This window comes from Podarcis liolepis, assembly GCF_965112155.1.
Source record: "Podarcis liolepis genome assembly, chromosome: 11".
Lineage (NCBI taxonomy): Eukaryota > Metazoa > Chordata > Lepidosauria > Squamata > Lacertidae > Podarcis > Podarcis liolepis.
This window is the reverse complement of record NC_139565.1, coordinates 64,332,826-64,618,173: the sequence shown is the minus strand read 5'-3', so window position 1 is coordinate 64,618,173 and position 285,348 is coordinate 64,332,826. Positions and strand designations below refer to the sequence as shown.

General features: G+C 48.5%; 6 protein-coding genes and 2 long non-coding RNA genes across 19 annotated transcripts; 5 read left to right on the top strand and 3 right to left on the bottom strand.

Annotated features, from left to right (window-relative positions):
• Positions 1 to 14,111: 14,111 nt before the first annotated feature.
• LOC310689115 lies at positions 14,112 to 17,847 on the bottom strand. The gene is made up of 3 exons (XR_014517335.1): positions 17,762 to 17,847; positions 16,299 to 16,380; positions 14,112 to 14,205 (listed from the first exon to the last, which is right to left on the bottom strand). It is a non-coding gene; the product is annotated as an uncharacterized lncRNA (long non-coding RNA).
• A 120-nt stretch (positions 17,848 to 17,967) lies between these two features.
• Positions 17,968 to 33,786, top strand: LOC310688206 (uncharacterized protein; the record flags this gene model as incomplete). The annotated part of the gene is made up of 3 exons (XM_083464331.1): positions 17,968 to 18,132; positions 20,748 to 20,799; positions 24,058 to 33,786. 3 exons carry the CDS (start codon positions 17,968 to 17,970, stop codon positions 33,693 to 33,695), a joined length of 9,855 nt encoding a protein of 3,284 aa, XP_083320457.1. The 3' UTR covers positions 33,696 to 33,786.
• Positions 33,787 to 38,632: 4,846 nt separating this feature from the next.
• Positions 38,633 to 56,565, bottom strand: LOC310689046 (uncharacterized protein). 2 transcript variants are annotated; one of them, XM_083466296.1, is made up of 9 exons: positions 56,408 to 56,556; positions 51,237 to 51,276; positions 45,001 to 45,067; positions 44,107 to 44,284; positions 43,895 to 43,975; positions 42,235 to 42,324; positions 40,423 to 40,542; positions 39,309 to 39,399; positions 38,633 to 38,798 (listed from the first exon to the last, which is right to left on the bottom strand). In XM_083466296.1, exons 2-9 carry the CDS (start codon positions 51,271 to 51,273, stop codon positions 38,764 to 38,766), a joined length of 699 nt encoding a protein of 232 aa, XP_083322422.1. In that variant the 5' UTR covers positions 51,274 to 51,276; positions 56,408 to 56,556; the 3' UTR covers positions 38,633 to 38,763. The 2 variants fall into 2 exon arrangements, with proteins under 2 accessions (XP_083322422.1, XP_083322423.1); XM_083466297.1 differs by lacking the exon at positions 42,235 to 42,324 and having other exon boundaries at positions 56,408 to 56,565.
• Positions 56,566 to 73,683: 17,118 nt separating this feature from the next.
• LOC310689070 (C-C motif chemokine 21c-like) lies at positions 73,684 to 78,926 on the top strand. Its single transcript, XM_083466343.1, has 4 exons — positions 73,684 to 73,862; positions 75,421 to 75,550; positions 76,665 to 76,797; positions 77,934 to 78,926. Exons 1-3 carry the CDS (start codon positions 73,790 to 73,792, stop codon positions 76,783 to 76,785), a joined length of 324 nt encoding a protein of 107 aa, XP_083322469.1. The 5' UTR covers positions 73,684 to 73,789; the 3' UTR covers positions 76,786 to 76,797; positions 77,934 to 78,926.
• A 9,333-nt stretch (positions 78,927 to 88,259) lies between these two features.
• On the top strand, positions 88,260 to 96,153 carry LOC310688579 (C-C motif chemokine 19-like). Its single transcript, XM_083465096.1, has 4 exons — positions 88,260 to 88,493; positions 89,746 to 89,869; positions 92,398 to 92,494; positions 94,165 to 96,153. The coding sequence occupies exons 1-4, from the start codon at positions 88,415 to 88,417 to the stop codon at positions 94,186 to 94,188; spliced, it is 324 nt and encodes a 107-aa protein (XP_083321222.1). The 5' UTR covers positions 88,260 to 88,414; the 3' UTR covers positions 94,189 to 96,153.
• A 22,666-nt stretch (positions 96,154 to 118,819) lies between these two features.
• On the top strand, positions 118,820 to 121,752 carry LOC310689064 (uncharacterized protein). Of its 5 annotated transcripts, none has more exons than XM_083466332.1 (4): positions 118,820 to 119,204; positions 120,207 to 120,373; positions 121,309 to 121,389; positions 121,501 to 121,752. In XM_083466332.1, exons 2-4 carry the CDS (start codon positions 120,224 to 120,226, stop codon positions 121,735 to 121,737), a joined length of 468 nt encoding a protein of 155 aa, XP_083322458.1. In that variant the 5' UTR covers positions 118,820 to 119,204; positions 120,207 to 120,223; the 3' UTR covers positions 121,738 to 121,752. The 5 variants fall into 5 exon arrangements, 3 of the variants coding, with proteins under 3 accessions (XP_083322458.1, XP_083322459.1, XP_083322460.1); XM_083466333.1 differs by having other exon boundaries at positions 118,825 to 119,204; positions 121,496 to 121,712; XM_083466334.1 differs by having other exon boundaries at positions 118,825 to 119,204; positions 121,315 to 121,389; positions 121,496 to 121,710.
• A 1,950-nt stretch (positions 121,753 to 123,702) lies between these two features.
• On the top strand, positions 123,703 to 127,450 carry LOC310689165. Its single transcript, XR_014517373.1, has 3 exons — positions 123,703 to 123,792; positions 124,514 to 124,590; positions 127,210 to 127,450. It is a non-coding gene; the product is annotated as an uncharacterized lncRNA (long non-coding RNA).
• Positions 127,451 to 129,213: 1,763 nt separating this feature from the next.
• On the bottom strand, positions 129,214 to 279,890 carry IL11RA (interleukin 11 receptor subunit alpha). Of its 7 annotated transcripts, none has more exons than XR_014517257.1 (15): positions 279,735 to 279,890; positions 212,755 to 212,830; positions 163,878 to 163,977; positions 159,831 to 159,891; positions 159,468 to 159,634; positions 157,709 to 157,823; positions 148,847 to 148,882; positions 144,686 to 144,849; positions 143,578 to 143,741; positions 142,412 to 142,553; positions 141,569 to 141,652; positions 139,823 to 139,922; positions 137,827 to 137,909; positions 133,955 to 135,511; positions 129,214 to 133,175 (listed from the first exon to the last, which is right to left on the bottom strand). XR_014517257.1 is itself a non-coding variant. In XM_083466157.1 (14 exons), the coding sequence occupies exons 3-14, from the start codon at positions 163,975 to 163,977 to the stop codon at positions 135,495 to 135,497; spliced, it is 1,233 nt and encodes a 410-aa protein (XP_083322283.1). In that variant the 5' UTR covers positions 212,755 to 212,830; positions 279,735 to 279,885; the 3' UTR covers positions 129,214 to 135,494. The 7 variants fall into 7 exon arrangements, 5 of the variants coding, with proteins under 5 accessions (XP_083322283.1, XP_083322284.1, XP_083322287.1 ...); XR_014517258.1 differs by lacking the exon at positions 279,735 to 279,890 and adding an exon at positions 213,033 to 213,185; XM_083466157.1 differs by having other exon boundaries at positions 129,214 to 135,511; positions 279,735 to 279,885.
• Between the last annotated feature and the right edge of the window lie 5,458 nt (positions 279,891 to 285,348).

Sequence of the window (285,348 nt, the reverse complement as noted above, 5' to 3'; positions counted from 1 at the left end):
CTTTGACTACCTGCATCGAAGAAGCAACATCTGCTTAGCCAAAGATGCTCTCTTGGCTCCAGCCCAGAGAGGACAAAGGGACTGTCTCCTTATGAGATAGTTTCCAGGTGTATGTTACTTTTCTAAGCTAAGTCTGCCTTCTGGGGGATCCTATTGTGAACAGAATGTGAGTAAACTCTTTTTATACTTTTATAGAAGACTGTGTCGTGTCTTATCTTTTATGAGGTAATAAGGGGGAAATACCAGAACAGTTATTATAGAGGCTTTAGCGAGCCTGAGCAAATGCATCCGCTGTGAGTTTTAAAAGGGGAATGTTGCTCTGCTAAATTGTGAAACTTGTTAACACAAGTTGGAAATGCTATAATCAAAAAAATATATCCTCTCCTGCATCCCTGAACATTCCCACACAACTGTCCCCTTTCCCCTTCCCCTTCCCCTTCCCCTCATGGGTGCCCATGATTTGCATGTGAGGATTGACCATGCCCCTCCCCACAGAAGAGGCAGCTCCCCCAGCAGGGGAGGTTCCCCTGGGGCCACAGTGAAAACCCGTCATCTTTCGCCTGCTGGGTGCAGCACAGGCTCACAGCAGAGGCACACCGAACGCACAGGTTAGGAACATCTGTTCTCTTGTCATCTCTCATACCTGCTTTGCCATTCCCGGCAGCACCCTGCCCTGGAAAAGCCATTTAGCATATTAAAATTTCATAAGCCCATCTGAAGTGGAAGCCAAAGAGTCTCCATTGTTTTAATCACAAGGCTGTTGCGTCTCAAGCAGGCTCAGGGGAGCAGGAGCGATGGATGCTGCGAGATGATGGTGCAGAGAAGGGCATGCTGGGAGCCGTAGTTCCCCAGAGCCGCAGGCACTTCTCTGCAGTAGCGTGGAACCCCCTCTGTCCCTCAGGACCCAGAGCGACCCTTCTGTGCCTCCCCACAAACTGGTATGAAGTTCACAGGATCTGCACCAGCACTTAGTCTCATGCACAGAATATCTGGAGAGGAACTCTTGTCTTGCTACGCTGTTGTGGGCATTTAGGTCCAGAAATTATTCAGGAACGGCAGGGCATTTCCCCACTTGAGACTGAAACTGCCTTTTGCAATTCCACACTCCATAACTGATGTGCTTGTACAGCCTGCATAGACTTAAAAATAGCTCTCTCCTCACTTTGCAAGTGTTTCCACACATGCATGCATGCCCAGGCATCGCACGAGAAGGTCAAAGGCCCCTCATATGAGGCTGCCTTAAGACCAGGTGAGATGGAAACTGAGCACCGAGTATTATTTTCTGTGCATTTGGCTTGTCTGCCCACCCCCTTCCAATTCTCATCCAGATTTTCCTTAAAGAGAATCTGGTTCATTATCCCTTAAATAGGCTTCCAAGATCTTTGGGCTATCAATGATGGCTCTGCCCTGCCTCTGCAGGTGGAAGCAGCAAAGTTTCCGATTACCAGTTGTGAGTCGAGGACCCACCACCCGCATAGGAGTATAATAAGACAAAAAGACACATTATTTTAGGTTAATGGACAAAATTAGGCCACAACTTTTATTGGTTGTGAGTAGTATTGGCTAAGGCATTGGATGAAACAGCAATACCAGACTCCACAGGAGTCATATCAGGGTCAATAATAATAATAATAATAATAATAATAATAATAATAATAATTTATTATTTATACCCCGCCCATCTGGCTGGGCTTCCCCAGCCACTCTGGGCGGCTTCCAAAAGAATATTAAAATACTATAATACATCAAACATTAAAAGCTTCCCGAAACAGGGCTGCCTTCAGATGTCTTCTAAAAGCCTGGTAGTTGTTGTTCTCTTTGACATCTGGTGGGAGGAGCTTTGGTCAACAACCAATGGGAGGAGCTTGTTGATGCAAATACAACAGGAAGCTTCCCTATGACGTCACCAGGGGTCGTGCCATGGCCCTAGCCACCAGCAGGGCATCGGACAGGATCCATGACCTCCGGATTCCTTCAACGGAATACCCAAAACAGGAGGGGTAGATGATGGCGCATAACCAATCCTCCAACACAGCACACCTATTCCAATACCTAACCGCCAGTACCAGAAAGTTGTGATGAGTTGCTACGAGGTAGGCGGAAAAACCAAGAGGCTGGTGCCAATTTGCCAAATGGATAAAAAAGTCCTACCAGGCCCCTTGGGCAACCAAGGCGACCAACCGAAGTCCATATCAAGGTCAATACGCAAAGATGTAAGAAGGAACCGACTGGGAATAGAGTGCTGCCATGGCTGTGGGAATGTTCAGGGATGCAGGAGAGGATACCGGTATATTGTTTGGCTAGATCATTTCCCAACTTGTGTTAACAAGTTCCACAATTTAGCAGAGTAACATTCCCCTTTTTAAACTCACAGCGGATGCGTTTGCTCAGGCTCGCTAAAGCCTCTCTAATAACTGTTCTGGTATTTCCCCCTTATTCCCTCATAAAAGATAAGACACGGCACAGTCTTCTACAAAAGTATAAAAAGGTTTACTCACATATCATTCTGCTCACAATCAGATCCCAGAAGGCAGACTTAGCTTAGAAAAGTAACATACACCTGGAAACTATCTCATAAGGAGACAGTCCCTTTGGCTTCCAGCCAAGAGAGCATCTTTGGCTAAGCAGATGTTGCTTCTTCGATGCATGTAGTGAAAGAGAGAGAGATGGCTGCCCTGCCCTGTGCTTATGTCATTACCTGCACAGGTGAGGCCACACTACCTCTAGTCACATGCAGAGGAAGTCTGTCCCAACCCAGGAGGAAACAGGAAATTTACCTGCTGGCTGGACAAACATTCCTCCCCATGTGTAAACATGTTCACTCTAGGAATGTTTTACTTGACTGCTCTTGTGTTTCACATCCCGCAGTGGCTGCTTAAATGCAGCTAACCTCGCCCACCAGCCGGTCCTATTGGTTGGCTGAAATCAAGAGCAGCGAGCCGAGCACGCCTCCCTGCCTCTTGCGGGAAGTTGCTCCCACTCACAATCCCTCCCCTCTGGGAGGAGGAGGCCTTTCTGGAAGACATGGGAGGGGAGAGGGCTCTTGCACTCAAATCCTGCTTGTGGGTTTCCCATGAATGTATCTGGTTGGCCACCATGAGAAGAGAATGCTGGAGTAGACTGGCCACTGGTCTGATCCAGCAGAATCTTCTTAAGTTCTTTCCTGAGCTTGCCTGCCTGCCTGAGCTCTTATGGTGTACCCAAGGTGAGGTAGCCCATGGGGTCTTCTGGTAGGTTGTGGTGGATTGGAAGATGACATCCAGCTTTGATGGTTCTTTCCACTTATTCCATGTCACACTTAAAAGTTTAATGTACATACAGTGCTGTGTTCGAGTGCATTGCATTTGGAAGCTTGCCTTAAGCAAGAGGTTCCACTCTGGGTGAAAGCGGAAGGCTGGTGTTTCTCAGTGAGTTAAACTGCCTGATGATTCATTGCCAGAAGCCTGAATAGGGAACCACTGGCTTCCTATCTCTATGCCTTGGCCCCCACCAGGTGAAAGGGGAATCTTAATTCAGTGAATTTTGAAATGCTGAAAGTGAGGAGATTTGTTCTGTGTGACGCCCAAGGAAACACGCAGTGATGAGTCAGTGCTCTGCAGAGTGGGCTTAACAAAAAGTTAGCTTATAGGTATGCTGACATGAACATAAGAAGAGCCGGCTGGATGAGGCCAATGGCCCGTCTAGTTCAGCATGCTGTTCTCACAACGCCCAACTAGATGTGTTATTGGAAACCCACAAGCAGGATTTGAGCACAAGAGCAAATCGCCTCTCTTGTGGTTTCCAGCAACTGGCATTCAGAAGCATCACTGCCTCCAACTGTGGAGGCAGAGCAGGGAAATAATAATAATAATAATAATAATAATAATAATAATAATAATAATAATTTTATTTATTCCCCGCCCAACTGGCTGGGCTTTCCCAGCCACTCTGGGTGGCTTCCAACAAAATATTAAAATACAGCAATGCATCAAACATTAAAAGCCTCCCTAAACAGGGCTGCCTTCAGATGTCAGATGTCATCAGGGCTAGTAGCCATCAATAACCCTCTCCTCCTCCATGAATTTGTCTAATCCTCTTTTAAAACCAGCCAACTCTCTTGTGGGAGAGGGTTCCATAGTTCAGCTATGCGCTGCATGAAGGATTTATCTCTCTTGAATCTTCCAACATTTGGCCTCATTGGATATCCAAGAGTTCTAGTGTTATGACAGAGGGAGAAATAATTTCCTCTTTCCATTTTCTGTGTGCCATTCATAATTTTAGAAACTTCTATCATGTTGCTTCTTCCTTGCCTTTTCTGTAAACTAAAAGGTCCCAAATGTTGTTCTCCTCCTCTGAACCCACCTTCCTTCCTTCCTTCCTTCCTTCCTTCCTTCCTTCCTTCCTTCCTTCCTTCCTTCCTTCCTTCCTTCCCTCCCCTCCTCCCCTGTTGGCCCAACATGAGCAGGAGGGACCAGCCCAGTCGACTACTCCTTCTGATGCTGCCAGTGCCCTGCCCTGGCCTTGCTTAGCGTGGCTCCTGCTTTCTTTCCACAGTGTGCGAGAGGAGAGGAAGATTTATGGGAGCTGCTCTGGAGATTTTCTCCGTAATGACTAACGAAGGAGAACAGCACGACTTAAACAACAGGATCCTAAACAGCCAGTGAATTATTCAGCTCCAATTAATATTAATGGCTGGCCGGGGTGACGGATGGCAGGCGGGCAGGCGGGCAAGGAGGCTTGTGAGATGGACCCCCCTCCCTCTCCTCTGGTTAGGCAGAATGAAGCTGCAGGAAAGGCCTGACTAGATACCTTGGGAACACTGGGGCAGAAGCAGGGCAGGGAAGAATGATTCCTACAGCAGGTAAGCTAGATAGAAGGGCTTATGGGGTGGGGTGGGGGTCTCTCTTAAGTCCACTCTCCAGGATTTTGCAAGTTCCTCTTGGTGGCAGCGGCGGAGAAAGCCAATTGGGCGCCTGGGGTGGCATGTGTGCCCTGTGCCCAGGGGAGGGGCAGCCGCCCATGGGGCAGGGCCAGCCGGGCAGGACACTCTGTGGGACCTCCGAGGAGTCTGCTTGCCTCCTCCCACTCAGATGCCCTACAGCTGTGGGGAAGGTGGTGGGCAGACCATTTGGGGCAGCACGGAGCCTGCAGGCGCCCCAGCCACCGCGTCACTCACAGGAGAGAGTGCAGGCCCCACGGTGAGTGCCGTCTGGCATTTTGTCACCCCCCCCTCAGTGGTGACACCCGGGGCGGCCCGCCCCCCACTGCCCCCCTTCGTCCTCCCCTGATTGGTGGGCACTGAACAATTTATTACCACATCAGAAATGTTCTCTTCCTGTTTCTGCCATCTTGATTGCTTGTTCAGTCTTGATTTCAAGGTGATGCACAGAACTTACTGCAGCAGCCAGCACAGACCATGATCCCGGTGAAAGTAAGAAGAGGCTGCTGGATCAGGCCCAGGGGTCCCATCTGCTCCAGCATCCTGCTTTCACAGTGGCCACCAGGTGCCCCAAAGTGAGCAGGATTCAAGCGCAAGAGAAAACTATTGCATCCTGTGGTTTCCAGCAACTGGCATTCACAAGCATTGCTGTCTCTGACCATGGAGGCATAAGCACAGCCACTGTGGCCAGCAGCCATCAATAGCCTTCTTTTCCATGAATTTGTCTTTTCCCACTCATCAAGCCATCCAAGCGGGTGGCCATTGCTGCCTCCTGTGGGAGGGAGTTCCAGAGCTTAACTTTGCCACATAAAGAGGGACTTCCTTTCCCCGGTCCTGATGCTTCCAACTTTCAGCTTCATCAGAGGACCATGAGTTTTACTCGTAGATGAGAGAGGGAGGAAAACTTTTCTCTGTCCACTTTCACCTTGCATTGCATAATTTTAGAAACTTCTATCCTGTTGCCTTCTTAGGACTTAACCACACTTCCTCTTGTGCATTCCCCTGCGGGAAACCACTCTTTTGCCCTCAACCCGAGCAAATGGCAATTTGGGTTTTCTCTGGATTGACTGTTGCTCCTATTCAGTACTAAAGAGTGGGTTTTCCCTGGGGTAGGATGTGGGATGTAATCCACTGGGAGCAGTCAAGTACAACATTCCTTGTCTTGCTAGAGTGGACATGCAAGGGGATGTTTGGTCCAGCCAGTCAAAAAATTCCTGTTCCTCCTGGCTGGAGCATCCTTCCTTGCATGTGGCTAGTAGGTGGGAGTGACCTTTCCAGACCTGGTCAAAGGACAAGTCATGCTGCTGCCTTCCTCTTTTCGACCTTCCTGTTCATCCTGCCTGCTTCCTGCATCACCTGGACTGTAAAGGTAAAAGGTAAAGGACCCCTGGACAGTTAAGTCCAGCCAAAGGGGTGTGGTGCTCATCTCTCTTTCAGGCCAAGGGAGCCGGCGTTTGTCCACAGACAGCTTTCTGGGTCATGTGGCCAGCAGGACTAAACCGCTTCTGGTGCAATGGGACACCGTAACGGAAACCAGAGTGCATGGAAATGCCATTTCCCTTCCTGCCGTAGCAGTACTGTTGGCTGCCACAGCAGTTCCCCAGGTTATCTCCCACATGGGGAAAACCTGTTTGTACATGTTTGCAACTTTAAGCCTTAAGCCTGCCTTCAGGGATCACACTCTGCTCTGCCTGATCGTAAGCAAAACTACTTTTTGTTACTTATGGATAAGACTGCAGTGTCTTTATTCTTTCAGGAGGGATTCAAAGGGGATCTTACCAGGAACACAATCTAGCTCAGATTGGATTGTATGATAGTAAAAGGCTCAAGCGAGTCAGCAACTTGTTTTCTGCTGCGTCAGAAGGCGAATGCACTCTGCTAAGTGAAGAAACTTGCTATCGTACGTTAGGAGGGATATTAATAAACAATATATCCTCTCCTGCCACCCTCAACATTCCCACATAGGAGGGGGGCAAGGGAATAATAATAATAATAATAATAATAATAATAATAATAATAATAATAATAATAATATATTATTTATACCCCACCCATCTGGCAGGGTTTCCCCAGCCACTCTGGGCAGCTTCCTACAGAATATTAAAATACAATAGTCTATTAAACATTAAAACTTCCCTAAATAGGGCTGCCTTCAGATGTCTTCTAAAAGTCTGGTAGTTGTTTTTCTCTTTGACATCTGGTGGGAGGGCATTCCACAGGGAGGGCGCCACCACCGAGAAGGCCCTCTGCCTGGTTCCCTGTAACTTGGCTTCCCGCAGGGAGGGAACCGCCAGAAGACCCTCGGCGCTGGACCTCAGTGTCCGGGCACAACGATGGGGGTGGAGACGCTCCTTCAGGTATACTGGACTGAGGCTGTTTAGGGCTTTCAAGGTCAGCACCAACACTGAGCTGTGCTTCCAAGGTGCTGGACAAAGCAGGAGCGTGGACGAGCCCTTACTCGCCTTTCTGGGGTGGACTGTCCTGAACTTGGCCAGCCTTCAAGCCTCCCACTCTTCCCTCCACCACTGATGGAGATGATGGGGCACTTTTTATTGGGTGAGAATAATGCATTTCCCAAATATTCCACCCACCCCTCCTACCCCTGCCACTTCATTCATCCTTCAGGAAAACAACCCACCTTCTTCAAAAGCCGAGTTTTACACTTGGGATTCAGCTGCAGAGCAACAACCCTTGGCGCTTCACGTAGGGTTACTTCTAGCCTGAAGCTGATTAGAGATGGACTGTCTTGTCAGCCTCATATACACTCTGTTATCTCTCCCCCCCCACCCCCCACTGCTCCCCACCACCCAGAGGCATCTTCTGGCCCAAGATGGCAGTTCCACTTCTTCCAGGCTGGAGGGAATCTCTCCTCTCCCCCCAGCCATCCACTTTCCATCTGCAGCTGCACTTAGCTCTGCTTGGTTGCTCCATTTCTGCAGAAGCCACGGAAAGTGCTCTGTGCGCATTGAGCAGAGTGACCTCAGAGCACCTGCCCTCCAACCGAGGCAGCAGAGGCCGTTTTAGAGTAGCACGGCCGCTCTGAGTGCAAGGGGCACTGTGTTGCAGAGAGTGCCACTGCAATGCTGTAGGACCGAGTGCGAGAGGTGCAGGGGCGCCCAGTTTTAGCATTGCACAGGGTGCCGCTGAAATTTGAGACCCCAAAGTCTGTCTTGGGCCAGTGGCAGAGCATATGCACGGTTCTCTTTGACAAATACACATGGATCAGCTTTCCCTTGCTGAAAACCTAGAGAAAACAATACTTCAGTGAGTTTTGTGTGCCAACACCGTGCACTTTGTTTGAGACCATAAAGGGATTTCTTCAGAGCACAAACAAATCCCTGTTTTACCTGTACGCCATCAGGTGGAAGCATATAAAGTGATTCATCTAGAGATCCGTACAGAAAAGCTGTATTAATATCATGGTGACTAATGTGTAGATTTTCCTCTGCAGCTAGCTTGAGCATAAGCCTAATGCTTTCATACCTCACTGTGGGTGAGTAGGTCTCGTGATAGTCTTCACCTGGTACCTGTGCAAAACCTCTGGCTACCAATCTGGCTTTGTGTCTGACTATCTTGCCATTTTGATCTGTCTTTGCTTTGAAGACCCATTTGCTTCCAAGCAGTTTCATTCCTGGAACTACTGGAACTAGTTCCCATGTGTTGTTCCTTTCTAAGGAATCAAGCTCAGCCTTCATGGCATTTAACCATGGCTCAGCTTCCTTTGAATCCAAACCTTGGATTTCTTGGAAACTTGAAGGTTCAAATACCTTCTTGGAGCTTTTAACAGCTGTTACTGCTATCGTAGCAAACTCATCAGCAAATCTCTTTGGAGGTTTGCCTTTTGTGGCTCTCTGTGACCTACGAATTAGCCTTAAGTCTTCAACACTCTCCTCTTCCTTCTTAGGAGAAAAACGACCTATTGTGAACAATGGTTCCTCCAATTCTTGATCAGAGCTTTCAGAGGGTCGCATAGAGGCTTTCGCACTCTTGAAATCCTCTGAATCACCCGATTCAGTTTCAGATTCAGACTCAGAACCTTCATCAGTGGGTGTGGGTTGTTGTGGTTGCTTTTGACTATCCTCAGTCTCATCACCGTCATCAGGATAACATTGGAAAATTCCCACATTCTTCCCCCACTTTGCATTGTACTCAACACTTCTCGTGAGCTTAATTGTCTTAGAGTCAGTCATCATTATTCTGTAAGACCCTTTCTGATAACCTAGAAAGATACCATGCAATCCACGCTTGTCTAACTTGGAGTTTTGTGGTGAGTGAACCCACATGTCAGAACCAAAAATCTTCATGTGTTTGATGTATGGCTTCTTGCCAAACATCTTCTCATAGGGGGTACAACCAATCGCTGAAGATAACCTGCGATTGTAACTGTAAACAAAACACGAGAGAGATTCGGCCCAATAACTCTCTGTAAGATTGGCATCATGCAGCAAGGTTTTTAACCCTTGAAGCAATGTCTGATTTGCCCGTTCCGCAAGTCCATTCTGCCATGGTGAGCGAGGACTAGACAAATCGTGTTGAATTCCTTTCTCAGTCAGAAAAGCTTCAAACTGCTGAGAAGTGAATTCTCCCCCGCGATCACTGAAAAGAGTCTTTATCTTCTTGCCATGCACATTTTCCAACCAAGCACAGAATTCATTGAACCTAGGAAAAGCCTCTGATTTCTGCTTGAGATTGTACACAAAAATATATCTAGAAAATGCATCAATGAGAACCATGAAGTACCTATTGCCACCCAAAGAGGGCGCTAGTGGTCCAACCAAATCAGCATGAACAACCTGGTATGGTTCTGTAGCTTGCCTACTAGACACCTTACCTTTCGCAGCCATTTTCACCTTGTTTGCTGCGCATGCTTTGCACTTCATGTGGTACCTGCAGGGTTTAATAGTCATACCTTCAACCAAGGCAGGCATTTTAGATACTGCCTCAAAATGCAAATGACCAAATTTTCGGTGAAAATCATGAATACATTCTGCATGCAAACTTTTGTTAGAACCTGCAATGCAACAAGTGTCATCCTTTTCAACATCATCATAATACAAAACAAACAAACGATCAACATATTCAGCATGCAATACATAATCATTTTTCTTTGTGATGATGAACTTCTTGTTCTTGAAGGACACGTCAATGTTCCGCTCATTCAGCTGTCCAACGCTGAGCAGATTATGTTTGGCGTCTGGCACGTAAAGCACATTCTGTATCGATAAGTCCAAACTGTGAAGAACAACAGTTCCGTAGCCTTTACTCGGAATAGTGTGGTCATCCGCCTGGTGAATCGCACCTTCCTGCGGTGTAAAAGACACAAACAGTCTCTTATCATTGCACATGTGGTGGGTTGCCGCTGAATCAACAACGAAGAAAGATCTAGACGTCTTCTGGACCTTTGCAACCTTTGGAGTGAAGCGTGAAACCATAGCCTTGTGCTGCGTTGTCCTAGACACCGGACCTTTGCCTTTGCCTCGGCCTTTTCCACGCGATGAGCTTTCGCTGCGCTGCTCTGTCTTGGCCCTGGGATATCTGCATTCCCTCTTCATATGGCCTAGACGTCCACACGAGTAGCATTTCACTGCCTTCAAAGCTTTGGCGCCATCTGGTGGTTCCACTGCACTATGGGACGACGTCTGTGAAGACTCCCCCTTGCCCATGCAGCTAGCACCCCGGCGATCTGCTTCATTTAATATCACGGCAGTAACAAAGTCCACTGTCAGCTGAGCAGTTGGCTGCACAGCAATCTGGGTTGCAACAGACTCCCAACCTGAACCCAAAGATTGTAGTATCATGAAAGAATACACAGCCTCTGGAAAGTTGAGTCCTCTCTGTTGCAGCTCATGTCTCAGATTTTGCATCTCCATCAGATGTAAACGCACATCTCCACCTTCAGCAAGAGCCATATTATGCAGCTTGTTAAAGTAAAACATAGTGGATCCAGCTTCTGTCCTTAAGTGAGCCTCTCTCAAAGCGTCCCAAATTTCTCTGGCTGAGGTCTTATCACGCAATAGACAGAGCTGTTCTGGGGATACTATCAATGTAAGAGTTCCCCTTGCTTTGGAATCTTTAGCTTCCCATGCATCTGTAACTGGAACTGGGGGGGGGGGTTCTGTAATCACCTCAAACAAACCCTCTTTCCGCAGAATTGCCTCTGCATACAGAACCCAGTCGGCATAGTTTTTCTTGTTGAGCTTAGGAATCCCACAAGCATCCTGAAGGGCCATCATGACTCTGGCATTAGCCTTCAGCGTCATATATGCTGCTTTAAATCCTGCTGCGTCACTGCTGCAGCTGCTTTATTCCAAAAGCGCACTTAAAAGTTACTTTCGATTTCCCCAGCATAGTGACTTGTACTTGGGAGCCTTTTGCCTGTTCCCGGCAAAACGGCTTTAAAAGTTCAAAGACCAGCCATAAAGCCATAAAGCCATTAACTAGAAGCTGGCAGGCTGCCCGGAGCAGTAGCACATACCTCATCAATCACCTTTACGCGCAGAGCAGATTCCGATCCGATCTGTCCCTCTGCATTCCGATCCTTTGCCGGCACTCCGATTCGACTTCTGGGCCCATAACCACGTGTTGATTTAAAGCAGAGTCTCGTGCCCAGCGGAAGGATGAGGAGTACGTGCTGCATACTCTATATTGCTTTATTTACAGTTCAAAGCTGGTATATTACAGAAAGACATCTTGCCTCTGCCGGAGCAGAAAATGCATCCACTCTCCTCGACAGCTCGGAGAGAATCACACAGTGAAAAACAGGAAACCAGTGTACGTCACATCCAGCCTCCCTTTCCCGTGAGAAACTCCAACAGTACAGACTGTGGAATGTAAACACCTGTCTCGTGACAAGCCCTTTCGCTGCACAGTGAAGGAAAGCAGAAACCAACATGAGCTACACACCATGCTTTATTACTAAGCTACGCAGAGAGCAAAGAAATATACATCTTCTCTCTATGAGAGCAGACAGCAACCAAACAAAGGAACAAAGGAACAGGAAAAACACTAACATCACATCCCTTCTCCCTTTCCCGTGAGACTCCAATAGCCTGGAATCCCTGGAATGTAAACACAGTCCTGTGACTGCAAGCGGCTGCACGGTGAGAACAGAAACTAACATCCTCCCCCTTTCTGTGAACACCACTGGGCAGCGTGTTAGTACAATATCAGTACAAACCCAATTTCTGTACATAGGTACAGTGTTGATCCCTTGGAACAACCTTGGACAATAAATCAGCAGGAATTTCATTACCTGGCATGTAGGACACCGTTACGATTCCCTTCTGAGCACATTCTCTAGCATGTTGCAACTTCCAATGCAAGTGCTTCGCGCTTTGCTTACAACCTTCAGAAGTGAGCAAAGCCAAACATGCTTTGTTGTCCTGACAAACCTGGATTGGACAGTTGACAGGAATTTTCATGTCTTTACACAATTGTAACAACCATTCACAATTCACAAGTGAATAAGACAGTGCATTCAGTTCAGCCTCACAAGTACTCAAGCTAACTGTTATTTGCTTCTTGCACGACCAACCCTGATTGTACATGTAGCAAACGCCAGACGTACTTTTCCTGTCTGTAGTGTCACTTCCAAAACTCGCATCTGCAAATATCTCAAGACCACCAGACTTCTGACTGTTAACACCTGCTGCCCCCCACCTTGCGAGTCCCACTGGGCACCAGCAGCCACCCCTGGCATGCGAGATTCGTGGCGCATGGCGTCACCTCTCCCTTTCCCCTTCTGATGGTGGCCTGGCGCTTTCCTCGAGGCGTTCTGGGCCTTCTGCATTTTCTCAGGGAAAGGCAGGCATCTGCTCAGGGGACTGGCGAATTCCCCATCATTCTTGATTTGCAAATTAAGGCAGCTGTTCCTCTAGCAGAGAGGCTGTTGCCAATTATTTAACTGGGATAATGAGGTGATAAATATGTTTGGGAGGACCAGGAGGGCAGGGATTTCCCTGGCTTAGCCTGAAGAATGGGATTTCCTCTTGGTAAATTTGGTCCTCTTTTGGTGTTCTTTCCAGCCCCCCCATGGGTTGCAAGGGAGCCTATTTTGGCTGGATCCAAAAACTGAGAAGGATCCAGCAACTGGGTCTGTATATGCAGCATTGATGGTGACAAGCACCTCCCAGACACCATCAATTTTCTCCCCTTGCCTAATAGCTGCAGAGATTAGCCAGATGTGCTGAAATGGCTCTCTGATGATGGTGAACACCAACAGTGGGAAGATTGAGGCTGAGGGGGAGGAGGGAGGACCAACCAGCAACATTTCTCTTCCTTTGCAGCAATCCAGTAGGGACAGGCGGAAGGTTCTGCAATTAGGGCTTATCCCCATCTCCGCTTACTCCATTGTTTTCCACCAGGGAAACCCGATCTTTAGCCCTGGATCAGAATAAGTGACGAAAGTTTTCTATGGATTGCTGCTTGTTCCGATTTAGAGCTAAAATGTCCTGTCCCCCCCGACTCACTTTAACTTAGGAAACACTCCCTCCCACCAGGAAGAAGAAGAAGAGGAAGAAGAGTTTGGATTTGATATCCTGCCTTTCACTCCCTTTAAGGAGTCTCAAAGCAGCTAACATTCTCCTTTCCCTTCCTTCCCCACAACAAACACTCTGTGAGGTGAGCGGGGCTGAGAGACTTCAGAGAAGTGTGACTGGCCCAAGGTCACCCAGCAGCTGCATGCGGAGGAGCGGAGACGCGAACCCGGTTCCCCAGATTACGAGACTACCGCTCTTAACCACTACACCACACTGGCTCCCAGTGAAGGCATTGCCTTCACGCTTCTAAAGTTTCTCTTCTCAGTCCTATAGGACTTCTCTCTCTCTCTCTCTCTCTCTCTCTCTCTCTCTCTCATCACATGTCCAACATATAACATAAAAACAAGATTCCAAGGAATCTCCTGGACTTCCCTCCTTTCCTTTTTGGGTCCTTTTATTAGTCATTTCCTCCTGCATCTTTTATGATAATCCAAATCTTTTACATCTCCATTATGTCCAAAATTCACAGTTAAACTACAAGTGTTATTCCAACCCTACTAACGATTTTAACAGTTTACATTAACGGTCTTTAACATAAGTTTAAAAATTTTCCCATTCCTAATTAAAATTTTGGTCTCCCTGATTTCTGATTCTTCCGGTCATTTTAGCCATTTCGGCATAGTCCATCAATTTGATCTGCCATCCTTCACTGGTCTTTTTTCTGTCTCTGGGCCAATAACATCCACACAGCTGTGGTCGCATACATAAATAGTCTTTTCTGCTCTTTTGTGATTTCGGCACCTAGAATTCCTAAAAGGAAAATTTCAGGTTTTAAAGAAAAGGTTATTTTAAACATTTTTTCAACTCATTATATATCATTTCCCCAAATTCTTTTACTACCTTACATTTCCACCACCTATGATAAAAGGTGCCTTCTTTTCTCCCCTAGTCCCCCCTTCGTACTTTTCAATCCTTCCTCCTATGGCTTGGTTTCCAGACTCTTGAACATCTTGGTCACCTTCCTCTACACACATTCCAGCTTGTCAATATCCTTCTTTAACTGTGCCCAGAATTGGACACAGGACCCCAGGCTCTAAAATGTCCTAGCTGCCCCTTTGCCCCTTTGCTTGCTGGTGGCCCCAGGAGCAGCACTTTTGCTAGTCTTGGGCATTGAGAATTGCAATTCTCCCTCTCCTCCCAGCTACTGGAATTTCCTCCCAGACACACTTTGGCTTGGGGGACCCCCTCTCTCACCAGGAGGCATTGCTTCCAAGCTTTTAAAGTTTCTCTTCTCAGTCCCATCGAACCTAGAAACTTGCTGGCTTGCTTCTTTTGGTACATAGTGCATCCAAATTTAAGGGGTTTAATCTGTCTTGCGTGGGTGTGTTGTCGTGTTTCGGGAAGGACTGGTCTGTGAGTTGTGTCTGGCTCCATGGAGTTGGCTGAATTTGACAACTGACAGGTAACAAAACTTCTGTTCTTCTTCATGGAGCTGGTCCTTTGATTTTCAGCTGGCTGGTGGATGCTGCTGACCTTCGTTCGAAACCCATGCCGCACGTTGCCAATTACGAGGCAGCTTTACGGGCAGAGGCAGCCTAACGAAAGGTATCATTGAGGCATCAGCCTGGATTGTTTATGCTGCCAGAGGCTCGGCAGTGAAGCTTCTGCTAAGAAGGACTTCTGTGGCCACATCCAAAGCAAGACCTTCGGAAGGATGCGTCAGCCCAGATAATGAGGTGGAGATGCCCTGGCAGCTTTTCCAGCCGGCTGAAATAAATGTTTCAACCGAATGCACCATCTGAGGCAGCCCAGATATATATATGAAACATGGGAAATGTTGGAAAGAGATGGAAAGAGATGGAAGTATGGGTGCAAGGAGCTTGCGAACATGTGGAAGACTTCTGTGGTTTGGGCATGGGGTCAAGCCCCAGGCCAGGCTCCTCCTCTGGGCACCTGAGGAGGTTTATTCGAGCTCAGCTCAGCTCCAGGGCCCATTTATTTATTTGTTTCATAAAATTTATAGACTGCTTGACTGTAAGCAACAACAACAACAACAACAACAACTGTTGAGATATTCCGTTCCACCTTAAGGAACAGGCATGATTGTTGTGTGTCACATGTCTCTCTCTCTCTCTCTCTCTCTCTCTCATAATGAGAATAATGAGAAGGGTAAAGGGTATAGAATCCTACGATGTCATTTGCCTGGGTCAGTTTTTTTCCAGCTAGTTCAGTTATCAGCCGTTGAGAACAAACACGTAAGTCTCTCATTGAAATGACTAGCATATTATTAATTTTTTAAAAATTGTACGTTAAAAGATGCAAATCTTCCTCAAAGCGAGATGCGGCTGTCCCAGAGTCAATCTGTAAACATTAATCAGTCTCAGATACAAATTCATGTAAATATGTTTCAGTAACACCATGAATATCACCTGCCTGCCTGTCTTGTACCTTCAGTGTGACAAAAGCAAGTACACCAGGGGAAAGTCATATGTTATTTTTAAAACTTAAATAAAATTGCCTTGGTTGGTTTGTCAAGGAGAAAAGAGAACTATCAAAAAGGGTCAAACGACCCCGGGCAAATTCCATGCAACTCTGTAAAGTATATTTTCCATACAAGGAAGGATTAAAACAACCCCTTCCCCCAATTAACATAGCATAATGTGGAAGCAGTATTAAATTATTAAAATCTGAGCTTTAAAAAGCATGTCAAGTAGCAAAATTCAACCCCAAAATTCTAATGCATAATTTAGGGCTTTTTGCCAGATCAGTGTTGCTTTCTTGCAGATCAGAAACTTTCTCTCAAGGTTGTATTCATGCTGTATAAATGCAGCATTTTCTCAGTATCCAAAAATCAGATTTTTTATTTTTTATTTTTGTATGTAGCAGGAAATACAATGCCTTACCTTGCCCTGACGTGGCACTTTGCAGGCCAGAGAGTTGCTTCTAAGTTGGCATGATCACAGGGGTTGCAAATGGGATCTGTCACTTTAAGGAAGACACAGAGGAGTCACCAGGGAAATAAGGATGATATGTTTATGGATAATATGTTTTGTTTTAATTTTGAATAAATTTTTTTTTTTTAAAAAAGGAAAAATAGGACATTCTGGGATCAAATCAGAAACCGGGACAGCTTCTGCAAATACAGGACTGTCCCTGTAAAATAGGGAGCCTTGGAGGGTCTGTCCATATTGCAAAGCACTGCCCAAGCCCTCTTTGTGCTCCTGAATGGCACGTTTTGCTCCCAGCTCCCCATGGAGGCTCCAGCAGGTCCTTGGCCTTAGGAGATTCCTCCTTGCATCCTTGTGGCATCAATTGCTGCCATCTAGAGGCTGAAGAGGCAGGATGGCAGGAGACGCAATGCCAGAAAAGGGTTTTACTGTATTTGGAAGCAAATCCCAGTGGAATATTTGAGCTGGCGATTCCGAGCTATTCATTGCCTCCATGAGTCATGACTGCTGGACACCTCGATTTCCTATGTGCCCGATTCCTCCTAACCAGCTTGGAAGAGGCCCTCAAGGAACAGAACACACTGCAGGTATTCTCGGATAGGCGCTTGCACAGAGAGCACAAACTGGCTAACTGTGGCTTCTTCAGGACTGCAGAACACCTGCTTGCAACAGCCTCAAATAAAACTATACTGAAGAAATACCCCACATTCTGCTCCAAGAAAATAACCATAAATCGGATGCAAACACAAAGGAGGCTTCCAGATGACCTGCTTGCTGAGCATTCATTCTGGTTTGTTTGCAGGATGATAGATACTTCCTTCTCACAAAAAGGTCAGTTATTTGGGAGATGCAGGTTTTTGTGCAAAACTTTGCTGGAAACCAGAGGAAGGCAGAGTTTGCTGGTGCCCAAGTCCTGCTTGTGGGTGGGGGCGTCAACCATAGGGGGTGGAAGGGGCTGTTCACAATCGGATCCCAGAAGGCAGACTTAGCTTAGAAAAGTAACATACACCTGGAAACTATCTCATAAGGAGACAGTCCCTTTGTCTTCGCTTGGCTAGAGCCAAGAGAGCATCTTTGGCTAAGCAGATGTTGCTTCTTCGATGCAGGTAGTCAAAGAGAGAGAGATGGCTGCCCTGCCCTGTGCTTTTGTCATTACCTGCACAGGTGAGGCCACGCCCACCTCTAGTCACATGCAGAGGAAGTCTGTCCCAGTCCAGAAGGAAACAGGAAGTTGACCTGCTGGCTGGACAAACATTCCTCCCCATGTGTAAACATGCTCACTCTAGGAAAGTTGTACTTGACTGCTCTTGTGTTTCACATCCCACATCAATCTGGTGGGTCACTAACTTCACATCTGGCACAGCAGGGCAGACCCATGGAGTCCCGAGGTGTGCATTTCTGCAAAATTTGTCACTGACCCGGGGACCAGTTTTTCTGCTCTTCTGATGCGATGCTCCTGGGTGCCAGATGGAGAGAACCCAGGGAGTGTTCCAAAGGTTGTTTTTTGATTGTTGGTTCTAGAAATGAGCCGAGAACCACTCCTTTGTGATGTTCTTTAGAATGCAGCTGTAGCCAATGGGAGCGTCACTGTCTGGGAGAACCATGCTTCCGTTGTCTGTGGGGCATGTCCACATGGAGAATCCTCTACTTGGCCCTCATCTTCCTCACCAAAAGGATCCAGTGTGGCTCCTTCTTGAGGCGCATCAGACTTGGCAGCATGTGGAGGAGAATCTTCTCTTTCTCCGTGGGATGGGAAACTGCTGTGACTCCTGCGCCCGTAGCACAACAAGTGAGCAAGTTATTGTTATGATTTGCTGAATTTGTTCTATCATGTCCGGGGCAACCCAAAGCAACTTACAGCCAAGGAAACAAGCAGACAGCCCTGCCAATGGTTACATTAAAAGGAGAAAAAAATGCATTAAAAACATCCCGTCCACTTCTAAACAGCCACAGATACAGTAGTTAAAGGCCAAAGGCCTGGTTATGGAGGAAGGCTTTCGTCTGTCCCCTAAATATATGTAATGAAGGCACCAGGTAAGGTTCCCCAGGAGAGCATTCCACAAATGGGAATCCGCAACAGAAATGGCCTGTTTTCACGCTTTGCCAGCCTCTGGACCTCCCATGCAGGAGGCACGTAAAAAAGAGCCTCAGGTGACTATCTCACTGCCCAGTAGGTACATATGGAGAGTGGCAGTTCTTGGGGTACTGTGGTCCTGAGCCATTTAAGGCTTTATAGGTCAAAATTTGATTTGGGCACAGAAACTAATTGGCAGCCAGTGTGGTTGGGCCAGGATTGGCATTATACGCTCAAAGCGTCTTGACTGTGAGCAACCTGGCTGCTGAATTCTGCACCAGCTGAAGTCTCTGAATCATCTTCAGAGGCGGCCCCAGGTATAACGCCTTGCAGTTTTTCCTCTCTCTCGGGCTGGCCCACCGAGGGTGAGGACCAAGGGCCCCTGTTTGTGAGATAGTCTGGCCATCTGAAGGCGACTCACACCACACGGCCCTTTCCACTTCAAAGGTCATCAGCCACTAGTGTGGAAGTCCCAAGGTGATGACATCGTGACGGCACTGTGGTGACATCATTTTGGTGTAAGCAGTTTGTTAACGGGTCATCTCATCATCTCACTGTACCAAGCATATTGTGATACATCCTTTTGCTCTGGATGAACTTACAGAAATATGGGCCTTTCCCTCTTGCCTTCATCAAGCATCCCTTGCCAGTGTTCTCCTCTCTGATGCTCTGTGGTTTCAGCTTGATCCATGTATGTTGACCCAAACCATTCCCCCCTCATGGCTCTGATCCTGGGAGTCTCCTCCATAAGTTCCTACATTGGTTGTCTGTCCACTTCTGGATCCAGCATATAGTCCTGGTCCTTGAAAGCTCCCCTACCCCCCCCCCCATATTCTGAGAAATTCTTTCCCATGGCCTTTGCTTTTTCAGCTCTACCACCCTCACCTCACCACCAGTGGTCTTCCTGCTCTCTCAGAAGAAGCACCTATCTCTCCCTTTCCCCTTCTTATGCTTCAAACGGCCTGCTGGTCCCAAGACACCTGTCTGATGAGGCTCAGAACAGGAATCAGCTCAGACCCCAGATGGGGGCCATTGATGAAGAACCTTCCCAGTGGATGATTTCATAATTCAAGATGGCAGGCCCCTATCTTGGGAACAGGCTCCAGGGCTCGGTGGAGGGCTGGACTGAGACTAGCACAGGCAGAGTACAAAAGATCAAAATGTTCTATAGCCTGTAAACAGAAAAGAGTCTTCACAGAACAGTAGTATTGGAAGGGTCTCCCAAAGGTCATCTAGTCCAACCCTGCAACGCAGCAATCTCAGCTAAAGCAGCCGTGACAAATGGCCATCCAACCTCTGCTTTAAAACCTCCAAGGAAGGAAAATCCACAGCTTCCCAAGGGAGTCCTTTCCACTGTTGAACAGCTCTTGCTGTCAGATGGCAATGGTGGTTGCTCGTGAGTAACCAGGCAGGACTCCGACCTGTCTTTTACAGGTTTTATTTTGGTGCAAAACTATTTACAGTGCAGAACCACAAGTTCATGTCTGCCTCAATCACTAGCGGAATCTGGGAGAGGTCGTTTCCGGGTCCTCCCCCAACCTAAGAGCTTAGTCACTCCCAGCCTTTTCCTTCCTCCTTTGCGTTTTACACCACTGCATAAAGTGGGTGACAGAAGAGGCTTGGCCAGGAGCGGTGCTGAGGCTCCCAGCAGCATCCTCTGGTCCCTTCCCCTCCTTTACCCCAGAGGTGTGGCTTTCCCCACCCTCCGACTGACAAGGCGCGGTGCTGGGGCTCCCAGCAGCATCCCCTTGGCCCTTCCCCTCTTCCCCACTGGAGGTGTGACTTTCCCCACCGCAGGAAGAGGAACTGCTTTGCAAGATTTTCGGAGGTTCCCTGTATCCCAACTGACCCTCTGCTTCCCTTCCCTGTTCCGATGGCAGTCCCCTTGACACTTACCATCAGAACGTTCTTCCTCAGATTGAGTCAGAATCTTATTTCTTGCCGTTTGAGTGCACTGGGTTCAGGTCCTCCAGAGCAGGAGAAAACAAGTTTGCTCCATCCTCCCTATGACAATCCTACAGATACTTGAAGTTGGCTATCGTACCACCTCCCAGTCTCCTCTTCTCCAGGCTAAACATACCCAGCTCCCTCAACCACTCCTCATAAGGCTTGGTTTCCAGACCCTTGACCATCTTGGTGCCCCCCCAACACCTTTATTGCTGGGCTGATTCTGCATAGCGGCTCTGTCGAGCTTCATCATGGTTTTAATTTGTAAATGACTTTCAAGTGCATGGGTTGGGGAGTCCTGAGCCTGTGACTCCAGAAAGCAGGAAGATCAGGGACACCCCCTTCCTCCTGAGTAACTTTGCTGCCTCCTCTCCTCCTGGCAGGATCCTCTGGAAAGCAGAGACCAGCCCCAAGCAAATGTTGACAAAAGAGAAGGTAAGGCATTCAGGCAGGAGCCAGCGCATTCCAGGGATCTGTACACCCAGAGGGACCAGCCAGAACGTCTAACTCTGCTCCACTGTTAGATGCAGCAGCGTGTCTCTGAATGATGCCCATTGCTGGGAATGGCAGGCGGGGGCCGAATGCTGCTGCCCTCAGGCCCTGTTCTGGGATTCCCTTGGGTGGCCACTAGGACAACAAAATGAGATGCCCCCTCTATGGGCTGATCCAGCTGCAAGGCTCTTCTTGTGACTTGCAGGAAGCCCCCAAGCAAGTCAAGTGGGCTTTTGATTGTACTGTTGGATGACCACTTTAGATAACTTCCATTTTGTGTGCTGTTTTCCCCTTTGGCTTTTAATCGATTTTAAGATGCTTGCATCTCATCTTGTTGCTAAGTCCCTTGGCATGCCAATCATAATCACGACTACTGCATTCTCCTTTGGGTGTTGCCCCACAATTGGTACTGAAAGGACTACTGTCACTGATCCATAGGCTTGTAGAGTTGAAAGGGACCCTGAGTGTCATCTAGTCCAGCCCCCTGCAATGCAGCAATATGCAGCTGTTCCATATGGCAGCCTTTCTCAACCTGTGGGTCCCCAGATGTTGTTGAACTACAACTCCCATCACCCCTAGCTAGCAAGTCCAGAGTTCAGGGATGATGGGAGTTGTAGTCCAACAACATCTGGGGACCCACAGCTTGAGAACCGCTGCCATACAGGGATCGAACCTGCAACCTTAGCATTATCAGCATCACAGTCTAGCCATCTGAGCGACCAAGGCCATCCTGGAGACAGAATGCAGCCAGTGTGATTAGCAGCCATTTATCTCCTTATCGCCCAATAATTTGCTTAGTCCCCTTCTAAAGCTGTCTGGCCACTGTCAAAATAGGACCTTTGGGATAGCTCAGTTGGTAGAGCATGAGGCTCTTCATCTCAGGGTTGTGGGTTCGAGCCACACGTTGGGTGAAAGATTTGTGCATTGCAGAGGGTTGGACCAGATGGCCCTTGTGGTCCCTTCCAACCGTATGGGTCTATGATTCTATGATGCTGGACTGTGAGGGTCCCTGTTGCAGGTGTTCTGCCTGTGCTTTTTATGCTTAGCATGAGCCACCCGGGAGCTGCAGAAGCTGCTGACCTCCGTGTTTTGACGGGAGCATTTTTCAGAAGCTGCATGGAGAATCCTCATTTGGGAGGCATGAAGCAGCGTTGGTGTATCGCATGAGGTGATGTCTGTGTGGGATGTGATCCATGAGAGGCAGTCAAGTACAACATTCCTTGCAATGCTAGAGAAGACATGCGAGGGAATGTTTGGTCCAGCCAGTCGCAATTCCTCTTCCTCCTGGCTGGAGCATCCTTCCTTTTGCATGTGATAGAAGGTGGGCGTGACCTCACCTGTCCAGGTAACAAAAGGACGAGTCACGCAGCACACCTCTCTCTTTTTGACTTCCTTCTTCATTTGACCAACTTCTAGCTAGGACTGCTCTGCTAGCTCTCAGCTAGCAGAAGCACTGTGATCATTCCCCCATATGGGGTAGATCCACATGTACATATTTGTAACTAAGTCTGCCTTCAGGAATCCTACTATGAACTGATGTAACTAAACTTCTTTTATTGACTTTGAATAAGATTGTGGTGTCTTTATTCTTTTAAGAGGGATTCAAGGGAACTTACCAGAAACGTACAATTCTATCTGAGACAGACTGAATTGTATAATAGTGAGAGGCTCACATGGGCCTGCAACCAGCTATCTGTTGTGCATATAAAAAGGGGGAAAGTAACTGCTATATAAAGGAACTTGCTACTGCAAGTTAGGAATGATATTAATAAACAACATATCCTCTCCTGCCACCCACAACATTCCCACCATCTGCCGCAGCAGCGTTTCCTGGCCCTGAAAAAATAGCCCAGGTGTGGCAGGTCTGTAGAATTGTAGCATTGGAAGGGACCTCCAGAGGTCATCTAAGCCAACCCCCTGCAATGCAGGAATTGTCCGTACACCCTTTAGAGCCCTCGTCTTCAGCACCTGCATGGGCTGGGTGTCGGGAGCACCTTCACTGACTCTCCGATCACAGGAACGCAGAAACAGCAGAGCACAGCTGTCAGGGGTTCAGGAGCAGAGGCACAGGAAAGGGAGGAAACAGAGAGCAAGGGGGAGGAATCCGAAGGAAATATGAGCGATGACAGTGGCCCGAGATCTCTGAGTCTTTCCAGTGAATCGGAAGATTCACAGAAAGGGGCGCCAGTGGTCAGAGCAAGGGGGGCGCCTAGGGGGACACCCCAGGAAGAAGGGACCAGAGGGGACTCAGAGAGCAGCAGTTGGAAATCGGGACCAGCTTCCCCGCCAGAGCGCAGTAAGGGGGAGGGGTCCCAGGTATCGGGATCAGGCGGCTCGCCGCAAGCGGGAGGGCATGAGTCAGGATTGGCCACACCTCCATCGGGGAGCGAGGAAACGGTCAAAAGGAAGGTTGAAGGTTGGGCGCGCGCACCAAGTTCAAATGCACAGGAAGGCGGCACAGTAAGCAGCCCGGATAGGGAGCCAGGTCCTAAAGCCCGCCGCAAGGAGGGAGAAGAGTCCGGGGGGTCAGCGTCAGAAGAGTCCAGAAAGGAAGAGACCACGGGGGGCAGAGGGACCCAGAGGAGGAAGGAAAGACGGAAGAGGTGGAGTAAGGCTAGAGTATTAAGTTGGTGTACAGGAGGCGGAGACTCAGACGGAGCTTCGCCGGTCTAGCTTCTAAGACGTAGAGCTGCGCGCTGCGGCTTGGAAATGGAAACTGTAACTCAAAAAAGACTTTTGTACATTATTGCCGGCTAGCGTGGTCCTCTGTGAGCTGGGACCTGGAAGCAGCTCTGGAACAGGTTGTGGTGCAGTGGAATCACATTTGCTGTTGTGAGCACCTCATGAGTAGCAGAGTAATGGAAGCGAAACAGTGGAGGTTTTGTTGCATACCTAATTTTATTACTACTGATTAAACAAAACAAAACAACATAATGGACATGCACGCGAGAGTCAGCTCTCTCATACTGCCACCTAGCTCTAGACAGATCAAAGAAAAACCAGCAGAGTGCTAGGGAGGGAAGTCTGGAAGAGTGGTTTCTGCCCCCTCCTTTCTCTGATACAGAAAGTAAAACAGACATGATCTGGTGATCTTTGCAATGGGAGGGATGAAAATACTGACAGGAATCGCAGGTGTATATGGCAGGAAAGGGGCTCTGGGTCTGGAGGAAAGCTGACCGGTGCCTTCCTCTCTCTTTGCAGGCCCCAGAGTCCGGCAGAGGGAAACGGTGACTTGGCAGCTGCTAGACAGCACCAGCCGCAGCATCTCCATCCGCAGGTTGCTGTGTGACAACGCAGCCTGTCCCTTGTGTGCCTGCACCGCTACGGAGGCCGAGCGGCTGGCCCAACGAAGCCACCCGGCGGGGTTGCCCACCTCCTCTTACATAGAGCGCTCCAGCCTGCCAGCCATTCCTGTCCTGGGGGGAAGTGCTACCTTTCCGCGGAGCAGAAGCAACCCTGCCCCTAACCCTGGGGACCTCAGCCCGGGCCTGGAAGCAGCCCCCTTGCCCTGGAAGGGGCAGCACCCTCACAGCCGCAAGGAGCAGCAGGAGGAGCCGCCCTGTTTGCATCCCCGCCACCCTGCAAGCAGCCTTCATTTCCAGGGCCCCAGCTCGGCAGCCCCATGGCCAGGCCCTCCACACTCCCAGCCCCACAGCCCGGCTGCCCCTTGGTGCAAAACAGGCCCTGGCAGTTCTGATGACAACAAAGAGTTGGGGGACCAAGAAGACCACCCCAGGACCTCTTCTAGACCACCTGAGCCGTCTTCCACCAGCTCCTCTTCCAGCCTGTCCTCCTCACCCGTCCGTAGCCAAGACAGGGGCAGGCTTTGGGGGCTGCATGAAGCCCCCCTTCCTAAGCAGGAAAAATATGAAACCTCCTCTCCGAGTGAGAGCAATGCCTCTTCCGAGAGCGAGGAAGAGGATGGTCAGGGTGGGCATTTTCTTCCTCAACGAAGAAGGTACAGTCATTCTTGGCCCCTGAAGGCCTCACCTGGGTCTCACAAGCATCAGAGGCGCAAATTTGCTTCTGTGGACACTCCTTTCATGTCCAAGGTGGCACGCATGACCTTGGAGTTGCACTTGGTTGTGAAGAGGCTTCAGCACGACCTGGGGCTGCCCTTGAGCCTCCTCAAGACCTCTTTGCCTCCTGCCCCAGACCCCACATTTCTGGGGTCCACAAAGAGGGAGGCGGGTGCAGTGACAAGGCCTCAGGATCTCCCCTTCGTGGCTGTGGCCAGCAGGAAGAGGCTGGAGCAGCCCGTGAAGAGAGTGACTTTCCGCAGGCATCAGGGGCTACCAAGGAGAGCCCAGAGGACCTTCTGGCACAGGAAGACTGTCTCTCATCACATGATAGGCAAGATCTCCTCTACATCCACGGAAGAGGAAGGCCTAGGAGGAGTCAAGCACCCGAGGGCAGAAGAACCACACCAGCACGCTCCCCACCTCATCTCCACAGCTGGGGGTGGCACCCTCCAATCTGCCCTATATTCCCTAACTGACCCCCAAGCTGATGCCATGAAGAAGTTGTTCGAGAATGGGCTGGAGGCATTTTCTGAACACATGGGGGATTCCTCGGAAACGGCCTCCCCAGGTGTGAGGAAACTACCCCTCCCCAAGCTGATCCCACGGCAAAGGAGCCACCCTCAGCCACGCTGTGGGCCAAGCCTGGGTCTCTGGAGGAAGGCATATTGCGTGGACGTGAACATCAGGAGCAAATACCTCCAGTCCTATACCCAGAAGGTGCCCAGCGCTTTGGAGCTGGCAACCACACCACCTCAGAGGCATCCCACCACTGAATCTGGGCATGTGGAAGAGCCCTTTCTGCCCCACTGTGCACAGCAGCAGCTGGAATCCCACCTTGCCAGGAAGAAGGCTGAGCCCCAGGAGGACCAGCCCAGCCTGGTGCAGTGGTCCTTGCAGCAGTTTGTCCCACCTCCACCACAAGAGCCCTGCTTGTTCCCCACGCTGTCCTTGCGAGTGGAAGGGGAGGTCCTCCCTGACAGCTCCCTGCCCACCTTCATCACCCTGGAGACCACGAGGCAGATGGACGGCCACATCAGGAGCAAGATCCCAGAGAGGCAGCGGGGCCTTCCCAGGCGGGTGATGGCGTCTCAGCAGCACAGAGTCAGACCGTGCTCCCCTCTGCCTGCAGAGACACCCAGGGGTTCTGAGAAGGCCTCAGAGTCCATCCGAGGGGAAAGGGGATTGAGACGGCCACCGCTTACAGAGGCACCAAGTCCAGAGCACCCTCCAAACTCAGCACTCCAGAGATACGTGGCCAAAAAGGTTCTGGAAATTCAACTGAAGCTGTTTGGCCCTGAACAGCATTTGTCTCAGGCCCCTGATGGCCATCTCAGGAGGCCTGAACTGCCTGGTTTGAGACTCGCCCAGCGGCCACAATCCCAAGAGCTTCCCTTTGTGGAGCAGGCCGTCCTGGACCGCCTGGAGCTCAACATCACCCATAAAGACTTGTCCCGCCAGTGGGGACTGCCTACACTCTGTGGAAAGTCCCTCTCTCTCCAGCTCCAGAAGGCCTCAGCTCAGGCCCCCTCTCCTCCCTCATCCAGCAAGGGCACCATGCTTGACTTTGCCTCAGTGGACACTCCGTTCCTCAGCCAAGGAACCCGGGAGGATCTCGAGTGGCACGTGAGGGAGAAGAAGCTGCAGCATTTTTGGGAGCTGCCAGGCCTTGTCAAGAGATCCCTCCACTCCCTTTCCCCAGATGCCCCCCATTTGCGGGCACGTGGGCATGTGGAGGTGACCGTCCTCTTGGCTGACAAGGTCCCCTTCCTCAGCAATGCCACCCTGCAAGAGCTGGAGAGGAACGTGCGGAAGAGAGTCTTGCTCCAGCGATGGTGCTTGCCCAGGAGGGTCCTTGAATCTCTCAGGACGTTTTACCCAGAGGTTGGGGTTGGGGGAGGCACAGACCAGAGGTCCAGGAAAATGAGGAAGGTGGTGGCTTCCTCCCCATGGGGTCATCTTAGGCCCCCTCTGCTGCCTGCTAGAGACACACGGAAGGTGACGTTCCACCTAGGCAAGAAGTGTGCGGCGGCACAGCTGGGGCTCCTGCCTGCCTTGACCAGGCCTTCTGGACAAAGCACGCCCCCCTCCATGAGGCAGCCCCTCCCCAAGCTCATCCTGCCCAGCCAGAAGCCCCCCCAGGCCCGCAGCCACTTCCTGCCCTTCCAGAGGCCAGAAGACATAGGCCAAATTGAACTGGCCATACGGCGCAACCACTTAATGTCCCTCTGGGGACTGGGCACCCACTATGTAGAAGCTCTGGGTGGTGTGGGGTCCAGGCTGTCCTTGCAGCCTCCCGGGCCCAAAAGAGCACCCGTGTTTGTGGAATCCGAGACACTGTTTCTTTCAGTCCTGGACCGAGAGGCCTTGGAGCTGCACATCAACAAGAAGGTGATCCAGCATGAATGGGGCCTCCCTGGCCTTGTCCAGAGGTCTCTGGCAGGCTTTTCAGGTGGGGCTCATTCACCGCAGATCCCACACGTGGCAATGGTGGACCTCCAGATAAGGCAACAGGGGCTGTCATTCTTTCCAGCTGGGGTTTGTGACTGTCTGGAGAAGCATATCCAAAAAAGGAAGCTCCACCAGCAATGGGGCTTGCCCAGGAGGGTCCTTCAGTCCCTGAGATCATTGGGTCTATGGCCTGAGACAGCAGTCCTGGGAGAGGAAGCCCCGAGGCCTCGTCTTCCACCACTAGGCAGAAGCCGGAGGAAAGAGTCTTGGGTCGGGGAAGAGTTGGATGTTCAGGGGGCTGGAAGGACAAGGGCTGGCTCTCTTCCACCAATGACTCAGCTCCTCAGCACATCTGGACCAAAGGTCTGGGAGAAGATGCAGCTCCCCTTTCCTAAGAAGTGTGTGGAGTTTTCCCCAGATGTTGTAAGAGAGTCTTGCCAAGGTGCGCCGGTGTCTTGGAGGCCACCCCTCCTCAAGCCAGCCTCCCGAGGCCACTGGACCCCACAACCACGCAGCAAGTTCCTGCCATTTATACGGCCAGCGGAGGTGGACCAGGTGGAGTTGGCCATCCTACGCAATCACTTGGCATCCCTTTGGGGGCTGGACAGAAGCTATGTAGTGACTGTGGGTGCCCTGAAGCCCAAGCTGCCCTCCAGGCCCCCGAGAGACATGGATGTGGAGTTCTTAGAGGAGCCGACGCCATTCCTTGAAGCCCAGGTCAGAGAGAGCTTAGAGCTGCACATTCGAACAAAGAGGATCCAGCATCAGTGGGGTCTCCCAGGCCTCATCCAGAAATCTCTGGTGGGCTTCATGCAAAGGGCTCCCCCACCGCCCAGCCCCCAAAAGTCTGAAGTCCACATCCATGTTCTTCGGCAGGAGCCATCCTTGCTCCTTCCGCGAAACGCCTTCAGGGGCTTAGAATTCCACATTCAGAGGCTGGAGATCCAGCGACGGTGGAGGCTGCCCAGGAGGGTTCTGGAGTCTATCAAGCAACTTGGCCCTGAGTTTGGGAGCAGTACCTTTGGCCTGGGAAGGGCTGGGTACAGGAAAGACCACCCCCACTGTCCTGACTGTGGGATGGTTGCTGAACCGTCAGAAGTCAGGACTGGAATGGGCTGGAACACACTATGGCAAGGTCAAGTCACGGACGAGTTGCAGCTCCACTTGGCGAAGAAGAACCTGGAGGTGAAGCTGAGGGACTCCCAAGATTTCACCAGCCTCCCTTGGGCATGGGCACACCTCTCCCCCAGGCAACCCCTCCCCAAGGTGATCCCTCCTGGCTTTATGCTGCACCAGCCTCGTTGCTCCTCTTGGCCCCACTTCCCCATGGGTGACGTCAAGCAAGTGGACCTGGCTGTTCAGGGCAGGCATCTGGCATCCCTGTGGGGAGATATGGGGACGGATGACATGGAGTATCTGAGCAGGATGGTGCCCGGGCCATTCACTGAGCCCCTGGGATCTAGGAAAAGGCCCGTCATTGAGTTCAAGGAGGCACAAACACTGTTCCTTCGGGACTGGAAAAGAGAAGCCTTAGAAGTTCATGTCATGAAGAAGAAGCTCCACCATGCATGGGGCTTCCCAGGACTTGTCCAGAAATCACTGAGGGCCTTTGTAGGAGACTTTCCCCTCCGGCCCACCCCCCAAAGAACCAAGGTGGTTCAGATTCACATCATTCAACAAGAGCCAATTTTCCTACCTCAAGAAATCTGCAGCCGCTTAGAGTTTCACATGCGTAAGAGGAATCTCCAACACCAATGGGGGTTGCCCAGGAGGGTGGCCCAGTCCCTTCAGTTGCTGTCATCGGCTGATGCGCCAGTAGGAAAAGGTCTGAAGTCTTGTCTGGATGAGATCTGGCCCACCTCTGGGAGTGCTCCAGTAGGGTGGGCTGTGGGCACAGAGCAGAACACCTGCAGAAGAAGAGGAGTGGCCAGCCCCACACAAAATGCAGCTCATCCACTCCCCATACTGGAGTCCAAGAGCTTGAGGGCAATGTGGTTTCACCTAGCTAAGAAACATATGGAGCTCCAGTTTGGGGTTTCCCCAGCTGCTGCTGCTGGGGTCTCTGAGCTACCTGCACACCACCTTTTAGGACAACCTCTTCCCAAGCTGATCCTTGCTGGCCAAGGGACCCTGTGGCCTCGTGGCATCACCATGACTATTATGCCCACAGAAGATATCGCCCGGCTTGAGTTGGCTGTCCAGCACTGTCATTTTGGGGGTCTTGTTGGTGACAGAAGCATGGCTACAGAGAGGAACGAGGGAATGAACATCTCTGATGGGAACCTGCATTCTCCTAGTGAGGCAGACATCACGGATGACCAACAGCAGGGCAGGGAGGAAGTGAATGGTGGGATATCACGGGCTGAAGAGAATGAGGGCACAGCTGCAGAGAGCCCACAGGAGGCCACAAGGGAAGAAAAGACTGATGCTCAGAGCCCACAGCTGGAAGAATCAGATGGTGAGAACCCAAATGCTACAGAAGCAATAAGCACCCCTCATGTGATCACAAAGGGTAGTGGAGAAAACACAGCAGCTACCCAAACCAAACAAGTGACAGAGGAAAGAAGCAGTAGTAGCCCACAAGCCACAGAGAACGTTGCTTCTGAGAGCCCACAGCCCACAGAGGAAGCAGAGATCACTGAAGAGATCCCACAAGCCACTTCTGAAGAAATGACCACGGTTACTAGTGAGAGCCCACCAGCCACAGAAACAGAAAGCCTTCTTGGACCAGAGCCTCGAGATAATGTTGCTAGTGGGATGCCAGAGGCCACAAAGGGTGTTGGTGGTGAAAGCCCACAGGAGGCAGGGAATGGGAGTGCGGTTTATGAGATCCCTCTGGCTGTAGAAGGAGTTGTGGCAGAGTGGGCTCCAAGGGCAAAGGAAGGGGAAATGAGCACACCTGAGACACAGAGTCCACAGTCTGCAGATGCCCCTTGCAAAAGCCCTCCAGCAGCAGAAGATGAAATGAGTGTGGCTGGAGAGAGTCAGGGGGTCACAGCCATGGGCAACGCCCAGGATGAGGAGGAGGAGGAGGAGGAGGAGGAAATGACGGGTCGTGTTGGTGAGACTGGACATGCTGGAGAAGAGGGAGACAACAGAGTTCCTCCTGGGAGCCAAGAGGGGGCAGAGGAAGTAGCCGCTGCAGGTGGAAGCCCAGAGGCGATCGAGGGAAAAAGCAGCAGCACCGATATGAGTTCAGAGGCTGCCGAGGAAGGGAACGTCCCCACGGAGTGTCCGTCTTCCGAAGAAGAAAGACATGCAGATTGGGAAAGGCCTTTAGCAGAAAAGGCACCAGGAGCCACTGAGGAGCAGCCACAAGCTCTGGCGCCAAAGGGAGGAGAGGGAGCAAGAGGAGTCCATGAGAGGCTGCAGCTCAGAGAGAGAACAAGCGTCAAGGCGGAAAGTCCCCCGCAGGCTCCAGGAGGAGGCCAGGTCTGTGGCCAGAGCACATGGCAGGGTGCTAAGCTGCATGTGGCCACCCACCCTGGAAGACTGGCTGTGGCCTGCAGATGGCGTGTTTCTGAGCAGATCCAGGACTCACTGAAGCTGTTCCTTCGCCATTCCCAGCCCAGGCTTCACCGCTACTATAAACCACCCAGGGTCTTTGGAGACCGATCTGTGGAGGAAGGGAAAGTGGGATCCTGCTCAGGCTTGCAGAAGAAGCCACAGGGCCACCGGACTGAACTTCAGCTTCAAGTGGGACATGGTGGGAGAATTACTTCTTGCGTAGCCTCTTCCTCTGTTTCCCCAAAACACCATCCCTCCGCAGCGACCTCACTGGGAGGCAGCGGCCAGGAGAGGAAACACGGAGGGAGTTTGTCAAGGAGCCCATGTTCCAAAGGAAGGGCATTGCAGGGCTCCCCTGGGGTGAGATTCATTCTGGGCATGTCTTTGAAGGACCCAGGAACCTTTCGGGAGCCACAGAAGGAGTGTGGGATCCTGCCGCCTCCGCCTCCGTTGGCTTGGCCTAAAGACTACAAGCAGGATGCCAGGCCTAGCGGCAACCAACTTATCAACTCTTTGGAACACAGCTCTCTGGATAGCAGTGTTGAGTCAGCCCTGGAAAATTGCATCGAAACATTGCTTTGGGATAAAGAGAAGATTTCAGAGTGGCTGGACCGCAGCCTCCGGAGAATGACGCAGAACCGCCAGCATCCAGTAGGACCAACGCCATCATCTCCATCCCCAGAAATTGCTACCCGCTCTACCTGCATGGGCCACACCACCGTTTATCAGAAAAGCAGGACGTTCCCCTATGGGACGGATGCACATCAAAGTTGGCAGCAGCAGGAAGAGGCCCCTGCCATGGCCAAGGGTGCAGGAAGCAGCTCCTCCCCCTCTCCAGAAAGAAACAAAACCCAGGAAGAACCCAGTTTGTCCTTTGCGGAAAGCAGGCTGGATGTTAACCTCCCAGAACAGGAGGGCCTCCTCAAGTCTTCTGAAGGAGCAGCCAGTGGCCTGCTTGGGGCCCACATCCCCCAGAGAACTCTGGGGTCCTTTGTGCACCCGTCCCATGCCATCTCCCCACAGTCCACCTATGAGGCCATGGTGCCCAGGCTGGACAAAGAATGCCAGGAGAAACTGAGGGGCCAGATCCATGGGGAAAAGGCCAGCCTTGGGCTGTCTGCAGCAGGTAGGGTGGGGCCCCCCTTCCAGACCCAGGAGGACCACAGAGCCCTATTTGCACCCGCAGAACCAAGGGGCTGGGTTGATGGGCAGAGAGGGGAAGTCGGCACAGGCCTGAAACCTCCTTCTCCACCCCTCGGCGTAAGCGGGAGATCTCTGGAGCAGCAGCAGCAGCACAATACTTTTCTCCAAGCTGCTGAAGGAAGCAGGAAGGCTTCGTGTGAGGGCTCTGAAGCCTCAGGAGACTCCAACCAGCATCTCTCATCCAGATGTTTTCTGGGTACTGGTGAAGAATTTCCAGCCCCTCCGTCCGACTGGTTTCACTCAGATGCAGAAGAGACGGGTGTAGAGAGGATGCCTGGAACCAGCAGCATCTCAGCCTCTGAAGGTATTTTTCTGAAGACACCACCTGACCACCCGCCAACGCTGTGCCCCCTGCCAGCAGAGGACCGGTCAACCTTCAGCACAGAACGGAAGAGGGAGAGGGCCAGGCACCGGGGCAGCAAAGCCATCCACAGCAGAGAGAGCCTGGCGAGAGAGGAGCCCTGTGCTGCTGCTGATCAGAATGTGGAAGAGAGGCCTAGGGCAGGATCCTGCCCCAAAGCGGCTGAGTCTGTCAGGAGACCTCAGAGAGAAATGGCCTCTCCTGCCGAGGATGCGGAAAAGCGCTTGTTCATCATCTCTGCCATCCTGGAGGGGAAACTGAACCTGAAGCATGGGCTGCACATCTGGTTGCGAAGCCAGGAAAGGCGGAGAGTAACCTGGAGTGGGGGCATCCAGCCAGGAGCCCCCACTGCCAGCTGCCTGGAGGAAGAATTGGAGGTGGGCAAGACTGATGGGTTCAGGACTGAGCCTCACGGGGGTGCTGATCCTGCTGTGAAAGGAGTCTCAAAGAGGCAAACGGGAGCTCCTTCTGTGGTTCAGAGGGACAAGGAGGCCCACAGAACCGGTGTTTCAGAAGCACACCGGTCTCCGGCAAAGAACACGAGATCCCAGAACAGACCTGGCCTTTCTGCAAGCTCAGCCTCCAACCCACATTTTCTGGGGAGGCCCTCCAGAATGAGCCACAGCAGAGAGAGGACCACGGGGCCAGAGAGCACATCGGCCTCGACTAGGAGCAGGAGCAAGGCTTCGGGTGTGAGGTCTTGTGGGGGCAGAGAGGGGAGAAGGCAGAAAACTCCCAGCCCAGGAAGGCTGTCCAGGAGGGGAGCTGGGGGCAAGGATGGGGCTCCCAGCAGCAGCAAAATGAGGCTCAGCACCAGGAGGACGGAGAGGCCATTGAGCAGTGCCTCAAGCAGCGAGGCGGGGAGAGAGCGACCTCTGGGCCTGCAAGTGGGGACACCCCCAGGGAAAGGGGGGAGGCTGCACCAGAGAGAGGTGGCAGGATCCGTTATCCGAGTGAGATTTGCACAGCAATGTTTTGTGGGTGTGCCCAGTGGGCAAATGGGAGCTGCTTTAAGGGGGCAGCCGAAGAGCAGGGCCTTTTTCCAAAGTGGCGTTTTGGAACCGCAGCATGAGGACTGCCACGCCACAGCGGCAAGTGGGCACGTAGCTCCAGAAGTGTCTCATGCTGGTGTTCCTGGGAGGAGCCACCACCCCCGGGGCTCTGCTTACACAAGACACGTGGGCAGGCGGAGCGGGGCACCCTCCCAAGATCCCTTCCGCAACCTAAAGGAGAAGATTCTTTCGAGGCGCAGGGCGTTCTGGAGCTCAACAGACAGCGAGGAGGAGAATCGTGTATAGGTTTTAGGTTTTTATTATTTTATTGATTTGTAAATAATAGTATGTGTTTTGTTTTATTTGTAAGAAAATAAAAAAAAACCTCTGCTTTTGTTAAGATTCTCTTCCTTGGCTGGAATTTTCAGAGGGATCTTTCTGTTACATTAACCAGATATGCAAAGAATCATAGAGTTGTAGAGTTGGAAGGGACCCCAAGCGTCATCCAGTCGAACCCCTACAAGGTCCCGTTCTTGGTCAATGGTAAAGGCCTCTGTCCTCTGTTGCTCCTCTGCCTCCCTCTTCCCTGAGCATTGACCCTTCTGCCCAACATCCCTTCTTCTCACTCAGGCTGCTGCTGCTGCTGCTTTCCATCATGTCTCTCCTCCCATTTCTTCCTCTGACTCCTGGGTCCTCCTCTAAGCCTCTTTTGCAAGTCTTGCTGCCGACAGAACCCAGAATGTTTGTGAACATTCTGTGATGTCAGAGCATCTCAGGCAGTTAGCAGGTGACAGGCATGTTTTCAGTACTGGCCAACTACCCAACTCTCTCTCAAACCTAGAGGACAATAAATATAAGCATGGGCTTTCTAGGTATGTTCAGGTTTGTTTTTTAAAAGATATCTGATCTGACATGCGGTGGAACCCCACCTTAATACAAAACCATTAGAAAACTGGGCATTCCAGGAACAGATAGGAACATTCTACCATATGTGGTGGTCCTGTCTAGAGATACAAAGATTTTGGAATATGATTTATGAAGAGATAAAGAGATTGATAAAAACTACATTTAGCAAGAAACCGGAAGAATTTTTACTGGGAATGGTTTCAGATAATATTCCCAAAAATAAAACCAGGTTATTTATGTATGTAACTTCAGCAGCAAGGGTTATAGTGGCAAAACACTGGAAAGATAAAATTCCACCCACTAAAGATGAATGGGTAGTCAAATTGTGCGAGTACTTGGAGCTTGTGAAGCTAACAGATGCAATAAACCTAAAAAGATGGTGAAAGAAGGATGGGAATGTTTAAATAATTATCTAGGGGATAAGGGTTCATTAAGATCTAGGGGATAAGGGTTCATTAAGTTAAAGGTATGGTTTTCCCAGTAGTGATGTATGGAAGTGAGAGCTGGACCATAAAGAAGGCTGATCGCCAAAGAATGGATGCTTTTGAATTCTGGTGCTGGAGGAGACTCTTGAGAGTCCCATGGACTGCAAGAAGATCAAACGTATCCATTCTGAAGGAAATCAGCCCTGAGTGCTCACTGGAAGGACAGATCCTGAAGCTGAGGCTCCAAGACTTTGGCCACCTCATGAGAAGAGAAGACTCCCTGGAAAAGACGCTGATGTTGGGAAAGATGGAGGGCCCAAGGAGAAGGGGACGACAGAGGACGAGATGGTGGGACAGTGTTCTCGAAGCTACCAGCATGAGTTTGACCAAACTGCGGGAGGCAGTGGAAGACAGGAGTGCCTGGCCTGCTCTGGTCCAGGGGGTCATGAAGAGTCGGACACCACTAAACGACTAAACAACAAAAAGAGACCTGGTTATGTTTAGAATGATACATGCACAGGGAAATGTTCCCTGATACTAAGATGAAGGATTCCATGGAATGCATGGAATTGATAAGAATAATGATCTGTTGTGACCTTGACGGAAGCATACAATAGATGAGCCTTCTTGTGTTTTGGCTCATCTTCCTCTTTCCTTTTTCTTTATTCTTTTTTCTTTCCCATAATGGCTTATGTTCCGTGCCATGTACTTTGATATTTTTTGTAGATTTTTAGCTTTTTCATTATTATTACTATCAAGGATTTTTCTTTTGTAATTTTGGTTGTTTATATTTATCTGTATTTGTTTAAAGCAAAATAAAAGTATTTTTAAAAAATTAAAAAAGAAAACAGAAAACTGGGCGTTCCAGACTGTCTTGTCCCTGAATGTCATAAAAAGAGCCTGCAGGATCCATCAGGCCAATGGCTCACGTAGCCCAACATCCTGTTCTCACAGTGGCCAACCAGATGCCCGTCAGAAACTCGAAAGCAGGATCCGAGCACCAGAGCCCTCTCCCCTCCTGTGGTTTCCAGCAACTGGCATCGAGAAGCATTGCTGCCTCCAACTGGGAAGGGAGAGAGTTGCCATCGACAGCCCTTCTTCTCCATGCATTCGTCTAATCTCTTTTTTAAACCATCCCTGTCTCCTGTGGGAGGGAGTTCCATAGTTTTAACTATGCGCTATGTGAAGAATGATTGTCTTGAACCAGGTTGGACGGCCATCTGTCATGGATGCTTGAGCTGAGATTCCTGCATTGCAGGGGGTTGGGCTAGATGACCCCAGGGGTCCCTTCCAACTCTACAGTTCTGTGACTCCAGGAATATTCCAATGAGGCTGAATGTTGAATGGTGTCCCTAAGGAGGTGGCCAAGTTGGCTGGCTGTGGAGGACATTCCAAGGCTGATTCCATCCGCCTCGTGGGGGCCTCACAGAGTTTCATGAGTTAGGAAAAGTGTAATCTGTTTGGAGAAATTCAGCAATAGTGTCTGCAATGCCAAATATCTTTCGAAATGTGAAAGTTGGGTGTGAATTTTTTTCTCTCTTCCCCACCCCACCTCTTTCTCAAATACACACATATTGTACCTGGAGTCTGAGTCCAGTTGTTTTCTCTCCCATCCACCAATACATTGCATGTACAGTCATACCTCTTGTTACATTTGCTTCAGGTTAAATCTTTTCAGGTTGCGACCTGGAAGTACCAGAAAGTTTTACTTCCGGGTTTTGCCTCTCGCGCATATGCAGACGCTTAAAATGACGTCACGTGCATGCGCAGAAGCGGCGAATTGCAACCCGTTCGCAACCAGAAGTACCACTGTACAGAAACAGCAATTGCATCTCTCCATTTTAGGTCTTAGTGCTTTTCAAATGGGAGGTGAGTTTTCAACGTAAGCAGAGCCTGCTGGATCTGGCCAGTGACTCATCTAGTCCAGCCTCCTGTTCTCACAGGGGCCAACCAGATGCCTCTTCTGGGGAACCAGCAAGCAGGATTCGAACACAAGAGCAGAACTCTCCCCGCTTGCGCTTTCCTGCATACAGCTGTGGACCGAGCAATGGGAGCTCACCCCGTCGCGGGGATTCGAACCACCGACCTTCTGATCGGCAAGTCCTAGGCTCTGTGGTTTAACCCACAGCGCCACCCGTGTCCCTTCCAGCTGTGGATTAAGGAGGGGCAAATCTGTCCATTTCAGTGCCTCGCCTTTCTCTGCATTTCAGCATCCTAGAATTGCAGAGCTGGAAGGGACTCATCAAGCCCAACTCTATGACCTGCAGGAATTACAACTAAATCATCAGTTTGTGTCTTTTTATTTATTTTAAAGGCTCATGAAAATTGTATTTTTCTCATGAAAATTCATCGGCATTTTGGTGTGAATTTCTCATTATGCATGTTTTTATGTAATGTTGCCTAATACATACATTTTTACAAAGCAATTTCTCCCAATAACACATTTTTCTGTGCTGTTTTCACTTGTATGGATTCACAGGCGCTCCCCCCTCCCCCCATATATGCATTTCTGAGCACCTTGCTTAGATGGAGAAACCATGCAAATTTTAAAGGGTGGTTCTATGTTCCGGTTTTCATATTATTTTGGAAAGAGAGAGAGGTTTGCCTTTAAATGAGAACCAAACAGAATTTCTGTTCTGTTCCTAGTTGGGGTCCCATCAGAGGTCAGGGCTGCTGTTTCCCAGTATCCTTTGCCCCACAAAAATCCAGAAGTGAAATGATCGTAGAATCATAGAATCATAGAGTTGGAATAGACCCCAAGGGCCATCGAGTCCAACCCCCTGCCAGGCAGGAAACACCATCAGAGCACTCCTGACATATGGTTGTCAAGCCTCTGCTTAAAGACCTCCAAAGTAGGAGACTCCACCACACTCCTTGGCAGCAAATTCCACTGTCGAACAGCTCTTACTGTCAGGAAGTTCTTCCTAATGTTTAGGTGGAATCTTCTTTCTTGTAGTTTGGATCCATTGCTCTGTGTCCGCTTCTCTGGAGCAGCAGAAAACAACCTTTCTCCCTCCTCTATGTGACATCCTTTTATATATTTGAACATGGCTATCATATCACCCCTGAACCTCCTCTTCTCCAGGCTAAACATGCCCAGCTCCCTTAGCCGTTCCTCATAAGGCATCGTTTCCAGGCCACTGACCATCCTTTGGCTCATTCTTCTTGTTTGCTTTACTTATTCCCCTCCTCTAATTTACTTTTAGATGCTCTGAATTTTTATTTTTCTTTAAAGAGCAGGATAAACATTAAAACAATGAAGCATTAACTGGCATAAATGAAGCACTTAAATATCATCTTAAAGAGAGTGGCATCATAAATCACAGCATCATGACAGGATAATTAGAATGCCAAAATAGATGGAAGATTACTCATGTCTAATGCTGATGATCTAACTAAACCCGCGTATCTTTTAACTAATCAAGAGTTGAAAATCACACCAAATTTCCAATTTTTCCAAGGCACAAGGTGAGAAAGAAGTGAAGGCATTCATATGAATTTACATAGAATTATAATGTTGGAAGAGATCCCAGGGGTCATCCAGTCCAATATCATTTACCCCCCCCTCAAAGCTATAATTCCCAGCACCTTTAACAAACGACAGTTTCCAGTATTCTTGGTGTGTGTGTGTGTGTGTGTGTGTGTGTGTGCTTTGAATGTGCTTTACATCTATGGCCCTAACCCAGGCGTAGGCAAACTTGGCCCTCCAGATGTTTGGGGACTACAACTCCCATCATCCCTGACCACTGGTCCTGTTAGCTAGGGATGATGGGAGTTGTAGTCCCCAAAGATCTGGAGGGGGCGTGTCTGCCTATGCCTGCCCTAACCAGTGCAAGTTAGCATCTTACAAGAAACCAACCATTTGCAAAAGAGAGTGGTTGTCCTGGAAAGAAGAGGCAACTATCCTGGAACTCACGGAAGAAATGAGGTTTAATTGGTGCAGCTGGGTGACAAGGGACACAGCTCAGCCATGTTGAGCCTCACTTTGGCCCATGGGGTCCCAAAGGAAAAGCAACAAGAGACCTGTCTGCCACCTTCCGCGATCACATCTGGCCTCTATCAAGGGATGGACGAGAAGCTGCAAGAGAAGGGCAACCCAGTTAGACTCCACAATGAAGTACAGTGGTACCGTGGTTCTCAAACGCTGAAAACCTGGAACTAAGTGTTCCTGTTTCCGAACATTTTTCACTAGCTGAACGTCTGATGCGGCTGATGGCTATTGTTTCCGGGGCACCTGCACCAATCAGAAGCTATGCCTTGGGTTTCCAAGCATTTGGGACCAAAAAAGCCCCAGGTGCCAGAAATCGTGTCTGCGCAGACACAGATGCTGGAAATCACTGCTGGGTGCATAGGATCCAGCCCACAGAGGGATCTCCACTAGAGTGAACTGGCCCAGGCGACCCCTGAAATAAATTGTTCTGTGCCATAAAGCAGTGGGTGAGTCTCTGTGAAGCGGGAGTGGCCTTGTAAGAAGCTGGATCATGACTTGTTCATTGCAAAGGGTTTACTCCCATCAAATGCCAAGAAACATGTGGGGGGGGGGAGGTCTGTGTGCACATCCCAGGGCACCCTGACCCCTTGTACTTACGCATGCCATCCAGCCTGCAGGCACTTTTCTGCAGCACTCCCTGTGGGGTCATGCACACCCGGTTGCTTCCATCGGCGATGTCCTGGAGAGGCTGAAAGGAGAAGGGGGGGGGGGCGGGGTGAGCTGGTTGACCTTACTCACTTACTTAGGGACATGGGTGGCGCTGTGGGTTAAACCACAGAGCTTAGGACTTGCTGATCAGAAGGTTGGCGGTTTGAATCCCCACAACAGGGTGAGCTCCTGTTGCTTAGTCCCTGCTCCTGCCAACCTAGCAGTTCAAAAGCACGTCAAAGTGCAAGTGGATAAATAGGTACCGCTCCGGCGGGAAGGTAAACGACATTTCCGTGTGCTGCTCTGGTTCGCCAGAAGCAGCTTAGTCATGCTGGCCACACGACCCGGAAGCTCTACACCGGCTCCCTCGGCCAATAAAGCGAGATGAGCGCCGCAACCCCAGAGTCGGCCATGACTGGACCTAATGGTCAGGGGGTCCCTTTCCCTTTACTTACTTACTGCTTGATTGTAAACAAAAACAAAAAAACAAACCACCTCAAAGCAATTTACAAAAAAGATACAAATAAAATTTAACAACAACAATTTAAAACTTCCACAAAACATAAAATAACAATAGACTTCAACAACAGATGAAAACTTGCACTTTCTAAGAGTTTGGGTGGGCTTGTTTAAAGAAGAGGGTTTTTTTTTTTTAGCAGGGACCAAAAGGCACAGGGAAGTCACCTGCCTGATATCCATAGGCAAGGAGTTCCAAAGTGCAGGTGCACATTAATCATTTGAGTTCTTACAGACGCAGAACGGGTATTTTGTGGCACCTGCCACAGAGCCAGTTCTTCCGTCAATCATGCCCTATAGAACTTGCCTCATTCATGCCACTTAATGTTTTCCTCAGCTTCTTAGCTGTCTTTTTAGGCTGGGAGAAGCTGAGAAAATGCTGTACATGCCAGGCAGTTAAGTAAGTTTTTGTGGGCTGTTTATACCGCAAACCTAGGGTCTTTGCACCAGCGCCACACACTGGGCTGCCAAGCCTCCCATCATTATAACCTGCCCCCCCCCGTCACTTTCAGCTCCCACTCCCTTGCCCCCAAACCCAGTCTCTAACCCGCAGTCGCCCTGAGGCCTCCTCCACCACTGGAACGAACTGGGGGTCTTGCAGGCTGACACCCCGCCGGTGAGCCCTCTCCTGGGCTTTGTTCCTCAGCAGCTCTGGTGGTGGCATCTCCTACACGGAAGGAAGGGTGTCAGAAGAGGTTGATTGATTGAAAGCGCTTGACATGCCACCTTTCCAAGCAGATATTCCCAGAACAGCTTGCAATGCAATACTTTATTTTTAGGAAATCAGTAGAAAAACAAACCAACAAAAACCCCTAATGAAATTTCACCCTAATGAAGCAGGTGCTTCTGGCTTAAAACTGTTAAAAATCAGCGTTAAAAGATCTGGGATAATGCCTCTACCTCTGATTTAAAACCCCAGATTTTCATGCATGGACCAGCTCCAGGGGGGTGAGGCGCCTGAATAATGCACAAAACTCTGCAATAGCCTCCCTTTGCAACTTGGCAAATCAAGAGAATTTCTGCTCAATGTTTTATTGCATTGGTGGTGTTTCAAGCAGAGCGCTGCAAATCTGCCTGTGTGTGTCCAGGTCTATCCTGGCTTCAAAGGGAGGGGAACAACCACTTTGAACAGCTCCATATGCCTGGCAGGTCTAGCCGAGACAGGTTGCTGTTTCCTGCCTGCGAAGGATAATTGCTATTCATGGGCAATTTACCCCCTAACAGCATTATGCGCATTCTAATTAGAGGAGTGAGCTTTGTAGGTAAGAGGGAGGCACTCAGCATCCAAGTGTAACCACACAACACATTACTCCCTTCCAGAAGGTCAGCACTTGAAGGATGCATTTATTTAGATTTATGCTCAGTGTTGCTGCCTTGGACCTGCTGCCATGGATGCCCTCAGCACCAGCCCCTTCTAAGGACCGTCCTTCAGACTTCATGCTGTTTCATGCAGAACGTGCTTCCTGTGTTAGCAAGTTCCATAGTTTAACTTTGTGCTGCCTGATGAAGGATTTTCTTTTGATGAAAAAATCCACATGCCCAGTAAGGGGCAGGACCTAGCCAGGATCTCTTCTCTGTATACAAGTGTGTGTGCATGTTCACAAGTGGGCAAGGATAGCTGTCACCATCACCGGAACCTATTACATTTATAGACCACCGTATAGTTAAAGCTCTGGTTTTCCCAGTAGTGAGAGCTGGACCATAAAGAAGGCTGAACGCCGAAGAATGGATGCTTTTGAATTATGGTGCTGGAGGAGACTCTTGAGAGTCCCATGGACTGCAAGAAGATCAAACCTCTCCATTCCTAAGGAAATCAGCCCTGAGTGCTCACTGGAAGGACAGATCCTGAAGCTGAGGCTCCAATCCTTTGGCCACCTCATGAGAAGAGAAGACTCCCTGGGAAAGACCCTGATGTTGGGAAAGATGGAGGGCCCAAGGAGAAGGGGACGACAGAGGACGAGATGGTGGGACAGTGTTCTCGAAGCTGCCAGCATGAATTTGACCAAACTGCGGGAGGCAGTGGAAGACAGGAGGGCCTGGAGTGCTCTGGTCCAGGGGGTCACGAAGGGTCGGACATGACTAAACGACTAAACAACCACCACCACCTTTTCCTCCTGAGAAGCTCAAGGTGCTGTAGCTTGTTTTAAGCTCAAAGCAACCCTGTGGAGAAGGATGGACCGAGAGGCAGTGACTGGCCCAGGGTGACCCAGTGAGCTTCATGGCTGAGCAGGGATTTGAACCGTGGTCTCCCAGGTCCTAGTCCAACACTCTAACCACTACACCACACTGCCTCTGTTCCTCCCAGTGGCCAGGCCTCCATATGGACCTCCTTCCTCCATCTCTCATGTTCCTCACTCACCTGGAGGTTCTTATCTTGGGCCGCACTGGATTTGACTGGCTCCAAATCCACTCTGTACCCTCTTTGTACTGCGATGGGCATGGCTCCGAGCTGGAGAAAGAGAGAGAGAGAGGGAGGGAGAAGGGGCAAGGTTCATGCAGTGCGTGCATTCAAATTTTTGAAAGGTCATCCTATGAAAGATGGAGCAATCTTGTTTTTTGCTGCTTCAGAGGGGAGAAACAGAACCCATGGATTTGAGTGACAAGAAAGGGGATGCCAACATCAAGGAATACTTTCTGACAGTAGGAGGTATTCCTGCTGGTGGCCTCTCCTTCATTGGAGGCTATTAAGCAGAGGTTGGATGGCCATCTGTTGGGGATTTTTTAGTTGTGATTCCTGCATTCCAGGGGGTTGGCCTAGATGACTCATGGGGTCCCTTCTGACTCTTCTGTGATTCTAAGTGACTCCATGTAGGAGTGTAAATATCCAGAGTGTGGGGTCAGGTGGGATTACTATGAGGAATTATAAAATATACATCAAGCCATTGTGTCCACGATGAATGCATTGTGTTACCTGGGTTTAATGTATTGACAATAATTTCTGATCAAATCCCACAATCCTCTGCATCTCTGGCCATTTCCTCTACTGTCCATTTCTCTTGCTTGACAAGTCACGTACACAGCCCAGTTGCTTTGCCAGGCAGGCATCCTGGGCCATAAAGATACTGGGCAAGCTTCTTTGATGTAGCTTTTCTAATATAGATAGGTAGCCGTGTTGGTCTGCCATAGTCAAAATAAAAAAATTCCTTCCAGTAGCACCTTAAAGACCGACTAAGTTAGTTCTTGGTATGAGCTTTCGTGTGCATGCACACTCCTTCAGATAGAAGAAGAAGAAGAGTTTGGATTTGATATCCCGCCTTTCACTCCCCTTCAGGAGTCTCAAAGCGGCTAACATTCTCCTTTCCCTTCCTCCCCCACAACAAACACTCTGTGAGGTGAGTGGGGCTGAGAGACTTCAAAGAAGTGTGACTGGCCCAAGGTCACCCAGCAGCTGCATGTGGAGGAGCGGAGACGCGAACCCGGTTACCCAGATTACGAGACTACCGCTCTTAACCACTACACCACACTGGCTCTCTGAACAACACACTGAAGAAGTGTGCATGCACACGAAAGCTCATACCAAGAACTAACTTAGTTGGTCTTTAAGGTGCTACTGGAAGGAATTTTTTTATCTTTTCTGATATGTTAATCTTAGGGCCAGGAAACAGGTCTCACATGAAGGTGATAATGATCGCTGTCCTCCTGGCCATCCTCCTTATCATGTATATTGCTTGTTTATGACCTCAGGGGTTGCCAAATGCACTCCTTTGTAGTTCTGTTTTATTTACCCCATGCTTAATTAGTTTTGGTAGTTTAACTTTGTCCCCACGTGGGGTTTGTTGAAATGCTCAGAAGAAATCTAATTGGTTCTTACGAACACTCTGTAAAAAGTTCTTTGTGAATAAAACGACCTGGGCTGAGGGGTGGAGAGAGAGAGAGAGATTATTATTCGCATCCTTCCCAGAGTCTTGCTGGTTCAAGCCTCTGTGTGTATTTTTATTAATCAGAGTTCAGTCCTTCCTTTACTTTGGGAACCCCTCAGCTCCACTCCGCTGGACTGGGGAGAGTTGGAAACGCCTTACCTGCTCATTACATTCTTGCTGCCTCAGTTGCTGCTCCCTCAAGGCCTTCTTCTCGTGGACTGCTTTGGCGAGCCTCCTCTTCTGCGGGGAGGAAGGCAAAGGCACCACCGTTGGTTTTGTGGAAAGAGCCTGCCCCGAAGGGAGGGTGTGCTTGCTTGATGCTCTGGGGCCGCCTCCCTAGGGAGGTGGGGCAGGCTGACGGCGGGACTCACCAGGTACATGTTGTACCTCATCATCTTCTTCCTGGCATCAGAGACCGTGGAGCCCATCTCCCTCAGCTTGGCCCTCATGTCGACCATCAGGTGGGCAGGAGGGTCCTGGTTGTTTTGGAGCTTGGTCACTTCAGTCAAAAGAGGCCCCAGAGATTCATACAAGGTTGAAATGAAGTTCCTGAGAGAAGGACAAGCAACCCAGCAGTGTTGATAAAAATAAAAATAAAAATAAAATATAAATAATAAATTTTATTTATATCCCGCCCTCCCCAGCCAAGACCGGGCTCAGGATGGCTAACACCAAATATAAAAACAATTGATTGAAATACAGCTTAAAAACAAGATTAAAATACAACATTGAAACATTAAAATGCAGCCTCATTTCAGTGGAAACTCAATCAAAAACTTTTTGGGGATGAAAACGTCAAGTCTTCACCAAGGCTAACTATCCAGACTAGTCCTACGTGGGCCAGAAAAAGCCTGGGAAGTCCCCAAATAGGAGTTCTATCACAGAAGGAGAAAGGAAAAAGGAAAGAGGGGGAGGGAATAAAATTGATTCCAAGCCAAAAGGCCAGGTGGAACAACTCTGTCGTCGTCATCATCATCATCATCATCATCATCATAATTTATTTATTATTTATACCCCGTTCATCTGGCTGGATTTCCCCAACCACTCTGGACGGCATCAAACAGAATATTAAAATACAATAGTCTATTAAACATTAAAAGCTTCCCTAAACAGGGCTGCCTTCAGATGTCTTCAAAAGTAAGAGCCTCAGAAAAGCCCTCTCCTCCATGAATCTGCCTAGCCCCCTTTTAAAGCCATCTAGGTTGGAGGCCAACACTCCCTCCTGTAGCAGGGAGTTCCACAGTCCAACCATGCGCTGCACTTACACTGTCTCCTCATCCAGTTCCTCTTCTCCATGCAGGGTGTTCTCGGTCATGGAACATCGAGGCTCAGCTACGCAGGGGAAAGAGAAGGGGAGAGGACATGGCAAATGAGTGGGGGTCTTTTGGCCCCGGATAGCCTCAGAGTGGTGGGCATGGTGAGGCACAGAGCTTCTGCAGCTGGTAGCCCCTGTTTGCACCCGTGCCCATTCCCCCATTTCTGATGCTTGTGGTGTATGAGTGAGCACAGCTGGGCATGTTGCCTGAAATACCTGGAGAAGCCCACTAGCCAAAACTGCCTGGAGAAGCCCCCCCCCCTTAACTGCCTGTGGGTCAAGCTTGGAAGCTCCAGCTGAAATAGAAATATTAAACAATGAATGTAAAATAATGTCTAAAATGTCTAAAATACTGTTGGAATGGCATTTGAAAGATGAGGAAGTGAAATCGGTAATGATACATTGGGCAAAAGACTTTGGATATAATATACAGCTTGAAGAATGGGAAAGGTTAGGGAATGAAAGGATAAAATTTACAGCCTGTAATGCCTTGAAAGAGAATATGATGAAAATGATGTATAGATGGTATATTACACCAGTGAAATTAGCTAAAATGTTTAAAACAAATAATAAATGCTGGAAATGTAAAGAAAAAGAAGGAACATTTTCTCATATGTGGTGGGAATGTAAAAAAGTAAAGAACTTCTGGGAAATGATATATAATGAGATGAAAAAGATGTTGAAATATACATTTTTTAAAAAACCCAGAAGCATTTTTGCTTGGTATTATAGGCCAAGACATTAATAGGCAAGATGTTTTATTGTTTTTATATGTAACAACAGCGGCAAGAGTATTGTTAGCCCAGAAATGGAAGCAAGAAGAAATTCCGATGAAAGAAGAACGGCAGACAAAGTTAATGGACTACACAGAATTAGATAAAAAGACAGGAAGGATTCGAAACCTGCGGGACCAGAGATTTACAGAAGATTGGAAGAAATATATGAATTATTTGAAGAGCAACTGTAATCAACAAATTACGCTAGTAGACTACAAGAAGTTTTGTAAGGAGAAATATACGAAGTGTTAAAAAGTAGAAAAAGATAGAGATATTGGTTATGAGTTTGAAATGTAATAGGGAAAATAAGAAATGCATACTAAGAGATTAGATTGGAAAATTTTCAGACAGGATTGATGGAAGTCAAAATAATTGAATAAGATGCAAAAGTATGTTTAATTACTGTTGAGAATGATATGTTAAAAAACATATTATATATATAGATGTATGTATGTATATAAGCTTGGAAGCTCCAGCTGCTCCCCATCCACTACTGAGCCAATAGAGATTTAGCTTTCTGTGGCAAACTTTAAACACCCACTGAAAACTGTGGGATGTGGAACACATAGCAGTCAAGTACAACGTTCCTAGAGTGGACATGCTAGGGGATGCTTTGTACCACCCAGGAGAAAACTTCATGTTTCCTCCTGAGCTGGGACAAGACTTCCTCTGCATATGACTAGAGGTGGGCGTGACCTTACCTGCCCAGGTACCAAAAGGGGCAACGTAGGCAGCACACTCCCTCTTCTCCATCTTGCTTTCGTCGAAGAAGCAACAGCTCTTCAGCTAAAGATAGTTATGGGATAGTTCCATGTGTGTATATTTTGTAACCCAAGTCTGCCTTCAGGGATCCAATTGTGACCTGATGATACTGTGAGTAAATTCCTCTTACTGATTCTAAATAAGATTGTCGTATTTATTCTTTTTAAGAGGGAAAAAAGGGGATTTGCCAGGAATCCTATATTTAGAAGTTCAAACGAGCTTGCAACAAGCAAATTGCTGTACGTTTAAAGGGGAATGTTTAAAACTCTGCTAAGTTATAGAACTTGCTACAACTCCTGCCTCCCTGAACATTCCCACAAAAACTTTTCTATTCTACCAGGCCTCTGCAAACAATTAAGAAGGCATCTTCCCACAAGGGTTAATGGATGCCTGAGTTTAACTCTTTTAATGGTTTTATTGCATGCTTGCTCGGGGTTTTGTAATTTAATACAAGGACCTTGAACATGTCTCAGCAGTGGGTGGGAGGTCAGTGCAACTGTTTTAACAATGGTGCCACACATTCTCAAACAGAAGACCCCGTCAGCAATATGGATGCCCGCATCCTGCGCCAGCTGGAACTCCCGAACCAGACCTGAGGGCAGCCCCACATAGTCCAGTTACAGTGCATGGACTACATGGATTCATGAAACCTATGGAAAGAAGGAGTGTCCATCTTCAGGCCAGAGTGTTGGTCCTTTGATGGGGTGGTGCCTGGAGGTGGGAGTCTGGAAACAGGCAGCAAAGACTTTGACCAGCTCCTTCCAATCTTAGCTGGACCAAGTTGTTTGCTTGGAGCTGTCCATGGTCTAGAAATCATTGACCAGCCTTCCTTCTTTCCCTGCAGGTTCTGGCATCAGATCAACTATATACTGTATTTTCTCTCCATAAGACGCACTTTTTTCTTCCTAAAAAGTAAGGGGAAATGTCTGTGCAGATCAGCCTTGCAGATCGTGGACAGAGTGGAATGTTTTGGAAAGTGGCAGAAGGACATTTCGAAGTTTGTTTGGCAGGGCAAAAAGCCCCGAATTAAGTTTAAAATATTAACTGATGCAAAAGAAAGAGGGGGGTTTGCCCTGCCGGACTTAAGGTTATATTACGAAACTGCAGCCTTCTGATGGATGAAAGATTGGATTTTGTTAGAAAACACTGATGTCCTAGATCTGGAAGGCTTTAATAATTCGCTAGGTTGGCATGCGTACTTGTGGTATGACAAGGTGAAAACACATAAAATGTTCAAAAACCATATTGTCAGAAAAGCAATATTTATGGTCTGGACAAAATACAAAGACTTACTTCAAAGCAAGACCCCGAGGTGGTTATCACCAGTGGAGGCCAAGGCGTGGAAAAAACCCAATATGGAGGCCGGCTGGCCGAAATATTGGGAATTAATAGAAAAAAATGGAGACAATTGGAGGTTGCAGAGCTTTGAAAAATTAAAGGATAAGGTGCAAGATTGGTTTCATTATGCCCAAATTAATGAGGTTTTTAAGTTGGACAAAAAAACAGGATTCCAGGTGGAAAAATCGAAACTTGAGACAGAGCTGTTAGAACCAAAGACCAAGGTACTATCGAGAATGTATAACTTGCTGCTTAAATGGAATACTCAGGATGAGACAGTTAAATCAGCCATGATAAAGTGGGCTCAAGACATTGGGGACAATATCATGTTTGAAGACTGGGAAAGGTTATGGACCACCGGTATGAAATTCACGGCATGTAATGCCTTGAAAGAAAACATTATGAAAATGATATACAGGTGGTACATGACCCCAGTCAAGCTTGCTAAGATATACCATTTGTCTGATAATAAATGTTGGAAGTGTAAGGAGGCTGAAGGAACATTCTTTCACCTTTGGTGGACCTGTCCAAGAGTGAAGGCCTTCTGGGAGATGATCTATAACGAGTTAAAAAGGGTGTTTAAGTACACCTTTCCTAAGAAACCGGAGGCCTTCCTCTTGGGCATTATGGACCAAAAGGTGTTAAAGAAGGATAGAACGTTCTTTATGTATGCAACCACAGCAGCAAGAATTCTTATCGCCAAATACTGGAAGACTCAAGACTTGCCCACACTGGAAGAGTGGCAAACGCAATTGATTGATTATATGGAGTTGGCCGAGATGACTGCCAGGATCCGAGATCTGGGAGAAGAAGCAATGGAGGAGGACTGGAAGAAATATAAGGACTATTTGCAAAAACTTTATAAGTTATATGAATTATAGGATTTCGTACGATTTGGAAGGATAGCCCCAGCAATGAGAGTGGTTTATATATGAAGTTAGATAATAATAATGAAAGAACCAATGTTTAAATGTCTAAAAAAGGATAATATATGTGTTTATTGAGTAATTTGGACAATAAGTAATTTAAACTTAAAATGTAACTGAAAGTACAAAAGAAACACATGAAACAAGGTAATAATTTGCTGACAAATTTATTATCAAGAATGCACTGTGCGGGAGATGTGGGGAAGTCCGTTAGTGGATTGAAACAAGCTTTGGAAATAATTTGCCTTTTTTCTTTTCTTTTCTTGTTTTCTTTGTTTTTCTGTGTTGTTTATACCTATCTGGAAAAAATGCAATAAAAAATATTTTTTTTTTAAAAAGGAAATGTCTGTGCGTCTTATGGAGCGAATGCATGGTCCCTGGAGCCAAATTGCCCAGGGACAAAAAGCAGATCATGTTTTTTTTTTTTGAAAGAGGAAAGTGGGTGTTGAAACAAAGCCGCTGATCGTTTGCCAATCAGGAGGGAGATAAGGGACACTAGCGATAAAGGAGGCTGCCTGGAAGGGGGGAGGTAAAGACAGCAAACTTGCAAGCAGAGGAGACAGGAAGACTAAAGCAATGAGGAGAAAAATTAGAAGAAAAGGAGGAGCAAAAAACTGCTCCAGCTAAGGAAAAGACACTAAGGGAAACAAGAGGGAAGGGAGTGTTGAAAGGAAGCAGCTGATCGGCAAGCAATCGGTGAGGGAGATAAAGGAGGCTGCCTGGGAGGGGGGAGGTAAAAGCCCATGGATCCTCAGGACTTTTACATTGGGTCACCCCAAATTCACCATCAGATCACATAGCATGTCCATGGCTACAGCCTGCACCAAAAAAATCACGCACCCACTGTTTCGTGGGGCTGCAGTAGTGCAAAAAAGTGGTAACAAAGCACGGATACACATGGATCCTCAGGATTTTTGCATTGGGCTGCCCCAAACTCACATCAAATCACATGTCTGTGGCCACAGCATGAACCACAAGAATCACACATCCACTGTTTGGTTCAGAATAATTTTTTTTCTTGTTTTCCTCCTCTAAAAACTAGGTGCGTCTTATGGTCAGGTGAGTTTTATGGAGCGAGAAATACGGTAGATGGTCCACTTGGTGCCTTGGGTGGGCCGGGCAACTCCATCTTCCCCAGCTGCTTCAGGAAACCCTTCCCATCTACCAAATTCTGCACCAAACAGATTGAAGGAGTGTTCTCTAGCTATTTTACTAATTAAATTAATATACTGCCCTTTATCAAAGGATCTCAGGGTGGTTCACAGAATAAAATACAAGATAAAACATTCTGTCACAAGAGACTAGGGCCCTGCGGGACTTGACATTATTCCGCAGGGCCTGCAAGACAGAGCTGTTCCACCAGGCCTTTGGCCAGGGCACAGCCTGACTCCCTCCTTCGGCAATCTTTGCGGAGCTCTGGCCCAGTGGTTGCCATTGGTTTGATTTGAATTAATTTTATAATGAATGATTTTAGAGTGTTGTGTTGTGTTGTACTGTTGTACTGTTTTATTGTTGTTAGCCACCCTGAGCCCAGCTTCGGCTGGGGAGGGCGGGATATAAATAAAATTATTATTATTATTATTATTATTATTATTATTATTATTATTATTATTATTACAATTCATAGCAATGTAATGTTGGAAGGGGCTCCATGGGCCATCTAGTCTGACCCCCTGCAACACAGGGATCATAGCTGAAGAAACCCTGACAAATTGCCACCCAACCTCTGCTTGGAAACCTCCAGGGAAGGAGGGGCCACTACCTTCTGTTGCAAATTCTTTGTGGCGCTTTAGCAGAAATGCAGAAGTGCAGTATATTTATTGTGAGCTATATATACAAATATCTACAGGCTATAATACACGAGCAGTTCATACAGTCAAACAGAGTACCTGGCTGCACCTTAAGGCAAATAGGAAGATTCTCTCTTTCTCTGACCACACACCTCTACACCACCACCTTTACTGCTTTTTAAATCGATGGCAGCATCTTTCTACTGAGTCTTTCTGACCCAGCCCCTCCATAGAAAGCATTGCAGGCCGATTGCAACAGCCAATTGTGTTGGTTAGCAAACTCAAGCCTGCAGACTTACTATCTCACACAGCATTCTGTGAATCCTGACACTCTATTCCACTCTGAAACAGCTCCTACTGTCAGAAAGTTCTCCCAAATGTTTACCTGCAAACTCAGCCTTAAATGTAGCTGAGAGGTGGCCCTTGGAGCAGCTCCCATCCCCATTGCCATGGGAAGCAGCCCCTTCCTCCCATTCTTGCATTGAACCACCTGCCTCTCCTGCCTCCCTCCACTGATGTTAACCTGTGCCCTGTCCTTCCCTACAGGATGTGGTGTGTGTGTCTTCAGGGGTTGTGTGAAGCAGCCCTTCTTACCCGGGAGGCTGGGGCTTGCAGAACCTCTCTGATCCATGGCCTGAAAGAAAGAAAAGAGGGAGCCTTGTGGGAGGCTGGTCTACTCTAAAGAGGCGCCGAGGCATCTCCAGCCTTGAACATTTAATTTATTTATAAGAGCATTTATAAATCATCAACTCGTTTAAAAATAACCCATTATGGTGGTGTACAATAAAATTCTTTAAACACCATAAAGTCATAGAAGACATATTTATGCTTGGATATCTAAAATAAGCTGTTCCAGAAAACAATCAGGTAATATTGTTTAACCTTATAACTGCTGCTACAATCATAATAGCTAAAAATGGAGAGAGAAAAAGCACAACATCAGTGATTTGTCAGCAGGAACTATGGTTAAGCTAACTCACCACAAAGGAATACATATAAAACCAGACTAATGGTTTTGTGGAAAAAATTATATTTTTTGTAATGTTTCGGAGCAACAAGTTCAGTGATAATCTCCAAACTTATGTTGCTTTCAAACCTGCTGTCACTGTATTTATTTATGCTCTTTATCTTTGGTTTGTTTAGTTTATTAATAAATAATAATTGACAAACCATAAAAGACAGAACAAATGGCCAACACTGAATCACATTAATTCTCTGAAAACCCTTGGCTAAACAACTGTTTTTTTGTGGGCGAAAGGATATCAAAATGGTGGTTGCCTCTATGGCTTTCTGAGCACAAGGCATGGGCAGAGCTGCCTGGAGTAGACTCCATCATGGCATTTTGTGTCCCCCGCCCTTTTACAAAGTTGCACCCAGCCCCAAGCCCCAGGGCAAAGGCAGACTGCTGCTAATAATTTTCCATTGGCAAAGTGCTGCCTCATAAATTGTCACTGCCGCACAGTGATGAAAACCATCCATGGCGAGTTAGTGGCTTGTCATCGAGGCCACCAAGAAGTTTCTGCTGAGGTCTCATTCCCCCTTCCCAGGCCTCCTCTCCCCACTTCTCTGGAAACTTTGGCTGAATCAGAACCCACAGGTAGAAAAGTGAAATAAAATAAGAATCCTTTGCCCCCAGCAGAGGGCAGTGTGGGAGTGCTCTTCGGGGCCAACCTGCTCCGCTGAGTGAATGGTCCAGCGTTCTCTGCATCAAAGATGTTTCGGAGAAGAGCATTTGATGCAACACACAAATGAAGGGTCTCTTAGCTGCCAGTTTCCCTCCTCAGGCTCTCAGAAGGTGGGGAGAGGCTTCAGGCTTCTAGCTGAAGTGAAGGAAACAGGGGTGTGCACAGGGGCGGACCACCCTGGGTGTCGTCGCTGGGGGGTGACATTTGACGCACCGCCTGCCCCTGACTCCCAAGCCTACCCTGAGCCTGCCATTTTCGGAGCAACAAGTTCAGTGATAATCTCCAAACGTGTGTTTGTTTTCAACCTGCTGTCATTGTATTTATTTGTGCTCTTTATCTTTTGTTTGTTTAGTTTATTAATAAATAAACATTAAAATACCATAAAAGTCAGAACAAATGGCCAACACCAAATCACATTTGGTGGGGAAGGAGAGGGAAGGAGGTTTGGGAGTCGCGGGTGGGCGGCACGCTGTATGTCCGCCATCGGCGTCTCGCTGCGCCCCTGGCTATGGGGCACACGCACCATTCTGTGCAACTGAGTGGCTATTCCACGCCTGGGAGGGCACCCTCCGTGCCCCACCCCCCTTGGGAGCGCGCCCGCCCTGGGCAGCTCCAACATATGCCCTACCACTGTGTGTGGCATCTGTAGAAGAAGAAGAAGAAGAAGAAGAGTTTGGATTTGATATCCCGCCTTTCACTCCCCTTCAGGAGTCTCAAAGCGGCTAACATTCTCCTTTCCCTTCCTCCCCCACAACAAACACTCTGTGAGGTGAGTGGGGCTGAGAGACTTCACAGAAGTGTGACTGGCCCAAGGTCACCCAGCAGCTGCATGTGGAGGAGCGGAGACACGAACCCGGTTTCCCAGATTACGTGACTACCGCTCTTAACCACTACACCACACTGGCATCTGTAGGGGGTGGGCTTGCTCCTTTCCCCTCTGCAGAGGTAATGCCCGTGTTCCAGAGGCAGGAGAGTCTCCCTCCCACTTTCCCAGCTTCTCCACACCTGAAATTTAGGCTCCCTTTGCCCACAGAATCCATGCACCTCCAGCACCCACCCTAAGGCAATTCTGCAGCATCGCTTAGGTACCCTCCTAAGGTCACGTTTATGAATATACTCACCCTCTGAAAAGTACAGTGGTACTTTGGGTTACAAACACCTTGGGTTACAAACACTTTGGATTATGATTCAATAATCTTTCTTGCCATTGTCCCATTCAGAACAACGTAATAAATTTCATGTTTCATGACTGCTTGATATAAACAGAGACAACAAGTCCAGCTTTTCTTTGCAGCTGCCCCCCCTTCTCTGCAGGTCACTCCCACTGTTCCCCCAAATCAAAACAGCCAGGCTGGAGGGGAGAGGGGAAGGTCACAGGCAGCCTAGACTTCTTTCTAGGCCAGGGGTCAGCATTTTTTTTTTAGCTGCAGGCCAGTCCACTGTCCCTCAGACCTTGTGGGAGCTTGTCCACTCCACTCTCTGGCCCACAGGAGCACCAGGGCAGTGGTGGCGGCAATGGCGGAGGGAAGATGAGGGCTGGCTGCGGAGAGGGGCTGCTTAAAATGGGTCTCAGCCAGCTCAGCCCAGCCCCCTTCCTCCTCTAGGCAGGGTGGGGAGAATCTAGGAGGGAGGGAGGGAGGAGACGGCGCCACAGTGTGTGTGTGTGTGGGGGGGGGGAATGGAACGGTGCAGAAAAATAATGGCGCAACCTGAACGAACAGAATCCCCACGCCGATCCATGAACAGTCCGCAGGCCGGATCCTGAAGGCAATTGGGCCTGATCCGCCCCCCTGGCCTTAGTTTGCGGACCCCTGTTCTAGACCGAAGAGGTCCTGCAGAAATGTATACAGGACAACACTGAACATGGTTTCCTGCAAGCAGAATGTGCATTCATCACTTTCTGATCAAGGCTGAAGATCGCCAGGAAATGAGGCTCTTTGCGTTATTTACAGCTAAGGAGAGGGAAATTTCCGAGACTCTCTCCTGTCGGGAAGGGAGTCCTCCAGAGATAAAAACTCATAAACATTTGAGGGGGGGGGGTGAGGCAACTTGGAGGGAACAGAAACTTCACATTAGGCGCTCATCTTGGTTTGAGTCTTTTGGCACCCCTCCCTGCCTATTCATTTTATTGCACATTTTCTGTTTTATTTTCCCTAGCATTTGGCGAATAGGAGGCAACATGGTGGAGGTTTTTGCAATCATACATGGCATGGAGAAAAGGGATAGAGAAAAGTTTCTCTCTCCCCCTTGTGACGCTTGAGCTCATGGACAAAGCTGAATCTTGGAAGATTCACGAAAGAGAAAAGGAAGTCCTTCTTCACTATGCAGTGCATAGTTAAAACTGTGGAACTCACTGCCACTGGAAGCAGCAATGGCCACCCACTTGGATGACTTGAAAAGAGGATTGTACAAATTCATGGGAGAGAGGGCTATCAGTGGTTACAGGCCAGGATGGCTCTGCTCTGTCTCCACATTGGAGGCCACAATGCTTCTGAATTCCAGTTGCTGGAAAACACAGGAGGGGAGAGGGGTCTTGTGCTCGGATCCTGCCTGTGAGTTTCCCATTGGGGCATCTGCTTGGCCACTGTGAGAACAGGATGCAGGATTTGGCCTGATGCAGCCAGGCTCTTCTTTTGCTCTTATGGAACCTCCAGCTGCAGGAGCAGTCTATCACAATTCCTAGGTTCTTAGGGTTCTTTGGCCACTGTGAGAACAGGATGCTGGACCAGAGGGGCCATTGGCCTCATCCAGCAGACTCTTCTTATGGACTTGGGCCATCATTTTATCTGCCATTTTGCTGGCTGTTTCGGCGGTTCTCAGCCTGTGGGTCCCCAGATGTTGTGGGACTACAACTCCCATCACCCCTGAGCTCTGGCCTTGCTAGCTAGGGGTGATGGGAGTTGTAGTTCAACAACATCTGGGGACCCACAGGTAGAGAAAGGCTGTCTGATATTCTTTCCCATGGTTGCTTTGTTACTATCATAAACCATTCTGAGAACTGAATAAGAAGAGAGGGGATGTAGCTGAAACTTGCCTGGAACTCGACTGGAGAAGTTTAGAGAGAGGCGGGAGGTTTTCAGGGGTCAAGTGGAAGGTTTTTAATAGGATGGAGAGGATCTTAGCTCCATTTAAAGAACTACAGTGGCTGCCAACTCTTTCCAGGGAAGAATTGCAAGAGCTGGTTTTGATCTTGAAGTCTGAGATGGGCTGGAACTGAGATAGCTGGAGATAGCCTGCTCTGGCATGCATCTGTCTTGAAGGCAGAAATGTTGCTTTTGAGACCCTTTCCAAAATAGCTCCATCTTTCTGAGATCAGTTGGATGAGGACAAGGGACGAGGCCTTTTTGGTTGTGGTGCCCCACTTCTGGAACTTCCTTTCCTGGCCAGGCTTTGCTATCAGACTCCCTCTCTTAGTGGAGGCAACTGAAAATACTCGATTTTCTTTTTAATGCTTTTAATTGAGTTTGATGTGTGCATTGCTGAAGCTGATTTGGTGGCGGTTTTTAAGCGGCTAATTTTAATATTGGTTTTTACGTGATGGTTTTCAGTCTCCTAGTGAAACCTTATGACTCAAAGTGAGATAGAGTCCCAGAGAAGGGCAAAACATTAAGACACAATTTAAAAGTAATTTAAAGTGACTTCCAACAATAAAAAATAAGTTACCTACACCTCACGTGTCAAAAGCCAGGGTAAAGAGGTGTGTCTTCAGCATCTTCAAGAAACTGTGCAATGAAGGGGCCAGGTGTACGTCTGTGGTGAGTTACACAGTTCAGGGGCCACCACAGAGAAGACCCTCTCCACCTGAGCAGTCACCCACTGAGCCTCTGAGGGTGGAGGAACTACTAAGAGGGCCCCCTCTGCCGATCGCAACACCTGAGAGGGTCTGTAGGGAAGGAGGTGGTCTTTCACAAAAGCACACCTCTCCCCCCACCCCAGCTCCCGGACAGAATCCTACCGCACCTGAGACCTGTCAGATTCTACACGCTACGTGGTCCATCCTTAAAATCCAGGTCACACCTCATGTCCACCTGTTGTGGTTTGCTGGCTTTGGGAAGACCTGGGAGATCCCAAGCAACTCACCTCAAGGGGAAGGTTTCTGTGGGGCAGCCGGCCTCTTCTCTGGTGTGGTGGTTAAGAGACCCACCCAAGACAGGACCTCCCTTGGCCTCTTTCCCCAGCCTGCTCCTTGGAGTGGCTCACCAGATGGATGTTGTCTTCTGGTTGCCGGGAGGCTGATGCCACTGGCTGGTCTTATGAGGTCACAGAGGAAGGTGGCTGATCATGGAACATGAAGGTGGAAAAGCAGAGACCTATATGTTTATGTTGTTGTTCTTGTTTAGTCGTTTAGTCGTGTCCAACTCTTCATGACCCCCTGGACCAGAGCACGCCAGGCACTCCTGTCTTCCACTGCCTCCTGCAGTTAGGTCAAACTCATGCTGGTAGCTTTGAGAACATTGTCCAACCATCTCGTCCTCTGTCGTCCCCTTCTCCTTGTGCCCTCCATCTTTCCCAACATCAGGGTCTTTTCCAGGGAGTCTTCTCTTCTCATGAGGTGGCCAAAGGATTGGAGCCTCAGCTTCAGGATCTGTCCTTCCAGTGAGCACTCAGGGCTGATTTCGTTCAGAATGGATATAGGTTTGATCTTCTTGCAGTCCATGGGACTCTCAAGAGTCTCCTCCAACACCATAATTCAAAAGCATCCATTCTTCAGCGACCGGCCTTCTCACTTCCATACATCACTACCAGGAGCAGGAACCGGCAAGCCACTCCAGTATTCCTGCCAAGAAAACTCCATGTACAAAGACAACAGGCATATATTTATATATTGGGTTTTTTTCTAACCTCCTCCTCCCCATTTCACCACAGGGTCCCGTGGACGGGTTACAAGAAAGCAATCCTACAATTTCAAATCAAATAAAGTTCTTCCTAAGATTTAGTCAGAATCTCCTTTCTTCTCATTTGAGTTGGCTTGGTTTTATTTGATTTTTGTTTGAAAGAATTGTGGAGTAGGGAGGGACACAAGAGTCCAACCCCCTGCAATGGAGAAATCTCAGCTAACAAATGGCTGCCCAACCTCTGATTAAAAACTTCCAATATAGGAGATTTCACCTGCTCCCAAGGGAGTTCATCCCACTGTTCTTAATGTCCGAAAGTTCTTTTTGATGTTGAGTCGGAATCTCCTTTCTTGTAACTTGAAGCCACGGGTTCGAGTCCTACCTTCCAGAGCAGGAGAAAACAAGCATGTTCCATCTTCCGTGTGGCAGCCCTTAAGATATTTGAGGATGTCTATCCTTTCTTCTGAGGGACGCGGGTGGCGCTGTGGGTTAAACCACAGAGCCTAGGACTTGCCGATCAGAAGGTCGGCGGTTCGAATCCCCACGACGGGGTGAGCTCCTGTTGCTCAGTCCCAGCTCCTGCCCACCTAGCAGTTCGAAAGCACGTCAAAGTGCAAGTAGATAAATAGGTACCGCTCTGGCGGGAAGGTAAACGGAGTTTCCGTGCGCCGCTCTGGTTCGCCATGAGTCATGCTTAGTCATGCTGGCCACATGACCCAGAAGCTGTACGCTGGCTCCCTCAGCCAGTAAAGCGAGATGAACGCCGCTACCCCAGAGTCGGCCACGACTGGACCTAATGGTCAGGAGTCCCTTTACCTTTCTCCTTTCTCCTCTCAGTCTCCACTTTGCCATGCTAAACATACCCAGCTCCCTCAACCTTTCCCCACAAGGTTTGGTTTCCAGACCCTTGATCATCTTGGTTGCCCTCCTCTGCACATCTTCCAACTTGTCAATACCTTTCTCCAATTGTGGTGCCCAGAACTGGACAAGGGACTCCAGTTGGGGTCTGATCAAGGCAAGAAGGCTGAGCTTCTTATCACCTGCTTATTGACCATTCATCCTGATTGTAGGATGTGGGATGTAAAAACAGGAGCAGTCAATGACAACATTCCTAGAGTGTACATGTTAGAAACATGGGGAGGGATGTCTGTCCAGCAAGCAGGTAAACTTCCTGGGGACGGACTTCCTCCGCATGTGACCAGAGGTGGGTGTGGCCTCACCTGTGCAGGTAAATGACAAAAGCACAGGGCAGGCAGCCATCTCTCTCTCTCTGCCATCACCTTTCGAAGAAGCAGGATGCCCTCTTGGCTCTCAGCCAAGAGAGGAGAGGCCTATCTTCCTATAAGATAGATTCTAAGTGTATTTTACCTTTTTAAGCCTGTCTGCCATCTGGGATCATATTGTGAACAGATCGTGAGTAAACTCTTTTATACTTTTATAAAGACTGTGTTGTGTCTTGTATTTTAAGAGGGAACAAAGGGGAAATTACCAGAGTAATTATTATAGAGGTTCTAGCGAACCTGTGCACACGTTACCGTTGCGAACTTAAAGGGGAATGTCTATAAACTCTGCTAATATTTTGGGAACTTGTTAGCACAAGTTGGATTAGGATATAATTAGTCAATATATCCTCTCCTGCACCCCAGAACATTCCAACAAAGGGTTAGTGGCCCCAGTATTGCATATTTCTGCGTATTTTTGAAGGATTGCATTGGATTGTGATTTTGAGTTGAGTAGTATTTTTCTGAGTTAACTTCCTGGTAAGCACATGGTCCTTTGTTCCATTGTGCAGTGGGGATTAAGCAACCCCCCCCCTTCCCTCAGAGTTCACAGTGACCCAAGGCAGTGAAGAATTGTTTTGTATTTTGAGATTTTTGAGATTTTGATTTTAAAATTTTGAGAAATTTTGAAATTTTGAAGAATTTTCAAATTTTGGATTTTAAGATGGCTAGAGCAGCTTTTGATAGTGATGCAAAGCTAGGAATGCCTGTGCTGAATGAGTACAATTTCATGCACTGGAAGCAGCGCTTGATAGCGTGTTTAGATTATAAGCATATTTTGGAAGCTTTAAAGCCTCAGCCTACAGGGACAACTGAGGGAGATTTAGCCAAGATAAGTGCTTGGAAACGCATGAACAGCGAAGCTAGACACAATTTTGAGTGGACTTCGTGATGAGCAGCTATCATTAATAAATAGTACAGATGATGCATTTCAAATCTTAAGAGATATTGAGCGTGTGTATGGAGAATCTAGCATAAACAGCTTCAGAAACTTGGTGTGTAAATTAACCAGATTGAGGATGAATTTAAAAGAGGAATTCACAGAGCACATCAACAAGTTTACTGAGATTATTCAAAGAATTGATCTGACTCCCAAAGCTTTTGATGAGGATACAAAGATAGCATTTTTGTTATCATCACTTGGACCACGCTTTGGCGCATTTGTAAGCTTGATGGCTCATAGACAAGGTCTGACTTTTAAAGACTTGATTGGTTATTTAAAAGAAGAATGCAGAGATAGAGCTGAATCTCCAGTGAGAAATGCTAGAAGCAAGGACAGCAGTTATGCATCTAGGCAATTTACAAAGTCCAAAGAGATGCCTAAGAAAGTGATTTGCTTCAATTGTAACAAAGAAGGACACATTGCAAAGAACTGCAGAGCTCCTAAAGCGAAGAAACCCCACCCCTTTCAGCCAAAAGGGGAAAAGAAGGGGAAATGTGAATGCACATGGTTACTGCAAGAAAGGAATTTAGCTGTCCAGAATCGTGAAAATAAACGTAACAAATGGATTTTAGATTCAGGTGCCAGTTCGCATTTTTCATATAAAAAGGACTATTTTAATGAGATTAATGAGATAAATGATGAAGAAGGATCTGAAATTGAGATTGCAGATGGCAACATTGTTAAAGCAAAAGGTGCAGGTTCCATGAGCCTGAAATGCAATATAAACAATGAATGCATTGAGAACACAATCTCTAGAGTTTTGTATGTTCCAGAGCTGAGCTGCAACTTAATCAGCGTGTCCACTTTGGACAAGAAAGGTTTCCAGATCACATTTGGAAATGGAGAATGTAAAGTGACTAGAAATGACAAAGTGTTTGCTCAAGCAAAGCTAATAAATGGTGTATATGAGCTTGATCTTTCAGAGAACCAGTCTGCAAAAGTGGCCCATTCCAGCCAGAAGGATGAAGCAGATCTGGACCTATGGCACAGAAGGCTAGGACACAGGGACACCAGCGTCATTCTGGATCTACAGAAAAGAAATCTTGTAAGAGGTTTGCAGGTAAAGCAGAGCAACAAAGCTCCAGCAAAGTGCATAAGCTGTATTACTGAGAAGGCTATAAAACCTTCATTTCCACGTTGTGCAGAGCAAAGAAGCAACAAAGTGCTTGACATAGTGCACACTGATATATGTGGACCCATGAATGTTCCCTCACTGGGAAAGAATAGATATATTTTAATATTTCTGGATGACTTTTCAAGATTTTGTGTTGTATATTTCCTCAAAGAGAAGAGTGAGACAGTGGACAAGCTCCAGGAATACATTGCCATGGTCAAGAACAAATTCCAGAGAGCTCCAGCTGTGTTAATGAGCGACAATGGAGGTGAGTACTGCTCAAATGAAATGCAGGCTCTCCTGGCCAATGAAGGAATTGCACACGTAACCACAATTCCTTACACACCACAGCAGAATGCCATAGCTGAGAGAAAGTTTAGGTCCATTATGGACATGACAAGGTGCATGCTAAAGGATGCACGTTTGCCACAAAAGCTGTGGGCCGAAGGAGTGTACACGTCAGTCTATTTGCAGAATAGACTGCCAACTAAAGGAGCAGAGCGCACACCATTTGAACTTTGGCATGGGAAAGCTCCCAATCTGTCGCACATTGTCCCATTAAACTTTAATTAGTTTAATGCTAATCAAATGTCCAGTGCGCTTCCGATGCCACAATGTCCCATTACAGCAGAGCATTTCGCACAGCGGCTCAAGAAGGGCTGGAGAGTCAGCATCTTTTCAATAAAGGAATCTTGGAGCAAGCGGTTTGGAACTCAAATAGCAGGTTTATTTACACAAAACAAAAAACCCTGGTGAAGAATCACACATATCAGTAAACATGCCCCAAAAGAGAGGGGAAGGGGCAAACACAGGAGTGAGCTGACTATTTATACAAACTCACATTCCTGGAAGGTTAACGACCTCCAGCTGCTCAGTGATTAGAGCGTCTTGACTAGAGCTTCTTAACCCTTTAATACCAACACCCCCTCTCGCTCGTAACACTGAGCTGTACCAACCTTAATTCAAATTTAAACCTGAACAGAAACATTTATGAGATTGCGGACTCAAAGCTTTTGTAAAACCGTCTGCGAGATTTTCTTTGCTTGGACAATACTTTAGTTCAATTAAACCTTGTTTTACACTTTGGCATACATTTTGATAACGGATATCCAAGTGTTTTGTGTGTGCCTTGAATTGACCTGATTTAGCTAGTTTAATACAAGGTTGATTGTCTTCCCACACTCTGATAGGTAGGGAACATTCTCCAAACAATTCTTGTACCAGTTGCTTATAAAATTCCAGTTCTCTACATACATCTGATAATGCATTGAACTCAGATTCAGTTGAACTTAAAGCTATAAGTGATTGTTTTCTTGATCTCCAACCAATTAGTGCATTTCCAAATTTTATCGCCATTCCTGACACTGATTTTCTATCTGGTCCAGCATCAGCCCAACTGCTGTCGGCCCAACATTCAAGTTGTGTGCTGCCCTCTGCTGATAGTTTTAAGCGAAACCTTTTGGTAGTTTGGAGATACCTTAAAACTCTTTTTACTCCTTGCCAAGCATGCATTGATGGTTTTTCAGCTTGTCTACACAGCATGTTGACAGCATATGTTATATCGGGCCGAGTCCACTGTGCAATGTGGAGTAGACTGCCTATCGCTGACTGGTAAACCCCGGGATTACAGAACTCTGTCTGTTGCTCAGTTTGAGCATCCTTTGTGTAACTTAACTCCATTGGGGTTTTAACACCAGCACAGTTGTCCATTTTAAACCTTTCCAGCAACTGCTGGATCTTAGCTTCTTGGCTGAGCCAATAGTTCCCATTTTCATCTTGCTGAATTTTAACTCCTAGATAAACAGATACATTGCCTAGTGATTTTATCTGAAACCTTTCTCCAAGCTTTGTGGCAAATTGTTGTGCAAGTTTATCGTCCTTTCCACTGTATAATAAATCGTCAACAAATATCAAGACTGCTTCTTGTTCACATCCTGAGCCTTTTAGATAAAGACACGCATCTGCTGCGCTCTTTCTGAACCCCATGCTCTCTAGAGCATCGTTTAAGCAGGAATTCCAATTACGGGCGGACTGTTTCAACCCATAAATGGATTTGTGTAGGCGCCAGACCTGGTTTGGCTTGTCTCCTTCAAAACCTGGTGGTGGCGTCATATAGACTTCCTCCTGTAAGTCTGCATTTAAATAAGCCACATTGACATCAAAATGAAACAGCTTATTTCCCTTCTTAGCTGAAGAGGCTAGAAGCATTCTTAATGACTCCGATCTTGAAGTAGGGGCATAGATTTGAGAATAGTGAACTCCTTTGCGCTGCGAAAACCCTTTTGCAACTAGTCGGGCTTTATATTGCAACTCCTCAGTAGTTGTGGGCTTTAAACGATATACCCATCGACAACCTACAGCTTGTTGCCCTTCTGGAAGCTCTGTACTTGTAAACACACCGAGAGACTTCATTGAAGCCATCTCTTTTTCCATTGCTTCCTGCCACTTTACGGCTTCTGAGCTTGGAAGCTGTTGTACCTCTACATAGCTATCTGGCTCACACTGTGCCATATTTACGTATACACTTGTCACCTTAAAACGCTCTGGCGGCTTGCCCTTTGTGGCACGTGTTGACCTGCGCAATTGCTCCTCTTGTGCCCCCTCTGACCGTTGGCTGTCAGAATCTGTCTCAGACTTTATGTCTGGACGTGCCTCTAGGGATAAAGACCTCCGTTTAGATACCTCCCTTGGGCTTGGTGTTGCAGGCGACCTGCTTCGCTTTTGCTGTCTGCTAGGCCTAATGACTGGCGATGTTGGAACACTCTTAGATTCTGGCTTTTCTACCTTAGGAGAAGAACCTTGTGCCTGGTCAGAATCTGCATCTGAACCATGTGCACCATCCCCTTCTGGCTCATCACCCTCTGGACTTTCTTTCTCAGCATAAATGCCTAAATCATCTCTCAAAATGTCAGGGTTAGCATGTAAGTGAGTCCATCCGGATTGCTCACAAAATTCAGCGCTCCTACTGAGGACCACTCTTGTAGTATCCCCATCTGGGTTCACGAACCTCCAAGATTTGGCATGTGGTTCGTACCCACAAAAGATGAGTTTCCTAGCCCTTGGACTTCCCTTTTTCCTTAACGCTTTTGGGATAAGTACATAGGCTTGAGATCCAAACACCCGAAAGTAATTAACTTTGGGCTTTTTCCCATATAAAGCAAAATATGGCGTAGTACCAATTACCGAATTATATACTCGGTTCAGAACATGAGTAGCCGTTTTCCAGGCTTCCGCCCAGTAACTTTGAGGAAGTTTAGCATCAAACAGCATAGAGTTTGCCAACTCTTGCAGAACCCTGTTTTTACGTTCGGCCACGCCTCCTTCTTGGGGGGAATAAGGTGTAGACAGACGATGCTTAATTCCCTTTTTCTTAAAGAAATTCTGCAACACAGACCCGGTAAATTCTAACCCTCTGTCTGTCTGAAAAGCAAGAACTCTAGTACCGAATTCAAGTTCTACTGCATGAACCCAATTTTTAACTGTTTCTGCAGTATCTGCTTTTGTTTTGAGAGGAAAAAACCATGTAACCTTTGTTTTGTCATCTGAGAGACACAGTGCATACCTCGAACCTCCCATGCTAACAACAGGCATTGGGCCACATAGGTCCATATGCACAAGTTGGAATACTTTGTCAGATTTCCTATTTGAACTGGGATAGCTGCATCTATGAACCTTCGCCCTTTTGCATGCAGTACAATCCAAATACTTAGTACATTTTTTTCAATTTGCACCCTTCTGATAATTCAGGTTGTCTTTTAACATACTGAAAATTAATATGTCCCAAACGGCGGTGCCATAAATGAACACAAGAATTATGGGTAGGTGAGTTCACACAACCAGCATGAACCTGCTCAACTTCATCTGGACTTGTCTCAAAATAGTATAACCCATCTCTGCATTCCACCTGCAAAAGAGATACGTTATTCTTTGAAATAGTGCAAACCCCATTTTCAAACACAGTTTTAAACCCATTTCTATCAAGTTCTGACACAGACAAAATACACCCCTTCATTCCCTTTAGCACGTAGGCATCAATTTCTGTTTGCAAACACTTCAAAAACACTGTGCCTACGGTCTCTAAGGAACGTTTAGTTGAATCTGCCATTGTCACAACTTTAAGGGTTTGCAAATGTCTGCAATTCTGCAAACGGACACTAGATGGCGCCACCAGGTGGTGAGATGCACCACTGTCGATCAACCAGCGTAGATTGCTGCCTTGGCCACGCCCTTGCATCAACGCCATTGCTGAAGCCATGTGCTGTGTGCTGTGGGAGTAGCCACAACCACCTCCTCTTCTTCGACGTCCCCTGGAACTCCTTGTCTGGTAACTAGGGGTAACGGCCTTGGTGCTGTCTTGACCAGGTTCACGTGTACAATTCCTGATTAAATGGGAAGAGGAACCACAGCGAAAACAGTGTCTAGCAGCAAAAGCATTTACTGTGTTCTCAAACTCAGCATCCCCACTCTTAGGCACAGCATAACTCCCCTTTGAAGACAAACCTCTTTCTCTTTGCCTTTTATCCTGTTCATCTGCAAGTCGAGAAGAAATGTATGCAAGGGTTAATTCAGATGAAGGCATAGCTTCCAAAGTTAAAGCTAGAGTCTCATAGCTTTTATCAAGAGAAGACAACAAAATGTATGACTGCTGCTCCATAGAGAAAGGAATGCCCAGCTGTCTTAGTTGATTAAAGGCAGACACCATTTTTGCAATATGTTCTTTCACACACGCTCCCGGTTGGAGACGTAAATCAAACAAACATCTTGTAGCATGGATCTTGGCCCCCGCAGTGTTTCTGGAATTTAGCCGCTGCAGAACCGTCCAGACCTCATGCGTGTTCTTTAACTCAGAAACATAAGGCATTTACTCTGGTCCCACTGCCAAAACTAGTAGACCTTGGGCTTTCCTGTCGCGTTTCTGTGAAGCTGCCGCTGCTGCTTTGTCTTCTGCAGACGCGTCTGCAGCTGCCTGTAAAGGCGGTGCTTCAGTACAACTCCACAACTCTTTTGCTTGCAACCAAACCCTTACTCTAGCCTTCCAATCTTGCCAATTTTTCCCATTGAGTCGCGTAAATGGGACAGCAAAACTTTCCTGGGACTCTGCCATCCTCCCTGGGGCTTAGGAACGATACTCACAGACCTGTAGACCGTCTCCCAGCTGCTGAGGTGGCTCCTCGAGGAATAAGACGTCTTCCAGCGAGTACAAACTGCGCAGTGCCTCTTTAAAACTTTTCCTAGGCACGTTGCAGGACTCAAGCTGCTTTGAAGGCTTTCGTTGTCGGCAACCGCTTCTGTCTTCGCTCCAGTCCTTGCATAAATCACTCTGAACTGCACTCCTTATCTCCTTCTTGACGTACAAACACCCATAACCTGTCCCATTAAACTTTAATTAGTTTAATGCTAATCAAATGTCCAGTGCGCTTCCGATGCCACAATGTCCCATTACAGCAGAGCATTTCGCACAGCGGCTCAAGAAGGGCTGGAGAGTCAGCATCTTTTCAATAAAGGAATCTTGGAGCAAGCGGTTTGGAACTCAAATAGCAGGTTTATTTACACAAAACAAAAAACCCTGGTGAAGAATCACACATATCAGTAAACATGCCCCAAAAGAGAGGGGAAGGGGCAAACACAGGAGTGAGCTGACTATTTATACAAACTCACATTCCTGGAAGGTTAACGACCTCCAGCTGCTCAGTGATTAGAGCGTCTTGACTAGAGCTTCTTAACCCTTTAATACCAACACACATACGTGTGTTTGGAAGTCCGTGTTACTTCCACGTGCCCAAGGAACACAGACACAAGCTTGACTCCAGGGCAAAAGCAGGTATCCTTGTGGGATATGCTTCTGGAGGCAAAGGATACAGAATTATGGACTTACAAACTGGTAAGACAAATGCATACCATGCGGTTTATTTTGATGAATATGGAAAAGTAGACACTAAGAACACTGTTGTGGATTCTTCAGATGAGTCGGAAAGGACTCAAGAGTTTGTATATTTCCCTTTTGAGACCCCACAAAGTAATTATCTGCCTTCAAGTGTTACAGCGCCCCCTACAGGCGACGCACCAGAAGACGCAGAGGACCAGAACCCTGGCGGCACCAGAGACGAAGATGAGGACTCAGATGGGGACATGCCTGCGTTGGAGGAGGATGAGGAAGCTGATGCGGTCGCAGAACCAGAGGTCAGGATCTCATCCAGAACCAACAAAGGTGTCCCACCATTACGGTTGTCCTACCTTGCAGGGTCAGCGTTTCCACAGGAACCTTCCACTTGGGAAGAGATACAGGAGATGCCAGCTGCAGAAGCCAGTCTCTGGAGGAAGGCCGCGCAGGAGGAGATGGATGCACTGCATCAAAACAAGACCTGGACACTCACTGAGCTGCCTCCCGGTAAGAAGGCCATTGGCAGTAAATGGGTTTTCAAGGTTAAGAAGGGGTCAGAAGGAGAAGTGCAGCGCTACAAAGCTAGACTTGTGGCACAGGGATTTTCACAGCGTTTTGGTGAAGACTATGATGAAGTTTTTGCACCAACTGTGAGGTACAGCAGCGTAAGAATGCTTTTAAGCATTGCAGCCTCCAAGAAAATGAGGGTGAAACACATTGACATTGCTACCGCTTTTCTACATGGGCAGATTTCAGAGGAAATTTACATGAAGCAGCCCAAAGGTTTTGTGAAACCACATGAGGCACATCTAGTGTGCAAACTGGAGAAAGGACTTTATGGACTTAAACAGGCTGCCAGAGCCTGGAACCAGAAGTTGCATAAAATGCTGACGCAACTTGGGTACAAGCAAGGCGATGCTGACAAGTGCTTGTACAGTAAGTCAAATAATGGACAATTCTCATATATCCTAGCATTTGTTGATGACCTGATTATTGCCACAGCAAGTGAGAAAGACTATACACAGATAGTAAAACACCTTAGCAAGGAGGTGGAGGTCAAGGAGCTAGGAGATGTCCAGTATTACCTCGGGATCCAGGTGGAAAGAGAAGAGGACGGCTCATTTCTTCTCAGCCAAAGACAGAAGATCCACGAGCTAGTTGAGCACATGCAGATGCAAGACGCACATCCAGTTGCTACACCGATGGCTACTGACTTCCTGAAGAATCAGCAGGATTCGAAGCAGTTGCCAGACAACAATGACTACAGGTCGGCGACTGGTAAACTTTTGTATTTAGTTACCACATGTAGACCTGACTTAGCTAATGCTGTGGGGATTCTTAGCAGAAAAGTGAATTCTCCCACTGAGCATGATTGGGCAGGTGTAAAGAGGGTGGTGCGATATTTGAAGGGTACCATGAATTGTAAATTAAGGTTACCAGCCGTCAAAGACCCTAAGTTGGTTGGGTATACAGATGCTGATTGGGCTGGGGATAATGCTGATTATAAATCAACAAGTGGTCATGTTTTCATGTTTGGGGATGGACCTGTTTCATGGGGCAGTTATAAACAGAGCTGTGTAGCATTATCTTCCACAGAATCAGAATACGTTGCAGCAACAGAAGCCTGCAGAGAGATTGCCTGGCTTGATCAACTCATAAAGGACTTTGGGTTGGTGAGAAAAGGGCCTGTCAGCTTGCTAGAGGACAACCAAAGTTGCCTGAAGCTGACGCAGAGTGAGAAGTTCCTGGCCAGAACAAAACACATTGGGGTTAAATACCACTACATACGCCAGATGATCCAGGATGGACTTGTGGAGCTATCCTACTGCAGCACCCAAGAGATGACTGCTGACATCCTGACAAAACCCCTACCAAGAGAGAGTTTCCAGAATCTACGTGTCAAGCTGGGACTCTGGGTGGTTGAATAAAGTTGTTTATGTTTTGTATATGTTGTATTGCCTGAGAAGGGGTATGTGGGATGTAAAAACAGGAGCAGTCAATGACAACATTCCTAGAGTGTACATGTTAGAAACATGGGGAGGGATGTCTGTCCAGCAAGCAGGTAAACTTCCTGGGGACGGACTTCCTCCGCATGTGACCAGAGGTGGGTGTGGCCTCACCTGTGCAGGTAAATGACAAAAGCACAGGGCAGGCAGCCATCTCTCTCTCTCTGCCATCACCTTTCGAAGAAGCAGGATGCCCTCTTGGCTCTCAGCCAAGAGAGGAGAGGCCTATCTTCCTATAAGATAGATTCTAAGTGTATTTTACCTTTTTAAGCCTGTCTGCCATCTGGGATCATATTGTGAACAGATCGTGAGTAAACTCTTTTATACTTTTATAAAGACTGTGTTGTGTCTTGTATTTTAAGAGGGAACAAAGGGGAAATTACCAGAGTAATTATTATAGAGGTTCTAGCGAACCTGTGCACACGTTACCGTTGCGAACTTAAAGGGGAATGTCTATAAACTCTGCTAATATTTTGGGAACTTGTTAGCACAAGTTGGATTAGGATATAATTAGTCAATATATCCTCTCCTGCACCCCAGAACATTCCAACATAGGATTGGATAGATCAGTTGGTACAGCATGCAACTCTTAATTTCAGGGCCATGGGTCAAGCCCCATGTTGGGCAGAAGGTGGGCTAGATGACCCTTGTGGTCCCTTCCAATTCTATTATTTGTTTCCAGAGAGATTAGATACCACAGCACCAAAGCGAGTCTTATCCTGCCCTTTTCAGAGCATTTCCCCAGCCCTTCGCTGATTGGAAAAAGCCCACAATCTTTTGGAGGAAGTTTGTTGCACAACAGTATTGAATCAGCTATGATTGTGCTACCTGGGTTTGTTGGCATGTGATGGAGTCCATCCCAAAATAGCAACATTCTCCCAGTGGCAGGAAGGGACCTCCATGTCCTCCATCATATCCTCCATATCTGTCTCTGTCCAGCCTGGCCTGTTTCTGTCCCCTCCTGCCCATCTCTGACCCAGCTCCCTGACAGGTGCTTTCCATACATAAAGGTAAAGGGACCCCTGACCGTTAGGTCCAGTTGTAACCGACTCTGGGGTTGCAGCGCTCATCTCACTTTACTGGCCAAGAGAGCCGGCGTACAGCTTCCGGGTCATGTGGCCATCATGACTAAGCCGCTTCTGGTGAACCAGAGCAGCACACAGAAACGCCGTTTACCTTCCGGCCAGAGCGGTACCTGTTTATCTACTTGCACTTTGACGTGCTTTCGAACTGCTAGGTGAGCAGGAGCAGGGACCGAGCAACGAGAGTTCACCCCGTCATGGTGATTCGAACAGCTGACCTTCTGATCAGCAAGTCCTAGGCTCTGTGGTTTAACCCACAGCGCCACCCGCGTCCCTTTTCCATACATACTTTAAAAAGAAAAAAAGAGCCCCCCCTTTATGAGCAGAGACTAAGGGGTCGTCCACACTTGTCCCATGGATCCAAGCAGTCTCCCCCCTTGCTCTGCTCTTTACCCAGGGGAAACCTGTTCTTTAATGCTAAATTAGAGCAAATGGCAATCCGGAGAACTGGGTTTCTGTTAGCTCTGATTGAGGGATAAAGAGTGGCTTTCTTCAGGGGAAAGCAGTGGGGCAAAAGGAAGTGAGGATAAGTCCCAACAGAGAACTGAGTGGGCAAAGGACATCCTGTGACTCCTTGGTTGGCAGAAGCCAAAGTTGGGGCAGAGGGATCAAGTGTGAACATGCCATAGTTGCCCAGAGAGGGAGGGGGTGTAACCACAAACTTCCCTATATAGGTAATTTAGGTCACTAGGCTGAGGAACATGTCCCAGGAGGTGCTGGAAACATGTTGCAGTTCCTTCCAAAATGAAATATGAGACTGGAGATTTGGCAAAGATTGTGAAAGCCGGCTCGCGTTATCTTTATTTAACAAAGTGTATACACCGCTTGATTGTAAGGAAACTTGTAAGTGGTTTGCAAACACTCTAAGCTTCCTGACACCAGCTTGTCGCTGGCATCTTCATTTCAGTACTTTGGTGCTCACTGCAAAGGTAAAGGTAAAGGGACCCCTGACCATCAGGTCCAGTTGTGGCCGACTCTGGGGTTGCGGCGCTCATCTCGCTTTATTGGCCGAGGGAGCCGGCGTACAGCTTCCGGGTCATGTGGCCAGCATGACTAAGCCGCTTCTGGCGAACCAGAGCAGCGCACGGAAACGCCGTTTACCTTCCCGCCGGAGTGGTACCTATTTATCTACTTGCACTTTGAGGTGCTTTCGAACTGCTAGGTTGGCAGGAGCAGGGACTGAGCAACGGGAGCTCACCCCGTCACGGGGATTTGAACCGCTCACTGCAAAGGACAGGACAAATTGAAGATAGGGCTATCGAGGAAAGAGTTTTCCCCACAAAATCCCGCTCTTCAGCACTCAGTTGGAGCAAACATCAGTTCAGGTTTTCCACTGAGCTTTAAAGAGAGGGTTTCCATAGGAAAAGCTCTAGAGCAAGCAAAAAGGTGGTTGGATACTCCTTGCGCAACATTTATTTATCTCCCTCTTAATCATTTTCAGCATGCTTTCCCATCATTTTTCTAACTGCAAAAAGTCCATTTTTTAAAAAAGGGTGGGCAACAGAGTACTGCAATCCACTTGAATTTCCAATGTGTATTTGAACCATTCCCACAAAATCCTGACAATCTGGAGGCAACTTACAGGATGGGGAATGCTTAGCAAGAGAGTGAATAGATCCCAGAAGAGAGGGTGCTTTGCTGCTGCGGTTGCTGAGGAAAGAAGCCTTGGTTGTTGAAAGCCAGAATGTTTGCAACAGGCAGCCCACATGTTCCAAGTCTCTAGGGGTCTTCAAAGCAACACTGGCCAGAAAATCTTGTGCAAAAGGCTTTCCACTTGACAGCTAATTCCCACTTGCAGTGTGTGTTTGCGTGTGGCGTATCATTACATTGGAAAGTCCCCCTTCCTGAATTGACTTTCCTCAACCCTTTTCTGCCTCTCTTTTTCTGGAAATGGAACTTTGCCTGAAGGCTGGGCAGGGCAGAAGCAGAGGGGGGGGGGTCCACTTTCTATTTTGCTGGGCTGTTGACTTAAGCAATCAGGATGAGATCTGACTGGGGAAACAAAACCAGAGAACAGTTCCCACAAAGGCAGCTGGATCTGGGCCAACCTTCCCTCCATGTAAATCATAACTGGCAGCACCTGAAAATCCGAGAAAGAGAAACTTTTGGGTTCATGGCCCTTCCCAAAAGTTGTTGCCAGGACCCACGGGAAAGCAGATCACTTATTTGAATCTTCAGACTCCTCAAAACTGTGTCCCTGAAAATCTAATAAGAGTTGGCCTCAACGTGAGCCAAATCATGGAATCATAGAATTGTAGTGTCAGATGGTACCTTGAGGGTTATCTAGTCTAAGCCCTTTAGTGCGGGAATCTTAGCTAATGCATCCCTCACAAATGGACATCCAAACTTGGCTTAAAAAACTCCAGGAAAGGAAGTCTACAACCTCCTGTGGGAAACTGTTCCACTGTCAAATAGCTCTGACTATTGGGAAGTTCCTCCTGAGGTTTGGTCAGAATCTCCTTTCTTGTGACTTGAATCCACTGGTTCGAGCGCTACCCTTTGGAGCAGGAGAAAACAACCTTGTTCCATCTTCCATGGGGCAGCCCTTTGACCTCTCCATCTCCTCTTTCCCAGGCTAAACATACCCAGCTCCTTCAACCGTTCCTCATCAGGCTTAGTTTCCAGACCCTTAATCAACCAGACCCTGGTTGCCCTCCTCTGCACACCTTCCAGCTTGTCAACATCCTCCTAAAACTGTGGTGCCCAGAATTGGACACAGTATTCCAGGTGTGGCCTGACCAAGGCAGAAGAGAGCGGGACTATTACTTCCCTTGACCTGGACACTAGACTTCTGCTGATGCAGCCTAGCATTAGCAGTTTTTTTGCTCCTACAACCCTGCTGCATCATCCTGTGGGAGAACTATGTGCTGAGTGAAGATGGACATACTTTATCTGTCGTGAATCATCCAGCCTTCATCTTCATTGGGTGGCCCTGCAGGGTTCTTGTGTTATGAGAGAAGGATAAAATGTTTCTTGACAACAGTAATCATTTCAGAAACCTCCCTCCTTTCCCCTCTAATACAGTGGACACTCGGGTTGCGAACGTGATCCGTGCAGGAGGCACGTTCGCAACCCGCAACCTGCACATCTGTGCATGCACGGGTTGCGATTCAGTGCTTCTGCATATGCACAAAGCACAATTTAGCGCTTCTGCGCATGCGAAGCACTGAAACCTGGAAGTAAACCTGAAACCTGGAACTTCTGGGTTCAGCGTGGTGCACAACCCAAAATCGCGCAACCTGAAATGTCTGTAACCTGAGGTATGACTGTACAGGCTTCCTCAACCTTGGCCCTCCAGGTGTTTTTGATCCCATGATCCCTAGCTAGCAGAACCGGTGGTCAGGAATGATGGGAATTGTAGTCTCAAAACATCTGAAAGTATCTGAAGAAGTATCTGAAGAAGTGTGCATGCACACAAAAGCTTATACCAAGAACAAACTTAGTTGGTCTCTAAGGTGCTACTGAACAATTTTTTAATTTTTTGTATATTTTGACTTTAAACCAGACATTGGGAAACTGGCGTCACTTCATCAAGCCCACCCATTGCATGAAAGAATGTAGTAACTGAGACTCTTGCTAAATGACTGTCAGACTTTGAAAAGCTGGTCTCACTGGATAAAGCTAATCAGTTTTGTTGTATCAATTAAATGAAATAGTTTGAGCTGGATTTTGAATAAATGTGCAATTAATTGTTGCTGTTTGAATTTTATCGCGTTACGATCTTCCTTAGTGGGTCATGCGAACCACTATTCTGGGAACTGCTTTTAATAGGGTAGAGGGCATTGGGGATGAGTTTGTGGAGCCAAGGGGTGTGTGACCCCAAAACATTTTGGGAACCCCTGGATGGATCCTTTGTCTCAGGCAGTGAATCATCTTGGGCAGCCCTGACCCGCCGTAAAGCTTTGTGAGGAGATTGAGACATCAGGAGGAGCAGGATCGTGTTCCCTGAAATCTGGATGGTGTTTCCTCAGTTGGAAAGATGCACGCCACTTACTGTAATCTGCAGTTTAAAATAATGCAAAAACAAAACATGTGCACATGCATACTATTAGCCTGTGTGACATCGCCTTGAATCTGCTCCAGGGACTGGCGGCTGTTCAGCTGGACTATCCGATGGCATCTGAACCCCTTCCCCAAGTTCAACACACGTCCGGGCAGGAAAGCAGGCCAGATGCCAAGGCGAGGCGAGGCGAAAAGAAAGCGAAAGTCTTAACGGAGGAAGTATATAGAGGGGGCAGCACACAGCAGGCAGTCCATCTCTCTTGCAGCCTCCTGACTGACAAGCCTCCTGAGAATCCAGCTGTGAACCTCTGCCCTAGAGATGGCTCTCCCTTCTCTGCCCAGCATCTGCCTCCTGGCTCTGGCTGCAGCTTTGTGTGTCTTCCAAGCCGAAGGTACTATGTGCATCTGTGTGTGAGAGAGAGAGACAATGTGGTGGTGGGGAAAGAGAGAAGGGGACTTAGTTTCTGGAGAGATGTTGTGATGCTTAAGCAGGCATTAGCCCCTGCCTGCAATTTCAGGGGAGTGTGCTGCTGGCATTGCAGGGCTTATGTGGTTGCAAGAGAAGTCCCAGCCCAGAGCTCATTTCTTTCCTTGCAAGCAACAAATGCTTCTCTTCCTCTTCCCTTCCAGCGGCTGCTCCTGGACTGCAGGCACCTTTTATGCCAGTGTTTCCCAACCTTTTTGGGGCAAAGGCACACTTGTTTCATGAAAAAAATCTCGAGGCACACCACCATGCCAGATGGGGAAAAGGTCACTTTTTACTTATGTAAAAAAAAAATAAAAAATAGTAACAGCATAGAAGGTAATGGTTATCTCTTTGATGTCTGATGGGAGGGCATTCCACAGGGCGGGCGCCACTACTGAGAAGGCCCTCTGCCTGGTTCCCTGTAACCTCACTTTTCACAGTGAGGGAATTGCCAGAAGGCCCTTGGCACTGGATCTCAGTGTCTGGGCTGAACGATGGTGGCGGAGACGCTACTTCAGGTATACTGGACCGAAACCGCTTAGGGCTTTAAAGGTCAGCACCAACACTTTGAATTGTGCTCGGAAAGATACTGGGAGCCAATGTAGGTCTTTCAAGACTGTCGTTACGTGGTCTCGGCGGCAGGTAGCAGCGCTCACAGCTTACGGACTGCACCGTGTAACAGGTGTCTGGCCCAGCAGCCTAAGGCGGACAAGCCACTGAAACAGGCATTCAGAATCCATTCATTTCATAAAACCTGCAGGGCTCAATCTCTGTGTTTGTGTATGTGTGTGCCTATTTTACAGATGAAGGAACTGAGGCCAAGAGCCCACTAGCCCTAGAAACCCACATGGTTTAAAAGCTGAGTTGGGGCAAGTTGACCTGTGAGCTCCAGGTCTATTGAGCAGCAAGTCATGACAAGTCACTAACACAGTTAATAGTAAAGGTAAAGGGACCCCTGACCATTAGGTTCAGTCGTGGCCGACTCTGGGATTGCGGCGCTCATCTCGCTTTAATGGCCGAGGGAGCCGGCGTACAGCTTCCGGGTCATGTGACCAGCATGATTAAGCCGCTTCTGGCGAACCAGAGCAGCGCACGGAAATGCTGTTTACCTTCCCGCCAGAGCGGTACCTATTTATCTACTTGCACTTTGAGGTGCTTTCAAACTGCTAAGTTGCCAGGAGCAGGGACTGAGCAACGGGAGCTCACCCCGTCGTGGGGATTTGAAGTGCCAACCTTCTGATCGGCAAGCCCTAGGCTCTGTGGTTTAACCCACAGCGCCACCTGCGTCCCTCAACACAGTTAATAGAACCACAGAAAAATAGAATTGTAGAGTTACCGGGCCCCAAAGGGTCCTCTAGTCCAACCCCATGCAATGCATTCAAAACAGTCTACCTGCTTTCACATACACCTGAGTGTAGTTGGGCTTCAGAAGAGCACACAAATGGGCCCCCCTCACCCAAAGTTCCCTCTCTTTTCTTATCCAGGAAGACTGAACACCGTGCAGGACTGCTGCTCTGGATTCAGCACCAAGCCTCTCCCCGTTAATACGGCCCACCGTATACAGTCTTACGAGAACCAGGGGCCACATATGGGCTGCACTCTCCAGGCCATTGCGTGAGTACCTGGCAAATTGGGGAGGGGGTTTCTGGGAATGCAGAGACCACCCTGTGCTCCAGATAATGGTCACCCCCATCCTATATTCAAAGCACTCAGCTTCCTCCTAAGACTCAAATGAGCTGTAGTTCACCCCCTACAGAGCTGCAATTCCCCACACCCCCAGCAAACTACAGTTCCCAGAATTCTTGCCCGGGGGGGCGTCTACTTTAAATGTGCTTTAAACTCCCTTGGGCTCTCCAGTCACACATCCATGTAGGTATCCCCCAAGTTAGGATCCAGGGGAAGGCAGTGTGGTGTAGTGGTTAGAGTGTTGGATTGAGCAGGGTTCAAATACCCGCTCGGCCATGAAGCTCACTATGAGCCAATCACACTGCCTCTTGAGCTAACCTAACTCCCAGGGTTGTTGTGGGGATTCAGTGAGGACTTGGAGCTTGGAGAGGTCCGGGTTCAAATCCCCACTTGGCCATGAAGCTGAAGGGATGACCTTTAGGACCGTCCCTGCCTCTCAGCCTAGCCTACCTCCCTCACAGGGTTTGCTGTGGGGGATTAAAGGAGGAGAGGGAGGACCTAGAGCTCCTTGGAGAAAAAGCTGGGATATAAATACGAGAAATAAACTATAATAAATAAATACTGAGGGGGTTGAGTAGTTGAATGAAATGCAGCAGCACTTAAACTTTGGAACTCCCCGCCTATTGATACCAGAAAGGCGCCTTCGCAGCACTCTTAAAAACACTGTTGTTTCAGCAAGCCCACCCAGATATTTAGAAAATTGGTGCAAGTTTTAATCTGATTTTGGACTGTTGTTATTTTAACTTTTCAAATGTCTCAAAACCTTGTTGTTAATTTTTCTTCCTGATAATTTTCTTGTTTTATCTTTTTTTGTAAACTGCTTTGGGGGTTGCTGTTTTACAGTCAAGTGGCGTGTGCATTTTACGGAATGAAGTACCATAAAACCTGGTTCCCTGGACAAGGCTGTTTGTCTTGGGGACGGTGTCTTCTGTTAAGGGGGCAGTGCAGGTTGCAGAGTGTGTGTGTGTGTGTGTGGGGGGGGGCTGATTAAGACCTCCCCCCCACCATCCTCATCCTTTTCCATTCTCCTTTCCCGGCTCAGGCTGCTCACCAAAAAGGGGCGCTGGTTGTGCTTCCGTTCGGATGATGCGAACGCTCTGCAGATTGTGAAGATCCTGAACTCGAGGAGGAACCGCAAGCGGCAAAACTCCCAAAGAGTGTAGGAGGCAGGCATGGTGAGGATCTGTGGTGACACTGTGGGGGGAGGACAGAGGGGAGGCTGGAATGAAGCCCTAGAACTCATGGGCAGGCCACGAAGCTGGAAGATTCAGGACAGATCAAAGAAAGTCCTTCTTCACACGGTGCATAGTTAACCTGTGGAACTCCCTGCCACAGGAGGCAGCGAGGACCACCAAGTTGGATGGCTTTGAAAGAGGATGAGACAAGTTCATGGAGGATGAAAAGGCTATTGATAACTACTACCTTTGTGACTTAGGGCCCTTGTATTTATGAGACCGCCTCTCCTGGTCTGCCCCACAGAGGACCTTAAGGTCCATGAATAACTATAGTTTAGAGGTCCCGGGCCCTAAGGAAGTCAGACTATCCTCCACCAGGGCCAGGGCCTTCTCAGTGATGGCTCCGACCTGGTGGAATGCTCTGTCCCAGGAGACCAGGGCCCTTCAGGATTTAACCTCCTTCCGTCAGGCCTGTAAGACAGAGCTGTTCCGCCTGGCCTTTAATTTGAATTCAGCCTGATCTTTTATTCCCCTTCCTTCCCTCCCTCTTCCCTTTTATGAAGATTACCTGCTTTGAGACCCCACAGCTAATTCTCCCCTGACCTCCTCGTTGGCCCAAGTAGGACCAACTCAGCCAGCTAGCCCTGGGGATTATCTAATTGATTTTTGAATTTTATTGTTATTCATGTTTTTATACTGTATTTTATGCTGCTTTTGCAATTAAGTGTTTTAAATTTGTTGTTAGCCGCCCTGAGCCTGGTTTTTAAACCAGGAAGGGTGGGGTATAAATAAAAAATTATTATTATTATTATTATTATTATTATTATTATTATTATTATTATCATTACCACCCAGGATGGCTCTGCTCTGCCTCCACAGCTGGAGGGAGCAAGGCTTCTGAATACCAGTTGGAGGGGAGAGGGGGTGCTCTTGAGCTCAGATCCTGATTGCAGGTTTCCCAGAGGGATTTGGTAAGAAGAGAACTAGATGGGCCATTGGCCTGATCCAGCACAGGCTCTTCTTGTGGTCTTTTTCTGATCCAGCAGTCAGGCTCTTGTGTCCTTCTATCTTTTCCGTTTTCCTTTTTCCTGCTTCATTTGATCTCTCCAACCAACCACCCTCCTTTTCCCCTCCAGGAGAACACGTCATCACTGCCTCGTGGACTGGAATTACGAAGGAAATCCCTCTTCCGTGAACATGGACAAAGAGACTGGCCTCTGCTCTTACCTTCTTCTCTGCAAATGTGGACCTGGGGGTGGGTGGGACGGGACCCCTTTAAATCCTCTTTCTCAGTTAATCTAGCCTCGTGTTGCTTCCTTGTAAAGCGCCTTCCACTTCTCTGTTTGGTAGATTAGACTGAAAATGTCAGCTCCAGAATTTTCAGGGTGGAGAACATGGAGCCCATGGCAGCTATTCATTCAATCCTTACAAATATAGAGAGAGATTCAGAGCTCCTGACTAGCAAGCACCCATGAAAGGGGCCTTTAGTCTGGGCTCAGTCCTGCTGCATTGCAGCGGGTTGGACTAAATGGCCTTTTGGGTCCCCCCCCCAACTCTACAGTTCTATGATTCTATGTCTCTGATGCCAGGCCCCATCCCTGAATCATGTGAATGAATAAAATGGACATATCTCAGGGCGTCTTCAGCTGTGGATTTCCCTAACCCCAGAGCAAACACAGCATAAGCCTTGCACATCTGGGCAAGGCTTTCTGTCCTTCTTCAACAATTGTATTAAAATAATAATGATGATAAGCTAAACACTGGGTACTTCCTTCACAATGGCAGCTTCCCGTTTCCCCACAATGATGGGGCCTCGAAGGCCATGGGGCTGAGCATTTCTGGCAAGCAAGCCTTGGGAAAGCCTTGGATGAATTCTTCGGATGACTGAATCTAGTTTGTTGGGGGAAAGAGGGACAGAGAGAAATCGGTCACCTCTCCCCATATAATAGGCAATGGTTTTGGGCATTTAGGAATGGGAAAGCTGGCACTGGTGTGGCCAGGCTCCCATCTTTGCAACGTCATAAGCGAAGCATGTAATCTGGTATATAAGCCTGTCTCCTTCTACTCTCTGTAACGGTCCCCACTGTTTTATACTGCAGTTTGCTTGATTAAAAACATTTTACTTCTTACCATGTGCATGTGGTTCCTTCCTTATTTGCTCTCTCAGCCCAAGAGAATAATCCAATGGCAAGAAGAGGTTGAGGCTGTCAATGGAGGGTTCGGATCCCACCTTTCCTAGTCCTTTTTATGCTGAAAATGAATGATTCCCACCAATAAAGGGACCCCAGAGCAAAGCAGGGAAAACGCTTCACATTCTCCACCCAAAGAGCAGGGAAAAGAAGCAGTTAGAGACTGAGATCTTGTCAACATATACCATACTTCTCTGTGTATAACACCCCCCCCCCCGTGTATAAGACGGCCCCTATTTTGAGAGACTTCAATCTAAGAAAAGGGACACGGGTGGCGCTGTGGGTTAAACCACTGAGCCTAGGACTTGCTGATCAGAAGGTCGGTGGTTCGAATCCCCACGAAGGGGTGAGCTCCCGTTCTTCGGTCCCTGCTCCTGCCCACCTAGCAGTTCGAAAGCACGTCAAAGTGCAAGTAGATAAATAGGTACCACTCCGGCGGGAAGGTAAATGGCATTTCCGTGCACTGCTCTGGTTCGCCAGAAGTGGCTTAGTCCTGCTGGCCACATGACCCGGAAGCTGTACGCCGGCTCCCTAGGCCAATAAATCGAGATGATTACCCCAACCCCAGAGTCAGCCACGACTGGACCTAATGGGCAGCGGTCCCTTTAGCTTTACCTTTAATCTAAGAAAACGACGCAGAGTTGTGGAGCTTTTCTGGGGGAGGATGGCCCTAAGTTGTTGTTAAAATTGCTCGCACAGTTCGCTGACAATCGCTCGTGTCGCTCGCGTCTGCATCAAGCGTCTGCCCGATCACAAACAGCAGCAGGAAATAGCAAGCAAAATTGCCGCCGCGGCAGCCAATCCACAACAGCCCTTGCCACAGCCACCAATCACACACAAAATCGCCAATGACAATCTGCAGCTCACAGCTGCAACCAATCACCCGTCACCCCTACCCACTACCCGTGTATAAGATGCCCCCAGTTTTTAAAGCTTATTTTAGAGTAAAAAAAGCTCGTCTTATACACGAAAAAGTATGGTGACTCCTGTGCTCAGAGATCTGCCCCAGCTGTCAATTTGCTACCATGCCAAGTCCAGGGTGTTACTTTGTTGTTGTTGTTTAGTCGTTTAGTGGTGTCCGCTTCTTCATGACCCCCTGGACCAGAGCAGGCCAGGCCCTCCTGTCTTCCACTGCCTCCCGCAGTTTGGTCAAACTCATGCTGGTAGCTTTGAGAACACTGTCCTGCCATCTTGTCCCTTGTTGTCCCCTTCTCCTTGTGCCCTCCATCTTTCCCAACATCAGAGTCTTTTCCAGGGAGTCTTCTCTTCTCATGAGGTGGACAAAGTCTTGGAGCCTCAGCTTCACAATCTGTCCTTCCAGTGAGCACTCAGGGCTGATTTCCTTCGGAATGGAGAGACTGGATCTTCTTGCAGTCCACGGGGCTCTCAAGAGTCTCCTCCAGCACCAGAATTCAAAAGCATCCATTCTTCGGCGATCAGCCTTCCTGATGGTCCAGCTCTCACTTCCATACATACAGGGTGTTACTACTAGTACTTAAAAAGCCCTTCACAACTTGGGACCTGTTTACCTGTAAGATCTCCTTCCTCCATATATGCCCACCTGAACACTTCAGTCTGTGGAACTGGCACAGCTGCAGGTGACGCATAACACCTGCTCCACATTTGTAAGAGCTCTATCTCTCAGTGTGGCAGCACTAAAACTTTGGAACTCCCTGCCTCTTGACACCAGGCAGAGGTGCCACCACTGCACTGTTTTCGCTGCCTGCTAAAATCATTTTGGTTTAGAGAAGCCGATTCACATGTTTAGAAAGCTGATGCGAGTTTTAATCTGTTTGTGGTCCATTGCTATTTTAATTCTTTGAAAGTCCTAAATTATTACATTTCCCTATTGTTTTGTCTTTTTTTGTAAGCTTCTGGGGGGGGGGAGTTCTTTTCTTTTCAAAACCAAATGGTGTATAGATTTTATGAAACAAAATAAATAAATTTTAACTACAGGGAAGTGGATTTATCTGAAATATTACAACAACAACAACAACAACAACAACAACAACAATAATAATAATAATAATAATATTCTGTGGCGTTTGTGAAGGGAACAATTCCAGGGGTCTGAGTGCAAACTTTGTGCAAATGGTGCCTTTCATTCTCTTTTTCTGTTGCCTAACCCACAAAGGAAGGGGCTTTTTAACAGGGGTGTGTGTTGTGCGTATGCAGCTATAAAGCATTCTGACTTGTGCCAAGGACTTTGTTTAATCATGAACTACTGAGATAACATAGGCTGATAAAAGGATACATGAACCTGAGCGCTATCAGCAAATCTTTACTGCTCCATTCACATTCCATTATCACACATTTTGGTGTATGGGGTTGGGGGGGGGCGGTGCAGAGGGAGGGGGAATTCTCTGCTCTGCCAAATTCCCCCAAGCAGAGCCAAAAAAATTGCTTCTCTTCCATCAGCTCTGCCTGCCTGGGGATGTTATAGCATTTCCTGCCTGCAAAAAACTAAAAGGGAATCTCCAAGCAGCATCACTTTTAAGGACAACAAAGGGATGTTGGGTTGCACCCAGTTAAACTCTACGCACAGCTCACACACCGAGATGAATAGACCTAAGTTAGTCACATCCATGAATTCCAATGGGTGGCACTTGATTAGGTTTTGCTCAGAGAAGACCCACTGAAATGAATGAACATGATTAAGTTAGGTCCATTAATTTCATTAAGGTCAACCCCGAACTAAAACTCAGTTGAATACCACCCAATGAGTCTACTTTGAGTAGAAGTAACATCGTCAAGTTGGAATAATAATAATAATAATAATAATAATAATAATAATAATAATAATTTATTTATATCCTGCCCATCTGGCTGGGTTTCCCCAGCCACTCTGGGCGGCTCCCAAGAGAATATTAAAAACACGATAAAAGATCAAACATTAAAAACTTCCTTATGCAGGGCTGCCTTCAGATGTCTTCCAAAAGTCAGATAGTTGTATATTTCCTTGACATCTGCTGGGAGGGCGTTCCACAGAGCAGGTGCCACCACCGAGAAGGCCCTCTGCCTGAATCCCTGCAACCTCACTTCTCGCAGGGAGAGAACCACCAGAAGGCCCTCGGAGCTGGACCTCAGATACCCCCTTGGAGTCATCTACTCCCACCTCCTGAAATACAGGAATCAAAAAATCTCCCGCAGATGACTAGTCAACTTCTGTTTAAAAACTTCTAACAGAGTCCACCACTACTTCTGAGTAAACATGGTTAGGCTTGAAGTGTAAGCGGTTTGTCTGTCACATAAGTTTTCACAGGAAGCATTGAGGGTCCAATTGACTCTATATCTGGGGTCAGCAAATTTTTTCAGCAGGGGGCCGGTCCATTGTCCCTCAGACCTTGGGGCGGGGCGGGCTATACTTTTTTGGGGGAAATGAACGAAATTCCTATGCCCCACAAATAACCCAGAGATGCATTTTAAATAAAAAGACACATTCTATGCATGGAAAAACACGCTGATTCCTGGACCATCCGCGGGCCGGATTTAGAAGGCGATTGAGCTGCATCCGGCCCCTGGGCCTTAGTTTGCCTGCCCCTGCTCTATATCTTTGCCTTCTTGGTAGCTGCTTCAAAACTGGTCCTTCCTGCTGTCATCAATTGAGCAAAGTGTGAGCAGGAGCATTTTCTCGAGGTGCCATCAGGCTAACTCAAGATGCCTCTCAGCAATGACTGGAGCTTAGTATGTCTAAGCTGGTTTTCATCTGCTGAGCGGATATTCAGTGAATCTGTCTTTACTTGAGTTTTAGGGTTGTTATCCTCACCTTTGGATGAAGTGAGCTAGAAATGCAATAAAACAAAGTAAAAGAATCATAGAGGTAGGCTGAGATCTGGCAGGAGGTGAGAGCAGCACCGTGGACAGCGATTTGGGAGTCTCTTTTTCCAGACCACCCTTCCTTCCCAAGACTAGAGCTGCACAGTGTCCAAAAACATCTGGACACAGTTCAGCAAAGGCTTCCTTTATTAGGCTTCCAACATTTCCATCTAGCTTCAGGGCTCAGCCGGTGTCCATAGGGAAATTCATTCACACAATTAACATCACATCTGTTTTGGCTCTGAAAAGTGAAAGAAGACAGCAGGTCACGCTTCTTGTAGACACTCAGGGATCTGTTATTCTTCTGGGCAGAAAAGCACCTCCACCTTGGGCTGGGGGTAGGACTCCACCCCGAGGGGTGGGCAGAGGAAGCAGGTGGAAGCCATTGCAGAATGTAGATGAAATATGGGTGCCCCACACCTTGCCGAAACCTAGTTACCCTGTCAACCGCTGGAAGGCCTAGGTGGTGCAATTCTGTGCTGTCCTCCTCTCGCCCTGGGGAGAGGTAGTGGTGATGATGGACCCTGCAGCCCCTAGTAAATCTCCCAAGACCTGACCTGAGTTCTGGTAGCATCTCGTGTAGTGCTGCTGCTACCAGAACATGTCCCACAGACAGGCTAACCAGCCTGGTGTTGAGGAAGAAGAAGAAGAAGAAGAAGAAGAAGAAGAAGAAGAAGAAGAAGAAGAAGAAGAGTAGGAGTTTGGATTTGATATCCTGCTTTATCACTACTCTAAAGAGTCTCAAAGCGGCTAACATTCTACTTTCCCCTGTGTCCTCTCACCAGAGTGGTGCATGCTCTAGTTATCTCTCGCTTGGACTACTGCAATGCGCTCTATGTGGGGCTACCTTTGAAGGTGACCCGGAAACTAGACTGGGGACTGGGAGCGGCCGCCGGGACCATATAACACCGGTCTTGAAAGACCTACACTGGCTCCCAGTACGTTTCCGAGCACAATTCAAAGTGTTGGTGCTGACCTTGAAAGCCCTAAACGGCCTTGGCCCAGTATAACTGAAGGAGCATCTCCACCCCCATCGTTCTACCCGGACACTGAGGTCCAGCGCCGAGGGCCTTCTGGCGGTTCCCTCACTGTGAGAAGCCAAGTTACAGGGAACTAGGCAGAGGGCCTTCTCGGTAGTGGATCCTGCCCTGTGGAACGCCCTCCCACCAGATGTCAAAGAGAAAAATAACTACCAAACTTTTAGAAGACATCTGAAGGCAGCCCTGTGTAGGGAAGCGTTTAATGTTTAATAGCTTATTGTATTTTAGTGTTCTGCTGGAAGCCGCCCAGAGTGTATAAATAATAAATTATTATTATTATTATTATTATTATTCTCTTTCTCCCCCACAACAAACACTCTGTGAGGTGAGTGAGGCTGAGAGACTTCAGAAAAGTGTGACTAGCCCAAGGTCACCCAGCAGCTGCATGTGGAGGAGCGGGGAAGTGAACCTGGTTCCCCAGATTACGAGTCCACCGCTCTTAACCACTACACCACACTGGCTCACTGAAGAGGTAAATTTCCTCCTTTGCTCCCCGCATCACTTGAAACTCACAGTGAGATTTGCCTGGTGGGCTTCTGACTGCAAAAAATGCACATGCACCTGCTCTTCAGAGGCTCTTACCTTTCCTTTCTATATTGAGCATTTCATGGAAACGTCAAAGGGACTACAGATTAAGTGCCGGTGTTTGGGTGTGCTTGGGCAACCTCTTGCCATCAAGCAGCTGGGCTATATGGAAAGAAGTGTGTTTCTGAAAAGGGGAAGGGACCTCAATTTCACTTTGAAACCTTCTTTCAAAGTATTTCAACCCCCCTCTCCCAAACATCTGGAGAAGTGGGGAATTCAAAGTGATTTCTCTGGAAAGGGAAGGGTACAGAATTCTATGAAAAGAAATCGTTTGCAGTGCAATGCTGCAGATTAAGAAAAAATGAAAGAGATAGTAACTGCTGTGATGAGTTGCTGGTCTCAGGATAGAGCCAAACAGGCAGACTGGGCTGATTTTCTGAGCCTCCTGGTCACAGTTTTGCAGGCTGCCAGGAGGAAACTCTATTTTTTCCTTCATCAGAGAATCATAGATTTGTAGAGTTGGAAGATACCCAAAGGTTTGTCTAGTGCAACCCTCAGCAGAGTGGGAATCACAGCTAATCCCACCATCAGTAGTTCCCATGGCAGAGGGATTATCGCTTAGTGGTAGACCACATACTGTATTCAATTTCTGGCATGTAAAAAGGGGGATCCAGCGCCTGGAGAAGTCTCTGCTGGAGAGAAAGAGCAGCTTCCTCTGAAAACTTCAGCAGATGACTTTTAGAAGGCTGCATAGGAGCCATAAAGGGTATTTCTTAAGTCAGTTGCAGACATTGTGGTCAGCACAGAATGAAAGGCTCGTCAGAAGAGAAAGGGCCCCAGTAGGCAGCAGTAAGTCAATGGGGAGAGTGCCCATCTAATATTCAAGTGGGAGGCAGTTCCAAAGGGCCAGTGCCTCCAAATTAAAGGAATGGACCTCCTGAAAAGATGCACTCACCTGCCGAGTGCAGAGACGATATTGGAGGTATCCTGATCCTGAGCTGCATAGGGCATTATCCTCCCAAAACAGCACCTTGAACTTAGCAAGGTCGCCGACTGGCAGCCAGCACAATTCTCCCAACAGTAAGACAACTTGCTGGCAATATCCTCCGCCTGTGAGCAGGTGAGTCACTACTTTGGCTGCAGCTTCTGACCAACAGCAAGGGGCTGCCCCACATCAAGTGCCTTGCAGCAATCCAACCTGGAGGTTACTGGTGATTAGACAACAGTGTGGACAGGCTATCCTGGTGCACAAACGGCCACGGCTGTCTTACCAGCCAAAGATGGTAGAAGGCATTCTTAGGCACTGAGGTCACCTGAGTCTTTAGCAACCAAGATGGATCCAGGAACACCCTAGATTACAAACCTGCTGTTTCGGGGGAGTAAGACCCCATTCAAAAGCAGGCGATTGATCAATGACCTGGACATGGGAACCACAGAGCACATCCATCTTGCTAGCATTCAAGCCAGTTTATTGGCCCTCATCTAGCCCATCATTGGCCAAGTAAGCTTTCTGGTCACCCAGAGGTCAGTTTGCCCCCAGTGGTGTGGGGAAGGGACTTTGTTCACTCTCTGGGGCAATACTTGGGTTTCCTTGGTGCTCCCTTTCCCCAGAAGCAGTCAGATGTTCCAGGAGGAAATGGTAAATGAAGGCACACAATTATGTCTCTAAACTGAGCAGGGGAGAGGGAGAGGGAAGGGAGAAACCCAGGGCACTTCCAGACAGTCGCTATGCAGGTTGCGCAATTAAAGTTGATGGGAAGAACTTGCACAAACAGATGCTCTTGCACCCCAAACCAGACTTTTTGCAATAAGGAAAATGATGGGAAATGCACTGCAAATGGGTGGGGAATAACAGTTATTTGATGCAGCACCGGGGACTTCCAGACAAAGTGTTTATTGAGCATCCACTCTCATCTCTTTGTAGGGAGGTTAAAGATAAAGATAAAGGGACCCCTGTCCATTAGGTCCAGTCGCGGCCAACTCTGGGGTTGCGGTGCTCATCTTGCTTTACTGGCCGAAAGAGCCGGCGTACAGCTTCCGGGTCACGTGGCCAGCATAATTAGCCGCTTCTGGCGAACCAGAGCAGCGCACGGAAACACCGTTTACCTTCCCACCAGAGTGGTACCTATTTATCTAATTGCACTTTGACATGCTTTTGAACTGCTAGGTTGGCAGGAGCAGGGACCGAAAAATGGGAGCTCACCCCGTTGTGGGGATTCGAACCGCCGACCTTCTGATCAGCAAGCTCAAGAGGCTCAGTGGTTTAACCCACAGCACCACCCGCATCCCATTGTGGGGAGGTTAGACACTGTTAAAAACATAAAACAATGTTCCTTGAAATTCCATCTTCATCATGACAAGACAGTGGCTGCTGTGGTCTAGTTTGTGAAATGGCCTCCCTTTCTTTGCACACATGCACCTGAAGAACATAAGACTATAAAAAGAGCCCGCAAGCAGGAGCTGAGCACAAGAGCCCTATCCTGCCCTGCATTTTGCAGCAACTGGCATTCAGGAGCATTGCAGCCTTGACTGTGGAGACTGTGGAGCATAACCATCCCAGCTAGTAGTTCTCAATATCCCTCTCCTCCTCAATGAATTTGTTCAATACTCTGTTAAAGCCATCTAGGCTGGGAGCCATCACTGCCTCCCTAATTTAACTTTGCGCTGCATGTTGTGTCAAAGCAAACATTACCCTCCCCATTACCCAGCATTTTCCCCATCACTTTCCTTCTTGCAAAAAGTACAACCTTTTGGAGGAAGTGAGTTTTCTGCGCAACGCCTCCCCAAATCAACCATAATTTGACAGTGTGAATTTGGTGGTATAGGACTGGATCCCACATCGAAATTGCAATTGACTGGAACCCTACAATGCAAATGGCAAAACAGATCGTTCCAGGATCCCACCACCATTTGAACTATAGCTCCTTTTTACAGAAACATCAGCACCCATTAGCAAGCTCCTTTAAGCTTTTTATTTGACCCAGCCCTGTAGCACTAGTCTTAGAGAATTAGACCAAAATTACCAAAATGAATTTCAATAAGAAAAAAAGGAATGTTCTGCACATAGGCAGGAATAACCAGCTGCATAAATGTAGGATGGAGCACACCTGCCTTGCCAGTAGTACATGCAAAAGGGATCTAAAGGTCTTAGTGGACCACAAACTGAACATGAGAACACTGTGATGCAGCAGCATAAAAAGCTAATTCTATTCTAGGCTGCATCAACAGAAGCATAGTCCCACTCTCTTCTGCTTTGATCAGACCACACCTGGAATACTATGTCCAGTTCTGGACACCACCATTTAAGAAGGATATTGACAAGCTGGAACATGTGCAGAGGAGGGCAGCCAAGATGACCAAGGGTCTGGAAGCCAAGCCTTATGAGTAGTGGTGGAAGGAGCTGGGTATGTTCAGCCTGCAAAAGAAGAAACTGAGAGGAGATATAATAGACATCTTCAAATATCTGGAGGACTGCACCATGGAAGAAGGAGCAAGGGTAGGACTATTCTGACTAAATATCAGGAAGAATTTCCAGATAGTAAGAGCTGTTTGAGAGTGGAATGGACTCCCTTGGGAGGTGTTGGGCTCTACCGCACTGGAGGTTTTTAAGCAGAGGTTGGGTGGCCATTTGCCAGGGATTCTTAGGCTGTGGTTCCTGCACTGCAGGGGGTTAGATTCTGTGACACTTGTGAGTCCCTTTCAACTCTACAGTTCTATGATTCTGCCTCCCTCTGCCCAAGAACCCCTTCACATTCTCCAGGACTCAAGCCACATCCCTTGAGCAAAGAGACCAAGCCCTCAGGTGCCGCAGCAGGCTGGCATTCCTGGCACAGTGCCCACGCCACAAGCCCTGCCTGGGCCTCTTCTTGTTCACCTCTGTCTCTGGTTCCCTGGGATTTCCTCTGTTACTCACACCAAGAAAGTGAAAACGAGAGCAAAGGATCGCAATAAATAGGAGAGGTGGGAGCTGGCTCCACGCTAGATCATCAGTTACCCAGGGCTGGCTGGGTCGTTCTTCCTCTCTGCAGCATCCTTGGCACCCACAGCATGGCAGCAGGCATGGCAGCACACAGCGGCGGCTGGATCCTTGCGTTGGTGGCTCTCTGCATCTGGAGCACCCAGCAGGGTAAGAGAGAACATCTTCTCCCCTTGTGGGCTGCCACATTGCTGGGTCCAACATTCAGGAGCTCTTTCGGCTGGGCCTCTCCAGGGCAGGGGAATCCTTCCTCTTCCTCTCTCCCTTCCTGAATTCCACTGCCTTGAAGTTGGCACTCAAGCGTTTCCCTGCCAATGCTCTCTGGCTCCCAGTAAATGATGGGGAAGTCCCTCAACCTGGGCTGCGTCCCCTAGAGGTTAAGCCACCTCTGCAAATGGTGGGTCTTCACTAGCGCTTGCTCTGGAAGCTGCAGTCGGTGCAGAATGCTGCAACGCAGTTGCTGACAGGAGGGAGGCCTTGCACTCAGAGATCTGCACTGGTTTCGAACCTGTTTCCGGGCAAAGTTCAAGGTTTTAAATCCCTTAGCAACTTGAGGACCAGTTTGCCTGCAAGATCACCTTGCCCCACTTGACCGCTGCAGTCAGCGGAACTGGCACTGCTGCAGGTGTCACCCCTTCCTCATTTGTAAGAAATCAGTCTTTTAGTGTGGCATCTCCTACACTCTGGAACTCCCTGTCAATTGACATCAGGCCAGCACCTTCCCTGTACCCTTTTCAACACCTGCTGAAACATTTTTGATTAGAGAAGTCTGTCCAGACATCTATAATGTAAAATGTACTTTAATCTATGTTTAGTTTATTGATGATTTTATGTTCCGAATGATTTGCAGAGTTGTTTTCATGGTTTTTTAAAAAACTGATAATTTTAGGGTTTTTCTCTCTTTGAGGCTTTTTTTTAAACAGTCAAGTGGTGTATACCTTTTCTGAAATAAAAAATATTTGCCATTTTAATGCCCACATGTCTTGTTTGGAAAGACCCTTTTCAGACTGACTGCAAACCCTTTTTCATGTTTGCTGCCTTATATTTGCTGCCATGTCCCACAAGACTGGCCTCTGCTTCTGCTACTATAGCCTTGTAGTCAGAGGACCCTGGAGATTTGGGCTATGCAGGTAGATGCTGGCAGTCAGTACCTTCTGGAGGAAGCTGACCTGATGGATGAAGATGCTGTTGTTCCTTTCCCATTGCCCACTTGCCCACTTGCCAGATGGGATCCTTGCCAGCTCTGGTTGGGCTGTGCCTGCTGTGGCAGAGAAGGGGCAACGGGTGGCCTTGGAGCAAGGTGCTTCTCTTTCTCTAACCTGGACTGCAAAGTGAGCCGAGAGAAGGGCAGACCCTCCGTTTCCCCTCCCTTACACATTGATTTTTCCTTTCCTTTCCTCAGTCTCTGGTGATTATCAGGTCATGGACTGCTGTTTGAGAACTAGTTCGATGCCCATTCCTGCCAAAGTTGTCCGAGATTACCGGGACCAGTATGTTCAAGACGGCTGCCCAGTCCGGGCTGTGATGTAAGTTGTGGCCCCTACTTTGCATTCCAGGAGTCGGCTTTTTGAAAGGGGAGGGGGTGGTGTGTACATAGATCATTGTGTGCCCTTGCATAGACCTCTAGCAAATCAGAGAGGAGAGGAAAACAGGGGGTGCAACACAAGCCTTTTTAGGGCGTAGGACCCGGTGAAGTGAATTCAAATTATATGAAAGGAGATTCTGACTAAACATTAGGAAGAATCTTCTGGTGGTGAGAGCCTTCAACAGGGGAGCAGACTCCCTCAGAAAGCGATGGGCTCTTCTTCATGGGAGGTTTCTAAGCAGAGCTTGGGTGGCCTTCTGTCAGAGGCAGGGCCCGATTTAGGTTTGATGAGGCCCTCAGCTCCTGAAGGGAATGGGGCCCTTTATACGTCCAGCTGTCCTTTGTCAACAACAAACGGTCGCTGCTTTTTTGTGTTGAATATATGCTATATGGTAATTTATGGACCTAATAGGTATCTAAAGCCATTTGCACATAACAAAATATGTATTTTATCAAAGTAATTGTTGAACTGAAATACAATTAAGAAGAAGTACAGTGGTACCAAACAAACGTTGTTTCCAGTTACTATAATTTGACTTCTCATTCTAGGCCTACAAAGTTTAGTAAGTCTTATATTAAATCAAGACTTCACAATCCTCCTTTGAGATGGGCGGAGGGTTGTCTTAGGAATACTGTAATTCAAAGTTCAGAGGAGTTAAGCATGCCTGTTTTCATCTAGTTTAAGAAGTGTCTGTTGTCTGGGACAATCGGTGTAACCAGAAACTTCTCCTTGCAGTCCCGGAGCCTGCAATTCTTGGAGTCCTGCATTTCTTGTAACCTGACATCACTACAACCCACTCCATGCTCTGTTAAACCCACAAGAGGGAAATATCTGTTGCATTTCCATTCCTCTGCCCTCCCGCTGCGAACAAAGAGAGCAAAGTTCAGGTGTACACGGTCTTCCCCTGCTACTATCTAGGCATATAATGGGATCAACTTCCATGCAAATAAAACGACTTCTGTGGTCTGTGGCTTGCAGCCAAATGCGAGGCTGAGAGAACATTGCACAAACTTCAGCCACCACGTCCCGTTCACAGCGTCTTCCCTGGCACGATGCCAGGCTGTGCAAATGAGGTGGAACGAGATCCCATCAAGGCAACTTCGGTTGCTTTCAAGAAGTGGCAAAAGTGTTGAGTTGCACGGACCATTTCCCCTGGCAACTTAATCATGGATTCTCAGCGATGAAGGGCTCCACAGAACCAGAAAGCATGAAAGAGGTCATTTGGCCCCACCTTTCCTCCTGGGGGGGCAGCAATGTGGCAACTGCTGCCTATAGATCTCTGGCGCCCAAAATTTTTGGAGGCCCTACCTGCTTGGTTCCATAAATTTATCCCCAGTGCCCCCTACCCAACCCCATAGAAAAGCATCATTCAGAATAGTGGTTCCCACTAAGGAAGAGAATAATGCAATAAAATTTGAAACGGTAACAATTAATTGCACTTCTATTCAAAATCCAATGAAAGCTACTTGGTTTAATTAATTCAACGAAATGCGTGAACTTGATCTAGTGATCCACTGCCACCCTCTTGCCTCTTAGCAACCCCAAGGTAATCCCATCACCCTTTCAGGGGCCACTACCTCCATGGACGCAGGTGGCGCTGTGGGTAAAACCTCAGTGCCTAGGACTTGCCGATTGTATGGTTGGCGGTTCGAATCCCCGCGGCGGGGTGAGCTCCCGTCTTTCGGTCCCAGCTCCTGCCTGCCTAGCAGTTCGAAAGCACTCTTAAGTGCAAGTAGATAAATAGGGACCGCTTTATAGCGGGAAGGTAAACGGCGTTTCCGTGTGCTGCGCTGGTGCTGGCTCGCCAGAGCAGCTTTGTCATGCTGGCCATGTGACCCGGAAGTGTCTTCGGACGGCACCGGCTCCCAGCCTCTTAAGTGAGATGAGCGCACAACCCTAGAGTCGGACACGACTGGCCCATACGGGCAGGGGTACCTTTACCTTTTTACCTCCATGGAAAACGAGGGAGGTCCCAAATAAAGAAGAATGGCCACTTAAACTGACGGAATACGCACAGCTTGCAGACCTAACTTATAGAATAAGAGTACAAGAAGAACATTCGTTTAAAGAAGATCGGAAAATGTTTATTGACTATATGGGGGGGGGGGGAATTGTGTACACTTGAAAACGTTGGCAGCATTAAGATAAATTCAGCAGTGTAAATAAGGTTTGATGGATGTAATAATGGATGTAAAATATGCAGGGATTTGTGGTATGCAAAATGAACCATGGAAAGAGAAGAAAGGAAATCTTGATATTTTAAGGTTGTTTAAATGAATATTCCAAAATGCAAAACAGAAAAAATTAATAAAAATTATACAAAAAAGAGGAGGGGGGGAGACCACTGCTTTAGACCATGCAATGCAGATATTTCACGAGAGAGGAGGGGGTTAACAAGAGGGATATCTAAGATGGCAGAGGCATCCTGGTCATCTGCTCATGTTTTTTCCTGCTCTTTGTGTTTCCAGTTTCACCACCATCAGAGGGAGGAACCTCTGCGCCCCTCCCCATGCCCCGTGGGTGAAGCATCTGAAAGAGACGTTGAACCGCCGAAACCATAACAGGGTGAGGTGTCTTTTTCAGTCACCCTTTCCCAGGGAAAATGTACTCTTTGGTGCTAAATCGGAGTAAACGTCAATCCGGAGGAAACTGAAATGGCTGTTTGTTCCAATTGAACACTACAGAGTGGTTTTCCACAGATGAAAGCTGCTGTGAGATCTATTTGAGGTCTCAAGTAGGATCCGATCCAATGGATTCAAATGGCAGCCTCTCTCACAAGCCACCAACTTCTGAGGTCATAGAGGCATAGAGTTGCAAGGGGATCCCATGGTCATAGAATCACAGAAATGTAGAGTTGGAAGGGACCCGGGGGTCATCTAGTCCAACCCCCAGCAATACAGGAATCTCAACTAACTCTTCCAAGTCAGATGGCCACCCAACCTCTACTTAAAATCACCCCAAGGAAGGATTTTTGAGGAAGTCCGTTCCACCGCCAACTGGCTCTTCCCATCAGAAAGTTCTTCTAGATGTTTCGTCAGAAGCTCCTTTCTGGTCATTTGAATCTGTTGGGTCGGATCCCCTCCTCTGGAGCAGCAGAAAACACGTTTCCTCCATCTTCTGTGTGGCATCAGTGAATGTGGGGCTGGAGAGGGGTGGCAAAATTAGTCCCAGCAAAGCCAAGAAACTGGGGCTGGAAAAGTCTTGTTGGTTCATTTTTATTTCATCAAATGTATACACTGCTTGATTGTAAAAAGAACACCTCAAAGCAGTTTGCAAAAAAAGAGAAACCAATAAAATCACCACTAAGAGCAGTTAAGAGCAATAATGTAAGACATTCAAAAATGTAAAATGACAGCAGACTGAAATCAGATTAAGGGCTCCTTCACACTTCTTCTTGTCTTATGCCAGGAGAGCCCAGCTCCAAGTGGCTTCCCCCTTGCCCCACCCCTTTCCCAGGGAAAATGTACTCTTTGGTGCTAAATCGGAGTAAACGTCAATCCAGAGAAAACCCAAATGGCTGTTTGTTCCAATTGAACACTATAGAGTGGTTTTCCCCGGGTGAAAGCAGCGGGAAAAGAAGATGTGTGGACAAGGCCCAAGACTTGAAACAGCCTGCCAAACATCTAGGTAGGCTTGTCAAAATGACAATGCTTTTAGCAGGTGCCAAAAAGAGCCCCGTGAAGGTGCCTGCTTGCGATCATAGAATCATAGAATCCTAGAGTTGGAAGAGACCACAAGGGCCATCGAGTCCAACCCCCTGCCAAGCAGGAAACACCATCAGAGCACTCCTGACATATGGTTGTCAAGCCTCTGCTTAAAGACCTCCAAAGAAGGAGACTCCACCACACTCCTTCTTTGGAGGTCTTTAAGCAGAGGCTTGACAACCATATGTCAGGAGTGCTCTAATGGTGTTTCCTGCTTGGCAGGGGGTTGGACTCGATGGATTAAATGGACAGGGAATTCCAAAACGTAGGTGCTGCCACACTGAAAGATTGAGTCATTACAGTTGGGGAATGGGGGTTAGGCGGGACCCATAATAGGGCCAATTTTGCTGATTGAAGCAGTTTTGACTTCCCTGGTTGTCAGTATACAATGGGGGGCCTTGTGACAACCTGACCTTCTGAGCCCTTCTGTCTGGGTGGGACAACCACCTGAAGAAATGCTGCTTTGGTGGCAGCTGAGTTTGGCAGGATGGGGTGGCGGATCCATTAACGCGGCTTTCCCTCTTCTCCCAGAGGTCATCTTGGCGTTCCTTCTAGACGGCCGGCTGACCCCCTTGCATCCTAGAGGAGGAACCTCAATCAGCTTTATCCAATGCCTGCATTTCCCCAAGATGGACCACTCATCTAATCCAGCAAGCTCCTTCTTTGTGCTCCTCCGTTCGAGCAGTTTGCCCCCTTGGAAATGGGGGGTCTTTGCCTTTCTGCTGCATACTTGCATTTACAAATATCCATCTCAAGTTAGTTGATTCAGACCCCACCAGTTGCAAAAGCTCCCAGCTGTTTGCTATACACCTTCATACACAAATCCCAGTTTCCTGAGGTTCACAACTTCCCATTGTCTGAATCGATGGTCCATGTATTCTTTAGCGGCCTTAGAGGCTGCTTTGCCTTCTTCCTAGCCACAATCTGGCCACATTCACTGCTCCTCAGGGAACAGAGAGGTCGCCTTCAGTGCTGCTCGTTTTTGCTTGGGCTGTTTCCTTGTTATTCTGAAATTTTGAAATTGTGCTGCTGATGGTGCATTTGGTGGGTTAAGGAACAAGCAAATTATGAGGATTATGAGGCTGCAAAAGATGAAGGTGACAGGGCACAGAAGAGGAGGAGAATGCAAAACAGTGGTATAAACCTGGCTTGGGGCAGCTGTGGCCCTGCAGATGTTGCTAGACTACAGCTCCCATCATCCCCTGACTAGCTTAGCAATGTGGGCATATTGTAGAATAATTCTTGGGTGTGTTAGGTGTGCCAGAACCCTTGGCTTTTTTAAACATGGCCTGGAATTGCCTCTGTGCATGTTTAAAAATGTCTCTTAATGGAAATTAAGTCCAGGCTACCAATCATGCATGCAATCTGGGTGCCCAAAAGGTAGTTTTTTTCTCTTTTATCGGCCAAAACAAATAGCCTGTTATTCAAGGCTAAGAAAATTACCGTACTATCTGCGAGGAACCCTGTGGATCTTGGCTGTGTGATTTGGCAAGAGAAAGAAAGGAAAACTCACAATGATGCAATGGGCCAGCTAGTCAAGATAGTGGAAACACAAGGATGAGAAAGACAGAGCACATGATGGGGCACAAAGGCCCCAATCCGAGACAGATGCAACATTCATAACCACAAAACAGGAACTTTAAGGCAGATCTGGGATGAATTTGCTTCTCAAACACTCCTTGAACTTCTCCTTTGTGAATTTTGTTGTTCATCTTCTCCAGAGGTTGTCTGATTCCTTGAATATTTGCTGAATGTTTTCTAGCTAGTTGATATTGGGTATCCAATGATATTGGGACTTCAGTGTTTAATGCTTTACAGCTGGTGAGTGACAGCACATGGGCTGCTTGGCGCTTGATAGCACTGACATCTGAATCTGTTTCCAGTCTTCAGGGATCACTCCGGCACAAATGGTCTCTTCTGCCAAGAGAACCTGCACATCTGCTACAAAACCCCTTATGCGTTGCTAAGGATTCTGGGCTCACTTTAAATTTAGGCCAATTGTGAACCAGAAGTGTGGCTTAGAACGAACACAATATATCTCCATGACAGTGCAGAGCAGAGACATGTATTTACCAGGCTGCCTTTGAATATCACTTGCAGTGATAATGAAGGTTTGACAGCTGATTCAAACTGTCAAAAGATTCATGAACAAAGGCTAGATGCAAATACTTCACATCCAAAATGTGATTTTCAATGCTGAATTAGAAATCTGAATGACAAAACTGGGAAGTTCAGAAAAAGTTGAGTAATTGGGAGTTTTCATTTGAAACCTGATTAACTGGTGAGGGCATCTTATTCCAATTTCTTGTGTTTCTTAAAAAAATTGTGGATGAATTAATCAGTAGTGTTTTCAAAACCATTTGCATGGTTTCATGTTATTCTCTATTTTTCTGTCTTCCCTTTGCGGTTGTCCTACAAGTATATACTCACGGATGCTAAATACAAATGTAATTTGAATTTCCTTCCATTGTGTCTGCTTGCAATCTCTATAAATTCTCAAATAAAAAAAGGGAATGACCATTACTGTGTCTCATTTGGGAAAAAGTAAGCACGTGGGGATGCTTGAGAGGGGAAGAAAGTGACTGGGAAGATGGCTGGCTCTCCTTCATCAGATACTGTACTTTTCCATGTATAAGACGAGGTTTTTTCCTTAGAAAATTATGCCAGAAGGGGAGGGGAGGTCGTCTTATACACAGATAGTGCATCACAAGGACATGGGATTGGTTGCTGCTGCAAGCCGGAGATTGTCAGCGGCTATTGTGCGTGTTATTGGTGGCTGCAGCAAAGGCTGGTGTTGATTGGCTGGCTCTGCGGCAATTGGGCGGGCGATTGGCGAGGGGACAGACGATAGGTGGGTTTTGCGACATGTGCGAGTGGCAGCGTAGGTCAACAACTCTGGGCAATCTCCCCCCATTTTCCTAATTTGGAGTCCCCCCAAATAGGAGGCGTCTTATACACAGGGGTGTGTTCTACACGGAAAACTACGGTATTTCTAAACAGAGGCTGGGAGGCCACCTGGGAGGGAAGAGGCGGCCGGAGGATTCTCTGCATCCACAGCACAATAGACAGACACAACGGCCATAATGGTCCCTTCTGAATCTTCATTTTCATTTTATTTTATTAAAATAATTCAACATTAATTCATACATATTACGAATATACAGACAAACATACATTTCATACAATCCTTAAAAATATTCATACATACCCCCACTCAGTCCCACAGATACTACCTTTTCCCACCACCAACCCATCACCAGTCAGTTAGACTTCCAATCTACTCAATTGCAATTTCTTTCACTTCTGTTACTTTCCTTCACACACTTTTAAACCAACTTTCTACTTCTTTTTCTGTTACACATTGTTATCCATCTTATTTGGTATTTCGGTATTCATAAGGGAACTTATTTATTCTAATAGGAGTTCTGATTTTTCAATATGATTTTGCAAATATCCTTTAAACACCTTCCGGTCCTTCTCTATCTTCTCTTTTGAGATCCTTCCAATTTCTCCCATTGTTTTGGATATATTGTAATACTCCAGTAATTTGGCAAGCCACTCTGTTTTTGTCAGTATTATACCACTTTTCCAATTTTTTGCAATCAATAGCCTTGCGGCTACTGTTGCGGATAAATATAATGTCTCATCCTCTTCCTTTAGACTTCCTGGTACTATTCCCAATAGAATAGAAGGTTTTCAGAAGGCCTACCGAATCTTCATGAACACAAGAAGGTGAGAAGAGCCTGCTGAATCCACTCAGTGGCCTGTAGGATCCTTCCTCCTCTTCTAGCAGTGATCAACCAGCCGCCTGTGCACAGTCCACAAGCAGGATTTGAGCACAAGAGTAGCCCTCTGCCTTCCTGTAGTTTCCACTAAATTACATCCCCGTCTAGCTGCTCTTCTCTCACACCCTTGTCCCCCACCGCACAGCAGGACAAGTGCCAACCTGGGGGAGAGTGTGATATGAATTTGGAGGTCTTAGATACATGTTAAATGTTCGTAAGTCTACCAACCAAGCACGTACATAGATCAGCACAGGAAGACCGACCTGAAACCATTTTGATTCCCAAACTGAGCAAATGTTTTCTCTGCAAGGTCAAAGGAAAATGGAAAAGCCTCCCCATTGTCTTTTCCTTCACAAATCCTTCTTAAGATATGAATAGGGTATGTGGCTGTGACCTGGCTGAGGAACTAAGTATTTATCATTGCAAAAGACTGGCCAGGCTCCCCAGGCAATCCAATCAAGTGACCATTAAACAGGTAACCTGGCAGACAGGAGGTAAACAACGCACTCAGATTTCTGCTGTAGACAGCCCTTTCTGTGATGTAGATATGATGTATCTGAGGGGGTGATCTTGAGCTACACCCCTTCTGTGATGTATGTATGATGTTTCTGGGGGTTGTCTTGGACTCCAGGGAGGGAATTTAAAATATCTATATAAGGCCTTGCACGCCATTGTTCTGGGTTCCTCCTCCCTCCTGTGTGTGGGGTGAGCGGAGGACCCTGTTGCAACAGATCAATAAAGACCAGGCTTACTAGCCGCTTTGCTTCTCAATATTCTCTGCTTGGCCTCTGTTATTTTCTCCTACCAATAGGGAAGCTACATAAGGACTCTATATGGGCTCTTGGATACCCCTTAAGGGGGGAAAGGCAGATTTTGATTACAACAAGAGATTAGAGAAAGCGTGTTGAGGGAAAGTGTTAAATTCCTCCCCTTAACAGCTTTTAACTTTTAAAAAGATAATAGAATCATAGAGTTGGAAGGGACTCAAAGGGCATCTAGTCCAGCAAGGCAGAAAAATAAAAATTATCAGCAATGTAGGGCTGTGTGCGTGTCTGAGCATGAATGTCCCACCTCCCCTGCCTCAGCCGGGTGTTTTTCCTCTCCTTCCTGGCACATCTGCCCTCAGGGTGGGCTCTGTCAGTGTTATGGCAAAGCAAAGCGCCACTCTGATCGCCACCGATCCCTTGCACATTGTGAAGCTGGCACAAGGAGCTTATTCCAAATGGCAACGGCCCTGAAAGCCAGGGGAAAGTACCTTTCTTCTTTAAGTAGTTGTGCAATATGCTGTGGTTTGAGTGCCTGAAAAACAGAAAACTTTGCCAAACTAGGAGTACTTCTTTGAGGGAAGGTGCCTAGTGAGTGCCACAGGGCACCTGTGTTTCCTGAAATGGGTTCAGTGGGTCACCACTTCCATACCCTAGGAGGGATGCGGGTGGCGCTGTGGTCTAAACCACTGAGCCTCTTGCGCTTGCCGATCACAAGGACGGCAGTTTGAATCCCTGTGATGGAGTGAGCTCCCATTGCTCTGTTCCAGCTCCTGCCAACCTAGCAGTTTGAAAGCACACCAGTGCAAGTAGATAAACAGGTACCACTGTGGCAGGAAGGTAAACAGCGTTTCAGTGCACTCTGGTTTCTGTCACAATGTTCTGTTGCACCAGGAGCACATGTCCCGGAAAGCTGTCTGTGGATGAGTTCTGCAACCCCACAGTCACCTTTGACTATGTCCAGGGACAGTCCATAATTATGAAAGCCACCTCAGCTTCTGATTTGATTCTGAAATGCCCTTACAGTGGTACCTCTGGTTACGTACTTAATTTGTTCCGGAGGTCTGTTCTTAACCTGAAACTGTTCTTAACCTGAAGCACCATTTTAGCTAATGGGGCCTCCCGCTGCCACCGCGCCGCCAGAGCACAATTTCTGTTCTCATCCTGAAGCAAAGTTCTTAACCCGAGGTACTATTTCTGGGTTAGCGGAGTCTGTAACCTGAAGCGTCTGTAACCTGAGGTACCACGGTATTTCTTCCACCGGTGCTGTTGCAGATGAGGACAGACAGGAGGGTGAGCTGGCGCTTGTTCTGAGCATTGCAACTGGTGGCTGCAGTGGCTGCAAGAAAACTCCCCGCTTCTTCTCCGTAGCCTCTCCATGGCTGCTGGTGCTGCGACTGGCCTCTTCCCTCGGGCAGCTCATAGCACTGCCAGGGTCCAGCCCCACGTGTTGCCCCAGCCCTGAGAGCCAGGCATTCAGAAGCATTGCTGCCTCCAGCTGGAGAGACAGAGCCACTATTGCCTTCGATAGGCTCCCCTCCTCCATGAATCCATCTAATCCTCTTTTCAACCCAACTAGGTTGGTGGCCATCTTTGTTCCCTGCAGCAGTGAGTTCCGTAGTTTAACTATGCATGAAGAAGGACTTTATTTTATCTGTCCTTAATATTCCAACGCTCAGCTTCATTGTATGTCTAAGAGGACTGCATACAAACAGGATGCCTTCTCATAAAAACGCTGCCAAATTTCTATCTATCTATCTATCTATCTATCTATCTATCTATCTATCTATCTATCTATAATTCCATTTAATATTATACATTCACATCATCTTTATCTTCTATACCGCCTTGGCTCTTAGAGCCTGTCAATTTCCTTCCCTCCTGCCTCATGGCTTTCAAAATTAACTTTTCTACACTGCATTTTCTCCATTTTCCCATTCTAATTACACTCATTACAAAATGGCTCAAAATTTAAATAAATATAGAAAGGTAGAAAATTTCTCATTACAAGTCTTCAGACAACCCTGCTAGTGATGTTAATTGCTTACAATAATCTTTCAGATATCGTATAAATTTACTCCAGTCCTTTTGGAATACTTGATCATGCTGGTTTCGGATTTTTCCCGTCAGCTTCGCCAGTTCTGCAAAGTCCATCATCTTCATCTGCCGCTCTTCTTTCGTTGGTACTTCTTGCTGTTTCCATTTTGGGGCTAAAGTATTCTTGCCACAGTTGCTGCATACATAAACAGTCTTTTATCTTGCCTTGGTATCTCTTCACCCACTATCCCCAATAAAAAGGCTTCTGGGTATTTTTAACAAAAGTATTTTTAGGCAAGAACTAATGAGTTCTGGAAATGTAAAGAAAGGGAAGGTATCTTCTACCACATGTGGTGGACTTGTAAAGAGGTATAGGCTTTCTGGGAAATGGTATATAATGAGCTAAAGGAAACGTTTTAAAAAGGAAATGCTGCTGAATTTTCATGCAGACTTTTTTTTTAACCCACAAATTGATGGGGAAATGAGTAGGAGACTTAAGACAGGAAAAACAAGAAATGGACAGAAACCGAAAGCAGCATATTTGCTCATCCCTCGCTGGCGCACTGTCTTTCACTGCTGAAGAAGAAGAAGAGGAAGAGGGAGAAAGGAGAAATCAAGAGGTGTATCTGAGTCTGTCTTGCCAGGTTAGGCTTCCAAGGACACGTCTACATGGGAACAACAGCCACACCTGTGGCAGCTGATAAGCTGACCTTTGTGTCTGCGGCCTGCAGCGTCACGCGAAGCAGCACCCACCCCCTTGCCGGTCTGAATTTCTCTTGGGGCTTTCCAGCGGGGAAAGCCCGTGTCCTTATTTCGAAGGTGAGAAGACAGTTTCCCAGTGGAGCTGGCAGATTCCCACCCCACACCTGCCCCACTGTTTATTTGGGGTAAAGGCAGCCAGGAGGTTAGAATGGCAGGAGCAAACACCTTCTGTCAGCCTTTGCCAGAGGAGTAAAGCATGCCAGGGAAGAGAGACCCCAGGCCTTGCCAGGAAGTCACAGCTTGGAGGGTACATGCAAACTGGTACCCACATCCCATTCCTTCCACCTTATCTGCATAACCTAGCAATTCCAACTCCAAAGATTGAACATACTGCCCTTGGCTGTACTTGAGGGACGATTCCAACAGATTCCACATGAAAAACGCCCATGTCCCTGTTGAGATGGCAGTATTGAATTGGTGGCGCATGCCCTTCTGGCTTGCACTCTTTATAAAGACTTGAGGAATAAGATTATCACCTCTCTTTTATTGTCCATTCCGGGTTGCCCAGCCACTGCTACAGTCTCTTTTCTCTTGGCAGATCAAGACGAGCAGATGACAACAAAGGTTGCAAGGTTTTTAGCTGGGGCAATCAGAATAAGGTCCACTATTTGACTGTTGATTTAGGACCCTCAAGTGTGTTTTATATAATTGACTTTTTGATTTCTGTTCTTTGTATATCACATTGTTCTTTTGTTGCTATGGCCGATGGGTGATGCAACTAAAGATTCATTCATTCATTCCCATTCCTTCCCTCCTCTCCACCAGCACCTGGCCTCAAAATAGGCATAGACAAATCAGAAGAAGCATTGGAAAGAACTTTCTGGTGGTGAGAGCTGTTTTGACAGTGGAAGGGACCAGCTCAGAAGGGGGTGGACTCCCCTTCCTTGGAGGTTTCTCACCAGAGGTTGGAGGGCCAGCCATCAGGCATTCTTCAGTTGAGATTCCTGCATTGCAGGGGGTGGACTAGATGCCCTTTGGTGGCCCCAATGCCCTTTGGTGGTCCCTTCTGACTCTACAATACGATTCTATTGAATTCATGGAGGAAAAGTCTACCAGCCACAATGGCTAGTGTTATAAGAAAAACTGGCCCCGAGCCATTTCTCTCCAGCTGATCCATGCAGTTCAGGTGAAGAAGGGGATTATTATCATCGCCCCCCCCCCCCGGGGGTGACTGGGGAGAGGCAACTGGCCTCACCACTGGCCTTAAGCCCCTGCCACCTCCCAGCCATGACTTTTAGAAATCGAAATATCTGTGTGCTGACAAGCGTGCAAATTCTACCTTTGGGCTGGTACAGAAGGGTTCGAAATTGGGCAAGGATATTTATCCCTTCTCAGAGCTTAAAGAACTGCAAGCCGCTGAAAATGTGACACACTTCTGACTCTCTGTTCTCGCTGCACTTAAGCGCTTCTATCCTGCAATCTTGTATTTCAATTGTTGAAAGCCGACAGGCCTGGGCAGGGCTGCTTCCAAGAAACACATTCAGCTCAAATGCTGCCGAAATCCCAAGATGGGCAAAGCCCGTGCCTGACAATCTCTTAATCCTTCTAATGGGTTAAAGAAAATCTTAGGAGATCCCACTCGGGGAAGTGAAGAAAGCATTGCTACTTCTGTCTGAATAATCGAAACCAGAAGCAGGAATGAAAAGGAGGCAGCCAGCTGCTGGTTTCTGTGGGTGCTTTCATGATATTCAAGGGCTTTTGAATTGCTGCGTTGGCAAGATGGAAGCACGGTTTGTAAGAACTTGGAAGTTTGCTTTTATTGCAAGAAACATGACTTTGCAAGAAATCGTACAGACTCTTGTTTGTGGCATGGGAATGACAACTACAGTGGTACCTCGGGTTACATACGCTTCAGGTTACAGATGCTTCAGGTTACAGACTCCGCTTACCCAGAAATAGTACCTCGGGTTAAGAACTTTGCTTCAGGATGAGAACAGAAATCGTGCTCCGGCGGCAGCGGGAGGCCCCATTAGCTAAAGTGGTGTCTCAGGTTAAGAACAGTTTCAGGTTAAGAACGGACCTCCAGAACAAATTAAGTTCTTAACCCGAGGTACCACTGTATAGAGTTGGAAGGGACCCCAAGAGTCATCCAGTCCAGCCCCCAGCAATGCAGGAAGCACAGTGAAAGAATCCCAGACAGATGACTGCCCAACCTCCTTTTAAGTACAGCTGGTGATGTGACGATGACAGTCAAAACGGAGAGCCCTGTTGAGAACACACAGGCCTCTTTTAAGCTGGGCCAGGAGTTGGATGAAATCACGACAGCTAATGGGAAGGCCAGCAGACCTTGCTTCTCAGTTAGTCACAGCTTTGGATCTGGCACAGAACAAGCCGGTGTCTGTGTGTGATCAGCTTCCAGCTCTGCTCACAGATACCACCCTGGTTATTGTTCTTTTATGTAGCAGCTGGGGGGGGGGGAGCTACACCCATTCTCCTGGGGGCCCCCATCACTTAGCTGTAGCTCCCGCAACCTGGTTCATCCTTTTGGGATGGTGATGAGGACACTTAAGCGGCCGGCTAAAGTCATGCTTTTACAAAGGAACTTGTTAGACCAGCAATCTCCTCTGTTAGCTTTCAGCACTCACTGGGTACAGGACCCAAAGAACTGAAAGGGACTCAGGGCATCAGCTAGACTGGCCCCCCTCCATACCCACAACATCATACGCATGCACACACAAAATAATAATTTGGAGGAAGGCGGACCAGGCTGCTGCTGCTTTTTGCAACTGTTTTTCTGTGATTTGTTCTTGTGCCCTTTTAGTGGATTGTGTTTTGTATGGATTGAATTCTGTTGTAAACAAAATCTCTGCCCTTTTCCCCTTATGGGGTATCCAAGAGCCCATATAGAGTCTTTACGTAGGTTCCCTATTGGTAGGAGAAAATAACAGAGGCCAGTCAGAGAATTTTGAGAAGCAAAGCAGCTAGTAAGCCTGATCTTTATTGATCTGTTGCAACAGGGTCCCCAATCCCCACACGCAGGAGGGAGGAGGAACCCAGAACAATGGCACACAAGGCCTTTTATAGACATTTTAAATTCCCTGCCCTGGAGCTCCAGACCACCCCTCCATACATCATACATACATCACAGAAGGGGTGTAACCTAAGACCACCCCCCAGATAAAGGTAAAGGGACCCCTGATCATTAGGTCCAGTCATGACCGACTCTGGGGTTGTGGTGCTCATCTCACTTTATTGGCTGAGGGAGCTGGCGTACAGCTTCCGGGTCATGTGGCCAGCATGACTAAGCCACTTCTGGCGAAACCAAAGCCGCGCATGGAAATGCCATTTATCTTCCTGCCAGAGCAGTACCTATTTATCTACTTGGACTTTGACGTGCTTTCGAACTGCTTGGTTGGCAGGAGCTGGGACTGAGCAACGGGAGCTCACCCCATCGCGGGGATTCAAACCGCCGACCTTCTGATCGGCAAGTCCTAGGCTCTGTGGTTTAACCCACAGCGCCACCTGTGTCCCACCACCCCAGATACATCATACCTAAATCACAGAAAAGGCGGTCTAAAACAGATACTTGAATGTTGTTTTTCTCCTATCTGACGGGTTACTTGATTGGATACCCTGGGGAGCCTGGCCAGTCTTTTGTAATGATAACTACTTAAAATAAAAAAATTCCTTCCAGTAGCACCTTAAAGACCAACTAAGTTAGTTCTTGGTATGAGCTTTCGTGTGCATGCACACGAAAGCTCATACCAAGAACTAACTTAGTTGGTCTTTAAGGTGCTACTGGAAGGAATTTTTTTATTTTGACTATGGCAGACCAACACAGCTACCTATCTGTAACGATAACTACTTAGTAATGATAAATTCTTAGTTCCTGAGCCAGGTCACAGGCACACCCTATTCATACACAGATATACCCTTAAGACAGGATTTGTGAAGGAAAAGACAATGGGGAGGCTTTTCCATTTTCCTTTGACTTTGCAGAGAAAACATTTGGTCAGTTTCGGAATCAAAAATGGTTCCAGGTCGGTCTTCCTGTGCTGATCTATATACGTGCTTGGTTGGTACACTTATGAACATTTAACATACAGTATATCTAAGACCTCAAAATTCCTATCACAATGCCTTCTTCCTTCCTTGCCTGTCTTGTCAACTGCCCTCTGGCCTGTGCAAAATCATGATAAACTGCACATTTTGTTAGGAAACTGGGAAGGTGCCTTATACTGACTCAAACCGCAGGTCCTTCCTGCTAAGTATTGTCTACCCTGACTGACAGCAATGGCTCTGCAGGATTCTAGGCAGGACTCTTCTCCCAACTATCCCTGGAGAGGATGTCAGGAATTGAACCTGGCACCTTTTGCATGCTGGACAGATGCTCCACCTCTGAGCTGTGGCCCTTCCCAAGAGGAGAAAGGATACTATGCTGGCTGATAGTGGATTTGCCTCTGTGGACACAGCTTGTTCCTAAGCACAGGCTAAAACAGTGCCAGGGCAACAGGAATGCAGGTGAGAGATGGCAGGCAGCCCCGCTCAGACTGTTGACCAGAGGCGCGGAGCTGCTGTCATCAGAACAGTGGAAACTCCCGCAGAGCCTGGCTTCTGTTTACACGCTGCAGTGACCTCCCAACACCCTGGCTGGCTGCTTGGCCTGAGATGGCCCTTGTAGGAAATGGGGAAATTGCTGCTACTGGGCTTTGGTAGTAAGAGAGTCTCCTGCATTCGGGAAGCCCAGAGGTCAAGGCCCTTCTGGTCCTCAAGCTTGCAAGAGGCTCCATCTTCAAGGGATGAGCAATGGAAAAAACATTTGGCCTTGGGGGCTTACAACATCCGTCAAAACGGGACAGGTTGGGAAGGGGCCAAGGAACAGATGTGGGGAAGTACAAAAAAGGATGAAGTCAGGGAGGGATGTGCTTTTGGCACCGCAAGGGGAGTGGGGTAAAAGCACCAAGAGCGGAACCTCAGTTGTTGAACATAATCCTGTTCTGGAAGACAGTTCCACTTCCTGAATGTTTGACAACCGAGGCGCAATTGCCAGTCGGCAAAATCCATTGGAAAAAAGTGCCGTTTGACTTCCGAAGCGTTTGACAACCGAGGTTCTACTGTACAGTCGTACCTCTGTTTGCAAACTTACTTTGTTCTGAAAGTCTGTTCTCACACCGAAAGCATTCTTAAACCTAGGAGCGCTTTCCCCAATGAGGCCTCCTGCCACCGGTACCCTTCCACCAGTCGCCATCTGTTCGTCTTCCGGGGCAAAGTTTGCTAGCCGGAACACCTACCTGTGGTTTTGTGGAGTGCCTTGCCTGAATCGTTCATTAACAGGACTCCTCTTAGACCGAGGTACCACTGTACTTGTATGACAGCCATCATCAAATATCTGAAGGTCTGTCACATGGACAATGGTGCAAGCTTGTTTCCTGCTGCTCCAGAAGGCAGGATCTGAACCAATGGATCAACAGTGTGACGTATCAGCAAAAAAAAGCTAATGCTATCCTAGGCTGCATCAACAGAAGTCTAGTTTCCAGATCAAGGGAAGTAAGAGGGCCACTCTATTCTGTCTTGGCATCCAGAACCAGACATAAGAGTCTTGGGAAGGATATTGACAAGCTGGAATGAGTGAGCAAGATGATCATGGATCTCGAAACCAAGCCTTAGGAGGAACAACTGAGGGAGCTAGGGATGCTTAACGTGGGAAAGAGGACACTGAGAGGAGATCATAGAATCATAGAATTGCAGAGATGGAAGGGACCTTGGGGTCATCTAGTCCAATCCTCTGCAAAGCTTTCTCCACATTCCTTGCAGTGCCATCTTGAAATATCTGATGGGCTGTCATGTGGAAGTTGTGAGATGTGATACATAAGTAGCAGTCAAGTACAACATTCCTTGTTTTCCTAGAGTGGACATGCGGGGGAATGTTTGGTCCAGCCAATCAAAAACTTCCTGTTTCCTCCTGGCTGGGCCATACTTCCTTTGCATGTGACTAGAGGTGGGCGTGACCTAACCTGTCCAGGTAACAAAAGGACAAGGCACACAGCACTCTCTCTCTTTGACTTCCTCCGTCGTTGGAGCAGCTTTTTAGCTAGAGATGCTTTGTTGGCTCTCAGCCAACAGAGGACACTGGGATTATCTCCATATGGGATAGGTCCACATGTATATACTTTGTAACTAAGTCTGCCTTCAGGGATTCAACCGTGAACTGAATGTGAGTAAACTTCTTATATATACTTTCCACAAGATTGTGGCATGTTTATTCTTTTAAGAGGGATATAAGGAAACTTACCAGGAATCTAATAGTGAGAGGCTTACACAAGCCTGCAACCAGCTACCCCCTGTGATTTTAAAAGGGGAATGTGAAACTCTGCTAAGTAAAGGAACTTGCTAGCCCAAGTTAGGAAGGATGTTAATAAACAATATATCCTCTCCTGCCTCCCTGAACATTCCCACAGAAGATGGAGCAAGTTTGCTTTCTACTTCTTCCCATGTCTTCGGAGTTTTCCCTTTCTGTAGTATTTCATTTAAGAGTTTTTTAAATGGAAGTGCTAAAACTTCTTCCATTTTCTTATAGTGTAGAATGGGAAGTCCATCTGGTCCTAGTTTAGAATTTATTATTACCTGGTGGATCTCCATTGTTGTGATCGGTGCATTTAATTGTAGTAACTTTTCTTATGATATTTTTGGAATCTCCTTCCCTTCTAGATACGATGTCTTCTCCTGATCATTCTCTTTTCCCGCCTTGTATAATTTACTAAAATATTCTAGAAAACAGTTCACCATTTCATCTTGTTTGCCCAGAACTTGATCATCTTGGACAAGTTTGTCGATTTGTTTTTCTTTTTGTTTCTATTTTAACGCTTTTAAATTATGAAATTGAGAAGAAAATCAAATGGATGAAACAAACAAACAAACAAAAAATTGAATTAGGGAACAGACCAGGAAAATTACTTGCTTGGCAGTTAGAAAAGAAGCAAGTTTGCTTTCTGTTGCTCCAGAGAGTAGAACCCAACTCCCCAATGGATTCAAATGACGTGAAAGGAGATTCTGGCAAAACATCAGGTAGAACTGAGAAAGATGGCGTCTGCCACCCAAGGAGGACTTTTGGATGGATTCGGCATAAATAACAGCGTGTGAGGGTTTATTGCAAACAAAAGACTTACCAGCTTTAAAAAAAGGGAGAGCCATACAAAGTTCACACAGAAGCATAATATTGCTTACTTTAACTCGCCTGTGGAAACAACTCAGAGGCTATTAAGAAGAAAAAGGATAACAAGAAGAAGATTGAAAGATGGGACTGGTGAATACTAAAAGCAGCAGAAATATGAGATGATCGGACCCTACTGAACTCGAAGCATGGGAAGCCCCAACAAAAATTTATAATTTGGCAAAATATTTGGACTTTATGATATGTATTGGTATAATTTGGAATAATTAATGTGATATTATTGGATTGTTAAAATGGAAAACTTAATAAAAATTATTATAAAAAACAAAACAAAACAAAACAAAACAAAACAAAACAAAACAGGGAGAACTTCCTGAGAGTAAGAACCATTCAACAGTGGAACGGACTCCCATGGAAGGTGGTGGACTCTCTTCCCCTGGAGGTTTTGCAACTGAGGTTGGATGGACACCTGTCAGGAATTCTTCAGGCCATTGGTCTGTCTAGCTGGAGATGCCATCAAAGATGGAACCTGGGATCTCCAGCGTGCAAGCCAGGTGCTCCAAGCTCCAGCCTGCTTCCCCAGTGCCAAGGGCTGAAGGCGACCACGTTGCAGGTTCACGATGGACAGAGCGGGAGAGTTTTGCCGCCCGTCCCTCCTCCTGCTGCTCAGCTTCTGCAGCTGCCGCCCAGCATTTTGGGACTCCACCAGGAGATGATCCATCTGCTTGTCAGAGGGGATATTGGATCCCTGTGGGAAGAAATAAACAGCAAATGTTTGTCTGCACAAAGCCATTAAATCTGCAGCCATGTTTATCCAATAAGGTAGAAACGAAGGAAGCGCCAAACTCCAAAAGGGATTTGGAAGGATCCCAAGCCTTGCCGGCTTTGCGCTAGAAATCCACCCAGAGCCTTGGATGGTCTGCTAGCTGCCTAGTAGTCCTTTTTGCAGGTGGAAACCCAGAGTGAAGGAATGCGAGAAGGAGGCTGGATCACAGCCAGCAGTTTTAATCTGTTCTTAGTCTATTGCCATTTTAACTTTTCAAAAGCCATAAATTATTGTTTTTAGTTTTGCTGGGCAATAGCTTCACTGTTCTATTTTGTTTATTATTATTATTATTATTATTATTATTATTATTATTATTATTATTATTATTATTATTATTATAGCATTGCTTGATGCAATGTCATCTCCCTGCAAAGAAATCAGAATGGATGCCATCAAATAGCCAGAAATTCCTCCTTGCTTTACAGAGGAAGGCAAGCAAGCACGCATCCTGACTCCTGAATGGTGTCTCCTTCGAGGACTTCTTCCTGTCTTTTGGGGGCACCCTGCCATGAATCCAGTGGACTTTCTATGACCTCCCTTGCTGGGAAAGCGGGAAGAACGTTCTCCTGTGTGTGAGCAGCACACAGGAATGCCACCCACTCTCCCAGATAAGCCTTTCCCTATCCTATCTCTTGCTCATGAGTGCATCTGGCAAGTTCTGCTATCAGTTTCTGTTCTGGTTTCAGGACTTGTTTTCAAAAACATTTTCCTGAAAGGAGAAGGCCAGAACTTGTGACCCAGGCTGAGGCCACCAAGGGAGATTTCCAGCACAGAAGGGACTCCCTGGCTGGTTCCCAGAAGCAGCTGGTTGTAGGAAATGTTTGCATTGGTGGCGAAAACATCACAAGTGGCCACTGCAGGCTGGAGAAATAGAAACTTGTCACTTTGCAGGTAGAGAACCAGCTCTTTGCTGAAGTGCCAAGTTGATCTGGCTTTGGAAACAGAGAACTGGGGCGCAGAACTCAGTTGGTGACTGGCTTGGCTTGGCTGAAAAAATTATTTTGGGAAAGGGAAAGCCAAATGATCAAGGGGATGGAGTGGAACATTGCTATGTACTGAGTTGAAGGCTCCAAAATGCAGCAGTCTGATTGGTCCCAGAACAATAGGATTCAGAATGCAGCAGTCTGATTGGTCCCAGAACAATAGGATTCAGAATGCAGCAGTCTGATTGGTCCCAGAACATTAGGATTCAGAATGCAGCAGTCTGATTGGTCCCAGAACAATAGGATTCAGAATGCAGCAGTCTGATTGGTCCCAGAACAATAGGATTCAGAATGCAGCAGTCTGATTGGTCCCAGAACATTAGGATTCAGAATGCAGCAGTCTGATTGGTCCCAGAACAATAGGATTCAGAATGCAGCAGTCTGATTGGTCCCAGAACAATAGGATTCAGAATGCAGCAGTCTGATTGGTCCCAGAACATTAGGATTCAGAATGCAGCAGTCTGATTGGTCCCAGAACAATAGGATTCAGAATGCAGCAGTCTGATTGGTCCCAGAACAATAGGATTCAGAATGCAGCAGTCTGATTGGTCCCAGAACATTAGGATTCAGAATGCAGCAGTCTGATTGGTCCCAGAACAATAGGATTCAGAATGCAGCAGTCTGATTGGTCCCAGAACATTAGGATTCAGAATGCAGCAGTCTGATTGGTCCCAGAACAATAGGATTCAGAATGCAGCAGTCTGATTGGCCCTAGAACAATAGGATCCAGAATGCAGCAGTCTGATTGGCCCTAGAACAATAGGATCCAGAATGCAGCAGTCTGATTGGTCCCAGAACAATAGGATTCAGAATGCAGCAGTCTGATTGGTCCCAGAACAATAGGATTCAGAACGCAGCAGTCTGATTGGTCCCAGAACATTAGGATTCAGAATGCAGCAGTCTGATTGGTCCTAGAACAATAGGATTCAGAACGCAGCAGTCTGATTGGTCCCAGAACAATAGGATTCAGAATGCAGCAGTCTGATTGGTTCTAGAACAAAAGGATCCAGAATGCAGCAGTCTGATTGGTCCCAGAACAATAGGATTCAGAATGCAGCAGTCTGATTGGTCCTAGAACAATAGGATTCAGAATGCAGCAGTCTGATTGGTCCTAGAACAATAGGATTCAGAATGCAGCAGTCTGATTGGTCCTAGAACAATAGGATCCAGAATGCAGCAGTCTGATTGGTCCCAGAACAATAGGATTCAGAATGCAGCAGTCTGATTGGTTCTAGAACAAAAGGATTCAGAATGCAGCAGTCTGATTGGTCCTAGAACAATAGGATCCAGAATGCAGCAGTCTGATTGGTCCCAGAACAATAGGATTCAGAATGCAGCAGTCTGATTGGTCCTAGAACAATAGGGTCCAGAATGCAGCAGTCTGATTGGCCCGCAGGAGCCACCCAATCCAGCTCCAGGTGGAAGTGAATCCACAACCTGATTGGCCTACAGGAGAATCCCGGAATTAGCCAATCACGTGGGGCCCATTGTGTAAATAATGTACATAAGGAAAACATTCTGGGGGAACTTCCATTCCTCCTCACCACTGTGAGCTGAATAAAGAGCATGAAGTCCACACTCGACTCTGAGTATATTTCAAACATTTTTAGTTTAGAGAAAAGGCAAGGAAGAGGCAGCATGATAGAAGTTTATGGAATTATGCATGGCAGGGAGAAAGTGAGGAGAGAAAAGTTTCTCTCTCTCATAGCTCTAGAACTCATGGACAGCCATTGCAGCTGAATGTTGGTAGATCCAGGCCAGATAAAAGGAAGTCCTTCTTCATGCAGTGCAGAGTTCAGCTGCGGAACTCCCTGCCACAGGAGACAGGCATGGCTGCCAACCTAGATGGCTTTGAAAGAGGATTAGACAAATTCATGGAGGAGAGTTCACATGTGCATGGCTGGGGGTGCAGTGGGCTCTCAAAACTTGAAAAACCACCCCAGCTGCTTCTACGCCAGTTTCCTTTCTACTGCTGCCGGGTCATTTGCTCTTCTGCAACCATCCAGCAGCAGGATTAAAACAGAATTTAATATATTATTTCTGCAAATCTCGCAATGCTGGTTCCCCTGGGCAAAATCTTGCAAAGTGTTAGCTCTAATTTGACTCTAAGTTGGCAAAGGCCCTTTAATTGTTTCCTGTTCCTTCCTGGACACCAGCCGTTTAATTTCATTTCTTAGGTATCATAGCAATCTGACCACCCGATCATTCCTTCTTTACTGATCTCTCTTTTCATTTGCTTAATTGTGCTTTAGCAAATAATGAAACTGACAAGACTTGTTTCAATCGAGAGAAAAGACTTTTCTGATGTTTCATTCCGCTTCCTCTCTTGAGACCTTGCGAGAAATCCCCTTCTTGTCGGAAGGAGCAGCCCGCCCTCTGGTGGACGAATCTGCATTTAGCGGGATTAACATTTCATGCATCTGAAGAAGGGACCCGTGCAGAAATTCTGTCCTTAAGGTTCAACAGCAACCCATCAAAAAAAGCAGGTAGCTCTGTCAATTCACTGGAGAAAAACTCCATCATCACTGCATCAGGGCATCACAAGATATGGAGAGTTCCCTTGAATTTTTTCATCTTGAAAGTAACTTTTCTTTCTCTCTGAAATCACCGCCTTGCCATTCCTGCAAGATGCTTTTCTGCAGACACTGAGAGACAGGCTTATCCCTCTGGGTCCCTCACCCCAAAACCTATTCTTTTTAATTTTTACAACGAAGTATTATTATTGAATTTTATGTATATAACCCAAATAGCAAAACAGAGCTTCATGAGGCAATGGCTTAAAAACTAAACTGCAACCAAACCCAAGGTGGGTAAGGGATGTTGTATTCACAAGAAGAAATGATAAAGCTGCTTTATCTGGATATTTTCACTAAGATTCAGACAGGTAAGGGGAGGGGACCAGGGTAAGAAATGAGAAAGCAAGAAAGAGGTGAGGGGTGCCTGACTTTCAAGATATACACAAACATAAACCTGAAACCATCGGAGGCCCAAGGGGTACCAGGAATAAAAGGCTCTATACTACACCATGAAATATTTTCAGCCAACTAGATGTTAGTTACCCCAAGTTTATTGAGAGAGAAATTGTGGAAGAGACAAATGTCAAATTTCCTCCTTCCTTTAATGCATTCAATAAAATCCCACCAAACTGAGACGAAAAGAAGTGTCCACAAGATAGATCTGATTTGACACAGACCTCCTTCCTGAGCCCCTAACTGCCTGCAAGGACATGGCAGGACAAGGAAGAGAATTACATGTTGAAAGGGGTGGAGGGTTTTTTGGGGTGGTGGTGGTGAGGGGATATCTCTGAGCAACAGCTGCCTCTAGAAGCAAAATCCAGTGTGGTGCAGTGGTTAGAGGCCTGGACTGTGACCTGGTAGAGGTAAAGGTAGAGGGACCCCTGACCATTAGGTCCAGTCGTGGCCAACTCTGGGGTTGCGGCGCTCATCTCGCTTTACTGGCCGAGGGAGCCGGTGTACAGCTTCCGGGTCATGTGGCCAGCATGACGAAGCCGCTTCTGGCAAAACCAGAGCAGCGCACGGAAACGCCGTTTACCTTCCCGCTGGAGCGGTACCTATTTATCTACTTTCACTTTGACGTGCTTTTGAACTGCTAGATTGGCAGGAGCAGGGACTGAGCAAGAGGAGCTCACCCCGTTGTGGGGATTCGAACCGCCGACCTTCTGATCACCAAGCCCTAGGCTCTGTGGTTTAACCCACAGCGCCACCCACGTCCCTGTCATAGATATTACTCCACATTTATTATGCTGTTTTTGTGATATACAAATGGCATGAGAAAACTTGGAATACTTATTTGTACAACATTATCCTTGGACACGGGTGGGGCTGTGGGTTAAACCACAGAGCCTAGGACTTGCTGATCAGAAGGTTGGCGGTTAAAATCCCTGTGACCAGGTGAGCTCCCGTTGCTTGGTCGAAAGCAGTTCTAAAGCATGTCAAATTACAAGTAGATAAATAGGTACACTCCAGCGGGAAGGTAAACGGCGTTTCCGTGTGCTGCTCTGGTTCGCCAGAAGCGGCTTAGTCCTGCTGGCCACATGACCCGGAAGCTGTACGCCAGCTCCCTCGGCCAATAAAGCGAGATGAGCGCTGCAACCCCAGAGTCGGCCACGACTGGACCTAATGGTCAGGGGTCCCTTTACCTTTTTATCCTTGTTTATAAAACCCAATAAAAGTTATTCATAAATAAAATAACTCAAATTGTGGGCTCCTCCTGCCCAGGCAACTGAGGATCCAAGTGCTGGATTCTTTCAGGAAGGGCACGGTGCCCACTCTGGGCAGATCTATGGGGCGAAGGGCACTGTGTTTGCTCAGGTGTGTGCATGTGGGGGGTCTGAGGCCCACTTCCAGCCACCTCTTGTGGATGCCACCCTAATGCTACCACATCTAATCCTCCTGACAGTAATATTTGCCAAGAATGTGCCTCTGCCAACCCTGCTCAGTTCAGAAGGGGATTCCCCCCTCCAAAACACACAACAAAGCAGCTGAAACAATGCCTGTTGATTTGCAAAGGTGTGTGGGGAGCCTTGGACGACTGCTTATTTTTACAGGGGCCATGTTTTGAATCAAGCAAGTGGGGCGTAGAGAAACACCCGGCGTTTTCTTGCAACACTGAAGATACTGGGAACAAACCCTGAACGCTTTCGCGCGAGCACACAAAGAACCTCTTCAGTCTCTTTGCCCGAGGGGGATAAGGAGCAAACGCCATTCAAAGCAAGGATGCGGAGCAGAAAATTTCCCAACACTTATTTTTTCTGCAGAAAATCTTTTGTTTCATAAATTCATTGGGCTGCCAGTTGCAAATAGATGTTAGGCAAGCCTCATCGAATTGCAGAGTCCCCTTGAGGTCATCTCGTCCAACCCCCTGCAACGCAGGAATTGCAGCAAAAAATCCCTAACAGATGGCCATCCAACCCGGGCAGTTTCAAGGTTTTTTAGCTTTGGTTACTAAATATAAGTAAAATGAGGTCTAGGGTACCAGAATCCCCCCCCCCCCGTGCAAATTATCTACTGAAAATCACTTTAATTTGCATAGGAAATGAATTGATTCCCCCCACCGAAAACCCACTCCACTTGCTTAAAGTGAACAAATGGACACCATAATAATAAAATATTTTTACCCAATGCAAATTATCCATTGAAAATCACGCTAATTTGCATTGGGATTATTTCCAGGAAAAAAATTCAATTCATTTCCCCCTCCAGAACTCCCAATCCACTTGCTTAAAGTGAGCGAAAGGACACCACAATAATAATAATAAAGAGTACAATGGGGGGTCAGTTGTTATGATCCAGATCGGACCCTCAGCTGCCTGTTCCTAGTCTGGTGCAAGCATGCGGGGAAGTCTCAGGCTTACTCTTTTCTGAGAAAGAGTTCTGTGAAACCTGAAAACCTGCATGCAACTTTGCGTCTGGTCAATGCCAGACAGCTCCCCAAACAGCAACTCTTCCCCTGAACTCTTCCTGGTATGTTCCTTTCCGATATTCACAGCAGCTGAGAATTAGCATTTCCCCATTTGAAGAACACAGAACCGAGGGATCAATCCTTCCTTCCTTCCTTCCTCAGAGCTCTCTTCTGCTTTTTTTCAGAGGGGAAGCAAGGCTGGTTTCATGTAGAGTCACCCATCTTAGCTGATGCACCAGGTACTTTCTATGCTCTAACTTTCCCCTGACTTTCACTCCCCCATGAACCTGAATACTTTTCCCTAGGAGCGGAAAAAATAAAGAAGTCAGTCAATGGAGAGGCTGTAGCTTCACAGTCCGAGACTCGATCCCTGACAGGCAGCATCTTCAGGCAGGACTGGGAGACGTGTGCCTGAAATCATCATCCATTGAAGGAGCAGGTGCACAGCCTGGGAGTCATTTTGGACTCACAGCTATCCATGGAGGCGCAGGTCAATTCTGTATCCAGGGCAGCTGTCTATCAGCTCCACCTGGTACACAGTATGAGACCCTCTCTGCCCGCAGACTGTCTCACCAGAGTGGTGCATGCTCTAGTTATCTCCCGCTTGGACTTCTGCAATGGGCTCTATGTGGGGCTACCTTTGAAGGTGACCCAGAAACTGCAACTAATCCAGAATGCTCAGAGATACAGAGAGAGAAGCGCAGTTCATGCGCTGCTCACGTGTAGCGGAGAAAGTGTGGGTGCGGGGCCACGGGGCCACTTCTTCCAGGCAGTGTGTAAAAGAAGCACAGCATTGAGCATTTACACAAACAGGACGCTTTGCATCTCATGGGGCCGTGGGATGGCAGATTCTGAAGGGAGCCTGAGGGGCATAAAATTAGAGAAATGCGCACTTCCAACACTTCTGGACATTTAAGCGACATTTTCTCCCAGACACTGTTTCTGGCAGCCAAATCCCAGCAATGTCTGGAAAATTCCAGACCTATGGCGACCCTGAACTAGAAGCATTCAGTATGGTAGACCCAAATCTGTGGAACTCCCTTCCAGTTGAGGTCAGACAGTGCACACCCTCTTCACTGAATGCCTGGCACTTGCTCAATACTTTTTTGAGCCCAGCGGGGCACTTTAACTGAAGCCAGGTTTGACGGTTTTAACCAGTGTTTTTTTTTTCCTGGGGGTATGCAGAAGTACGAATACCCCTAAACATTTTTTGAATCTTTGTACTTTTGTCCATTTACTGGATTTATTTTTCCTGATTTGAACTGAAAAATGGTGATTTTCTTGAGTCAAAATGAGAGCATCCCAAAACATTTTTTTTAAAAAGAAAAAAGCACTGGTGTCAGAGCTGCTCCCAGATCCTAGCTCACAGAGGATCACGCTAGCCAGCGTTCACTTTATAAAAGTCTTTATTGAGTTACAGTTTCCATTCTGAAGCTGCCGCGTGCAGCTCTACGTCTCATAAGCTAGACCGGCGAAGCTCCGTCTGAGTCTCCGCCCCCTGTACACCAACTTAATACCCTAGCCTTACTCCACCTTTTCCGCCTGACCGTTCTTCTCTGGGTCCCTCTGCCCCCCGTGGTCTCTTCCTTCCTGGACTCTTCTGACGCTGACCCCCCGGACCCTCCTGTCTCCTTGCGTCGGGCTTTAGGACCTGGCTCCCTTTCCAGGCTGCTTACTGCGCCGCCTTCCTCTGCATTTGAACTTGGCGCGCGCGCCCAACCTTCCACTTTCCGCTTGACCGTTTCTTCGCTCCCCGATGGAGGTGTGGCCACTCCTGACTCATGCCCTCCCCCCTGCTGCGAGCTGCCAGAGCTCGGTACCTGGCGCCCTTCCTCTCCACTGCGCTCTGTTGGTGACGCTGGCCCCGATTTCCAACTGCTGCCCTCTGAACCCTCTCTGGACCTTTCTTCCTGGGGTGTCCCCCTAAGCTCCCCCCTTGCTCTGGCCACTGGCGCTCCTTTCTGTGAATCTTCTGATTCACTGGACAGGCTCGGAGATCTCGGGTCGTCGTCGTCACTCATCTTTTCTTCAGACTCCTCCCCCTCGCTCTCTGTTTCCTCCCTTGCCCTCGCCTCTGCTCCTGAACCCCTGACAACTGGTTTTAACTAACATGCTTAAAAGCAAAGCAAAACAAAAAAACCCCTCCATTTGTATCTTATTTATTTATTGAATTCCTATACTGCCCTTCATCTGAGGATCACAGGGCGGTTTGCAATATGGGAGCACGTGGACTCAGACGGAAGGTGTGAAATAAAACATATTTCTTAAAGCTACAACCGTCTCCGCTGCATCTTCGGTTCTCCAAAGAAGCACAAACTCTGGGGAACCCCTGGGATCTTGCTACCGCTCGGCAGATTGAGGACGGCTACCAACATCCGTAACAATAAGATGCTTGGGGTGTTGTAAGGAAAAAACTGCTCCTTTTCCCTTATGGGGTACCCAAGAGCCTGTATAGAGTTCTTATGTAGGCTCCCTATCGGTAGGAGAAAATAACAGAGGCCAAGCAGAGAATATTGAGGAGCAAAGCGGCTAGTAAGCCTGATCTTTTTGCAACCTAAAATATCATCCATACATCACAGAAAGAGGTGGTCTCCAGCAGAAATTTGAGTGTGTTGCTTCTCTCCTGTCTGCCAGGATACCTGATAATGCCTTACTTGATTACATGTTCTGGGTAGCCTGGCCATTCCGTGGAGATGGTAAATACTTAGTTCCAGAATCTCTTACGCATATTGAGAGTGTGCTCAGCATAACAGATACTTGCCAGGCTGTATTTACAGGGAGATGTAAGCAGCCCCTACAGTCCAAAGACCATTGGAAAGCTTCCCCCATTTCCTTCCTCCTTGCAGAGAAATAGTTGAGGTCCATTTGGGAGAGTCAAAATGGCTTCAGGATTGTTCTCCTGTACTATTTCAGACATAGGGACGCGGGTGGCGCTGTGGGTTAAACCACAGAGCCTAGGACTTGCTGATCAGAAGGTCGGCGGTTTGAATCCTGGCGACAGGGTAAGCTCCCGTTGCTCAGTCCCAGCTCCTGCCAACCTAGCAGCTCGAAAGCACATCAAAGTGAAAATAGATAAATAGGTACTGCTCCGGCAGGAAGGTAAACGGCGTTTCCGTGCGCTGCTCTGGTTCGCCAGAAGTGGCTTAGTCATGCTGGCCACATGACCCGGAAGCTTTACGCCGGCTCCCTCGGCCAATAAAGCGAGATGAGCGCCGCAACCCCAGAGTCAGCCATGACTGGGCCTAATGGTCAGGGGTCCCTTTACCTTTTTATCTTTACTATTTCAGACACGCGGTTTATATACTTATGTGTGTGTTTGCCTTGTACATTTACGAACATTTATTTTATATATATAAGACCTTAGAATTCCTATAACGGGGAAACAGAGAGCGCTCATATGATACTGAGAGAGAGCAGAACATCTGGTGAACAGCTTCCCAGTGAGAGAGGCCATGCCAGCTGCCTCTGCCTGGCGTTGACCTTTTTTCCGCTGTCTCTTTGGGGTCACAGAACCACGGAATCCCAGCAGAGGATGGAGCAACTGACTCTGGTGGAGGCCATCTTGGGTTACCCTCTTCCCATCGGATTTGAAGGTGCCGCAATTTGCCCCCACTCAGCCACTGCCAGAGGCTGTTGTGTGACCTCTTGCCTCTCAGAGAGGTGGTCTTCTTGGCGGTTCCCCCTGAGCCAGCTCCCTGCTGGCCACAGGTGTCCTCAGTTGAACTGGGAGGCAGCAGAAGCTCTGGCACAGCTGGGCACAAGAGTCTGGCTGGTCGGACTGAGCGACTCGGAAGGCAGACTCTGTTGACACTTGAGGAGGGCCTCGTTTCCCTTCCCTGTTCCTGGAGCACTTCTTAACGGAGACCTGATTCACACCAGGAGGTGGGTTTGCTGGCTGCGTCTGTTAAGATAGGGATGGGGAACCTGTGACCTTCCAGATATGGTTGGATCACAACTGGTGGACACCCAACGAAGCTGTGCATTGGGAGACTCAGCACAGCATTGTCCTATGGAACTCCCTCCCACTGGAGGCAGGGATGGCCACCAACTAGGATGGCTTGAAAAGAGGATTGGACAAATTCATGGAGGGCTCTTCTTAGGTTCTGAATCCCTGACAGATGGCCATCCAACCTCTGCTTAAAAACCTCCAGGGAAGGAGAGTCCACCACCTTCCAAGGGAGTCCATTCCACTGCTGAACAGCTCTTACAATTGGTTGTGTCCTTCCCTTCCCTGCCCATCACCATAAGGTTCCAGAGCAGTCAACAGCAGTGTAGACATATATTAAGATCACCCAACAGAGAGAAGGATGTTCTTCCAGGAGCTTGTCCTCCTCTCAAGTAGGACCCTGGCAGAGACACATGCCCGACTGGCATGTTCCCTCCCTCCTGGTCGATTGTTCAGGAGCTTCAAAAGCTTTCTTCAGCCCGAACATCACAGCGACCGATGCCAACCGACACCGGTACACTTAGGGATCCGCAGAGTCTTTGCAGCTTGTGTAACAGACCTCAGCAACTTAGCATTTTGGCTAATCTACTTTATTTACATATAAAGACACATGGAGCACTGCAACATGGCTCCCTCTCTCTCTAGCATCAGGCAGCAAAGAGAAAAAACAAAGGACAATAGTCCAACTTCATGGAACACGGTAACACAAACATCCTATCTCCATCACTTCCCACTTTGTGGAGTCAAAACATACATCGTCATGTGAAAGACAACAATCCCATGACTGCCATCACGGAGCAGGAATTCTAACAGAAAGGGGCAGCTGAACCCTAAAGAGATGGTGCAATCTTCCACTTCATGGGAAAGGGAGGGCAGGGCAAGGCGGGGGATATTCCCACTTCTTGGGTGCAGCTGACTCAAGTATTTGGTGTCCTCAGGGGCTTCTGCTGTGGCCATGGAGTCTCTGTTGACTGAGATGTACAGCCTCAATTCCCCCAAAGCCCCCACTGCCCAGTCCATGTCAGACAGGAGAGAGATGGTGTCTGGGCTACGTTGGGACAGAAGAGACAACTGCAAAGCCAAGAGGGGAGACCATGGTTACCAGGTCAGTAGACCTACGCTGGTTGCAAGTTAGTATAGGTAAAAGGTAAGGTAAGGTGAAGGACCCCTGGACAGTTAAGTCCAGTCAAAGGCGACTATGGGGTTGCAGAGCACATCTTGCTTTCAGGCTGAGAGAGCTGGCATTTGCCCACAGACAGCTTTCTGGGTCATGTGGCCAACAGGACTAAACCGCTTCTGGTGCAACAGGACACCGTAACGGAAATCAGAGCGCACGGAAAAGCTGTTTACCTTCCTGCCACAGTGCTACCTATTTATCTACTTGCACTGGCATGCTTTTGAACTGGCAGTGCAATCCTGGTGGGCTGCCACCGCGGCTCCCCCCCCCGCCTGCTGGGTGCCACGCCCCTGCAGGTGACGCGCCACGGCCCCCAGGACATGCGCCAGCCACGCCCCCCGGTGCCAGAGCATGAAGCTCCACCTCTGCGTCCCTATAGTGTTAGTATATACAGTGGTACCTCGGGTTAAGAACTTAATTCGTTCCGGAGGTCCGTTCTTAACCTGAAACTGTTCTTAAACTGAAGCACCACTTTAGCTAATGGGGTCTCCCACTGCCGCTGCACGATTTCTGTTCTCATCCTGAAGCAAAGTTCTTAACCCTAGGTACTATTTCTCGGTTAGCGGAGTCTGTAACCTGAAGCGTATGTAACCTGAAGTGTCTGTAACCCGAGTTACCACTGTAAAGCCCTGAGCAACTTGGGACCAGTTTGCCTACGAAATCGCCTTACCCCAAGCGTGCCCACTCGACTGCTGCAATTGGCAGAATTGGCACTACTGCAGATGCCGCTCAATAGCCATTTTAGTGTGGCATCTCCCACACTTTTGAACTCCCTGTTGATACCAGGCAGGCGACTTCGCTGCTCCCTAAAAACAGATGGCGCAGTCCGGATGAACCTCTGTTCTCTCCGTATCTGCCCTCAGAAAAAGCAGCAGCAGCAGCAGCAGCTGGAAACCGAAGCGAGTGAGGATCCGTTGGTGCAAGGAGCAGAATATGTGGAACAGGTAGGGCCAAGGATGGGAAAGCCTTCCGGACTTTGTGCCCTCCAACCACACAAACACACACGCGGCCTTACAAGGGTCCTGACCTTCTCCATCGTTTCCTCCGCAGAGCAGCCAGGAGGTGAAGAGGCCTCTGCAGCAGGACGCGAAAGGAGAGAAGAGCCGCCTTCAGGCAAGTGGGCAATTCTGAAGGATGTCTGGAGGTGGTGGTGGTGGAGGGAACAGCTGAACCACAAGAACACAAGGAGAGCCTTCTGGATCAGGCCGGGGGCCCATCACACAGGGACCAACCACAAGCCTCAATGGGAAACCAGCAAGCACTCAAACCTTCTCCTGGCTAGCGGTTTCTAGCAGCTGGTATTGAAGGTACAGACAAGGGATGCCTCCACAGTCAGAGGCAGAAATGCTTCTGAACATCATCATCATCATCATTTTTATTTATACCCCGCCTTCCCCAGCCAGAGCTGGGTTCAGGGTGGCTAACACCAATAAAAAAATCACAGTAAAAACATAATAGGGGGGAAATAGAGGGGGGGACCCCAATTTAAAATACAGGTTAAAATGCAATTTAAAATGCAGCCTCATTTTAAAGTAGCTGATAAACCATAAGGGAAGGGAAACACAAGAGTCAGACTGACTGTGGAAAGATGTCAAGTCCCGCAGGGCCCTAGTTTCTTGGGACAGAGCATTCCACCAAGTCGGGGCCAGTACTGAAAAGGCCCTGGCCCTAGTTGAGACCAATCTAACCTCCTTGAGGCTCGGGACCTCCACAGTGTTGTTATTTGTGGACCTTAAGGTCCTCCGTGGGGCATACCAGGAGAGGCAGTCCCGTAGGTATGAGGGTCCTAGGCTGCATTGGGCTTTAAAGGTCAAAACCAGCACCTTAAACCTGACCCTGTACTCCACCGGGAGCCAGTGCAGTTGGTAAAGCATTGGATGAATGTGATCCTGCAGCAAGGACCCCGTAAGGCATAGCATAGCATGGCATAGCATGGGGGTAGAAGAAGAAGAAGAAGAGTTTGGATTTGATATCCCGCCTTTCACTCCCCTTCAGGAGTCTCAAAGGGGCTAACATTCTCCTTTCCCTTCCTCCCCCACAACAAACACTCTGTGAGGTAAGTGGGGCTGAGAGACTTCACAGAAGTGTGACTGGCCCAAGGTCACCCAGCAGCTGCATGTGGAGGAGCGGAGACGCGAACCCGGTTTCCCAGATTACAAGTCCACCGCTCTTAACCACTACACCACACTGGCTCTCATTTTTTTGAGGCACATTTTTTTGAGGGACACAACCAGGTTCCCTCATGGCAGGCTGCCTCACCGAGGGAAGCTGCGCCCGGGCACAGCCTTCAGAGGAGGGCAACCAAAATGGTCAAAGGCCTGGAAACGATGCCTTATGAGGAAAGGCTAAGGGAGCCGGGCATGTTTAGCCTGGAGAAGAGGAGGTTAAGGGGTGATATGATAGCCATGTTCAAATATATAAAAGTATGTCACATAGAGGAGGGAGAAAGGTTGTTTTCTGCTGCTCCAGAGAAGCGTACACGGAGCAATGGATCCAAACTACAAGAAAGAAGATTCCACCTAAACATTAGGAAGAACTTCCTGACAGTAAGAGCTGTTTGACAGTGGAATTTGCTGCCAAGGAGTGTGGTGGAGTCTCCTACTTTGGAGGTCTTTAAGCAGAGGCTGGACAACCATATGTCAGGAGTGCTCTGATGGTGTTTCCTGCTTGGCAGGGGGTTGGACTCGATGGCCCTTGGGGTCTCTTCCAACTCTATGATTCTATGATTCAGGGCTCCTTCTCCTTACGGCCACCCCTGGGCCAGCCAAAAGGGAGGGGGAGGCCAGCTGGCTGCAGCTCCACTTCTGCATCAAACCTGCCCCCAGGGGCAGAAGCAGTGGAACGGGGGGACAGGCAGAGCAGTGGCTTCACTGCCTCTCTCCTCTGCTGGGCTCCAGTGTATGAGTGCGCCCCATGACATGCCCCCTCACCCCCCATGGGCATGCACAGAGCCCTGCAAGCTCACCCACCCTGCACGGCAATAGGAGATGTTCTGCCCCTGTTTCAGAATACCAGCTGGAACCACAGGAGGGGAGAGTGTTGTTCTTATGCTCGGTCTCCCATAATGACAGCTGTTTAGCCACTGTGGGAATGGGATGCTGGTTTAGATGGGTTCTTGGCCTGATCCTGCAGGCTCTTCTCATGTTCTTATTGCGGGATTGTTGCCAATGCAATGTAGCTATGTGGCTTGGCTGATGACGGTGCCTGAGATGCTGATGCTGATGCTGAGGTGCTGAGATGCAACACTGACTCTCTTTCCTGCAGGGTGGAGACCTCATTCGGCAAGAGGAAGGGCTGGAGTCTAATGGCTGGAGGCTGGACTGGGAGTCAGAGTCGGTCCACGAAGAGTGAGTGCAGAAGCAATTCCAGGGTGCTGGTGCTGACCTTTAAAGCCCTAAACAGCCTCAGTCCAGTAGATCTAAAGGAGCGTCTCCACCTCCATCATTCTGCCCGGACACTGCGGTTCAGCACGAAGGGCCTCCTGGCAGTTCCCTCACTGCGCAAAGCCAAGTTACAGGGAACCAGGCAGAGGGCCTTCTCGGTGGTGGCGCCTGCCCTGTGGAACGCCCTCCCACCAGATGCCAAAGAGAAAAATAACTACCAAACTTTTAGAAGACATCTGAAGGCAGCCCTGTTTAGGGAAGCTTTTAATGTTTGATGCATTGCTGTATTTTAATATTTTGTTGGAAGCTGCCCAGAGTGGATGGGGAAGCCCCACCAGATGGGCAGGGTATAAGTAATAAATTATTATTAGTATTAGTATTACTAGCCAGGATGGCTGCGCTCTGCCTCCGCGGTCAAGGCAGCAATGCTTCTGAAAACCGGTTCCTGGAAACCACAGGAGAAAAGAGCCCTTTTGTGCTTGAATCCTGCCTAAGAGTTTCCCACAGGCTTCTCCCACAGGCTCCCTGTGAGAACTAGATCAGCCACTGGTCTGACCTATCCTCTCTCTTGCTTCTCAGGAGCCTGGGACAACCTTCCTTTCCCTCCTGCAGGTCTTCTCCCTCCCCGAGGTGGGAGCCTCTCTGCTGAGCGGCCTGGATCTCCCCCCCCCCTTCTCTCTTGCAGGATTTATTGGGGCTGCTTCTACTTCTTCCCTTGGCTCCGGATGTGCAGGAGAGACAAAAGGGTGCAGCCATGACAAGGTACGTCAGCGCAGCAGAAATGGGATGTGTGGTCAGCCAAAGCAGGTGGTCAGCAACTGGTCAGTTGCCTTCCAGGGTTTTGGTCTATCTGGAAATAATGTCACTGGTGATCAAACCTGAGACTTATGCATGCAAAATCGATGCTCTGGCTCTGGGGCTGCGGCTCCTCACTCCCCCACCCCCCAAAAGAGGTCTTGGTGGCATGATAGAAACTGCACCCAAAGTCCGGCTGAGTGTACTTCAGCAGCAGAAAGGCAGCTTCACAACATTCGCTAGGAAATTGTATCTCTGGAAGTAACAGAAAACCTCCGTAAGAACAGAAATTTAAAACACGTGTACAGTTCTGGTAATGCCATACAGTGGTACCTCGTGCAGATATTTGATTTTTTTAAAAAGGATTAGTAGAACTACTGAAAGGGACGCGGGTGGCGCTGTGGGTAAAACCACTGAGCCTAGGACTTGCCGATCAGAAGGTCGGTGGTTCGAATCCCGTTGCTCAGTCCCTGCTCCTGCCAACCTAGCAGTTCGAAAGCACATCAAAGTGCAAATAGATAAATAGGTACTGCTCTGGTGGGAAGGTAAACAGCATTTCTGTGCGCTGCTGTGGTTCGCCAGAAGCGGCTTAGTCATGCTGGCCACATGACCCAGAAGCTGTATGCCGGCTCCCTTGGCCAGTAAAATGAGATGAGCGCCGCAACCCCAGAGGCAGCCACAACTGGACCTAGTGGTCAGGGGTCTCTTTACCTTTACCTTTAGAACCACTTATGGTACCTTTCCCTTAAAACAGGGGTCAGCAAACTTTTTCAGCAGGGGGCCAGTCCACTGTCCCTCAGACCTTGTGGGGGGCAGACTATATTTTTTTGGGGGGGGTGAACGAATTCCTATGCCCCACAAATAACCCAGAGATGCATTTTAAACAAAAACACACATTCGACTCATGTAAAAACACACTGATTCCCGGACGGTCCGTGGGCCGGATTGAGAAGGCGATTGGGCCAGATCCGCCCCCCGGGCCTTAGTTTGCCTACCCATGCATTAAAAGTTCAACTATGGGCTTGTCTCCGCTTCCACTTTCCCTGCCACTTTCCCCTGGGAAGAGCCCTAAATTGCCTTCCTTGTGAAGATCCCCTTAAGCAGTTAAGGAGGTTTTTAGCTTTAACTTAGAAGAAGGAAGATGAGCTCTGCTCTCCCCTTTAAGGGACTCTCGTTTGGAAGGGGAGCTCAAATTCCGCCAGGCATGGTTTGACTCACAAGCAGGAAGTCAATTCCGGTGTCATCCATCATGTATAGTGTTGCTTTCGCAAGAGCACTGAGTTCGTGAGCATGCATGAAGCTGTGTTACTCTGCAACCTGAGATCCTTTTAACTGGATATGCCATGGGGGAGGCTTCACATGCCAACGCATGTTCCCTGCCACCGAACTCTGGGCCTCCTCCTCTGATCTTGGCTTCCAAAAAGCTTTGTTTCAGAAACCCAAGAGGGAGCGAAACAAGCCGGCGCAAAGGCGAGGCACGGGGTTACGATATCACAGTGCGTGGGGGGCGAGATCAGCTGTGAAATTGAATCTTCTCCCAGTAGCAAATGTGCCTAGACAGATCCCTCAGCCCCAGAGCCACGGCTGCTCCCCTCTGCACTTGGAACGACCAGAGGGCACGAACTTTACGGGAAAAGGCTGTAGCTTAGAGGTAGAGCAACTGCTTTGCATGCAGAAGGGTCCAGGTTCAATCCTGCCATCTCCAAGCGGGATCAGGTAAAACTCCCCACCCGCTGGAAGAGTCAGGATAAAATGAAGTATTTCTTCATGCCAGGGGTGGAGTGCTCATTGCCAGGCTGATGCCAGGTGGGTGCTCATACACTGGGCAGGGGGAGGGCAAGAGGGGGTGAAGAGCGTCCTCTGCAGTCATCCGGCCTTTGCCACTGATGGCCAGAGGGGCATGATGGGGATTTCTGCAGGGGGGTAAGCCACTGCAGGGGGGTAAGCCACATGCAGGGCATCATTAGACAGTGGAACTCCCTCCCACAAGAGGCAAGGATGGCCACAAAGCTGGATGGCTTTAAAAGAGGATGGGACAAATTCTTGGAGGAGGAAAAGGCCACTGATGGCTTCTAGCCAGGATGGCCATACTCTGCCTCTACAGTCGGAGGCGGCAGTGGTTCTGAATCCCAGTTGCTGGAAACTATGGGAGAAGAGATTGCCCTTGTGCTTGAATCCTGCTTGGTCTCCCAGAAGAGGCATCTGGTCAGCCGCTGGGAGAACAGGATGCTGGATTCGTTCTTACAAAACCACGGAGCGCCTCTGCCAGCCAGTGTAGGCAATATGGAGCTAGATGGGGGAGATTCTGTATAAGGCAGCTTCCGATCCTCCTCCGTTTGTGAGTCTCCCCACAACCGCCATCCAGAGCCAGCTCCAAGGCAGACACCAGCAAGGAGAGACCACAGCCAGGCTGGAAAAAAAAGGGGGCCGGGAATGGCTCTGGCTGGGGCTGATGTCAGTTGTCATCCAAAGCAGCTGGAGGGCGCCTGGTCGGGGAAGCCTGCTCTGGGGTGTGGGGCTCATGCTTGATGAGGTGAAAGATGGCTTTGCGCTCCTCTCATCTTTCTTGCCTTTTCCTCCCTCCAGTTGACCCCAGGCAGGGGGCGCTTCCTGTGATGTTTTCCCTGCTGCCAGGACCCCGGTTTCACCCCATCACTCCCTCCCCCCAAATATGCCCCCTATCTTTAGCCAGATCCCGAAGGATGCAACACAAGCCTCTATTTACGCTGCCCTGCCCAGCGCTGGCCGCCCAGATATATCCCAGTTGCTGTTCTTTGGAAGGACTGAAATCTGCAACACCCTGGAAATTAAAAGCTTCTTCCTGAAACTTTCTGCTCCAGCTGCCAAATTTCTTTTTTTGCCCAGGATGGACTGTTTGCGTCTTCTGCCACCAGAGGGTGCTGGTTCCCCGAGGGAAGAATTCCTTTGGTGCAGAAACTCAGGCTCTGCTATTAAAAGACATTTCAGCACAAATATACTGTATTGGCCCGAATATAAGCTGCACCTTTTTTTCCCTTCCAAATTCCAATCGTGAAAATTTAAAGTGTGGCTTATATTCGGGCCAATACGGTACATTGGGGTGTGTGTGAGGGGAATTAAAAACCCTGCATTTGCATGGAGGCACAATCTCATGCTCCCCACAAAATCCTTTCATAGATGTGTAGAGTAAGGGTCATCTAGGCTAAAGCATCCCTGACACACGGCCAACTGAACTCTGCTTAGAAAGCTGGCTTCAAGTTACAAGGGGGGAGATTCTGACTAAACATCAGGAAGAACTTTCTGACAGTAAGAGCTGCTCGACTGGGGGTGGTCTCCGCCAGGAAGCCATGGACTCTTCTTCCTTGGAGGTTTTCCAGCAGAGCCTGGATGTCCACCTGTCAGGGATGCTTTAGCTGAGATTCCAGCATTGCAGCAAGGGGGTGGATTAGATGAACCTCAGGGTCCCTTCCAATAATAATAATAATAATAATAATAATAATAATAATAATAATAATTTTTTATTATTTGTACCCCACATCTGACTGGGTTTCCCTAGCCACTCTGGGCAACTACCAACAAAATATTAAAATACAGTGGTGCCTTGCAAGACGAAAATAATCCGTTCCGCGAGTCTCTCCGTCTAGTGGTTTTTTCGTCTTGCGAAGCAACCCTATTAGCGGCTTAGTGGATTAGCGCTATTAGTGGATTAGCGCTATTAGCGGTTTAGCGGCTATTCAAGGCTTAGCGGCTTAGCAGCTAAAAGGCTATTAGTGGCTTACCGGCTTAGAAAAAAGGAGGGGAAAGCAAAAAAATCGCAAGGCTCGTAAGTCGTTTTCGTCTTGCGAAGCAAGCCCATAGGGAAATTTGTCTTGCGAAGAGCATCGAAAAACGGAAAACCCTTTCGTCTAGTGGGTTTTTCATCTTGCGAGGCATTCGTCTTGCGGGGCACCACTGTACAAGAATTCATCAAATGTTAAAAGCTTCCCTAAAGAGGGCTGCCTTCAGATGTCTTCTAAAAGTCTGGTAGTTGTTCTCTTTGACATCTGGTGGGAGGGCGTTCCACAGGGCAGGTGCCACTACCGAGAAGGCCCTCTGCCTGGTTCCCTGTAGCTTTGCTTCTCGCAGGGAGGGAACTGCCAGAAGGCCCTCGGAGCTGGACCTCAGTGTCTGGATAGAACAATGGGGGGTGGAGATGCTCCTTCAGGTATACTGGGCCGAGGTCATCTACAATTCTATGATTCTAAATCTTTTGGGGAGAGGGGGATAGCTTAGGTAGGAAAACAGTGCAGCAAGAAAACAGGGAGTCTCCCTCCTCTGGAATTCTAGAAGCTGGTTGTTCCTGAGGTCCACATCTCTGACTGTGGGGTCCAGAGGTAGGAGGTGTCTTGTCCTAAGACGATGGCAAGCTGCTTGCCTGTTCTCTGCCTTCCCAAGCCCCCCACCTTTCCAGAAGGGTCATACCTGCTCACCATGTGAAGGGTTCCAGGAGGAAGACAGTTGTGTGTGGCCTTGACTCACCTTTGGCAGCGCAGAGCGGCACTGAACTGCTTGTAGGGGATTGCTCCCCACCCACCCTTTTTTGTCCGGGAAGCCCCAGAAGTAACAAAAAGCTCACTTTCCTTCATTTTTATTTATACACAAGTGTGACGAGCCCACAGCTGTTACACAGTCCGGCGTTAGCTTATTGCAACCAGGTTCGCGGGGCACCAAATGCCACCCAAAACGAGAGCACCTGAGGGAGCCAGCTTAGAGGAGCCCCTGGCAAGAATCGATGGAGAGGAGAATGAAGAACTTTGCCTGTCCTTGCTTGGTTGGGGTCAATTTCTTTGGAAGAGCAGAGAAGAATGTGGGGCGGCGGCAGCAGCAGCAGGAGGAGAAGGCGGCAACATCTTTTGGAATTGGGCATAGTTGTCAACTTTTCCCTTTTCTTGCGAGGAATCCTATTCGGAATAAGGGAATTTCCCTTAAGAAAAGGGAAACATTGACAGCTATGGAACTGAAATCTTTGTGGGTGCCAGGAGGGCAGAGAGCAGAGCTGTCACTGGCAACTTGGAGGCAGGGGTGGGGGCGGCATGGAGGGCCAGCTGGTCTCCCCCCACTCCTGCAAGCCCCACACATACACAACATCCATTGCCCTTCTGGGATCAGGAATCTCATTGACTCACACACAGAATCTCGGATCTCTCTAAAACAGTCTGAAATGCAAATGGCAAACTAAAGTAACACACACACACACACACACACACACACACACACACGGAAGCCAAGAATTTGCAAGCTGAATAAATCATGCACTTTTTGTAGTATTGTGTGCTTTGTGGGTTTTGTCCCCCCCCCCCTCAATTTTGCATAGCTTGGTGCTTTGCATAACTTATTGTTCCTTTTTGCCTGGTTTATTTATTCAGCAGCTTGCTGGGAGTGGGCTCAGACTGCTGAAGCCCTAACAGACCCCTCTCAGGATCCTCCTAGCTTCTGGGAGCTCCCCAGACAAGGCCCCTCAATCTCGTTTCCGCAATCATGAGGGACAGAGGCTTGACATTCTTTTTAAAACCGAAGTGGGAATGCTGCGTTCTGCACCGGATATGAAATTCCCCCTGAACACACACACACACGTGCACACACGCACACAGTGCCAAAGGACCCTTATGCACAATCGCCTAAAAGGGGTGCGATGCCAGCCTGTGGATGCCACCCCTCACCCAAAATGCAGGAGAGCCTTTTTAAAATGCTGGATAGATGGACAGTCCTGTAGAGGAATCAGTAACAGTGGATCTGAAATTTCTCAGAAGGCATTCCCCCCAAGGAAAATTCAGCGCCTACTCTAGAGAAAGAAGCCCCTTTGCAGAATTTATTCCAAATACTTCCCCATCATTTCATGTGTGTGTGCGTGTGGCAGGAAATATCCCCAAGATGCCCTATAACAGGGGTCAGCAAACTTTTCCAGCAGGGGGCCGGTCCACTGTCCCTCAGACCTTGTGGGGGGCCGGACTATATTTTGGGAAGAAAAAAATATGAATGACTTCCTATGCCCCACAAATAACCCACAGGTGCATTTTAAATTAAAGGACACATTCTACTCATGTAAAAACACGCTGATTCCCAGAGCCTCCGTGGGCTGGATTTAGAAGGCAATTGGGCCAGATCCGGCCCCCGGGCCTTAGGTTGCCTACCCATGCCCTATAATGTCCTGGAAGGGCCCCAGTGGCAGCAGGCAGTCCAACGACAGCAAAATGGGCTTGAAAGACTGGGTCAGACCTTGTGGTCTTGCGCGAGCTAATAGACACCTGTGCTGGAAAAAGGGTGGGAGAATTTCTCCACCCCCTGGAAATGAGGAAAAATGACATTCTCCCATTTCACTGCTGTTGATGACCTCCTCTGCTGCAGAGTTGGAAGGCACCCTGGGGTCATCTGCAATGACCCAACCCCCTGCAATGCAGAAATCACAGCGATTGGGGGCATTTAAAGAGATGTCTCCAAATACCTGTTTCTGGGGAGCAAGAGCAGGAAGAGGTGCAGTTGTGCTCAGGACCTGCTGCGGGGGTGTTCCCATTTGGGACCCCTGGTTGGCCACAGAACAGGAGGCCAGGCTAGATGGAGACCCCTTGGCCTGATCCAGTACAGGAGCTGGGCTCTTCTCATGTCCTTGAGAGGCACCTGCACAGCACTCCAGAGCGAGAGGGGAGAGCCCCCAAACAAAATGGAAATCTTTTCTATGGAGCGAAGGCAAGGGGAGTGTACACACTGAGGGCAACACATGCACATCGGTGCCCATGCTCTCCACCTCCCCTGTTTCCACCATAAACTCACGAGGTTCCCTCTGTGAAGACAGCACACCTGACCTCTCCGACTCCCTCTTCCTGGCCAGTCTGGACATGCACAAAACTTCTCCCTGCAATGACCTGCCAGGGAACCAATGGGTTAGTAATTGTTGCTTGGGTTGTCAACCAATCTGTAAGCCAGTCCCACAATTCACAAGAACACAGGAAGAGCCGGATGGATCAGGCCAATGGCCCATCTAGTCCAGCCTCCTGCTCTCACAGTGGCCAACCACTGTCTCCTGTGGCAGTGAGTTCCACAGTTTAAATCCACACTGCATGAAGAACTTTATCTGTCCCCAAACTCTCAACATTCAGCGTCACTTGTAGTTGTTAAGAGGAGGGGGAGAAACTTTTTCTCTCCCAATTTATCCAGGCTGGGCATCGTTTTGCGAACGTCTATCATGTCACCTCTAACCCCAAACTTTCCTTGAAGCTAAGTTGCTGCTGCCTGAGAGGAGCAACAAACTACAGAGGGAGGCGCTGAGCCCTTCCTCCCCTCCGCCTCAAAACAAGGAGGTTCCAGGTAGCCTTTCCTCCAGCTGGCAGGGAGCATCGCTTTGACCCCCGTGCTGTGGTCCAGCCATGCCAGCATCCTGGCAGGAGAAAGTGTTCCTGGCTATTTTTAGCCTCCCCACCTCCTCTCCCCTCCTGTCATCTGGCGCCTGCTGCCGCCGCCACTGCTTGCCTTCATCTCAGGAAGTTTCCATCGAGTTTGCTGCCTCCGGGGCTGGCAAAGGCCAGACACTCCTCACCGCACGGCTGGCCCCACCTCATCCGCTCGCTGGCTCCGGGGTGGTGGGTTGGCACGGCCAAAACATGTGCGAGCGATTGCTCAGAGGGGCCCGGAGGCAGTGGGAGCGCAGAGGCAGGAAGCCTTGCCCAGACCCACACCTTAAACCCGTGAACCCGGGATTTGCGGGAGACAGCGCAGACTAATTGCACACACACACACGCATTCTGGAACAGAAGCACCCTGGGGAACATGTGCATCGACACACTCCCTAAACACGACAGGCAATTTGTTCACCTCGCTCCGCAGAACCAGGCCACACACACACAACCACAGAGCATAGGAAGACCGTGAGTGGCGGCTGCATTTGAGGCCAGGATCCGTCTCAGCGAGCATCTTGTCTCCCTCCGCAGCCAGCCAGGTGCTTCCGGGACTCCCATAAGTAGAGTGCAATGGCCACAGTGCCTCCATCCCCAACATTTGTGTCCTGAGGTAGACTGCCTCTGACGATGGAGGTTCTATTGAAGGTATTGTGGCCGACAGCCACCACTAGACCTCTCCTCTCCTGTGCTGGACTCCAATTCCTATCAGAACCCAGCCAGCCTAATTTTGATGGCCAGGACTGATGAGAGTTGCGGTCCAAGGATGCCGGGAGGCCAAGCATCTCCACCAGTCTTGTGCTAAAGCCCATAGACGCCACCACAGCTTGTAGCAAAATGCTTTGCAAGGAGACCTTTCTGTCTATCCCGAGTCTTTGTGGGAATGCGCACCCAATGCCTGCATGCAGAATAAGCCCTTGGCCACCTGGGAGGGCGTGGAAGTCACTGAGTTGCAGAGAGGAAGGTTTTCTGCTCTCCCCCTGCTGACTTGCAGGAGGGCCACCTGTCAGAGATACCATATTTTTTGCTCCATAAGACACACTTTTTTCTTCCTAAAAAGTAAGGGGAAATGTCTGTGCGTCTTATGGAGTGAAGGCGTGGTCCCTGGACCCGAATTGCCCAGGGGCAAAAAGCAGATCATGCTCTCTTTTTTTGAAAGAGGGAAGTGGGTGTTGAAACAAATCCGCTGATCATTTGCCGATCGGGGAGAGAGATAAGGGAAGCTAGAGATAAAGGAGGCTGCCTGGGAGGGGGGAAAGCCCATGGATCCTCAGGATTTTTGCATTGGGTCACCCCAAATTCACCAACAGATCACATGTCTGTGGCCACAGCATGAACCACAAAAACCATACACCCACTGTTTCGTTCAGAATATTTTTCTTGTTTTCCTCCTCTAAAAACTAGGTGCGGCTTATGGTCAGGTGAGTTTTATGGAGCGAAAAAATACAGCACTTTAGTTGTGGTTCCTGCATTTCAGAGGGCTGGAATAGAGGACTTTTGGGTGTCCCATCCAACTCGCTGATTCCTCCCACTGCTTGTATCTCCAAGAAACCCAACAGGAAAGCTCTCTCTCCCATCTCAGTTGCCTCCTGATCTCTGTATTAATTGTGTGAAGAACGTATGCATCTCTCTCTGTGTGTAGGTGTGAACCCACAAGAAGCGCCTCCTTCTCCCAGAAGAGGTACCGGTGGTCACCAACTTGGAGCGCTTTGAAAGAGGCTTAGGGGAGCGCCCAGGAGACAGAGCTTCCCTTGGCTACCAGCCACAATGGCTCCAATGGCTCCATTCTGCCGGCACAGTTCTCAGCCGCTGAGAATGGCCGGTGGAGAGTGCGGTTGCCTTTGGGTCCTGCGGGGGGGGGGGGCGCTTCCCAGTTAGGCCCCTCACCGGCCACCGTCAGAAGGGGAACCTGGACTAGATGGGACCCTTTGAGTTGATCCCATTTAAAGGCTCTTCTCTCCTCCAAGTCCAAAGCACAGAGGGGTTAAGTGGGGGGGGGGGGTCTAGGGATTGGAAGGGGCAGGCTGGCATGGCGGAGAGGGGGCAGAGAAAAAGGGCTACTAATCCCACTCCCAGCCCCCTCCTCCTCCAGGGCCTCCACCTTCTGAAGTCCTAGCAGGTGTTTCCCACATGCTGACCATCAACAGTGAGAAACATGCTTCCTTTTTATTAACCACCCCCAAAAAACTAAGATTCCCAACCCACCCCTAACAAGGAATTCCCCAGCTTTTGTGTTACCATCATATCTGAATCTGCACCCACAGCCCCGCACACAGGATCCCGTAAGGAGCCGCCTCTGAATGCCAGAGCGTGGAAGCCTAGTGAGCCCAGCCTCCTCGCATTTCCAGCACGCTGACAGTGTGCCAAACGCTTCTTTGGGTGCAACGCTCTAGCATCCTGCCTGCTTTGCCCCGAAGTTGAGCTGAACCGATACAAGCAGAATCTGATGTCCTCCCAGCGCTATATGCTAAATATTCATTGCAACAAAGAGGATTCAGTTCCAGGTTTCCAACGCTGAGAGTAGCTGCATCTGTACAAGTTTACACGCGTGCAAACGGACGGACACACACACACACACACACACACACACACACACACACACACAGATGGCCGCCCTCCTTCAGGGCTGGGGACCCTCCAAATGTTTCTGTCTTCCAGCTCCCATTATCCTAACTGGGGCTGCTGGGAGCAGTGACATATTGAAAACCCCCAATTCCATACCTCTGCCATCCTTGTTCCTTGCCTTTGTGGTTCCTGGTGAGGCTTTTGCCATCGCCTCGCACCCTGAGGTCTCCCCCTGGTTGATGCTCCCTTCCTGGAACGGGGTGCAGGATCCCACCCCCAATCCTCCATGCCCTGCAGATGCCACACACACACACCCCTGCCATGCCCTGCCTGGGCTCCAGGGAAGCAGGTTCCATAAGCGATGCTGCCTTTAGACTCGGGGCAACCGTGGAGGGAAGGGCAGTGTACCCCAAAAGTCCCCCTGTCCCAAGAGTCATGCTCTGGCTCCTTGCGGGTGATGGGGGCACCAGACTGGGGGTTTGTGTGGTCCTTTTGCCCCAAGCTGTGCCAGCCAACACCTACTGGCGCTGACGCCCTCTGCCAGGCTCGGTGGGCAACGAAATCTCAACATTCTCCTCCTCCTTAGCTGTCCAGAGGCTGTCGGTCAGTCCCAAAACAGCATTCAGTCTGCATGTGGAAACAGGGGGAGAAGAGGAGGTCTTGGAGGGGCTGGTGCTCAGCCAGCAGGGGTGCCCCCCAGGGCCAATACACCACCCCATATGTCCTGTTGATGAGCTTCTTTCCCAAGTGAGTCCTTCCATGGTGGTGGGGTCAGTAGAGGGGCATCTTCAGTGCCCCCCCAGTCAATATGTAGCTGCGACTGGCGAGGTCAGTGGCGTTGATGTCCCTCTTGTTGGCGTGGGGGGTCTGCTGCCAGTGGGGAGGGGGGAGGGGTCCTTGCTACAAGATCTGAGCTTCTGCAGGGGGGAAAGAGAGAAGGAGGAACAGTCATAGAATCGCCTGAGAAAAACATTCTTGCTTCGACAAGCCGACTGAGTTTCCCAAGAAACTGGTGTGAGTTTTTGTTTGTTTGAGAATTTTAGCTTTCTGTGTGTTTTAAACTATTGCAGATTTTTCTCAGTGACAACATTACTGTTCTCCAGCGCTTGCTAAAAAGATCTCCGGTTCAACAATCCCGCCCAGAAGTTTAGAAAGTTGATATGAGTTTTAATGGGTTTTGAGTCTATTTCCGATTGCATCTTTTGCACATTTTAAAGAGTTGCTTTTACAGATAATTTAATAATAATAATAATAATAATAATAATAATAATAATAATAATAATAATAATAATAATTTATTATTTGTACCCCACCCATCTGGCTGGGTTTCTCTAGCCACTCTGGGCGGTTTCCAACAAAGATTAGAAATACATTAAAATACCACACATTAATAACTTCCCTGAACAGGGCTGCCTTCAGATGTTTTCTAAATGTCAGGTAGTTGTTTATCTCTTTGACATCTGATGGGAGGGCATTCCACAGGGTGGGTGCCACTACTGAGAAGGCCCTCTGTCGGGTTACTGTTTTACTCTCTTTGTAAACCACTTTGATATTTTATTTTTTTTAAAAAAGAAATTCAAGCTGTGTATAGATTTATGGGATAAATGAATGAGAACTAAGAGGGCAATAGAGAAAACCAAACAACCGACGTGCAGGGAGAAGGAAAAACCAGAGGAGAGCCTCTTGACATCAGGCAGACCAGCAGCCACACCGAGGACTAGAGTCCTCCGTCCTGCATGCCTCGCCTGTGCTCCCTGCAGCAGTTGATGCTTTAGTTGAGATTCCTGCATTGCAGGGGGTTGGACTAGATGATCTCCAGGGGTCCCTTCCAACTCTGCAATTCTATGAAATCTGCTAGCCTGCAGGCGGTTCTTTGCTGCAGCCCCATCCAGGAAGCCGCCTGAGCCCTTGGGAAGCTCCGTCTCGCAGGATCTGCACAAATCCCAAATCTCCCTGCTAATGTCTCTTCTGCTCAATGCTGCAAGCTGGCAACGTCTACATGGCTGGGCTCCCAGGAATGGCCAGGCAGCTCTGTGTGGAACATTTTAGGTAAAGGGACCCCTGACCATTAGGTCCAGTCGTGGCCAACTCTGGGGTTGCGGCGCTCATCTCACTCTACAGGCCGAGGAAGCCGGTGTACAGCTTCTGGGTCATGTGGCCAGCAGGACTAAGCCGCTTCTGGCGAGCCAGAGCAGCACACGGAAATGCCGTTTACCTTCCCGCCAGAGCGGTACCTATTTATCTACCTGCACTGGTGTGCTTTTGAACTGCTAGGTTGGCAGGAGCTGGGACCGAGCAACAGGAGCTCACCCCGTCGTGGGGATTCGAACCGCTGACCTTTTGATGGGCAAGTCCTAGGCTCTGTGGTTTAACCCACAGCGCTACCCGTGTCTCTTTACCCACCTCTGAAACCAGCCAGACGAGGCCTCGGCCGGCAGGACTCTCCCGGCAAGAAGCCCCTTTGGGATTCTGCAGGCCAAAGTGGGGGGAGGATGCGTTTCCAGACCGGTTTGTCTGCAGCAGAACCCCCTCTCTGCAGTCCCCACCCTGGAACTCACAGCCTTCAGGCAGGTGCCAGGGGCGTCTGGACAAATATGGAGGGGATGCATCAGCAGGGAGATTTGCCCAGCTGTGCATCCCAAATTAAGTCCGATCAGAATGTCGGTCCTTGTTCGCCAGAAGCGGCTTAGTCCTGCTGGCCACATGACCCGGAAGCTGTACGCCAGCTCCCTCAGCCAGTTAAGCAATATGAGCGCTGCAACCCCAGAGTCATCCACGACTGGACCTAATGGTCAGAGGTCTCTTTACCTTTTTATGTCAGAGATATAAAGGGGAAAGGAGACAAGACTACTCCTGAGCATGCACAGAGTGATCGTCTCAGAGAGAATGGACCATGCTTTTAGAGTTTAAAAGGGGTGGCGGATCTTCTGTTTTCAGGTAAACAGAAGTCCAGGTAGGGTTGACCCCCCCCCCCCAGAATCAAGGCCCAGCCCCTGACAAGGGAAGCGGGAATAAATAAGGAAACCCACCCAAATTCAGACGGCCTTGAATAGTCAGCAGCCAGCAAGAGGGTGGCCTGATCCTGCGGGCGCCAGGACAATGCCAGAGGGAGGCTTCCAGCCAGAGGAGGTCTGTGCACTCTGAGGTGGAGATGCTCCTGCCCCACCCCCTCTTGGGGGGGCATCTTGTTCCCCTCCCCTTCCTCGCCCTCCCCACAAGGTGCTGTACTCACTGGGCAAGGCCTTCATGTGGATGGCAGCGGCAAGGAGGTCGTGGTTTTTCGTGGCCTCTTTGCTGTGCTTCTTCATTCGGACCCTGGGAAAGATGGGGAGGGGAGAGAATTGAGGCGGGGGGCGCTTAGCCATGGGATGCATGTTTAGCCTGGAAGAAAGGAAACTGAGAGGACGTGGGCTAACCATCTGCAACTATCAGAAGGGCTGCCCCATGGAAGGTGGGGAGACCATGTCTTCTCCTGCTCTGGAGGCGAGGACCAGGGCCAATGGATTCAAATCGCAAGAAATCTTGACTCAACACCAGTAGGAACTTTCTGACCATGAGAGCTGTTCGGGAGTGGAACAGGTCTCCCTTGCAAGGTGATAGACTCTCCTTCCTTGGAGGTTTCTAAGCAGAGGTTGGGTGGCCGTCTGTCATGGGTGCTTTCGCTGAGATTCCTGCATTGCAGGGGGTTGGACTAGATGACCCCCAGGACCCCTTCCAACTCTACAATTCTACAATTGTTTTGTATTGTTTTCATAGGATTTTGGTTTTTCCGTTCTTGCACTTTTTAACATGATGATTTATTAAATTTATATACCGCTCTCCATCCGAAGACTGTAGGGTGGCTTACAGCATATAAACAAAATGCATGACATAATAATAGAAAACAACAATATCCCCCCCCCCTTTTAAAATGCCCTAGATTTGTTTGTATGCCACCTTGATATTTGACAGGAGGGGGCTGTCTGCAAATATATTTTTATAAATCTGAATCGGTGGTTCCCAGAGTGCGTGGTACTCTGGCCACACTAGCTGGGGGGGGGGGATTACCGGGGTGGGGTGCAAATAGGCAAGGGGGCAGCGGGGGCGGGGGAGGCTGGAGGTGTGAATGGCTAGAGACTTTTAAAAGTTGGCATGGCCAAATCAAGTGCATCCGTTTTGCTGCATTAAACTAAACAGTTTAAATTTGATTTTCAATAAAGGTGCATAACATTGCTACTGTTTTGGATTTGATTGTGTTACTGCCTTCCTTAGTGGGTTGTGCAAACTGTAACGCTTTTTATAGGGTATTGGGTGGTGTTAGGGGCCTAGAGATGAGCTCATGGAACCGAGAGGACAGTGGCCCAAAAATGTTTGGGAGCCGCTGATCTAAATGAATGAACTGCCCAGGTTGTGGCAGTTCGCTGTGTTCTGCCTTCTGCTCTGGCAGGGCCTTTCTGAGGCTCTTCCAAGCAAGGCCAACCCAGTCCAGCCCCCTCTCTGCCCATCTGGACTTCCCTTCCCCGGAACTGGAAGCCTTTATTCTGACTCTCCCACCAGCTCCAGCCTTGGAGACACAACCAATTTGCGTCTTGTTTTGGGTGGACGGTCTCCAGAATCGGGGTGGATTCCAGCCAGTGAAACACAACAGGCCAGGCTGGGCAGAGGACGGGGCAGGGACACAATCACAGAATTGTAGCGTTGAAAGGGGTCCAAAGGGTTATCCATCCTAACCCCCTGCATGATGTGGGGCTGGAAGTGGCAGTCAGACCTTTCCCCTGTCAAGACTTCCCACCGGCCATTACCCACAGGTAACTTCCCCTAACGCACATATTTTTACAAAGTGATTTCCCCTAATAAATGCATTTTTATCCACACTTTATCCCAGAGTACACATTACTTGACTGGAGAACCCCACTGCAAAATTCAGAGATGTGGCCCTGCGTTTTGATTTGGGCACTGTTTCTGAAAGTGCAAATCCGGTAGGCTGGCTTGCCAGCGTGAGCAGACTCATATCTCTCCCCCATCCCTGCTCACAACTGGGGGGCCACCACAGAGCAGGCCCCGCCTCCCATCGCCGTAGGTTGAGCCACACCCGCTGATACAGCCGCGCCAAGGGCAGAAGCCAGGGTTTGAGGGCTCGGAGGCCCCCCAAATATGGAACTGCTCCTTCCCAAGCCAGGTGCTCCAGCAGAAGTTTTGGAAAGGAAGGGCCTCATCCCCTCCGGAGAGAAGGGTGAAATCACACTTACCACATCAGAAAGGCGAAGACCAGAATCACTGCCAGGACGAAGAAGGCAAAGATGCCCAGCGACACCAGAACCGCCACCTTCTCTGTGGGGTCGCTGTGGCCTGTTAGGGGCAGAAGGGAAAGGGGTGTGATGGCCTGGGACTCGGGCTCGGACTCAGAACCAGAGGAGTCTCAGTCTGCACCGGATCCTTTGCCTCAGGCATCATATGAACCAAGTCTGGGGCCTGATCCTGAAGAGTCCCAGTCTGCACAGGTTCCCCTGCAACAAACACCAGCTGGGCCGAGTCAGGGGCCTGATCCTGCCCTGGCTCGAGATATGGAGATTCCCTTGATGCCTCCAGCTGGGCCATCGCTTACAGCTGCTCCACTACCGGTTGGGTCAGGGGAGGCTGAGGCGGCCCCTGGGTCTATTCACCCACCGACGTCTCCTGAGCTGCAGAGACTGAGGTTTGAGAGAAGGAGAGACCTGAGTACTCACAGGAGGAATGCTCGCCTTCGGGCAAAACAGGGAGGTGAGTCGCCAGGGGATCAGGACCGGCCATTACCCCGACAAAGATAAATGGCTGTCGGATCCCACCCCAGGTTGTGGGAGCAACATTGCTGCTTGCTGGAACCTGCCTGAGATCCTGTACCTGTCCTTGCCTGGTTTCCTGCCTCGTGTCCTGCCTTGGTGCTATCGGACTGACTCCCAGTGGAACCTTTGGATTCTGGATCGGACCTGGACTGCGTTTAATGGGTTACCCCCGGGCCCAGCACAAGGGGAGGCTTTGCGGGCAGCCTCTGTAAAGGACGTGCCCTCCATCACTGCCCAGGTCCAGGGCAAGACCTACACATGCCTGATCCTGCAATGTTATCTACCAGGACCCCACGGAGAGGCTGAGGTCTGAGAAGCAGCCCTGTCTTGAATGGCTGGACTGGAACGAAGCCAGAACCACCACTGTCCATAGCAGGTGGGTTCAATGGTCTCAGAATTAAGTGTCTGGACAGTAAACACAGGACAGAAGGGTGAATGGGCCGGGATCACGGATCTGCTGCAAAGCCCAGGGTCTTGGGTGAGCAGGATGGGTGCAGAGAGGCCACGGGGACCCTTACAGGACACAGCTCATGCCCAAAGACAATGCAATGGAAGTTCATAAACAATGCCTGGCCTGGGGAAAGTGGAGAGGGCCAAGTTTTCCTCCCTCTCTCCTAACAGAGAGGCTCACCTGGTCTTTAGGCACCAGACATTGCTCTTTGCCCTTCGGCCCTTCAATAACCGATGGCCTGTTAAATGGGGGCGGAGACTGTTGTTATGATTTTATGATTATGCTGTGCATTATTATGTTTTTATTATTGTGCTGTATAAACGTTGTACGCTGCCCTGAGGGCTTTGTACAAATATAAATTGAATGAATGAATGAATGAATGAATGAATGAATAATACTAGAATTTGCGGACATCCAAAAAAGAGGAATGTTGGAAGTTTCCCCCCCCTCACTCACTCTCTCATATTCCCCTCTCCCTTCCCCCCCCTCTAGCTGCTGTCCTCTCCTCCTGGCACAGAGCACTCTCTGGGGATGAGGCCCCTTTGGCCACTGACCTTCCCAGGGGGGGTCTTCTGTTTCACGAACACAGTTGGGTTGCAGAGAGCAGCCTTTGGAAACAAGGAAATACCAGCCCCATCCCTGTGCTCAGCCCCTTTGCATTTAAAGGTCAGATAATGCCCCCCCCCCCCCCCCCGTTCTGGGCCTGAGAATGAGAGACCTACCAATGGGCCCATTGTTGGGGGCCAGAGAAGGCTCCTCCGCTGGGCTTTCTGCAGTGGCTGTTTCACTGGATACCAAAGTTTGTCCTGGGGAGGAGATGACAGAATTATGGCTCCCACCCTCCTCATTTAATCCACACAACAACTCTGTGAGGTAGGTTAGACTGAAAGGCAGTGATTGGCCCAAGGTCACCCGGTAAAAGCTTCTTGGCCAAGTTGGCAAACAGTAAAAAAAGTCCAATTCTTCTTCCTTTTAAAGTGGAAATGTAGCAATTCAGGACACACCCAGACTTCCTTTTGTGTCACTTTTCTAGGTAGGGGTCTGCATTTCAAAGCTCCCTGCCCAAGCATTAATAAAGCATTTTTTTTTGCCTTGTTGCTTTCCCCACGAAAACCCACTCTTTACCATGGAAAATATATATGCAGAAATCCCAAATTGCTGTTTGTTTCGATTCTGTGTTAAAGAATGGGTTTTCCTGGGGAAAGCACTGAGGCAGGCAAACAAACAAACAAACAAACAAACAAACAAAAACAAATGCTCAGACACAGACCAGGAAAGTGCAGACCTGAGTCAAGAAAGCACAGAGCAAAATTTAAGTGTAGATGAGTCCTTGTGTTTTAATCCACTTTATTTGCACTGCGGCCCCATCCAGGAAGCCGCCTGAGCCCTTGGGAAGCTCCGCCATGCAGAAATTCCAGGTCTCCCCGCTAACGTCTCTTCTGCTCAATGCTGCAAGCTTTGCAACGTCTACAAACGTGAGGTTATGGTATGTGCTTGGAACCCCCTTGCAAAGTGCTTCCTTCAAACAAGGCACATGCCCCCCCCCAGCTGTGAGGGCTGCTTACCAGTGGCCGGCATGGCCCACGCTTCAGGGGTCCACTCGCTCCAGCTCCCAGCATCCAGGAAGTCCTTTGCGCTCACCTGGACCACATGCAGCAAGCCCAGGAAGACGTCTGTTATCACCTCGGACACGTTGGCCGTCTCCACCTGCAGATCCGGGACACACACAATGGGCACCTGCAGGATGAGACCCCTACTCTCTGCTTCCCAGAATGTGGCACCCTGTTAGGCAGTTTTTTTGTTTCTGTTTTTGGGAGGGGTGCTCTCAGCTCATGCCACCAACCAACAGCAGGCCATAGATCTGTGAGCCGTGAGCCCCTGCGGACACATACTTCAAGATTGGCGACGGTGGATAAATGACCTTGGGGCAGATCCTGTCCGCCAGGACCGGTCTTCTTGGAAGGGAAGCCCTGATAAGAACCTCATAAATACAGAAGCAAACCATTGGCCCATCTAGTTGTGCTAAACTCACAAGCTCACAACCTCTCCACAAAACCCTGAGCACAGCTGGCTAAACAGAGGTTGCATGGAATTTGGGGAAAGAGCTGCCAGTGGAGATTCACAGAGATACTAAGAATCAAGGAGACTTTATTGTTAGTTAACAGAAGTTTGCATTTAAATCCAGATATTTTTGGAGGAGAAGGTGATGGGACAATGGAGTTCTGGCAACAAGGACATTCATAAGGTCATTGCTGTTGTGACCAAGATACCAATGTTGGCATTCAACGCTAACAAATACAACACAGATTGCTGCTGATGACACCCAGCTTGGCTTCTCCTTTAACATCTGCAGGTGAGGCATTGGAAGTGCTGGACCATTGTCTTGCCTCAGTGACGGACTGGATGAGAGCCAACAGTCTGATGCTCAACCTAGATAAGACTGACCCACTGTTAGTGGGTGGCTCCCGAGACCAGATAGATGGGAGATCGCCTGCTCTTGATGGGGTTACCCTCCCTCTGAAGGACTGGGCGAGTAGCTTGGGGGTCCTCCTGGATCCTTTGCTAGGTAATGGGACTGGCAAATTCAGCAGACAACAAGAGCAATGAAATAATAATTTGACAACAGGCCAATGCCAGGCAGCTGAGCCACAGTTTCAGAAGCGGGCAAGCAACACTCCTCTTTCTGAGCATAAGCCCTGGGCTCCATCCGCTCCTGCTGTCCTCAACTCACCATAGCCCAGGAAGTGGAGGTGACGGGTCGGTATCGCACGCGGAACTTGAGCAGGAAGTGAAACTCCTTGGTCCAGCTGGAAGGGTATTCCCAGCTCACCTGCAGCTGGTTGGGCGCTGAAGGCACTGGCTCTACCCGAAGATGCTCTGGTGGGTCTGGCTTGACTGGGGGACAAAACAGAGGGGTGTTGCAAGCGCTGGAGGTGGGCAGTGTTGGGATTTGGACTACGTGCCATTCTGTGCAGCTTCACAAAAAGCAATTAGAAGTTGGCCGAAAGCCAAGGATGACTGAGCCGAGAGGAGTTATTGGACCTTGGATACAGCTCTACCACTGGTTGAAGTCTCACACAGGCATGATGACTTATGACCTTACTGACTGGATAGGGTGGTGTTCTGGGTTCTGAGAGTCGTTTGGAGTTTGTTGAGAGACAGCTAGTAAACGTCCGTATATGTATCTGTTCTTGTATATAGTACAGCGGTACCTCGGGTTACAGACGCTTCAGGTTACAGACACTTCAGGTTACAGACTCTGCTAACTCAGAAATAGTACCTCGGGTTAAGAACTTTGCTTAAGGATGAGAACAGAAATCATGTTCCGACGGTGCAGTGGCAGCAGGAGGCCCCATTAACTAAAGTGGTGCTTCAGGTTAAGAACGGACCTCCGGAATGAATTAAGTTCTTAACCCAAGGTACCACTGTAACTTGTAGAGTCTGCTGTAAATAATAAACACCTCTAAGTAACCAAGTTACTAGTAGCAGCGTCTTTTTCCTGCTTCGTCCATCCTTCCTGTAACTGATTGCTTTCTGGAACTCTGCACATGCTCTGCTAAGGTCTGGCTAAGGTCCTGCAACAGGTCAAAGTTGCAAAACACCAATAGGAAGCCCTTTCCTTGAGATTGGCTGGCCAGCCCTGGAAACGCCGCCCTATCTGATCTCAGCTTTGGACTGATGGTGGGCACATAGTTTGGAAGAAGCATCACTCCTGGAATGAAAGAAGAGAGCTGCCTTTGAAATACTCCACCCTGCCTACTCGATCTGGACCAAAGAAAATGGCTCCGGCAAAACCAGGACATTGCTGTGCCTCCCCCCCTCCAAAGGACAGGACTTACTGATGCCTTGCATGATGACGTTCAGGAGGTGAAAGTTGGAGCCCAGTGGATTCACCTCCGTCACGTTGATCCAGTAGCCGGACCAGAAGATGGCCTGGTGGATGGTGCAGGAGAACGGGTGGGCAGGATCCTGGATGCAGGGCCCCTCCACAACGGGCGCAGACCTGGCCAGAGACAGAAGCGGGGATAGGAAGGCTTTGGCAAAGACCGTGATCTGACCAGTGAGCACCACTGTGCAACCCTCTATTCCGCAGCCCAGCGCAGGGGGAAATCTGCAGGAAACAGCTGCTTTTCGGCAGCAAGAATATTATTGGCACAAAAATGGAAGCTGCTTTTCGGCAGCAAGAATATTATTGGCACAAAAATGGAAGCAAGAAGAATTATCGACAAAAGAATGGCGGATGAAATTGATGGGCTATGCAGAACTGGATAAATTAACAGGAAGGATTCGAAACCTGCAGGACCAGAGATTCTTAGAAGACTGGAGTAAATATACACGAACTATTTGAAAAGCAGTTGTAATGAACAGATTAAGCTCCTAGGACTGCAGGAAGTTTTGTAAGGAGGACTATTTGAAATATTTCAAGAAAGACTATGAGGAGAATTGTTAGTTAATGATAATTAAGAGTAATAGAGAAATTAAGAAATGCAGAATAAGTGATAAAGAATGGGAAATCACCAGAGGTGTTGACGGAAGTCTAAAACATTGTATAAGATAAGATGTTATGTTATATGATTGTTGGAAAAAATATGTTAAAAAAACCCTATATATATATGAAACAGCTGCTTTTCTAGGGCCACTCAACAGGGCACAAAGAAATCCCTGTGTTTTCAAGTTCCCCAAATCTCTTAATGGCCACGATTGTGATGATGCAAGAACTGGTTGCACCCCAAGAGACAATCTGCACCTGCCTTTACCAATCGAGTGCTCCCTGGATGTTTTGGGCTACAGTTTCCATCTCCCCAGTCAGCATCCCTGAAACATCTGGAGGGTACCAGCTTGGTGGACTGTGTGGATCTACACAGTCAGAATAATCACATGTTAGGAGTTCCACCATTTCAGAAGGTGAGAGATTTTGTATGGGAAGAGTACTAAGTGTGTGTGTGGGGGGGGGGGGGATAAGATGTTCAAAAGCAGGACCGGAGCACAGGAGCATTTCTCCTCCTGCAGTTTCCAGCAGTTGGCATTCAGAGGCATTTACAATGGAATCATAGAATCATAGAATGATAGAGTTGGAAGAGACCACAAGGGCCATCGAGTCCAACCCCCTGCCAAGCAGGAAACACCATCAGAGCACTCCTGACATATGGTTGTCAAGCCTCTGCTTAAAGACCTCCAAAGCAGGAGACTCCACCACACTCCTTGGCAGCAAATTCCACTGTCAAACAGCTCTTACTGTCAGGAAGTTCTTCCTAATGTTTAGGTGGAATCTTCTTTCTTGTAGTTTGGATCCATTGCTCTGTGTCCGCTTCTCTGGAGCAACAGAAAACAACCTTTCTCCCTCCTCTATGTGACATCCTTTTATATATTTGAACATGGCTATCATATCACCCCTTAACCTCCTCTTCTCCAGGCTAAACATGCCCAGCTCCCTTAGCCGTTCCTCATAAGGAATGGAGGGGGAACACAGCCCTCAATAGTCTCCTAAGAAACAACTCAGACCTTGTGATCACAAGATAGAAAAGTATGTTAAATAGCAGTTGAAAATGATATGCTAAAAAACTAATTATATATATATACAGAGAGAGAGAGAGAGAGAAAGAGTGAGTCCCACAACCTTGGATGCCTTTATTACACACCTTTAGGCACCAGGCAAAAACGTTCCTTTTTAACCAGGCCTTTGGTTGACCTGACCATACCCTTTTAAACTGTGGCTCTTGGGGGGGGGTGTGTGTGTATTATTGGGTTATTGCTTTTATTTTATATACTGTGATCTTTTTATATGAACCACCCTGAGACACACAGGTATAGAGTGGTATAATATAATAATAATAATAATAATAATAATAATAATAATAATAAATAAATAAAAAACCTGATAAAAACTGAAAGCCATCATTGCGCACCACGACCCTCTGTGTGCCCAATGTGCTGAAGAGCCTTGCATACTTCTGCATTGGGACCTAAGCCTGGAGAACCAGTTTAGCTCTAGACTGGAAGCGTCAATGAGGCCTGCAAGGGTTTTCAGGAGAGCAGGGGAAAGTCAGCCCTACTCTCCCCAGCCCTTTTCCCCAAATGACATCACCATTGTTCAGGAATCTTGCCTGCCAGCGTGATTTGTGTGCCTTGGAGTAAACTTGCACGCCAGGGCTTTCCTGCTTCCTGGCTCAGAGCCAAGACGCTTTTGCATTCCCAGAAGGTCGCAAGCAGGTTGCAAGGAGCCTCACAAGCGGGGAAAGGAAACCAAGACGGATCCTTCTGGGCGTGCGATGCTACGAGGCGAGGTGATCGCGTGCGAATCGTGGGAGCAGCTGGGCTGAGGCGTGCAATCTCCGAGGGCACAGAGGAAGGAGCAGTCAAGCCCAGCTGCAAGATGGGAAGTCTTCCTTTGCTGGAGGCCCCAGTGGGGAAAAAGACGAAGGGAAATGGGAATGGGAAGCATCCAAGAAAGGATAGGAAGCAGGGGCCATCATCCATTAGTCCTGCCAGCCTGAAGAAAGAATGCCTACCATCCTTGCCGACAAAGGTCTGTATAGTTCAAGCCCTGGTTTTCCCAGTCGTGATGTATGGAAGTGAGAGCTGGACCACAAAGAAGGCTGATTGCCGAAGAATGGATGCTTTTGAATTCTGGTGCTGGAGGAGACTCTTGAGAGTCCCATGGACAGCAAGAAGATCCAACCTATTCATTCTGAAGGAAATCAGCCCCGAGTGCTCACTGGAAGGACAGATCCTGAAGCTGAGGCTCCAAGACTTTGGCCACCTCCTGAGAAGAGAAGACTCCCTGGAAAAGACCCTGATGTAGGGAAAGATGAAGGGCACAAGGAGAAGGGGATGACAGAGGACGAGATGGTTGGACAGTGTTCTCAATGCTACCAGCATGAGTTTGACCAAACTGCGGGAGGCAGTGGAAGACAGGAGGGCCTGGCGTGCTCTGGTCCAGGGGGTCACGAAGAGTCAGACACAACTAAACGACTCAACAACAACAACATCCCTCTGAAACCTCCCAGTCGTCTCCTGGAAAAGGCGGTTTTGAGAGAAACAAACCATCTTGAGTCCTTTCTTCAAAAGGCAAACTTTCTAAGTCCTTCCAAATTCAATGGGAGATGTATAGGGTTGTGCTGTGATGCTTTTAAAACGATAAAAGAGTTGAGTTTGTAAATATTTGCTGCACTAGGCTCTGCTTCCACAGCTGGAGGCAGTGGTGCTTCTGAATACCAGATGCTTTGAATCGCAGGAGGGGAGAGCTGCTCTCATTTTTATCTATTATTTTTATTTCATAAAATTTATACACTGCTTGGTTGTAAAAAAACAACAACCCACCAAAACTCTCAAAACAGTTTACAAAAACAAGAAAAACTTTTAAACAAACCAAAGTTAAAATAGTACAGTCATACCTCATATTACGTTTGCTTCATGTTATGTTTTTTCAGGCTGCGTGGTGCGGCGATCCGGAAGTAGCGGGAAGGGTTACTTCTGTGTTTCGTTGCTCACGCATGCGCACAAGCACTAAATCACGCTTTGTGCATGTGCACAAGTGCCAAATGGCGCCATGCACCTGCGCAGATACAGTGCTTCAGGCTGCACACTTTTCATGTTGCGAACGGGCCTCTGGAACGGATCCCGTTCGCAACCAGAGGTACCACTGTATAACAAAATTATTGTGCTTGAGTTCCTGCTTGTGGGCTTTTTCCCATTGGGGCAGCTGGTTGGCCGTTGTGAGAGATGAGCCACTGGCCTGATCCAGGCAGCACTATTTATATTCTTATTTAAAAGGAGGCCAGAAAGAAGAGGTGGAATGCTCAGCTGAAGCTAAGAGGAATGGGCCCAAGCCAGAGGGAGGCAGATTTGGGTTCCATAGGAGGATTCCTAAGCACATGGACAGGAAAGTCTTCCCTGTAACGGAGTTTCTGCAAGAGAAGCCAAAGGAGCTATCGCTTGGAGCATCCCTGGGACGCAAACATGACAGTCTTGAGACAAAGGGCTGGACCACAAGAACTCACCTTTGCTTCTTGGATGCAACATTCAGGTACCCACTCCTGGGGAAAAACAGGAGAAAAAGGGAGAAAGCATTGAGGAAATCCAGCACCATAAAAAGGTAAAGGTAAAGGGACCCCTGACCATTAGGTCCAGTCGTGGCCGACTCTGGGGTTGCGGCACTTTATTGGCCGAGGGAGCCGGCGTACAGCTTCTGGGTCATGTGGCCAGCATGACTAAGCCGCTTCTGGCGAACCAGAGCAGCGCACAGAAACGGAAACCTTCCTGCTGGAGTGGTACCTATTTATCTACTTGCACTTTGACGTGCTTTTGAACCGTAATACCCAATAATACGGTGCTTTTGAACTGTAATACCCAATAAAAAGGATTTGAACTTTTTACAAACCCACCACATGTGGAGCATTGTTCCACCTGATTCTCCATATCTCCAACATATATTGGGGGCAGTTTTGTACATTTTGGAGAGTTTAGAAGGGGTTAAATAGCTTCCCCATCTCAATAGGCAGGGAGTTCCCGAAAGGAGCTATTATTCTCATCTCCATATTGGAGAACAGTGGCAATGAGGGAGGGATTAGGGATAGGGATAGGGATAGGGATAGGGATAGGGATAGGGATAGGGAGAGAGAGAGAGAGAGAGAGAGAGAGAGAGAGAGAGAGAGAGATGAAAAACAGCACTTGGTTGGTGAGCTTGTGTTGGTGGGAGGTTTGATCCTGGGGGTTTTCGGCTCACAGCTCCTGATGTCACCTCCTAGGCCACCTTGGCTGTGCTCCTGCTGAGCATATGGGAGGGCACGTGCCCTGCGGCCGGCCAGCACCCACACCAGGGCCCATTCCATCCTGCAAAGGAAGGGCACTGCACCCTGGCCGGCTGCTTCAGTGTAATGCCAAGGCTTGGCCAGAAGGAGGCAGCCTCCTTTCAGAGTCAAGAGCGGATACCTATTATTCCTTCATTCATTTTGTTCGTTCATAAAATTTATACACCACTCGATTCCAGAAACAACAACGTCAAAACATATCACAAAAAGACAAAACAAGAAAACGAAGAACCCTGGTTTAAAACATAACAAGAAGTTAAAATGCTAAAAGAGATTAAAACTGGGACATCTGTCTAATCCTCTTTTAAAGCCACCCAGGGACTCCTTGAGAAAGCGAGTTCCAAAGTTCAGTGTACTCTGCCTCTTAGCCCCCTTCTAGGTAGTCCCGCTGCCCTTGAGGGGCTGCTATAGCCCACTTTGGGTACCACTGGGCTAGCATGTCAATGCCCGGCTTGCCCAACACCACAAAAGGTTGCCCACATTCCTTCTAAACTCCAGGTGTGCTCTATGGCAGAGGTGGATGCACGGCACAGGGGAGGCAAAATCCCCTCTAGTTGGAGCGGGGATCCGATTTGGCTGGGAAGCCAGATGTTCACCTCCCCCACCAGCCAAGTTTGGCAGGTGAGCACCTGTCAATCCCCTAGCATCGCAATGACTGTCAGGCGAATCATTTCCTTGCCCTGCACATTTAAAAAGCAATTTCCCTGGCAATCAGCTGGCCTGGGGTGCCTGCAAGACCTCATTTTGGGGGAACCAAAATTTGTATTCCACAGCCAGAATGGTATTTGCCCCAAGGTGGAAGGAGATGCTGTTCCAATCAAGAGATTAAATTGATGGATTATGCCAAAATGGCAAAATAAATGGGTGTGGTAAGAAACCAAGAGGAATTATTTTTATTTTTATTAAAGAGTGGGGAACATTTGTGGAATATTTGAAAAATCATGGCATGCAAGTAAGGGCATTAGTAAGGTCAACTCAAATCAAGCAATTAAAAGTATTATCAAGATTAATTGTAGAATAACTTTAAAATGGAATAAAGTGGAAAAATGTAGTGTTAAATATTTAAATAAGATAAGAAACCACAAAAGGGTTGGGGAGGGAAGACTAATATGTATTTGTATTGGAAGTATGTGATGGTAAGGTGCGTATTTGTAATTTTTTGAAAACTGAAATAAAATTTATAAAAATAAAATAAAATAAAATGGGGAAGTCCTGCTGGTGGAGCCCAGCTGGCGTTGACCAATGACAGGGTCTTTTTAGTGGTGGTCCCAATGCTGAGTTGGAATTGCCTTTCATGTAATGGATTCACAAGAAAGGAAATTCCATCTCAACTTCGGGAATAACTTTCTGATGGCAAGAGCCGTTCGACATTGGAACGGACTTCCTCATAACGAAAATTTTAAAAACAATTACTAAACCATAAAGTGTCATCTTACAACAGTCTTGTGAGCATCAAAGCAAGCTCAGATTTTTTTTTACATTACAGATTAAGCTCACACCCACAGGGCACACTTCAATCTAAATCATTAAGATAATTTCTCCATAATGGCTGCTAAATTACAGTATTGTTGGTAATAAATGAAGTAAATTGAGAACATATGGATCAAGCCAATCTTTCTTTGTTCTTCCTCTTACCATCCTCTGATGGGGAATTTAAGCGCCTCTTAAGTGCTATATTCCACACTTGTTGGGTCCAGGTTTTGAAGGTGTGTGTGGGGCTGCCGGCCCCCCAACTGGAAGCAATGATCGTATTTTTCCGCGTATAACACGCCCCTGTGTATACGATGCCCCCTATTTTGGGGGACTACAAATTGAGATCGCCCAGAGTTGTTGAGCTTTTTGGGGGGAGGATTGCCCATGGTTTTTGAGCTTTTTGGGGGGTGGGGGGTTGCCTAAAATCACTCACCCGCCTGACCTTCGTTGACAATAACGAGTGCCGCCGAAGCCACCAATTGACTGCCCGATCACCGCCAGCAGCCGTCAATCGCACCCCAATTGCCACAGCGCCAGCCTATCAACAATTGCCACAATCACCAATCACCCGCCCTTTCGCTGATGACAATCACCTGCTTGCGGCAGCAACCAGTCGCCAGTCCACCCTATGCACTCTCCATGTATAAGACGACCCCAAATTTTCCACGTCATTTTCTAATAAGAAATCCTCACCTTATATGCAGAAAAATACGGGATTTGTCTCACTGCTGTCATAAGAAAGAAGACCTGCGGTTTATCGTGACATGTGGATTGTTAACGTTTTACACTGACAGCTGGGCTAGCATAGGATCAAGTAAAAGATGTTGCCCTGTTACTGCGGGGGAAATGAAATCCCACCCCCCTAGATAGATAGATAAATAGCTATAGATAGATAGATAGATAGATAGATAGATAGATAGATAGATAGATGATAGATAGATAGATAGATAGATAGATAGACAGACGGATAGATCGATGATAGATAGATAGATAGATAGATAGATAGATAGATAGACAGACAGACAGATAGATCGATGATAGATAGATGATAAATAGATAGAAAGATAGATAGAAAGATAGATGATAGATAGATAGATAGATAGATAGATAGATAGATGATAGATAGATAGATAGATAGATAGATAGATAGATAGATAGATAGATAGGTGATAGAGAGATAATGATAGATAGATCATAGATGATAGATAGATAGATAGATAGAGGTTACCAGATTTTTTTTTCAATGAATCCGGGGACACTTTAATTCATTCATTCATTCATTCATTCATTAAATACGACGCGTTTTGGACGATGATCCTGCAGTGATGGCGGTGGCAGAGGGGCGGCCGCCACCTTGACCTCAACCGCCACGTTTCCCCTTCCTCCGAGGCTTCTATCTCCTTTCTCCATGAACCTGGGCAGCCCCTGAGTAGTTGGTTCTTCTGTGGTGGTGGTGGGGAAGTGGTGTGCCGTGGGTCAGGCATGGAAGGCGGAGAAAGGGGGCCAAGAGTGGCGGCGGCAGCGAGGCTTGGGCAGCGTGATGCCTCCCTTCCCATCAGAGCAGCCCCAATCCCATTCCTACTTGCATACAAGCAGGAGGGGGCAGGGATCCCTTGGCTGGGAAGAGAGGCTTCACACTGCCTTTTGGAGCAGCCCCATCCCAACTCCTACTTGCGTGCAAGCAGGAGGGGGCAGGGATCTCTCAGGCAGCGCAATGCCTCCCTTCCCATCGGAGCAGCCCCAATCCCATTCCTACTTGTGTGCAAGTGGGAGGGGGTGGGGATCCCTCGGCTGGGAAGGGAGGCTTCCCGTTGCCTAACTGAGAGATCCCTGCCCCTCCTGCTTCCACGCAAGCTCCGTTAGGCAGCGTGAAGCCTCCCTTCACAGCTGAGAGATCCCTGCCCCGCTCCTGCTTGCACGCAAGTAGGAGTTGGGATCAGGGTTGCTCCAGTAGGCAGCGTGAAGCCTCCCTTCCCAGCTTAGTTGCTGGGTCAGGGAAGGTGGAGGCAGCCTGGAAGCTGCGTCTTTGAGTCCCTGCACCACCATCACATGGGGACTTCCCAGCAGTTTCTGAAGCCAGCCAGAGCCAACTGCTCCGGGCTGTTGGTTTTTGCGATTTTGGTTTTAAAAGCAGTGTAAGGTAGTCTCAATGGAAGTATATTGTATTTAATTATGGGGTATCAGAGTTTTTAGGGGGCTAACTAGGCTGGGATAGCAGGCTTGTTGGTCTGATGTAGATTTTTTTTCAATTTCATTGTTCTGTATGGGACAATGACAATAAAGATTATGGTATCGTATCGTTTCCCGGGGACATTAGATGAAATCCGGGGACATTCCTGGGATGGAATTTCTCCAGGGACTTATTCACAAATCTGGGGACTGTCCCCAGGAAACAGGGACGTCTGGTAACCCTAAGATAGATAGATGATAGATAGATCCTCAATCCCAAACTACTTTCCAACTACCACCTCCCACTTCTGACTCTCAGGAGCAGCGAGTGAGTGGGGGGCTTCTCCTGTGCCTTGAAGGGAAGGGGGGGTTAGCTTGCTTCCTTCTTCCTACAGGCTGTCTGGGCCAGGAGTCAACCCCAGAATGGAAGACGAAGATGATGGACTATATGGAACTTGCCGAACTGACTGGGAGACTCCGAGACCAGAGAGAAGAGACGGTGGAAGAAGTCTAAAGAATATTTGAAAAATGGGGGACCACTAGGGGCGCATCAGAAGATGGCTGACAATAACATCTCTCCGACCCACACGAGGTAAATTGGAGGCTGTGATGGGGGTAAATAGCCTCCTTACTTCCCCTGGATTATGGTGGGGGACTGCCCTTGCCTGCTGTGCCCTATACCACCCCCGAATTTGTGGGGATGGGGGCACTAGGCACAATGCCCTCCTGTGGGATTTTGGCACTCCTGGACGCTGTCTCTGATCCGCGCCACTAGCTGCAAGAACTTCAAAAGAAATAATTTGGATGAAGCTAATGCACATATTTCAAGGAAGAAGGGGGAGTAAAGACTGCTAACAGAAGAGATCTCTGATAAAACAAGATGAGTCGGAGGAACAAGTATAGATCATGAGAAGATACGCCAAGACTCAGTATGGCAAAGGGACTGATGGGCGAGGGGGGAAACACTTTCCTTTCTTTACTTTATGTGATTAAACAAGAATCCCCCCACCCACAAGTCAGAAATGTCGTTTTAAGGACTTAAGCTGTGGATTTAAGGCTGTGTGGAGATAAACTTTTGAACCAGAGCATGTTTTAAGAAGAGCGTGGAATGTATAAGGGCTTTGGAATGATGCAGTTAAAAATACCGTCGCCATATTGGGAAGTTCTGTCGGAGGACTTAAGTCTGAGAGGAGAAATAGAGAAATAGAGCTGTTTTTATATTGTGGATGAAACTCCTCAGTGGGACTTAAGAACGAGAGTTCTGTAATTAATGATGGAAAGAGTTATCTGTTATCTATGAAGGTGATGATATATGGAAACCATCACGATTTGAGGACTGGAAGAACGGAAAAACTCACACAGGATTATTATTGGTGTTTAACGGCTTAAGGAGACTATCAGAAGAGATCATAAAGAAAAAAGAGAAAATATACGAACAAGATGTGATGTGGAAACAGCAAGATAAGTCTGGATAGAATTATGAACTTTGTTTGGACTGATTTGGACATTAACGCAGTAGCAAGAAGATGATCAGAATCCCCCTTCGGATCTTGAAATATGGGTTCCCTCAACAAAATTTAAAATTCGGCTTTGTAATTCGGAATTTATGTGATGTGATTTGATGTGATTGGCCTGTTAATAAAAATTATTTTTTAAAAAAATTAATAAAGAATATTTAAAAATTATGTTAATATTTAAATCTTAGAATAGCTTTGGAAGTGGATATAGGCTGTAGGGTTATAAGTAGAAGATAGTGTTTTTTAAAATAGTATTATTTGTAAGTGATAAAATGTGAAGATTTTTATGGTAAAAGTAAGTGTGATAAAAAAAATGGTTAAAACTGTATATGTTAACTGCTAAAGATGAGGTAAAATGAAAATCAGATGGGGGGACTTGGGGAAGTTCACCTAACAATGTTTAGAAAAAATAAGGATAAGACAAGAACTCGCTTGTATTGTTTGTTTTTCTGTTTGTTTGTTTAGTTGTGTTAAAAAATGAATAAAAATTTTTTTTGGGGGGGGGGGAAGGAGTGAACCCCAGCCAGGCACTCCCTTCTTGAAGAACGCCACAAGAGATCTTCCTGCTGGGACCATGGAGCTGTTGTTGTTGTTGTTTAGTCGTTTAGTCGTGTCCGACTCTTCATGACCCCCTGGACCAGAGCATGCCAGGCCCTCCTGTCTTCCACTGCCTCCCGCAGTTTGGTCAAACTCATGCTGGTAGCTTCGAGAACACTGTCCAGCCATCTCGTCCTCTGTCTTCCCCTTCTCCTTGTGCCCTCCATCTTCCCCAACATCAGGGTCTTTTCCAGGGAGTCTTCTCTTCTCATGAGGTGGCCAAAGTCTTGGAGCCTCAGCTTCAGGATCTGTCCTTCCAGTGAGCACTCAGGGCTGATTTCCTTCAGAATGGATCGGTTTGATCTTCTTGCAGTCCATGGGACACTCCAGAGTCTCCTCCAGCACCAGAATTCAAAAGCATCCATTCTTCAGCTATCAGCCTTCTTTATGGACCACTTCCATACATCATGACTGGAAGCTACCCCTCACTTTTTTAATAGGGAGGGAGCGTGACTTTGGGTTCTTGACGGCTTGGCTAACTGTGTCGGAAAGGTGCCAGAGGGGCTTCACCCCCTTCCCCCCCTCCCTCCCTGCGGTGGACTTGGTGGGCCTGGAAGCGTCCTCTCGGTTACTCCACCCTTCTGGAATGTCGGGTGGAGACATCAGGGGCCCCCGCCTCCCTTTCCGTCCAGGCAGCACTTTCCCCTTCGTCTGGAAAGACACAAATCTTTCTTCTTCTTGGTGAGTATCGATTTGGACAAAGCAATGGAAAGCCGCGTGGTGTGTTTTTTGGGGAAGGGCCTTCCAGCCAGCCGGCCAGCAAGGTTTGGAAAAGAACACAGCATTTGCAAGGGCAGGAGAATGTAAAGTCAGAATGCAAGGAGAGGGAGGAAAGCCAGCCAGAATTCTGCCGCCCCACCCTAACCTTTATCTCCCACCCGATCCCTCTACTCTGCCTGCAATAACTGAGAAATGGGTCCAAGTGTGGGAAGAGAGCTGCCCCGGCCTGGACATTCCTTTGATCAGCGTTACCATCACAGAGGAGGCAGACCATGAAAATGAAGGGTCTGGAAACAAAGACTTAGGAGGAATACTTCTGGAAGTTGGGGATGTTTGGGCTGAAGAAGAGAGGACCGAGAGAGGACATGAGGATACTGTTGGCATCCCACTGTCTCAGGAGACGAGGAAGGAGTGTGTTTTTGGGGGTGAAGACCAGCTGCTGGGGAGTTATAGCACCTGCAGTGGCTGTAGAGACCAATAAGGGAGAGACATGTTTTGTTGCAGCTGAGGCAGAGGAAGGCGTCTGGTTGTGCTGCTGCAGATGCACCAGGGCGTTTCTTCTCTCGGCAATCCTCCCAGCGGTCATTCCTCCTCTGGTCACTGCTGTGGATGCACTGTTAGAATTCCTGCTCCATGACTGCAGTCATGGGATTGTTGTCTTTCACATGACGGTGTATGTCTTGACTTCCCACAGGATGGGAAGTGACGGAGGCAGGATGTTTGTGTTACTATTGTCCTTTGTCCTTTGCTCTTTGCTGTCTGATGCTAGAGAGAGAGGGAGCCATGTTGCAGTGCTCCGTGTGTGTTTATATGCAAATAAAGTAGATTAGCCAAAATGCTGAGTTGCTGAGGTCTGTCACACGCATGCTGCGCAAACTCTGTGGATCCCTAAGTGTGCCGGTGTCTGTTGGCATCGGTCGCTATGATGTTCGGGCAGAAGAAAGCTTTTGAAGCTCCCGAACGATCGACCAGAAGGGAGGGAACATGCCAGTTGGGGATGTGTCTCTGACAGGGTCCTACTTGAGTATAGGCTGAACTCCTCCTGACATGCACAACCTGACTGTCTCCTGGCTCTGCAAGGGATTCCTACACAGCAGGGCCTTCATGTTATGTTTGCAGACAACTTTGTCTGCTGGCGGGCCTGGTGCCTGAAGCCATCTCCTTGGGGACTCTGAGAGCCATCTTCCAAGAAGGCCAGCATGTTTTCTGTTGCTCTAGAGGGTAGAACGCGAACCAATGGACTCAAATGACACAAAATGAGATTCCGACTAACGGTGGAAGACGTTCCTGACGATAAGCGTCGTTATCAGACTCCCTTGGAAGGTGGTGGCCTCTCCTTCGTAGGAAGGTTTTAAGTGGAGGGGGGGCATCTGTCAGGGAGTCTTATCTGTGATTGGGCTAAGGGGGTTGGGCTAGATGACCCTCAGGGATCCCTTCCAACCGTACAATTCCGTGATTTTATGAACACACAAACTAATCTGCCATGCTGCACACCAGCTGGAGGTGTGCACTTAGTTGTGGCGCAGGTACGCAAGCCCCCAACCCCTTCCGCAGACCCAGAGGTGCACGGCCTTACCTGTAGGAAGTGATGTACCTGGTGGGCAGGAAGGTCTCGACGGTGGAAGCCCAGAAGCAGGAAAGGTCCTCATAGTTTGATGCCGTGCACAAGATGGAGGGCTTCCCCGGCAGGCCTGTGGGAGAAGCAAGGTGCGGCTTGGAGGAAGGGCGCAACCAGGGCAGGGAGCATGTCTGGCCTTCCTCCAATGGCTCCCATCTCCTGCCTAAGTTCAGGCGAGGCCCAGCTGCCCAGCGCTAGCATCCCAGGCCAGCCCTTTGCTCCTGGCAAAAGCTCAAGGCCAGGCCAGCAATCGGGGAAGGGCCACAGCTCATTGTATGCAGAATGTTCAAGGTTCTGTTGGTGCATGAGCATCTAGTTTTGGGTTGCCATTTCTTTCCGAAGCAGAGTTCCTTTTACAGAAAGGTTTTCCTGCATCTTTTACTTCTTTACAGCATCAGCATTCTAGCTATCTCTTAGTAAAATTCCCATTACAGGAATAAACTCCATTTGGTTCTGTTTCTCAGAGTCTTTATTACAGTCATATCTCGGGTTACAGACGCTTCAGACTGCGTTTTTTCAGGTTACGGACCCGCCGAAACCCGGAAGTACTGCAACGGGTTACTTCCAGGTTTCGGGGTTCGCGCATGCGCAGAAGCGCTAAATTGCGCTTTGCGCATGTGCAGAAGCACAACCTGCACATGCACAGATGTGCTGTTGCGGGTTGCAAATGTGCATCCCGCACGGAGCACGTTCGCAACCCAAGCGTCCACTGTATTTACAAAACTTTACGTTGGTCATTAGGTAAAGGGACCCCTGACCATTAGGTCCAGTCGTGACAGACTCTGGGGTTGCAGTGCTCATCTCGCTTTATTGGCCGAGGGCGCTGGCGTACAGTTTCCGGGTCATGTGGCCAGCATGACTAAGTCACTTCTGGCGAACCAGAGCAGCGCACGGAAACGCCATTTACCTTCCCGCCGGAGTGGTACCTATTTATCTACTTGCACTTTGACGTGCTTTCGAACTGCTAGGTTGGCAGGAGCAGGGACCGAGCAACGGGAGCTCACCCCGTTGTGGGGATTCGAACTGCCGACCTTCTGATCAGCAAGTCCTAGGCTCTGTGGTTTAACCCACAGCGCCACCCGTGTCCCACGCTGATCATTAGTAAATAAATAAAAACAAATAAAGCAACATAGTTTGTCACATGCCCTAATAAAGGCACCTGTTGCTGGGGAAATTCTCCATTGCCTAGCAACTTCTTCAAGACCATTTTCAAGTTTCTTCCAGAATATTACGACAGGTTCAATCCTCAGCATCTCTCAAGCTGGGAGAAACACTCTGCCTGAAACTCTGGCCGGTGGAGACAATTCTGGGTTCGATGGGACTTCCTATGTTCTTAACCGCTCTGCCCTCATTCCCAAGAATTTCCCTACCTTGCCACGAATCTGTGCATCCCAGCGGCGGAGGAAGCCTCTCTGGCACTTGGGGAACTGCCCATAGGGAGGGATGGGACGGGGTGTGCGGCACCCATCCCCCCCCTCCGTTTTTGCTCACCTGCCTCTTTCCCGTTCTCTCCCCAGGGGGCTGGGCAATTGCACCTGGCTGGGGGGGGGGTGCGCTCCGCCACGGTGGCCAGGCCGGGGTGCACGATCTGGTGTGGCCATGATCGGGCCCAGCCAGGATTTTGTCAACCCCCCCCCTTCAAGGATGGCACCCGGGGTGCACAGCACCCACTGCACCCACCGCGCTCCGCCTCTGGTGCAGCCGACCCCAAACTTACGTCCGAGACGGAGCACAGTGGAGCTGAGGAGGACCCCGCTGGTGTCGTGGCAGCTGTAGACCCCTTCGGAGGAGAGCTGGGGGTGGGACAGGAGAAGCTGTCCGGCCTGCACCGCCGAGTCTTCTGGGAGGACGGGGCCTCCGTTCCACCGCCATTCCACTGAGGAGCTGAAAGCCAGAAAGCCGAAGTGAGGATGAATGAGAGGCAGCGACGTCTTGTCTGCAAACATGCCCTCTGTTCCCATGTCAAGGGGCCCAGAAAATCACCCTGGCCCGTCCCAAGGTGGTTCTTGCCTCCCCTCCTGCACTCAGAGGTCTTGCACGATCCCTCTGGAAGGGACCACGACTGCTTGGAGACACCTACCCGGGACTCGCTCCAGCGCACGTCAGGATCACTTCTTTCCCCAGCTGGGCATACGTCACCCCTGGAAGAGAGGCCCATGAGCATAAGGAGACCAGAACAACTGGGACATCCCATTTTTTATGGTGAGGAATCTCGCACAAACATCCCAGAGCCGACACGCGGAGCAAGCCTTGCCCCCCAAGCAAGGAGGAGAGCTTAAATGCTCTTTTGCGCCAGTTCTGCTTGGGTCGCCCGGCACAAAAATAGCTTTGAAGCTCTCCACATTGCTTTCTGGTATGCCTTGCTGGGCACGTGGTCTGTGATAGTTTGGGATTCTCTCTCTCCCCACCCCCAGGGTTTGGATATAAGCAATCTTTGGGTGTACAAAACCCCTTGCAACCGAACCCTGTGATCGTACTGTATTACGTTTCTTGCGAAGGATGAGCACTTTGGCAAATAACCCCCCAGATAAGCACAGCCCAAACTCAAAAGTGATGGGACTGTGGAAAGGACATGTGGCCTGGAACAGAGGGGATCAGGGTTCCTTCATTTAGGGGGGGCGAGACCCTCTCTTTCCCCCAAGAAAAGGGGCTATGATGGCACATTGTGTAGTTAGAGAACGGTCCAAATCTTGTTCTGATTGACTTTGGCCAGAGTCCAGAGGGAGCAACTGACCACCCCCACACCCAAATATTGGCAGGGATATCACCTCCATCTATGTGTGGTTTTTTTATCTTGTGTTTTTATATTGTGAACAGCCCTGATATCAACAGATGGAGGGCAGGATACAAATTTAATCATCCTCATATGGGAGAGGAGGTGTTTTACCTGAGCACCATTGGAATATGTCTTATATTTATGTTTTTTGAGGAACTATATTGACTTGTGTGCGCTGAATATATTTCCAAAATGTGCCTTAATAAAGCCCTGAAACGTTATTCAGAGTCCATCTCTCTAGAGATAGAATATTAATCTCCATTCTTCAATTCCATATACAACAGAACCATAATTTTCCAAACAGCCTTCATCACAAGCCTGGCACTATATCTGGAACTAGACTTGATAATCAGGTAAAAATAATATTCTTTACTCAGATTTCACTATTTTGACCCATATCCCTAATTCTACATGCCTATTTTATACTTCTGCTTTTCATCTTTTAACTTCCATCTGTTGCTACAACCGTTCTCTCAGTTTGATGATGATGATGATGATGATTTATACCCAGCCCATCTGGCTGGGTTTCCCCAGCCACTCTGGGCGGCTTCCAACAGAACATTAAAACACGATAAAAGATCAAACATTAAAAACTTCCCTAAACATGGCTGCCTTCAGATGTCTTCTAAAAGTCAGATAGCTGTTTATTTCCTTGACATCTGGTGGAAGGGAGTTCCACAGGGCGGGTGCCACTACCAAGAAGGCCCTCTGCCTGGTTCCCTGCATTGCAGCAGTCCAAGCGAGAGATAACCAGAGCATGCACCACTCTGGCGAGGCAGTCCGTGGGCAGGTAGGGTCTCAGCCTGCGTACCAGGTGGAGTTGGTAGACAGCTGCCCTGGCCACAGATTTGACCTGCGCCTCCATGGACAGCTGTGAGTCCAAAATGACTCCCAGGCTGCGCACCTGGTCCTTCAGGGGCACAGTGACCCCATTCAGGACCAGTCTTGCTCCCGGTCACCAGTCTTGCTGCTGCATTCTGGATTATAGACATTATGAAATGAAATAAAAAAATCATCTCCCCCCGCCAATCTCTGTGGTCTCTTGAGCTGCTTGAGAGAGCTTTAGCCCTGTCCTAGGTAAGGCAATCGGAGGACAAAGGAACAGGGCTGCTCTCCTGTTCGATACCTGCAAGGTACGTCAAGTAACAGGAAGAACCCGACTCACGAGCCCCAACCTGCTGTGCCTAAGGTGAGGCAGCGCTGGGGCTTGTTTGCGGGGCTGCCGGTTCACCTGCCCCCGCGGGAAAAGGAAGCAGGAGGCTGCTGCTGCCAACTTGGCCAATGGATCTGTCTGTCAGCAACATAACATGCATGCCAGGCAGGTGAGTCCTTCTGCCTCGTCTCTCTGCAGCCAAAACACCTGGAGGGCACCGGTTTGGGAACGCTGTTGCAGAGAAAAGCCAAGTATAATCTCCCCAATTACAGGGAGCAAGGCTGGGGGTGGGGGTGGGAAACGACTCTCTGCTTGGGACCCCAGAGAGCACCCAGTAGCCAGAATAGGTACTAAGGGCCCAGTTTAAAGATTAAGAACCTCAGAACGGAAGAAGAGTCTGACGGATTAGCCCAATGGCCTTTTGACTTCACCATCCTCTTCTCACCAGCAGCCAACCAGTGGGAAGGGCAGCAAAACCTGCCCCAGCTGTTGGTACCTTCCAGGAGGCCGGGGGAGAGACTTGCCATCATTGCCCCCCACCCTGACATTTGCCTTTTGGTGCTGCCAGCCTCCTCTGGAGGAGAGATGCGGGAGCCAGAGGTTTGCCACCCAGCCTGTATGCCAGCTGTGCGCCATCGAAGCCTCTCCTCCGAACATCACTTAAGCCGGGCTCCTTGAGATGTAGCAAGACCAGTGCCAGAAACTTCATTGTCAGCTAGCTTTCATTTTTGCTTCAAATTCACGTACTTAAGCTTTTCTGCAATGTCTTCTGCGCTTGCCAATTGTTGGTTTTCGTTATTTTGAAATCGCAGGCATGTTCTGCATTTTGCATATTTGCATTGTTCTCTGTTTGGCTGTTTTGAATGCTTGCTGTGAGCTGCTTTGGGGACAGCGCATTGTGGAAAAGCCACATACAAACTCAAACAAACAAACAAACCCCCAAGCAGGACTCGAGCACAAGAGCAGCTCTCCCCTCCTGTGGCTTTCAGCAACTGATATTCAGCAGTGTTGCTGCCTCCAATTGTGGATGCAGAGCATAGCCACTGATAGCTCTTCCTCCATGAATTTTGCCTAATCTTCCTTGAAAGCCATTGAGGTTCTCTGAACTATAATAATAATAATAATAATAACAACAACAATAATAATAATAGTAATTTATTATTTATACCCTGCCCATCTGGCTGGGTTTCCCCAGCCACTCTGGGTGGCTTCCAACCGAATATTAAAAACAATACAGCATCAGACATTAAAAACTTCCCTAAACAGGGCCGCCTTCAGTTGTCTTTTAAAAGTAAAATAGTTGTTTATTGCCTTGACATCTGATAGGAGGGCGTTCCACAGGGCAGGCACCACTACTGAGAAGGCCCTCTGCCTGGTTCCATGTAATCTCCTCACAGGGAGGGAACTGCCAGAAAGCCCTTGGCACTGGACCTCAGTGTCCGGGCAGAACGATGGGGATGAAGACGCTCCTTCAGGTATACTGGGCAGAGGCCATTTAGGGCTTTCAAGGTCAGCACCAATACTTTGTATTGTGCTCGGAAACGTATTGAGAGCCAATGTAGGTCTTTCAAGACCAGTGTTACCGGTATGTGGTCCCGGTGGCCACTCCCAGTCCCCAGTCTAGCAGCCGCATTCTGGATTAGTTGTAGTTTCTGGGTCACCTTCAAAGGTAGCCCCACGTAGAGCGCATTGCAGTAGTCCAAGTGGGAGGTAACCGGAGCATGCACCACTCGGGCAAGACAGTCCGCAGGCAGGTAGGGTCTCATCCTGCATACCAGATGGAGCTGGTAGACAGCTGCCCTGGACACAGAATTAACCTGCGCCTCCATGCACAGCTGTGAGTCCAAAATGACTAAGAAGTCCCAAACACTGATACCTGTCTTCATAAGAGAGCCCTCAATCATTTTGCTTTCCCCTTGGTCCCTGCTTCCCACCACTCTGAGCTGGTCTGTTCCTTGGCCCCGATCCTGCTAAGACTTACCTCCCTGGCTCTAACCCTGCAAAACAATCCTCCAAGCCCTAGAGCAGGCATCCCCCAACTCGGCCCTCCAGATGTTTTGGGACTACAACTCCCATCACTCCTAGCTAACAGGACCGGTGGTCAGGGATGATGGGAGTTGTAGTCCCAAAACATCTGGAGGGCCGAGTTGGGGGACTGCCTGCCCTAGAGAGATACTCGTCTGCAGGTGTCAGCTCACCTTCTTCTCCCCATTCTCCTGACATGGTGATGGACGTGGTCACCGAAACAGCCGCCAAGAGGACCACCACTCTGCCGACACAGGAGACAAGGGTCAGCATCTGAGAGCCAGGGAAAAAGAGGGGAGAAAAGAGACAATACTATAAGGCAGATGGTCCAACCCTGATTCAGGGGGTGGGTGAATTCTCAAAACCAGCCAATGGGAAGGGCAACACACCACAGGAATACCTACAGATGGGCTGCACAATACTTGCCATTTCTTAGTGTGGCAGCACCTACACTTTGGAACTCCCTGCCACTTGACACCAGGCAGGCGCCTTCACTGTACCAGCACCTGCTTAAAACATCTTTGTCTAGGCAAACCCATGTAGAATGTTGGTATGGGTTTTAATCTGTGTTTTTAGTTTTCATGTTGGTTTTAACTGGTTTTTAAATACCTGTTCTTAACCGTCAACCATCAACTTCTGCATTGCAAGGATTCGTGGGGTCCCTTCCAACTCTGCCATTCTAAGATTAATGTTAATTAAATTTATTAGTCCCTTTTGTTGCCACAGCAACTCAAAGCGACTTGCAATATTTTAATTTAATACAATTTGCTTTAAGTAATTTTTATGATGCCTATTTATGGAATTAATGTTTTTAACCTGGGGGGGGGGGGTTGTCTCAAACACTGTGCTACTCGGTGAAAGAACTACTTAATTGACCGTAAACTGCTTTGTGTCATTCGGTGGTGATCTACAATGGCGATCTACAAATATCAGAAATGAATAAACGAATGGAAGTTTTTTGAGGGGCGGGGGCATCCCAGAATGAAACCCACTCTGCTGGTTTACCAGAAGCTGGAAGGGGCATGTGAACCCTCTGGCAGGCTTGGACCACGTTGGAGCCACGCATGGAAAATCAAACAGCTAATCTCCAGGAGCAAATATTGGAACAGGGAGGAATTGGGAGAACGGAAAGAAAGGCGCTTCCCTCGATTGCTACCTGCGCCAGGTTCAGGGTTCGCTCTCAGACATCTCCTCCTCCATCAAGGCTTTGGGCCAAGGAGAAGCAAAGGAGGAGCCTCAGAGAAGCAAAGGACAAAAGAGTGGGAAGGGGCACCCAAAGGCCATCTAGCCAAGGGTCACCCCTGGCCACAGGGGTCTGAGAGGGATCAGTTTACTAGGCTTCGTGGTAGCGCTAGCCTGGGAAGGAGCCGTTATGGTGAAGGGAGGGAAAGACACTTAGTAAAAAATAATAAGAGTGCTGGACTAGGACCCGAGTTCGAATTCCCACCCAGCCATGAAGCTCACTTGGCGACCTTGGGCTGCCTCTCAGTCTAGCCTACCTCACAGGGTTATTGTGGGGGTTAAATGAGGAGGTGGAGAACCATGCTTGCCACCTGGAACTCCTTGGAGAAAAAGATGGGATATAAATGCTGTACAGAGAAATAAATTAAATTACAGTAAACGGAAACTCCGTAGAGCTGACGAACCCATAGAGCCAAAGTACTAGGCTCATTTGGCACAGTCCCTCCATGATGTTAGGCATTTCTTGGGGAGGCTAAAGCAGCCTGGCACCCTCCAGCTGTACTGGACTACAACTCCCATGAGCCCCAGGCAGCACGGCCATTTGGGGGATGATGGGAGTTGTATTCCCAAACAGCTGGAGGGTGCCAGGTTGTCAACAGCTGTGCTAAAGCAGGGGCTGGGATGTTGCGGCTGGTGCATGCACAATCACACCACGCGTGCATGCGACAACTGTCACAAAATGTTGCAGCGCACCCTTCTTCCTAATATCCTGCTCTATTGCCCTCGTCCTCTTGCCCTAGTTTCCAGCTCCACTTTCCCGGCGGACACACCATGGCTACAAAATGCACGCTCCATCCACCCGCTCACCTCTCGAGCTGCCGTGGTCCCACAAGACAAACAGGGAACGAAACAGGCCTGAGCTCTGCCCTCTCCAGCCTGTCCTGCAGTATCTGCCGGATTTGGCCCCTCTTGCCGCCACACGAGTGGAAGATCCCGAATTGGGACTGGTGGCGGTTTGGGACTGGATGTGTGGAAGTAAACAAGACACCCAAGTTCGTTCCAGGCTCCTTGGCTGCCTGTCTGTGTCAGGTGCCCAAACTTTTTTCAAAGAGGGCCAGATATGATGAAGTGAACATGCGGGAGGGCCGAACAAAGTTGTTGAGCTTTTTTAAATAATAATAATAATAATAATAATAATATTTTATTTATATCCCGCCCTCCCTAGCCGAAGCCGGGCTCAGAGCAGCTAACAACAATAAAAGTAATACAGCGTTCTAAAATCAATTCATTCTAAGATGAATTCAAAATCAAATTAATGGCAATCATTGGGCTAGAGTTCTGTGAGGATTACCAAAGGAGAGAGGGGGTCAGACTGTGCCTTGGCCAAAGGCCTGGTGGAACAGCTCCGTCTTGCAGGCCCTGCAGAAAGATGTCAAGTCCCGCAGGGCCCTTGTCGCTTGGGACAGAGCATTCCACCAGATCGGGGCCACGGCCGAGAAAGCCCTGGCTCTGGTTGAGACCAGCCTAACTTCTCTGTGGCCCAGGATCTCCAAGATGTTTTTATTTGAAGACTGTAAGGTCCTCCGTGGGACATACCAGGAGAGGCGGTCCCGTAGGTACGAGGGTCCTAGCATTGAGGTTGCCAAGCTTTTTAAAAGGATTTTACCCCAGGACATATACTGGCACGGGGGCAGGATTAAATCGACCGGTGGGGCAGATTAGGCCCCTGAAACGGGCTTTGGACATGCCTGGTGTAGACAATATGGGGCTCAATACATTACAAGGAAGCTTCCAATGTCCAGTGCTTTTTTGGAGACACTGCAATGATTATTTTAAAACAAGCCAACTGAGTACAGCAGCCTCCACCCCAAACAAACCTTCAAGGAAGATGGAGTAAGCTTATTTCCCACCCTGCTCTGGAGGGCAGAACCCAAACCAACAGATTCAGATGAGAAGAAAGGGGATCCCGTCTGAACATTGGGAAGAACTTACTAATGGTAAGAGCTGCTGGACAGTGGAACAGACTCCCTAGAAAGGGGATGGACTCTCCGTCCTTGGTGGTTTCTAAGCAGAGGTTGGGCGGCCATCTGTCATGGATGCTTGAGCTGAGATTCCTGCCTTGTAGGGGGTTGGACTAGATGACCCCTGGGTCCCTTCCAACTCTACAATTGTACGATTCTATGAGACGGGCCTGAGCTAAGGCTTATTGGGAAACTGTGAGCAGTATCAGAGGTTCTCCTGGCCCCTCTTCCCTCCGTGACTCGCTGTACGGAGGAGACAACATGCAAGGATTCCTTTCGAGGTTGCCGAGTTCATTCCAGAGCGCTTAGTGTTCAAAAGGAGAGCAATGGAGGCGCAGACTGCTCCTCCCACAATCTGGTTTCAATAAATGCCCGTTTCACAAAGAGACGTTTCCCGGGACGCAGTCCAAGGACTGGAGACCAAGCCCCCCTCCAACAAAGCGGGTGACTAAACTCGGGGGCAGGCTGACTCGTGAGGGACTGGGCTTCCCCTGGCAAGTTGATCACAGCCTTGCGAAATCAGAGAGCCGCTTGTGCCAAATGAGTGGACGCGACGCAACGCGGATCGCAGGGGAATCGCCTGGGAAGAGCGGGGGCAGAGTGGATGACCTCTGGGGAACCTCTTGACCTTGCAGCCGGCCTGCTGGAGGAAGCGCATTGCAGACCATTTGCCGCCATGTGTGGAAGAAGCCAAACAGGCAAGATGGTGAGTGGACTTGCCTTGAGGCAGGAGAGCCTGGCATTTCCCCAATACAGTGGTGCCCCGCAAGACGAATGCCTCGCAAGACGAAAAACTCGCTAGACGAAAGGGTTTTCCGTTTTTTGAGTCGCTTCGCAAGACGAATTTCCCTATGGGCTTGCTTCGCAAGACGAAACGTCTTGCGAGTTCTTGTGAGTTTGTTTCCTTTTTCTTAAAGCCGCTAAGCCGTTAATAGCCGCTAAGCCGCTAATAGCCGCTAAGCCGCTAATAGCCGTGCTTCGCAAGACGAAAAAACCGCAAGACGAAGATACTCGCGGAACGGATTAATTTCGTCTTGCGAGGCACCACTGTACAGTGGACGCTCGAATTGCGAACGTGATCTGCGTGGGATGCACATTCGCAACCCACAGCGTTCAAAACCCGCATCTGCGCACACGCGGGTTACAATTCAACGCTTCTGCGCACAGCGCAATTTAGTGCTTCTGCGCATGCGCAACTGCTGAAACCCAGAAGTAACCCATTCTGGTACTTCCGGGTTTTGGCGGTCCGCAACCCTAAAAACCCACAACCTGGAGCGTCTGTAACCTGAGGTATGCCTGTATGAGGCATTTAGCATTGACGCAACACTGAAACGGCCACAACGGATGCAAGAAGGTCCTGTGCTGGATCAGGCCAGTGGCCCATCAAGGTCAGCATCCTGTTCTCACACTGGCTGAACAGTTGCCTGGGGGAAACTTGCAATCAGGATCCCAGCACAAAAGCCCCCTCTCTTCCTGTGGTCTCCAGCAAGTAGTATTTAGAAGGATTGCGGCCTGCAACACCCCTCTCCTCCACGAATTTGTCTAATCCTCTTTAAAAGCCAACCAGGTTGCTTGCCATCTCTGCCTCCTGTGGGAGGGAGTTCCATAGTTTAAAGCTGAGCTGCATGGACAAGTCCTTTCTCCTGTCTGTCCTGAATATCCCAAAATTAAGTTTCATCAGATGTCTGCAAGTTCTAGTGTTACGAGAGAGGGAGAAAAACTCCACTGTAGGCACTTCCTCCCTGCAGCGACTGGCCAGGCTCACCTAGTGAGCTTCATGGCTGAGTCAGGATTTGAACCCAGGTCCAACACGCCAACAACTCCATCCCAATGACATTGACCTAACACTGAAACAGACTCACTGGGCCTTTATCTTGTCCGTTTTATTTCTTCTGTGCCAACTAATGCCATCCTTGAAAACTGACTCAAGGAGCCTGCTCTTTTTGATAGATGCGAGTACAGTGGGCGCTCGGGTTGTGAACAGGATCCCTGCGGGATGCACGATTGCAACCCACAGCGTTCGCAACCCGCATCTGCGTGTCTGCGCAGGAGCGTGTTGTGATTCGGTGCTTCTGCGAATGCACAAAGTGCGATTTAGCGCTTCTGCACATGCGCAACCACCAAAACCTGGAAGTAACCCGTTCTGGTACTTCCGGGTTTCGGAGGTCCGCAACCCAAAAAAACGCAACCTGAAGCAGCTGTAACCCGAGGTATGACTGTATGTTCAAGAGGCCAAGATAGAGAACGGGAGGAGGGCTGGATCTCCAGCTTGTTGCTGTTGGCTAAGCAAGGATGAAGCCTGGATCTGGTGCTCTCTGTGGCAAGAAGCAGATCCACAGCTACTTTCTGTGTGATCCACGGCAGAAGCCCAGAGCCAGAAGAATAAAAGGATTCAAAGAAAACCTCTCCCTAACCTACCCCTCATAGGGACGCGGGTGGCGCTGTGGGTTAAATCACAGAGCCTAGGACTTGCCGATCAGAAGGTTGGCGGTTCGAATCCCAGCAATGGGGTGAGCTCCTATTGCTCGGTCCCTGCTCCTGCCCTCCTAGCAGTTCGAAAGCAAAGTGCAAGTAGATAAATAGGTACCGCTCCGGCGGGAAGGTAAATGGTGTTTCCGTGCGCTGCTCTGGTTCACCAGAAGCGGCTTTGTCCTGCTGGCCACATGACCCGGAAGCTGCACGCCGGCTCCCTCGGCCAGTAAAGCGAGATGAGCGCCGCAACCCCAGAGTCGGCCACGACTGGACCTAAAAAAGTGGGGTGGAACTGACTGCTTGGATAGCTCATCCAGTAGAGCCTGTGGCTCTTAATCTCAGGTTCACTGGGCAAAAAGATTCCTGCAGTGGGTTGGGCTAGATGACCCCCGCGGGTCCCTTCCAGCTCAATGAGTCTACGAACAGCAATGCAACAAAACACCTTCCCCGTATTTAGACAGCCCCCATTTTGCACTGCTGAAAACACCTCCACCTCCCCAGATTTCCGTACACACTCACCCAAGCGGCTCTGGTCCGGCCTCCCAAATCAAACAGTCAGCTCTTCCCCGGCCAAAACAGCCGCTCTTGGCAGGGAGGGATGCCCAAGTCTTGGGTACGAATCCAGCCCGCACCACCGAGCGGCCTCCCAAACGGGGCAACAGGCAGTGCGCTGACCCAAGAGGATGCTGTTGGGGGGTCTTTATAATTACCAGAGCGGTTCTGCCCCAGGGGCATAGTTAGCGAGCTGCTGAGTGTTCAGCGAGATGCATTTGGAGCCTGCTGGAAATATTCCTTTAACTAGCTGGCAATACTTTGCTCGAACTAAGGCTTTATTGTTCTGAGCCGACCGTCGATCCCAAATACGAGAGTTTTCGTTTCTTGTAAAGAGCAGCTCCAGAATAAGCCTTGCTGTGTGTGCCGGGACTTCCTGGGCCTCTCCTGACCCCCCCCCCCAAACCACAGCAGGACCAGCCTGCGGCTACCACACTGTCCGCCACCGCCCACCCCCAGGCACCACCAGCTCAACAGCCGGGTGAAATCCCTCTCTAAGCCCCTGGCTTTTGCTTCACCCGTCCCGGACCAGGCAGAAAGACTTTGGTGAAGCAAGATGTCTGGAATAGTTTGACATGGAAAAAACAACATCTCTCCAACCTATAATGGATTGGCATGTTTATTTATACGTGGATTCCAGGGACCGATGTGGGGCTGCAAACAGAGCAGAAATCCTAAACAGGCCAATTGGAGGCTCCCTCCTTTGCCAACTGCTTTCTCCCTTCATGAACGCCAGGAGGGGGTGTGGGGGCTGAGCTGGAGGAAGCTAGACCTGCCACGGAGATCAGGATTAGACCCCAAACTCCTTCTTCCAGCAGTGCCGTGGTGTTCACACAGCGGCAGTGGCAAAAGAGAGAGGGATCAAGTCTGGCTGTGGTTTCCGGGGCAGGCTGGGTACTGGGTGCAGAGGGACCTGACTCCGAAAGAAGAGGAGTTCAGGGATATTTAAAAAAAAATATTGTTGTGAGTTGTGTGCCTTTGCTTGTCCATTTGTACTGTGTTATTTAACGCACCGTGAATTGCTGCCATTTTTATTGATTACGGTCTAGAAATTATTTATTGTAATTGTGAAGAGTGGATTTCTGTTTAACTATTATTTGCTGATATTTAATTTTATTGTGTGCTGTTATATTCTAAGGGGTTATTGAATGTTACTTTATTTGATATACCATATTTTTCGCTCTATAAGACGCACCAGACCACAAGACGCACCTAGTTTTTGGAGGAGGAAAACAAGAAAAAAAATATTCTGAATCTCAGAAGCCAGAACAGCAAGAGGGATCACTGTGCAGTGAAAGCAGCAATCCCTCTTGCTGTTCTGGCTTCTGGGATAGCTGCGCAGCCTGCATTCGCTCCATAAGACGCACACACATTTCCCCTTACTTTTTAGGAAGGAAAAAGTGAGTCTTATAAGCAAAAAATACGGTAAGTTGTTTATTTCAAAACTACGTTTTTCTTATGACATTTTTGCACTGGGTTACCTTGGTGTGATCTTTGTTGTTCCTTCAGCTTGTGTGTTGTCTTGTAAACAGTCATACATTGGATCCCGAATGCCTTGCAAGTTGAACGTTTTGGCTCCCGAACGCCTCAAGCCCGGAAGTGACTATTCCGGTTTGTAGACACTCTTTTGAACCCGGATGTCCGACGGGGCTTCCAATTGGCTGCAGGAGCTTCCTGCAGCCAATCAGAAGCCGCGCTTTGGTTTCTGAATGTTTTGAAAGTCGAATGGACTTCTGGAACGGATACCGTTTGACTTCCAAGGTCCGACTGTACAGCCATGTACAAAAGTGGTATACAAATAAAAAATGAAATGAAGTGAAGTGAGATGGCCACAGCACACCAGCCTCCAGGCCCCCATAGCAGGAGGAAACTGCAAGATCAATTCAGAGCAAAGGCCTCTTTCACAAGCAACTCCGTCTTTTTAAGGCCGCGGTGCCTATAGGATGGTTTACGGAGCCTTCAGATCTCTGGGCATCTTCCTGTGCCCATGAGCTGCTCTGGCAGGACGGAAAACACCACTGTTTAGTCTGTGTCCGTCATTGTCACTCTGTTTGTTTATCGCCACTCACTGTGGCTTGAGCGGCGGGCAGCAAGGATGGCTTGTTTTTCCACCCTGTGCTCTTTGATTTCCTCTCCCCAGGGCAGGTTCGAAACCTCACAGGCCATCCCACAAGGAGTCGCCGCCACCATCGTTCTGGGCAGCCGCATCTGTGCCGAGCAATCCAACCTGGGGGGCGGCTTTCAAAAGGAGAGGCAGAAGGGGAAATCTTTGGTGGTGTTCAAAGAGAGAAGGCAAAACTGGAGAGCAAACTGGACTCTCCTTCCCAGCAGACAATGCAAAGCTAGAAAAATGAGCATTGCTTCACCATTGGGGATTCCACAGTCAATGTCGCCGCGTATCAGCTCACTTATTCGTTTATTTCCCTTTCCTATGGACTTTTCCCAGATGCCACGCCGCTCAGATCCTACCCTATACGGCCCTTTTGGAATAAGCAACTGATTTGAAGGCATCAAATAGTTCTCTGACCCTGCCAGGACTTTGTCGCAAAGAATCAGACCTTGTAGGGGAGAAGAGTCCCTTGGAACGAGGGCAGAATGCAGTTTCTATTTGGGTAGCTTTTAAAGCTTTCAGGGCAGCGTAAATCACAGGGCTGGCTGGCTCGGTTGTTTTCTTACACAGCCGGCATTTGGCGGCTAAATGACCGTGGAACTCAGCGCCACATGATGTGGTTGGGCAGAGGCCAGAGGTCTGGCAAGCTTCCCTGAGGAACTGAGGCAGGCAAGTGTTTCCAGATGAACAGCCCCTGCCAGGAACAGGGGCTCACAGAACCCCAATGTGGGAGAGAGAGAGAAGAGAAGCTTTTGAGCTGAAGCTAATCTACTGAGGGGGCTCGTTTGCATTACATAACTGAACTGCTTTTGAGGTGGTTTGACTGTCAGCACAAGAATCTTGCAAACAATGGCACCTTTGTGAGGGTGCTGAGAATTCAAAGTGACAATCCTCAAGGTGCTTCAGCTGTGGGCCTGAGCTTGAAACAGGTGACAGAATCACAGAACTGGGTTCCCATGAAGCCATCTAGTCCAAACCCCTCTTTCACGGTTGAACAGATCTTACGGTCAGAAAGTTCTTCCTGACGTTTAGTCGGAATCTCATTCCATGAAATACCTGAAGATGGCTATCGTATCTCCCGGCTAAACATACCCAACTCCCTCCACTGTTCCTCATAAGGCTTGGTTTCTAGACCGTTGTGTAATGATCTGTGGAACTCCCTGCTGCACGATGGCTTTAGAAGAGGCTTGTTATATAGTGCTTAAAATTGTATAAAAAATATTTAAAATGGAAAGGAAAACACCAGGAAGAACTTTCTGATGGGAAGAGCCATTTGAAATTGGAACAGATACCCTGGGGAGGTGGTGGACTCCTTGGAGGTTTTTAAGCAGAGGTTGGATGGCTGTTTGTCAGGGATGCTTTAGCTGAGATCCCTGCACTGTAGCGGAGGTGGGGGTGGACTGGATGACCCTGCGGGGTCCCTTTCAACTCTATGATTCTATGGTTCTGTGATGCAGGCGGTCCAGGCCTGGGAAAGCTAAGGAAACAAGGTAAGCAAGGGTGCCAAGCAGTGGTGTTTGTTGAGAAACGTCCCCTTTCACACCATCCTACCCTGCTTGTAATTGCTTTAAAAACTGATTTGTTAACAAAAAGAATACAAATAGAACAAACAGAAAAGCATCAACAACAAAATCAAGGGAAAAAAATAACATCTCTAATTTAAAACATACAAAAATTTAGAATATTAAAAACATATTAAAATTACCTCAGCTTCCTAAACACCTGGGCTGACTTGCCGAAAAAAGTTCAGTGAATGCGCTCACTTGATCTCAAGAGGCAGGGAGTTCCATCATTACAAAGAATAAAGCTTCCATATAGTCTTATATGAGCAAGACCTTTGCAGTTGCTGTTGGCCCTGAGGGAGAATGCATGTGCCTCAAATTCCTTTGGGGGTAAAATTGACGTCCCCCCTTTCCTCTTGCAGGCAGCTTGGACTGGCACAGAAGATGACAGCCATTGTTTTAACAGCCAGCTCCAACACCCTCTCCCCCCCCCCCGCCCGCTTGCACATATGCTGTTCAGACTCACACGTAAACAGCGGGGCCATAAATCCTTCGCTTTCCACATGCTTTCTCCATTAAAGCACACGAGAAACCCATTGCGCTCCAGCCCTCGCCCAATAAATGAAAAGCTACCTCGTCAGCCACGACATTAGCTAGCCATATTTTTGCCCTTGACTCTTGGCTCTGAAAGGAACATATCTGCGTCCTCTGGACTTGTGAAATTTGATTTCTTTGCTGGTTTTTGTGTGTGTTAAAAGTAAAATTCGAAAAACATCCCACTCAAAGAGCAAGTGAGAGACGCAGTGGCCACAGACTGCAAAAGAGGGTTCAGAGGGAGCCACAAATGGATGCACACAACACCGATGGTCACAGAAAGGGCACACTAAAAGGCTCCCGCCCCTGGTTTCATAGGTCATGCACCAGATCACCAGATCAGGCTCCACAAACGTGGACAGGAAGGGAGAGGACCAGATATTCAACCCCAGGAGACGGAGGGGTTTGAGTGGCTGCCGGCACAAATCCTTGGGTCCCGACTCTCTTGCATGCGCTTTATGCAATTCGTAACAAAATACATATTACATGTTCAATGCACACACAGCTCTGAATGGCTTGAAAATCTGTGGCATGAACGGAGCATTTCTGACTTAGACAGTATGGCAGGTCATATGATTATGCGCAGACGCATTGGCATGTTTTCGTAAACGAAACCCTGCGGATACGACAAACAGTTGTGCGATGCACACTGCATTGTGTTACACATACAAGTTTAGAGAGCGTGGTTAGCTCAGCAACTACCGTGTGGGCGCTTATGCTATTGATATGAGTCATTAGGCTCTTAATATTCTCAACAGGTACGAATATTATCATGTTTATTATTAACATAAAAATGAGATCACACGTTATTAAATATCCCATGTAAATTAAGCAGTCGATCTGTGAGCACTTAGAAGAAGATGCTGTGATCACATCCTTCATTAAGGGCTCACAGACCAACTGTTGAATGATCTGTTCTAGGACCTTTTCTGGTACTGATGTCAGGCTCACCTGTCGGTAGTTACCTGGGTCTCCCCTCCTGTGGTTTCAGGAAGCTGGTATTCAGGAGCAGTGCTGCCTCCAGTTACAGAGGGAAAACTGCCCATGCCAACACACCTTGCCAGCATTGACCCACAACTGGGGGGTGGGGGTGGGAGTGGCTCTCTTTAGCTTCCCATTTTAAAAAACTGCTGCTTAGCACCGCAAGGTGCTAAGTGGGGGTCCTACTTGAAGTCTGAAAGATGTCCCCGATTAAATCAGGTGATCTATTTTTGAGGAGGGGTGGTAGTTCAAAAATATTTTTAACACAGTGGTACCTCGGGTTACAGGGACACAGGTGGTGCTGTGGGTTAAACCACAAAGCCTAGGACTTGCCGATCAGAAGGTTGGCGGTTCGAATCCCCGCCATGGGGTGAGCTCCCATTGTTCAGTCCCAGCTTCTGCCAACCTAGCAGTTCGAAAGCACACCAAAAAGTGCAAGTAGATCAATAGGTACCACTCTGGCGGGAAGGTAAACAGCGTTTCCATGCGCTGCTCTGGTTCACCAGAAGCAGCTTAGTCAAGCTGGCCACATGACCCAGAAGCTGTACGCCGGCTCCCTTGGCTAATAAAGCGAGATAAGCGCAGCAACCCCAGAGTCGGTCACGACTGAACCTAATGGTCAGGGGTCCCTTTACCTTTACCTCAGGTTACATACGCTTCAGGTTACATATGCTTCAGGTTACAGACTCCGCTAACCCAGAAATAGTACCTCGGGTTAAGAACTTTGCTTCAAAATGAGAACAAAAATCGTGCTCCGGCGGTGCGGCAGCAGCGGGAGGCCCCATTAGCTAAAGTGGTGCTTCAGGTTAAGAACAGTTTTAGGTTAAGAATAGACCTCCAGAATGAATTACCGGTAAGTACTTAACCCGAGGTACCACTGTACACCTTTTGCAGACAGTTCCAAAAGGCAACAGGCAAACAAAGACTTCTAAGGAAGAAGAGGGGCGATGACAAGAGATGAAGAATCAAGGAAAGTGAGACAGCTTGGTTCCAAAGCGGCTTTGCTAAAGAATCAAGTCTTAAGAGGGGATTTAGAAGAAAGGGGAGGTGACCTGAGCAATTCAAGGAGCAATGCCTGAATGATTCAAATATTCCATCCTTAGCCTTGAGGACTAGGCACCTGACTTTCTGTTCCAAGCAACCTGAGCTCCTAAGCATTTGTCTCTTTTAAAACACAGGTGCACTGGAATTCTGGAATTCGCAATCACCGTCCAACGGTGGTGCCGCGCAACACAAGAATAGCACCCTGCACTGGCTGCATTCCCTCCCCACAAGGCATCTCCTGGGTCCTCCTAACCCCTTTTGTTCTTCTCTAATCAGCTTGCTGCCCAATTCAGCAAGAACTGTAGGCAAACAAAGCCGTGGGGGCTGGGCTGGGGAGGCTGTTCTGGTGCCAGCCTCGCCCTCCCTCCCTTTGCCACCAGAGAGGCTGCCACTCAGCAAAGCACGGTTTCATAACTCAAGCAAACCAAAATTGCCAGGCAAGATTGCTGTGGCTCTCTGGCTTTCCCCGGGGGGACAAAGGCTCTGTAAACCAGGAGTTGGGTAAACGGGCACAGCTCCTGTTTTGCGGTACCCCCCCTTTCACCGCACAGCCCACTAGGAACTTCTCTGTTTCAGTGTGGGGCATATCCGGAACAAGGCCTGCGGCCGAGAGAAAATGCTGTGCTTTTGAGAAAGCCTTGCATCATCGGAAGTTCCTGGAGGGCTGGGATGCGAGAAGATAAGAGCAAACAGGACTCCGCTTCTCCGAACGACACCACATGAGCTTCCAAGCTCCTAATTCATCTGCCGTTGCCGCGTCTGCAAGTAGACAACTTTATAGACTGAGCTCAACTTCCCGCTCCGAGTGAGAGTAATGTCTGCAGCAAGGCCCCTTTCCATGACAAACCTGCCACAAATCCGGCGACTCCGAACTTCCATCCCGTTTAGGAGCAAGTGGTCGCCAAATGTGCCTTAGAGTTCACAAGACACTGATCTGGGAGAACGCTGATGTTTTCATCTGCGCCATGGGTTACGCACCGCAAGATCAGAGCCCTGCAGTCTGATGAAGTAACAAGCCACAATTTATGAACGGCATAAACAACAAATGTTTGCGGGTTATGAATTACCAACAGAGGAGCTAATTCCAAACACATTGGCGCTCAGGCAACTTTGAAGTCAATGGCAGTTCAAAGAGAGCAAGTGTATTTACTAAGCGGGATCAAGGGGATCAATGAGAATCAAAGTAAACGCATTCCTGGGAAAGAAAGACCTTTCAAGAGCACATGGCTGGGTGGTGGGGAGGATACTTCTTCCATTCAGAGCCAAGATAATCTCCATTGTATGGAGGAATGCTACTCAAGTGCGGAAGAGGTCCGTAGTACTATAGCAAAGCATATACTTGACATCTTTCTGCAGGGCCTGCAAGACGGAGCTGTTCCACCAGGCCTTTGGCCACGGCACAGTCTGACCCCCTCCTTTTGGTAATCCTCACAGAACTCCAGCCCAATGGTTGCCATGAATTTAATTTGATTTTAGAATGAATTGATTTTAGAATGCTGTGTTAATTTTATTGTTGTTAGCCACTCTGAGCCTGACTTCGGCTGGGGAGGGCAGGATATAAACAAATTATTATTATTATTATTATTATTATTATTATTATTATTATTATTATTATGCTCAAGGTCCCTAAAAAAAAGATACGCTTGCGGGATCAGCCCAAATGCCCACCTAGTCTGGCATCCTGTTCTCATAGGGGCCAAACTGCGTGATTTGGCGAAAAAGTTTCCAGTAGCTGGTATTCAGAAGGGGCATCACTTGGGGCAGAGTGTCTGCCTTGCAAAAAGGTCCCAGGTTCAATGGTAAAAAAGGTAAAGGTAAAGGACTCCTGCATGGTTAAGTCCAGTCAAAGGTGGCTATGGGATTGTGGTGCTCATCTCGCTTTTTAGGCCGAGGGAGTTGGCATTTGTCTGCAGACAGCTTTTCCAGGTCATGGGGCCAGCAGGACTAAACCACTTCTGGCGCAATGGGACACCATGACGGTAGCCAGAGCGCACAGAAACACTGTTTACCTTCCCGCCACAGCAGTACCTATTTATCTACTTGCACTGGTGTGCTTTCAAACTGCTAGGTTGTCCAGAGCTGGACTGTGGCAAGAGAGCTCCATGCTCCCAGCCCATGCGCATTCATCTGAAGTGTTCCGGAAAACATCTTTTCTTTTTCTTTTCTGGGTCAGACAAAGGAATGAACTTCCACACATCAAGCATAATTAAATTGATGGAACGCTGTGTCACAAGAGGCGGTGACAGCCATTAGCTCAGATGGCTGTAAAGAGGAATTAAGACAAATTCATGGAGGCGCAGGGGGACTGTGTGCCATTGGCATGAGTCACAATGCCGAACATCCGGAGCGTCTTAGGGAGAGGCAGCGGGGGCCACCGACTGCCAGCAAGACGGGAAAGAGGGCTGTTGCCTTCACATCCCGCTGGGGGACATCTTGGGAAGCTGGATGCTGCAATGGGCGGCCCTCTGGCCTCATCCAGCAGGCCAGGCTCTCAGGATCGGGTTAGGATAGCTGAGAAAAGGTTTGGCTGAAGAAGCAGGCTTGGGAAGAGACATGGAGGCTATGCATGAGACATTGCACTCATGCATCAACCCCCAAACAGAGGACATGGGTTTGTGTAAAATGCGCATGTGCTAATTTAAACGTGCAGGTGCAAATAGCTGGTGGAATCTCTTGGAAGTTTCTAAGCAGAAGATGTGCAGTGGTACCTCTGGTTGTGAACGAGATCCGTTCCGCAGGCCCGTTTGCAACATGAAAAGAATGCAACCCGCAGCAGCGCATCTGCGCATGCACAGGTTGTGATTCGCCGCTTCTGTGCATGCACGTGATGTCATTTTGCACTTCTGCACATGTGCGAGCAGCAGAACCTGGAAGTAACCCTTTCTGGTACTTCTGGGTCACTGTGGGATGTAACCTGAAAGAACGTAACATGAAGCGGACGTAACATGAGGTATGACTGTACAGTGGTACCTCCGGTTGCAGACGGGATCCATTCCAGAGGTCCAGCGAATCCCAAGGTTTTTGCAACTGGAGAGACACATGTGTGTGGTGGAAGAGCACTTCTGCACATGCCCGTGTGCAGCAAAAACCCAGAAATATACTTCCGGGTTTGCTGCTTACGTGTCCCAAAGTTTACGTAACTGGAGGTACGACTGTATGGCCCTGTATTATGGATGGTCTAGCTGAGATTCCTGCATTGCAGGGGGTTTGACTGGATGACCCTTGGAGTACCTTCCTACTGTACAATTCGATGAGTCTATGAATTTGAACAGAAAGACATCTCTCCCGCTTGCCCTCTATACCTCCACTCAATATGGGTTGTGAATCTTCCCACGTCTCCTTTAACTCCCCCTTGTTCCAGCCATAACTCTCCTCCAGCTATTGCTGCCACAAGCTTTCTCCTGCCTAAATCCGGAGGTCCACCATGCGGCCGATGTAGCTCTCCTACTTGGGTCTTCAAAGCGGAGGGAATATCTGGATTTAGGGAGGAGAAAACGGAGGACGGTGCTATTTGGAGGAGAGTGAAACAAAATTCTTACCATGAATTTCTAGTCCAAGAGACTCCTGGAGGACGGCCCTTTACTCCTGGGATTGTTCCGATTAATAAAATTGATTATACAAGGTGGGAGGGGAAGAGAAGCCAGGGGTCTCTCCTGCTTGTGAGCTCCACTCCCTGCTCTCCCCACCCTCTCGTATAATACATTTCATTAATGAAAACAATCCCAGGAGTAAAGGGCTGTCCTTCAGGAGGCTCTGGGAAACAGAGGGCACCAGGACTTCACATCAGATGGGGCTCTATACGTTTGCCGTGGTTCTCAACCTGTGGGTCCCCATATGTTGTCGGAATACAACTCCCATCATCCCTGAGCTCTGGCCTTGCTAGCTAGGGATGATGGGAGTTGTAGTTCAACAACTTCTAGGGACCCACAGGTGAGAAAGGCTGTGTTAGAGGTTTATGTAGCTCTGCTCATGCCCAGGACACAACAAATAGGAAAATCGGGTCCTGCCTTCGAAGTCCATCGGAGGTTGCCCTTTTCATGCGCCTAAAGGGGTAAGGATGTGAAAAGAGAAAAATTCAGCTGGAGAGAGATTGTGTCGGGGACGGAAGGCCATAAAGGGGAATTTGGGGGCCAGGTGAGGGCAAAGGAGGCCTCACACAGACCCCAGAAGCCTTTGCGGCTGCCACCATAAGCCAAGTTGGCACGGCTGTCTGGGCAAACTGGGCAGAGATGCTGACGCTAGTTCATTGCAGAAGAAGTTTGGGGGTTGGGGGTAGCAGAGGAAGAGGACCGAGGGGGAAAGTCTCCTCTCACCTGCCTCCTTCTCTCTCAGCCCCCAAGACCTCGGAACAAGGAAGGACTTTGCTGCCAGCCCAGCTGTTTTCCCTTCTGCTTTAATCTCTCCGTGACTTACGGCCAGGAGCGAGGCTTGAGTGATTAAGGGCTGGCAAAGCAAGGCGCATACACAGTCCCAGTGCCAATGAATACTTAGCAGGGGCACAGTTATGAAAGCCCGATGCAGTGCGCCGAGCCAAGGCCTCGGGATAAGGCAGAGCCCAGAACGCCCTGCAACAAACTTGCCCGCTGCCCAAAGGCAAAATAAAGAACTGTTCCCACCCGATTCCTCCCCAGAGGGCAACTGGCCAGGCGGCAGACCCTAACTCACAGCTGCCTCTTTGGACTGGGCTGGGCAAATGGGTCCCCAGTAAGATAAGAACATAAGAAAAGCATTTTTCAATTACATCTCAGAGTGTTCCATTTTCTCCTGCATTCTTCTATACAAAGAAACCAAACATTTAAAAAGCAGAGAAATTGCAGCACCACTTTTGACGGCAGCACATATAGCCATAGCGAGAAATGGGAAAACTCTGAATTCTCTAGATATAGACCAGTGGGATAGCACTGTCTGGCAAACAGCCTTATCGCAGAAATTAAGTGTCCTGGGAACAAAAAACCCCATCTTGCATGGTTTCATTGTATCTAAATTAAAATGAAGCACATGGCAAGGAGGTGCTCCCAGTTCATGGCACAGTTTGGCTAGTATAGACCAGAGGTATTAAAAAACATATTAGGCATTATTTTTATTATATCCCATCATCTCCAGCCTGCAAAGACGTTAATGCAATAAGTGAAATGCCACAACATTAATAGTGCATTGTGATTTGGTATTAGTACACTGTTGATTCCAAAATCTGAAAAGAGACATTTTTCCCCATTGAGCTCTTAGATGCTAATGACTTTCCTTTTCTTTAGTTTTTGCATGCCTGAGAATCTTTATTTATTTTCCTTTTGGTGTTTGTTAATATTTTGAAATTCAATAAAATCTGAACAGATCAGAACAGAGCAGAACAGAAGAAGGCATGAAACGACTCTGCTTCGCAGCCTCCTTACAACCCAGAAGATGAAGGCTGTCCCGGGATTTGTTAATTTTCCAAAAACACATGCAATGGCCAAGAGTAACGGCCATGAGGATGCGACTGTCGGATTTGACACATGCCTTGCGCGGGGATGAGTGCATCGCTGAGCCTGACCATCTTGCCCTGAGAAACCACGCAGTCAAGCCACGTCCCGGCCAAACAAGAATGCCTTTGATTCCTCCTCTGCCACACACTCGAACCCTCTGACCCGTGGTGCTCACTGAGCAAGCCCGCCTGGGAACACAGAGGCCCCCAGTCAGCAGCTGCGGGTGGCGGCAGAGCTGAAAGCTTCTGGTAGCACAAACAGGGCTGCGCAGGGGAAATATTTGCAGGGGAAGCAGAGGCCTTGCCGGCCTCCGTTTGGGGGAAATTCCTTGCTGCTCCCAATGAAGAGCAAAGCACTCCTTCATTCACACATTACAGCTTTGAGTGCACACTTTGGATTCTCCTTCACTTTACATCTCCAAACTGGTTTCTTCAAGACGGAATTACTGCGATGTGCTCTATGCGGGGTTTCCCTTGTGCATAGTACGCAGGCTGAGACCCTATCTGCCCATGGACTGTCTGGCCAGAGTGGTGCATGCTCTGGTTATTTCTCGCCGGACTACTGCAATGTGATCTGTGTGCGGCTACCTTTGAAGGCGACCCAGAAACTGCAATTAATCCAGAATGCGGCAGCTAGACTGGTGACTGGGAGCAGCCGCCGAGACCATATAACACCGGTCTTGAAAGACCTACATTGGCTCCCAGTATGTTTCCAAGCACAATTCAAAGTGTTGGTGCTGAGCTTGAAAGCCCTAAACGGCCTCTGTCCAGTATCCCTGAAGGAGCATCTCCACCCCCCATTGTTAAGCCCGGACACTGAGGTCCAGCTCCGAGGGCCTTCTGGCGGTTCCCTCCCTGCGAATAGCCAAGTTACAGGGAACCAGGCAGAGGGCCTTCTCGGTAGTGGCACCTGCCCTGTGGAACGCCCTCCCACCAGATGTCAAAGAGAACAACCACCAGACTTTTAGAAGACATCTGAAGGCAGCCCTGTTTAGGGAAGCTTTTAATATTTGATGCATTACTGTATTTTAATATTTTGTTGGAAGCTGCCCAAAGTGGCTGGGGAAGCTCAGCTAGATGGGCGGGGTATGTATAAATAAATAAATAAATAAATAAAGCCGGAAGCTTCAGTGGGTGCAGGATGCTGCAGCACAATTGCTGGCAGGAGTGAGGCCTTGCCGGCATATGACACCTGAGCTCAGAGATCTGCACCGGCTGCTGATCTGCTACTAAGCCAAGTTCAAAGTGTTTACTATTAGTAAATAAAGCCCTTTAACAACTCCGGACCAGTTTACCTGTGTGATCACCTGTCCCCATACGCACCCACTCAACCACTTCAATCTGCAGGACTGGCCCTGTACGGGGGCCGCATAATTTCCGTTCCGCATTGGCAAGAACTCAATCTCACTTTTGCCTATTGATATCAGGCAGGAATCAGCATCGCCTGCTAAAATTTTTTGTTGTTCTTTAGACAAACCTACTCAATAGTTTAGAAAGTTGATGTTTAGAAAGGTAGTGTGAGTTTTGATCCATTTTTAGTCTATTGTTATTTTAACTTTCTGAAAGCCTTGCATTATTGTTGCTAACCCTTCTTCCTCATAACGTTTCTCTTTTATCTTTTTTTCTAAACCGCTTGAGGTTCTTGTGATTTAGCACTCAAGTGGTATACAAATTTTATGAAATGGGATAAATAAAATGTAATTTGTAGGGGAAGCAAACGTGAATTGGCACAAACAGGCCGTCGTGTTTGCTACACTTGCCAGAGTCTTAACTGGGAACTGTTTCAGCCACTCCGCTCCTGCACCACCTATTTTGTTCACCCTCTCTCCTGCCTCGGGGCAATTTGCCCTATTTCCTGGCTCCCTTCTCTTTCTATACCCCTTACAGAGACTGTTTGGGAGCAGTTTTCCCCCTCTGGGTGCCTTTCCATCTATTGTACGACCGCTATGCTCCTCTCGCATTCCGTACAGCAATGGGAACACAACCCTGGTGCTACGATGTTGGGATGAGAAATGGCAAATAAGACACGGCGTGATAGGTGTTTGTAAAATTATTGACGGCACAGGGGGGAAAGGGGGCATCAAAGGAAGTTGAATGTTGGAAGATTTACAGCAGACAAAAGAAAGGGCTTATTCCTGCACCACACACTTAAACTGTGGAACTCCCTGCCACAAGAGGCAGCAATGTCCACCAACTTGGATGGCTTTAAAAGAGGTTTAGAGAAATGCATGGGGGAGGGAGCTACCTATGGCTGTTAACCACTAGGGTGGTTGCTGGAAACTGTGGGAGGGGTGAAGGATCTGGTGCTGAAGTTTTGCTTGTGGGTCTCCTATTGAGGGTGAAAGAGGAGAGCGCAAAATATGGTCTGAAGCTCAACATCAAAAAAACTAAGATCATGGCCACTGGTCCCATCACCTCCTGGCAAATAGAAGGGGAAGAAATGGAGGCAGTGAGAGATTTTACTTTCTTGGGCTCCAGGATCACTGCAGATGGTGACAGCAGTCACGAAATTAAAAGACGCCTGTTCCTTGGGAGAAAGGCAATGGCAAACCTAGACAGCATCTTAAAAATCAGAGACAACACCTTGCCAACAAAGGTCCGTATAGTTAAAGCTATGGTTTTCCCAGTAGTGATGTATGGAAGTGAGAGCTGGACCATAAAGAAGGCTGATCGCCGAAGAATGAATGCTTTTGAATTCTGGTGCTGGAGGAGACTCTTGAGAGTCCCATGGACTGCAAGAAGATCAAACCTCTCCATTCTGAAGGAAATCAGCCCTGAGTGCTCACTGGAAGGACAGATCCTGAAGCTGAGGCTCCACCTCATGAGAAGAGAAGACTCCCTGGAAAAGACCCTGATGTTGGGAAAGATGGAGGGCACAAGGAGAAGGGGACGACAGAGAATGAGATGGTGGGGCAGTGTTCTCGAAGCTACCAGCATGAGTTTGACCAAACTGCGGGAGGCAGTGGAAGATAGGAGTGCCTGGCGTGCTCTGGTCCAGGGGGTCACAAAGAGGCGGACACGACTAAATGACTAAACAACAACAACAACAACTCCTACAGGCATCTGGTGGCCACGGTGAGAGCAGGATGTTGGCCTAGGTGGGACACTGGCCCGATCCAGCACAGGCTCTTCTATTCGCACCCATAAGTCAGAGAGATCTGGCCTCCTTCTTCCAGGGAAGCAGCCCTAGAAGGTATTTGCCGCTGGCTCTGTTTCCCCTGCAGTGTGACGGATGGGATGCTTGTCAGCTCAGTGCCCTGCCATGTTTGGATGATGGGGAAGGGGGGGTAGAGAAGATGGAGAGGAGAGGCTGGCACACAGCAGACAGGGGTTCCTGGGGTAGTGCTGGGGCTGAGCCCACTTTCCATGGCAGCTGGCACACTGGCCGCAGTGTGGGATCCCTGATCCAAGCCAAGCCGGGATGAGTGCACAATGCTGGGGGGGCCACTGAGTGCCCCCTGCCGAATGCCACCTTGGTGGTCCACGAACCACAGAGCAGGCATCCTGCTGCTGGGAAAGGAAGAGGGGAGAGGAGAAAACTTGGCAGTCCTTAATGCCCCCCCCCATGCTATGCTACTTGTTGATGTCAGAGATGTCTTCGGAGACTCAGCAGCACCAGGCAGAATTAAGTGGGACAAGCCCAGTCTCCTCCCAGTCTCAGGAGCGAAGGGGGCTTCCAAGTGCCCTGTTTATCCAGCCCTTCTTCCCAGTTTGTTTGCAGACTGATCAAGTGGTGTTGGCTATCTAATGACCCTTCGTTCTGATCTGTTTGAGGGTGTTGCAGGAAACGCCCCCCAATCATTCAGTTTGTACAAACACCACACACACACACACACTCACACACGACATACGTGACGCTTCTGTTCTAAATTCATAGAAAATCACCCGTACATCGGATCTGTACCGTTCCACTTTTATTTTACACTATGAAGGAAGGACTACCAAGGGGGAGAGACTTGACACAAGACAGCCAGCATGAGCCCTATCCAGTTGGCGTGCCAACCTTGATCATTGCTACAGAGATCATTGCACTCACAAAGGAACTGAATATGGGAGTGGACAGTGATCAGCTCTTCCCTCTGGAAACAGGAAACTGCAAACTCCCCTTTGTCACCTGGAAAGTACTCATGGGGAGGGGGAAGGGAGGAACCGGCCAGGTGACAAGATACTCAGGTTACCACCACTACTCCTCCCTCAACCCCTCCTTTTTGTGATGTGTCAATGATGTGGTCATGATGTAGTTATGATGTAGTCTTAGGGGTGTAGCTTGGGGGATTAGTAGCTAATAAAAGTTGGGGTCTCCTTTTGTTCAGGGCTTCCATCTCGCTTCGTCTTGCAGTGAGTAGGAGTCCTGTCATGACAGTCTCAATAAAGACCAAGCCTACTGGCTGCTGTTTTGCTGCAATTGCCCTGGTTGGTGTCTTTGCTTTTTGTCCAAGGGAACCCTCGGATTTCGCCGTTAACAAGGGGAAGTTAGATGAGGTTGCATCGGAGCAAAGCCACTCCACACTATGGTTTCAAATTGGACGGAGGAATGCGTATTGCATTGCAAGGGGTTGGACTAGATGACTCTAAAGGTCCCTTGCAATTCTATGCTTCAACTAGGCTGCTGGTTGGTTCTTACTGGAGGAACAGCAAATTGCCCACTGGCTGGTTATCAGGTGAAAACAAACAGCTGAAAGAGAGTCACTTTGGGTGTAGATTGCAAAGGTAAACAGTGCCCAAGGAGAAGGGAGGGTCAGAGCTGTGCTCAGGAAGGAAGAATCCATCCCAGCACAGGGCTGCAAGGCTCACCTGGCCCTTGAAGCAGTCAGAAGGAGCCTCTGACCTCTGCGCTGCTCCTTTCATTGGCTTGTGGGACAGGAAGGTTCTTGGGAATCAGCTGGCCAAGCTGAGAGCAGCCGCAGGTGCCAGCAGCAATAGGCGGGATGTGAAACTGGGGTTTTGCACATGCAAATATCTGCCTGGGCACCCCCAACCCGCAGGACCCAGAATTGGCCTCCACAGTCAGTCACAGACTCACTGTTAAGACCAGGGGTCAGCAAACGTTTTCAGCAGGGGGCCGGTCTACTGTTCCTCAGACCTTGTGGGGAGGGGAATTTGGGGAGAAAAAATTCCTTTGGAAAAAATTCCTGTGCCCCGCAAATAACCCACAGATGCATTTTAGATAAAAGGACACATTCTACTCATGTAAAAACACGCTGATTCCTGGACCGTCCGTGGGCTGGATCTAGAAGGTGATTGGGCCGGATCCGGCCCCTGGGCCTTAGTTTGCCTACCCATGGTTAAGACCGTGTTCATGGAAGACAATCTTACTTGGCTATGAGGGATCGCCAAAGAAGAAGACGACATGATGGGGAGAGAGCCTTCTTGGTAGCAGCACCCAGCTGATCCACTGCTCTTCTCTAGGGATGTTCACCTGGCACCCAAGCTGTCAGGTTTGCAGCAACAGGCAGAGAGACCTTTTCAATTTCCCCAAGGCTCTTTAAGAACATTTAACAATGAGTTAATTGGGTATTATGCTGGTTTCGTCTGCTGTTTTTAATTTCTGTCTGTTATATTGCTCTTATATTATATTTTATTGCATGAATTATATTTTTATGGCATGTATTTTATTGTACGCAATCCACCATAGTAAAATGTATTTGAGCCGAGGGATAAAAACCTACCAAACTTTAAACCTGAAATGTGAATGGCGTAGAGCAGGCACGTCCAACAGGTAGATCCCTGGACGTCTGGGGTAGATCACTGGCTCCCCCCAAAGAAGCTAAAAAAAAAAGCCTTGCACTCCCCAAAGGTGGGGCTTTCCTCCTCCCTATAAAAGCTCAATAACTTTGACCTGAACCCCCAAAAAACACAGTCAACAACTTGAACCCCCCCAAAAGGAGGTAGATCACTCTGCCAGTTTTTAACTCTGTGAGTAGATCGCAGTCTCTTGGGAGCAAGCCAAGGAGGGAGGACTGGGCTTTCTTGCACTCCTGAGTTCTGGGCGTGAAGAAGGAAGCCAGGGGCTCACAGGTCAGCTGTCTCAGAGTCAGCATCAGAAACTCAGACTCAGGTTATGGTCACCACAACAGAATGCCTATTGGCCCGGGGGTTGGACTAGTTGACCCTTGGGGTCCCTTTCCAATACTACAATTCTACGATTCTTTGATCTCAACTACAATGCTCTGACAACTACATATTCATTTGTCCCAGTATGCAAGAAGGAGAAGCACACACAGTGGAAATGGCATTAACTGTGGACTAAGGTAGATTTTGAAACCGTGGTCACCGATACGGTGCACAGAAATCTCCATGTAGTTGCAATTGGACTCGCGCCAGAAGCAAAACACACCTGGCGCCTGGAAAACCTCAAGCATTGCTCACAGTCCCAAAGATGAAGGGAGCCTCCCGTAAGATAGTGCTTCCCTAATAATAATAATAAATTTTATTTATACCCCGCCCTCCCCAGCCAAGACCGGGCTCAGGGCGGCTAACAACCAACAATAAAAGCAATTTAAAAAGATTAGAATACAACATTAAAACATTAGGATGCAGCCTCTTCACAGGAGGAGAAAGGAAAAAGAAAGAGGGGGAGGGACTCAAACTGATTCTAAGCCAAAGGCCAGGCGGAACAACTATGTCTTACAGGCCCTGCGGAAAGAAATCAGATCCTGCAGGGCCCTGGTCTCATGAGGCAGAGTCGGGGCCAGTATTGAAAAGGCCCTGGCTCTGGTTGAGGCTAATCTGACTTCCTTAGGGCCCGGGACCTCTAGGGTGTTGCTATTTATGTCCTCCATCCATACTCATTCCACTCTGCTAAGTATTATTTACTTATATATCGAAATCTACATAGTACTTAATTGTAGTAAGAGACAAATACCGTATTTTTTGCACCATAACACTCACTTTTTTCCTCCTAAAAAGTAAGGGGAAATGTCTGTGCGTGTTATGGAGGGAATGCCTATGGGTGGCATACCTACGGATTTTCCTCCTCTAAAAACTACGTGTGTGTTATGGTCGGGTGCGTGTTATAGAGTGAAAAATACGGTAACTTAGATTTGAGCACAAGAGCAACTCAGAAACTGGCATTCAGAAGCATCGCTGCTTCTGACTGTGGAGAGGAGAGGCTAGCAGCCATCGGAAGCCCTCTCCTCCTCCGTGAATTTGCTTAATCCTCTTTAAAAGCCATCCAAGTCGCTGGCCATCACTGCCTCCTGTGGGAGGGAGTCCCACAGGTTAACTCTGCACTGCGTGAAGAAGGGTTTCCTTTTATGTGTACATTAGAAAACCTCAAAGGGGTTTACAATGCAAAATGAAATACTGAATTGACCAACAAAAGGCAAGGACAGCTATTCAAAGAAACACTCAAAACAAATTAAACTCAGCAGCAAACTGCAAAAAATGAAGACACATGTCTGCATAGCTGTTGAATGGTTTCTTTAAATGTAAAGGTTCATCATTGTTCCACTCCATGTGTATGTCTTTAAGGGGCCAGAGCAAGGGCCAGAGCAAGATAACGAGACCCAGCTTTACAGCTGTGTAACATAGCAGGTGCTGCTGAGTTGTATTTGATTAAGGCGTGTCAGCATTTGGGTAGAGTATATAAGGAGCAGCACCTAGCTCTCCCATTCCCCTGGGGGATGGGTTGGTGGTTGGGTCATGTTTGTTTGTTAATATATTTAGTGTTAATGGAGTTTTTGTTTTTCTTATTAAAACCTTCTTTAAGTTATTTTTGAGTCCCTTCTTTTTAATGCATGGTCTCCCCAGCAAGCTCTCTGCAGCGTCACTATACTGCAAAAAGCCAACATCTTTGGTTATGGGCCCAGCTGCTGAGTGGATGACTGCATATTTTTGGACTCTGAGAAAGGTTTGAAAACTCCTTCTCCTGTTAGCGTAGTTTTTTGTGGGTCTGGAAGAGTTCCAGAATGGTTGACCGGGTTCCTGAAGCTGAGAAGGCTCTGGTCTTCCCACAGCTAACAGATGAGAACTATAGTTTATGGTCTTTTCGGGTGGAGGCGCTTTTGACCTCTAGAGAAGTATGGACCTATGTAACTGATGACCCTCCTGACCCTGTAACTAATGCTTGGTCGAAAGGAGATGCAAAAGCCAGGGCGATAATTAATTTGGCAGTCAGCGACCAGCAAGTAGTCTATATAAGAAATAAGAAAACTGCCAAAGAAATGTGGGACAGTCTTGCAGCAGTGCATGTTAGAAAAGAGTCAGCGTCTGCATTGACGTTTTTCAAGCAGTTGTACCAGACGAAGTTGCAGCCTGGTGGAGATTTGGCAGCACACTTGAGACGTCTGGAGGCAATACGCGGCGAGTTAATTCGAAGGGACATGGAGATACCTGATATTCAGTATGTTTTTATCATCCTTTGTTCCCTTAATGAGGACTTTGATGGTATAGCTAGCCAGATATCTGCTGTTCCACCAGCACAATTAACTGTGGAAGGGGTAACGGCAAGATTAATGGGCGAGTTGGATAGAAGGGAGGCTTGTGCCATAAGCACTCCTGTTTCCAGAAAGAATGAGGAACGCCATATGCAAACCTGTGGTGATACAACTGCATTTAAAGCTGCAAAGCGTTGTTGGTTCTGCAATAAGCAAGGACATTTTGCAAGGGACTGCAGATCCAAAAGAAAGCAAAGTACTCCCAAGCCTGTTTCTGTTCGTCAAAACGAGTCACGAGCTTTTCACGCTCGGACTACAGATCGTAAAAGACCTAAAGGTGCCAAGTGGAAGTCTTTTGTTATCGACTCAGGAGCATCTCAGCACGTCTGCAATGATCGAAGCTTGTTTATTTCTTTCGAAGAGGAAATTGGTAATGTACATTTAGCCAATTCACAAGTCTTGCAGTCGCTTGGCAGGGGTACCGTTAAACTTGACTCTTTAAACATTACAATAGCGAACTGCATTTACTGCCCGTCAGTGGACAATTTATTGTCAGTAAGGTGCTTTGCCCGTCAAGGCATAACTGTGCGTTTCTTAAAGTCTATGTGTGAGTTTTTCGAGGGGAACAAACGTCTATTGTATGCCCGGGAATCTGATGGTTTATATAGACTGTATTTTCGCACCTACTCCCAATCGCCTATAAATTGCAGAGCAGCACAGTCAAGCCAGGGGTTGAGGAATGTAAGACCACATTCTGGGTGTATCCACATGGCGCACAGAATTCTGGGACATCTGAATTTTGCTGATGTAATTAAGACAAAGAATATTGTCAATGGCCTCAACTTAAAACCATGCAAATTCTTTATGCAATGTCTATCCTGTTGCAAGAATAAGATTAAGGTTGCACGCAAGGGCAGGTGCTCAGATAGAAAAGTAACTGAGCCATTTGAGCGTGTACATTGTGATTTAGTTGGGCCACTCCCACCCTCATTAGGAGGTTCAAAGTACTGGCTTACCCTGATAGACCAGTATAGTAGATATTGTTGGACTTATGCAATAGCTGAAAAGTCACAAGCATTTGAGAAGTACAAGGTTTTTTGCAACTGGGTAAAAACGCACTTTAACAAACCTATTAAGAACCTGTTTTCTGACCGGGGTGGGGAATTTGTTTCTGAGGATTTTGAGAAATTCCTGGAAGCGCAGGGGACTACTCATGAGTTATCTTGCCCCCGAAGTCCCTGGCAGAATGGGCTTGTTGAAGTTGTGCAGCGTGACCTGCAGGCAGGGGTTAAAACTTATCTGCATGATGCTAATCTGCCCAAAGCGTTTTGGGCTGAAGCACTCAATGCCTTTTGTTATGTTAGAAATCGCAGTTATCATTCTGGTTTAGATGTCACCCCCTATGAGAAGTTGTTTAAAAAACGCCCTAATCTGAAATACCTACGTATTTGGGGCTCAGATGTAATTATGCATTATCCTGCTAAGCAGAAATTGGGTGAACGTAGTGTTCAGGGAAAATTAATGGGCTACCAGCAGGGGGCGTACAGAATTTACATACCAGCAACTGGCAAATTTCATATTACCAGAAGCATGATACAAACTGTAAATTGGAATGGGGTTGCTGTTTTCCAAGATACTGATGGTATAAATGATACTGAGGAAGAAGAGGAAGCAGCAGCAGCAGCAGGAGGAAATGGTGATTCTGAATTAATGGGGAAAGACAAAAAGCCTGTTGAATCTGATAATTTGTTTGAGGATTTAAAGTCACAGGCACCCGAGGGAAGGTTAGATTCTCTTGAGTTTTCTGACCGTGAGCTTAGCCTACAGGCACCTCTTCAGTCTGACAATGATGATTTACAACCTGAAACTAGTAGTTCACTCAGTCCCATTAAGTCTGAGGAGTCTGACTCTCCTTCCGGACTGAGACGTTCAGATAGAAAGAGGCAGAAGCCACAACGTTTTGCAGATGAACATTTTAATACTGTGTATGCCAATAAGGTGGTTTTTGAGCCAAAAAGCTACAATGATGTTCAGAATTTACCTATGCACCAAGCTGTAAATTGGTATAAAGCTATGAACTCTGAGATAGCTTCTTTAAAAGAGCATAACACTTGGTCTCTTGTACCACAAACCCCAGATATGAGACTTATTGATTCAAAATGGGTTTATAGAGTTAAAATGAATGACAAAAATGAAGTTGTAAGGTACAAGGCAAGACTAGTTGCTAGAGGTTTTCAACAAATTCCAGGCGAAGATTATGATTTGTGCTATTCACCAAGTGTAAAATATGAAACAGTTAAGCTTTTGTTAAAAGATGCATCACAACGTGGACATTCTGTTTATCACCTAGATATAAAAACTGCATATTTGTTTGCAGATTTAAAAGAACAAATTTTTATGCGTGTCCCTGAAGGCATAGACGCTGCTGAAGGTTTGGTATGCAAATTAAATAAATCCCTTTATGGTCTGCACCAAAGTGGAAGGAATTGGCACCAAACTTTAGCAAAAGAATTGCTAGATATTGGTTTTTCACAAGGAAAGGCAGACAATTGTGTGTTTATAAGGGAAAGGGCAAACTCTGTAACAAAAATATGTGTGTATGTAGATGACGTGTTAATTTCTACAAAAACTAAACAGGAATATGAACAGGTAGTTTCACAGTTACAGAAGAAATTTGATGTAGTGGAATTAGGCATAGCTAAAAATTACTTATCCATGCAAATTGAGAAAGGCAAAAATGGATCTTTTCTGGTTCATCAAACTGCAAAAATTGATGATCTAGTTGAAATGCTACGTTTAGAAAATGCAAATGGGAAGGAAACACCTATGGTGTGTGGTTTCACCTTTACAGGTGAAGATAAGCCATTTCCTAACAAAACTTTGTATCGTTCTGCTATAGGCAAGCTAAATTTCATTCAAAGAATCTCAAGACCAGATATAACTTATGCTTTTCACTTTCTGGCAAAATTTGTGGAAAAGCCCACTACACAATGTTTCTCTGCTCTTAAGAGAGTGGTAATGTACCTTAAACATACCAAACATTATAGGTTGCAGTTTACACCCAATATTGATAAAGGTTTTGAAATTTTCTGCGATGCATCTCATGCAGTGGAACAAAATAATTGCAGGGGTGTGTCTGGTATGGTGTTTTGTTATAACGGTTGTCCATTTGAATGGAAGTCCCAGACACAAACCATTATTTGTCTCTCTACAACAGAGAGTGAATTATGTGCATGCGTTCAGGCCACTCGTGATGTAGAATGGTATCTGCAAGTATTTGCAGACCTACAGATGCAAGTAACACTACCAGTAAAAGTTTACCTTGATTCCCAGAGTGGACTTGCTATCCTGTGTTCAGAGACCAATACACAGCGCACTAGAGTCTTAAGATTACGTTTAGAATTTGTAAAGAAACTAATTGCTGATGAAATGGTTGTATTTAAATATGTTCCAGGTGATAGTCAAATTGCAGACATTTTTACTAAAGCTCTTCCAAAGGTTACACATGAAAAACATGTACAAAGTATGCTTTATGTTTTTGTTCCACAATGATGAACCGCAGGGGAAATGTTGAATGGTTTCTTTAAATGTAAAGGTTCATCATTGTTCCACTCCATGTGTATGTCTTTAAGGGGCCAGAGCAAGGGCCAGAGCAAGATAACGAGACCCAGCTTTACAGCTGTGTAACATAGCAGGTGCTGCTGAGTTGTATTTGATTAAGGCGTGTCAGCATTTGGGTAGAGTATATAAGGAGCAGCACCTAGCTCTCCCATTCCCCTGGGGGATGGGTTGGTGGTTGGGTCATGTTTGTTTGTTAATATATTTAGTGTTAATGGAGTTTTTGTTTTTCTTATTAAAACCTTCTTTAAGTTATTTTTGAGTCCCTTCTTTTTAATGCATGGTCTCCCCAGCAAGCTCTCTGCAGCGTCACTATACTGCAAAAAGCCAACAATAGCATGTGTCTTGGTTGTTAGGGATGAATTGCAGAGGGTTGGACTAGATGACCACTGGGTTCCCTTCCATCCCTACAATTCTATGATTTAGTGCAGTGGGGGGAGAGGGCGACCCATCCAAAACTCCCCCCACTGAAAAAGCCCCCTTTCTGCCCCCCCCCCGATTCTCCAGGAAGACTGGTTGGCACAAGCCCACCATGTGTTCCAGGCTCCATCCCTTCTCTGCCCCCCCCCCCGGCCCACCGAGCTTGGAGTGGACAGAGGGTGCCTCTTGCCACGATGGTTCCATGAAACGAATCCTGCCAAGCACAACAAACAGCCTGTTCTTTAGCTCATGGACCACTTCCATGCTGCTGGCATTTTATAGGGGCTTTAATTGCATTGCATTATAATTGTGCAGCAGCCTCAGGACCTGGTCAGCCTTTAAAGAGCAAAGAGGCGCAAGGGAGAGAAAGTGGGGCCAGCTTGTTTCCAGCCAGCCAGCCTCCCCCCAGGAGCCTGCCAAGGACTATGGGCAGCGCAGAGTGCCCAAAACAGAGGGGCGGGGAGCGGAGAGGCTGCCTAAAACCACCAGGACTCCATCCCGGGACGGCGCACAGGACAGCCAGCAGAGCAGAAGAGGCACTTTGCACATTCTCAGATGCATTCTCTGAGGGTCAGGGCCTGGCAGCAGCGGGGGAACGAGAAGATAAGAACATAACAGCGTAAGAGGAGGTTGCTGGATCCGGCCAAAAAGCCCTTCTAGTCCAGCAGAGAGATCACCTTGCTGACAAAGGTCTGTATAGTTCAAGCTCTGGTTTTCCCAGTCCTGATGTATGGAAGTGAGAGCTGGACCATAAAGAAGGCTGATCGCCAAAGAATGGATGCTTTTGAATTCTGGTGCTGGAGGAGACTCTTGAGAGTCCCATGGACTGCAAGAAGATCCAACCTCTCCATTCTTAAGGAAATCAGCCCTGAGTGCTCACTGGAAGGACAGATCCTGAAGCTGAGGCTCCAAGACTTTGGCCACCAAATGAGAAGAGAAGACTCCCTGGGAAAGACCCTGATGTTGGGAAAGATGGAGGGCACAAGGAGAAGGGGACGACAGAGGACGAGATGGTGGGACACTGTTCTCGAAGGTACGAACATGAGTTTGACCAAACTGCGGGAGGCAGTGGAAGACAGGAGGGCCTGGCGTGCTCTGGTCCAGGGGGTCACAAAGAGGCGGAAACGACTAAATGACTCAACAACAAAAGTCCACCACCCTGTCTCACAGTAGCCCAGCAGACGCATTTGTGAAACCCACAAGCAGGATTCAACCACAAGACCCTCTCCCCTCCTGTGGTTTCCAATAACTGGCCTTGAGAAGCACTATTGCCTCTAACAGAGGAGGCAGAGTAGAGCCACCAATAGCCTTCTCCTGCTCCATGAATTTGTCCAATCCTCTTTTACAGACATCCAAGTTGGTGACTTCCTGTGGAAGGGAGTTCCAAAGTTCCACAGTGTGAAGAAGGACTTTCTTTTATCTATCCTGTTTCTCCCAACGTCCAGCTTCCTTGGAGGTCCACAACTTCTAGTGTGATGAGAGAGAGAGGGAAACTGGTCCCCATCCACTCTCTCCATGCCAGGCACCAATTAAAAAAATTCAATCCTGTTTCCTCCCAGTCGTCTTTTCTCTAAACTAAAAGGTTCCAAAATGCTGTCAACTTCCCTTGTCACTGCATCCCGTTTATCATTTTGCTTGGGCTTTTCTGAATGTTTTCCAACTCTACAATACCCTTTCTGAGGCCAGGCAACCAGAACTGTACACCCTCATCCAAATACTGTTGCACCATAAATTTATATAATGGCATATAATTTTGAAAGCTGGAACTCCCTGCCTATTGATATCAGGCAGACGCCTTCGCTGTATTCTTTTCGGTGCCTGCCAAAAACGTCCTGGTTTAGGCAAGCGTACCCAGATGCTTAGCAATGCTGTTGTGGGTTTCATCTGTTTTGGTATTTTAACTATTTGTATGTTTCAAAGTAAGGTTGCAAATCTTTCTTGATCTTATTGTTTTATCTTTTTCCAAACTGCTTTGGTTTTTTTTTTTCAATCAAGCAGCGCATACATTTTATGAAATAGATAAAGTAAATAAATAAGTTGCATGCACATGTTCCAGAGGGCTCACATGTGCACATCGATTAAGCCTCCCATCCTCAGTGCTCGATCCAAGCCTGAGCCACAGAAGGGTCCATATTATGTCTGGGCTTTGGAGAATTTCCCTGGCCTCCCACCTCACAAGTCCCCTCCAAGCTCTCGCTGAGCTGCCATACTTCAAAGTGCGGTTTCTCCTGGTGAAACCTGACCCGACTCTCTCTTTCCAGAGACAAAGCTGGGCAAGAGCTCCAGCTCCAGGCCAAGAGGCTCGGTTTGGCTTCTGGAGCTGAAAAAGGGAGTGTAAAGTCTGTTTGAAAGAGATGGCAGGCAGGCAGGCAGGCAGGCAGGCAGGCAGGGTGGGCACCCCATGATTGGCCTTGGGCTAAGGGCAGAGACTGCACACTTACTATTTTATTTATTTATTGCATTTATTTGTTGTTGTTTAGTTGTTTAGTCATGTCCGCCTCTTTGTGACCCCCTGGACCAGAGCACACCAGGCACTCCTGTCTTCCACTGCCTCCCGCAGTTTGGTCAAACTCATGCTGGGAGCTTTGAGAACACTGTCCCACCATCTCGTCCTCTGTCGTCCCCTTCTCCTTGTGCCCTCCAACTTTCCCAACATCAGGGTCTTTTCTAGGGAGACTTCTCTTCTCAGGAGATGGCCAAAGTACTGGAGCCTCAGCTTCAGGATCAGTCCTTCCAGTGAGCACTCAGGGCTGATTTCCTTCAGAATGGAGAGGTTGGATCTTCTTGCAGTCCATGGGACTCTCAAGAGTCTCCTCCAGCACCAGAATTCAAAAGCATCAATTCTTTGGCGATCAGCCTTCTTGATGGTCCAGCTCTCACTTCCATACATCACTACTGGGAAAACCAAAGATTAACTATACGGACCTTAGTTGGCAACAACCCTGTGAGGGAGGTTAGACTTGAGGGGCAGTGACTGCCCTCCACAAGATCACCCAGTGAGCATCACGTGGCCAAGCAGGGTTTGGAACCCGGGTCTCTCCCAGGTCCCGGTCTAACACTTAAACCATTATACCACACTGTCTGCCTGAGAAAAGGGACAAGGCACTGGAGAAGACCCCGTCAGCCAGACTTTCTCCTGAGCTGATTGACAGGGTGTTCTGCTCGCGTACAGAACTGAACACTTTTTATAGGGATGGCAATGTTATCGCAACTTGATTCATGGGAGGCCACAATAAATTTGCTTTGAAAAGAAAAGAAAAACTCAGGAAAATGGCCTTGCTGGTCAAAAGCACTGAATCATTCCACACTCCCTTCACAGTTCACCTTTTAAAACTTTCAGCCACCTTCATATTTTTACACTCTAACAGAGATGCGACTCAGACTTGCAGACCCCAGACCCAGACACTCAGCTTCCATAATACCGAGATGTTCCTGTGGGCCAACATGCCTCAAAGCCTTAATTACATTGCTAATTGTTTAGCATGTGCAATTAATTGTATTCCCTCTTTGCAGCCACCCTGGGAAAACAGTCCCCAACTGCATCCTAGGCAAGAATATTAGAAATTGGGGCAATTTCTTTTATTTATTTATTGTGGTTTTATTTATTTATTAAAGTTCTTATGTTACTTCGGTAAACATTATCATATTACATCACAAGGCTTATTATACTGCAATTTTCAGCATGTATACAAAGTTTATATACTTAAAGGAAAGAAAAAAACCCACAAAAAACTATTCCAAAATCATATATATACACCAACACTTTGGGCTTCCTGTCTTTCCCGTTGTATATTCTTTTTTTTACAAATGAATGTACTCTTATTATTGTATATTTCTTTACATTTTATCTAATACATTCCTATATCAATATGTACCCTTGGTCTTATTTCTCAACTCAGTCTCTCTCCAACGTCAATCAAATGCTAGCATAGATAGTGAACCTTTACTATATTTTTGAACCTATATCTTATATCTATCCCACTTTTCCATAATTTTTGAGAAATCGGGGCAATTTCTAATGGAGCTGATTTGCTGCATGAGGCTCATGTCAAATCCAAGCAGTTATTGGCACGATGCACAGGCAACCTGGACAACTCACTGCCGCAAGACATGTTAGCAATCACAAGCTTAAATGGCTCTTTAAAAGTGTCCAAGACTTGGGAGATCACAGTTCAAATCCCACTCAGCTATGGAACATGCTGGGTCACCCAGGGCCAGACTCAGTCTCCTAGGCTGACCTACCCTACAGGGTTGTTGTGAGGATAAAATAAGGAAGGGGAGAACCACATGTGCCAGTTTCAGCTTCCTGGGTGAAAAGTAGGCTATAAATGTCATAATAATAAAATAGATAAGATTCACTCTTGCCTGGACTTCCTGTTTGGCTACCATGGCGAACGGCTGTCCCCATTGCATAGGAGCCTTTTTGTGTGGAATTTGAGGATAACATGGGAGTAATTATCCTCCCAAACCCCCCAGGGTTGGGGGGGGAGCTTCACCCACAGATCATCTGATACCTGCTGCCCGTCCAGAAGGAATGAGGGGGCAGGGGGCGCTGGGTGCAATGCACTGTGCGTTTTTGGCAACTCTCCCAAGCTGCCAACATGAGCAGCGGACACCTGCTTTTTAAGATGAAATTTGGACTTAATTAACAGGCATGCTCTGAACTAGGGGAGATAAAGTATTCTGCTTATTGACTCAGCCACTGGGTGCCAAGGATTCGATCTGGAGAAGGACTATCATTGCAATCGGACTGGTATGTCGGAACGGAAGGGCGGCGTGAGCCTCCATTATTTCTCTTTGATATATTTTGCATTTGCTATTCTACCTGGCAAAGCTCTTTCGAAAGACTGACTGCCTGACAGTTTGAAGTATGCAAGCGGGATTGAAATAATCTTTTACTATCGTGATGATTATGGTTTAACTACAGAATTGTCTACGTGAAATTGGACTACGATTTTGGCAATCACTTTCTACGGAATGATAAAAAAGAATTTATGATGGGAATCATGGTATTCTTGCTGAAGCACCGGCTTATTAACTTATTAATAAATATATATATGCATATATTAAAGGCTTGCTCTTGCCTAGCCCAGCTCCCACCCCCACCCTCCACCCCGGACTATGAGACAAACACATAAAAAACAAAACAATCCCAGGCTGGCATGAGATGCTACATTCACGAGAAGAAACACAACGCTTGAGGTTTTTGGACTGGCAACGTTTCCCCCCTACAAAGCTAATTCCTTGTGGTTTCTTATTAGCAGAGTTGTGACAACTTTGCCGTCTTTATAAAAGCTGTCAAGTTCTTTATGCAAGCAGACGAACAGCCTGCCGGTCAGCCCAGGAGAGAGTCTGGCTGGCGGGATCTTCTCCAGCACAATTGCCCTGTCTAAATAAACACAGGGTCTTGAACAGACCTTTACCCCTTTAAGCCAGGGGTTCTCAAAGGGTGCGGCATGCCACCCTGGTGTGGCATGAATGGATGGCAAGTGTGGCAGGAAGATTCAAGGACAAAGAAACATTTAAACATTTCAATATGGTATACCATAGTATCAAAATATTTTTTTCTTTGCAAAATGCGGATACAGTGGTACCTCAGGTTACAGATGCTTCAGGTTACAGACGCTTCAGGTTACAGACTCCGCTAACCCAGAAATAGTACCTCGGGTTAAGAACACAATCCCAGAGTCGGTCACACTAAACCTAACCTAGTGGTCAGGGGTCCCTTTACCTTTAAACAATTTATTTAACTAAAACAATAACATTATTGCATATGTATCCATGTTTGCTAACTGATGTGGTTAAACGATTAAAAAACACACACCCTTAGACTGAGTTTTGGCACATATGAAAAACAAATCCTTATTTCCTGATGAATAGCCTTTGGACTATAACGTAACTTAAATAGAAAGCTATCTTTAGAAAGATGTTTCCTCCAAAAGCATTTTACTTTAAAAATCCCAATTTAAATAAAAAAAAAATCTGATTTAAATAAAAAAAATCCAATTTATTTTATTTTTAAAAATCATTTATTTTTATCCACCCTGATTTGTCCACTCACATTTCCCAAGGGTCAAGTGACTTCCTCATAGGAAATGTGTCTGGTGTATAGGACTGGCCAGGATGCAAAAACGTGAGCTCATTAATGAGGTGCAAATTGCTGAGGTTTAGACATCTTATTACTGCACCACCCAGGTGCTAATGGGTCTTAGTCCTCCCTGGTGTGAGACCCCACTCCTGTGAATTTGCCTGCCTGTTGCAGGCATATTCCTGGGGTGCCCCCATCCTGACAAACAGAGGCCAGCTTGTGAGCAAGGAAGTACCACCTGCTCCACACGGTCCTAAGTGTGTGACAGATTGGTTTGCACTGGTATCCCCATCGGTTTCCCCAAAGGACATGTTCAATGATAAGAGCACCAGGTGCCAGGTGCAAACCACACGCTCAGTTGGTGGACCACAAGCTTAGCATGAGTCAACAGGGTGATGCAGCGGCAATAGAAGCAAACACTGTTCTCGGCTGCTTCAACAGAAGTACAGTGGTACCTCTGGATGCGAACGGGATCCGTTCCGGAGCCCCATTCGCATCCAGAAGTGAACATAACCCGCGTCTGCGTGTCTGTACGTGCCACGATTCGGTGCTTCCATGCATGTGCATGATGTCATTTTGAGCGTCTGTGCATGTGCATGCGCGAGCGGCAAAACGCGGAAGTAACAGACTCTGTTACTTCTGAGTCGCTGCGGAGGGCAACCCGAAAATATTCATCCCAAAGCTACTTCAGCCCGAGGTATGACTGTACAGTCGTACCTTGGTTCCCAAACGCCGAAAACCCAGAAGTAAGTGTTCCAGTTTGCAAATGTTTTTTGGAAGCCAAACATCCGAAACAGCTGTCGGCTATTGTTTCTGGGGCACCTGGACCAGGGGTAGGCAACCTAAGGCCCGTGGGCTGGATGCGGCCCAATCGCCTTCTAAATCCAGCCAGTGGACGGTCCAGGAATCCGCATGTTTTTCCATGAGTAGAATGTGTCCTTTTATTTAAAATGCATCTCTGGGCTATTTGTGGGGCATAGGAATTCGTTCATTATTCCCATATATATATATATATATATATATATATATATATATATATATAGTCAGGCCCACCACATGGTCTGAGGGACAGTGGACCGGCCCCCCTGCTGAAAAAGGTTACTGACCCCTTGCCTGGACCAATTAGAAACTGCGCCTTGGTTTTTTAACATTTCAGAAGTCAAACGGAACTTCCGGAACGGATTAAGTTTGGCGCTTTTGTTTTTGTCATTTATTTTGAATTTTTGTTTTTGAGGCTTTTTCGGTTCATTTGTTTTTGGGACTATGTGGAACTCAGTTCAGTTACTGATTGATGGATTGTGTGACTGTGGAAACGGATAAAAGCCCCCTATCCAAACAATGAGTATCATCAGTGCAGGTAAGTTTTTTTTTTTAAAAAAAACTTTTACCATCTACAATCTTGTCTTATTTATTTTACAGTACAGTACATTGATTATTGCTTTCCTTTTATGGTTCAATTGTCTCATTAGATAGTAAAATTCATGTTAAATTGCTGTTTTACGGGTTGTTTTTAAAAGTCTGGACTTTCTATGGGAAAGTGCGCCTTGGTTTTGGAATGGACTTCTGGAATTAAGTTTGAGAACTAAGGTACCACTATATAGTTTCCAGACCAAGGTAAGCAATAACCTTTTAAATTGTGTGCAGGAGTTATTGTTTTTGTTTGTTACTCTGTTCTGTATTTTTGTGGTTTTATATTGTAAACCGCCTTGTGATCCTTGCATGAAGGGTGGTATAGAAATTTAATATATAAAATAAATAAAATAAAATAAAATAAAATAAAATAAAATAAAATAAATAATAATAATAATAAAATAAAATAAATAAAATAAAATAAAATAAAATAAAATAAAATAGAAGAAGCTTGGCCTTCTCTGCAGAAGGCTAGATTTCTAGGTAAAAGAGTTCTGTTCCATGGAGGAGCATTCTGTGATGTGAGTCCCCACCTGCAGTCCCACGCAATACAATCCAGACGTAGATTTACTGCCTCATCTGTTGTTTACAAGACCCGGATCCAAGAGTCGACGGTGATATAAGAGGCCTAGAAAACAATCCACTGCGTTGGTGCAGGATGGGTTATATTTAAATGCCAGGAGCCAGGAGCATTCCTGGGGAAGCAGCCAGTCCCTATGGAAACTGAGACGCCTGAACATGTGTCCGTCAGCTGAGAATCCTGGCTCCACACTTGACAGTTGCCGGTCGTCAACCGTTTTACTGCGTGTTGCACAACATGCCCCGTCTGGCTCTGCAAAACGGCAGCAACCCAGCAGGGCTTTAAGCGATTCCGCCACCGAACCAAAGGCTCTTGTCACCGACCCGCCTTCCCCATCCTTTAAGGACCTTAGGAATGTTATTGCCAGGTCAGCTCACAATCCGCAAATCGCTTTGCAGATTATTTCCACAAAGCGGGAAATACAAACATATGACACACCCACAGAAAAGATATACCCAGATTCTGAGCTAACAATGCACAAAGTAGTGTCAAATGCCAGACTGTTTTCTTTTTTCAATGTATTCTTATCTATTTGCTTTTGTTGTGGCAAAAGGGCAATACAGTGGTACCTTGGTTCTCAAATGCCTTGGAACCCAAACACTGCAAACCCGAAAGTAAGTGTTCCGGTTTGCAAACTTTTTTCAGAAGCTGAACGTGCTCCGTTTTGAGTGCCACACTTCTGTTTTGAGTGTTACGCTTCTGTTTTGAGTGTTACACTTCTGTTTTGAGTGTTACACCAACAATTTGAGTGTTATGCTGAGGTCTGTCTGTTTTTGCTAATTATTTTGCATTTTTGTTTTTACAGCTTTTGTTTTGTTTTTCTGACTGTGTGGAACCCAGTTCAGCTACTGATTGATTGTGTGACTACAGTACATTGTTTATTGCTTATGGATCAATGGTCTCGTTAGATAGTAGAATTCAGGTTAATTTGCTGTTTTAGGGGTTGTTTTTAAAAGTCTGGAACGGATTAATCTGTTTTGCATTACTTTCTATGGGAAAGTGCGCCTTGGTTTTGGAACACTTTGGTTTTGGAACCGACTTCCGGAACGGATTAAGTTTGAGAACCAAGGGACCGCTGTATTTAAATAATTGAAATGAATACGGAACAACCAGTCGTTTCTGCTTGTGTTCAGTGGGACACCGTCTCTAGGCTTGGAGAAAACAACTCCATTCACAAATAAGCACACACATATTTGGGTTCACACTACGCAAAGCAGACTAAGCCAGGGCATCACATCTGGACAGTGATATCAGGACACAATGCAAGGTCCTGATGGCTGGATCAGGAGACGACCTGGTCCTGTGTGTTCCTTGAATCCTAGAATTCAATGCTTCCCTCTTTGCTGCTCCAGCTGCGTCAAAGGAGGCCCACTTGGTACCATCTCAGCAAAGGTCTCCACTGCACGGACACCCACTCCAAAATGTTATGAGAACATGGGACAAGCTTGCTGGATCAGCCAATGGTCTATCCATCTGTCATCCTGGGCTTGCAATGGCCACCTAGACGCCCGCGGAAGCCTGCAAGCTGCGCATGAGCCCGGCAGCGGTAAGACCGTGCCCACCTGCCAGCAACTGGAATTCAGAAGCGCAATGATGCAAAAGATTGTGGCATTATCAGATTGATGCTTGCAAAAAAAATTATTCTGGAATAAATCAGTACTGTCAAACCTCAGCTCCCAAACGCCTCCGTTTTGGAATGTTTTGGTTCCCGAATGCCAAAAACCTGGAAGTAAATGCTCCGGTTTTCAAACATTTTCCAGAAGCCAAATGTCCAATGCGGCTTCCACTTGACTGCAGGAAGCTCGACAGCTGAGGCACGGCTTCCAAACATTTCGGAAGCTGAACGGGCTTCCAGAATGGATTACGTTTGAAAACCGAAGTTTGACTGCACTCAGCGAGAACACTGACGTCACGGCATAGGAAGAGCCTGGCTGCAGGATCAAACCAAAGGCACATTGAGCTCAGCATCTTCCATATGTCAGCTCTTCTGGAAAAAGCATCCCTGTATCCCACATGAAGGCTTTCGGCAAAGGAAAGGGGTGGAACAGCCTCTGCAATCTGTCACACACACACGGAAGACAGACATGACTTGTCACCAGATCCCATCATTCCTCTGTTCCACCCCAAAACAACAGCCCCTTTGGACATACGCAGAATGGCGTCTTCTATGGATGAAACTGAATTGTCTAGAATTGGAACATCCCTGCAATTACTCAGAGGGTACACATGTACACAGGCCCTTCAGGATTTAACCTCCTTCCGTCGGGCCTGTAAGACAGAGCCTTTAATTTGAATTCAGCCTGATCTTCTATTTCCCTTCTCTTCCCTCCCCCTCCCCTTTTATGAAGATTACCTGCTTTGAGACCCCACAGCTAATTCTCCCCTGGCTTCCTTGCTGGCCCAAGTAGGATTAATTCAGCCAGCTAGCCCTGGGGATTATCTAATGTTTATTAGATGGATTTCCCCTAAATTGATTTCTGAACTTTGAATTTTATTGCTATTCATGTTTTTATACTGCATTTTATGCTGTTTTTACAATTAAGTGATTTAAATTTGTTTTTAGCCGCCCTGAGCCCAGTTTTTGAACCAGGAAGGGCAGGGTATAAATAAAATTATTATTATTATTATTATTATTATTATTATTACACAGATGGGAAAACAATGAGTTGCACAAGAAAAGCCGTGCTGATTGGCACGTGCTGGCTGGCGAAGCGTTGTAGGGCCCCCAACTCTGCAAACACCTCCAACCCGTGTGCATTTAATCCATGAAGAGAGCATGTCCATACTGCAGCCCTGCAACTCAACCCCTTAAGCTTCTCGCCGTGAGGCTCGCTTGCATTCTTCGTTAAAAATTCAGATTTCTTTGCAAAGGCGTCCAGACCTTGTGACTCAGTTTCACACAGGCAGAGGAGAACACTCAAAACATTGGAGCGAAACGCCACACCGGCTTTCAACATCTATGCCTGGCTATTCCAGTGGGTTTCAGAATTTTCTAGCTGCAGAGAGCCCTTTCCAAGTCGACGTGTGTCTGCAGAGCGGCGGCTTGTTGCAGAGGATTGTGGGAAGTGTCCCAGGGCGTTCACGCGAGGCGCCGGCCAATCTTGCTGGGCGTCACTGTGGCTCTGTGTAAACGGAGAACGCGTCCGGAAACACACCAAACAACACTCGCCTGCATTTGTGCATCACAGGAGTTGATCGGTGGTGGTGGTCAAGCCCATCTTTCAGGGAAATCTGCCTTGCAGCACTGACCTTCTCACTCTGGAACCGCAAATCACCTCCAAGAAACCCTCAGTTTCTCTGGGACAGATGCTCGTTTTCATATGACATGTATAATAACTCCGTGAGTCCCCTGTGCCCGTTTCCCACAAGTGTAGTTCGAAATGAAAAAGGAAATCTTCATTAGCTGGCATGCAGATTTCTATTTTTAAAATGGCTCTTTTCCACTTTCTACACCTCGTTAACCAGCTTCACACTTTTCGGACCGAAAAGCATTTTTAGCACCACTTCCGAATGTGTCCTTAGATGCTCCGTTAGAAAATGCCAAGGTGCACAAACCAAGTACGAACGTGTATTTGGGGCACATCCGCTGCACTAACTCGCATTCATTGCCTATCACTTTAGCATCACTTCACCGGAAGAATCCCAGGAACTGTAGCTGGCAAGATGCTCTGGATCCTGTTAGGCGCTCCTAGCCCCCCACTTAAAAAACTACAGTTCCCAAGAGTCCCTGTGAAGAGGGGATATGATTGTCAAACCAGTTTTCACTCATATAGAGTTTAGAGTTTCAGGAAATACCTCTCAGGATTTATGAGCAGGAAGGCAAAACAGGGAACAAAAAGCAATGATGAGCTCCATCTGTGCACACTGAGAGAAGCAACATCCGACCGAATTGTCCCCATTTCACTGAGTCCAGAAAATTACCATCTGTGTGCCCGGAATTCAAATCACCTCATACACAACAGGGCAAAGACCTAGATTTTCAAACTGCATTTTTAAGAAGCACAATTAAAATAAATCTATTTGCTGAAAAAGCTCTTTAGAAGGCCGCACAGAATCACTACCGCCTCGACCGTATTGTTTCATCTGCTGAGTCCTCCAAGAAGGCCGGGCGCCATTTTGCCAAGATGGAAGCCAAAGAGTTCTTTGACTGAGTTGCTGCTGGGCTTGTGGTTCTTATAGCAGCTACTACTATGCTATAAGATCCACTGTCCTGTGGCATCATATATGAGTTTGTACTACTGATGAAGCCCAAGACGGCGAAACAAGGCTAATATTCCGGAAATCCACCCACTCTGGAAGAATGGCAGATGAAGCTGATGGATTATATGGAACTGGCAGAAATGACTGGCAGAATCCGAGACCAGGGTGAAGAGTCGGTGGAAGAAGATTGGAAGAAATTTAAAGACTATCTACAGAAATATTGTAAAATTAATGAATGTTAGAAAAATGTTGGATAGAAATTAAGTGGTTTCCAGCTGTAATGCTTTAAGGGAATATGAAAAATGGGTTGTTAATGGGGAAAAATCTAATGTTACTATTTTAAGACCAACGATTAGGATAAACAAAGAGGGTAAGGATTTGCTGAGCCAACAAATTGAACTGGAATACAAAAAAGGGAGGTATGAGGAGGTCCGGGAAACAAGCTAAGGAAAATAAGTAATAGAAAAATGGAGTGGTTTTTTAATCATTTTTATTTTGTATTTTTTTTTTCATTTTGTATTGTAATATCTTAAAAAAATCTTAATAAATATTTTATATAAAAATAATAATATTCCAGAAATCCTTGTCAAACTGCAACAACCTTTCGTGTGGATTGTTGGACTCTATGAACAGACAGGTGGAATAGACACTTTCACATATATGGACCTTATGCATAAACTGATCAGTGAATGAACTGATCCACTGGGTCTTCTACGTTTTCCATTGAACTTTATGAGCTACTTCTGTTGAAATCTACAGTTCAGTACAATGAATAGTATATATTATTTTTCCAAACGTACAGCCGGTTACGTCTTGTGTGTTTATTGAATGGGCTTGTAGTTCTGACAAGAAGAAGTATTATAAGAGAGGGCTCGATGTTACCTCCAAATGTCTGCTCCGAATCTTCAACTGGGCTCTCTCCCTTAATTTCCTAGCTTCAAGACAACATGACAACCTATCCAACTGCTTAAAAAACTCCCTCAGAAGGTGGTGGACTGCCCTTTGCTGGAGAGCTTGAATGACCTTCTGTCAGGGGTTCTTTAGCCATGATTGCCACATTGCAGGGGGTTGGACTAGATGACCGCTGGGGTCCCTCCCACAACTACAATTCTATGAGTCTCTGTGCCACCCGAGCCAAGACTACCAGCCTTGCTACCAGGTTCCTTCCCACCAGAGATGGCAGGGGTTGAACGCGGGCACCTTCCGTGCATCAAAAGCTCAGCACCTGCCACCTTTCCTGTCTCTACGGTGGGACCACCACTCCTTGCTTCCCACCGTGGCAGAGCTCCCATGACAACAGACTAATGCTGGATCTTCCGGTGGTAACTTAGAAGGCTCCTGGCGAGCCGGACAATTTATTTTATTGCCTGCTCCACTCTAAAGGCTCAGGGAAGGCAATAAAATGAATAGAGACATAAGACCTCATTAAAACTGAATTTCCTTCCAACGCTGAAATCCATATTTTGAAACCCAAACCCTCCAGCTTTTTCCTCTTTCACGAAAGGACAGAAATGCCAAATTCTGAGTGTCCTGCAACATGTGATTTGCTTTTATTTTGTAAAAGGTGCTCTTGAAAACGTACAGAATGGATTTCTGTCAGAACTGAGCGGTCACAGCTTATCTGCACGAACCTTGGAAGAGGGGCAAGCGCTTTCAGGCAGGCTTGACCCCATAACAGTTAACCTGGGGGGCTTTACCCCTCAACAAGGAGCGGCCAGAGCTCAGGGACAGACCAAAGGTCTCGGGTTCAACAGCAGCAGGTGATGATGATGAGGCCATCTTCAGAACAGTTGAGCTGTGGAACTCCCTGCCACAGGAGGCAGGGATGGCTGCCAACCTAGATGGCTTTAAAAGAGGAGTAGACAAATTTGTGGAGGTCATTGCTATCAATGGCCAGGATGACTATGCTCTACCTCTGCAGTCGGAGGCAGCCAGGCTTCCGAATCCCAGTTGCTGGAAACCACAGGAAGGCAGAGGCCTCTAGAGCCTGGATCCTGCTTGGAGGATTCGCACACGCATCTAGTCAGTCCCTGTGAGAACAGGATGCTGGACCAGATGGGCCACTGGCCTGATCCAGCAAGATCTTCTCATGTTAGAATGGGTCTTTCATTCATCCTGCAATAAGGTAAGGTAATGCCACAGAAGGCAGAATCAAAATTCAAAATGACCTTTACAGATTGGAGTACTGGGCGCAAGCTCACAAAATGAATTTCAACAGGGACAAATCTAAGTTAGGCACTTAGGTAGGAAGAACCAGATGCAAATATATAAGATGAGGAACATCTGGCTTACCAGTAGGACAAGATCTAGGGGTCTTAGGACCACAAGCTTAACATGAGTGAACAGTGTGATGCAGCAGCAAAAGAAGTGAATGTTATTCTGTGCGGCACCAACAGAGGTCTAGTGTCCAGATCAAGGGAAATAATAGTCTCATCCTATTCTGCCTTGGTCAGACCACATCTGGAATACTTTGTCCAATTCTGGGCACCACAATTTAAGAAGGATGTTGACAAGCTGGGAGGTGTGCAGAGGAGGGCGACCAAGATGATCAAGGGTCTGGAAACCAAGCCTGATGAGGAACGGTTGAAGGAGTTGGGTATGTTCAGCCTGGAAAAGAGGAGACTGAGAGGAGATATGAGAGCCATCTTCAAATATCTCAAGGGCTGTCACCTGGAATATGGAGCAAGTTTGTTTCTTCTGGAGGGTAGGATTCGAACCAATTGCTCCAAGTTGCAAGAAAGGAAATTCCCACTAAACATCAGGAAGAACTTTCTGACAGTAGGAGCTATTTGTCAGTGGAATGGTCTCCCTTGGGTGGTTGTGGATTCTCCTCCATTGGAGGTTTTCAAGCAGAGATTGGATGGCCATCTGTCATGGATGCTTTAGCTGAGATTCCTGCATTGCAGGGGGTTGGACTAGATGACCCTTGGCGTCCCTTCCAAGATTCTAAGATTCTATGATCTTTGTCCAAAGACAGATTTCCCCTTGGAAATCCAGCTGAGCAAAAGCACATTTCCTCTCTGACATTTAAACTGCCACCTTCAGCTCTTTACCTGCTCAAATTCTGAGCCTGCCTGGAGACGAGGAACTCAAATGCTGCCAAGATACGCGGATGATGACTCCTCATGCCCCTTTCACGCCACAGCCATGCAGTTGCCGGCATTTGACCACACTGGCCAAGTGGGCTCCAAAAAACCTTTGGCATTGTCTACCGGATTGCAACATCTGCTTGGGTAGCTAACGCTACCAATTCGGCCACTTGGGAAGGGAGTGTGTGGAAATGGGTCTCTTGATTTCAGCCTTCCCAAAAAATCCAGAATGACACAATTCATCTAGGTTGTGAAAGCATCACAGAATGTTGGATTTGGGAGGGATATTGAAGGCCTAGAAGGCTGATCGCTGAAGAATTGATGCTTTTGAATTCTGGTGCTGGAGGAGACTCTTGAGAGTCCCGTGGACTGCAAGAAGATCCAACCTATCCATTCTGAAGGAAATCAGCCCTCAGTGCTCACTGGAAGGACAGATCCTGAAGCTGAGGCTCCAGTACTTTGGCCACCTCATGAGAAGAGAAGACTCCCTGGAAAAGACCCTGATGCTGGGAAAGATGGAGGGCACAAGGAGAAGGGGCGACAGAGGACGAGATGGTGGGACAGTGTTCTCGAAGCTACCAGCATGAGTTTGACCAAACTGCGGGAGGCAGTGGAAGACAGGAGTGCCTGGCGTGCTCTGGTCCAGGGGGTCAAAAAAGAGGCGGACACAACTAAACGACTCAACAACAACAACAAATTGAAGGCCTAGGAATCTACAGCAACCCTGACTGGTGATGGCTGCCCAGTCTCTGCCTCGGCAAAAGAGAGGGCACTACTTCCTTGAGGCAGACTGTTCCGCTGTTGAACGTCTCTTGCCTTTAGGAAATTTCTCGTAATGTTCACAGCAAAAAAAAAGCTGCTGCCTTGCAGTTTCCACCCTCCAGTGCTGGTCCTGCCCTCTGGAGCAACGGGAGAACAAGAGTTCGCTCCATCTTCTGTGTGAGACAGCCCAGCAGGTATCTGAAGACCTCTGCCATGGCTCACATTAATATGAACATGAGAGAAGCCTGCTGGAGCAATGGCCCATCTAGTCCATTGTCCTGTTCTCACAATGGCCAACCAGTTACCCCACTGGGAAACCCACAAGCATCTGAGCACAAGAGTAGCCCTCTCCCTTCCTGCCGTTTCCAGTGGCTGGTATTCAGAAACAGCTCTGTCTCCAATTGTAATAATAATAATAATTTTTTAAAAATTATTTCTGCCCCGCCCACCTGGCTGGGCTTCCCTAGCCACTTTGGGCAGCTCCCAACAGAACAATAAAAACAAAATAAAACTTCAAACATTAAAAACTTCCCTATGCAGGGCTGCCTTCAGATGTCTTCTAAAAGTCAGGTAGTTGTTTATTTCCTTGACATCTAATGGGAGGGTGTTCCACAGGGTGGGCGCCACCACCGAGAAGGCCCTCTGCCTGGTTCCCTGTAACTTCTTCCAGTGAGGGTCAGAAGGTTCTTGGTTCCGGACCTCAGTGTCCGGGCTGAACCATGGGGGTGGAGACTCTCCTTCAGGTACACTGAGCCGAGGCCATTTAGGGCCAAATATAGCCTTCCTGACTAATAGCCATCAGAAGAACCTTACACTCCATAAATCTGTCTAATCTTCTTTAAAAGCCATCCAATTGGTGGTTGTCACTACCTCCTTGTGGCAGGGAGTTCCATAGTTGAACTGTGTACTTTCTTTTGTCTTGAATTCTCCCAACATTTAGCTTCCTTGGATGGCCCCCAGCTGGGTTCCAGTATTATGAGATTTCTCTCTCCAATTTCTCCATGCCATGGGTTTATAAACATCTATCATGCCACCTTTTTAACTCGCCTTTTCTCTAAACTAGAAAGTCCTAAATGTTGCAACCTTTCTCCATCCCCTTGATAATTGTCATCGCCCTCTTTCTAAATCTTTCCCACTATAATCCACAATAATCTTCTCTTCTACACAGATCTTTCTGTTGTGCTCCAGAGCAACTGAACTCTATCAGTACCAGAGAAAGTAAACTGCAATGCAGCCAGAGAACTATAAAGGCAGAAATATGGAAGCCAATTCCTCCGCCTTCACAGAGACAGCAACAGATTAAACAGAAACAGAACCAAAACAACTTATTTGGTTAATAAATGGCTAATAAAAGAGCAGCGATTTAATTGTCTGAGGACCTAGCTCACCCCACCCTGGAGACTCCGAGGGCAGTTAACAGATTAAACAAAGGAAGCATCCACTTTAAATCCAATTCGGCATCAAAAACTCAATTGATCTCTTAACCCGACCACCGTCTCTCTGCTTGTCCCCTGCAACAGAAGCCACCCCAAGCAGATTCTGCACGGCTTTCAAAAGGTTACAGCGCTGGGCTTTGATTAATCTCCGAGGGAGAGCGTTCCATAAATGCAGGGCCCTCACATGCCGAAACTTTCTACATACCCCTCTTGGTTTATGGTCCCATTAAAAGGCTGCTTTGGGTTGACCTTGGAGAGTTGGATGAGATACAATCGACCAGGGCGGCTGCTGCTGCTGCTACTGTCACTGCAGCTAGAGGAACAAGTCTGGCTTAGCTTTAGCTCAGGAGATCCAGAGAAACATTTCGGCTTAGATAGCCTGAGTGGAAGTTTGAGCAACTCATACAAAAACAACAGCACAAGGCAGCCTGCACACCATTGCAGTAGCGCACCAGAGTTAACTTTTATCAGCAGAAAATAAATTTGGAAGCTTCTTTTTTGAGCGCTAAAGTGGTAAGAGTTTTGGAATATATTTATTAAATGCCGTAAAGCAGCTTCGTGAGGGTTTTTGTGCCCTAAACGGTGGAGCGAATACATTTAGCAAGGAAACAGCTGCAGCCCTCACGACGCTCTCCCTCGCTGTGCGGAAAACACACGTTGTAAAAACAGCCCGAGACTTGTGTGCAGTGCGCCCTGCAAAACGCTTTGAACTCAGCTGCGCAGGACTGAACGCTTCCCAACGCTCTGACTCAGATACGAGAGAGTCCGCCGCGTGCGGTGACCCCGTTGACGCAGGGGTCCCAGAGTGCTGACTCAGTAGATTGTGACTCAGCGCATGCCGTGTCGCCTCTGGAGGAGCCAAGCTCCTTCTGCCGGGATCGGCCAGAGGAACCCAGCCCGGCGCCCTCGGAGCATGCCCCACGTGCCATAAAACACATGCACGGCATAGGGATGGAGAGGTTCAGGCAGCGCATGGCTCCTTCAGACACCCCGTTTCCCCTAGCCGTATCTAAACCATTCATGACCCATGGGATTTCTCCTCTGCCTGGTGCAACCGGACAGCACCATGCTCCGGAACCCACAAATACTAGTCTCCCTCGTCCTTCGGAGAGCGCTGGACGATTCCTGCCATCCCGTGGCAGGAGCTTACCTTCAAGACCTGGTGCTGCCTCTGCTGCCTCTGCAGTTCCCCATGGCCTCGCAGCCGCCGCCAGATCACAAAAACTCTGGGAAAAGAAAGAAAGGAAAGGGGGGTTGGTGGAGGGGGGCCGCTATCCTTGACGCTGGCTGCAGCCGGAGAGCTGGGAACACACCCACCCAATCCCCACCGCGACCCCCGCTTCTGCCCCTCGCCCGAGCCTCCCCGCAGCCCAAGCCCCCTCCCCTCGGCAGCCGCCCCACTGCACCCAACCCGAGCCCCTCGCCTACCCGTAACCTGAGGCTCTGGCAGGAGCCGAACAGCAACTGCTCTGTTAACAAGCAGAACGGCAGCCAAAGCAGCCCAGCGGCTCCTGCCTGCTGCTCCAGAGGAAAGGAAAACCATTTCCCCCCACCTCCCTCCCCCCACCAGCCCAGCCACACGCTGGAGAAATTCCTAAAAATAATGTCAAAAGCAAAGCGCTCATAAAAAAGTTGGGCGGCTGGGGAATGGAGTGGGGGAGCCGGGGGCTGGGTTCGATTTCAGGCTGCAGATACCAGGAGCGAAAGGCAAGGCCTCCCTGGCTCTCCCCTTTGCAGGGAGAGTTTCCGGGACAGGGCAAAAGCAAGCGAGGAGAGGACAGGGAGCATCATCTCCCAGGGCAAAAGGCAACCTGCGCAGGTGTGGGTATTGGCGGGAAAGGGAGAGGAGGAGGCGATCCGGGGTGCTGCGAAAAAATCATGCGCAGATCACGCAATTGCTGTGAGCAGGATCACACTCTGCAGGAGCTAATGGCCACTTGAGCAAAGAACGGGGCTTGAGGAAATTACCTGAGAGGCAATGGGGTTGTGGGTGAAAGCATATAGAATGGGCCTGCTAGATCAAGACATCTGGACCTCACCCAGATGCCCCATGTCTTCCAGCAAATGGGATTCAGAAGCATTGCAGAGCAGAGCCGTTCCACTGAGTTCCAGTGTTAGTAATAGTAATAATAATAATAATAATAATAATAATAATAATAATAATAATAATAATTTATACCTCACCCATCTGGCTGGGTTTCCCCAGCCACTCTGGGCGGCTTCCAACAGAATATTAAAATACAGTAATCTGAAGAAGAAGAAGAAGAAGAAGAAGAAGAAGAAGAAGAAGAAGAAGGCTCTCCTCTCTCCGCCTGCTATGCCCTATTGCGCTTATTATGAAACTCAACCGTACAGAGCAGGGCATGAGCACATTGCAGTTTAAGGTGCTTCCTGTACGCCAGTTTGTTCCGGTCCTTACAAACAACCCTGCCAGGTAGGTCAGCGCTGTCACCCCCATTCTGGGGGAGAGGGAGCACCGAGGTGGGGAGAGCATGGCTGCCTACAAGCCCCTAACAAGCTGACTGAGGTTCACCCCGGAGCCTTGTTTAGTTATCTTTGGGGAGTCAGTGCGAGGGCTGGGGAGGGGGCTTCAAATTTCAGCCTTGCGACAAGGCACTGTGCGGCCCACAGGTTCCATGTCTAAGTACTTTTGCAGCCCACGTGGCATAAGAAGTTGGACCGCCCAACTCTGTCATGGGAGCCTAGGAAGGAGCCTTATACTAAGTGGAGAATTGGGTCCATCTAGTTTAATACTGTCTACCCTGACTGGCAGCAGTGGTGCCAAGCTTTCAGGCACGGATAATTCCCTGCCTTAGCTGGAGATGCCAGAGGGAATGGAGTCTCTGAGCTATGGGCAAGTGGCTAGACCAGACCTCTAGACTAGAGGTGCTCAGCTGAGCTGGGAGGGGTCCTGATCCTGCTGCTACTCCTCCCTCCCTCCAGAAAGAAGGGGTCAAAGGGCTCCCTAGGCATCTGGGTCCCTTAGCCATCTGCCCGTTCCTCATGGCTTCCTCCGCCACCCTTTCAAAACCGCAACTGGGCAACCTCTTTCCTGCTGGACGGCTCTCCGTAGCTGTGCTTTGGCTAGCGACGCCTCCTGGCCCAGGGCAGGGCATAGCCACAAGCCGGCTTCCAAGCACGGAGGCGCTCGGGTCAGCCAGCAGGCGTGCTCCAAAGCAAACAGCCCACTGCCGCTCCCGTGCTCCTTCGCTCGCCGGGACGGGAGCGCTGCATTCCAGCCGTGCAAAACAGCCCTCTGCCGCTTCCAAAACAAAGGCCCCTTTTGGGCTCCGGGCAGCTCCAAGCGCACCTGAGAAACAGCCCCTCGAAAGGCGCTGGGCCATCGATTTGGTCCAGGAATGGGGGGGGGGGTCCCGTTAACCTCTCAACTCCTGGGGAAAAGGAAAAGTCATGGGGTTTGGAAAGGCAGAATGTGGAGGGGGCGATGCAAGGTCTGTTCTCTTCCCACCCATAAATCACGTTCTGCTTGGCGCTGGCCTTGCCAAGCCATGTGGTGGCCATCGCCACAGCAACCTCATGTCAGAAACAAATCACAGAAGAGGCTAGGCCTCCCGTCCCGCAGCAGCAGATATGGGTAGGATTTGTGGCAGGAACGCCGCACCCCCGAAGAGACTAATCACAGGTCTGCAGAGACGCTGAAAGGCAACAGCCGACTGCGTCAGATGCCAGGCATGGGAATCGGCACAGCACAATGTGCATTTTACAGGGAGAGAAAGAAAGTTCCATAAATCCTGAGAGGTCAGGCTTGAGAAAGGAGCTGAAGTCGCTCCATCAGGCTGCAGAGCTGGGGGGGGGGGGCAAAGCAGGGCCAGGCCATCTCTTCCGCTGAGAGATCCGCTGCCTTTGGCCCTCGCTCCATTGCCACCTGGCAGCAGAGATGCCATCGTCTGAATCACAGTTGCCCGTTATCAGAATTGTAATGCTAAGAGCTAGTGCACAACCATGTTTTCGCCTTCCCATTTGTTTATTTCAGAGATTTTATATACCACTTGATTGTAAAAACAAACAAACAAACAAACAAACAAACAAACAAACAGTACATAAGTGATACAAACAATTGTATCACTTATGTACTTATTTACCCTACCGTATACTCTGTTGTATTGTAATGCTTTGGTTATTTTTCCTTTTTCTTTCCTTTCGCATTACAGTCGTACCTTGGTTTTCAAACAGCTTAGTTCTCGAACGTTTTGGCTCCCGTACATCGCAAGCCTGGAAGCCAAACGTCTGATGAGGCTTCCGATTGGCTGCAGAAGCTTCTGCTGGCCTCACGTTGGTTTACAAACGTTTTGGAAGTCGAACGGACTTCCGGAACGGATTCCATTCGACTTCCAAGCTACGACTGTATTCATATTTCTTTTATTTCATAATATTTTTTTCAGTGAAAACTTCTAATAACTAACTAACTAACTAACTAACTAACTAAAATTAACTCTAAACGATCAAGTTCTTACAAATGTGGAACAGGTATCAAGGAGTCCCAAGGAGCTGCTAGGCTCCAAAACCCCAGAGAAGACTCTTAGGAGAGATCGTGCCTTTATGGAAACCTCTGAGGAGGAGAAACCACAAGGGAGGACCGACTCCTGAACCTTGACTGGTGGTTGTGCACATCTGGCTTCTAAAGCCTCACTATGTAATACTTCTTCTTTTTTCTTTTTTCTTTTGTATTTTTATTTAGATTTTCCGTCATACAATTTAATTTTAAAAAGAGAAATAATACATAACAGAAAAGAAACATTAAATCATTATACATTAAATCATTATACAACATCCAAAAAAGAAAGAGAAAAAACATAAACAAAATAAAATAAACCCACCACCCTGTTTAACTTCCCTCCACCGCTACTCGTCTTCTCTAGAATCAATTTCACCCTTATCATTGCATTCTGTTTTTATTTTCTCTACATACATACATATTGTTTCGATGCATTTACATTCTTTAAGCATATTAGCATGTCTCTTTTAGAGCAATATTTTGTCATATAACCATCAAAGCATTGCCATTCGTTTTTCAGTTTTTGATTTGACTGCTGTCGTATGGATGCTGCTAATTTAGCCAATTTTAAATATTCATTTAATTCGAGAATCCATTCCTCCATGGTAAGTAGTTCTTTAGCTTTCCATTTAGACGCTATTACTATCCTAGCTGCGGTGGTCGCAAGTAAGAAAATTCTTTTCTTCGATTTCAGTATTTCCTTTCCTAAAAGGCCCAGTCTGCCAGCGGACTGCCTCACCAGAGTGGTGCATGCTCTGGTTATCTCCCACTTGGACTACTGCAATGCGCTACTGCAATGCGCTCTATGTGGGGCTCCCTTTGAAGGTGACCCGGAAACTACAACTAATCCAGCTAGTTCTAACTAATCCGGCAGCCAGACTGGTGACTGGGAGTGGCCGACCTACACTGGCTCCCAGGACGTTTCCAAGCACAATTCAAAGTGTTGGTGCTGACCTTTAAAGCCCTAAATGGCCTTGGCCCAGTAGACCTGAAGGAGCGTCTCCACCCCCATTGTTCTGCCCAGACGCTGAGGTCCAGCCCTGAGGGCCTTCTGGCGGTTCCCTCATTGCGAGAAGCAAAGCAACAGGGAACCAGGCAGAGGGCCTTCTCGGTAGTGGCGCCCTCCCTGTGGAACACCCTCCCACCAGATGTCAAAGAGAACAACTACCTGACATTTAGAAGACATCTGAAGGCAGCCCTGTTTAGGGAAGCTTTTAATGTTTGATGCATTGCTGTATTTTAATATTTTGTTGGAAGCCCAGCCAGATGGGCAGGATATAAATAAATTATTATTATTATTATTATTATTATTATTATTATTATTATTATTATTATTAAGCCTCTGTTTTTTTCGTTAATGGGATCTTAAGCATTTTTCCCCCCAACTCCTCTCCGCTACGTGATACTTCTGACAGACGAACATGAGGGGGGAAAGACCCGGCATGGAAGACTTGGACTGCAGAGGTTGAGCTGACCCAAAAATACTCAGAATCTGGAAGCGGACCCACTCCTTTCTGGGTAGCACATGTGGCCCACGTGCCTGGCATCCTCCGTTGGCCCATCTGCAGTCCAGACCCCTTTTTGCAGAGGGAGGGGGCACAGTTCACAGCTGGTTGCAGGCCTGACGCAGCATCTATTTCCCCCTCCGCTCCAAAGGCTGGAAGCCTTTGCTCCTGGCTCCGCCAAGAGAGGGCAGCTGTCATGGGGCACGGCTGGCAACTGTGCTGTTGGCGCGACCCCCCCTTCCCTTCCCGGTCAGCAAAGACCCAGCCAAAAGTTTCCCCTTCCCCCGGTCACGATTCCCGCCCCACCCCAGCAGTCAGAGAGGCCAAATTTCTGGCCCTCGCGAGGGGGCCTGTAAAGCAAGACTCCCTCAGGTGCGTTTGCCTTGGCGCGGGTTCAAGCCCCGGCCAATTAGAGCTACAGAAAACATACACTAAAAGAAAAACCCCAAATGGAGGAAAATAAGCTTTGCTGGGAGGAATTGTGTGTGTGCATTTCTATCGAACCCAGATGGCGAAGGCGCAGAAAGGAGAGGGGCAGGAGGGGGGAAACAGAGGCCCCAAAAATAATAAAAGAGGAGCCTTGTTTGAGGCAGGGCTGTTGAGAAGGAGGGGGGCAGGAGGGCTGATTCAGCTCCTGCAGTAAATGGGGGGGAGAGGGGGCCCAATGGAGGTTTGGGGGAAGCAGATCAGATTCTGGAGGAAAGATGCAGCTCGCAGGCATCATTTCTCTGCTTCTTCCAAATTTATTTCTTTGTTTATATCTCATTTCTTTCTCCAAGGAGCTCAAGGTGGGATAGGCAAGGCATTGGTCTGGGGAGACAACAGAGGGGTCCACCTTTTGGGGTGAGGTCAAGCTGTTGGGAGCTAGCAGCACCTGCTGTGGCTGCAGAGACCAATAGAGGAGAGACATGTTTTATTGCAGCTGGGGCAGAGCAAGGCGCCCGGTTGTGCTGCTGCAGATGCACCAGGGAGTTCCTTCTCTCTGCGCTCCTCCCACCGGTCATTCCTCCTCTGGTCATTGCTGTGATACACAACCTGACTGTCTGTCTCCAGGTACAGTGGTGCCCTGCAAGACGAATGCCTCGCAAGACGAAAAACCCGCTAGACGAAAGGGTTTTCCGTTTTTCGATGCGCTTCGCAAGACGAATTTCCCTATGGGCTTGCTTCGCAAGACGAAAACGTCTTGAGAGTCTTGCGATTTTTTCCACTCCCCCCCACTTTTTCTAAGCCGCTAATAGCCTTTTAGCCACTAAGCCGCTAAGCCTTTAATAGCCGCTAAACCGCTAATAGCGCTAATCCGCTAATAGGGTTGCTTCGCAAGACGAAAAAACCGCTAGACGAAGAGACTCGCGGAACGGATTATTTTCGTCTTGCGAGGCACCACTGTACTGCATTCGTCTGCAAGGGATTCCCACATGGCGGGGTTGATGTTGCCAGCCTTCATGTCATTGCAGACCTGCAGATATCTTTGTGATTCATAATAATAATAATAATAATAATAATAATCACCTTTCCCCCCAGAGTTTTAAGTACAACAGCAGAAGGGCCATTGGACTGATCAGGCGAGCTCTTCCCGTGTTCTTATGTTAACAAATTGAGCACCTTGTCCAGGGAGTCTCTCAGGTGAGCTGTTTGCTCAGTGTTTTAGAGCAAAGGCAGGACGGTGGAGGTTTATAAAATTCTGCAAGGCATGCTCTAAAACTCTTGGGCACCCAAGGAAGCTGAGTGTTGAAAGATTCAGATACAAGAAAGGACTTCTTTAAACTATGGAACTCCCTCCCACAGGAGCCAGTGGTGCCCACCAACCTGGATGGCTTTAATAATAATAATAAAGAATAAAATAATAATAAATTTTTATTTATATCCCACCCTTCCCAGCCAAAGCCAGGCTCAGAGCAGCTAACAACAATAAAAGTAACACAGTTTACATAAAATCACAATCAATTAATTGAAATGCATTCTAAAATCAATTCATTCTAAAATCAATTCAGAGTCAAATTCATGGCAACCATTGGGCTAGAGTTCTGTGAGGATTACAGAAGGAGGGGGTCAGACTGTGCCTTGGCCAAAGGCCTGGTGGAACAGCTCCGTCTTGCAGGCCCTGTGGAAAGATGTCAAGTACTGCAGGGCCCTAGTCTCTTGTGACAGAGCATTCCACCAGATCGGGGCCACAGTTGAAAAAGCCCTGGCTCTGGTTGAGGCCAGCCTAACCTCCCTGTGGCCCGGGATCTCCAAGATGTTTTTATTTGAAGACCATAAGGTCCTCCATGGGACATACCAGGAGAGGCGGTCCCATAGGTACGAGGGTCCTAGGCCGTATAGGGCTTTAAAGGTCAAAACCAGCACTTTAAACCTGATTCTGTACTCCACCAGGAACCAGTGCAGCTGGTATAGCACCGGGTGAATGTGATCCTGCGGCAAGGACCCAGTAAGGAGCCTCGCCGCGGCATTCTGCACCCGCTGGAGTTTCTGGCATAAGGTGTGTAGCATCCTGTTTTCATAGCAGCCAAGCCGATGCCCCAATGGGAAATCTGCAAGCTTGATTTGAGCACAAGAACTCCCTGGCCTCCTGTGGTTTCCAGCAACTGGGATTCAGAATCATGGCTGCCTCTCACTCTGAGAGCACAGCCATGCTGGCTAGGAGCCATTGACAGCCCTCTCCTCCTCCGTGGATCTGTCTAATGTTCTTTTGAAGCCCTCCAAGTTGGTGGCCATCACTGCCTCTTGTGGGAGGGAGTTCCATAGGTTAACTTTGTGCTGCATGAAGAATTCCATCCTCATTTAATCCCCACAACAGCCCTGTTAGGGTTAGGCAGAGGAGTTGCAACTGGCTCAGGGTCACTTAGCGAGCTTCGTGGAAGGGGATTGGATTTGAATTCTGGTCTCTCTCAGGTCTTAAACCACCACTGGCTCTCTGGCCGACAGCCAGGAGGGTGCTCCACCAGGACAAAGACCAAGAAGATGGGTGCTGCTTCCGGGTGAAGGTTTGCCGTGGAATTGATGTAGCTGATTTGAGCATGCCTGTCTTTTTGCTGCTGTGCTGGGTCTGAGGGTAACCCGTGAAACACAGTACAGGACCGGTCCAGAATCTGAAGGTCCCGCTAGGAGTCAGTCCGACAGGGCCAAGGCAGGACACGAGGCAGGGAACCAGGCAAGGATAGGTACAGGATCTGGCACACAGCAATGTTGCTCCCACAACCTGGGGCGGGGTCCAACAGCCTTTTATCTTTGGTGGGGTAATGGCCGGTCCTGATCTCCCAGCGACTCACCTCCCTGTCTCGCCCGAGGGCGAGCACTCCTCCTGCGAGTACTCAGGTCTCTCCTTCTCTCAGACCTCAGTCTCTGCAACTCGGGAAACATTGGTGGGTGACTAGACCCAGGGGCCGCCTCAGCCTCCCCTGACCCAACCGGTAGTGGAGCAGCTGTAAGTGATGGCCCAGCTGGAGGCACCGAGGTCATCCCTGCATCTGGAGCCAGGGCAGGCTCAGGCCCCTGACTCGGCCCAGCTGGTGCTTGTTGCAGGGGAACCTGTGCAGACTGGGACTCTTCAGGATCAGGCCCCAGACTTGGTTCAGATGATGCCTGAGGCAAAGGATCCGGTGCAGACTGAGTCTCCTCTGGTTCAGAGTCCGAGACCGAGTCCCAGGCCATCACAGCTGCTTCCGCACAATACTCTCCGTCATCAAAACAGTCAGACCACACTTGCTTCCTCTTTGCTAACATTTCATTCGGAGTTTCTGCTACTCTTGGAAATCCAGTAAGCAAACACAACCTCTTGTCCACCGGGCTGGTGTGAAGGCCTGAGGAGCCTGCCTTTTCTGGGGGTACTTTGTCCGTCTGCTCCTCTCCTGAGCAAAACTGCAGCCATCTTGTCTCCAGTGGTCCATACAAAAAGACAAAGGACACTTTGGCTGGGATTCCTGTATTGCAGGAGGTTGGACCAGATGACTTTTGGGTTCCCTTCCAGCTCCACATTTCTACGATAGGATGGTGATACGCCATTCAGGGCTTAGCCACACCTCCATTTGCCTCTTCGCTTTCCCCCGGGAAAAGCTGCGGTTTTGCACTGAATTGGAACAAACGACAATTGGGTTTCCTGTGGATTGTAGTTTGTTCTGATTTAGCACTAAAGAGTGGATTTTCGCGGGGGGGGGGGGATGCAGTGGGGCAAAAAGCTCAGACTTCCATCCCTGATGCATGAGCAAAACAATATTGGCTGTAGGTGCTCCTTCAAATAACTCAAACCCCATTTAAAGAAGTTAAAGCCAGCAGTTTAATCTCGGCTCGGAAATGCACTGGTGGTATTTAACGGGGGGGGGGGGTGCCACATGATTCAGGCAGCCATATTTCAATACGATGAGTTTTGAAGAGGACTTTAAAGGGCCACACAGAGCACATGTCAGCAGTCAAACCATGGCTTGAACATGGATTTCTGTGGCCAGGTCAGGCTTCTCCAGCCAGAGGTGAGATTGTGACAGCATATCCCACCTGCACCCAAAGGACCGCACTGGCTGCAGCCAACTTAAGGTTTTACTATTTCATTTATAAAAGTATTTCTGCACTGTCCTCTCGTAAAATATTAGGGTGGTATACAGCGACACGGAAAACATTTAAAAGCAATGCAGAGTGATCATTAAAACAACGAACTGCTCAAGGATATTTTAAATGACTCTAGGTTTGTCAGCTTAAAAAAAAAAGCCTGGAAGACCCTTGAATGTGCGAAAGTCAAAAGGAAGGATGCCAAATCTCTGCTCACTTTAAGCCGAGAGAGAAGACAAAGGAATAAAATGTTATAGTTCTCAAGGCAAGTTAGACAGAACTAGAGTCTGAACAAGAGTTTTAGTGGAGCCTGTAAAAAAAAAAAAAGGTGGCCAATTCTGTCTTGAGGATCTCATTTTACATTAAGGTTACCAGATATTTTTCAATGAATCAGGGGACACTTTTCAACTTCAATGGATTTTATATGGGGACTAATCTTTAAATCCGGGGACTGTCCCCGGGAAACAGGGACGTCTGGTAACCTTATTTTACATTTCAAGATGTAGAGGAATCCTTTTGAGGGAAATGATACTTGATTTGCAACCCATGGACAAATTCAAACAAGGTCATTAGGACCTTCACGAGGGATGGTACTTTCATCTTCTGAACTTGATCCCAGGGACAGGTCAGTATGCAATCAGAGCGTCTCCTCTTTAGTCAGATGCATGAGTAACCGTTCTTGAATGCAAACATTTATTGAGAAATCACGCCTCAGTCGCAAGCCAAATATGCACTTATGCAGTCAATCGGAGGATAGTGCTGTGTTTATAAATTAAGTGACTGTTCCTGAAGTCTAAATTTGGAAGCATTAAAAATATCCAGAGCACAGATGACACTCATTGCCTCACACAAACACAATTACACTTTGGAAACACGGCAATTGTTACCCAAGGAATGAATGAGAATGAATAAGAACAGCAGCCTCTTACATCAGACCTCTGAGACCTGACCTGTCTGTCTTCTCCTGACACTTCCACCCCAGGGGTGCTTCATCCAGCCCAGTAACCTCTTCCCACAATGGCCAACCAGGTACCTATGGAGAACTCCAACCACAGAGGCAGAGCAAAGCCATCATGGCTAGTAACCGTCAATAGCTCTCTCTCATTGGCCACGGTGAAAACTTCCAGACTGGACTATTGCAACATGCTCCCTATGGGACTGCCCTTGAAGACTACTTGGGACCTAAGAACATCAGAAGAGCCTGCTGGATGAGGCCAATGGTTGATCTAGTCCAGCGTCCTGTCCTCACAAGGCCAACCAGATGCTCCAAAAGGGAAACCAGCAAACAGGATTTGAGCACAAGAGCCCTCTCTCCTTCTGTGGTTTCCAGCAACTGGGAGACAGAATAATAATAATTTATTATTTGTACCCCACCCATCTGGCTGGGTTTCCCCAGCCACTCTGGGCGGCTTCCAACAAAGATTAAAAATACATTATAATATCACACATTAAAAACTTCCCTGAACTTCCCAGATGTCTTCTGAATGTCAGGTAGTTGTTTATCTCTTTGACATCTGATGGGAGGGCATTCCACAGGGTGGGTGCCACTACCGAAAAGGCCCTCTGCCTGGTTCCCTGTAGCTTTGCTTCTCACAATGAGAGAACCACCAGAAGGCCCTCGGAGCTGGACCTCAGTGTCTGGGCAGGACTATGGGGGTGGAGACGCTCCTTCAGGTATACTAGACTGAGGCCATTTAGGGCTTTCAAGCTCAGCACCACCACTTTGAATTGTGCTCGGAAACGTACTGAGAGCCAATGTAGGTCTTTAAAGACCGGTGTAATATGGTTTTGGCGGCCGCTCCCAATCACCAGTCTAGCTGCCGTATTCTGGATTAGTTGTAGTTTCCGGGTCACCTTCAAAGGTAGCCCCACATAGAGTGCATGGCAGTAGTCCAAGCAGGAGATAACCAGAGCATGCACCACTCTGGTGAGACAGTCTGTGGGCAGGGAGGGTCTCATCCTGCGTACCAGATGGAGCATTGCTGATTCTGACTGTGGAGGTAGAACATAGCCCTTGTGGCTGGTAGACATTGATAGCCCTTCCCTCCATGAATGTGTCCAATCCTCTTTTAAAGCCATCCAAGTTCGTGGCCATCATTGCCTCTTGTGGGATGAAGATGATCTGCTGGCAGTCCTTCAGACCTCTGAGATGTGACCCGCCCGTCTCCTCCTGGCACTTCCACCACCCCAAATCTGAACATCCGGGAGGGCGCTTCATCCCCTCGTTGCTGATGGCCCATCAAGGAGTCGCCTCACTCTCTCCGTTGGCCTAGCAAGCAGCTGCTCCTCCCAAACTGGAGCCACTGGAGGTGCAAGTCCTGGCAGTCTCTGCAAAAGGGACTCGGCAGCCCTGCCAGCCAGCCAGCCAAGGCAGCAGTTGCAAACAGAGAACTCTGCACCCTTCCTGCCTCGACCGGCTTCCTATTTCGCTTGGCGCTGGCCATGTTTCCGAAAAGGCAGCGACTCTGTTAAGGACCCGGCAAATTCCTTTGCTGTGTGCGCTATTTTTTAGGTGTGATGGGGGGAAGCAGCAGCCAAATAGCACCTAGGAAGCCAGAGGGCTATTTAGAGAAGAGTCAGGGTGGTGGGAGGATGATGGAAGAGACGAAGAAGAAATGCAAAGCATGGGGCAGACTCGGACCCCCCCTGGAGTCTCCCTCAAACCCTACAGCTCAAGACTGGCAGCCTTCTGATGCCAGTCTAGTCTGAAAGGGAGTTATCCAGTGATGTAGCAGAGGTTGCCAGTGCCCGGGGCTTGATGGAGGGGTGGGAGGGAGGGAGAGAACAGTGTCTGCATCGCCCAGGAGATCACAGCCACAGAGATGAGAAAAGCAGAGCAGATCCGTTGTCTGGAGAGGTCACTTCCTGGTTTGCACAGAGAAACTGTTTGCAACAGAGCCCAGCAACGGAAGTGAACAGCTGTATTGAGGAAGCACCGGGGGGTGAAATTTTGGACCCCCAACAATTTTGCACCCGGGGCAACTGCCCCTGTGCTATGCCACTGGAGTTACGCGGGTGGTTCAGTGGGGACACGAATCCTGCACTGCAGGGGGCTGGACTAGATGATCCTTGAGGTCCCTTCCAACTCTACTGTTCTATGATTTCTATGACATATCTCAAGGAAGCTGGGTGAAAGCCACAGGCTGCATACACAGCATGCATTGACAGCACACAACCTGCCCACGAAATAATCCTGCAGTTTCCGACAGGTGCTGGAAATTGTGGTTCTGTGTGGGGGGGTGAACTACAGTTCCCAGTATTCTTTGGGAGGGGCTGTGTACTTTAATGCACATTAAAACCTATGTACAGTGGTACCTCGGGTTACAGACGCTTCAAGTTTCAGACGCTTCAGGTTACAGACTCCGCTAACCCGGAAGTAGTACCTTGGGTTAAGAACTTTGCTGCAGAATGAGAACAGAAATCGTGCGGCGGCAGCAGGAGGCCCCATTAGCTAAAGTGGTGCTTCAGGTTAAGAACGGACCTCCAGAATGAATTAAGTTCCTAACCTGAGGTACCACTGTACTTTAAATGTGCTTTAAGTGTGTGACTTCACCAAATGACCCTAAACAAAACCATTCTGTTCCAGCCTCAGTTTCCCAGCTGTAAAATGAAAATTGGCACTCACAGGAGTGAGCTCTCTCTGTGTGTTTGATCTCAAGTTGAAAAAGGAAGAGAAACGTGCTGCCAATGTGTTAGATGGAAGCGAAGAGCATCCAGGAACAAGCTCCGCCTCTGCCCCATCGTTTCCAGGACCAACACGGGCCCCTGGCACCAACCGGCCAGCTTGCTCCACCAGGGGCCAGAACTTCCTGCCCGGATGCCCTCCTTGCAGCCAACTCCTTTCCCCTCCCTCCTTCCGCAGTGACATATTTACAAGAAAGCCCAGCAAGAGGATGCAGCGTGTCACCAGCTCGTATTTTCACACTTGCTGGCTTTTGTTTGCCCAGCAGGCAGGCTTCCTCCACTCCCAAAATAATATTAGCGACTCAGCTCTGATCCAAAAGGCTGGCCGTCAGCAATTGGCCAGCACAACTGGCACTGGGGCATCGGGGGGGGGGGAGTGGAATGGCTGGGGTTCTCCCCAGGGGATATGAAATGCAAGTAGGAAAGAGCGAGACCCAGAAGCTGTCTGGCTAACATCAGGACTGAATCTGAACCAGAGCTCAGCTGCAGAATTGAGAAATTGATACATTATTGGACATGGAATACAGAACACAATACAGTGGTACCTCGGGTTAAGTACTTAATTCGTTCCGGAGCTCCGTTCTTAACCTGAAACTGTTCTTAACCTGAAGCAGCACTTTAGCTAATGGGGCCTCCTGCTGCAACCACACAATTTCTGTTCTCATCGTGAAGCAAATTTTTTAACCCAAGGTACTATTTCTGGGTTAGCTTAGTCTGTAACCTGAAGCGTCTGTAACTCGAGGTACCACTGTATTTCCTTGCTGCATTAAATATATATATATAAAGTGGAGGAAAATGGAAAGAAGCTCATCCTGGAAACGGAGGAAGAGGACAAAGTATTGTGATGGAAGAAGAGACTGAGAAGAGGCTCTTGCACCTTTTCCTTGCACAACAGCCCTGCGGAATAGCCAAGCTGCACCTTTCACAGAATCATAAGTTGGAAGGGACCCAGGGGTCATCTAGCCCAACCCCCTGAAATGCAGGAATCTCAGCTAAAGCATCCATGACAGGCAGCCACCCAACCTCTGCTTGGTTTTGCCCACCAAACCTTCAAGTCTCGCTCCTCTCCTCCCTGTCTAACAGCACTTCCACTATATAGCACAATCCCTCTTTATCTCGCATTTGGGTATATTTAAAATGTTGTTCGTCACTAAGAAGGTGTGGTATGGGATATGGTTATTTATCATTCTGCAGTATCACCAAGAGAGAATCAGCCAGCCAATGCAAGGTACATCTTGTTACCAGGGTCAGGCCCTTCTAGCGAGGTTGCTGCAAAGCACTTTGCCCTTTCCCAAGACCTCTGGCTGTTATGTCAGGACCAGCTCACCCCATAACATCCCCCTCTGCCCTCTCCAAGGCCTCTGGTTAATGAGTCAATAACGCTCTTCCTACCCACTCGCTGGATCATCACCTTGTTGTGGTGAGTGGGCTTGCATGTTCCTATGACCCTTGTGAGCGAAACCGCTGGGAATCTCATACTCCCAGCAGGGTTACCCAAGGCGGTAAGGTTAAAGGGAATAACCACTGACAACTAGGAAACACTGGCCTGCGAGCGCTCCAGTTGGAGAACAGCCTTTACCAAAGGTGTCAGGGGCTTTGAAGACACTCGAACTCAGGACGCAAGGGAGAAACGTGCTAAGAGGAAGGCACGCTTGGCAAATCCACACCGTGATCAACTCCGGCCCAGAAACCAACGTCCCCACTGTGGAAGGACGTGTGGATCCAGAATTGGTAACCTCAAGGTTAGATTACTGCAACGCCTTCTATGTAGGGCTGCCTCTGAAGATGGTTCGGAAACTTCAGCTGGTGCAGAATTCAGTGGCCAGGTTGCTCACCAGAGCAAGATGGTTTGAGCATATGACACCGATTCTTGTACGACTGCACTGGCTACCGATTAGTTTCTGGGCCCAGTTCAAAGTGCTGGTTTTGACCTATAAGTCCTTAAATGGCTCAGGACCGCAATACCTCAAGGACTGCCTCTTCCCATATGAACCTACCCGGTTCCTGAGATCATCTTCTGAGTCCCTCCTTCATGTACCTCCTCCGTGAGAGGTCAGGAGGGTGGCCACATGAGAACGGGGTCTGTGGAATGCTCTCCTCAGGGAAGTTTGCCTGGCACCTTCACTATACACCTTTAGGTGCCAGACAAAAATTTTCCTTTTCAACCAAGCCTTTGCCTGACTTGATCTACATCCTATACCATTTTTTAAAATGCTGGCTCTTTTGGAGGGGTTGTATTAGGTTGTTGGTTTTGTTTTGATTTTATGTATTTGATATTTTATGTGAACCACCCTGAGACCTTTGGGTATAGGGTGGTAAAGAAATTAAATAAACATAATAAGCATAATACAGTCATACCTCGGGTTGAATGTGCTTCAGGTTGAACGCTTTTGGGTTGCGCTCCACAGCAACCTGGAAGTAACGGAGCGTGTTACTTCCGGGTTTCGCCGCTCACGCATGCGCAGATGCTCAAAATGATGTCACACGCATGCGCGGAAGTGGCAAAACGTGACCCGCACACACGCCATTGCGCCTTATGTTCTATTCAGGATGCGAACAGGGCTCTGGAACGGATCCCGTTCGCATCCCGAGATACCACTGTAATAATAGTAATAATAATACTAATAATTTCATTTTAAATGCTGCATACTGCCCTGAGAACCTTTCATTTGAGGGGAGGCGTAAAAATATACCAAGTGAGTAAAATAAAACAAATGCATCGTTTCCATTCCATGGCCGTCACAAAGAATTTGCCCTCCCCGACGCCCGGGTTCAGTCCTCCCTGTCTGGAGAGTTGCCCCAGGGGCATCTGCCTTCCTGCACTCCCGGGGCCCTCACCATCTGCAGAGGGGAGGAAACAGACCTGGCAGTGTTTGGCAAGGGTTGAAAAGTTGCTTCTGGGAACTCGGCATCAAGCCCGACATGCAGGCAGGCACTTCCGTGAATCTTTGCCCCCACAGAGCGACACTCAGGAAGCCCCCCCTCCCAGAAAGCCATAGCCCCCACAAGGGGACAGAAGCAGGATGCTGGGTTCACATTCCAGCTGCAGGGAGAAGGCTGTTTGCAGAAACTGGGAAGAAGGGCTTCTGGGTTGCGTTCCCAGCTGCAGGAAGGTAGCGAGGTAGCAAGACCCAAACAAGATTTTGGGGTTCTTTGCAGAACTGCGCAGATCGCTCAGATGTCGACCCAACATGCGGCAGCTGTGAAAAAGGCAAATTCCACACTAAGGATCATTAGGAAAGGGATCACTGGAAAGAAGACTGCCAATATCATAACAGCAACAGTCACCAGTCTAGCCGCTGAATTCTGTATTAGTTGTAGTTTCCGGGTCACCTTCAAAGGTAGCCCCACATAGAGCGCATGACAGTAGTCCAAGCAGGAGACAACTAGAGCATGTACCACTCTGGCCAGACAGTCTGCAAGCAGTACCACTTGGTTACCAGCCAGATGGCTGTGTTCTGCCTCCATGGTCAGAGGCAGCAATGCTTCTGAATGCCAGTTGCTGGAGACCCCAGGACGCAAAAGAATCTTTGGTGCCCAGATCCTGCTTGTGGATTTCCCACTGGGGCATCTGGTTGTTGGCCCCTGTGAGAACAGATGGGCCACTGGCCTAGATGGGCCACTGGCCTGATCCAGCAGATGCTCTGCTTATGAGTTTTGCAAGAGGCACCTTTCTGGTGGAAAAAGGGGCCCTGGTGCAGATGGGGATGCGGCTAGTCTCACCCAGCAAAGCAAGGCACCCCTTGCCCCGGACCCCGTGCCTGTTCCCCTTTAAGAGGAGGGAAAGACAGCCTTGGAGAAAGGAGGCCAGCTCTGCTGCTCGCTTCTCCATCATGTGTTACCTTTTAAGTTCTCTGCCTCCTGGGCTCCTGGGACAGACACTTGACCGGCAGCCAACACTTACCCAGCCCTCTTTCATTCGAGCTGTTTTACAAGCTGTGAGGAGATTGTTGAGTTGGGGGAGGAGGGGAGGAGGGAGCAAGAAATCCCAAAATCTGCAAAAGGGAGGCTGCACCTCAAGGGCTCTTTGACCTGACAGGCTCAGTTTCTGATGCATCTGTCGCCTTGTCACAGAAGAATACCTGTCCAGGTAACACAAACAGAGCTGAGCTGATCTTTTCCCCAGAACATGACAGAGTTGGGGTACCTGTCATGACTTTCAGAAGAATCCCTTGTTTCTGGTTTTTTTCTCAGTGTCTAACAACATATTTGGTCCAGTTCCGCGATTTCAATTATTTTCAGATGTCCTATATGTCACTGGCTTTTTTCTGGCCCACGTAGGACCAGTCTGGATAGTTGGCCTTGGTGAAGTTTTGACGTTTTCATCCCCAAAAAGTTTTTGATTTGAGTTTCTACTGAAATGAGGCTGCATTTTAATGTTGTACTTAATCTTGTTTTTAAGTTGTATTTTAATCAATTGCTTTTATACCTGGTGTTAGCCGCCCTGAGCCCGGTCTTGGCTGGGGAGGGCGGGATATAAATAAAATGTATTATAATATTATTATTAGCCTTTAGATGGTTTTTAAAATTGTTTTCAAAGTTGCTTTTATTTCATTTCAAATTATAGTGTTCTAACCATGTTCATGCTTGCCACGCCGGGTTCCTTTGGGAGGAACAGAAGGATAGAAAAGCAATACATTAATAAATATTATTTAATTGACCCATAAGAACAGCCTGCAGGATGAGGCCAATGGCCCGTCCAGTCCAGCATTCTGTTCTCACAGTGGCCAAACAGATGCCCTGGAGGAAAACTCGCAAGCAGGATTCGAACACAGGAGCAACTCTCCCCTCCTGCAGTTTCCAGCACGTGATATTCAGAAGCACCGCTTTCTCCTTCTTGGTCAGTATTCATCCAGAACATGGCAGATGAATGAGCCTAAGGCGACTTCAAGTATTGTTTCTTGGTGAATCACCTTTTGGAATGTGACATCGTGGAAAGGAAATAAAAATATGCAGGAGGACGGTTAGGAAGCAACCACAAAAGGAATTTCTCACTATGAATTTCGTGGGGGAGGGAGAATTACTCTCTCTCTCTCTCTCTCTGTTATCACTGCCTGGCTTAACTCTGGGAAGGATTCCCACAACCCCAGTAAGTGGAGAGGACCCAGCTCAGTGGGCAGGACAGCTGCCTTGCATGCAGAAGGCATCAGCTTCAAACTATGCTGGCATCTGTAGGTAGGGCTGGGAGGAACTAAAACCCTGGAGAACCAGTGCTGCCAATCAGTGTAGACCAGGGGTCAGCAAACGTTTTCAGCAGGGGGCCGGTCCACTGTCCCTCAGACCTTGTGGGGGGCCAGACTATATTGTTTTCGGGGGGGGGGGGGATGAACGAATTTCTATTCCCCACAAATAACCCAGAGATGCATTTTAAATAAAAGGCCACATTCTACTCATGTAAAAACACCAGGCAGGCCCCACAAATAACCTAGAGATGCATTTTAAATACAGTCATGCCTCGGCTTACAGATGCTTCAGGTTGCATTTTTTCAGGTTACGGACCCGCCGAAACCCAGAAGTACCGGATCAGGTTACTTCTGGGTTTTGGCAGATGTGCAGAAGTGCCGAATCGCAACCCGCATGTGCACAGATGCGCCGCTGCGGGTTGTGAACGCTGCGGGTTGCGAACGTGCACCCCACACGTCATTGAGGGGGTGACCGGCCTGCTCATTCTTGAAGAACTCCTTTGGGGGTTGACACATGCCTGCTGCTCTCTAAAGTGTCCGCTGGGTTCTTGTGTACCGGCTGGTTAGAAGGCAGCGTTTTCGCAGTAAAAAGGATAAACTAAAAAGAGGACGGCGTAGGGGGACTCTGACCACCGGCGACGCAGCGGTCTCACAGTTCCTCTCAAAGCTTTCCTCAGTGGCACCCCCTGGCCAAAACGCCCAGAGTTATTTTGCAATGGGGAATGAAATGCAAGAAGTCGGGTTGTGGAGAACTCTCGCCTCCCAGGTGAGACTTGCACCCTCCTTTCTGGTGTCGGGTCAAATCCCATCTCTCTGCTCCGGAGGCTGTTGGGTCTGCAGATCTTTCCCTTCTGCTGTATTCCTGCCTTCCCGTTTTGCTGCCCTTGTGATTATTTTTGGTTTTGTGGTTTTGCTTTAATGGTTTTCATGTGTTGTGTATTGTTTTAAATTGTGATATTTTATGTAACCTGCCCCGGGGCCGTTCGGCGCAGAGAGGGCTTATAAGTGTTTATTTATTTGAACATCATTTTTTTTTCCCTTTTAAAATTGCTGGGTAGAATGCTTCAGCCAAGACTTCATTTCTTCCTGGAGCTCTCCTGGCTAACCAACAGCAGGCATTGTGTAGCTTAATGAAATGTGGGTGGGTTTCCCCCCCGTTTCTGCTGATGTTTGGTTCTTTAGGAATTAAGAAAAAAATGAACTCCGATAGCCAGGCTTAATTGAATTTCTGTTAAATCAATAGTGAAGAAAACTTACAAGCTAATCCCCTTCTCCCCACAAAAGAGGTGCGAGAGGCATTGACATGCCAGCTCCCTCCTAGTCCTTTGCAAGAACCAAAACGCAGGGTTGCCTTGTAGGTTGGGCCCCATATTTGGGGCACGTGGTCTTCAGCTGGCTGCGTGTGTGGCATTGCAAACATGGCATTTCCAGCTTTGCAGGACTGTGTGTGGAAACGTACAAGGGGTGTGCAAAGGAGGGAGACCAAGATGATGGAGGGTGTTGGAAACCAAGCCTTGGGAAGAACGGTTGGAGGAGTCAGGGGTGCTTAGCCTGGAGAAGAAGAAGAGACTGAGAGGAGTTCGGATTAGACAAATTCATGGAGAAGAAGCATATTGATGGCTACTTGCCAGGACAGCTCTGCTCTGCCTCAACAGTCAGAGGCAGCGATGCTTCTGAATACCAGTTCTGGAAACCGCAGGAGGGAAGAGTTGCTCTTCCTTCCTGCGTGTTACTTCCGGGTTTCACCACTCACACATGTGCAGATGGTCAAAATGACATCACGGACATGCGCGGAAGCAGCAAATCACGACCTGCGCACGCGCAGACACGGATTGCGTTCGCTTCAGGATTCGAACGGGGCTCCGGAACGGATCCCATTCACATCCAGAGGTACCACTGCATTTTGGTTTCCCTGCAGCTGTCCCGGTCCTCAAACACTCTGCAATTCAATCAGGAGATAGCCGCACTCGCAGAGCTCAGGCGATGCTGGACTTCAGCATCCATGCCGAACTAGAGGTTAGACTATGTTAGGCTAGAGAACCCTTGGAGTCCCAGCTCTACAAATCTCTGAGGTTCCCATAATTTCAGACATTGTTTTGAGCATTTCAAGGCCGAGGGAAACGGCTCCCTTCATGGGCAGAGGTCAGCCGCCAAGGGCAGATAAGCGACTCGACTGCTTGCTAAGCTCTCAGGCGGGCAGGAAGTGAACTCTGGCTGCTCTTTGGCTCTCCTGCAGTGGCGCCAGGGCACTTGGGCCGGGGGGGGGGACGGGACACTGGGCCATGTGGAGGGCATGTGTTCAGTACAGGAACCTGAAAGACCCAAACCCTCTGCAAGGCAGCCCTCCGTCCTCCTACTAGAAGCTGATGTTCCCAAGGAGAAGGAAAGTGCTGAGTGCTTCCAGCAGAGATTGGGAGCCAGGATTCCTGGGGTCTATCGTTCACTACCCCCCCCCCTTTGCAATCCCATTGGACAGGGTGCAGCCCCCATTACGTGCCTCGCTCAGCTTGCTGAAAAATGTGTAATAAGCCCAGCTCCCCCCAAATACTCTTGTAAAGAGAGGGGAAAGGACTCTGAATAACCCAGGGCAATTATACTTTTATAACACTGTTCGAGAGGAAGCTGCCGTCTCTGCGTGACCTTCTCCCTTTTCTCCCTCCCTCCCTCCCTCCTCTCCTCTCCACCCCCCCTCTCGCCCCCCAGTTATCCTAAATGAGGCATGGCGGCTCAACACACACAGACAGGAATTTTTCTGCAGGGCCTCGTCGGAGCCAAAAGCCGGGCAAATTGCAGGCAATGGCAACGACCCATTTGAATACCCAGCAAGTGTTGAGAGAAGCTCCCCAAGCCCAGAGAGCCAATTAAAAACAAAGTAATTTTCATGCAGGATCAGGCCAGCGGCCCATCCAGTCCAGATTCCTGTGGGAAACCCGATGGCAGGATTCAAACACAAGAACAACACTCTCCCCTCTTGTGGTTTTCAGCAACTAGTCTTTCAGAAGCATTGCTGAAGCGTAGCCCTCTGCTCCTCCATGAATTTGACTAGATTGGGGCCTCCTGTGGCAGTGAGTTCCACAGTCCTTTTACCTGTCCTGAATCTTACTACATTGAGCTGCATTGCATACCAAGCACCACCCACTCCAACCAGCCTTAGGCAGGGCAGTAGGGCTCATTGGCCAGAGCTGGATAGGCAAAAACAGGCCGGGAGTTGAACCGCAGGACACACAGGCAGGTTGCAGCTCCCCAAGCTAACTGCAAGAAAATGCAGCCCAAATTTCTCCAGCCAGATATCTGAACTACAACTCCCACCTTCCGCATCTGTTTAGAGCAGGGGTCAGCAACCTGCAGCCCTGGGCCACAAGTGGCCCACAGGGATCATTTAAACGGCCCCCGAGCTGCCTGCTTGGTGAGTCTCTGCGTGCTGTGCTAAACTGGCGCACCACGGAGTAGGGACTCACTTCCACGGTACCGAAAATTGTGTCTGCAGATGCAATCCGGCCCACAGAGCGATCTCCGCAGGAGTGAACCAGCCCAGGCGAGGTAAACCTTGCCACCCCCTGGTTTAGAGCTCCAATGTCCAGTGATTTTGATTTCCAGGAAAGCCTTTCAGCGCTGACTCATCTACCGAGGCATAATTAATATTTTCTTAAGTGCCTAAAAACAAAAGCACCCGAGAGGCCATATAAAACGGAGAATTAAAAACCAACCACAAAACCTGGCCGAGAGAGCTACATATTTAAACAGGCGCAGGAGCAAAGAGCAAGGGAGGGCAAAGAACCACAGATTTGTAGGTGGAAGGGACCCAGCGGTCATCTAGCCCAACCCCCTTCAATGCAGGAATTACCCCCTGGATAAGCCCCCCCCTTTTAAAGCCCATACATATACTGTAGTGCATATATGAGTATGTATATGTGTGTGGGTGTGGGTGTATATATGTATTGTTTTTATGTATAATTTTACAACTTTTAATTGACACCATCATTCCCTTGTAAATTATTGCTGCCTTTTATGTTTTTTCTTTTCTTCTGGTCTATGACCGTAATAAATTTATTCATTCATGCAGGAATTACAGCTAAAGTGTGAATCAGCCCAAGACCAACAGCCAAACTTGTCGATGAATTGGCTGTTTCCTTATTACGGTTGCTAATAAACCTAACCTGGTATGCCCAACTGCTTTGTGAACAGAGCATCCTTGCCTCGCCTTAATGGCTGATCCATCTTGATCAGGAATCGGAGCTTGCAAAGTCCGCTGATGAGTTTGACCTTCCAAAATTGGAGTGTGATTCATGGCAAAAGGCTGGATCCGCTCTGAAATTCAATCTCCACTCTCCTAGCGGCAGGGGAAATTGACCCGGGGATTTTACAACCCTTCTTTCACACTTGTGTTGGAGTTAGGGATCTTTTAAGTGGGAAGTACCATATTTTTCACTCCATAAGATGCACTAGACCACAAGACGCACCTAGTTTTTGGAAGAGGAAAACAAGAAAAAAAATATTCTGAATCTCAGAAGCCAGAACAGCAAGAGGGATCGCTGCGCAGTGAAAGCAGCAATCACTCTTGCTGTTCTGGCTTCTGGGATAGCTGTGCAGCCTGCATTCGCTCCATAAGACGCACACACCTTTCCCCTTACTTTTTAGGAGGGAAAAAGTGAGTCTTATAGAGCAAAAAATACGGCATCTGCTTGGACCTCTAAGCTGGCAAAGCAATAATCAAGCTTGCTATTCATCTGTCGTTTGTGTCAACGGTTCGCTCAGCTCTGTTTGCATTCTAGGGATTGCTGACACTCACTGTTACTTGTTAATATGTGTCCAGATGTTTTGGTTTTGGCATCTCCCATAAGCCCCAGGAGCGGCTTAGATTGATAGAGCTGTCTTACCTGGAGCTGAAATATTTTGGAACCGAGCTGTTCAGAATTCCAATGTTTATTTACATGTTATGCTGATTTCTGCTGGAATTGTTCTGCTGCTTTTTTTTACACAGTGGATCTGTGGTTTAAACAGAGTTTCCCAGAGAGTTGCATTTAAATTAAACGGAGGGATTCGGCTGCACTCTGGAACATTAGGTTTGTTCAATTAAAGCGGATTTAAAAGCTCTGTTGCCCTAGAGCAACAAACCCACTCGAAAAAGAGAGAGGCTTTTTGCAGTCAGGAAAGTGACGGGCGTACGAACTGAAAGGGGAACAAATGTTTAATGGGAAGATGTAGGAACTGCACTGGCTCCCAGTGGAGTACAGGATCAGGTTTAAGGGGCTGCTTTTAACCTTTAAAGCCCTATATGGCCTAGGACCCTCGTACCTATGGGACCGCCTCTCCTGGTATGTCCCACAGAGGAACTTGCGATCTTCAAACAAAAACATCTTGGAGATCCCGGGCCACAGAGAGGTTAGGCTGGCCTCAGCCAGAGCCAGGGCTTTTTCAGCTGTGGCCCCGATCTGGTGGAACGCTCTGTCCCAAGAGACTAGGGCCCTGCGGGACTTGACACCTTTCCGCAGTGCCTGCAAGACGGAGCTGTTCCACCAGGCCTTTGGCCAAGGCACAGTCTGACCCCCTCCTTCTGTAATCCTCACAGAACTCTAGCCCAATGGTTGCCATGAATTTGAATCTGAATTGATTTTAGAATGAATTGATTTTAGAATGCATTTCAATTCATTGATTGTGATTTTATGTAAACTGTGTCACTTTTACTGTTGTTAGCCGCTCTGAGCCTGGCTTCGGCTGGGGAGGGCGGGATATAAATAAAATTTTATTATTATTATTTTCTTATTTATTATTATTATTAAAGCCATCCAGGTTGGTGGGCAGCACTGGCTCCTGTGGGAGGGAGTTCCATAGTTTAAAGAAGTCCTTTCTTGTACCTGAATCTTTCAACACTCAGCTTCCTTGGGTGCCCAAGAGTTTTAGAGCATGCCTTGCAGAATTTTATAAACCTCCACCCTCCTGCCTTTGCTCTAAAACACTGAGCAAACAGCTCACCTGAGAGACTCCCTGGACAAGGTGCTCAATTTGTTAACATAAGAACACGGGAAGAGCTCGCCTGATCAGGCCAATGGCCCTTCTGCTGTTGTACTCAAAACTCTGGGGGGGAAGGTGATGGAAAGGTCCGGTTATCCATTTTAAATTCCCCGCTCTGAACTCCTCTCTCAACTCTGGGGTGCTTCTCCTCTCCTGGTGTGATTCCTGGATTGCCCAGGGTTGGACTAGATGACCGTCCGGGTCCCTTCTATGATTCTAAGTGTGGAAGATCCCTTCTCTTCTTCCGCCCAGCTTCCTGAGCAAACACCTGCCTCACCTGCTCCCTGTCATCACCAGCCAACACCCTCCATCAACTCAGCCCCTCTGGGCCGCTCCATCCTCCGTGGGGATACAGGGAATCCTCTCAACAAGGACCACATCAAATCCGCACCCTTGCAGATCTGCACACCTCCCCACTGACGCCGGGGAGCTGTTAAAAGAGAAAATGCAGCCATTTCACGGAGCCTGAAAACCATGTGCGAACAAAGAGGAAAATCCTCTTATTCCGGAGCGGCTTTCAGCAGAACCCCAGCAAAGCAAACGATGGCCAAGCACAGCCAGGAATGACTCAGTTTCAGCGCCTCGTGTTCTCCTGCGGTCAGGGCCATGTGGATTTTTACACCGAACCCCCCGCCCCAAATTCTGCAATCAGAATAAGTTAGGAAAATTACTTAATTTTTTCCCTCCAAATTGCTTCCAGATGCGACATCTGGGTTTCTGCAAAATCTGAGATCTCATTTTGTTTGGCAGCAGCTGGGGCTACAGAGCGGGAGTTTCACAAAGCATGGGGAGCGGGGTAAGAAGGTGGGGGGAGGCAAATAAGATTTATCGAATGCAGAAGTGGAAGGGGGCTGCAAAGGAAGCGGACAGATTGTTTTGGGTGCTGGTCTGTCAGAAATGTATCTGCTGCTGTTCAGAAGAGCTTCTGGGACAGCTGCAGAAATATGATAATAAGGTTTTAGGTGTGGCGGGGGGTCAGTCTGGATCAGGCCAATAGCCCATCTAGTCCAGCATCCTGTTCTCACAGTGGCCAACCAAAGGGAAACCTGGAATCAGGACCCTTCTCCCCTCTTTGGTTTGCAGGAAATGGGGTTCAGAAGCATGCGACCTCTGACAGCAGAGGACAGTAGTCATGCCAAAGAGCTTGTGCTGGAAAAGCTGCTCCCTGGTTGTGCTGTTAACGGAGAAATCTGAGGGCTCCCTTGGACAAAAAACAAGGACACCAGCCAGGAATACCAGAGCAAAACAGCAGCCAGAAGGCTTGGTCTTTGTTGAAGACCCTCGCAACAGGACTCCCACCTGCCACCAGGTGGAACAAGATGGAAGCCCCAAACAAAAGGGAACCCAAACTTTTATGAGCTGCTAATCCCCATGTTGGAGGGACGCGGGTGGCGCTGTGGGTTAAACCACAGAGCCTAGGACTTGCCGATCAGAAGGTCGGCGGATCGAATCCCCGCAACAGGGTGAGCTCCCGTTGCTTGGTCCCTGCTCCTGCCAACCTAGCAGTTCAAAGTGCAAGTAGATAAATAGGTACCACTTTGGTGGGAAGGTCCGTGCACTGCTCTGGTTTGCCAGAAGCGGCTTGGTCATGCTGGCCACATGACCCGGAAGCTGTACACCGGCTCCCTCGGCCCGTAAAGCGAGATGAGCGCCGCAACCCCAGAGTCGGCCACAACTGGACCTAATAGTCAGGGGTTCCTTTACCTTTACCTAATCCCCATGTTACACCCCCCCAAACTACATCACTGATACATCACGGTTACATCATGAAAGGGGAGGTCTGGTGGCCATAATCTGAGCATCCTGGACTCTGCCCCATGGTTCTCCTTGCCCTCCACCAAACACCTGTCAAGTGGAACAAAAGAGATATTTACATTTCCCTCTTTCCCAGCCAAGTTCACCACACCCTTTTGTCTTCATCTGGGTTTGTTATTTCTGGAATGGCTACCTGTCTGTCACTCAGGTATCAGGAGGCCAGGGATTATCACTCAGGCAGAGGGGCTGCTGAGTAGCTGAGCTCACATGTTTAGATGAATTTCTGAAGTTTTCCCTGTGAGCCAGTACACAGATATAGTTATCAGTGAATTGTTTCATTTGGTATTGTGCAGCAAAGGCCCTTTGAATAGATAGGAAGAAACTGTGATGAAGTGTTTTGTGGGGACAAATCACAAAAGTCACAAAAGTGATTGTGCTGATTTTGGTAGTGGGCTGCATGTGCAGGATATCTGCTGGAGGGGCAAGCCATCCCCAACCTATACATAAGTTCCTGCAACAGTGCACTGACCCTTTCATTTCCAACAAGTAAAAGGTAAGATTCTGCACCCCTCTGCTGCTAATGTAAAAGTCCACACTTTGCAAGAGCACGCATGCCCTTGCCCACAATTTGGGGCCTGCAACAGCCTCCTCCCAGATCTGCAGGAAGCAGCAGCCAGGTTTTCAAGAGATTCTCGCCTCCCTTTCCTTTCCCCCTGGTCCTGTAAAGGCAATGCGAATCACACGCACGGATCCAGCGCAGGAGGGTCTGGCTCGGCTTGCAGGAGGACGACCTGCGCAAACAACTCCCTGGCCGGCCATTAGTGGAGATTGCTTCTGCCTGCATAGGACACAATTTCCACCTCCGCCTTCGATGCTGCAAGAAGAGGCTACCTGCAGTAAGAAGGCAGGGAGGCAGCGCGGCAGCTTGGCAGAATCAAGTCCCCCAGGAGCCCCTTGGGTCAGTTTGCCCCTTGGCCACCACCACTCCCTCTCTTTCAACTTGTAATAAACGAAAATCTGCCCTTATTCCTTTATGGGGGACACAAGAGCCCTTATAGAGTCCTTTGTAGGTTCTCCATCGTTCGGAGAAAATAACAAGAGGCCAACCAGAGAATATTGAGAAGCAAAGCAGCTCGTAAGCCTGATCTTTATTCAACTGTTGCAACAGGGTGCTCCCCTCACACGCAGGAAAGGAGGAGGACCCAGAACCTAGGTGTGCCCATCCTTATATAGACATTTTAAATTGCCTTCCCTGGAGCTCAAGACCACCCCTCCATAAATCATACATACATCACAGAAGGGGTGTAGCTCAAGATCACCCCCCAGATACATCATATCTACATCACACAAAGGGGTGGTCTACAGCAGAAATCTGAGTGCTTTGTTTACCTCCTGTCTGGCAAGTTACCTGTTAATTCTTACTTGACTGGATACCTGGGGGAGGACGACACCTAACCAGTCTTTTGTAATGATAAATACTTAGTTCCTGAGCCAGGTCACAGGCTCACCCTATTCATACACAGACATACCCTCAAGACAGGATTTGTGAAGGAAAAGACAATGGGGAGGCTTTTCCATTTTCCTTTGACTTTGCAGAGAAAACATTTGGTCAGTTTGGGAGCCAAAATGGCTTCATGGCTGTTTTCCTGTGCTGCTTCAGATATGTGGTTTATATATTTATGTACATGTTTGCTTGGTACATTTATGAACATTTATTATATACGATATAAAGGTAAAGGTAAAGGTACCCCTGCCCGTATGGGCCAGTCTTGCCAGACTCTTGGGTTGTGCGCTCGTCTCACTCTAGAGGCCGGGAGCCAGCGCTGTCCGCAGACACTTCCGGGTCACGTGGCCAGCGTGACAAGCTGCATCTGGCGAGCCAGCGCAGCACACGGAATGCCGTTTACCTTCCCGCCAGTAAGCGGTCCCTATTTAACTACTTGCACCCGGGGGTGTTTTCGAACTGCTAGGTTGGCAGGCGCTGGGACCGAACGACGGGAGCGCACCCCGCCACGGGGATTCGAACCGGTGACCATGCGATCGGCAAGTCCTAGGCACTGAGGTTTTACCCACAGCGCCACCCGCGTCCTCATATACGATATATAAGACATTAATTTTTTTATTTCAAACCCTTGGTGACCACTCAGCACAGCCCACCCCCACAGAGAAACAGGAGATCTGGACCGCCGGCACCCAGCTGCCTACAGGGTGGGCAAGGAAGGGTTTGTCCGCGGCAGTTATTTTAGGCGGGAACTCTGAGCTGTGGTGGTTACAATGTTGACAGCCGGCTGCCTATAAATACAGGCCGGCTGAGCTGTTTGGAGTCAGTTCTATTCCAGCTTACCATAATAAAGAGCTACTTGAAGAAATCGCTGTGCCGGCTGCTATGTCAACCCACGACTTAACACTGGCGACGAGGATGGGATAGATGGACATCAGAGCACAGCCAGATACGGCCAGCCTCTGAACTGAGCTGAATCACTGAGCTGAATCACAGAGCGAAATCACTGAGCGAAATCACTGGGCAGAACCAATTCAGAGCTGACTGTTCTGGCTAGAGCACTGTGTTCCATCCATCGCCCTTCACGCCGGCAGCGGAATCATGGCTTCACTTGTGCCTCTACCGCCGTTTGCGCCAGCCTCTGAATCATGGGACTCCTACCTCGCTCGGTTCGACTGCTACCTCCAAGCCAACGAGCTGACAGCAGTATCAAAGGATCGGAAGCGGGGCCTATTCCTCAGCCTCTGTGGGCCTGAGGTGTTTGAGACGGCCCGAGCGTTGGTTGCGCCTGAAGCAGTCCAGGCAACACCATGGGACACGATCCAAGAGAAGCTCCGCAACCACTACGCACCAAAGCCGTCCAAGATTGCTGCCCGCCATGCGTTCTACCACCGGAACCAGGCAGAGGGGGAGTCAATCAACAACTACACCACCGCCCTGCGACAGGCTGCAATGCACTGTGAGTTCCAAGACTTAGACGATGCCCTGATGGATCGAATCGTCTGCGGGGTCCGGGACATCCATCTGCAACGGCGCCTCCTAGCCAAGCCAGACCTCACGCTACAGAAAGCCATTGAGGAGGCTGTGGCCTCAGAAGCTGCTGAACGCTCCGCCCAGGAGATCCGCAAGTCCAGCAGCCCGCGTCTTGCTAGGGAGCCAGTTCCGGTGCATCATGAAGAGGCCAGCAGTGAGGAGGCATCCTCCAGTGAAGACGATGACGTGCACCAGACAAAGCGGGAGCGCAGGAAGTTCCAACAGAAGTCCAAGGGCCAACCGGAATGTGCTGGCTGCGGAGGCAACCATTCCCGTGCCAAGTGTCGATTCAGAGACGCCATCTGTAGGAAGTGTTCCAGAAGGGGCCACATCGCTAAGGTCTGCCGATCGGCTCCGTCTGACACCCCCCCTTCATCAACTCGCAAGTCCAAGTCTTCACTCCAGTCTGCCAAGGAAAGTTGTTTCGCTCTCACCAACTGCCGCTGCCCGTCTGGAACCACGATTGGCCAAACCGACTCGCCTACGCGACGCAAGCTGAACGTCACGGTGCTCATTGAAGGAGCTCCATGTGACATGGAGATCGACACCGGGTCTGCCCTGTCCATCGTGTCATGGAGCACCATCAAAAGACTGGTACCCAGAGTGTCCAAAAGGCAACTCGACTCTCACCGCGTACACCTGAGAGACTACCAGGGAAACGACATTCCCGTGGTAGGCGTTGGCCGGTTCCGGATCGCCTTCAAGGATTTTTCGGGCCTGCTCCGGTTGGTGGTGGTCGAAGGTCAGCGGCCAAGCCTCCTAGGGCTAGACTGGTTTGATGCCCTCGGCCTGGAAGTCACCGGCATCAACTGCATCTCTAACGCAGAGACTGAGGGTCTGGTCAAAGACTTTGCCGAGGTTTTTGACGGCACCTTGGGCCAATATACAGGTACGCCCATCTCCTTTAGCCTTGATCCACAAGTCGCCCCCATCAAGCTAAAGCCACGCCGGGTTCCCTTTGCTCTCAAGGCTAAGGTGGACGAACAACTGGACAAACTGATCGCCCAAGGAGTTTTGGAGCCGGTTGACCACGCAAAGTGGGAAACCCCCATCGTCACGCCTGTCAAGCCAGATGGGTCGGTGAGAATCTGCGCTGACTACAAGTGCACGATCAACAAGGCACTTCAGCAGCACGCTTATCCGGTTCCTGTTGTCCAACACCTGCTGCATTCCCTGGGTGAGGGTAAGGTCTTCGCTAAGCTGGACCTTGCCCAAGCCTATCAACAACTGCCAGTCGATGATGCCACTGCTGAAGCCCAGACGATCGTCACCCACCGGGGGGCATTCCGTTGCCGCCGGTTGCAGTTCGGGGTGAGTGTGGCTCCTGGCATCTTCCAAAGCCTTATGGAGCGTCTCCTGCAAGGGCTTCCAGGCGTGGTACCATATTTTGATGACGTCTTGGTGTCTGCAGACTCACACCAGCAGCTGTTCGAGCGCCTCCGTGCCGTGCTGACCAGGTTCCAGGAGGCCGGGCTCAAGGTAAAGAGGGAGAAGTGCCAGATCGCCGTTCCACAGGTAGAGTTCCTGGGCTATCTTATCGATGCCTCCGGTCTTCATCCAACCACATCCAAGATCTGCGCTATCCAGCAGGCCCCCACCCCAAAGAACAAAACGGAGTTGCAGGCATTCCTGGGGCTGCTGAACTTTTATAACATATTCCTGCCCCACAAAGCCACAGTGGCTGAGCCTCTTCACCGACTCCTTAGCACTAAGACGCCTTGGGCCTGGGGTCATCGGGAGACGGCGGCCTTCAACGCGGTCAAGGCTCTCCTTTCTTCAGACAGTGTGCTGGTACAGTACAGTGAATCCAGGCCGCTGGTCCTTGCCTGCGACGCCTCACCTTTTGGCATCGGTGCTGTCCTTAGTCACCGTTTTCCAGATGGAAGAGAAGCACCGCTCGCCTACTTTTCCAGGACACTATCTCCGACGGAACGGAATTACAGCCAGCTCGACAAGGAGGCATTGGCACTTGTGGCTGGAGTGAAGAGGTTCCATGAATACCTCTATGGCAGGACTTTTGACCTCATCACTGACCACAAGCCACTCCTGGGCCTCCTCGCCGGTGATCGTCCAACTCCACCGGTCCTCTCACCACGCATGCTGCGATGGACGGTTTTCCTGGCTGCCTACCACTACCGGCTCATCCATCGCCCGGGGAAATCGATGGGCCATGCCGACGCCCTCAGCCGTTGCCCTCTTCCAGCATTTGTGGAAGACCCGGCTCCAGCTTCATCGCTCCTTCTGATTGAGGATCTTCCGGCAGCGCCTGTATCGGCTGCCACTGTGGCCTCCGCATCTGCCCAGGATCGCACCATCAGCCGGGTGCTCAACTGGGTGTGGAGGGGGTGGCCACAAGGGCCTTTTGCATCGGAGTTCCAGCCCTTCGCAACCAGACAACATGAACTCTCAGCTCATCGCGGCTGCCTGCTGTGGGGAGACCGCGTCGTGATTCCCCAGGGACTCCGTCAGCGCGTCCTGGAGGCTCTGCACGTTGGCCACCCGGGAATTGTCAAAATGAAGGCGTTGGCTCGGTGTTACGTCTGGTGGCCTAATATGGACGATGCCATCACTGCCTGGGTGTCCGCCTGTCAAGCGTGCCAGGAGTCGAGGCCTGCACCACCGGCAGCTAAGGGACACACCTGGGAGACGCCAAAGACACCCTGGTCGAGGGTGCACATCGATCTGGCTGGCCCCTTTCACGGCCGGACCTTTATGGTAGTGGTGGACGCCTATTCCAAATGGCTGGAGGTCGCCCTGATGCCCTCCACCACTACCGAAGCTGTCATCCGGGTGCTGCGAGGCCTGTTTGCAACGCATGGGTGTCCTGATGTCCTTGTCTCTGACAACGGACCGCAGTTCACGTCAGGCACGTTTGAGCGGTATCTTTTGGGACTGGGCATCCGCCATGCCCTAACGGCACCCTTTCATCCATCCAGCAACGGGCAAGCGGAAAGAATGGTGCGCTCGACAAAAGAGGCACTGGCGCGCCTGGACCGGGGAGACTGGCATGAGCGGGTCGCCGAATACTTGTTCGTGCAACACATCACCCCTCATGCGGCCACAGGGAGGAGTCCTGCTGAACTGCTTATGGGCCGCCGCCCACGACTTAACAGGTTTTAACAGGACAGGCGCACAATCTGAACCTGAGACAGTCGTGCCTCGGATGTCGAACGCCTAGCGAGTCCAACTTTTTGGCTCCCGAACGCTGCAAACCCAGAAGTGAGTGTTCCTTTTTGCGAACATTCTCTGGAACCCGAACGTCCGACGAGAGTTCTGATTGGCTGCAGGAGCTTTCTGCAGCCAATCTTAAGCCGCGCCTTGGTTTCTGAACATTTTGGAAGTCAAACAGACTTCTGGAACGGATTCCAAGGGGTGGAAGGGAGATAAAATTCCATCAAAAGAGGAGTGGCAAGGAAAACTGTTAGGATATATGGAATTAGCAAATATGACGGAGGAAAATAGAGATTGGTCGACCCGAAAGTTTAAAGGGGGCGTATAGACAATATCTAAAAGAACAGTGGTTTTATTTGTAGATTTTTTTTGTTTATGTTTATGTTTTTCCTTTTTGTGTTTTGTTTTTCTTTCTTGTTTGTAATAGTTTTATTTTGGTTTCAATGTTTGTAATTTTGCATTGAAAATATTTTTTTTTAAAAAAGAAAATAAACAGTGTCACCATATAAAAACTTATAATGCTTCGAATAACTCTCGAATTGAAATAAGGTAAAAAGAAGAAAAACAAGATTTAGTACAGATCAAGGAAGTCAGAATATTTTTGTATATTGGTGAAGCAGTGTTACATATTTCTGTTTGTTTGTTTGTAAAAGATGTATCATTTTCTCTCTCTTTTGTATAAAAAAAGAAAAGAAAAGAAAACCCTGCTTTTAAGTGTCTTTCATTGATGTATTTAATGTTTCTTTCATTTTCCTGCAAATTCCTTAGGAGGTTCTATTTTTTATTTCTATTTGTTGCATTTATTCCCCCACTTTCTCCAAAGAGCTCAGTGGGGCACACATGGTTTTCCCCACAACAACAACAGCCCTGCGAGGTAGGTTGGGCTAAGAGGCAGTGACTGCCCCCCCAGGTCACTTCATGGCTAAGCAGGGATTCGAACCCTGGACTCCCAAGTCCCTGTCCGACACTCTAACCACGGCACCACACTCAAGCAGGATATAAATGTTGTTAAACAAATAAAAATAAGCAGCGATCGAAGCCCCCCAAATCAGAAACGGGCTTGGGGCAGACGGTGGGAAGAGCAGAGGCTTCTTTCAGCACCGCAAGCCGGCTCTATTTTGGCAAGAGCCTCCGGACCTGCAGCGGCAGACTTTCGGGCAGGTCGGATCGATGTTAATGTGCATGTTGAAGAGGGGAAAACACGGCTCCATCGGTTATCTGCCAGCCCTCAGCGGCGCAGCGGAGCAGAATGCCGCCCCTGCCGCACACTCCATTATCTGGAGAGGACGTGGTCCTTGGAGGGGAGGACAAGGCCAGTAATTAAGTTCTTGCCGGCACCATAAACCACGCTGACAGCAGCAAGGACGGCAGGTTGGATTAGCAGCCAAGAATCGAAGGCCAGCAGCCAGCCAGGTGCTCAGAGCCGCACAAATCTGCGAGGAGCTGTGGAAGGGCCAGGGGCGCCAGGCGTCAGTTTGCAGGCAGAGAGTTAAAGGAGGCCAGGGGACCTGCGTAGTCCTGCTGAGCATCCTTCCACCCAGTGCCCCTCGGGGTGTTTTGGGATGACAACACCCAGAGACCCCAGGCAGCAGCGGAGGAAGACGGGTCTGGGCTGCAGCCTCGCCCCGGCGTTTGCCCCGCGAAACCGTCCGTGCAAAAGCAGCAAGTTGGGGGAAAGCCAAGGAGAGGGATACAGAACCAGCGTGGAAAGCGGCGAAAGGAAAGAGAAGTGGAGAAGTGGAGAGAAGGAAGTGGACACAGAAGTGGAGTTTCCCTGCCCCCCACTCTCTTGGCTCCAGACCTCAGGAGACCCAGTGCTTTACCAGTTGCACTGGCACCCGGTGGAGTATAGGGTCAGGTTCAAGGTGCTGGTATTGACTTTTAAAGCCCTTTGTGGCTTAGGGCCCTCATATCTATGGGGCTGCCTCTCCTGGTCTGCCCCGCAGAGGACCTTAAGGTCCATGAATAACTATAGTTTAGAGGTCCCGGGCCCTAAGGAAGTCAGACTATCCTCCACCAGGGCCAGGGCCTTCTCAGTGATGGCTCCAACCTGGTGGAATGCTCTGTCCCATGAAATTAGGGCCCTTCAGGATTTAACCTCCTTTCATTGGGCCTGTAAGACAGAGCTGTTCCGCCTGGCCTTTAATTGGAATTTAGCCTGATCTTCTATTTCCCTTCTCTCCCCTCCCCCTTTTATGAAGATCACCCGCTCTGAGACCCCACAGCTAATTCTCCCCATGCCTCCTCGCTGGCCCAAGTAGGACCAATTCAGCCAACTAGCCCTGGGGATTATCTAATTGATTTTTGATTTCTGAATTTTATTGTTATTCAGGTTTTTATACTGTATTTTATGCTGCTTTTATGATTGTTTTAAATTTGTTGTTAGCTGCCCTGAGCCCAGTTTTTGAACTGGGAAGGGTGGGGTATAAATAAAATATTACTATTATTATTATAGGGATGCGGGTGGCGCTGTGGGTAAAACCTCAGCGCCTAGGACTTGCCGATCGCATGGTCGGCGGTTCGAATCCCCGTGGCGGGGTGAGCTCCTGTCGTTCGGTCCCAGCTCCTGCCCACCTCGCAGTTCGAAAGCACCCTTAAGTGCAAGTAGATAAATAGGTACCGCTTTATAGCGGGAAGGTAAACGGCGTTTCTGTGTGCTGCGCTGGTGCCAGTTCGCCAGAGCAGCTTCGTCACGCTGGCCACGTGACCCGGAAGTGTCTGCGGACAGCGCTGGCTCCCGGCCTCTAGAGTGAGATGAGCGCACAACCCTAGAGTCTGTCAAGACTGGCCCGTACGGGCAGGGGTACCTTTACCTTTATTATTATTATAGCAAAATGGGCAGGTTCCAAATAGACAATGGGAAATGTTATTTTGAACAGCAGGCAAGTTGACTGATGGAATGCTCACTGTCACAGAGAAGGTGGCGGCTACTATTCTGATGGCTTCACAAGTCCTGTTCTTGAAGAATTTGCCGAAAGTTTCAGAGGCCTCCATGAACAAGTTCCTGAGGTCAAGAGGAGGCTGGGCCTGGCGGCCCTTTGGACTGATCCCGCAGCCAGACTCTTAAGGTGGTGGACTCTCCTTCATTTGAGGCTTTAAGCAAAGGTTGGGGGGGCCACCTGGCAGGGATTCTGTAGTTGAAATTCCTGCCTCGCAGGGGGTTGGACTAGATGACCCCAGGGGTCCCTTCCAACTCCACAATTCCAACCAGACCAAGAAGGCATTAAGGCAGGTACACATCAATATAATTTAACGTGGATTAACTGATCAGCACCCACAATCAGAACAGCAAAAGGAACTGGCCAGAGATATTTGTTGAGAGGGAAGGAGAGGCAAAGGGCTCTAAAAGGCAGGTGGGGACCTGGAGACAGACAGGGAGTTTTGGAGAGAGCCACTTTCATTCTGTACACCAGCCATTTTCAGATGCAGCCCACACAGGAGACAGCTGAGCGGCAGTGGAAACTGCAGAGGTTAGGCCAGGAGAAGGGCGGCAGTTTTGGGGAACCAGTCAGGAATCATTCAGACCACTTGATTAAGTTAATCTGAAGTCTGGCTGGAAGCTCCTGGAAGCTCTTCTGAGGAAGCTCTTCATGCCTGCAGAAAGGGTCAAAGCACCCCTGTTTTCTAACCAAACCAGTTGGAAGGAGCAAGGGTGCTGGAAACAAAAATTGCCCTTTTCCCTTATGGGGTATCCAAGAGCCCATATAGAGTCCTTACATAGGTTCCCTATTGGTAGGAGAAAATAACAGAGGCCAACCAGAGAATATTGAGAAGCACAGCAGCTAGTAAGCCTGATCTTTATCTATCTGTTGCAACAAGGTACACATTCCTCACACGCAGGGAGGGAGGAGGACCCCGAACAATGGGGCACAAGCCCTTATATTGCCGCCCTGTAGATCAAGACCACCCCCAGAAACCTCATACATACATCACAGAAGGGGTGTAACCTAAGACCACCCCTGAGATACATCATACCTACATCACAGAAAAGGCGGTCTAAAACAGAAATTTGAATTACAGATAGGTAGCCGTGTTGGTCTGCCATAGTCAAAATAAAAAAATTCCTTCCAGTAGCACCTTAAAGACCAACTAAGTTAGTTCTTGGTATGAGCTTTCGTGTGGTATCTGAAGAAGTGTGCATGCACACGAAAGCTCATACCAAGAACTAACTTAGTTGGTCTTTAAGGTGCTACTGGAAGGAAGAAATTTGAATGTTGTTTTTCTCCTGTCCTTTATCTCCTGTCTGGCAGGTTGGTTGATTGCATACCCTGCTTACTAGATTGGATTGCCTGGGGAGTCTGGCCAGTCTTTTGTAATGATAAATACTTAGTTCCTGGGCCAGGTCACAGGCTCACACCCTATTCATACACAGACATACCCTTAAGACAGGATTTGTGAAGGAAAAGACAATGGGGAGGCTTTTCCATTTTCCTTTGACCTTGCAGAGAAAACATTTGGTCAGTTTGGGAATCAAAAATGCTTCCAGGTCAGTCTTCCTGTGCTGATCTATGTATGTGCTTGGTTGGTACACTTATGAACATTTAACATCTACAGTGGTACCTCTGGTAACATACACTTCAGGTTACATACTCTTCAGGTTACAGACTCCGCTAACCCAGAAATAGTACCTCGGGTTAAGAACTTTGCTTCAGGATGAGGACAGAAATCGTGCTCCGGCAGCAGCGGAAGGCCTCATTAGCTAAAGTGGTGCTTCAGGTTAAGAACAGTTTCTAGGTTAAGAACAGACCTCCGGAACGAATTAAGTACTTAACAGGAGGTACCACAGTGTCTAAGACCTCAAAATTCCTATCACAAGGGTAAATGCTGGGGTTCCCTTCTTTTCCTTGAAGCAGGAATGCTGTACCCCGATGTGCGAGGTTCCTTAGAAAGGGGCCTGTGGCTCGGCATGTTAACGGAAAAATCCGAGGGCTCTCTTGGACAAAACAAAGACACCAACCAGGATAACTTGGAGCAAAACAGCAGCCTGTAGGCTTGGCCTTTATTGAACTGTTGCAACAGGGTATTCCCTTCACTTGCAAGAGAGAGGAAAGACCCAGAAAGATGGTCTGCAAGACCTTATAAAAACTTTTGAAATTCCCCTCCTCTAGCTCAAGCCCACCCCCAGAAACATCATGCACACATTACAGAAAGGAGGGGTTGACATCATGCATACATTACAGAAAGGAGGGGTTGACATCATGCATACGTTACAGAAAGGAGGGGTTGAGGGAGGAGTTGTGGTGGTAACCTGAGTGTTCTGTCACCCACCTGGTTCCTCCTTTCCCCCTCCCCATGAGTACTTTCCAGGTGACAAAGGGGAGTTTGCAGTTTCCTGCCCCCAGAGGGAAGATCTGATCATTGTCCTTTGTTTCAGTCTGTGCTGAATCCACTACCATATGCGAGTTCTTTGTCATTTTGATTGTCTTCTGTCTGGGATTATCAAGGCTGACATAGCAACTGGGCAGGGCTCCTGTGGATGTGCTGGGATGGTGAAGGGATTATGGCTGACCAGAAACCAAGCCACCAGCCCCCTTTGATAGTCCTTGTCACATGGAGTAAAATAAAATGGAACAGTGCAAATCCGATGTATGGTTGATTTTATAACAGAAATGTGGCGTATGTAGTGTGTGAGTGTGAGTGTGTGTGAAGTTTGTGCAAACAGAATGATTGGGGTGGGGGGGTTCCTGCTACAGCATTCTCCTGCAAAACATTGCAGTGCCTTGCATGAATTTTGCATGAACCCACCACTTTTTTTTTAGAAGGGCTTGCTCTCTTATCCGCCTTGGGGATCTGAGTTTGCTCTGGAGGAACGATTCTGCTTTGCGCACCAAACCCCGACATGCAGGAGGCTTCGTTTGTGCGAAGCGCCATGCTGGGGAGACGGGCAAGAGCACGCAGCTGCCTCCATTTGCAGAGAGGTCCCTGCTGTAGCACAAACCAGAGATTTATCTCCCCTGCCAAGGCTGTGCCAACAGCTACAGCGGCATTTAGCCAGGAAACGGGAGGCAGGGGGCGGAATATGGTGCGGAATTCAGCTTGGAGATTCAGAAAGGACTCGATCCTTCTTACAGGAGTTGCACCATTCAGACCGCCAAGCTGACAGAGGTGCAAGAGGAGGGGGAAGGAAGCTTCAGCTTAGGCCGTTTCCCTCTCGGCCTTCTGTTTAAATGTTTTCAGAGTTAGGTCAGCATTGCTGGGGAAATCTCCCAAGGCAACAGAGAAGCTCGCAGAGCCAGCGGCCGCTGCAGGCGTCTGGAGTTATGCAGGCTCTTCTCACAGTAATAAAAAGGATGGGGTTGCGGGAGAGAAGGGATCCCACAAAAGGCAAAGTGCAGGTGCTAATGGGGCCAGAGGCAGGGAATGCCCATACTCAAGGATGCCAAGAATCTGCGGGATCTAAGAATATTCCAGGAGGAGGAAGTTCTCCCTCACCTGCCAGAGAAGAGCCAGACATATTCAACCACTGCTGTCTTGGAAGGGGAGATTGCAGGGGGACAGGATTCAGAGAATGGCAGGGTCCCCCTAAGGTCATCTAGTCCAGCCCCCTGGAACGCAGGAATCTCAGCTGAAGAATCCCTGGTGCCCCCCCCCCCCCCGCCCACCTCTGCCTAAAATCCTCCAAAGAAGGATAGTTCTTTCTGATTTGAACAGGGTAGCTAGCAGGTTGCTCAGGGATTCTCTTAGGCATTTTCCCATAAACCTGATGGCTGTTTTTAAGGGGGTATTTTTTTTGGGGGGGGGGGAGCAACAAAAAACTTCTCAGAGATGAGAAGAAGGTGGCTCCAAGTGACATATCCCCTCCCTGCAACCCAAACTCTATTGCTTTGGGTTTAAGCATGACTAACAAGGTCCTGTGAAGGTTCCCTAAACTCTCTGGCATTTACGTGCCGAGTTGGCCAGATAAAAATAACACATCTTGCCTGAAATTCCTAAAAGATGCAGATCTCCCCCCAGGGGAGCCACTCCATCCGCTTGATCCCTTGATCATTTTTGTGGCCCTTTCCTGAACTGAGGTCCAGCACCGAGGGCCTTCTGGCGGTTCCTTCATTGCGAGAAGCCAAGTTACAGGGAACCAGGCAGAGGGCCTTCTCGGTAGTGGCACCCGCCCTGTGGAATGCCCTCCCACCAGATGTCAAAGGTAACAACAACTCCCAGACTTTAAGACGACATCTGAAGGCAGCCCTGTTTGGGGAAGCTTTTAATGTTTAATAGACTATTGTATTTTAGTATTCTGTAGGAAGCTGCCCAGAGTGGCTGGGGAAACCCAGCCAGATGGGCGGGGTATAAATAATAAATTGTTGCTGTTGTTGCTGTTGTTGTTATTTTCCAACTCTAGGGTATCCTTTTTGAGGCAAGGTGACCAGAACTGAAAACGGTATTCCAAATGAAACCACACCACCAATCTGCATAAGAGCGTTATGACCAAGCGTTTGTACATCATTATTATTATTATTATTATTATTATTATTATTATTACCGTATTTATATAGTGCCCTATACCCAGGGGTCTCAGGGCAGTTCACAGAATAAAATCAAGATATAAAACCACAAAAGACATACTAAAAATGAAAACCACCCCCCTGACATTTTCCTGCAGCACTTTTAAACACTCCTCATCCTTGAGAATTCACCATCGCTCATCTAGCTTGGATTCCTTTCTGTTTCCATTCATGGCAGCGATGGACATGCAAAGAGTGTATTCCAGCTCATGGTCCCAAGAGCTGCACAAAAAAGCCAGTTTTTCACTGACAATTCCACATGGTGCAGCCCCTGCTCAAGTTGCAGAGGGTGACAGGTTCTTGCATTTACCGTGGGTTGGGCTGGGTGACCTTTTGGGTCCCTTCCAACCCTACGATTCTGCGATTCTCAGTGCATCGCTGCCCCTGAATCCTTCCCACAGCATGGCACCAGGGTGCTTGCAATGAGGGCTAAAAGACTGCTCACACCATCTCCAAAAATGAAAACCAGCACTCAAACACTTTAATGCACACCCTGTCCAATACAGAGTCAGGCAACAGAGCCCAGTATTGCCCACTCTGGCCAGCAGCAGTTCTTCAGGGTCACAGGAAGAAAAGGTTTGCTGTGGGTTAAACCACAGAGCCTAGGGCTTGCCGATCAGAAGGTCGGCGGTTCGAATCCCCACGACAGGGTGAGCTCCCGTTGCTCGGTCCCTGCTCCTGCCAACCTAGCAGTTCGAAAGCACGTCAAAGTGCAAGTAGATAAATAGGTACCATTCTGGCGGGAAGGTAAACAACGTTTCCATGCGCTGCTCTGGTTCGCCAGAAGCGGCTTAGTCATGCTGGCTGTACACCAGCTCCCTCAGCCAATAAAGCGAGATGAGCACCACAACCCCAGAGTCGGCCACGACTGGACCTAATGGTCAGGGGTCCCTTTACCTTTTTAATACAGGGGTCAGCAAACCTTTTCAGCAGGGGGCTGGTCCACTGTCCCTCAGACCTTGGGGGGGGCACAATATTTTGTTGGGGGGAATGAATGAATTCCTATGCCCCACAAATGCCCCAGAGATGCATTTTAAATAAAAGGACACATTCTACTCATGTAAAAACACGCTGATTCCCAGACCATTGGCAGGCCAGATTTAGAAGGCGATTGATCCAGATCGGGCCCCCGGGCCTTAGGTTGCCTACCCATGGCCTAATACCAGAAATCCAGAGTTTAACTGTAGGCGCTGGAGACCGAGCCCTTCTGCAAGCGAGGCAGCTGCTCTGCCAGCGAGCAATGGCTCTATTATCGCCTGTCCCCTTCCTCCACCGAACCTTGGACGAGGCAGAATGCATTATGCAAACTCACCATTTGCACAATCCATGCCCAGAGCTCAGAGCCAGGCTCCTTGGAAACTGCACTGGGGTCTCATTGTCACAGATTTCACATTGCCTCAGCGAGAGAGGGGAGGCAAGCGAGGGAGCAAGAGCAAGCAAGGAAGGGAGGGGACCAGGCTGAGCGGCATACATGGAGCAAGCAGGCAAGAAAAGGAATCACAGAATGGCAGAGTCAGAAGGGATCTCCAAAGGTCATCCAGTCCAGCCCCCTGCAATGCAGAAATCACAGCTAAGGTATCCCCAACAAAGCCAGATTGGTGAGGCTTTGGGAATGTAGAGCAGCCTCCCACTGCTGGTGCCAGGTTCAATTTCCATTTGGCTTCCGGGGCAAAGTTTGCTAGCCGGAACACCTACTTCCGCTTTTGCGGAGTGCGTTGCCCGAATCGTTCGTTAACAGGACTGTTCTTCGACCGAGGTACCCCTGTATTGTAACAGCTCTGAGAGCGTGTTGCAATTTGATAAGGACTGGTTTATTTTGCGTTCCATTTTCATTTTAAACCACTCCAGGAGCTGAAAGGTTGGGCATAAATAAATGAAAAAGGAACGAAAACACCAGAGGATCGCCGTAATCATATGCAGTACACTATGAAGAAATTCAATTTCTGAGCACTGTTCCTTACTTAGTTGAAACAGTAGCCCTTGGGGAAATGAGGAAGGCATCAGACGGCTCATTTTGCGGGGGGCAAAAACAACCCCAACAATCAAAGAATCGTAGAGTTGGAAGGGACACCTGGGGTCATCAAGTCCAGCCCCCTGCAGTGCACCCTTTTGTCTCCATCTGGGTTTGGTATTTCTGGAATGGCTACCTGTCTGGCACTCAGGTATCAGGAGGCCAGGGATTATCCCTCAGGCAGAGGGGCTGCTGAGTAGCTGAGCTCACATGTCTAGATGAATTTCTGAGGTTTTCCCAGTGAGCCAGTACATACCTTATTTTTTGCTCTATAAGACTCACTTTTTCCCTCCTAAAAAGTAAGGGAAAATGTGTGTGCGTCTTATGGAGTGAATGCAGGCTGCACAGCTATCCCAGAAGCCAGAACAGCAAGAGGGATTGCTGCTTTCACTGCGCAGCAATCCCTCTTGCTGTTCTGGCTTCTGAGATTCAGAATATTTTTTTTCTTGTTTTTTTTCTTGCGTCTTGTGGTCCGGTGCGTCTTATAGAGCGAAAAATACGGTAGGTGCATTTATCAGTGAATTGTTACATTTGGTATCGTGCAGCAAAGGCCCTTTGAATAGATAGGAAGAAACTGTGATGAAGTGTTTTGCGGGGACAAATCACAAAAGTCACAAAAGTGATTGTGCTGATTTTGGTAGTGGGCTGCATGTGCATGATATCTGCTGGAGGGGCAAAACCCCACCACCACCTATACATAAATTCCTGAAACACTTGTAACTGGAAGCTGTGGGTTCGAGTCCTCCCCAACAGAGAAGGAGAAAACAAGTTTGCTCCTTCTTCCATGTGACAGCCCTCAGTGGGAATCAAGTGTTTTTTCCCTGGGGGTGCTCAGGGGTACACAGCACCCCCCTCCCAATGTTAAAAGTGTAGCATTTAGTGTAACAACTTCGTGATGAGTACCATCACCTTTTTTCTAAAAAAAAACCCCAAACTGGTGGGCATTGAATGCTGACTGTCTTTTGGAAGGGAAAATAAGTGTAAACTAAGTGGAAATAAAATGTGAGTATCCTGGGAGAAGGCATTAGTGGCTGGAATCCTGAGGAGCTGTGCTCCATGCTGCAACATTTTGTTACAGGCCTCACTTGGGCTCTTCCAGGCCCAGCAGAGAAATACAGTTTGGCTGCTGGAGCCAGATGTGAACTCTTGGTTTCCCCTCTGCCAGCCCCAGCAGGCTTATAACTTCTGCAGGGTTTTTTTTACACAGTTGTCATATGCAAAGAGGAGAAAACCATGTGTGCATGCGGGGTTTCATTATTCCTTAGCACCCTAACTGAAATTGGGGGGGGGGGGGAGCTGCCTTGGCTTAAATTCCCCTTTCAAACCTCCATCCTTCAGCCCACCTGATCTCTTTGGGCCTCTCTGAGGCGGGTTAAAGATTAAAAATTGGCCTCCCAGTTTCTCCGCAAGCAGCAATTAGGGAAACCGCTTCCCAGTGCGCCTGAAATTCCTGCAGACAGCAAGCTCCGAGTTCTCGCCTGGCACAGAAACCTTCTGGTTTGTATCAGCAAAAGCCCAAATGCACAAACTGGAACAAGCCTGTTTGTGGATTATTTTGAGATGCAGCCGGAGGCAGTCATATCAAACATGATTTGGATGTGGGGAGGGATGGGGCTGCAGGGTTCTCTCTCCCTGGTTGGGAAAAAAAAATGTTTCTGTGATATCTGCACATTTCACACACAAGCAAATCATTTATCCTTGCCGTAAAAGTTTTATGACAAACTTTGATGCATGAAAGAAGAAAGAGAAAGAAGAATCATGTTTCCCTGCGGACGCCAAACGCTGCTTTTCCTCTGAACAGGCCGCCCCGCCGCCCGTTCCTGTGTTTTATTTGCTTTCATGATTTTACACCTCCTCGAGTTCAAAGAAAAGTGCTTGCCTCTTGCTCACTTTTCAACATGAGAAGCAAAGAAGATGTAGCTACAGGGTCCATGTGGAAGCCATTTCTGCCCCTTTGGGCCATGGCAACTCTGCGGCTTGGCCTGGCTCAGTCGCCATAAAGAAGGCTGGCCACCGAAGAATGGATGCTTTTGAATTCTGATGCTGGAGGAGACTCTTGAGAGTCCCATGGACTGCAAGAAGATCCAACCTCTCCATTCTGAAGGAAATCAGCCCTGAGTGCTCACTGGAAGGACAGATCCTGAAGCTGAGGCTCCAAGACTTTGGCCACCTCATGAGAAGAGAAGACTCCCTGGAAAAGACCCTGATGTTGGGAAAGCTGGAGGGCACAAGGAGAAGGGGACGACAGAGGACGAGAGGGTGGGACAGTGTTCTCGAAGCTACCAGCATGAGTTTGGCCAAACTGTGGGAAGCTGTGGAAGACAGGAGGGCCAGGCGTGCTCTGGTCCAGGGGTCACGAAGAGTCGGACACAACTAAACGACTCAGGGGTCAGCAAACTTACCGCACCTTGAGCCGGTGTCTCCAGCGGTGATTGCACGGCGGGCCGGAGGGCGGAGGAGACCAGAAATAGCTTGTGCACCTGTGCAGGGGCCTCTTCTGACCCCAAAGTGCACCGGAAACAATGCTTGCGCATGCACACAAGCTATTTCCGGTGCTTCTCTGACCTGGAAGTGGGCAGCCACGCAGTGCAGCGTCGGTAAGAGCGGGCAGCAGCAGTGGGCGGCGGGGGTCGCTGCCGGCCGGATAAACGAGTCCCTCAGGCCTTATCCGGCCCGCGGGCCTTAGTTTGGGGACCCCTGGACTAAACAACAACAGCAAACACTTTCCTGGTTTCTCCATAACCACAAGCCCCGCGGGATGGCAATAAGAATCTAAGAAGAGTGCTGCTGGATCAGGCTAATGGCCTATCTAGTCCAGCATCCTGTTCTCATTGTGGCCGAGAACATGCATGTACAGGAAAGCTGCAAGCAGGATCCGAGTGCAAGAGCCCCTCCTGCAGTTTGCAGCAATCCATTTCCAGCAACTGTGCAGGCAGAACACAGCCATCCTAGCTGGGAGTCATCGATAGCCCTCTCCCCCTCCATGAATTTGCCCAATCCTCTTTTAAAGCCATCCAAGTTGGTGGGCATCATTGCCTCTTGTGGGAGGGAGTTCCACAGATTAACGATGCACTGCATGGAGGACTTCACTGGACATTTGCCTTGGATGCTTTAGTTGAGGTTCCTGCAGTGCAGCGGGTTGGACTACGATATGATATGATACGATACTCTTTATTGTCATTGTCCCATGCAGAACAACAAAATTGAAAAAATCTACATCAGACATTCAAAAACCAGCAAGCCTGCTATCCCAGCTATCCCAGCCTGGTTAGCCCCCTAGAAACTGTAATGCCCCATAATTAAATACAATATACTCCCATAGAGACTCCTTACCCTGCATTTAAAACCAGAATCACATTTGGATAGAAACTGTTTCTCAGACGGCTAGTCCTAGTCTTTATAACCCTGTGCCTTCTTCCAGAAGGCAGAAGCTGAAAGAGATCATTTCCGGGGTGTGCACTATCCTGCGCTATCTCTGCAGCTTTCTTATGGCACCTGGAAGCATAGATTTGATCCAAGGTGGGAAGAGTGCACCCGATTATTCTCTCCGCAGTCTTTACAACCCTGTGTTTGTGGGGAGAGTGAGACCAATGAACTACAGCCACTTAGCATGTAAGAGACAGTGTGGTGTAGTGGTCGGAGTGTTGGAAATTTCCTGGACTTTTATATGAGGGGTCAGAGGCCAGTCTCCGCTGGAACCAGACCCAAACGGCGTCCAGAGTCCAGAGCCTTTTGTGGTCAGAGAGGCCGAAAAAAGCCCAAACCGGAGGAGTTCAAAGCAAAGGAATAAAGCGATGGGTTTGCAAGAGTCAGGGGGATTAATACTTAATCGGCTGAAGGATCTGCAAATATTTTGAGGGCCCTTGACAACTCATGGGTGACTTTTGTTGTGTGCAGAATGCAATAAGAGATAAGATTAGAATTCAAAGTCCTTTTGATCAGCAAGATGACTCTGAGAAGAGCAAAGCTTAGGGAGAACAAACTGCAGGCTGAGAAGCCATTCAGTCGTAGGGTCAGAGTTGAACAGATAAAATCCCCCGAGATAAATGCTGCTCAGAGAGTGATGTCCTTCAACCTCTTCTTGCTCCAAGACAGACCTATCCACCAACCAGATGCTGCAGAGGTTAGCCAGCCAGGAAAAGAAACCCTGATCACCCATCGCCACAGGTCACTGCTTGGGATAATGAAGATAATGAAGTTGTCCCTGCAAAGCAAACAGCTGTGGGATGTGGGAATGAGCAAAGTGACTTCGGGAAAGAAAAGAAGAACAGCTGGTTCCGGAGGAATGAAGAGGCTGATCCTCTTTTCACTTCTGGACCAAGATTAGTGGCCTGGAGAGAGTCAGGGGCCAGGAGCCGATACTGGAGGGGGGGGCACAGCGATCCTGACTTTGCAATGAATTATCCCCCGTGAATTTGTCTAACTCCTTTCTAAAGCTGCCCAAATTGGGGGACAGCACAACCCCCCAATTTAACTCCAGTGGTACCTTGGGTTACATACGCTTCAGGTTACAGACTCCGCTAACCCAGAAATAGTACCTCAGGTTAAGAACTTTGCTTCAGGATGAGAACAGAAATTGTGCTCCGGCAGTGCAGCAGCAGCGGGAGGCCCCATTAGCTAAAGTGATGCTTCAGGTTAAGAACAGTTTCAGGTTAAGAACAGATCTCCAGAACGAATTAAGTTCTTAACCCGAGGTACCACTGTATGTGCTTCCATTTGTCCCGGTTCTTCCTTTGTTGGAAGATTCAGGACAGACAAAAGAAATAACTTCTCAACAGAGTGCAGAGTTACCAACTCTGGAACTCGCTTCCGCAGAAGGCAACATAGCCATTGTTATATAATCCCCCCCCCATTTAATTTTCTATTAAATTTCTGTTTTACATTTTAAAATATTTACTTAAACAACCTTAAAATATCAATGACTTCCCTTCCTCTCTTTCCATCGTTCATTCTGCACAACATAAATCCCTGCACATTTTATATAAACTAAACCATTCAGTATTCCATTACAGTGGTACCTCGGTTTACAAACTTAATCCACTCCAGAAGTCCTTTCTGAAACCAAAACTGTTCTTAAACCAAGGCGTGCTTTCCCTAATGAGGCCGCCCGCCGCCAGTGCCCTTCCACCATTCAGATTCCGTTCTTAGACCAAGGTAAAGTTTGCAAACTGGAACACTACTTCTGGTTTTGCGGAGTTCATAAACCAAATAGTTCGTAGACACGGCTGTTCGTAAACCGAGGTACCACTGTATTACATTCATCAAATGCTATTTACACTGTTGAATTTATCTTAATGCTGCCCACGTTTTCAAATAAACACAATTTTCCTCCAGATATTCAGTAAACATTTTCCAACCTTCTTTAAACGTATGTTCTTCTTGTTCTCTTATTCTATTGTGATAGGAATTTTATGGTCTTAGATATATGGTAATGTTCATAACTGCACATACATAGATCAACACAGGAAGACCAACCTGGAACCATTTTGATTCCTAAACTGACCAAATCCTTTCTCTGCAAGGTTAAACTGGAAAAGCCTCCCCATTGTCTCTTTCCTCACAAACCCTATCTCAAGGATATGTCTGTTTGAATAAGGTGTGAGCCTGTGACCTGGCCCAGGAAATAAGTATTTTACCACTACAAAAGAATGGCCAGGCTCCCCAGGAAATCCAATCAAGTAACCTGCTAGACAGGAGATAAACAACAACAGGAGAAAAACAATATTAAAATTTCTGTGATGTAGGTGGGATGTATCTGAGGGGTGGTCTTAGGTTACACCCCTTCTGTGATGTATGCATAATGTTTCTGGGGGTGGTCTTGATCTAAAGGATGGGAATTTCAAAAGTCTTTATAAGCCCTTGCACAGCAATTTTGGGGGTCCTCTTCCTCTCCTGCGTGTGAGGGGAGCACCCTGTTGCAACAGATCAATAAAGATCAAGCTTACTAGCTGCTTTGCTTCTCAATATTCTCTGGTTGGCCTGTTATTCTCTCCTACCAATAGGGAACCAGTGTAAGGACTCTATATGGGCTCTTGGATACCCCATAAGGGAAAAGGGCATATTTTATTTACAACACTATAAGTTAGGTTCGCAAGCTGCACATATTCCACCAGTTTAAGTTGTCAATCTTCTATAGTCATTTTCCATTTTGGGGCTAAGAGGAAAATCTGTATTGTGTCCTTTTATCTATTGCAAAGCATTGTTATAAAAAATTTAAGGTGCACACATATGGCAGGCACACATGGTCCACAGCAAACCAAACCTTAACCCTTCCACCCCTCCCCTAAATCTACTTTTAGCTGAACCAAAAAAGCTCTAAATGTTCCATCCTTCCGCAGTTCTAGCCTTGCACGATTCTGCAGGAACCCCAGCCTTCCTGCAGAAGTCAGTCCTATTTATATTGGGGGATATTTACTGCCATGGAGGAATGGGCTGGAATGGGCAAGGAAGGCGCTGCAGAAGCAAGGCTCGCACTTTCACGCCAACCCATTGCAGAAAGCACAGGTGCTCCTCATGTCCCACAGAGGCAAGCCATGTTGACTTCCCAGCACAAGGAAAAGGCAGCAGTTCTAGCAGAGAACAAGGGTGGATTCTGGGTCAGTGAACGTTGAGTGGCACAGCTCAAGCAAAAGCAAACAAAGCCCTTGGGGACAAGTATTGACACAGCATTACTGGAGAGGAGAAGACAAGAATCGGGAGGAGTGAGCGACGAGCCTGCATGCAGGAAGGAAAGACCCTCTTATGACTGAACTCTGCTTCAGAGACTCGGGAGGTTGGAGAGGTTAAAACGTGCTTCAGATGAATCCATAATTCAAAAGTACTTCTCTGCTGTGTTTTACAGTTATGACTCCACACTTGCAGAGACAAGACTATCAGCTGGTGGAGGGACAACGGGATGGGACACATGTGGCTTAGGGCCCTTGTATTTACAGGACCGCCTCTCCTGGTCTGCCCCGCAAAGGACCTTAAGGTCCATGAATAAACAAAGTTTAGAGGTCCCGGGCCCTAAGGAAGACAGATTATCCTCCACCAGGGCCAGGGCCTTCTCAGTGGTGGCTCCAACCTGGTGGAATGCTCTGTCCCAGGAGACCAGGGCCCTGCAGGATTTAACTTCCTTCCATCGGGCCTGTAAGACAGAGCTATTCCGCCTGGCCTTTAATTTGAATTCAGCCTTTTATTTTCCTTCTCTTTCCTCCCTCTCCCCTTTTATGAAGATTACCCGCTCTGAGACCCCACAGCTAATTCTTCCCTGGCCTCTTCGCTGGCCCAAATAGGACTAATTCAGCCAGGTAGCCCTGGGGATTATCTAATGCTTATTAGATAGATTTCCCCTACATTGATTTCTGAACTTTGAATTTTATTGTTATTCGTGTTTTTTATACTGTATTTTATGCTGCTTTTACAATTAAGTGTTTTAAATTTGTTGTTAGCTGCCCTGAGCCCGGTTTTTGAACCGGGAAGGGCGGGGTATAAATAAAAAATGTATTTTTATTATTTATTATGTGCATAACCTTAAAGAACTGAGGTGAGTAACTGGACTACTGCAATGCGCTCTACATGGGGCTACCTTTGAAGGTGACTTGGAAACTACAACTAATCCAGAATGTGGCAACTGGGAGCAGCTGCTGGGGCCTAAAGGATCTTCACTGGCTCCCAGTACGTTCCCAAGTACAATTCAAAGTGTTGGTGCTGACCATAAAAGCCCTAAATGGCCTTGGCCGTGTATATCTGAAGGAGCGTCTCCACCCCCATCATTCAGCCTGGACACTGAGGTCCAGCGCCGAGGGCCTTCTGGAGGTTCCCTCACTGCGAGAAGCCAAGTTACAGGGAACCAGGCAGAGGGCCTTCTCGGTAGTGGCACCCATCCTGTTGGAACGCCCTCCCATCAGATGTCAAGGAAATAAACAGCTATCTGACTTTTAGAAGGCATCCTGTATCAAGATGTTTTATTATGTTTTTATATGCATTGGAAGCCGCCCAGAGTGGCTGGGGCAACCCAGTCTGATGGGAAGGGTACAAATATTATTATGATTATGATTATTCCAAGTCAGGAAGTTCTAATCTCTCTTCTGCCAGGAACTGCCAATGACGTTGGCAAGCCTCAGTCCTTCCACCTGCAGAATGGGAGGTTGTAGTGCTGGCTTAGCTTACGGCAGCTTTCGCCATCCTGTTACCCGCCAAATGTTTTGGACCACAACCGCCACCAGCCCCAGAAAACACCCCTAAAAGTGTCAGTGCTTTTCCTTATACTCTGAAGTGCCAGATATACCAACGGTGTATCAAAATAAAGCGCATTTTGACGGAGCAGGGGAAAGTGCTAAGTTCTGTGGCTCTTGTGGTTACCCAAGTTGGCAGCCCTGGGAGGCCTCTTCAACCAGCGCCGCATTTTGCCAGAGAGCATCTCTGGAAGCAAAGGTGCCAATTCCCATTTCCCATTCCTGCCAGCAACACCTCGGAGCCACCAATATGGAGCCCAGCCATTACCTGCCAAGGGGGCAGATTCTGACCCAGAAGGCTCCAGTTGCCAATCGCCACCCAAAACCCACAGAGGGTCAAGGTGCACAGATCTTCAGCAGCCACGAGAAGACGCTTCAAGCTCTCCACTGGCAGGAAGCGCTTGGAGTTGCCCGTTGCAACTCTGGTCTAGACCCAACAGCCGTCATTCATGCGCTGGGAGCCTCAAGGGTTGAGGACTGAGCAGATGTTCATGAGCGGAGTCGACCTCACCCTTGGCATGCTCTAGGTCGGGTGGCCATCTGCCAGAGATGCTTGGGCTGAAATTCTTGTATCGCAGGGGGCAATTCTCTGATTCAGAGAAAGAGCTCATGCGTGCAGAAAGCCCATTTCATAGCAAGCCTCTCCCCTTGTTGACCAACAAAGTCCATTCATCAGAAGCTCAGCATCATCACACAGTGGCTCTCCAGGATTTGAGTCCAGCCCAACTTGGAGACTATTAAGTCATTAATTGCATGTATAGCACTCTTTTTTCTCCAAGGTGCTCACTCAGTTGACCCCACAACAACCCTGTAAGGTAGGTTAGGCTGTAAGGCAGTGACTACCCTCCCCCCAGTATCAGCCAGTAAGCTTTATTATTATTATTATTATTATTATTATTATTATTATTATTATTATACTTTTTTCCCATTGTGCGGGAGATGCCAACAGGAAGGGAAGAGACAAGATGAATGTGAACAAATGCAGTTACGGGCACTAACTAAGGCCTCATTACAGCTGTGAATGGCTGCCATGTTTGCTGAATATCATGAGTCCGATGGAGGTGTCGTGGAGGAGATGGCTGGAGGACACTGGAAAGAGTTCTAGCAGGATGGAATCAGGACATCAAGAAGTGTCTGAACCCAGTGAGGCATCCAGCGCCTGGGAAGAGGAGATCTGGAAGCCAGGGGTGGCCTGAGGAGGTTGGCAGAGGAGCATCCTGCCCCTGTGACCACTGGACACCCCTAGCTTAATGCCATGGAGCCTTGTCTGGTACCTCCTTCTGTTGGTGAGGACAAGGAAGGCTGAGAGAGTGAGCTTCATGGCTGAGGGGGGATTTGAACCCTAGTCTCTCCCAGCGTCCTAGTTTGACACGCTAACCACTGTACCACACTGCCAGGGATGGAACCTGGGCAGGTGCACTGCCAGAGAGCTAAGGTCTTTCCACGGGATGGAGAAGGGACAATAGCCCAGAAAGAGAGAGACTGGATGCAGATGAGTTGGGGGAAGGTAGTCAAGTTCTTAAAACCTTCAGCTGAATCACAGCAAGCTCTACTTGCATTCAAACATCTGGGCTACATTAAAAAAAAAAAACCCCAACGTGGTGTCAAATATCCAATTTGCCCAAAGACAAGGCGCAGGAGCAGGTGGTGTGGGATAGAATATTCAGCCTTCTCCCCATCTTGCATACTCTCACAAGCCGTGCCACTGGGTGGAAGGAGAAGAATGAAGATCCCTCTGGGGCTTTTGCCAGAGAGTTTTAGGCCTGTAACAAATTAAAGCATTTGTGGGGAACCATCAACTGCTTTTGGGGGCCTTTAACCGATTAGCAGATTCATTAGCCCATTAAAATAATATATTACAGTATTTCAGAGCAGGTGATATACCGAGGACATTTCTATTGACTTAATAACACAAACAAATCACTTTTATTGAGCGCATTCCAGCAAGCAAGCCTGGGGCCCATTTTCTCTAATGGGAGCACCAGCCGCATTGGATTGCATGCGCAATGTGGAAAACGCAAGCCAAGTGGCGCAACGTGTACAAACTGGTGTGCACTCTCAACTGGCAGGGGGAATCAGGATCTGCTGACTCTGCCCCATGTGCACATGGACTGTTTGGTCTACACATCCCAAACATGCAATGTGGGACTCACAGAATCTTCTCCCCACCCCCCCCATGTCATAAGTTACCTTGAGCATGGTTTGAGCTATGGAAAAGCTGCATGCAAATAAAATTATGCATGTAAAAAACACACAGCCAGTGAAGGGCACTCAGCCTTTTCCAGGACGCAAGACCGTGTACCGATGTGCAGGCTCTGTGCATTCAGAACTATGACCCATTGCACACCCTCATGTTCTTTGGACACCTGAACAGGACTCTAGAAGCTTACAGCCAGTGGACAATGGGAAACGGATAGGGTCCCGAGCTCAGCTCCTGCCAGCAATACAAATGTCTTGCTTTAAAAACTGTATCTCTGTATTAAAACCTTTAACAGCAATTTAATAAACGCAGCCTCATGATTAACATGTTTAGTGGCTCAGCTGGGAACAGCGCACACTCAGTCGGGTAAGCCCACATCTCCTAGACAACGTTAAACAAACAGGAACAAAGGGAGATGTTTGGACGGGGTTCCTGCTGTGCTAGAGGCCTCCCTTCTGTTTACCCACCCCTGCTCACAGCCATCCTGCCTTCTGGAACTTAACACCCTCACACACAAGGACCTCTCTCTCTCTCTCTCTCTCTCTCTCTCTCTCTCTCTCTCTCTCTCTCTAAATCTGTGCAAAAATCCAGAAATTGCAGCTGCTTTCACAAGACGCTCTGCAAGAAGAATCCACATTCCCAGGCCTTTGCAAATGATGTCACAGCAACGACTCACAGGGCACCTGCTCCCACCCCCCAACAATGAAGAATCATTTCCATTCGTCACCCGTTGCCATCTAAAGCATGCACCGAAACAGCAAGGAATGCGTGCAATCGACTGGTGCAACCTTGCATTTGTGTCCAACCAGGGATCCGTGGCTGAACGTGGCTCCCTGTTGAGGGAATGCTCGGTGGCAAATCTGGGTTTGCTGTTCTGCGAAACGGACTTCTTCATGCGGTGCATAGTTGATCTGTGGAACTCCCTCCCACAAGAGGCAGTGAGGACTACCAGCCTATATGGCTTTAAAAGAGGACTAGGCAAATTCATGGAGAAGGAGAGGACTATCAGTGGCTTCTATCAGATACTGCACCCTCACTGTTGCTGGAGACGCCACAATGAGTGTGCAAAGCTGTTCCAGAGAGTTCTGTGTCATGCACCACGGTTGCCACAAACTTTGGATTGGGCTTCAGGGCTGCCGTGATGCCTAGGCCCTGCCACCTTCTCTGCTAAGTCCCACATTTCTGCATTTGCCAAATATCAGGGTGCTTCCACATTGTCAAACTATGGGAACACTCCCCAAAGTCACTCTCCATAGACTGAATTCAGGAAAGACCCATCTACGAGCCAAAACAGAAGTGTGCTGTGGAGGGCTTCGTGGAGCTCTGGAATTACATGGGCTTTCTCAGACGCAGCCATGTCTATAAACCTTCCCTGCACACTGGTGGCTGGAAAAAGATGCTGTACAGTGGTACTTCGGGTTAAGAACTTAATTCGTTCCGGAGGTCCGTTCTTAACCTGAAACTGTTCTTAACCTGAAACACCACTTTAGCTAATGGGGCCTCCTGCTGCCACCGCGCCACCGCTGCACGATTTCTGGTCTCATCCTGAAGCAAAGTTCTTAACCCGAGGTACTATTTCTAGGTTAGCAGAGTCTGTAACCGGAAGCATCTGTAACCCGAGGTACCACCAGTTTATGTATATAGCCAGGATGGCTGTGCTCTGCCCTCTACAGTCGGAGGCAGCAATGCTAGAAAGTGCAGGAGGGAGAGGGGTCTGTTGTGATCAAATCCTGTTTACAGGCATCCGGTTGGCCCCTGTGAGAACAGGATGCTGGACCAGATGGGCCATTGGCCGGATCCAGCTGGCTCCTCTTAAGATTATGACTCCTAAGGCAGGGGAGGCCAGAAGTCACCTTTCTCAATCACAGCAGTTCTTTAAACTTTATCACAGGCCACCAGAAAATTGCTGGTGGCTTTAAAAACTTTTGGAGTTCTACACTGTAGAATCAATCCAGGTTTCACTTCTGAATTAAATACAGCAAAAGGTAAATCGATTTTCATTTTCTTTGCAGGGGGTCTGGCCAGGTGAGCCTAGGGAATCCCTTCTAGCTGTACGGTTCTATGATTCTAGAAATCGCTGCCAGTCAATGGTCTGGCTGAGTAGGAAGCTGGGATCGCTCAGTGGGTAGAGCAGGGGTAGGCAACCTAAGGCCCATGGGCCACAAGCAGTCCATGTGGGTCGTTTAACTGGCCCATGAGCTGCCCCCAAACTGAGCCACCCACTCGGTGAGTCACTGCGCGCTGCGCTAAACCAGTGCAGCATGGCGCGGGAACTCGCTTCCGCGGCACCAGAAATCGCGTCTGTGCATACGCAGACGCCAAAAATCACAGCACGCACTCACGTGTGCGCACAATCTGGCCCACAGAGGGATCTCTGCTGGAGTGAGCTGGCCCAGGTGAGGTAAACCTTGCTGACCCCTGCAGTAGGTAACCAAACAAACCCCTCTGTTGCAAAGAGAACGTCGGCAATGTCTAGGCAAGTCCAATATGAAAACAAGTCCAAAATGAAAACTTTAGTCTCAAAGTCTTTGAAAATCTTTAAAGGAAGTGAGGTACCAGACTTTGTACGATGACAGACAAGCTGTGAAGCTTTGTGTATTCAGCAAATCTGATGTCCAACACTGAACAGTGATTCCGGATATAGTGTATTTAAAGATTTTCAGAGACTTTGAGACTAAAGATTTCATTTTGGACTTGTTATGGTTTGAAGGAATTCTATAAAAGATTGTTCATTGCATATGTGTCATTGTGTTGCCTAGACATTGCTCACCCTTGCAGTAGAGTAGACCCCTGCTTGGGTCATGGATTCGAGTCACACATTGGGCATAAGATTCCTTCATTGCCGGGGGTTGGACTAGATGGCCCTTGGGGTCCCTTCCAATTGTATGATCTATTATTCATTGTGAAGTTGCTTCCTCTGTTCTTAGAGGCCATGGGTCACGTTTTGAGCATCTCTGCTCTATGACATACACCAGCGCTGGATTTAGGGCAAGTTTGGGCAGTTCCCCCGCACAGGGTGCCAAACCGAAGGGGAGCAAAATGGCAAAGATCCATAACTGAGGAGATCCATTTGGAGGGGCACTAAATCTTGGCCTTGCTCAGGGAACCCTGAAAACACAGGTAACACCTGACCAGCCACAGAGGACAGGAGAGCTGGCAGGTGGCAGCTGAATTTCCTTAACGTTCTTGCAAATTAAGAATTGCTGCAAGGTCTTGCAGTCCCTGAAGGCAGCGGATGCCTGGATGCCTTTAGACATTTCTTTCGCCTGTCCTCCCACAAGAGATTACAACCATTTAAAACCTGGAGGCATAAATAACAGCTGTCAAGGTGTTGGCCGCAGTCCAGGGGAGTCAACAGAGCAAGGCCAGAGAACGTCTGCCTTTCCTCAGGGGTTGCAGCCACAAAAAAGACTCCAAGCTTAGACCTCAAGCGGTTCCTCCAAAGCGCAGGATCCTTCCACCGACATGTACAAAGCCCTTTGGCAAAGCATCCCAGGAGCAGGTCTGGCTGTTCTGTGGAATCAGTAGCTAAATCAAAGATGTTTCTTTTAAAAAGACAAAGCCCACTTAATCTCAGCACAGGCTTATTAGCTGCCTGGCCAAACAAGGGCTCCAGGGACATTCAGAAAATGTCTATCCGAAAATGGAATATACAAAGAGAAAGAAGTCATGTAGTGGTCAGAATAAGGGACTAGGACCCAGGAGAGACCAGGGGACAAATCCTGGCTCGGCCATGTAGCTCACTGGGAGTGACCTTGGGCCAGTCAGTCTGACCTGTCAGCCGAACCAACCTCTCTTAAAGGAGAAATCTGAGGGCTCCCTTGCACAAAAAACAAGGAGACCAGCCAGGAATACCAGAGCAAAACAGCAGCCAGTAGACTTGGTCTTTATTGAAGACCCTCGCAACAGGACTCCCACCTGCCACCAGGTGGAACAAGATGGAAGCCCCGAACAAAAGAGAACCCCAACTTTTATTAGCTGCTAATCCCCATGTTACACCCCCCCAAACTACATCACTCGTGCATCACGGTTACATCATGAAAGGGGAGGTCTGGTGGCAGTAATCTGAGCATCCTGGACCCTGCCCCATGGTTCCCCTTGCCCTCCACCAAACACCCATCAAGTATAACAAAAGAGATATTTACATTTCCCTCTTTCCCAGCCAAGTTTATCACACCCTTTTGTGTCTTCATCTGGGTTTGTTATTTCTGGAATGGCTACCTGTCTGGCACTCAGGTATCAGGATGCCAGGGATTATCACTCAGGCAGAGGGGCTGCTGAGTAGCTGAGCTCACATGTCTAGATGAGTTTCTGAAGTTTTCCCAGTGAGCCAGTACATAAATACATTGGTCAGTGAATTCTTACATTTGGTATCGTGCAGCAAAGGCCCTTTGAATAGATAGGAAGAAACTGTGATGAAGTGTTTTGTGGGGACAAGCCACAAAAGTCACAAAAGCGATTGTGCTGATTTTGGTAGTGGGCTGCATGTGCATGATATCTGCTGGAGGGGCAACCCCCTCCAACCTATACATAAAATCTTGCAACACCTCACAGGGTTGTTGTGGAGATCAAATGAGGCAGGCGAGAACTGTGTAGGCTGCCTTGAGCTCCTGGGGGGGGGGGAGAGTCAGGATATAAATGCAACAAACAAACAAACTAATACCATTTTATTTATTTAAACAAATTTAATTTGCTTAATTCCGGTTTTAGATTTCTGTATGTTTTACAACAGGGCTGTAAATTCTTAGTGATAATTTCAGTGTTTTATCTTTTTGTGAGCTGCTTTGAGGGTTGTTGTTTTTTCCTATAATCAAGCGGTATACAAATTTGATTAAGCAAATAAACAAGCAAATAAATAAACAAATAACAGGTGTGCCCCACTCATCATCCCTCAAAGTGTGAGATAGGTTTGGCTAAGGGATAGCAATTGACTCCCAATCACTCAGTGAGCTTTGAACCCAGGCCTCCCTGGTCCAAGCTGGGCACTAACCACTAGGCCACATGGCACCATGCATGCTCTCATGCTCAGGCTTTGGTGCCTCTCCAAGAGGAGAGGGCTCTGACTTTGCTGGCAGGCGAATGGGCGAGTCACGAATAGCCTGCAGAAATCTGCAGAGACTGAGAGGGAACATGGGGAAAATTAATCACACAGATCAATCGCCTCATGATTTGTAGTAAGAAAAGGATTCCCAGCCACAACCCCCCCCCGCCCCTCCCAACTCGGCTGGAGATCCCAGCTGCATCTGTGAGGTTGCATTTTCTTGTAGTTCATGGAAGAGAAACAGAAGTGAGAGATGGCTTGTTCAATATTCGAGTCCTACATTGCCACAAATTCACTGAATGACCAGCCGAGCCCCCTGTCTCTCTTTCTCTGCCAGAACTCCCCACCAATGAAAATAGGGCCCACCTGACAAGCTTGTGATGAGAGGACACACAATCCAAAAGATTGCAAAGCATTCTGAAATTTATGCTATGTTGCGGTTTGGCTCACTTACTAGAGCCACCTACAGATGAATCATATTCATTCTTTCTTGCAGTCAACCAGAGCCAAGGCAAAGAAGGTCTTCTCTTGGGAAAAGGGGGGTGGCAGGATTTGTTTTACTGCATCTATACTCCGCTTTTCTTTTAAGGTGTCCAAGGTGGGATGTGTCGTTCTCCCCGCTGCTGCCATTTCACCATCACAAGAACCCCGTGCAACAGATCAGATGTTTGTGGGAGGGGGGTTCATTGTTTGTTGTTGTTTTCATTATGTTGTGTTTTTATACTGTATTTTTATGTTGTGAACCACCCTGAGATCTACAGATGAAGGGTGGCACTGTATACAAATTTAATAAATAAAATGAATAAAAATAACCAGGCTGAGGGACACTGACTGGCTCAAGGTTACGCACTAAGCTGCACGGCTGAGTGCACATTCGAACCCATAACTCTGCAGTCTTGCTCTGACCACTGCACAATGCTGCCTCACAAAGTACTACCACTTTATCCCCGTATGGCAGCGGTTCTCAAGCTGTGGGTCCCCAGATGTTGTTGGACTACAACTCCCGTCATCCCTGAGCTCTGGCCTTGCTAGCTAGGGGTGATGGGAGTTGTAGTTCAACAACATCTGGGGACTCACAGGTTGAGAAAGGCTGCCCTAGAGCATGGGTAGGCAAACTAAGGCCCAGGGGCTGGATGCGGCCCAATTGCCTTCTAAATCCGGCCCACGGACGGTCCGGGAATCAGCGTGTTTTTACATGAGTAGAATGTGCACTTTTATTTAAAATGCATCTCTGGGTTATTTTGGGGGCATAGGAATTTGTTCATCCCCCCCCCCCAGAATATAGTGCGGGCCCCCAAGGGACAGTGGACCAGCCCCCTGCTGAAAAAGTTTGCTGACCCCTGAGGAAATATGCTCCAACAGGGTGGAGCCCCAAAGTCCACGCGCTCAGGACGACACGCTTCCTCCTGCTGCTGCCAGCAGTGTCTGGGGCTCATAAGCAGAGCCTGCAGGATCAGGCCAATGGCCCATCTGGTCCAGCACCCTGTTCTCACAGTGGACACCCAGGTACCCCAGTGGGAAACCAGCACTCAGGATCCCGGCACAAGAGCATCTCTCCCCTCCTATATTTTCCAGCAAAGGATATTCAGAAGCATCGCTGCCTCTGACAGTCAAAGCACAGCCGTCTGACCAGCTGTATCCATCAACAGCCCCTCTCCATCTCCTTTCCCTGGCAAGAACCGCCTTGGGCACTGCTTTGCTGCCACATGCCCCCAGGGACACTTGAAGGACAAGGAGCCGGGAAGGCGGGCAGATCAGCCGTAAATCAAGGCGGCAAGGCTTCCGATAAGGCGAGAGCGGCGGGAGAGGAAACTTGGGCGGCTTCCAATATTCCCCGGCCTTAGAGGGGACGGGTGGCGGGCTGAGTCACTGGCTCACTCTTCCATTCATTCATTGATTCATTCATGCTTCATAAGAGAGGGCAAAGGAGCCAAGGCCTCTGTCTCTCCCTCCCCGCCACCCCCCCATTCCAGCTGCCACAGCAAGAAGATTTTATTACAGCAAAGAGAAAGTTGCTTAACCGACGTGCGTCGCCATCCCTTCTTCCCGCCCCGACCCCGGACTTTCCCATGCGTGGGAAGAGTGGGTGTAACGCAGGGTCACCGCCAGGAAGGGGGGTGTCACACACGTCTGGGTCATCTCCAGAGCAACGACCCCATTGGAGGTCCGCCAGGGCAGATTCCGCGTCCTCAATCCAGTTCTCCCTTTCTTGCTACCTGCTGCTGTTGCCAAACCTCCCTGCTGGCCCCTCTCCCAAATCTCATCAAATCACAGAATTGCAGAGTTGGAAGGGACCCTCGCGAGTCAGGTTGCCCACCCCACATGCACGATGCAGGAATCACAGCGAAAGCATCCCTGGCAGGTGAACATCTGTCAAAGGCACCTCTCAGCCAAAGGAATGCAATTAATGATTTATGGTCAAAGATAACACTTACAGTTGCTTCTACCGCTCTGGAGAGCTGGGCACGCCAGTCTAGCATCTAGGCCAGGGGTTAGCAAACTGTTTCAGCAGGGGGCTGGTCCACTGTCCCTTAGACCTTGTGGGGGGCTGGACTATATTTTTTTGGGGGGGGGGAATGAATGGATTCCTGTGCCCCACAAATAACCCAGAGGTGCATTTTAAATAAAAGGACACATTCTACTCATGTAAAAACATGCTGCTTCCCAGACCATCTGCGGGCCGGATTTAGAAGGGGATTGGGCCACATCTGGCCCCTGGGCCTTAGGTTGCCTACCTATGGTCTAGGTACCTATTCCCAGGTCTGCGCTCTATGGTGCAGTTGCAGGAACTGGGGACCACTCCCCCTCCACCAGTTTATGTACCTTCCTCTGACAGTCTGGACACACATAGCCAGAGACTACGCCTGCCTTATGAAAGCTTCCTCTGCTCTTCCCTCTTCAGCTCTCTCTTGGTTCTGGGAGACAGGGGTGCAGGAGAGGGTGGAGAAGCGCTTCACTTGCCTGGCTTGCCTCTTCCTGATCAATTTGCAGATCACACCAAACTGGGAGGGGTGGCTAACACCCCAGAGGAAAGGATCACACTTCAAAACGACCTTGACAGATTAGAGATTTGGGCCAAAACAAACAAGATGAACTTTAAGGGGGAGAAATGTAAAGTATTGCACTTGGGCAAAAAAAATGAGAGGCACAAATACAAGATGGGGGACACCTGGCTTGAGAGCAGTACATGTGAAAAGGATCTAGGAGTCTTGGTTGACCACAAACTTGACATGAGCCAACAGTGTGACGCAGCAGCTAAAAAAGCCAATGCAATTCTGGGCTGCATCAATAGGAGTATAGCATCTAGATCAAGGGAAGTAATAGTGCCATTGTATTCTGCTCAGGTCAGACCTCACCTGGAGTACTGTGTCCAGTTCTGGGCACCACAATTCAAGAAGGACACTGACAAACTGGAATGTGTCCAGAGGAGGGCAACCAAAATGGTCAAAGGCCTGGAAACGATGCCTTATGAGGAACGGCTAAGGGAGCTGGGCATGTTTTGCCTGGAGAAGAGGAGGTTAAGGGGTGATATGATAGCCATGTTCAAATATATAAAAGGATGTCACATAGAGGAGGGAGAAAGGTTGCTTTCTGCTGCTCCAGAGAAGCGGACACGGAGCAATGGATCCAAACTACAAGAAAGAAGATTCCACCTAAACATTAGGAAGAACTTCCTGACAGTAAGAGCTGTTCGACAGTGGAATTTGCTGCCAAGGAGTGTGGTGGAGTCTCCTACTTTGGAGGTCTTTAAGCAGAGGCTTGACAACCATATGTCAGGAGTGCTCTGATGGTGTTTCCTGCTTGGCAGGGGGTTGGACTCGATGGCCCTTGTGGTCTCTTCCAACTCTAGGATTCTATGATTCTATGATTCCTCCTCCTCCAGCTCTGAAGCTTCTCTTGCCTCTGATTCTCGCCTCCTGGCTGGCACAGGTCCCCACAGACCTCTGCCCCCTTCTCCTGAGTCAGACTCCAGCCCGCCTTCTCCCAAGGCACTCTCGCCAGCTTCCTGCCACCATCCAACCACTGCTCAAGAATCTCCCATGAAGGAAAGTCCACCACCTTCGCAAGGAGTCCGTTTCGTAGCCAAACAGCTATTACCTTCAGCAAGTTCTTCCTAAGGTTTACCTGTGGCGGCCTGGGTTGGTGATACTGTTTAACATCTCCACTATTTAACAAACAAAAACTAGAGACCTTTTTTTAATCTGCTACCCTGAAAAATGTGGGGGGGGGGGTGTGGAGGAGGGTTGAAGGGGTTGCAAAGTTCACAACCACCTTGGAGTAAACTTAATGTGTTACTACTATTAGTAATGTTTCTCTATAGAACACATTAAAATCTAAAGTGACTTCCTAAGAATAAATCCTGAAGAGAAGCAAGCAGGCTTTGGGCAACAACATAGGACACTTTGCTAGTAAGGTCCAGCCAGAATGGGAATAGGATTTAAGGCCACCTTCTGTGGATCTCAGGCCCCTATGTATGTGTCCGTATTTTGCTTTGTTTTGTCACTGGTTTTTTGTCTGTCCAGTTCGTCACTCTTTTTTCCGGAATGCCTGATGATCTCCTCTCCCAACCCTGACACTTCTGGCTGTGCATTTTCTTATTAAATAGTTGTGATCCAAAACACCTGGAGGCCAGGGGAGAGATTTCATGGTTGGCAACAGCTGCCAGGCCTCTTTCACCGCAAACTCATCCCATCCTAAAGCTGCCTGCTCTATTGCCCAGCACACTTTGCAGCCACAACCAATTCCACAAGTTACAAAGGAGTAAACTGAATGCTTTCCTCTTCTTGGAGCAGGGATCCTCAAACTTTTTAAACAGGGGGCCAGCTCACTGTCCCTCAGACACTGTTGGGGGCCGGACTATAGTTTGAAAAAAATATGAACAAATTCCTATGCACAATGCACATATTTTATTTGTGGTGCACAAAAAATAGGAAAAACAATACAATACAGTCATACCTCATGTTACGTTTGCTTTATGTTACGTTTATTCAGGTTGCATCTCACGGAAACCTGGAAGAACCGGAAAGAGTTACTTCCAGGTTTCGCCGCTCGCGCATGCGCAGAAGAGCTAAATCGCACTTTGCGCATGTGCACAAGCACCAAATCACGCCACACACCTGCGCAGATACGGTGCTTCAGGTTGCAGGTTTGCATGTTGCGATCGGGCCTCTGGAATGGATCCCGTTCGCAACCAGAGATACCACTGTATTTAAAATGAAGAACGGTTTTAATCAACATAAACTTACAAGTATTTCAATGAGAAGTATGGGCCTGCTTTTGGCTAACGAGATGGTCAGTATCTCCTCCCATCTGCTCTGCCGGGCAGTGGAATGAGGTTCCCAGCCCTGAAATGGCTACTTCCCTGTCCCGCCTCAAAGCGGGGGGCGGCCCCCCTCCCCCCTCCCCGCGGCTGCCTCACCTGAGTCGCTCACCTCGCACAGTGCAGCCGAAGGAACTCTCAGCCACGGACCAGAGAGAGAGAGAGAGAGAGAGAACGCAAAAGCGCTGTCCCGCTTGCTGCACGTGCACAGGATCACATCATCCCTCCTCTTGCATGCGCACTGCCCCCCCCACGCAACCAACCAACCCACTCGCGGCATCAATGGATGCCGGATGCACAGGTCGTGCTCACAAACGGGACGCCGTACTTCCTTTCGCCATAGACCCATTAGACAGCGGTGGGTTCTGCAATTGCCGGACGGGCAAGGTTCAGGACCTTGGCGGGCCGGATCTGGCCCGTGGACCATAGTTTGAGGACCCCTATCTTGGAGTGCCCCCCATAGGCTACAGGTATGAATTTCACCCTCTGATCCAGACGCCCACACTTCATTCTGTCCACACCACATGCAGAGAGTCAAGGTGCAATGCAGAGAGGGAGCTGTGGAGCAGAATAGCCACAGATGACTCACAAAACAAGCTTAAGGAGCATTATGCAAGAAAATGCTCCCCTCCTGAGCTCCATATCCAACGGCAACTAGCAAAATTTCCTGCAGTGCAAAGGGGTTGGATCAAGAGAGGAGAGGGGCACCCGATGCCAACATCCTCGCAGCCTGGCAAGGCTAGGCCTCCACAAAGACCCACAGGCGCACACAGACGTGTGTGTGTGTGTGATACCTGATGCTCATGTGAAGCAAAGGCCTCAGCACTTTGAATGGCTCCTTCAAGGAGGAAAGGCCTTTAATCACAACACAAGAGGAGGAATTCTCCTCTCTTGGAATTCTTAGAAGCACATAAGAACAGCCTGCAGGATCAGGCCAAGAGCTCCTTTAGTCCAGCATCCTGTTCTCACAGTGCCTGACCAGATGCCTCTGGGATGCAATGAGGGCATGAATGAAAGAGCCCTCGGTTTCCAGCAACTGGTACAGTCAAACCTCAGATCCTGAACGCCTCCGTTTTGGAACCTTGCGGCTCCCGAATGCTGAAAACCCAGAAGTAAATGCTCCGGTTTTCAAACATTTTTCGGAAGCCAAATGTCCAACGCGGCTTCTGCTTGAGTGCAAGAAGATCCTGCAACCAGTCGGAATTACTGCCTCGGTTGTCGAATATTTCAGAAGCCGAACAGGCTTCTGGAACGGATTATGTTCAACAACCGAGGTTTGACTGTACAGTGGTACATATGCTTCAAGTTACAGACTCCGCTAACCCAGAAATAGTACCTTGCGTTAAGAACTTTACTTCAGGGTGAGAACAGAAATCGCACAGCGGCAGCGCGGTGGCAGCAGGGGGCCCCATTAGCTATAATAATAATAATAATAATAATAATAATAATAATAATAATAATAATTTATTTGTTCCCCAGCCACTCTGGACGGCTTCCATAGTAACAAAAAATACACTAAAATATCACACATTAAAAACTTCCCTGAACAGCTAAAGTGGTACCTGAGGTTAAGAACTGTTTCAGGTTAAGAACAGACCTCCAGAACGAATTAAGTACTTAACCCGAGGTACCACTGTATTCAGAAGCATTCAAAATACAGCTCTCTCTTCCATGGCTTGGTCTAATCCTCTTTTCAAGGCATCCAAAGTCCTGCGGGAGTGAGTTCCATAGTTTAACTATGCGCGGTTCATTCATTCCCAGGACCTCTGCAGCATCTGCTTCTCTACTGACATTCCTTCTTCTGGAATAAAGCCCAGCCCTTCCACAGGGAAAGAGAGACTCTGCCTGGACCAGACAGCAGTGGGTGCAAATCTTGGGCACATGATTATTGCCCTTTGGAACTCCCTGCCTACTGATATCAAGCAGGCACCTTCACTGCCTACTAAAACCATTCTTGCTTCAGCACGCCTACCCAGAAGCTCAGGAAGTCGGTGCGAGCTTTAATTTGCTTGGGTATGTTAACTTTCTGTAGGTTTTTAAGCATTTCCATGAATTTTGCTTGATGTTTTTATCTTTTTGTATACCTCTTTACAAAACGCGGGTAGCGCTGTGGTCTAAACCTCTGAGCCTAGGGCTTGCCGATCAGAAGGTCAGCGGTTCGAATCCCCACAATGGGGTGAGCTCCTGTTGCTTGGTCCCAGCTCCTGCCAACCTAGCAGTTCGAAAGCACGTCAAAGTGCAAGTAGATAAATAGGTACCGCTCCGGCGGGAAGGTAAACGGCGTTTCCGTGTGCTGCTCTGGTTCGCCAGAAGCGGCTTAGTCCTGCTGGCCACATGACCCGGAAGCTGTACACCGGCTCCTTTGGCCAATAAAGCGAGATGAGCACCACAACCCCAGAGTCGTCCGCGACTGGACCTAATGGTCAGGGGTCCCTTTAACTTTAAACCTCTTTATGAGGTTGTTGCTTTTGTACAATCAAGCGATGTACACTTATTTTGTGGAACAGGTAATAAATAAACAAAGAAATGATAAATATTATTATTACTCAATTCCCTTCCCCAAAACTCTTGCAGAATATGAGATCATAAACCTTCCCATTTTGGAGATAAAAGACACAGGCTGAAATAAGCAGATCAGGCCTGGGGAGGGATGTGGCTCAGGATGGTGGCCGGGGGGGGGGGGGGAGCTGGAGGAAACTCCCAAGGGCCAGACAGAGACCCCTGGGGGCTGCATTTGGCGCCTGGTTTCTTCGACCCTGGAATTGACAAGCAAAATGAACACCTTGTGACTCTTGGTCAAGGCCTAAAGCCCACAAAGGTTGGACCACACACACACTCCCTAGGTCAAGACTCCAGACATCTTCTTCTCCCACTTGCCGGCCATTAGGGCTCTTTATCGCCGGACACCAGGTAGCCTTGTGGCCTGTTAGCACAAAACCCACAGGGTCCATTATAAAGACCCTCTTTGCCAGCCGAAACCCTGCAGTGTGACCTCTCTGGAATTGCAAAGAACCGTCCAGAAAACTCTCACCCCCTCCCAGATCTTCTCCAGAAGTGAGTGGTGGGTCCGCCAGCGGACAGTCAAAGATGCCTGTCAACGAAAGACAACCCATTGATCTACTCTTGAGCCTTCCTCCAAAGCAAGCAGCTGCCTCGAGATCGGGGCCACGCCGTGTCCCCGCAGCAGCCATGACTCCAGGCGTGTGTGCACACATAGTCACAGTCCTGGAAGCCTCTGGGAGAGATTTACGAGTGTTTGTGTACTTGAGCGAAGGAAGGAAAGCAGCAGATCTCTAAACAACTGTGTCCACAGAGTTTACCTTTTCCTCTGCAGTTCCCATCACAATAAATAAAAGGCGAAGCATTTCCCAATTCCAGAAAGCGGGGAGGACATGGACTGTGTGCTAAGTGGTGTTTTTGTTTTTAGGGCTCAGTTGCCCCCCCCTCCTTCTGACAGTCGCACCAGGGACCCAGAGAGTTGGCTGGCTGGCAAAAAGGCTCCCCCCTTCCCGCTGCGTCTCTCCCCCGCCCCCTCCCTTCCTCCTGCCTGGCATTTTACGGGCAGTGAGCTGCCTATTTCTCTCTAGTAATAAAAGTTGGCTTGCCAGCTGCAGCTGCTGAGCGGGAGAATTGGGGGGGGGGATGGAGAGATGGGGGAGAAAGTGGCTGTTTAGTCTCCAAGGACGGCTGCCAGGGAGGTTGGAGAGGGCAGGCAGGAGAGACCCCCAAGGCCTTTCCGGGGTGCAGAGCAGGGACTCCCAGGGACGGGGGGGCAGGAGAGAGGGAGAGAGAGAGTCTCTCCCCCCCCCCGCCACGCTGCGGCTTCTGCAGAGCTGTTTACGCGTCCTGCCAGGCAAGAAGTTGGCCTTCTCCCCTGCGTCTGGCTGGCCAGGACGGCGCAAAGTCCAGCCAGCTTGGGATTCCCATCACCCGAAAACTCCATTCCAGGCCACACAAGTCCAAGATAAAAGGCTAGTTGCTTGGGGGAGGAGAAATGCCTTTTCCACGGGGAGAGGCGTCTGCCTTGCTCTTTATGGGTCGGGAGAGGTGGGAAGGAGCGCGCTGCGGGAGGGGGCATCTCTCTCCGGGACGGGACGGGGGGCTGGCTTGAAAAGTCCTGCGTCTCCGGGAGGATGTCAGCCCGTCTCTTGGCGCGGACACGCGGCAGTAAATAAGCAAAGGAAAGTTGTTGTTTTTCCCCGGGAGGGGGCGGCTCGCAATGTCTCTGCCTCCGGACCGGGGGGGGGGGAGCCGTTTGGACATAACTTTCAGACTGGGGGCCTCCCTTAGGATGGAGTGGGGGCTTTTCCTTGGGAAGGGGGGGGCGGAAGGAAGGATGGCTGTCTGGGAGGAGAAAGCGCAGCCGGGGAATGCGACGCGCGTTTGGAGAGGTTCCCGCTTCCCTGCCGTGCGCCCATCCCGTTCCCGTCGCCGCGGGCCTTACCTCGTCCTCCTCCGCGGTCCCGGGGCTGCTAGGCGCGCATGTTGGCCGCGGCTGCCCGCGCTCTGCTGCCTCCGGCCGGCCGGCGGAGGGTGCCGGTGTCTCGGCTCGGCTGCCTCCGGCTGGCTCGCTCGCTCGCTCGCCCGCGCCGTCCCGCCCCGCGCTGCCGCCGCCGGCACGGCCAATCCGGGCGGGCGAAGGCGGCGTGTCTGGCGGAGGAGGGACGGCCAGTCCCCGCGGGGCGAGCGGCGGCTCCTCTCCGGGCGCGTTGCGCTGCGCAACGCTGCGCTGCCTACCCAACTGGCTGGGTAGCTAGAGGGGAGCCCGGACGGGGGACTGGGCGCCTTCTCCTGACCTGCGCCCCGAGACCATAGCTGTCAACTTACAGATTTGAAAATAAGGGACCAGCAGCCTCGAAAATAAGGGACCAGCAGCCAAAATAAGGGATTTTGCTCAGTTTATACAGAAATCCGGCACTGATGGAGCCAGGCTGCTTTGGCTGCGAATGACTGTGTTTTGCAGGGGGTTGGACTGGATGATCCTAAGGGTCTACAACTCCCACCAAAGAAGAGGGGCAGACAAAACTGATGAACGACGTGGAGATGGCAAAGCTTACAGGCAGAATTAGAAACCAGGAAAAGGACCTCTTTAATGAAGAATGGGGAAAGTTTATAATTTAGTTGAAAAGCTATTGTAAAGAGTTACATACATTGGTAGGATTGACAGAAAACTTGTAGTAAAAATTTGAACTATGGATGGACAAATGATTTATAAAAATAGAGTTATGAAAGGGATGTAGAGGGGGAAATCACAACATTAAGATGCTGCACTGGTTGGAGGGTATGGTAAGCTGCACGTTGGGGCTGCTGTCGTCCTGGTGCGAGGAGTTCCATTGGCCCTTCCCCGCAGGAGGGGGGGAGGGAGAGAGAGAGACTCACCCATGCTACCCGGGAGCCCAGCATGAGGTGGTTGCGGTGCTGCAGCGATCGCTGCAGCACTGCCCTTCTGCGTCCCTCCCCATCCCTTCCTCTTCCTCCTCCCGCAGGCCGCCTCCTCAGCCGCCGCCACCGCCTCTGGCTTCGCCTGGCAGTGCGGCGGAAGTCTCGCAAGAGAGGGGCTGCCTGCCCGCCTGCCACCCCCGTCTCCTCACGACGTGCCCCTGAGGGGGAAGAGGGAGAGACGGAGACATGGCAGCTCATGTGCGCGCGCTCTCTCGAGGCGGAGGACCCCGAGCCACTGCTTCCCTCCCGAGCCGGGCGAGCGTGAAACCCAGGAAATTTAAGGGACATCATCAATAAGGGACAGCAGTGGGAAACGGCTCTGGGATAAGGGAGTGTCCCGCCAAATAAGGGACGGTTGACAGCTATGCCTGAGACGCGTTTCCACGGGCGTGAGGGGGTCAACCCAGTGGGCTCTTCTCCTGCACAAGCCCTCTGCGCAATGGCCCAGCTCTCCAAAGCAACCCTGGGCTTTCCTTGCCAGTCCTTCTTCTCTTCCAATGGGATTGCGCAGGAGAACATCTCTGATTCCATTTTCTTCTCTTGGTTTATTAGCAGACCTTAGAATCAGTGGAGCAAGCAGCCCCATCTCCCCAAGTTTGATCTAATTGTAAGGTAATTGGAAATTGAAGCCCTTCACTTTGTCTCCATTGAAGAGACCCCAAAATGAGGACAGCCGTTGAGAACCTTCAACCCGAGTCAGGCTACAGTCCTTAAATCCACCGGGGAAGGAATGATACAGGCAGGAGAGACTTCTTCCCCAACCTGGTGCTATCTATATTTTGGACTACAGCTCCCATCAAGCCACTGTGGTAGCTGGGGACTGGTGGGAGTTGTAGTCCAGCGCATCCCCGATCTGGCCACAGTGATCCATGCAACTGTCACCTCCAGGCTTGACTACAGTGGTACCTCGTGTTACATACGCTTCAGGTTACAGACTCCGCTAACCCAGAAATAGTGCTTCACGTTAAGAACTTTGCTTCAGGATAAGAACAGAAATTGTGCTCCGGCGGCACAGCCGCAGCAGGAGGCCCCATTAGCTAAAGTGGTGCTTCAGGTTAAGAACAGTTTCAGGTTAAGTACAGACCTCCGGAGTGAATTAATTACTTAACCCGAGGTACCACTGTACTGTAATTCGCTCTACGCGGGGCTGACCTTGAAACTGTCCCAGAAACTCCAGCGAGTGCAGAATGCTGGAGCGAGGCTCCTCACGGGGTCCCTGCCATGGGAGCATAATCACCCAGTGCTTTACCAGGTGCACTGGCTCCCGGTGGAGTATAGGGTCAGGTTCAAGGTGCTGGTCTTGACCTTTAAAGCCCTTTGTGGCTTAGGGCCCTCGTATCTAGGGGACTGCCTCTTCTGGTATGTCCCACGGAGGACCTTAAGGTCCATGAATAATCCTCGTTTAGAGGTCCTGGGCCCTAAGGAAGTCAGACTATCCTCCACCAGGGCCAGGGCCTTCTCAGTGATGGCTCCGACCTGGTGGAATGCTCTGTCCCATGAGACCAGGGTCCTTCAGGATTTAACCTCCTTCCATCGGGCCTGTAAGACAGAGCTATTCCGCCTGGCCTTTAATTTGAATTCAGCCTGATCTTTTATTTCCTTTCTCTTCCCTCCCCCTCTCCTTTTATGAAGATCACCCACTCTGGGATCCCACAGCTAATTCTCCCCTGGCCTCTTCGCTGGCCCAAGTAGGACCAATTCAGCCAGCTAGCCCTGGGGATTATATAATTGATTTTTGATTTTTGATTTTTATTGTTATTCATGTTTTTATACTGTATTTTATGCTGCTTTTATAATTAAGTGTTTTAAAGTATTTTTAATTTGCTGTTAACGGCCCTGAGCCCGGTTTTTGAACCGGGAAGGGCGGGGTATAAATAAACATTTATTCTTCTTATTATTATCATCCCGAGGGCACCAGGTTTGGGAAGTCTGACTTAAATCATGGCATGGAGAAAACAGTTTTTCTCCCTCCCTCACAACACTAGGGTGGAATCTAGACATATATAAAAAATGTTGTGAAAATGTTTTTGTTTGTTTGTTTTTTAAAAAATGTTTTTGAAAAAATATTGAATTTGCCATAGCTCACCATTGCCATCTAGTGTCACATTTGTATGATGCACTTTACAACACACTTAAAACGTATTATTTGCTGGGAATTGGACAAATTCATGGAGGGGAGAGCTGTCCATGGCTCCGAGCCATGATGGTTATGTTTGGCCTTCACAGCTGGAGGCAGAAATGTTTTGGAATACCAGTCGCTGGAAACTGCAGAGGGGAGAGTTGCTCCTGTGTTCGAATCCTGCTTGTGGGTTTCCCCTTAGGGCATCTGGTTGGACCCTGTGAAAACAGGATGCTGGACTAGGTGAGCCATTGGCCTGATCCAGTAGCCTCTCCTTATGTTCTTCAATTAATGAGACTTCTGGAGTCAACGGAGGAAGCAAAAGCTGAGAAGGGCTTGGCCATCCACACACCAGGGCGGGTCATTGGGTTGCAAATGGTATTTTTAATTTTGAATCACTTTTCTAATTTCCAGAACTTGACATGTTGGTATTTTCAGATTTTTCAAAGCTATAAATAGCCCCACTTTCCCGTGTCTGTGGAAATATCAATTATCCTTGCTGGATTTTCCATGGGGCGGGGGAATGAAAAGGGTGCCAGCAGCCTCCTGCCTGCAGGCATCCCAGACACAACTGGTTGGCCACGGAAAGAGCAAAACACTGGACTAGGTGGGCCCCTTTGGCCAGATCCAGCAGCCAGGACTTTTTATTACAACCTGAAAAAAGGCTTCACAAAGGTCAACAACAAGAACATAGGAAGGTGCCTCATACAGAGATGTTGGAGATTGACCTGGCAACCTTTTGCAAGGAAAGCAAACAGGAGAGTTTTGTCCTCCCAGCTCTGATGGGTATCACATTCCAATGGCAGGAGAGAGATCCCCAGCAATCAAGGAACATTTACATTCTTTTGTTCTGTCCCCAAAATGAGAATCATCATCATCATCAATTTAATTTCTACCCTGCCCTCCCCAGCCAAGACCAGGCTCAGGGCGGCTAACACCAGGTATAAAAACTGATTAAAATACAACTTAAAAACAAGATTAAAGTACAACATTAAAATGCAGCCTCATTTCAGTAGAAACTCAAATCGAATACTTTTTGGGGATGGGCTGTGGCGATCACACAGGGTCCCCGGACGTTTCACTGTCTATGGATCCCTGTGCAACCACTTGATTTCTCGCTGCCACCACCCAGACCCTACCTGGTACAATACTGAGTCCAGTTTATTTATTGCAGTTTAACAAGCGTGTGGTTTCATAAACGGTATCGGTCCATTACAATCATGGGGTGCCTATCCAGACCTATAACTTCCGCTACCTGCTCTCACTCACTAAACCACCTCTCAGATATTTACTTGACTTCCTAGCTCCTAACTGTTCCTGACTCAAGTTATTTCACTACACTAACTCAACCGGGGACGCGGGTGGCGCTGTGGGTTAAACCACAGAGCCTAGGACTTGCTGATCAGAACTTCGGTGGTTCGAATCCCTGCGACGGGGTGAGCTCCCGTTGCTCGGTCCCTGCTCCTGCCAACCTAGCAGTTCGAAAGCATGTCAAAGTGCAAGTAGATAAATAGGTACCGCTCTGGCGGGAAGGTAAATGGCGTTTCCATGCACTGCTCTGGTTCCCCAGAAGTGGCTTAGTCCTGCTGGCCACATGACCCGGAAGCTGGACGCCGGCTCCCTCGGCCAATAAAGCGAGATGAGCACCACAACCCCAGAGTTGGCCATGAGTGGACCTAATGGTCAGGGGTCCCTTGACTTTTACCTTTACCTAACTCAACCTCCCCACAGACTCTATCCCACTCCAACCAACCACCCAACTCCCAACGAACTCCCCTTTCACCCCTCCCAGAGCTGGTTTTATAGTCCCTCTGACTCCACCCCCTGGGTTCTGATTGGGTAACTGGTTTAACTATTTCACCTCCAGCACTCTCATATGTTAGCCCTGGATCTGGCAGCCCTGGATCTGGCCAAAAGGGGTCCCATCTAGCCTTGCGGTCTCTTCCTTGCAGTGGTCAACCGGGTGCCCAATGTGGGAAACTTGCAAGCGGATTGGGGCACGACAGCAACCTCTGCATTAGTGATCGTGAGCATCTGGAACGCAGAGGCCAAATCTTACAAACGAAGCCGCCAAGGTGGTCAAACTCACAATGACAAATATTATGCAATAGGATAAGCTTTGCAGCCTGAGACTTCCGTTTGAGTCTCTGATTTAAAGAGTCATAAACAAGACAGTAAAATATGCTGCCATTTCTCTCTGCACCATGTGTCTCTGTTCAGCCATAAATCTTGCTTTCCCACCCATTATAAAATAATCAGCATTAGGCTTGTCCTGGAGAGTCAGGAAAGGGGCAACAGAGAGAGGTTCTGACCATCCTTCTTTGAACGGGGGGGGGGGGGGGGGGGCGGCGGCAGACAAGGGCCTCTGGATAAGTTGCTGCTTATCTGGGGAGAGATGGTCCAAGGTTCTTGCAGAATACGCAGAAGAGATTCTCTCCCATCTGCCTTGAAAGTGCAAGCCTCAGTAAATCTTCTCAGCTTCGAGCCAGCCAAACAT

Bases quoted from the DNA above. Each gene is read 5' to 3' on its own strand.
- LOC310689070 (XM_083466343.1), top strand. From the start codon at position 73,790: ATGGCTCTCCCTTCTCTGCCCAGCATCTGCCTCCTGGCTCTGGCTGCA. The intron at 73,863-75,420 runs GTACTATGTGCA...TTTCTTATCCAG, and splicing joins GTGTGTCTTCCAAGCCGAAG to GAAGACTGAACACCGTGCAG. The intron at 75,551-76,664 runs GTGAGTACCTGG...TTCCCGGCTCAG, and splicing joins TGCACTCTCCAGGCCATTGC to GCTGCTCACCAAAAAGGGGC.
- LOC310689046 (XM_083466296.1), bottom strand. From the start codon at position 51,273: ATGGATCAGAGAGGTTCTGCAAGCCCCAGCCTCCCGG. The intron at 40,543-42,234 runs GTGAGTGAGGAA...CCTTCCGTGTAG, and splicing joins CCCAAGATAAGAACCTCCAG to GAGATGCCACCACCAGAGCT. The intron at 38,799-39,308 runs GTAAGTACAAGG...CTTCTCTTGCAG, and splicing joins CTGCAGGCTGGATGGCATGC to CTTCTCGTCCATCCCTTGAT.
- LOC310689064 (XM_083466332.1), top strand. From the start codon at position 120,224: ATGGAGTCTCTGTTGACTGAGATGTACAGCCTCAATTCCCCCAAAGCC. The intron at 120,374-121,308 runs GTCAGTAGACCT...ATCTGCCCTCAG, and splicing joins GGGGAGACCATGGTTACCAG to AAAAAGCAGCAGCAGCAGCA. The intron at 121,390-121,500 runs GTAGGGCCAAGG...TCCGCAGAGCAG, and splicing joins GAGCAGAATATGTGGAACAG to CCAGGAGGTGAAGAGGCCTC.
- LOC310688579 (XM_083465096.1), top strand. From the start codon at position 88,415: ATGGCAGCAGGCATGGCAGCACACAGCGGCGGCTGGATCCTTGCGTTG. The intron at 88,494-89,745 runs GTAAGAGAGAAC...TCCTTTCCTCAG, and splicing joins CATCTGGAGCACCCAGCAGG to TCTCTGGTGATTATCAGGTC. The intron at 89,870-92,397 runs GTAAGTTGTGGC...TTGTGTTTCCAG, and splicing joins TGCCCAGTCCGGGCTGTGAT to TTTCACCACCATCAGAGGGA.
- IL11RA (XM_083466157.1), bottom strand. From the start codon at position 163,977: ATGCTGACCCTTGTCTCCTGTGTCGGCAGAGTGGTGGTCCTCTTGGCG. The intron at 159,892-163,877 runs GTGAGCTGACAC...CCTCTCTTCCAG, and splicing joins AGGAGAATGGGGAGAAGAAG to GGGTGACGTATGCCCAGCTG. The intron at 148,883-157,708 runs GTAAGGCCGTGC...GTTTTTCCCCAG, and splicing joins AGGTACATCACTTCCTACAG to GAGTGGGTACCTGAATGTTG.